Source organism: Anolis sagrei, chromosome 2, assembly GCF_037176765.1.
Source record: "Anolis sagrei isolate rAnoSag1 chromosome 2, rAnoSag1.mat, whole genome shotgun sequence".
NCBI classification, from domain to species: domain Eukaryota; kingdom Metazoa; phylum Chordata; class Lepidosauria; order Squamata; family Dactyloidae; genus Anolis; species Anolis sagrei.
The window spans coordinates 138,631,406-138,863,746 of record NC_090022.1 but is presented as its reverse complement, the minus strand read 5'-3'; the positions used below and the strand labels follow the sequence as shown (position 1 = coordinate 138,863,746).

Here is a 232,341-nt window from a genome sequence, read left to right as displayed (position 1 = left end):
GCTTGGTCTTAAAAGTTGTGTGCCTTCAAATCGTGTCTTATCTATGGTGACGCTATTACATGGTTTTCTTGGGGCCCTTCCACACAGCCCTATAACCCTGAATATCAAGGCAGAAAATCCTACAATATCTGCTTTGAACTGGGTTATCTGAGTCCACACTGCCATATAACCCAGTGGGATAATGTGGGATTTGATTCAGCTGTGTGGAAGAGGCCTTGGTAATACTTGTTCAGAGGAGATTTGTCTTAACCTCCTTATAAGGTTGAGGGACTATGATTTGCCCAAGTCCAAGCAGTGAGTTTCTATGGCTGAGTAGGAATTTCAACTCTGGTCTAAAGAGTCACAGACCAGATCTACACTGCCATATAGTCCAGTTTCTGAATCCAGATTATTTTCTTTGAATTAGATTATATGTGTCTACACTGCCATATAATCCACTTCAAAGCAAATCATCTGGATTAAGAAACTGGATTATATGGGGCCATAGTTCAATAGTTCAATACTCAAACCACTCTGCCACACTGGCTTTTCTCTTACTGCCATTCTGAGACCAGTCTAAAAACAAAACTCTTGTGGTTCAACCAGAACAGAGCTTTCCAATCTGTGTATACATTCAATGTGTAGGTGAGTCAAGCAACTGTAATGAAGATACCCTTTGATTATATGTGAAATAATGTATTTGTACATAGCAAAGGTGCTGATTAGTATAAGTAACATTAATATTCACATTGGTTATATATTGTTACCCATAAATGACAAAATATTGGAAATATTATCTTTTTTAGAAAGAAAAGGGAGGATATACATAATAATTTTGAAATATAAATATATTCATAGGGTATGTTATAATTCTTTTTGTTATGACAATATATGGACATGTCTGTATTTCTTATAGGGGGTCAGTGAACCTCCAGTTTGCAAGTAAAACTGAATTACTGAGTTGCAAAATGATGCATGGCTCAAAAGACTGTCACTAACATGAAATGTTTGGAAAGCTCTGACCCAGAAGATCCAGATTACCTTCTGCCCAGATGCCATTCTTTCTTTTAAAGGACAGAAAAATCTCTTTAGTCTGTACTGAATACCACACCTGAAGAATTACTCACTTGCTGACTAACCCTATCTTGCTTTTTTTCTAGTCCAAAATATGAACAGGAACACACTAATACCCCCCCCCCCAAAGAAATCTTACCTGCTGCCTCAACATCGTGCTTTTAAGGGCACTGGATCTGTCAAGATTGGAGAGCTACCTCATGGAGCTTAGTAGGCCTTTATCTGCATAGGCATCCCTTAAAAGGAAAAGACCATTCCCTAGCCATAATCCTCCTCTTGCAATACAAATTTCCTCCTTGGTGAGCCAAAACGGCTACAGGATGGGAGCAATGCATGGGAGACACTTACTTGTTTTGCTTTGGTTTACATAGCAGTGGGATATTGCTCTCTGGAGACGGCTGGCAAAAAAAAGTAGCAATGCAATCTTTCCATGCCACCTATATTTCAAAAAGCAATAGCAATCGAACATGAATGAATAGAGAAAGAGCTGGATTTAATTAATTTCTCAACCCAGACATGTACCAACCAAACCAGGTGTCATGTGTACGCATGGATACACATACATGCACGGTTCAAGAACGGAGTACTTGGAAAGTCAAATAATTTATTTTTTAAGATCAAAACAATGCTCATAGTCCTTTTGGATTTTCTTAAAAAGGTTTTCCCACCTCAAACTTTTATAATTTCAGCAACCTAACTTCCAGGGGTGGGGGCACCTTTCTCTGTGAAACAGCAGCTCTTATTGATTTGCTGCAAATCATCCAGAAAATTCAAATCTATGTTCTGTCAAATCATTTTGTGTTGGCCCAAAGTCCTGTTCAGATGCTCAAATGTTGGATATCAAAAATCATACTAAAAACACAGCTTCGTTGCTTGGGCCCTATCTAGATTGTTTCTAGACATTGAATGATTGTATACGCTGGAATCCTCCCTGAGTCCCCTCGGGGAGATGGGGTGGAATACAAATAAAGTATTATTATTATTATTATTATTATTATTATTATTATTGACACAAAAGCACAGTATGTCACAGCAAACGAGATCTATATGCTGGATTTCGTATCACAAAATCACAAGTCGAACACTTCCCAAGCGTCTAGGACTGTGAGATGTATTTCCAAATGATGCGTCTAGATCCAAGTAAGGTGGCCTTTTGCAGTTGACAGATCATGATTTTGTCAATTTTTATGGTTTCCAAATGCCAGCTGAGATCTTTTGGCACAGCACCCAGTGTGCCCATGACCACTGGGACCACCTTTATGCCAGAGCCTTTGCAGTTCGATTTTGAGGTCCTGATAATCTCTGGGTTATTATTATTATTATTATTATTATTATTATTATTATTATTATCTACACTCCATGTAATGCAGTTTGAAACTACACTATGTGGTCAGTGTAGGCTCATATAATGCAGCTTAGCTACATTGAACTGCATTATATGAGTCTACACTGATCATATAATGCAGTTCCAAACTACATTATATGGCAGTGTGTATGAGGCCTTAGATAAGCAGCAAGGCATAAGAAAACTGGGTAATAATTCTGGGATGAAATTGAAACCAAGGCTACATGTATAAGAATGTCTCCATGTATAAGAAACCATAGGACTACAAAGGAGACGGAAATATTAAGTGGCTGCTTTTGATAACTTACCTACTCCTGTAATTTTTCAGGAAGGATCTTTTAAAACAATTCAAAACAGAGGGCAAACCCTTACATTCCCAGTGGCCAGGTTTCTTCTACGTTCCATTTGCTGGCAGACCATAAGGTGTCTCCGTTAAACAACAGAAGCTCCTCCTTCAGGGTAAGATGGGAAATCAGCCTACTTTTTATTCTGACTACCTTTTTAAAGCAGATTTTCTTTTAATGAATGAGCCAGAGGGGGTGTTGCTGTATAGCTTTTTAATTATTGTAACAGTTTTTTACTTGTTTTAAGTGATTTCAACTGACTTGTTTTACTAATTATAGGTTTCACTCAATTTTAATAGTTATATGTTGTAGGTCAGAGCTTTCCAAACTGTGTGTCACAAGGTGTTAGTGCAGTGGTTCTCAACCTGTGGGTCCCCAGGTGTTTTGTCCTACAACTCTCAGAAATCCCAGCCAGTTTACCAGTTGTTGGGATTTCTGGGAGTTGAAGGCCAAAATATCTGGGAACCCACAGGTTGAGAACCACTGTGTTAGTGTGTCGGCTGCAGTGTGTAGGCATGTCACACAAACATAATGAGAACATGTATGTTATTATTTACAAACCAACTTGTATGTGGGTTGTTGTAAGTTTTCCGGGCTGTATGGCCATGTTCCAGAAGCATTTTCTCCTGACATTTTGCCTGGATCTATGGCAGGCATCCTCAGAGGTTGTGAGGTCTGTTGGAAACTAGGAAAATTGGGTTTATATATCTGTGGAAGGCCCAGGGTGGGCGAAAGAACTCTTGTCTGTTGGAGCTAAGTGTGAATATTTCAATTGGCCACCTTGATTAGCATTTAATGGCCTAGCAGTTTCAAGGTGTGGCTTCTTACTGCCTGGGGGAAATCTTTTTTAAAAAAAGTATTCTTGCATGTGTAGCAAAGGTGCTGATTAGTAACATTAATATTCATATTAATAACATATTGATACTCACAAATTACACAAATATTGGACATGTATATTCTTACCTTACAAATCATATAAATTTTAAAATATAAATGAAATTTTTTCATGAGAGATGTTGTGTCCTCATACAATTTGTTATGACCATTTTTGGAAAATGGAAATCTCCATAATCTTTTGGAGATTTTATGATCTTTGGAAACACATGACCTTGTTAGAAGTCATAACCTTTTTGGAAATGAGTCCATAATTTTTGGGGGGGAAATGGCATTCACCAGAATTAATGCAAGGCAACTACGTTTCTCAGCTGTTAAAACTGATGTACCTAGATATGTCTTTGAATGGTTAGGGACAAAGATATGCCAGTACACAATATATGCGTGTGTGTGTCACATAACAGAGTTTCAGAAGTGTTCCTTTTAATTGCCCAAAAACATCTATTCCCCCTTAAAATATATTTCCCTTTAAATCATGCTCTCAAGAAGCAAAAATAAGCAGACTTCTTTAAAAGTAACATAGTTGGTTTACTCACCAACTTCATGCATTCAGCATACAGGTACTTTTGTTATCAATCCCATTACAAATAGATTTGAAGTAGTTTCTCTGTGTAGGTAACACAGGGCATCTTTCCTCAACTCAATAGTCCATAGTCCAAAGCATCTCTCTGTTCTGAGTTTAACAGAGTCTCTGTCTAGTCTGTTTCAACTAACTTCTAAAAACATACATCTGTTTCTACTGAAGTCTCTAAGCATACATTTCCTGCTGGCATCTGAAAGCATTCAATTCCTACTGAAGTCTAAAGCACACTGTTTTTAAAATGGAGCCTGAGTCCTGAACACGCCCAGACCTGATCACATGGTCTGCAGCCCCTCCCACAACAAAGAGTTAAAGAAAAAATGCATACCAATACACTCATATACAATACAGAAAGCAATCTGAATTATATACATAACAAACTACTAGTGGAGGCTTGAAGAAGGTTGCTATTTCCAATACAATTTATGTGTATCTCTTATAAGGGGTTGGTTTAACTTCTGGTTTGCTAGTAAAACTGAATTAATGTGTTGTGAAATGATGAATGTCTATTAAGTTTGTCACTAACATGAAATGTTTGGAAAACTCTGTTGTAGGTTTTTAACTGCTTTGTATTTAATATTATGAACCGCTATGTGTCCCAATCAAGAAGTAAAATGGGAGTATAAATAACAACATGAACAACAATTGGTCATCATCCTAAAAGATTCAGAAGCAGCTCAAAAGATTATTAATGTGTAGTTGGTTTAAAAGGCTGACACTTCCAACTCTAATGAAAAAATTATAATCAAAATGCCAAAATTATATATCAAAATGTAGATTTGAAAGTCTGGAAAAAGAAAAGGTCGTCGTCGTCGTCCCCCCCCCCCCCCCCCCCCCGACACTTAAAATATAATATGTTGGTGCCAGGTGGGTCTCTCCAGGGAATACAAATACAATTTGTTCTCTCCCTCCCATCATAGACTTTTAAAATGGTTTTTGCAAGAACCATCCCATTCACATTTGACACATTTGCACCCATCAAGTCTTTTTCTCCATTTGTGCATCTCAATTGGTGTGTTGCCGTTTATAAGCAACTACCTGCTAGAAACTTGAACCCTAATAGTAAGATTTAAAAAAATACTCTTTTATTAACATTTATATTTTGTGAATTTTTAATTGTATTTTTAAAAAATCTATTCTAAATTGCTTTGAGTCCCAAACTAGGAATAAGGCAAAAGTCACCATTATCATCCCTCTCCATCCTATCATCTGACTGCCCCCATTTTCAGGCTATAATGTGACATGAACCTGCACGACTCAAAGAATACAGCCAGAGTGCAAGGCTCTTGTTTCTTCCATGAGTGGCATATTTTTAAATCATCCATCTGGTCATTATTATAAAGTCTTACCTCAGATGTTAAATCACTGTTTGCCTTAGACAAGCCACTATCAGTCAGTCTACTTCTTGTAACATGAGGATCAAACATATGAGAATCACGAGGTTTTCCTAAGAGTTCTTTGGACAACGCTAGAAAATACCCTATAGAAATAGTTAATGTTTTAAAGTATGCTACAACCTAGGGTGAATATAGTGCTATTGAAAAAAAGACAAACACTCATCAGATCACATCAGAGTTGGGTAGCTGTCATTAGTATCGGTTCCTCGCCACTTATATATGTACAGTCATTCCTCCACATTTGCGAATTTGATTATTCACAGGTTTGATCTAAAATGGTATTTCAAGGAAAATCTACATCCTCCAGGGTGACATGGTGGACAACATCCTCCAGTGGATTTGGAAAAATGGAAATCTCCATAACCTTTTGGAGATTTTATGATCTTTGGAAAGGCATTACCTTGTTAGAAGCCATCTTTGGAAAGGCATGACATTTTGAAAAATGATGCCATACCTTCTTGGTAAAAAAACATGACCTGTTAGGGTCATAACTTTTGGAAAATGGCATTTGTCCAAGGCAATAAGGCTGTTAAACTGATGTACCGAGATATGTCTTTGATTCAGCAAATAGGTACTTTGCTTATAAGTCCAGTTACAGATAGAATTTGAAGTACCATAGTTTCTCCGTGTGGATAACACAGGGCATCTTTCTTATAATCAACAGCCCAAAATCCAAAGCATCTCTCTGCTCTGAGAGTCTAATACAGTCTCTGTCTATTCTGAAAGTCCAATGGAGTCTCTAAGCATGCATCTCTTTCTGGTGTCTGAAAGCAAAACTGTTCTAAAATGGAGTCTGAGCCCTGAACAATCCCAGATGTGATCACATGGTCTGCAGCCACTCCCACAACAAAGAGTTAAGGTGAAATTGCATACCAATACATATACAGTGCAGTAGGCAATCTCAATTATATACATAACAAATAACTAATGGAGTCTTGAAAAGGTTACTATTTCCAACAAGTGATGCTGGAGGGCCTAGATCAGAGCTTTCCAAATATACTTTTTTAGATATCCTAAATTACTTTTTTAGTAATTTTACTACCCAACTGGAGGTTAAACCAACTCCTTATAAGACAAAACAGACACTAATCACTATCCTAAAACTCCTCTAACACTTAACTACAAAAAAACCCACAATAAAACTTGATAAAATAATAAGTTTGGTAAAATGGGATTAAATTACAAGATGAAAGCAGGGGAGCAGAGTGACAAGTGTAAAAGAATCAGTCAGATACTTTAGATAATTTTATTGGTATGACAAGGGACCCTATTTTGTGAGATTAAGAGATCTCTCAAGTGGGCAGCTTTTATAATGAATTTGGCTATGCAGAGGACTAATTCTCCCCAGAAAGAAAATAAGGTTAGACTTTCGGTGTGGATTAATGGCGGCAGGACGGAGGTTTTGAGTGCTTCTCAAACCTCAGCCTTTTCAGACGACTTGGAGGGCAGCGAAGCCCCCCTTCTCGGGTAGATTGAGTCCGGAGAAGCAGCAAACCCACATGGGGTATCCTAAAGAGAAGACTTCTCCAGGAATCTAGATCTCTGATGCAATTCTGTTTCTAACAGAGGTTGACTTTGGAGTTGAGCTGGAAGACCTAGAAAATCCCAGAGATATGTTATCTCAGGTGAAAATAAAATAGCAATTCTCTTCATCACATTAGAGAATGAATCCACTTTAAATCCAGTTTCTGCTTCCTGCAGAATTCTGAGGTCTTTAGTTTAGTGAGGCTGTTAAAGGCTCCTCCCTAAACTACAAACCCCAGAAATGTGCAGGAGGCAGCAACCAGATTTAAAGTGGATTCATTCTCTAGTTGATGAGGTGTAGTTATTCACTTGTCCCAAATCCCTAATCCCGGTGAATGTGGAGGGATGACTGTAGTTTTCATATAAAGTTTTCTCCGTATAGAACAGGTATGGGCAAACTTTGGCCCTCCAGGTGTTCAACTCCCACAATTCCTAACAGCCTACTGGGTGTTAGGAATTATGGGAGTTGGAGTCCAAAACACCTGGAGGACTGAAATTTGCTCATGCCTGGTATAAAAGGTAAAGACAGGACAGGAGTATCTTTCAAGAATTAAACTTTGTGTTGCTTGCTTTTTGTCATCTCTGCCCTTGGAGAATTCAAACAGCTGTATCTTTTAGAGCAGTGGAAAGTAGGGACTAGTACCAAAACTGTCAGGAGATGGTTTTATAAGGTTTTAGTGAGGACTGAGCATCCTGGCAATAGATCTGAATGTTCGACAACCAGTAGTCCAAATTCATAATGCTTGAAACAGGATCTAATAGCCAGCATGTGGATGCCTAGACTACTCTACGAACAACCAGAGGTGACTGGGGAATCCTGTCCCCCATTTTAATGAGGTTCTATAACAAGTAGAAAGTTAGTATCTTATAACTGTTTTCAGATTTTCCCTTTTGTTCTTGTGTAACAGATTGTCTCTTCTATGTATGTTCCAGACCCTCCATTTGATCTTCCCTATATTCTCATACCACAGCTAGTAGGCTGATGGATTTTGAATATACGACCCCATTGTTTTTGGACTGATAGCCAAGCTCTGTTTTTTCTCTTCTTTGGCTGTTTTCCCAGCTTGGTTTGTTATTCACCTCTGCCATATGTTAAATCCCCTGCAAATACTCACACATCTTCTTTTTAGTCAAGAATTGAGACTAACTCCATTTGCACCTACACTTTTTTTCTCTAAGGGTTAACACCTTCTAAGTTCAAATTGTAATTTATTTGCACTGTGTGACTTTTTAACAGGTAGCATGAAAATTGCTAGTGAGACAATGCTAGAAAGTTTCCAGGGATTTTATAGAGAATTGCTGTACATCTTTATTCTGAAATAAAATTCAAAGCATTCATAGAGATAGTAATGTACAGAACTGTAATTCTGTTTATTCCCTGCAATCAAAACATATTTATCAGAAAGTACATCCCATTGAGTAACAATTATCTTGATTAAACATTGAAACATACATGTATTGTAATCCTGTACACACCTACTTAGAAGCAAGACAGTCATTTTAAAGAGTGTATCTATACCAGGCATGGCCTATGGCTGTTAGGAATTATGGGACCTGAAGTCCAAAACACCTGGAGGGTTGAAGTTTGCCCTGGCCTGATCTATACTAAAGAATTAATGCAATTTGACTCCACTTTAACTGCCATAACTCAATGCTATGGAATAATGGGAACTGTAGTTTTACAAGGTCTTGAGCCTTTTCTGTCAGAGTGCTGGTGCCTCACCAAACTACAACTCCCAGGATTTCACAGCATTGAGCATATCAGATAAAATTGTGTCAAACTGCATTAATTCTACAGTGTAAATGTACTCTGTCAGCATTGAGCAAATATTCACAAGCAAATGTGGGCAGAACAAGTGTGTTTGTTGTATTTTATGAGATAGCGCCTTATTAAACAAGGCTCCTCTCCGGCTACATTTGTGTTGTCTATAAAAATGCCATGCAATCAGATTGCTGCCTTTCCTTGCAAATATTTGGAAGCACTGGGAGATTACAATGTCTTTTAGTGCCAAAACCTTATCTTACACAGACTGCCTACCCACTACTCCCTCCAGCATTATCTCTGCCCCTTGTCATTGTTTATTTTATGCAAAGTGTTGGGAACAGAGGGAACTCAGCGATGACACAAGCCCCAGAGCACGGTGCCAGTCATTGGCTAAATGGCAGCTCTCTTCAAAGAGTCCCTCCCAACTCCCCATGTTTTGCCATTCTGAAAGAAAACTCAGGCACAGAAAGTCAGCTAATTATGCCTTTCCGCTCCCTTGTGTTTCTCTTCCACCCTGATCTTATGTGCCCCAATTCTATTCAGCACATGTATGGTTATAGTCCCCTCTGGTTTTTGAAAAATGGAAATCTCCATAATCTTCTGGAAATTTTATGATCTTTAGAAAGGCATGACCTTGTTAGAAGTCATAACCTTTTGAAAAAATGATTCCATAACCTTTTCGGAAAATGGCATTCATGCAAGGCAATACGGTTTCCCAGTTGTTAAACTGATGTACCTGTGGGCCCTTCCACACAGCTCTATATCCCAGAATATCCAAGGCAGAAAATCCCACATTATCTGAGTATGGACTCAGATAACCCACTTCAAAGTAGGCATTGTGGGATTTTCGGCCCTGATATTCTGGGATATAGGGCTGTGTGGAAGGGTCCTAGGTTTGCTTTCTGAATGGTTAGGGACAAAGATATGCCAATGCATAAAATACACACGCATACATATATGGTTTTTAAGCAACTTTTAATGTGAATATAAGTTATTTTAATGTTCGTATATATTTATGGTTTTATGTCCTGGCATTGAATGTTTGCCATATATATGCTGTGCTCCGCCCTGAGTCCTCTGTGGGGCAAGAAGGGCGGAATATAAATGTTTTAAATAAATAATAAAATAAATAAATATAGCAGAGTTTCAGAAATGTTATTTTTAGTTGCCCAAAAACATTGACTCTCCCTTAAAATATATTTGCCTTTAAATCATGCTCTCAAGAGACAAGAATAAGTAGACTTCTTTAAAAGTAACATAGTTGGTTTACTCACAGACTTCATGTATTTAACATACAGGTACTTTGCATACGTATCCAGTTACAGATAGGATTTGAAGTAGTTTCTCTGTGTAGATAACATGGGGCATCTTTCTTAGAAAGTCTAATGCAGGGGTCATCAAACTTTTTAAACAGAGGGCCAGGTCACAGTGCCTCAAACTGTTGGAGGGCCGGATTATAATTTGAAAAAAGCATGAATGAATTCCTATGCACATTGCACATATCTTATTTGTAATACAAAAAACACTTAAAGCAATGCAATAATTAAAAAGAACAATTTAACAAATATAAACTTACTAGTATTTCAATGGGAAGTGTGGACCTGATTTTGGCTGCTGAGATAGGATTGCTGCTGCTGCTGTTGTTGTTGTTGTTGTTGTTGTTGTGCGCTTTCAAGTTGCTTCAGATTTAGGTTGACCCTGAATGAGGGCCGGGTAAATGACCTTGGGGGGCCGCATCTGGCCCCCGGGCCTTAGTTTGAGGACCCCTAGTCTAATGCTTCTGTACAACATTCTGTTCCTACTGACTTCTTAAAGCATACATCTGTTTCTACTGAAGTCTAAAGCAAAACTGTTTCTAAAATAGAGTCTGACTCCTGTACAAGCCCAGTTCTGATCACATGGTCTGCAGCCCCTCCCACAACAAAGAGTTAAAGAAAAAATACATACCAATACACTCATATGAAATACAGTAAGCAAGCTGAATTTTATACATATCAAACTACTAGTGGAGGCTTGAAGAAGGTTGCTATTTCCAACATGGGGAGAAAGGGCGGGTTATAAAGTATTATTATGATTATTATTATGATTATTATTATTATTAGACAGAGGGAATGAGAATGAAGCATTACTGCAACATTGTATTGTATCATTGTAGCAATAGGGACTCTGGAACAGGGATCTCCTACCCAAAGCACATTCCTATCGACTACCCAGATCACCCCAAAACAGTCTAACAGTACAATTAAAAATTCACACAGGAAATGGTACCATGACAGAAGTGGAAAAGGAGGTCAATATCGTTAGTGTAATTAAAACAGGCGCTCAGGGAACAAATGCAGAAGTACGATGACATGCAGAAAGCCCCAAGAGAAAGTGCTTTTATCCAGATGAAATTTCAATTTACCTGCCTTATGCAGAGAACAGGTCATTTCCACTAACAGCTTTAACATGATAGTTCTAGAAGTGCTTGTGATGGAAGTAAATTAATTTTATATACTCATGTATACTTCATGTATATAAAGAAATGTCAATCAAAAAATCATGCGAGTACTGTACCTTCAGTCTTATAAAAAAGAGAACCAACCCCTTCTTTGAGTAGAGCGCCAAAAGGCAAGAACATAGTCTATCCTGTAGGAACCGAAAAGTAGCACTGACCCCCTTTACTCTTTCTACTATGGTGCCTCTTCTGGTATTTATGAATGCCCGTGTGGGTAAATGCCGGGGGTAGATGAAGTAGTAATGATGCTTTCCCCTTCACTTATCCCTGAGTCATACCAAAATCCTTAATTCTAGCCCCCAAACCTGCCCTCGACTTACACATGAAGTTGGCTTATAAATGAGTGTATGTGGGTAATTTTTTTTTCAAATGGGACATGGCCTTCATTCTTTATAGCCAGGAGCTCCTAAGCAACCAGAAATTCTAGATTAAACTGTAGGAATATACATGCAAATAAATCCAATGTGAAGCCTTCAAAATGTGATCAAGATTCTTACGTCTTCCAAGTAATGCTTACTGATTTTCCTCCTTGAAAAAGCAGGCAAGAGACATAATGAGGGCCAAGGCTAAATCCCAAAACTTTGGTCCCTCCTTCCAATTGGCTGGGAGTACTCAACGTAGTTGGAAAGGTTTGTTTTTTTTTTCTTTCTTTTTTTTTTGCACATAGTGAGATAGTTTCTTTTCCAGCTTTGCTGATTCTTTCTCGTTGCCCAGAAGTCAGCCCTGGCCCTGGCGCCTGTCTTCCAAAGATGTGGGGAGCCTCTGCTTTGAGGCCATACGCCCCTTTTTCCGCTCCAGTGAGGTCAAGGAACTCTGTCTTTTTCACCTTGAAGAGGAATTGCCTTGTAAAGAGTGGGAAGGGTGGGATCCAGCACTAGAGGAAAAAGTCAGGCCGGAGAGGCCTTTGCTGGCGTCACAGCCTCTGGGTTTTCCAGCTGGCGAGGCCTACCGTAACTGCAGATGTGCTGGATGCCAGCCCAACTATCTGAGCGAGGGAAGGGGCAAAATGGCTGGAAAATATGCAGCCAGTTTGTTTTGGCCGGGTGACAGTTTCTGTCCAAGCAGAAAAGGGGGGGGGGGTAGAGAGGCCCTGTTTTGCAGCGACCTCAAACGGCTAATTCCAGGAATTGCCATCTTTGGGATAGTTGGGAAGCTTGCTCCATAAGCCTTTGTTTAGAGAGAATGATTGCGAAACAATAGCACCAAAATAAAAGTTGCCACTTTTTAATCCTTCAGCACAGCATTATGTTTGCATTGATTCCAGCTCATGCTTTCCAGTCCAGGAGATTCCTGTTGCTCTCCCAAAAATATATCACTGGGTTCTACATTTACTTATACTTGAAATGAAAGAGGAAAACCCGATGTGTACTGTATAGTAACGCCTAATTCTGGGAATCTAGGTAAATACAAAAAGATGAATGGGAGGAATTCTACCAACGTAACACACTACAATGCTGTTTTTTTAAAAAAATAAACCCACATTTTCAGCTTTTAGGCCATAAAGTTGATAAAATCTGAATGTATTATTCGGAAATCTAGAAGTATGGAAAGGTTTGTGAAAGACAGGAAAAAGTCACTATGTTGCCAAATTGAAGAAAAGCAGCTTTGCTTCCAAAGAGTCCTGGTGCCTCACCAAACTACAACTCCCAGGATTCCATAGCATTGAGCCATGGCAGTTAAAATGGTGTCAAACCGCACTATTTCTACAGTGCAGATGCACCCAAAAATCAAATCTTGAAGTTTTTCACTTTTCTCATTAAACTGTTAATCTTAAGGGCATACTGCAGTGGTTCTCAACCTTCCTAATGCCGCGACCCTTTCATACAATTCCTCATATTGTGGTGACCCCCATCTATAACATTATTTTTGTTGCCACTTCATATCTGTAATTTTGCTAGTGTTATGAATCGTAATATAAATATACGAAATGCAGGGTGTGTTTTCATTTACTGGACCAAATTTGGCACAAATACCCAATACGCCAAAATTTGAATATTGGTGGGGTTGGGGGGGTTGATTTTGTCATTTGGGAGTTATTTATTTATTTACTTCATTTATATACCGCTTTTCTCAGCCCTCAGGCGACTCAAAGCGGTTAACAATAGCAAAAAATCAAAGCTTGACATCATAAAAAACAGTTAAAAACAATTAAAATAGTAACATAATAAACAGTTAAACATCAATATAACATCTAATTAGCATCTCAAGCAAAATCAAGATTCAATTTCATTATCTGTTGCTCCGTATTCCTATTCAAATGCCTGCTCGAACAACCAGGTCTTCATTTTCCTACAAAATGCCAATAGGGAGGAGGCCAATCTAATTTCTGTAGGAAGGGCATTCCACAGCCGAGGGGCCACCACTGAGAAGGCCCTGTCTCTCGTCCCCGCCAGACGTACCTGTGATGCAGGTGGGAACGAGAGCAGAGCCTCCCCAGATGATCTTAATGTCCTAAGTTGTAGTTGCTGGGAGTTATAGTTCACCTACAATCAAAGAGCATTCTGAAGTCCACCAACAATGGAATTGAACCAAACTTGGTACACCGAACTTTCATGACCAACAGAAAATACTGGAAGGGTTTGGTGGGCATTGACTTTAAGTTTTGAAGTTGTAGTTCACTTACATCTAGAGAGCACTGTGGACTCAAACAATGATGAATCTGGACCTAACTTGGCATGAAAACTCAATATGCCCAAATGTGAACACTGGTGGAGTTTATGGAAAATAGGCCTTGATATTTGAGGGTTGTAGTTGCTGTGATTATAGTTGGCCTACAATCAAAGAGGATTCTGAACCCCATCAACAATAGAATTGGGCCAAACCTCCCACACAGAATCCTCGTGACCAACAGAAAATATTGTGTTTTCTGATGGTCTTTGGTGACCCCTCTCACGCTCCCTCGTGACCCCCCCCCCAGGGTCAGGACCCCCAAGTTGAGAAACATTGGCATACTGCAAGGTATAGTTGAAGAAATTACACTCCTAATTGATTCAGAATGTGTGTGTGTTATTATTTTTGGAAGTATTTCATACTTCAAAAAACTAATTAGAACATTTTGAAAGTTCTGTGTGCACTTCTCTCAGGTCAGGGGCAGGAGATGAAAGAACAAGAGACTGACCATATTTTGATCAAGCGAATGAAACTATTAACCAGAAGAGGCTCCAGAGCCATGACCATTGAGTTCTTCCATTCTTATTGTTGCCAAAGGTAACTCGCTTTACAGTCTCCTGGGTATTGATGCTTTAGCCTTGTAACTGACCCAGCAGCCGTTCTTTCTCAACTTCAGAGCAGACTCCATTGTCAACCAGCTGTAGAGACCTTTTTCTTTGTTATTTTATGCTTCAATTGTACTCCATTGCTTGTTCACAAAGAAATAAATCCTTTTGTGTTCAGGCAAGCTTACTCCCTAGTAAATACAGGTTGAGTATTCATTTTCTGAAATACAGACACTTCAAAATCCATGTTCTAGAGGCATTCTCTCCTGACGTTCTCTCAGACCTCACTACCTCTGAGGATGCTTGCCATAGATGTAGGCGAAACGTCAGGAGAGAATGCCTCTAGAACATGGCCATATAGCCCGAAAAAAACCTACAACAATCCAGTGATTCCAGTCATGAAAGCCTTTGACAATACTTCAAAATCTGTCCATTTGGGTGACTGGGAAGGTGACACCTTTGCTTTCTGATGGTTCAGTGTACACAAAGATTGTTTCATGCATAAAAAATATTTAAACGACTATACATAAAATTACCTTCAGGCTGTGAAAATGAAACATAAAATGAATTTTGTGTTTACACTCACATTCTATGTCAGTGGTTCTCAACCTGTAGGTACCCAAGTGTTTAGGCCTACAACTCCCAGAAATCCCAGCCAGTTTACCAGCTGTTAGGACTTCTAGGATTTGAAGGCCAAAACATCTGGGGACCCACAGGTTGAGAACCACTGTCCTATGTCTAAGGACTTCATCAGACAGAGCTGGGGGTGGGGAAGCAGAGGGAACCATCTTACCTCATAACCTCCCATTTTTGGTTATTTGAGGAATGGCTAGCCATTCCACATCCTTGTCTGCCTTTTCCCCACTTCCTCCCATCTTAAGGAGATTGGTGTAAGGCTCCGCTTTCATGCGCTGTGGAAACAGAGTCCCACCAGAAGAGCCATAACGTCATGTTATGGCCTTCACGGGGCTCCGTCTCCACAGTGTATGGAAACAGAGCTCTACACATCGTCTCATGAGTCCTAAAATTATGTATAAATAGGTTTTCCAAGAACCTGAAAAAAATAGAACACTTCTTATACCAAGTATTTTGTGTGAGGGATACTCAACCTACATAATGCACCTACTAAACGGCTGAGGGGTTTGGACAAGACAGAGTACTTGGTGAGGGCTTCTAGCAGGTTCTTCAGCCCAGTTTTGTGTCAAGCTCTACCCTTTTATTACAGTCTCCCAATATTTATTTTCCCTTTTTGGCAGTTCAAATATGTATTGCACTCTATAACAATCTGTTGCTTAGCAAACAAGTAATAGCTTTCAGCAGAGGATACCTTAAATATGCAGCTCAATGCTATGGAATCCAAGAGTTGCAGTTTGGTGAGGCACTGGCATTCTTGGGCGGAGAAGGCTCAAGACCTTGTAGCAGTACACTTCCCATGATTCCATAGCATTGAGCCATGGAAGGGAAAGTGGTGTGCATTACATCTACGTCTACAATGTAAATGCATCCTCTGTGAGGCCAAAGAATCACTAGGCCAGGTTTGTGGTGAAACTGATTTGCTGAGGCAAGGAAACATGCTGTGCTGAGTATTCATATTAAAAGTGCCTTGAGAAAGGCTTGGTGGCCTCTCCCTTCTCTCTCCAACTGGGAGAAGCAGTCAAGCCAGATGGAAGAACACTACTCTATAATCTTCTTAAACATTATCACTTAGAGTGAGCACGATGGTCTCTTGCATTGATTCTTGGGTGGCAATGTTCCCATTATAAGGCCATAAAGACATAGGAAGAGCCCCTCTGAATTATACCAAAGGCTCATAACATATAGTAGCCTGCATTTCATAAGCCAAATGCTTCTGATATTGGGGATAATACAGGGTGGGGCATAAAGATCTCCCATATTTTGAGGGGGCACTGCATGAGCTGTAGTTTCTGTGTGTGCGTGTGTGTCAGGAGTGACTTGAGAAACTGCAAATCGCTTCTGGTGTGAGAGAATTGGCAGTCTCCAAGGACATTACCCAGATGTTTTACTATCCTGTGGGAGGCTTCTCTCATGTCCCCACATGAGAAGCTGGAGCTGACAGATGGGAGCTCACTCCGCTCCCCGGATTTCGGTCAGCGGTTTAGCCCATTGCGCCACCAGGGGCTCCCATAGGCTGTAGTGGGGAAAGAGAGGTGAGGTGGGTGTAATTGGGTAGGTTAGGCTCTGCCATTTTCAGTACCCATCATGGGTTGGACAGTGAACATCAGGGCTTTGTGGTTCAAGCATATTATGGGAATAACCATTTTGTGATAACGACATAGAGAGCGTTCCATTCAGTCAAAATGTATCTCTATCAGATCGGGAAACAATTTTGCTATGGATTTCTAATCTTCAGGCAACTAGATCCACATTGAAAAGAAAATCCCTGGCAGAAGGCCAGAAAATGTGGAAGCGGCAAGAGCATCCACTCAGCAGTCCACTCAGGTGCCAAGCATGCCCGGGGAGTGAGGATATTGAGTCGGAGTTTGAGGAGGATTCTGCATGCTGATTTAAAGCTGCATACTTACAAAATGACTTGTCTGATATAATTTTTAAAGCCATTAAAAAACATTTTAATGTACTTTTCAGATATATACATTTTTTTTCTAGATAGTTTTGCTCATTTTTAATATCCCTTCAAAATGTAGCAAATCTTTATGCCCCACCGTGTATATACATTGGGCCCTTGTTATTCACTGGGATCCGGTTGTAGGACACCATTGTCCCCAATGGATACAAAAATCTCAAGTATACAATGACCCAGTAATATGTGTGTGTGTGTGTGTATAATCATAGAGTTGGAAAAGACCTCATGGGCCATTCAGTCCAACCCCCTGGCAAGAAGCAGAAAATTGCATTCAAAGCGCCCCCAACAGAAGGCCATCCAGCCTCTGCTTAAAAGCCTCCAAAGCCTCCAAAGAAGGGGCCCCCATCAGATTCCGGGGCAGAGAGTCCCACTGCTGAACAGCTCTCACAGTTAGGAAGTTCTTCCTAATGTTCAGGTGGAATCTCCTTTCCTGTAGTTTGAAGCCACTGTTCCGGGTCCTATTCTCCAGGGCAGCAAAAAACAAGCTAGCTTCCTCCTCCCTATGACACACACACATCTATCTATCTATCTATCTATCTATCTATCTATCTCATACACACACATATATACACATACTATACACGCACACATATATACATACAGTGTGTGTGTGTAGTATATGTGTGTGTATATATACATACACACACACAGAGGCTGGATGGTCAGGGGTACTTTGATAGTGCTTTTCCTGCTTGGCAGGGGGTTGGACTAGATGGCCCATGTAGTCTCTTCTAGCTCTATTATTCGATGATTCTATGATTATATATATATATATATAGAGAGAGAGAGAGAGAGAGAGAGAGAAAATTAAAGTTTGATTTCTGGGTTTTTAAAAAATAATTTCCAAGTCATGGATGGTTGGCTCTGCGGATGCATAATCCTCGGGTACAGAGGGCCAACTTTAGCCTTTATTACTAGTAGCCATCAATAGCTTTATCCTTGATATAAAACCCCACAGCCCCAACCATGAATCAGCTGTATTTCATACCCAACAGCATTTAGAGATACATTAGACTCTTGGTTAAGTGGCACCTATGGAGATTGGTAATCCTGGATAAATGTAGTTTCTAGCTGCTTGAGTTACTATAAAAATAGGCCTAACTAATACTATAACACTATATTATACCATACCCATAAATTCTGTATTTACTTGATATTAACATTTAAAACATCTGAGGGACAAGCTTTGATCATCTTTGTCCTTGGGTGCAGCTACACTGTAGACATAATTCAGTTTGACACCCTTTTAATTGTGGTGGCTCAATGCCAGAGCATCCTGGGAGTAAGCAGTACTCTTTGGCAGAGAAGGCTAAAGGCCTTGTAAAACTGTAATTTCCATGATTTCCTAGCAGTGAGCCATGGCAGTAGTCCAAGTTCACTTGGAACTAAGCCCCCTTTTATTATGGCCCTTACTCATTGTTAAAGGTGCACATGGCTATTGTTAAAGAGGTCCTGTTTTCCAGCATGTTATGAATGTTTGTATTATCTGTTTGTATTATCTTATGTTTCTAGAATGCATACTAGAATTCTCCCTGGAAAAGAAAAGAGAAGAAAAGAACATGAGTCACAGGTATGAGCAGTGTTATTCTTGGAACATTTTGAGAAATCTCTAGGGTTGTAAGTACCGTATGTAATGTGTACCTAATCGATAGCTGCAGACATGCATAACTCAGCAGGGAATTAAGCTTTTAGGTCTCCAGCGCGTAATTTATTGGCACTACTTTCTCTTTCAAATAAAGTGGCTTTCTTTTTCGAAGGAGAAAGCTTCTAGTCCTCATGAGAATCTTAAACATAAGGCAAGGTTTATAAAAGGCCTTCCATTGTTTTCTTCAGTACTCGGAATAACAATCTATGAAATATTGCCTAAGCTGACTATTCCCATAAGAATCCTCGTCATAAAAGGCCAGTAAAATCAATGTTTCTATCAGGAAGCAGGAGAACTCATGCCACCTAGTGGAGTATCTAAACATAGTACTAATTAATTTTTTTAATCCAGAAAAAGTGAATTCAGAAGATACTCAGGTTCTGCCCATGCCTTCCACCATCTCTAATCAGTTGTTACTATCACCCAAAGATTTTCCTGCAGCAGAGTTAAAATCTGCACCTAAAAGCAAATTCATTTTTTTTGCAATTGTTTTTATTTATTTATAGAATTATCCATCAAAATGTGTAAGTATACATTCTTTCCTCTGTATTGTCAAAGGATTTCATGGCTGGAATCACTGGGTTGTTGTAGGTTTTTCGGGCTGTATGGCCATGTTCTAGAAGCATTCTCTCCTGACTTTTCGCCTGCATCTGTGGTGGGTATCCTCAGAGGTTGTGAGGTACTCACAACCTGAGGATGCCTGCCATGCAGGCAAAACGTCAGGAGAAAATGCTTCCAGAACATGGCCATACAGCCCAAAAAACCTACAACAACCCATTATTTCCTCTTTCTACAGTATCTTAAACAATAGAGTATGTCATATTATATACAACCCAACAGTAAACAAAGAAAAAATACCAAAACATCTTTAGGCATATTTTCTTATCATTTTTTAACTTTCCATTACAACTTATACTACATATACCTCTACTACACACTTATATGTGTTTTATTTCTTTATTATTATACATTTTTCTCCTCTTTTTCCCTTACCCTTATTCACCTAGGTTTGGCCCCATCTACACTGCCAGTTTGAAACCGCATAATATGGTCAGTGTAGATTCATATAATGCAGTTCAATGCAGTTAAATCGCATGATATAAGCTGCACAAGACCTAGAGAGTGCATATTACTCAAATCTGTGAATAATCAAATCTGCAAATGTCAAACCCACAAATGTGGAAAGCCTGGCATGGATCTATATGGGCAGCAAAACGAGTATTGGAGGGAATCACTCCATTACAAAGAAACTGAACTCTACAGCAAGAAGGATGGCCTAAAATATGTTTATTTTGTTGTACATTATTTTTTAAACAACGGGATTTAAAAATATATTAACCCCAGCTCGCATAGCTAGAGTCTGCAATGGTGGTAAGAATTCCCTTCGTGAGAACCCGACCTTTTTTCCTCATAAGCAGATCAAATCTGAATCCCTAAAATCCCCAAAAGCTTATGTTATATTAATTCCATTTGGTTGTCGCAAATCATCTGAGTTTATTTTATTTATAAAATATGCCACCTTTTAAATAAAAAAACTGTTATGTGACCCAATAAATATATGACTTGAGATTGTCAGTGTGATATATAATAAATTGTCAGGATAATATATCATAAATTCTCCAGGGGATGGCACTTTTTTTGTACTGCATTAAACACTACTTGCTACTTTTGAGTAATGTGTTGGAGCCCCCGGTAGCGCAATGGCTTAAACCCTTGTGCCAGCAGGACTGCTGACTGAAAGGTCAGCAGTTCAAATCAGGGGAGCAGGGTGAACTCCCATCTGTCAGTTCCAGCTTCTCATTTAGGGACATGAGAGAAGCCTCCCACAGGATGGTAAAACATCCAGGCGTCTGTTGGGCAACATCCTTGGAGACGGCCAATTCTCTCACACCAGAAGCAATTTGCAGTTTCTCAAGTCGCTCCTGACACGAAAAAAAAGGAATGTGTTTGTTTCTGAATCATCATCACAACCATAATCATAATGTACTTGAAATAAAACGGCCAATTGTCAGCCTTCTGATGTTTTATAAATGATCATTTAATTGCTGTTGTTGCTGTGTGTCTTGCTGTTATTTCCAACCTATGGCACCCTATTACATAGTTTTCTTGCCAATGTTTGTTTGGAAGAGCTTTGCAACTGCCCTCCTCTGAGGCCGAGAGTTGTGTGACCTGCCCACAGTCAACCAGTGTGTTTCCTTAGCAAAGCTGGGATTCAAACCCAAGTCCCACAGGGTCCTGTAGTACTATAATATGTTGGTTACAGTTTGACTCCCAAGTCTGCAGGGTATACATACTGGAAACAGGATACTTTGGATAACAGCTAATCTTACTGAAATGAGTGACTTCTGCTGGAAGTTGCCATAAAGCCACATTGGAGGGATCCTCTTCAGAAATGTTCTAGGTCTTCCAGGATGGATCTCCTGGAGAATTATAGAAAATTCCTAGAGAGGATGTATTTTGTTGTAACCATAGCTACAGGTCCTGCGGGTTCAGGGGTCTTCAAAAAGTAGCCCATCGCATTTGTGGCATAACTCCCAGGTTGTGGATGGGTCATTTATTATGCCCTTATTAAGAGTCTGAGTTATGAATTTGAACAATCACAAGGAAAATCATGTGCCTCCAAAATGTTTGAAAGCCAAAAGCAGCCAGGTAGCCACCTTTTCCATACATAATAATTTCTATTCTTTCTTTTAAAGGTAATGACTAAGCCACAATATATAAATCTGGAATAAAACATAATAATAAAAATAGAGAGCCAGCACGGTGCAATGGTCTGAGAATTCAACTCTGGAGACAAGGGTTCGAATCCCCACTCAGCCATGGAAACCTACTGGGTGAGCTTGGGAAAATCACATTCAGGGAAAAGACTAAAGGTCAGATTCAAAGTACTACAAAATAATAATAAAAAGAGGAGGACCAGGTCTTCCTAATCACAAAACCTACAGTCATGCATTATTTTTGACTCCAGTCAGTTCTTCAACCAAGTCAAATATTGTGTTGTGCTAATAATATAATATATTATATACACATATGAGATTGATATTATTATAATGTAATACAATATAATAACACAATATAATAATTTTATATTTCATACTACATGTAATATTACTAATAATATTACAGTATAGTAGAATATAGCAATATATAATACTAATATTGTGTTATGCTAATAATATTATATAATTATGTACATATAACTTAAAAGATGCTCTGAGTCCCCTTTGGGGTGAGAAGGGCGGCATATAAATGTCATAAATAAATAAATAAAAGAGAAAGTCTGAAATCTGGGATTCATGCCTATCTCTAGCATGATAAAATAAAGGCGGACTCTAATTTTAATACCCACTATATAAGGAGATCACTACTACCAGTGTGGAATAAGTTTAAGAAAATATTTTACACCAAGAAGTTCTTATTGTGCTCTCCACACGAAGCTTTGTCAAGAAGATAAATGGTTGACTGATAAAGACTTGGTGTTGGATAAAGATCAGTATAGAATAAAAATGAGAGATAAACTGCTGTCTTAAAACTTCCCAATATAATGGTTTCCCTACAGGCAATTAGTTGAACAATCTAAAACAGATACAATTTTATTTGGATTTGTTACTGATACACCCAAACTTGAAACTGTTTCGGACTCTGGCGATGATCACTTAATTGCTAAAGTAAAGGTAAAGTTTCCCCTTGACATTAAGTCTCATCAAGTCCGACTCTGGGGGGTGAGGTGGGGGGGGGGTGGGGTGGTGCTCATCTCCATTTCTAAGCTGAAGAGCCAGCATTGTCCATAGACCACGTGACTCCAAGGTCATGTGGCCAGCATGGCTGCATGGACCACCATTACCTTCCCACTGAAGCAGTACTTTATGATCTACTCACATTTGCATGTTTTCAAACTGCTAGGTTGGCAGAAGTTGGGGCTAACAGCGGAAGCTCACTCCAACCCACTGTTAACCACCGACCTCCCAGCCAGCAAGTTCTGCACCTTAGTGGTTTAACTCACTACACCACCACAGCCCTAAATTGCTAAGTTACAGAAATTGGTGTTAAAATATGAAATGGAGGAGGAACAGGTGAAAGATTCTATGGTTATATGGGCACAACATATTAGTTAACAAATACAAATAGAAAATAGGAAAGAGACTGGACAAGGAATTTGAAATTGACACTGTGATTTAAATTTTTAAAAAATAAACTGATGTATAGATGGCACCTGACACCAGAAAGGATTGCTAAGATGTATAAAAACAGTTCTAGTGACTGTTGAAAATGTGGGGAAAATATGGGCTCTTTTTATCATATATGGTGGTCCTGTAAAAAGGCCAAGAAACACTGGGTACAAATATGTATGGGTTTCGAAGAAACTGTTAAAGTCAAATTTAAAATGAAACCTGAAGTCTATCTGTTTGGGATATTAGACAAAAAACTTGATAGAAAATGTGGAAGGTTATTGTTATACATCAATGTTTCTCAAATTCTGCTCCTCCAGGTGTTTTGGACTACAGCTCCCAGAAATGCCAGCCATCTTACCAGCAGTTAGGAATTCTGGTAGCTGAAGTCCAAAACATCTGGAGGAGGACAGTTTGAGAAACTCTTCTATACATGATAACCTCAGGAAGAATTGCCTGTGCTCAAAGATGGAAAGACTCAATGATTCCATCCCAAGACGATTGGCTTATAAAAATAAGCAAACTTGCGGAAATGGATAAACTTAGTACGTTGATTAAGGAGAGAGCTTTAAGAAAGACTGGGGGCCCTTCCACACAGGCCTATATCCCAGAATATCAAGGCAGAAAACCCCACATTATCTGAGCATGGACTCAGATAACCCAGTTCAAAGCAGATATTGTGGGATTTTTTTGCCTTGATATTCTGGGATATAGGGCTGTGTGGAAGGGCCCCCCTGGGGCCCATTTATTGTGTTCCTCCTGCAAAGGTAGGACAAATCTCCATAGAATCATAGCATTAGAAGAGACCTCGTGGGCCATCCAGTTCAACCCCCTGCCAAGAAGCAGGAAAATTGCATTCAAAACACCCCTGACAGATGGCCAGCCAGCCTCTGCTTAAAAGCCTCCAAAGAAGGAGCCTCCACCATCACTGTTTTTTGCACTAGAAGTGTGTTATTATGTGGGGAAAATATGTACCAATTGTTGATTTTCACTAAAAAGGGTATAGAAAACAGAGAATATAACCCCCAGACAGATAATGTAAAGCCCTTACTACATTAGATAATGTAGATTGTTTGTAGTTACAGGGGTTTTTTTAGGATGTAGTAGTATTATTCTAGAAAAAGTATTTTTAATCTTTTGTTGTTGATATTGTTTTGTTTATTTTTTTGTATGTAAATTTTGTTTTAATCTGTCTTAATAAAAATTTTATTTATAAAAAAGGGAAAATCAGATTCAGCCCAAGAGGAAAACGATGCCTGTCTCCAAAGTTTATCACCAACATGAGATGTTGGGAAAGTTCTGTCTTAGGGTCACCCTACATCAAAAATGACTTGGAGGCGCATAAACAGCAAAGTATAACAACCTGGAACATACACACACACGCGCGCGCGTATAATAAAAAAATAACGCATTGCCGAATGGGGTCATGACTCTACAATATCTATCCTTAACAATATCTATCAAGAGACATATCTATCTGCTTTGCAAGTTACATTTATAGGGTGTACGTGCTGAAATGCAGCATGTTAAGAAGCCTTAAAGAAAGGAGGCCCCAGCGTGAGGCCACATTGGCTTTTCTGTCAGCGCTGTATAGGAAATTGGAAACAATGATTTCCTTTCCCTCCTCCAGCCCCTTTTCTGTTCCAAAATAGAGGATGAAATTCCTGGCGATTCTAGGAAATCGTAACACATACTTCATGGGTAAGCAATGAACAAAAATTGGGCTTTTGGCCCAGTAGAATGACAGAGCATTTCCAGTTCGGGAGAAGGAACTGGGAAACAAGGCTGCTGCTTCCAAATCCAAATTCCAAAGGCATGGAGGAACTATCCCCACTTTTCCTCTCTTTGTCAGTTGTCTGTATGGAAAGAAGATGACTGTGGCAGGAAACAAACAAAGGCTGGCAATGTTTGAAGTTTGAACGCCCTGTAAAATTCCATAAATGGGGGAAGGCAACTGGATCCTAAAGCTCTTACAGTTGACCGCCCCCTATCCCCACCACACCTTCCATAGATTTTACATCTATATGTTTAACAAACTCTGACACAAAAATCTTTGAGGAGAAATTGCAAATATCATACCTTGATTTTGCCTTGTACCAAGCATTATGCTGAATGTCACATTGAGGAGGGGTCAAGTTTGTTTTCTGCTGCTCTGGAGACTAAGGGCCCTTCCACACAGCCCTATATCCCAGAATATCAAGGCAGAAAATCCCACATTATCTGAATGTGGACTCAGATAACCCAGTTCAAAGTACATATTGTGGGATTTTCTGCCTTGATATTCTGGGATATAGGAAGGTGCGGAAGGACCCTGTGCAGAAGGACCCTGAGACACAATGGAGCAATGGATTCAAACTGCAGGAAGAAAAATTCACTTACACATTAGGTTCTGGCCATCTGCTGGGAGTGCTTTGATTGTGTTCCTGCATGTCAGGGGATTGGAGTGGATGGACCTTAAAGTCTGTTCCTGTATCTCTATTATTTCTATGGGCCCTTCCACACTGCCCTATATCCCAGAATATCATGGCAGAAAATCCCACAATACCTGCTTTGAACTGGGTTATCTGAGTCCACACTGCCATATATTCCAGTTCAAAGCAGAAAATGTGGGATTTTATTCAGTTGTGTGGAAGGGGCCTAGGAAAACACCAGAAACCTTTGCCTTGAGTGCTTTTCTGCATGTACACACATGTCCTGAAAGGCAAGGATAAATTAAAATAATACACGGCTGCCTACTTGATAAAGATTGTGAGCCCATATGGTTGCCATGTTTGGATTAATTCAGTCCTCCTTGTAACAGATTTCTGGGGAACAGGATCCCAGCATCTTGAGAGCAGCGAGGCCCAGTGGTTTGAGCGTCCGACTATGGGTGCCTCTACACTGTAGAATTAACGCAGTTTGACACCACATTAGCAGCCGGAATCGTGGGAGCTGTCGGTTTGCAAGTTCTTTACTCTTCTCTGCCAAAGAGGGCCAAACTACAGCTTCTAAGAATTCTCAGCATTGAGCCATAGCACTTAAAAGGCTGTCGTACTGTACTGATGTCAACATTGGCTCACCTGGAGGAAGAAATGGACAAAGCACAGCTCCTCCTTCCCTCCCTCATTGGTTCCGTTCCTTCCCCCTCTTTCCTGATAGGCTAAGACCTCCGTCTATCACTCCAATAGCCCGCCTTATTTGGCGCGCCTTCTGTCTGCGCTGGGGAAGCCCTAGAGGTGCTGTGGTCTTAAAGGGCCAGGCGCGCCTTTTGCGCCCTGTCCTTCTCTTCCTGAGGCTTCGAAGAAGGAGCGCTTCCTGCAGCCATGCGCTCCATCAGAGCCGTGTCCAGGCTGTGGCAGCCTCGCCGGGGGACCCAGGACCAGTGGGGACAAGGAGCGGGGCTCCCCGGGGTCTCCTCCTGGACTCTGGGCAGAGAGGCGGTGGTGAATGGCCGGCACCATTTGCAGCAGCCACAGCAGCCCATGCCCGACCAGTAAGGGATGCACCACCCATGAGCCACCCTCTGTCGTGCTGTCATGCTGTCTACATACCTGATGTGTCATGCTATCTCCATATCTGATGCGTGTGTCTGCGTGTGTCTATGGGGACATCTACACTGGAGAATGGATGCACTTTGACACCACTTTACCTGCTTTGGTATCCTGGGAGAGTTGTAGTTTGGTGAGGCCCGGGCTCTCCTATGCAGAGAAGGCTAAAGACCTCCTAAAACTACAACTCCTGGGATTCCATAGCATTGTGCCATGATAATTAGAGTGGGGTCAAACGGAGGCCCCTTCTACACTGCCATATAATCAGGATTATCAAATCAGATAATCCACATTATTTGATTTGAACTAGATTATATGAGTCTACACTGTCATATAATCCGATTCAAATCACATAATCTGCATTTTATGGCAGTATAGAAGGGGCCTGCATTCATTATCCACTGTAGATGCAGCCTTGGATATTGAGAAGCCTAAAGAAGATACTGTTAGTGCTGATTTTACTTTCCTATGTCGATTTCTAACCTTTTCTTCCTGGTGGCGGTGGCTTTACATCCTGTGTGGTGAAGCCAAAACTGAAGAAGCCCTGCTTCAACACAACTACATTGTCCACATTGGAAAAAGGACAACCTGAGCCCCGGCAACCCAATCCAGAAAAGGGAGTATTTGGGGGAATCAGTGGGAGGTTTCGCTCCAATATTCCTTGATGTGGATGTTTGGGGACCTATCGCAGGGGGTTCTGTCACAATCCAAATGAATTGTGTAGTAAATCCCACTTGAGACCCTTTGCCACCACTCTACAGCAAATGGATTTCTTTCTATGGTGCAACCCATTGTTTGTATTAGTGAACTTTTCCTTAGGCCCTTCTACACTGCCATATAGTGGGTTTTTTTCGTGTCAGGAGTGACTTGAGAAACTGTAAGTCACTTCTGGTATGAGAGAATTGGCCATCTGCAAGGACGTTGCCCAGGGGACTCTCTGATGTTTTGGTATTTTATCATCCTTGTGGGAGGCTTCTCTCATGACTCCGCATGGGGAGCTGGAGCTGACAGAGGGAGCTCATCTGTGCTCTCCCCGGATTCAAACCTCTGACCTGTCAGTCTTCAGTCCTGCCAGCACAAGGGTCTAACCCACTGCGCCACCGAGGGCTCCAACACTGCCATATGAAGAGTGATGAGAGAGTGAAGAGAGAGGGGGCCAGGAGACAATTCCACCTTGTCTCCTGTGCTATGCTAATAATATAATATAATATATTGTATATACATATAACATTTATAATATTATAATGTAATGGAATATAATACAGGGTTAGTCAAAATTGAATGGCTTATTGGCCTATGCATTTTGACTAACCCTGTACTATTACTAATAATGATACTATAATTATATATTTATATTACATGTTCTGGTCCAACTTACCTGTCCGAACACATCTCCTCTTATGAAGCAGCTAGGGTGTTAAGATCATCTGGGGAGGCTCTGCTCTCAGTCCTGCCTGCATCACAAGTACGTTTGGTGGGGACGAGAGACAGGGCCTTCTCAATGATGGCCCCTCGGCTGTGGAACACCCTTCCTACAGATATTAGATCGGCCCCCTCCCTGTTGACATTTCGGAGGAAAGTGAAGACCTGGTTGTTCGAGCAGGCATTTGAAAAGACTGTGTAACGAACATAGGAATATGGAACAATTGGATGATGAGACCAGATTTTGATTTTAACTATGTGACGCTAATGAGATTTTTTAAAATGTATATTGACTGTTTATTATGCTATTGTTTAAGTAACTTTTAACTGTTTTATGATGTTTTTGAGCATTGAATTTTGCTATTATTAACTGCTCTGAGTCGCCCGAGGGCTGAGAAGAGCGGTATACAAATATAGTAAATAAATAAATAATAAATATAGTACAATACAGTAATATTTAATACTGATATTGTGCTATGCTAATAATATAATATATTGTATGCATATATATCTTGTAAGCCGCTCTGAGTCCCCTTCAGGGTGAGAAGAGCGACATATAAATGTCATAAATAAATAAATAAATAATCCAGATTATCTGCTTTGAACTGGATTATATGGCAGTATAGATTCATGTATACATGTAGAAAGGGCCCTAGTAGACCACAAGAAGAACAGTGTGATTTAGTAGCTTAAAAAGCCATTGTGATTCTAGTCTATATCAATAGGAATATAGTGTCTAGATCAGGAATGGGCAAACTTCGGCCCTCCTGGTGTTTTGGACTTCAACTCCCACAATTCCTAACAGCTGGCTGTTAGGAATTGTGGGAGTTGAAGTCCAAAAACCCTTGAGGGCCAAAGTTTGACCATGCCTGGTCTAGGCTAAGGGAAGTAAAAGTAAGGGACTTCTTTGGTCAGACCTTACTTGGAATACTGTCTCTAGTTCTGGGCAGCACAATTTAAGAAGGATTTTGAGCAGATGGAAGGGCAACCAAAATGATTCAAACAAGCCCTATGAGGAGCGGCTGAGAGGACTGAGCATGTTTAGCGTGGAGAAAAGATAACCGAGCGAGAACATTATAATCATGTTTAAATATTTGAAAGGATGTCACGTTGAGGATGGGGCAGACTTGGGGCCCTTTCACACAGTCATATAATCCAGAATATAAAAGCAGAATAACCCACAATATCTGCTTTGGATTATCTGCGTCCACAGTGCCAGATATTCCAGTTCAAAGCAGAAAATGTGGGATTTTATTCAGCTGTGTGGCAGGGGCCTTGTTTTCTGCTGCTCTGGAGACTATTAGGCACAGAGCAATGGATTCAAACTACAGAAAAAGTTACTTCTAAATTTTCTAACAGTAAGAGCTGCTTGGCAGTGGAATATGCTGCTACCTCAAAGGATGATGGTGTCTCCTTCTCTGGAGGTTTTTAAGCAGCGGCTGGATAGCCATCTGTCAGGAGTGCTTTGATTGTGCATTCCTGCATGGCAGAAGGGGATCAGACTGGATGGTCTCTTCTAACTCTATGATTGCATGAGATATTCTTATCATTCTGAAGGGAACTAGTAAGCCAGCAATACTGTGATGTGCTAGTAAATAAAACATCCATTATAATCTTGAATTATGACAGACATCAGAATTTGACCTGGGTATGTTTTCACAACATTAGAATTTTCCATTCTGTGCAGGAACAGAGAAGATAAGATGCCTGAGATTAAAACCTCCAGAGATGCGCATGAAGAGAGTCACTTTCTTGGCGGCTGATAGCTTTTGACATATTTTTAGAGTATGAGACATCTTAAAAAATGCTAAGCATCTCTCCAGTTATACTCGTCTAACTGGATATTACTGGTGCTATTCCCTTAAGAAATACTGGCTTCCATGGGTACATCCCCTTGATGGCAGGCTTGGTTCCAATTTTTTTAAAAAGGGATAAAAGAAAGAGAAACCCCTCAAGCTTTGGTGGTACTTTGCAGGTTAGGGTCCTTCCAGACATACCCTATATCCCAGGATCTGATCCCAGGTTTTCTGTTTATTCCAGATTATCTGACAGTGTGGACTCATATAATCCAGTTTAAAGCGGAAAACCTGGGATCAGATCCTGGGATATAGGGCCCCTTAGAGTTTGATAGTTTTGAACCTTTGGGAATAACACTTTTCTAAGGCAAGAAATGTCTGCTGTTCCTAGAGAAATGTTTCAATATTTAAGGAATATATATAAAAATATTAAGTTATTGTAGGAAAAAAATCTATTTACCAGATATTTTCAAAGAAAACTCCCAATTTTCCCAAAATTTAACAGAAAACTAATTTTTTTCATAGTCTCTGACTATTTGATATACCATATATTAATTTAGATTCCCAACTTTCTGATTTGGCAGATTCAGGACAGACAACAGGAAATGCAAGTATATATTTACATGAATATTGTTTTGTGGCAAGCTGTTTGTCTGTTCAAGGAATAGTTTTTGATCCAGATGCACATGATAACAATGGAGTGAGTTTTTCTCACTGATTGTTTCTAACCTTGCTTTTGTCCAAGTCAAAAATTATAATTCCAGGGCAAAAAAAAATCAATCACTGACTCCTCATCACATTTGTTGGACTTTCACTGAATTATCGTTTAGGTGATGCCCTCCAGCTATTTAGAGGTAAGGAGTCCATTTAAATCAGGCATGGGCAAACTTCGGCCCTCCAGGTGTTTTGACTTAAATTGTGGGAGTTGAAGTTCAAAACACCCGGAGAGCCGAAGTTTGCTCATGCCTGATTAAAATGGTCTGTTGTTCAGTAGTGTGGTCCGTCAGGCTTAGGAACTTGTATTTACATGCTTTCTTCTCCTTTGTACATCGACCCAAGGGTACAAGTCATCGAATATATAATTATGACTAAAGATATACGAGAGGAATGTATTCCTTGGGGCTGCATACAAAAGGCAAGATAACAGGTGATGTGCATGTGACTGACCATAATATCAGACACATGGCAATAGTGGTATGCCCAGATTCCTCTCCAAGTGAGTGGAGACTTTAAGTTAGTGAAAACTTAACTTTAAGTTAGTGAAAGCCAAGCAAATTTAGCAATGAGTTAGTGCTTTATTTATATTTTAGTGGTCTGGAATTATAGGTTTTTTTTTAATCTTGGGAAACCTGGATTAGTTTTGAGGAAAAGGCAAGAAATGCTGTTAGTTAGATATGCAAGATTCAGTTCTGGGTAATTCTCAGAGCTTGGAAAATATACGTAGCTTTTAAAGGCAAATGTGTCCTAGAACCTTTTGCTAAATGGTGGGGTATTTTGGACAGACAATAGGAAATGTAAGTGTGCATTTGCAAAGAGGCCACCAATTTGTAAAGATGGCACCCAGTTTGTAACGGTTTGTAAAGGAGCCACCACTTTGTAAGGACTTATTAAATTGATAACACAACTAATAGCTTGTAATGTTCATTTGGTCTTTCTTCAATGTGTAGCGTGGCTTAACTTGAAAGTATTTATAACAGAGACTTGGCTTTAGAAGAAACTGTAACAAGTTTATTGAAGTATAGAAGAGGCGTGATGGTTTCAATGTTTCTTAACTCTTAGAGGCACAATTCTTCAGAGGATACATTTCCTAACATTTCCTAAAACAACTCTTAAGTGGACTATTCCTTCCACTGAACAGGTTTCAAACTTATTTCCCTTCAAAATGTGTTTCTTTCTTTAACAGATTGCTTCAGGTACAAGCTTATTCTTTCCTTATGTTATTTCTGTTGCAGTAAAGATTCTTATTAGGGTTCTCTCCCCCTTTTGCTCATACACAGACTAATAATATAAATAAGTCAACTCGACCTATCTAAACTACACAGACTAAAAGCCAAAACCTTCCTGATTCTCAACACAGTAGAATCAGACTTTCCCTGTAGTTCTTAAACTACAGACTACCTTTCTGGTTCTCAACACACAACAGAACCAGCCTTCCCTGTAGTTCGCTGACTACAGATTAACTGTTTTAAAATGGCTGCCCTGCTAAGTGGCAGTTGGCTCCGCCCCTTTTCCCATGGCAACTCAGCTCAAAGTGAGCTAAGCTGGCTACCCCCCCCCCCAGGTATGCTAGTTTAAATACTTACCCTTTTAAACACCTATCTATAATTATACCTAACTGTAGATTAAAACTCACATTTCACCATAGCATTCATAACCTTAAACTAAGCAATTCTCTTCTACATAGTTTTTCTTTGTGATTGTCTACTCTGAAACTACTGTATAGTGTGGTACAGAGGAGAGAAAACAAATTGATTTGCAGTGAAGGCTCTCCATTTGTTGAAAAGTTGTGGTCAAAAAACTTTTGGAAAACTGAAGTTGGCAACCCTTGATCTAGGGGCCCTTTCACACAGCCCTATATCCCAGAATATCAAGGCAGAAAATCCCACAATATCCACTTTTAACTGGGTTATCTGAGTCCACACTCAGTTAACTCAGATAATGTGGGATTTTCTGGGATGTAGGGCTTTGTGGAAGGGCCCTAGGATTCTATATATAGAGACAGTAACAATCTAGATTGGAGCATGAGGGCAGAGTCAACCCTATCTCAGGGCCCTTCCACACAGCCGTATAACCCAGAACATCAAGGCAAATACTCCATAATATCTGCTTTGAACTGGATTATCTGAATCCACACTCCCATATAATACAAATCAATGTGGATTTCATACAGCTGTGTGAAAGGAGCCTCAGGCATCAAGTTTAAGTTATTATGAAAGGACAACAAATTGCTTAATGTGTCTAATTTATTATTTTATTATCAGGGAAAGCGAGAGTTTCTCGTGTGGGGTTTTCTGCTTAATGTGCCAGAATAACTTGACAAGCTTTGTGTACTATGCACATTAAGGGGGAAGAATAATAGAATCACAAAGTTGGAAGAGACTACAAGAACCATCCAATCCAACCCCTGTGCCATGCTGGAAAATACAATCAAAGCACCCCCGACAGATGGCCATCCAGCCTCTGCTTAAAAACCTCTAGAGAAAGAGACTCCACTATGCTCGGAGACAGCAATATATTCCACCACCAAAAAGTTCTTACCGTCAGGAAGTTCTTACCATCAATTTGTGTGTCTATTGGCATCTCTGTCTATGTCTCCTCAGGGCCAGCCCTAAATAAAGTGGAATGCCTGCAGTTTTATTTACAACTTTGCACACGTCTCAGTTATTCATCTCAAACCATGTATAAATATATGAGGAGAAATCATAGGGAGAATGGAGGGAGCTCCCTGCTGCCCTAGAGACTAGGACACAGAACAATGATTTCAAATTACAGGAAAGGAGATTCCATCTGAACATGAGGAAGAACTTCTTGACTCTGAGAGCTGTTCAGCAGTGGAACTCTCTGTCTCGGAGTGTGGTGGAGGCTCCTTCTTTGAAGGCTTTTAAGCAGAGCCTGGATGACCATCTGTCGGGGGTATTTTGAATGTGATTTTCCTTTTTCTTGGCAGGGAATTGAACTGGATGGCCCACCAGGTCTCTTCCAACTCGATAATTCTATGATTCTATTCCATGTTTTGAGGCAAACGTCAACATTTGGCAAAGTTTTTTTTCCCCCAGCTACTATTTCCATGAGGTGGAATTTTGGGAATGGTTGAAAGGGGAGAGGGAACCCAGTAAGTGTGAAATTATGCTGCTTGCAAGGGACATGTTTCCTGGCTCTTTCCATGGCAAAATGCTTTAGCTTGCTCTTTCAGTGTTTTCCACTTCTTTTCCTGGCCAATAGATACAGACTTCCTATCCAACCCTTTACTGTAAAACTCTTGAAGAGGTTGGCTGTACCTGCAAAGCAGTAGGAAAATGTTCTAAAAGAAGTGTTTTTGGATGCACTCCATCGTGACTCTCTTCTCTTCCTAGGGATCTGTCTGCAAACGGGATGCTGCCCCGTCTCAGTGACCTTCTGTTCTACACAGTCGCCGAGGGACAGGAGAGCATTTCTGTCCATAAATTCATCAGTGTAAGAACTGAACAGTCTTAATGAGTGAAGTGGGAAAGGTGGAATGGACTTGTTCACTTATGATTTATTCATTGGATCTATAGCCCGTCCTTCTGCCAGAATGGGGCTTGTAAATCCTTTTACTGTTTAGACAATGTTGGAAAACGATTAGTCTGATGTCAGATTTCTTTCTCTTGCAATAAATGATTTTAAAAAAAATAAATAACATAGCCAAATACTTTTTTAATGTCCTAAGAACTGGATTCATGTGGGGTTTCAAGGATTTATTAACATGCCCCTTTTCACGTGGAATTTTCTTGTACTTTTGAAAGGTGTTTTCCATCAAAATGGCCCAACTTGATAGCTGTTTACAGAACTTGATAGCTGTTTACAGAACTCTGCCCACATTAACTCTGCACCCACCCCAAAGAGTATAGTGAATGGGACCATCAAAGAACATGGGTATATTGCTCTTAACATCAACATATTTATCTTCCTCATAAAATATATGCAGATATAATCTATTAACATAAGAAATGGGGTTCTGTTGTTAAAGGCTTTTATGACCAGAATCATTGGGTAGCTGTGAGTTTTTCAGGCTGTACGATAATGTTCCAGAAGCATTCATAAAATCATAGAATCATAGAGTTGGAAGAGACCTCATGGGCCATCCAGTCCAACCCTCTGCCAAGAAGCAGGAATATTGCATTCAAAGCACCCCTGACAGATGGCCATCCAGCCTCTGTTTAAAAGCTTCCAAAGAAGGAGCCTCCACCACACTCCGGGGCAGAGAGTTCCTCTGCTGGTTCACTTATGATTGCCTACATCTGTGGCAGGCATCATCAGAGGTTGTGAGGTCTGTTGGAAATGAAGCAAGTGAGGTTTATTTATCTGTGGAATATCCAGGGTGAGAGAAAGAACTCTTGTTGGTTTGACAGACACACCAGCCTCCAACAAACAAGAGTTCTTTCTCCCACCCTGGACATTCCACAGATATAAAAACCCTAGTTTCCAACAGACCTCACTACCTCTGAGGATGCCTGCTATAGATGTGGATGAAACATCAGGAGAGAATGCTTCTGGCACATGGGCACATAGCCCAGAAAACTCACGGCAACCCAAATTGGGATCTGTTGCCATGTGCACAATACCACTCGTGAAATTATATGACTAATAAATCTAAAGCAGTACAACCCCTGTACCTATGGGACCCATAGCCACATTCCCCTAATTTGCATCCACTGTTTCCCTTATTTGCATATTTTAGAGGTCCTCCAAGTCACTCTACAGTGTGCTTCAGCTGGAAGTTTTGATGGAGTCACCCCGGAGGACCTAGCAAATTCCTTGAGAAGATAGCTCTCTAGGAATTTCCTAGACCTTTCAGGGCAACTATGTAGTAAATTCTGGCAGAAGTTCATGTCGACAGTGTTTCCTATTTCCACAGTAAGTTCAGAAATGTATCTTTTGTGTATATGCGGGTTGTAATGTATATAAGGTATAATGTATTGTCGAAGGCTTTCATGGCCGGAATCACTGGGTTGTTGTAGATTTTTTCGGGCTATATGGCCATGTTCTAGAGGCATTCTCTCCTGATGTTTCGCCTGCATCTATGGCAAGCATCCTCAGGGGTAGTGAGGTGGTATTATATTATATTATATAAGGTATTATATTCAGCTATTTTAGTGCTACATGAAAATCTTATTCCAATTGCTAGAAAATCACAAAGATGAAAACTGACACAAGATAACTTGTACATAAACACAGCTTTTAGAGTGCAAACATTAAGATATTTTGTCAGTTACTCAGGGCACATATTCCAGGTTGTCTTTAAAGTTTATTCACAGACATCACGTGATAAAGGCTTGGTACTTGATTCTTTTTTCCTATCAAATAAGAGTCATTTCATGACTGGTATGTTCCTATATGTCTGGGCATCAGGAGCTCACACAATGCCAGGATCTTACAAACAGTTTCAATGCACTCATGGCATATAATTTTATAGTACAAAAGCACCCTCTTATCCCACCTGTCCAACGCTGGGTGCTATAGCTCCATTGCCATGTGTTCATCCATGTCTTCCCCTTCTCAATTCAGGCTTTGCAAGGCACTGGCCTTTGGACCTCAGACCCCCGCCTCCGCGACTGCATGGATCTGATGTGGAAAGCAGCTCAGGACGCCAGCACTGGAGGGACTCTGAACAGGGAGCTTTTTCAGAGGTGTGAGTCACAGCTGGATGGATTGCACTGTTGCTATGGTTCAGACTTTGGCTGCAGGAATAGCAATTCTCCATTACTAGCAGCTTCAATCCTCCCACTGATCTTCTTCCCATTCCCTTCCCCTATTGCTCTTTCTCTCACCTCTCTTTTCTAACTGATTGTTTAATTCTTCCCACTTTGGTACTTGTTCAGCCTTTCTCTTTGCTTACTTCTCTTTTTTTTCTTACCAAGTTGAATGGCCTTCTCTCTCCGCTGTGCTTTCTCAATCCCCATTCTGTTCTATAGGGAGGACAAAATGAAGTCTGTCTTCTAATATTAAAATATCCTTCCTTTCCCAAATGTTTAGCATTGCAGTAACTGAAAACTCCACCTGAGTATTTAGAAAGAGTTTAGACATCCAAAGAAAAAGGAGCAGGCAAGGAAGCCAAGGGAATGCAGACACAGCAGGTGTAAGAGTGAACTATTTTTGGTGTATCATTCTCTGCAGTGCTATAAATTTAGGGACTGAAGAAAATTTCTCCCATCCCTGTAGCTATGCTCCTATTTGGGATATCTGTCTGCTAGTGACTGCAGGCAGATGTAAATTATTGTAACTGAAACCAGGGCTCCCTGGTGGCCCAGCGGGTTGAACCGCTGAGCTGCTGAACTTGCTGACAGAAAGGTTGGCGGTTCAAATCCGGGGAGCGGAGTAAGCTCCCACTGTTAGCCCCAGCTTCTACCAACCTAGCAGTTCGAAAACATGCAAATGTGAGTAGATCAATAGGTACTGCTTTGGTGGGAAGGTAACAGCATTCCATGCAGTCATGCTGGCCCCATGACCTTGGGGGCATCTATGGACCACACTGGCTCTCCAGCTTACAAAAAGGAGATGAGCACCACACTCCAGAGTTGGACACGCCTATACTTAATGTCAAGGGAAACCTTTACCTTTACCTAACTAAAATTACTTCATCCTTTCAAAGATGCATGTGCTGAGATTCTGTACTATGTAAGCCAAATTTATGGTCTTGAACTATGTTGGAGATTGAAACAAAGAAGCACTCATCCTCTGTTCTTGTTATAGACATTAATATTTGAAGGCAAAGCCAGCCTCCCATCTCCATGATCAATCCCATGGCACTTGTATTCTTTTAAACATTTTTCTCTCCTACTGATAACAGGTTTTTTACTGGGGGCTCAGACAACATCATCTTCCACTTATAATCTTCCCACATTTTCTCATTTCTTATTCTATCTACTTTTTGATGAAAAAAAATCAATTCCTACCTTCACATGAACATGCCAGCACTCTCCCCTATGGCATCTAGTTCATCTTGACCATATTCTTAGTCATGCAGCTCTAACCTATCTTCGAGACCGCATCTCTTTCTATGAACCGGCATGGGCTTTGAGATCGACAGAGGAGGTTCTTCTCTCAGTCCTACCACCATCTCAAGCGTGGTTGGTGGGAACGAAAGAAAGGACCTTCTCTGTGGTAGGTCCCTCTGAAATACCCTTCCAGAAGATATTAAGTTAGCCCCCACTCTTGATCCTTCCGATCCAGCTTAAAAACATGGATTTTAAGCAGGTTTTTATCATTGAGTAGGCTAAAATGGGCCCATATGAGGTTGACACTTCAGAACGTTAGTTGTGAATCGAAGGCATCTGATAAAGGTTTTAACTACAGATGGTCTGCGTTTTAAACTGAGTTTTTATTTTATGTATTGATAAGGGTTGTTTTTATAACTTTCATGTGATATTATCTTTATACTAACGTACTGTCAATGTTATATACTATACTTGTAAGGGTATACCTGTATACCCTGCGTGCCTTTTGGGAGATGATGGCAGGATATAAATAAAGATGATGATGATGATTACTATTATTATTATTATTATTATTATTATTATCATCATCATCTTATGTGTCTATTCAGTAGTAGCAAATATTTAATTATTATCAATGCTTTTACCTTCAGAAATGTAAAAGAAAACCCTCAAAATTGGGGAACATTTCTAGCTTATTTTTCTTTTGGGGTGAGGAATATACTTACTATTGTATTCCAGACTTCACTAGCAATAATTTATTGTAAAAGAAGACTTGTCTGGCGTTTTCTTTTAGCTCTGAAGTTTACTTATGAGGAAGTTAGTTAGAAGTTACATAAGAATTATCTGTCAGAAGAACAGAGGGAGATAGAGTCAGAGATAAACCAACTACTTTTTTAAAAAACTGGAAGCAAGCTTGCTTCCTCTTTCACAGATTTTCAGACTTTGAGAAAGTGCAACTTATATTGGCATTGCTAAGCTGATCTAGTAAAGGTAGTTGGCTTTCAGGGCAAAGACATTTGACGATTGTTCAAAGTGGACAATGCTAATGAGAGTTCAGATAGGCCTTCAATATTTTTTTTTATATTGACACATTAATGCTTTCTGTCCTCAGGTGTGTGAGCAGCAATATTGTCCTATTGACCCAGGCTTTTAGGAGGAAATTTGTCATCCCTGACTTTCAGGAATTCATCTCTCATGTGGAGCAGATTTTTGAGAAGACCAAAGGGCTCCAGGATGGCAAGGTAGACACAAAAAAGAAAAAAAAGGAGCAAGCAATGTCTCTAGATGTTAAGTAATAGCAAGTCAGTCCTCACAACTCTCAGAAGGAACCAGAGAGATAAGAGAGGAGGAGGGTGGGCATCCTGCTTGGCTTTGCTTTTCATTGGAATGAGGTGGCTATCCAAGGTGGAAACAGCAGTAGGAATATGTAAGCTTTGAGGCCAGCACTATTCAAGTTGTAGGTCTTGTTGGGCAATTAGGGTTATTAACAAAAAACCCTCCTCATAAATATATAGCAGAGAAACTTATTAGCAGCAGTGTGACCCAGCAGTAGTAGCCCAAAGTGATAAAAAGAACAAAAACACACAGACCAATGTTATCTCTTCCATACGAGGCTTTTCTTTGTAGTAAAATTATATAGTTGCAGTATTTACAATAACAAGGTTTCTACAACACAAATAAAGTCCTATATACTTCCTTCTTTGCTTCCTTGCTGGGCTTCTTCCTCATGCAGATAAACGGCTTCACTCTCACAGAGCCTCCTCTCACAACAAACTTATACTGGAGCTTCTCGCAGTAGCTTTTTACACATAGCAGCCTTTATGCACAAGGCCTTTAACTTGGGGCTTCTTTCACCAAAAATTCTCACACCAGGCCTTCTCATAGACTGAGGCCTACCTCACAGACAGAAACCTTTCTCCCACAGAGGCGATTTCTCACACAGTGTGATTTCTCTCACACATAGCCTTCTCATATGAGGCCTTCCTCATACTTCAACTTCTCTCATACAGAGGTTTCCCTCACACTCCTCAGGATGACACTAGCTTTGGCCCACTGACTCTGAACAGGCTTCAGCCTACTAACTCTTTCAGTGCTTGACTCGCATTTTTGTAATAAAAAATACCTTGTTAGATTTTAATATTTCTGACAGGTCCCTTGACTCATGCTGGTCTCCAAACAATTAGCTGCAGGTCCATAGAGAATTTTCAGGAAAGAAAGAAACAACGGCCAATATATAGTACTGGTCAATAGGGATGCTGGAGGGAAAAAATGCTGGTTCTCACAGCAGATAGATAAAGAACATTCTTTCACAAAAAAATGTGATTATGAAGAAAGTTCCCTTTAAAACATCTTGTAACTGGAGAAAGGGGAAGTGCCAAATAATATGAACGTTGTTGGGAATGATGAGTCAAGGGAAGCTGCCTATGTGTCCATCAGCTAGGCATATTTACTTGAGGTGAGACTAGTGAACATCTGCCTTGCTAATTGATTTTTTTCTTTCTAGGTGGCAAATTACATCCCACAGCTGGCCAAATGTAATCCAGACATCTGGGGTGTTTCACTTTGCACAGTAGATGGACAACGGTGAGTGGAAAGACTCAACATTGCAGGCTGAGAAGCAGTGCCACATCTCTCCCTGCTGGGTGCATGGCATTCATGCAGTGGGGGCAACTGCCTTCTGTAGAAAGCTAATGTGTTTGTGGAGCTAGGTGGCTGGGATCATTGCACCCTGCAGGCCAGAGAGGGCCTGGGAACCAGGTAAGACCTAAGCATCCAAGCCTGCAATGTTGGGGTTACAAGTGACAGACAGTTGTGTATATTGTCGCACCCCCAGATGAAGGCAGGACAATCTACGTGCCAGGTGGTGTCATCTACCCTTTGCCTTAATAGATTGGAGGTAGTGTCACACAGGCATGTATCTAGTGGAACTGTTTCATACTTGGGATTTGAAGGACTGCACCTCAGGGCCCTTCCAGATAGGCCCTGTATCCCAGGATATGATCCCAGGTTTTCTGCTTATATGAGTCCGCACTGCCAGATAATCGGGGATAAACAGAAAACCTGGGATCAAATCCTGGGATATAGGGCCTGTCTGGCAGGGCCTGAAGTGGCAGAACCAATGCTCTATATACAGAAGGTCTTGTTATCAATTCCTGGCATCTCCAAGGCGTTGGAAAGTTCCTGCTCATTGAATTGTGGATAACAACTAAGGCAGCTTTCTCTTTTCATTTGTAACATGCTTTAGTTTAAAACATTAAGTGACAAGAGCAATCCTCCTCTTCCTCCTCTATTCTCCAGGCATTCCATGGGCCACACCAAGACCCCCTTCTGCTTGCAGTCGTGTGTGAAACCCCTGAAATATGCAATTGCTGTTAACGAACTGGGTACCAAACCAGTGCATCAGTATGTGGGCAAAGAACCCAGTGGGCGGCGCTACGACACACTCTCTCTCAATGAGGAAGGTGAGAGGCAATGACTCCAGAGGACAAGGAATTGGGAAAGGGAATTACGATCACCAAGAAGCCGCTTGGTGTGTTTGTACATAGGAGACCAATGGTGGAATCCAGCCATGATGTTCTCAAAGTGCTTTTGAGCAAGCCACTCTCCTCCAGGATTTGTTTCCCATAGATAAGCCATCATCTATTCTAAAGAAAAACATATAAAATCAGCTCTATATATTATGGGTTCTACATCCATGCATGCAACCCACCGCTGCTCTAAAATATTCAGAAAAAAATAAAAAGCAAACTTTGATTTTGCTGCAAACGAAGCATTATACTGATGTATAGCCAAGGCACATCATGCTGTAGTCTTCCACCATTTCATAGGTCCCAAGGCCGTCTCTGGCACTTGCTTGAGTTGTTCACAACATTATATAAACGATACGATTTTACCATGCCATGGAACCCCTGTGGCGCAATGGGTTAAAACCTTGTGCTAGTAGAACTGCTGACCGAAAGGTCGGTGGTTCAAATCCTGGAAGCGGGGTGAGCTCTCGTCTGTCAGCTCCAGCTTTTCATGTGGGGGCATGAGAGAAGCCTTCTATAGGATGGTAAAACATCCAGGCATCCCCTGGGCAACATCCTTGCAGACAGCCAATTCTCTCACACCAGAAGCGACTCGCAGTTTCTCAAATCGCTCCTGACACACACAAAAAAACCCATGCCATTGTATTTAACCAGCCTTGAGTATCCATAGAGTCTGGTATCTGCAGTAGGTCCTGGAAATAAACCAGATTATGATGATGATAAAATTATTTCTTATGTGCCACTCCTCACAGCTTGAGATAGAGCTCAACATAGTTAAAAATATCATAAAACATTCAGTAAAATATATAGATATATTAAAATACACAGAACAAAAATTAAAGTGCAGTGACACAGGACATGATGAAAAGATCCTCTGGGTGATGGTTGCCAGTCGGGTTCTAGCTTGCTGCAGTAGCTGCCCCCCAGAGGACCTCAGTGCTTTAAGGGGCAGATTATATGGGAGAAGACGATCCTATAAGTAACCTGGACACAAATCATGTAGGGCTTTAAAGGTCAAAACCAACACTTAATATTTTGCCCAGAAACTAACTGGCAACCAGTGGAGTGACTTTAGTATGGCTGTGATATGTTGACTCCTGGATATTACTGAAACTAGTCTGGCTGCCATTTTTTCTATTTACTAGCATTTCCGAACTTGGAACAGAAGTTGTCCAGTGTAAAGCTCATTGCAGAAGTCCAGCCCTGAGGTCACCAATGCCTGCACTACCATCTTTAGGTCCTCTAGAAAGGGGTTTTGCCGCCATATAATCTGAAGCTGATAGTAAGCTGGTAGATACTGAGGGCCAACTGCAGGTCAAATTGATACTTTTCTTAGTGACTGTAGGCTACAACTACCTAGCGATTGTAGGCTACAACTACCTGTCAAGCCCACATTCAACTGGTTGTCGTGAGATGAACAAGGACTTCCCAGGGTTATGACAGTGTAAAGCAGCACTCTCTGGACTACTCTTTTTGGCCAGTGTTTTTAAAAGATGACTTGCTTCTTCTGAAACATCCCCCTGTGAGTGGTAATGCACCTTTTTGGACAGGCTGTTTAATATAAAATACCTTATTTTCCAACAATAGAAAGTAGTCTTCCAGCCATTTGTGGATGAGCTGTTTTGGGTGGGTTTTCAGCATTTTGGGGAGTCTCTGCAGGTTCCGGCATATTTTCTGGAAGGAAACTCATCTCCAAGCCAATCCCAATTACCCAGCACAGCATTAAACACACTGTGCATTGAAAGATATTATAAAAATGATTTTGCCTTTTCTCTCTTTAAATATGGCTACCATCCTCCAAATAACTACAGTACTTCCTTCCTTTTGCCCTCATTGTTATCCCCATTATATTTAGTGAGGGGAGGCCTTTGCTTGAACCTTGACTGAAATCTCAGGTGAATGGTGCTTTGTGAGTTACAGCAGACCTTGGCACTCCCAGCCTGTAATTTGTGTCACCCACACCCTCATCCCACTTAAAGCAAGCTTTACCAAATGTAATGTAGACCCTCCCCTAGGGAGATATGGAACTCCTTGCTGACTCATCTTGCCTTCATTTTTATGCATGTTTGATCATGTTGGGGCCTCCTTGATCCTTTATCCACTAATCCTTTTTTTCTGTAGGGGCAGAGTTTGGAAAGTTTGTACACTGAGTTAATAGCAATTTCTGGGTGGTAACATGAACATGCAAGACGGCTAGCCTCAGTTGTTACAGAACATTGTGATCCCAACACCACTTCAGTTAAAGTCAGTAATGTGGGGCTGGTCTCAAATATGCTTAGAGGCAATGCACATGTCTCATAATTATAATAGATGCTAACTGTTTCCCTGCATTGTAAACCTAGGTAGGTTTCTGGTTTTGCCATGACACTAATGGTGGATTTCTGTTTTGTTTTGGCATCAAGGGATTCCATATAACCCCATGGTGAATGCAGGGGCCATTGTCATCAGTTCTCTCATTAAGGTAAGGCACCACAGGTCTCCGCTTGAAAGATAGAATAAGATAGAATTCTTTGACGCCACTGAACTTGGGCTAGGCAGAGTACACTTATGGAGCAACCAGAGTGTGTTCTTTGAAGCCTGCATTGGAAGGCTAAGTAGGCTCTGCCTTTGTTCTTGGAGTCCTATTACTTCCTCATCATGGGCATTTTTTTCAGAATCAATACTGGGGCTACAGCCAAGTAGAAAATATATAATATCTCTCCACTGTAATTTCCACCATTCCTCACCATTGGCTTGGGGTGATGGGAGTTACAGTTTGATAGTATCTGAAGGACTACAGGACTCTCAGCAATAGGTTACAGTAAGAAGATCAACTTTGGCATTTCCCTCTAGCAAGCAGAATTTCACAGCTAAGGACTATAATATTTATGGGCCTCCGTCACATTAGTGGCAGCTTACAGTTAGTGGGCTGCAACTGAAAGAGAAGCACTGGACTGCTCATGTAGGGCCTTCCTTCTTCACTAGAATCATGGCCAAGATTGTAGGACTTGGAGCTTCTTCTGGGATCTCTCTGCGTCAGAGAGAAAGATTCAATCAGATCCGTATCTCTGCTCAGATCCAAGCCATTTCTCATCCATCTTCAGATCTTTAAAGATTACAGATTTCAGACCAGTTCTGGTTGTTATGAGGATTTATGGTTGCTTGTGTTCATTTGATAGTCATGACAACCTTGGGTCCTCTTGGCCTCCTAAAAATATCCACCCCTCCTTGTGTCATTTGATAGAGTCCCTGTGGCTGACTTTAATAGTAGGAGGCCCTATTGGCACAATGGGTTAAACCTTGTGCCAGCAGGACTGCTGACCGAAAGGTCAGTGGTTCAAATCTGGGGAGCGGGGTGAGCTTCCATTTGTCGGCTCCAGGTTCTCATGCAGGGACATGAGAGACGCCTCCCACAGGAAGGTAAAACATCCGGGCATTCCCTGGGCAATGTCCTTGCAGATGGCCAATTCTCTCACACCAGAAGCAACTTGCAGTTCCTCAAGTTGCTTATGAAAAGAAAAACAAAAAACTTTAGTAGGTGTTGGCCAAAGGAACACAGGTTGTTTATCTACAACCCTAGAGTGTCTTTTCTCTTCTTTCTTTCAGATGGGCTGCAACAAAGCTGAGAAATTTGACTATGTGAGTGTGAACATCACCTTTAACTGTTGAAAAGTTTCATTTCATGTTTTCTCAGCCCAGGGCCTGGTGTGAGTCAGACCCAATTCATTGACAAAAATTGGCTGATCAGTTCTGTAGTTCAGATTCAGCTTGTGCTCTCAGAACTGCTTAAAGGAGTTATCGTTGAAGGGTGAGAAACTCATAGAGCACCAGGGTGTGTTTTCAAACATCATTTGCTCTCAACTAAATTGCAAAGAGACAAGCAATGTTCCTGAATGACCTAATTCAGATTTGACTTGAGGCAGTTGTCTGACATCTCTCTCTAACATTACAACTCAAAAAAATTGCCCAGGAGACCTCATCTACCAACTAGAACCTTATTATTATTAATTATTATTATTATTATTATTATTATTATTATTATTACTGAATACCAATAATATCTGAGAACTAGGATTTTATATATAATGTCAGCATTTGTTGTAGTAGTAGTAGCATATAATGCATAAGACAGTATTTTACAGTGAGAAAGTTTAAACCTCAGTTGTATCTATTTAATCAGATGGAAGAGGGAATAATGAATGACCCATTAAGACTGAATTGTGCATATATTTGGAAGATCTATTTTGTTCCTCTTTTAGGTAGTGGATTACTTGAAGAAACTGGCAGGAAATGAGTATGTTGGATTCTGCAATACCACGTAAGGCCACTTTGGAGATGAGTGAGCAATGTTGCTTCCACAAGAGGTGCTCATCATGCTTGTTTCACCTGAAGTGTTTGCTTGGGACTTGTGAATGTAATTAATGCAGCATGATGATTGAGTAATCCTTTTACAATTGTAGTCAGCCAGTGTCTGAAGGGAGACAAAGACATGTAAACATCTCTTTGTAGGTTTCAGTCAGAGAAAGAAACAGGAGACCGAAATTATGCCATTGGATATTACCTGAAAGAAAAAAAGGTAACAAAGGAGGAGGAGATGGGAGGAATGAACAAGAGACAAGAATCCAGGATAAAGTGCAACTTGATGGGTGTTGCAATTTGGGATGGGATGTATTATTATTCTCAATGTCTAATGCAGTTCTCCTCTTCTTTCATCTGTACACTAAAGTGTTTTCCACGAGAGGTAGACATGATGGCAGCCCTTGACTTGTACTTCCAGGTAAATTGAGTTTGGCATCATATTCTCTGTTTGGACAACTGAACCCAGAAGAAAAATCAATATTAGGAAGATTAAGAGCTCTCTTTCCAGTTGACTTGTAGCTTCCATGCCAGTGGAACAGCTTATTCCTAAATGAGTTGAGTGCCTGAATGGCTCCTTTAGAGTTTGGATTAAAACCCAGAGTGGATTTGCTGCTCTTCTGATTTTGTTTTGCCATCAACTGACACTGGTGAAATATCTGCATTAAATTCTCTATCAGTGAAAGTATCCCATCTGGAAAACTAGAATATGGGAATTTCGGCCTTTTATATGCTATTTCAGAAGACTCTGATACCTCATGAGCCCTGCAATTACAACTTCAAGCAAAAGCCAGGGATCATGGCTGAGTCTTACTCATAGTTCTGGCTTCTGAGTCTCAGGTTGCTGCTGTTAGAATATAATTGTTAAATCTTTTCTTACTTTCTTCCATTGCCCCACTCCATCCAGTTGTGTTCTGTGGAAGCGACCTGTGAGTCCGGTAGTGTCATGGCAGCCACACTGGCCAACGGTGGGATCTGTCCTATCACAGGGGAGTATGTCCTGAGTGATGAAGCTGTCCGCAACACCCTCAGCCTCATGCACTCATGTGGCATGTACGACTTTTCAGGGCAGTTTGCCTTCCATGTGAGTTTCCACTGTACTTTTGGTCCCAAACCATTCCCTTATGTTCTGAGAAAATGTCTAGGATGGCAAGATAGTGGTCAGACTGTCATGATGTGAATACTGTTATTTCATCGCTTAATAGTCACAGCCCCCCCCCTTTGGGGGGGGGGGTTCCCTTTCATTGCATAATAGTCCCACTCTTGATTCACTCACCTGCACCTGGGTGAGAGAATCAAGGGTGCAACTCAGTAAGTGAAGCTTTACCGACCTGTATGGCTGTCCCTCAAAGGACATGATGAAAAAAGCCCCTTTGAAGGAGCAGCCACATGGGTGGGTGATGCTTCAAAAGGAACACCTGCACGGCTGCCCACTCAAAAGGCCTTTTTTACCACGTAAGAGTTGCCACTGCATAATACTTGCACTCCCTTTTTTAAAGGGGAAAGTGGGGAGAGTGCGACTATTATGAGGTAAAATACTGTAATCAGTTAAAACTCACACCTTGACAAGTTTAGGCATTTTTAGTTCTATACCTTATGTATGCATTTTCATTTATGAGCCTGTAATCCAATGTACAGCCCATATATATGATTTAGCCATAATATAGTGTGTTCCGAGTATGCACAGATGTATAAACAAATGATGCTGTTATTTCTTTCAGGACTCAGATAAATTTACAACAGTTAAAACATAGCTAAACATTCAGAGTTTAATATGTAATTAAACAATCAAAAAATTAAAACCTTTAAAAACACGATCCCCTAACCCTCCCTTTTTCCCAGCCGGAAAATAAAATAAAAAGTCTTACAATAATTGGAAATCAGAGGCCAGTGACTTCCAATTGCAATTTTTAGCAAGCTAATTACACCCTGTGGCAATTACCTGGGCTATATTAAGGCCTTCCTTTCTTCATCTTCAGGTGGGCCTTCCTGCCAAGTCTGCAGTCTCTGGGGCCATTCTGCTGGTGGTGCCCAATGTCATGGGTGTGATGTGTCTCTCACCTCCTCTGGATAAAGGTGGCAACAGCACACGAGGGATTGGATTTTGTCAGGTAAGTTTCCTAGGGCCATAAATCCATAAAGCAGCCATCCCAAGAGCCAGTGAGAACAACAGCAAAGACAAGTGGCATTTACGGATTGTTTTGTGCCATAAATATTACACAAAACGGTATATACAACTAATTCCACAACTGTGGTCAGAACCTACAACAATACTAAAACAACATATATGAACCTAAAACTATTCCCACTTATGCCTTATAAGTTTACTAAGGTCTAAGGCAATGGTTCTCAACCTGTGGGTCCCCAGATGTTTTGGCCTTCAACTCCCAGAAATCCTAATAGCTGGTAAACTGGCTGGGAATTCTGGGAGTTGTAGGCCAAAACACCTGACCCACAAGTTGAGAACCGCTGGTCTAAGAAGATGTTAAAGGATCAACATCATAGGCCACAGGGACTGTCTTTGTTAATGTGGAAGAAATTGCACACGGCCAAAAGGTCATCTCTATTTTTTAATGGGGTTTTGAACAATGTTGAAAGGTCCATCTTTTGGGGTGCACCAGAAAATGGCAGTCCAGTTATTGTTGAGGTCCAGAGATGTAGTTTTGCCCACTCTTGATTTCTAGAGAGGTCAGTAAACATTTGGAAGAAAGAACATGGGGATACATATGATATCTGCCTGTTTCTGATTCATCTCCAATCCCTTTATCTTAAGGGGAGAATATTTTGGTACGGGATTCTGTTACATGTATACATGAAATATGCTTGTTATGGTTACCCTGGTTGATTCCATCCAGAGTGCTCATGGAGCAATCAAGTCAAAAAACACTCTATAGCTATGCCTTCTCTTCCTTACTAAGGAGTATTGAACTTGTTAGGGAAAAAGTGGTAAAATACAAGAAGGTTACATGTTGAAGGTGATAACATCTAGATAGAACAATAAAATTCTGTGGACAAAACAAAGCAGAATAAATATAGTTAATGAAGTAGATGTATTTCTAGGCATTACTTCTTTTATTTTAAACATGGTACCTGAGGCAGAAATAACATGGAAAGAACTGGGTTCTTGTACCATAAAAATCAAAGATCAACTGTTTCAGTAAATGATGTATTGACAATCTGGCTATGTGAAATGAAACAACCAGGTCAGGTAAGTAAATAAACAAAAACATATTGGAACACTTTTTTCCAAAATACATCCAGGCATTTTTTTTTATCAGTTTTCACTTTTTTCTTATGGATTCCATTTTGATGACTAAATATTCAGAGCTGTTTCTTTGGGGGTTTTTTTAACATACTGGAGGGAGCTGGTAAGGGAAGCTTATTTCTGTCCCACTTTTTAAATCAAAGTTTTGCTGTTCATAAGTGCTCAGTAGGGGATTCTGGAGGCAGGGCCCATTTGTCTTTCCCATCATCATCAGGAAGACACAGCAGCAATAGCATAAACTAGAGTAGAATCTCTGTTTCCCGCTCAAGCTTTTATGTTTAATTCTATTTTACTTGTTCTTTGTTCTACGCATATGAAGCTTGCTGTGTTTAATACTTGGGAAGTGTTACGTGTTTATGTTACGGACCCCTATTTTCCTCCATGCTGCTGTACTTTCTCACTCAGCCCATTGTGCTTTGATTCTGAATTTCCCAGGAGCTGGTATCACTCTTCAACTTCCACAACTATGACAATTTGCAGCACTGTACTCGCAAAATGGACCCACGCCGTGAAGGAGATGAAGTGAGGGTAAGCAGAGACGAGAACTGACACTACTGAAAGACGCTTAGGAGATTTGAGTTGAGAAGAGATATGAACAAAAGAAACATTTAGAGTGGAATAAAAATGAAGAAAACTGCTATTGGTAAAATAATTTAAGGTTGCAGATCCTGCTTTCAGTGGACTGTTGGCAAAATCTATTGGACTAGATCAGTGTTTCACAACCTGGGGGTCGGCACCTGGGGGGGGGGGGAATCACAAGGGGGGGGGTCACCAAAGATAATTAGAAAACACATGTTTTTGATGGTTTTAGGAACTCCTTTGGCAGAGAAGGCTAACTATCTCTCTGCCCGTTCTTGTCTTGCTTTTTTGGAAATCCTCCCACCCAAAGCCCTCTTCCTGTTGTGATTTCCTGGCCTCTCAGCTGGCTTCTCAACCAAGGGGAGGGCTGTTTCTGAGACTACAAGTGGGGAGGGGAGAACAGGCACGCTCAGTGCATGGCTGTGTAGTGTGCATGCATGGGTGAGGGAGAGCGTGTGAGGCTGGAGGGAGGCTTGCGTGCTTATTCATACCTTGTTTTGTATCTTTCAGAACAAGACTGTTGTAAACTTGCTCTTTGCTGCCTACAGTGGAGATCTCTCTGCCCTTCGGAGGTGTGTGCCTGCTAGCTCAGCAGAAATTTGTGAGGAGATGTCTTAAAAGTTTCACCCATGCATTGATCTCAATGTAACTGAAATCATCCTGCATCCTATTTGACTCCTTCTCCTTGGCTTCTCTCCAGATTTGCTCTGTCAGCCATGAACATGGAGCAGAAAGACTATGATTCCCGCACAGCTCTACATGTAGCTGCAGCCGAAGGTATGCTGAGAACACAAATACGTCACAATTCCCATATACTTGCTCCAGGGTTTCATCTGTATATTTAGGCCTGCAGAGCTCTGGTACTTATTAAATCTTCTTAGCTTCACTGTACATCTCTGTTATCCATATGCACTGTGGAAGGGTCTCCGGTGTGGTAATGATTTTATGGGAGTAGTATTATAACTCTGTTTTAACATGCCATCCATTCAGTGTTTCTCTGATCATTACGTCCAGTGTGCCCTTCGAGACAGGAAGATAACACAGAAGCCTGTGTGGGGCAGCCAGGGTTCAGTGTCACTGTGGACCCTTAGGCAAGTTACATTCTCAAAGCCCTGAAAGAAGATAATGACAAACACCCTCCACTAGAAATCTTGCTAAGAACATCCTATGATAGGGCTACCATAAATCAAAAACAACTTGAAGATACAGAATAACACCTGGGGCAAAAGTTTTATGCACAAAGCCAGTGAGAATGGCAAGTCAAAGGTGGGAGGCATCCAGTAAAGAAACAGAAGGCTGTTGACAGGGACAGAAATTGCTTCCAGTAGAGCTGGGGTACTCAAAGCAGAAAACTTGCAAAATGTTTGAATCCAAATCAGTTTAAACTTTAAAAGACTTTCTTTCCCCATAACTACATATGTAGTATAACACAATTTTAATCCAAAAGACATTGATTTTGTTTGATGGCAGGTGGGAATCCCAGGCAGTGATTTTTCACTGTCAGAGTTCCCAAATAAGGAAATCCAAATGTATGGCAGCCATTGAACTATATAACTAAACAATCACACTTTTTAACTTTTCCACCCATGGGAGAAAAGTGGGATATAAATAAATAAATAACATTGGAATAAAATCCAGTAATTATAAGTTTGAGTAGAGCTCAAGTGTGTTGATCTCTAGCAACATGATATTTAATTATTTGTTCAATTTATATATCCTGCCTTTCTTCTGGATTTTAACGCAAGGAGGCTTACTAAAATCAAATTTTAAACACAGTTAAAATCATGACATTAAAATGTTAAAAAACCGATAAAATCAACAAAAAGAACACAAGTTAAACAATAAAGCACCCTCCCATAAGAAGCCTCCCATAATTACTCATTAGAAGCCTGCTTAAACAGAGAAGTCTTTGCCTGAGTTCTGAAATAGGCTCCTATGTCCCAGTATTTGGAGACATGTGCTCTAGAATTTAGGTTACAGTCTACACTGCCTTCTGTCCAGGTAATTGACCACTGCTGCGTGTGCGGTACTTACTCTGATCTCTGCTTTAAGAACTCCATGGTCAAGGATGCATAGGATGGTCTCTATGACAGCAGTTCCCAAACGTTTTTTATCATGGAATCCTTCAGAAGACATTTCTTTTCTGTGTAAACCTAATCTGTCCATGGTTTTTACTAAGCATTGTGAACCCACAAAGCTCTTCCTTCTTTCATCTATTATTTTGCTGAAGTATTTTGTTTTATGTAGTACAGCATCTGCAAAATGTGGCCCTCCAGCTGTTTGGGCCTCCAACTCTCAAAATTTCTGACCATAGCACAACCTGGCTAGGGCTTCTGGGAGTTGCAGGTCAAAATAGCTGGAGGGCCAGAATTTGAGGATGCCTGATGTAGTAGTTTTTGAAATTAAGAGAAAACAACTTCCGTTGGCAAGTAGGTGTTTGAAGATAATCCACACACCCTTTCCTTCATACACCGCTGCTCTCTGATATAGTGTGCATCACTTTTGTTTTTGGGAGGAATTTGAAATAGTCTTTTGCATGCTTTCTAATTGTGCGATTTTCCCCCTAGGGCATCTAGAGGTCGTGAAGTTTCTGGTGGAGGCCTGCAGAGTCAATCCCTTTGTCAAAGACAGGTGAGGACTGACAAGTTGAAGCTGCCTGCCAGTTCCTACATTTTCACAACTGTTCCGAGACATAATCACAGAACAAGAAAAGCTTAGACCTGCTTTTTACCTAGGTCAGTGATTCCCAACCTTTGGGCCCCTGTTGTTTTGGACTTCAACTCCCAGAAATCCCAGCCAGTTTACCAGGTGTTAGGAACTGTGGGAACTGAAGTCCAACACACCTGGAAGCCCAAAGGTTGGGAACAACTTATGTAGATCCAGGAGCCATTTTCCCACCTGGAACCACAATGCACCACCAGAATTTCGTGGCAGCAGTAATAAAAGCATGTTCATTTAAAATCAAGAGACACAGGAAATTTCTGTCAAAGTATATAGGACGATGTGGATTTTTTCTGTCAATAAGTTTAAACAATGGCAAATAGTCAAAAAGAGGCCTCATTTGCCCATCTCTAGTTTAGACCATGCTTGCACACCCCACAACCCATCAAGAACTTAATAAGTCATTTTGGCTGCCTGACTACAGGTACAAGACCAAGAAAAGTGACCCCAGTGTGACAGGTGGGCTGTGTCTGACTTTGTATATTACCTGTTGTGCAAGACCAGTTCTAGACAAATATGTGTGATTCCCTCTGCAAGACATGCAGCAGTGGCCTGTGTTGCTTTCAAGATGAAAAGTGTACACATGTACATGAATGTGTTTGTGGCCTGGATCAGAGAAAGACTAGGGCAGTTCCTACTCCTCTCCTGGAGATGCCAAGTATTGTCATTGTTAGATGGGTGATCCATATGTTGTTCTATCCCAACGTTTGCTTTAAGACTAGGATGACTATACTGATCAGATTTGCCCCTTTAGCTAAGAGAGTTTTAACTGACCCCACTCCTTGAAAAAGTACTCTCCAATTTTCTAGGGATCCTTAGAGTGAAGATCCTCCCACTATAGTATATGCATCCCTGAATCACCTTAGTCTCTCTTTCCTCAGCCAATCGCCATCTTCCCAATGTGCCTTCTTTGCAGGTGGGGAAACATCGCCTTGGATGATGCTATCCAATTTAATCATTTGGAGGTGGTGAAACTGCTCAAGGATTACCAGGACACATACATCCTGGGAACCAGACAAGCTGAAGAAGCAGCTGAAGATCTCTCCAAAGAGAATTTAGAAAGTATGGTATGAGATTGGTCTGCAGATGCAAGTAAGCGCTGCTGCCTAGGCTGCATGCATTTAAGGGCCAAGACAGAGGAGAGAAGATGTCTATATGGTTTTCTTTTTCTTTCAATGCTGGCACACAAAAACAAACAAACAAACAAACAAACAAGTGGCACCATACTGAGGTCTTTGACTTTTTCCCTTACATCAGGTGTTGGAGGAAGGCAAAGTAGATTTGTGGGATTTGTTATAGATCCCTATGACCAAAAAATATTCAGCAACTGCAACAACATGAGTTATTCCATTCTAAATTTTACTACTAAAATAAAAAAGTGGGATAACTAGGAGTGGATATTTATGTGGAAAGAATATAGGCTGTTTTAGTACTTTAGACAGATTTATGGGCTAAATATTCTTGCATTTTGTGTATTTTGTAGAAGATTCCAGTTGGTGGAACTTGAATTTTTAGTTAAAGAACCAAGCACCACCACTGATCTTGCACTTTTTAAACTTTCCTATGTTATTTTTTCCATGGAAGCTCTCCCTTTTCTTGACACGTAACGCATAGCTATTTGACTCATTTGAGAACATATACGAATCTGGTCCTCTTGGAAGACTTTTCAACTGCTCCTGAAAAAATATAATAAAATTTCACTAGATATTCTCTGAATATGCTTTCTGAATAAGGTTGCACAATTTCTTTAACCTTTAAAAAAAACTTACATTCAGTATATAATTGTCAGTGCAATTAAATGGTAGTGCTTCAAAACACCAAGTACTGAAAAATGCACATTAGGGGTTGCACTTGTGCATCTCTCCTAATTTTGCTAGATTGCATCTCCCTCCATCCCTCCCCATTGGCTACAGCTGCTGGATGTGGTCATCTAACAACATATGGAAATCAGCATGGAATCCAACTCCTTATAGACAACTGAACTGATTCACTTCAAGCAATTCCAAAACAATTGGTCTAAGTGTCACCTATAAAGCAAAAGTAGAAAGTTTTGCCCTAACTATCTGAGCCAATGGTAACAAACATAATTACATAATTAAAGAAGTTGATGTGAAAAATATCATAGTGCCAGGAAGTGGCTACAGAACAACATTAAGCATATACAAACATTTAGGAAGTGATCAGGCCTAGCATATTTACTCAAAAATACACACTAGAATAGAGAAAATGAGAATATATTTTTAATCAGAGACGACGTCACTGCCAGGCAGCAGTGTCATTTTCTTTGAGCTTTTCTGTTAAGAAGGAACAATATTGCTGCTAAAAGAACATGCAGTTTGCCACTCAAACCTTGAAGCTGCATAATATTTCATAGATGCTGTATAATCAAACTAATGTCATTGCAGACTTCATAAGCTTCTTAAATCTAAGTCTCAAGTGGTACAGTACTTTTATGTTAAAGAAATGATGTATGCTTTAGGAAAAGACACTGGTCACACCAAGCAACCTAGGGCATCACCAGTTGACAATACATTGTGTGAGACAACTTCATTTTTATTTATATTTTTCATGCATGAGGTGCTCTTCAAAATAGCTCCCCTTTCTTGATTATTTTCCATAAAATGAATCCTCTATCTAGAGAACTTGACAATGTAGTACATTTCAGAGATGTCCCAGTCTTCATCACTCCCAAACTTGGGGGAAAAAACAGGATATAAATGAGTATAATAAGAAAACATGAATAGTTTAATTGTGGGTAATTGTATCCTTCATCTGCCTGTCTTATTTCCTTCCCATCACCTAGGCTTACACAGTTGTAGATCTAAACTGGCTGTTTTATATTAAATAGTTGACAGATTCCGGTAAAGGCAACCCTGGATATTATGGAATGCAGGAATTTTGGTTAGTGTAATGAAGTAATTCCTATGAAACTAGTGTTTAGAAGTGTAAGAGTTTCTCAATGGCAGTAAATGCCTTTAACCAGATCAGCAGAGGGCAGCAGTGCCTATGCATTGTACCGAGAAGCCTACTGACAGTGGGCGTTTCTTATTTTCCAACTCCAAAGCTTAAGCAGATTCCTGCAATGGAGATTAGGAGTCTTTTCAATTAATTAAAAGACATGAATACAGCATGAGTGTATCAGATGTTCTTGGACTACCAGTTCCTTGATTAGTAGGTATGCTGGCTAGGGCTCATGAGGGATGAAGCTTAACTACATCTGGAAGGTGAGAAGTTTCCCGTCCTGAGATAATGGCAACACATTTTGAGGCGAATCATATACAAAAATAGTTGTCAAGAAAGAAACTTGTTATTTTAGACCTGTCTTCTGAAGCACTTTTTGTGTACAACCAACCTCAAATTACTTTTGAGTTCAAATGGACCTGCCCCCACCCCACACACAGAAAGTTTAAATGTACCCTCTTGCTGAGTTCCATTACTTATTTTTTTAATGCTATATATACAGGGATACGTTTCAATCTGGTATCTAGAGGTCTGCTCTTTTTCTCTGGGAAAAACAAGTTGGACAGTTTAAAATTCTATTTCCTTATCAGGCAAGGATATTGTCAAAGGGAAATGTCTTCCATTGTTATGTTGCAATCTGAACGGTCCAGTCTCTCAGGCAGATAATCCTCTGAAAATCCATCATTGTTCTTTAGAGGTTTTTAGTTGCTCTTGAGCTTCTCAGGTACATCAAGGCCTGAATGAGTTAAGAGTTCACCATCCCAGAGGGCAAAAGCAGGCACCACGGGGCCTTTGAATTCAGCATACATGCTGTGGATAAACACAAATTTGCTAATATCGATCAAGCTCAATTTCTTGCCTTCATAGTCCAAAAGCAGACCCACTTTCTCTGGCTTGCCAATGTTGCTGATGGGAGTGGTCTCGTTGGCAAACATGGCATTCCAGTGCCGGTCTGCATAAGCAAAGACCCAGGAGCTCTCATCCATGCCAATGCAAACTTCTCGGGAAATGTCCACATCGGCCACCCCAATGCGGAACTGCTGTGACAATTTAACAGTCACTTCCCAGTAATGGCAGCCACTGGACACAATGGCGTTGCCCAGGATTACAGCCCAGTCCTTGAAGCGTTCAGGGTTCAGAGGAACTTTAGTGGGGTCAATCCCCAACATGCGGTAAATGACGCCAGTGTCCTTTTTACACAAATCCAAGGTACTGTGGGCGGTCTTCTCATCTAGTTTGAAATTGATCTCTACAATTAAAACAAAATGGGGACACTGAAGTTTTTCCTTTTTTCAGAAAAGAAAGACAAAATTCAAGAGAACAATTTTCTTTTGTAATTGCCACTCTATCTGAATTCTGCTGATCTACTAAGAGAGACCCGCTGTGTTTGTTTTTGAGGACTCAAATGCAACTTACTGAAAGTAAAATGGACGTCTTGCATTAAAGAGTATAGTTCAAGGGCTGGGAAATCTGACAACGCAGTTTTTTGGCCTTCAGTTTGCAAGAGCCCCGACCAAGACACCCCTTTGTAAGAGGCAATGGCCCCTGAAAATCAAAGTCCCCAAAACAGCAGGAGGACCAAAGTTTCAATGGGTATATTGCCCAATTATGTAACAACATCTTGGTGGTAGGTTAAATATGCAGGTATTGGTCTAAGGATTAAAATATACATCAGTGCAGGATGGGCACCACTATACACTCATCTTCATGAATCCAATTTTGATGTCAGAAAAATGCAGAAATAGTAAATAGTGTAACAAAACTGGTAACATAACAACAAGCTTGTAGAAATTAATTTGTAATGCACCCATTTAAAGCTTTGTTTGGAAGCATTCTTACTATTGGCAGTAATACAATGAAATACTAGCTTAATACAATGAAAAACACTGGATGAATAAAGAAAGGTAAAAATGCTGACATGCTGATGCCAACATTTGTCACTAGTTTTTTTTACACAGATACACTAGGCCCAAATATTATATTACACTGAATTTAAATACTTTAATAATAATGCTACCTTTAAGCAACTTAATTGGAAGCATGTTCCACTGAAATCTAGGATATTTATGTGTGAGCATAATCAAAACCAGGACCCAATTTCCAAGTATACTTCAAACTTGTATATACATTTACAGTTTTAAAACTATTTCCATATCCTAGAAACAGTCAATCAAGTGGCTCTGCCAAAGGCTAATTAAAAGCTATTTTAAAATTATTATTATTTGAAACACAACAAGATGAGTCTACAGCAGACACTCTGCTGGCTGTTGAATTGGATCACACGTCGGATTATTATTATTATACCTCGCTTTATCTCCACAAAGGGGACTCAAAGTGGCTTGTCATAACAGCATTAGTATACAATTAAAATATACAATATGCAACATATAAAACAGAATTAATTACAAACAGCGCTAAAAAAATCATAGTTAAAAACCCATCAAAACATATTCAAAAGTTAAAAACATCAAAAGGTAGCAACAATAACCACCAGCTGTCATTCACTGAAGCAAACAGAAATTGTTAAAGCAGAGACTTTAGTTTCTGGTGTACAACTGGAAAGATTCAATTGTTAGTCCCAACTTTTGTGTGATCCTTCAAGTCACCTTTTGATTTATGATGGCCCCAAGAAAGCAGAATAAATCCAGTTAGCTGGATTAGTGTAAATGCACTGTCTATCAGACTACAGTGAATTCATCTGTTCTACATGAATGCATTTGACACCACTTTAACTTCCATTGCTCTTGTAAAGCAATATAGTTTTCCAAGATCTTAAGCCTTCTCTAGCAAAGAATGATGGTACCTCACTAAGCCAGAACTCCCACGACTGACCGTGCAGTTTTATACTTTAACTGCTTTACAGAGTTACAATTTTGATGCAACTGCTTTCTCTTAGGTTTTGGAAAGTGCTACTTTACAAAATTCATACTAAGTGCATTAATTCTACAGTGTAGATGCACCCACCTCTTGTACTATGATTTCACTTTAACTGCCATGGCATAATCATATGGAAAGCTGGGATTAGCAATTTAGTGAGGAACATTTAAAAGTCTTCGTCCAAGAACTCTTGGGCCTATACTACAAATTTATTAATTTATTTTATTGAGGCGAGGTTAGCCTGCCTTTCCCCACTTAAGGGCTCAAGGTTGCCAACAGCATTATAAAATACAACAATACAGACATTAAAATAGTACATATTAAAACCAAATATTTGACAGTGCTGATAAACATAAAACTTGAATATTAAAAAGAAACTATAACATCCTAAAATCAAGGGTACCTAGGAGCCATCCAAGTGCCCTCACCTGTTTAACTCAGAAAACCCAGTAGGCGGAAAGCTTTCTTTGAAAAGACTTTTTTGGAACTGAGTAGGGTTCTGAAATCCCACAGGCTGTTTCCTTGGCATTTAAAGTGGAACAATAGCACGAATACTATACACTATTATGTAGTATTGGGCCCTACATCTGTGCTCAAATCAAGTAAAGGCAGAGGAAAGAGGTTACCTTTCCCCACAGAATGCTTCCATTACATGAAAAGGGGGTAACAGTGCCGTAGGGCAGGGCTCTAAATCAATGGGACTTAATAAGCCTTAATAAGCCTAAGTACCATTCTTTCCGTGGGTCTTTCCTTGCTGGAATAACTAGACCTTGCAAAGCCAAAGAGGAAATGTTATCATTGATCAGAACTCCGATATCTTGCAAGCAATGTGGCTGGAAAGCGGGATTTTTCTTATTTCGGATACCGAGAAACCGTGGCCTATGAGGCCCCTTCCACACAGATAAATAAAATCCCACATTTTCTGCTTCGAACTGGAATATATAGCAGTGTGAACTCAGATAATTCCGTTCAAAGCAGACATTGTGGGTTTTTCTGCCTTGATATTCTGGATTATATGGCTGTGTGGAAAGGCCCTGAGTTTCCTGCCTGCCTCGTACTTAGCAGAACTACAGGCGCCATCATTAAGCAAAGCCATATCCAGGCTAGGCTAGGAAAGGTCGCGGAAAGGGGGAGCAACGCATGCGACTGTTTTAACAGTACTCGTCGTATTCCGAAGGATCCTACCCCTCCGGGCCGCTTCGCTTAGGCCTCCTCGTCCCACGCCGCGCAAGCTCCAGCCACACTGCCTCACGCCTCGCAGGATGGGCGCCGCCATCTTGAATCAGCGTTCTTGCGTCACGTGAGCAGAGTCCACCCAAAAGTCGCCGCGGCCGCCATCTTGGAAAAGGGCGCAGGCGCTCTGGGGCGGGCTCACCTTCCGCCATCTTGGGCTCAGGAGGTCGAGAGAGAGAGTTTCGTGGGCGCTGCAGCTGCTTCTTCTGCGAGGCCGCCATCTTAGCAGTGTTTGGAAAACCCTCGCCTTGGGGAGAGCTTGAAGTCAAACCATCGTCTTTAGGTCCCTTTGTGGATTTAACGCAGTTTGACACCACTTTAACTGCCATGGCTCAGTGCTATGCAATCCTGAGATCTGTAGTTTTACAAGGTCTTTAGCCTTCCCTGCCAAAGACTGGCAATGCCTCATAAAACTACAATCCCCAGGAACCCATAGCATTGAGCCATGGCTGTTTAAAGTGGTGTCAGATCGCAGTAGTTCAATAGTGTAGATGTGCCATCCAGCTTATCTTGAATGCTGAGATAATCTTGACTTGTTGGATTTCTGCTTGCATTTGGACACCTGGAAGACCCAGAAGATATTGTTCATCTCTAGGATGAATCCAGTGGCACAGCAATTAAACCGCTGAGCTGCTGAACTTGCTGACTGAAAGGTTGGCGATTTGAATCTAGGGAGCAGGGTGAGCTCCTACTGTTACCTCAGCAGATCTAGTAGTTCAAAAACATGTAGATTAATAGGTGGTAAATGCCTTGGCAGGAAGGTAAGGGCATTCCATGCAGTCATGCCGGCCACATGACCTTGGAGGTGTCTATGGACAATGCTGGCTCTTCAGCTTAGAAATGGAGATGAGCACCACCCGCCAGAATCGAACACAACTAGACTTAATGTCAGGGGAAACCTTTACATATTCAAGGGTAGCCACAATAAATACAACAAAATGCATATATTAAAACACATTGCTATAAAATACATGGTACAAGGATTAAAATACAATAGTAATCGGATTTACATTTGAAATTCATGGTTTAAAATTGACTTTCTTGGCAACCAAAGTGCTTGAAATATGTCAATCAAGCTTTCAAAGCTTTACAAACTTCATCAAAGCTTCACGTCCCTTAAGATCAAGGCTGCCTGAGTTTTGTGCAAAGCTAATTCCCCCTTTGTATTTCTCAAGAAGTCTGTCCCAGAGCTTTCACTTGATATTTGAAACACGTATAATTTCATGACACAGCCAGAAATTTGTATTGGTTTTTTTTTTTTTTTACAATCTGAGGCATAATATTCATAGTTTCTTCAACATTAGTTGCTCTTGCTTCTTTTTCCTTTTCCCATATTTTGCTTCAAAATGGCTTCTCCAGTTGTTGGCGCTAAAGGAGTCCGCTGGGCATGAATTAGGTGTGATAATTACATATAACTGCTATAGGTTTTGGGGAGGTGTCTTTTGTTGTCATCTTCTCATGACAGGATTGTTCTAGCTATTTGCAGCAAACCAGAAAGGAGAGACAAACAGAAAGAGAGCAAGCATTTGCAGGGAGAGGTCAGCGTGAGGCTTCGCTTTTGCTGACCCAGATGCTGATCTCACAAAAATCAGAAATAGGAGCTCTATGAAGCTTTCAACACATGACAGCTAATGGATCCAGCCTCCAAAAGTCCTCTAGTTTCTGATGTAACCAAACCACTGTTCAAACCCAATTCCTCACTTGTAAAAAAAAACCACAGTTTTTGGGAATGTTAAACATTCCTATCTATTTGCTGAATATACCAGACATAAAGACTTTAGAGACGACCCTGCTTCAATCCCGCTTTCTATTGTCTATGTAAATTCTTTGAAGTTTTGATTGCAAATTAATTCCATCTTCAAACAAAGGTAACTGTGGCAACTCTGTTCAGATCAGGTCCTGGGCTTAGTTCAAAGGAGCCTGTTGCCTTGACATCCTTGGTGTTAGTACTTATCTCCATGCACATAATGGTTTCAAAGCATTTATATAAGATGATGATCCCAAAGATATCCTCTTCTCCCCAGGTACTCTTAACTGGAAGGACCAAGAATAATAATACAGAAGCGTAGTTAACTCAACCCAGCAGAAACTGTGATTATTAAGTTGGTGGCACAGATTATAAAGAATGGTCTACTGTGATGACTAGGGATACTTCATGAACCCTGGCCTCCAATGTTGCATCTGAGAATTGGACTGTTAAAATATTTCCCTCCCCTTCATCTTCCTCTGGACTACACCTGCTTCATCTTTAAAAGGGTCCAGTTTATAACTGGTGATGCAGGAGGATGAGGTAAGGCAGAAAGTGGGTGAAAAATACAGTCCTGTAAACCACTAGATGACAGCCACAACAGCCATACCTCTTCTCCCTCTCTGATCAGAGTTTGCAAGACAGTCACCATGGGCATCAGGGAGGTAAGGACATCCATCCCTCTTTAACTCCTAGATGTAGTCAAATATCCTGCTTCTTCCCCATTTTCCTTCCTATCCTTCTGTAATTCTTGCCATTGCTCACACTATGTAACAAAATTTGGAAGATATTTCGTTCCGGGTTTGAAAGTGTTATTTCCTGTTTAATTGTACAGTATTTACTTTGAAAGTAGTTGTTATACTCCAGAAACTTCATTTTTTGTGGCTGCCACAAACTAGGTTGAAACTCAGTGAGATATTCTTTGACAAACTATAGCAAAATGTGCTGCAGGGGAAAGGGACACCCAGCTAGCCAGCCAGATCAGCCAAAATAACCCTGGTGATCAATGGGGTGACAAGTTTCAGCCAGATCGCCCTCACATCCTGCTGCTGGACGTCCCACATAAAACAAAGTTTTTGCGGTTTAATAAACTTTTCCCATGTTTTTATGATAGAACCAATTAGGAGATGACATTTATAACCCAGGAACAAAAAATGTGATACATAGTATTATTTTAGGTAATTGTTCATCGATTTTTTCCAATATTTTGCTAATCTAATCAGTGTTTTATAGTCCCTTCCTATTATCATTTAAATATTTTATTTCTATCTTGCTGGCCAGAATTTAATCCCTGAAGACATTTAACTTTCAAATGGCAATCTCTGTTTTATTTTAAAATCAAGTTTACACTCACTAAGAAATAAGGTGTTTATTTTTTACTTTCCTTTGTTCCTATATTTCAAGAGGCAAGCAACTAATTGTTCATTACAACCACTAACAAGAAAAAAGAAATTGCTGACACTTTAAAGATGGAGGATTTTTGAGTTAAAGTATTAACTGCGCTGAGATGTTCAGCATCAGGAATTAAACATTTTGAATGTCTGACAGATAGTGTTTCCAGAAGGCAGGTGTAGAGTTCTTCCTTTTGTATATATAGGTATTTTAATATAGGTACTTTTAAAAGCTAGTCTCAAAATGGCTTCCCCATTGATTGGCTCTAAAGGTGTCCACTGGGCATTAATTAAATGTGACAAGTACATATGACTCCAGAGGCGTCCCTAGGTTATTTTCAACGGTAAGCAAACAGTATTTTGCCTCCCCCCCCCCCCCCCAATGAATTACTGATATATATTTTCTGTTCATCGTGGGAGTTCTGTGTGCCATATTTGGTTCAATTCCATCATTGGTGGAGTTCAGAATGCTTTTTGATTGTAGGTGAACTATACATCCCAGTAACTACAACTCGAATATGTCAAGGTCTATTTTCCCCCAAGAGCGCCTCAAGAGCACCCCTGGGCAAAATCAACTATATTGCAAATGCTTACTTTGCATAATGGGTTGAGCCGCCCCTGTATGACTCCTATAGGTTATGAGGAGGTGGATTTTGTTGGCACTTTTCATTAACAGGATTGTTCTGGCTCTTTGCAGAAAACCAGCAAACCTGACCAAAGAAAAAAGAGACAAACAGGTTTTACTTTGCTGAGCCAGATGCTGACTTGAAAAAAAAAATCAGAAGTGGGGGCTCTTGGGAGCTTTAAACGCATGATATCTAATTAATGGAGCCTCAAACAATTCCTGTCGGTTTTGAGGTAGTCTAACTACTACCCAAACCCAATTCCTCCCAATTAGTTCAGTACTCAAATACACATTTCTAGCTATAGAAAGAAGAAAATAGAGCAGTAATTCCTTGCATCTGAAAGCTAAGACACACTTTCTTTTCTTTTCTTTTTTTTAGTATTTGTTTATTTCAATTTATACAACAAAGAAGAAAAAACGGAAAACAGAAGAAGGGGAAAGGGGAGAGGAGTTATTGTTAGTAGATTAAGCCATGACAAATATTAAATACTAGCTTGGGTACCTGACAATGCCCAGGTTATTTGAAAAAGGCATTGTTTGTTTTGGGGGTGTTAGATAATATCATTTAGTTAATTAGTAGCACTATTTATTAGAAAAAAGCAAGTTTTTGATTTGGTTTTTTTAATGTTCCCATTAGAAAATGCATAAGGATGTAGGTGAACTACAATTCCCAAAACCATAGGTCCATTCTCCCCAAACCAGACCTGTATATACTGTATTGCAACTGTGTGCCAAGTTTGGTCCAGATCCAATGTTGGCTGAGTTCAGTGCTCTCTGGATGCTGGTGAGCTACAACTCCCCCAAACCCCAGCAGTATGTTCAGTTAGTTATGGAGCTTCCTGGTCCATTGTCAGTGGGGGTCACAGTTTTTCTGGATACATGTGAACTAGAACTTCCAGATTCCCTGGGCAATCACCTCTAAACTCTGCCTGTATTCACAGCTGGGCATGTTGGGTCTGTGTTCCACGTTTGGTCCAGATCCATTATTGAGGGGGTTCAGAGTTCTCTGGATGCAGGGTGAACTACAACTCCCACACAGGTGGGTCATTCCTTCCCCAACCTATCCAATATGTTCTGTTGGCCATCAGGGTCCCGTGTGCCACATGTGTTCCATATCCACTTTTGGGGGCTTCGGAATGCTCTCTGGGGCAATCTCTGCCTAATTTGGGAGCACAGGAGAAACAGTTATTCTTCCCTAGGTTACTTACTTACTTACACCATTAAGCTGTATCTCTGGCTTTGGAGAGGGATTGCCTGGTGACTGCTGGAACAGCACTTTGGTTTTCTCGATGTTCAATGACAGGCTGAGCTTCTCATATGCTTCTGTGAAGGTGTTTAGAGTGACTTGTAGATCTTCTGAATGTGCACAGACGACATTGTCATCAGCATACTGGAGTTTTATAACAGATGTTGTTGTTATAGGTTATGGACTGGTAAAATCTATACAGTGAACCTTCTGCACAACAAAATCCACACTACCTGTGATTTTATGTTAAACTCTAGAGACACAACATTCAAGGACTGATCTACTGTCTCACCTTAACTGAAAGGATTGATTGTTATAGTGGCATATTCCATCAAATGGTCCTTTGTGCCAATTTCCATGAGTAAGATTACTTTTTCTCCTCCAGGTGCTGCGAAGCCGTAAGTTTTGGGGCTGCCTCTTGGCAGAGGCCTCTGGCACCCTTATCTTTGTCTGGGTGGTGCTGGGTGCCTCCTGCCCAGCTGGTCCGACAGAGGAGCTCCCTTCCCCACTCCAGCCAGCCCTAGCTGCAGGGATGGTAGCTGTCAGCTTGGCTCACTGCTTTGGAGAGATCAGTGGTGCTCAAGTCAACCCAGCCCTCACCATGGCCTTCCTGTGCACCCGCAAACTAGACGTTTTGCACGCGGTAAGCTATATCACTGCTCAGTGTTTGGGTGGCATCATAGCATCTGGAATTTTCTATCTTATGCTGCCCACCACAACCATTGGACATTTGATCACAAAGGTGAGTTGACAACCTTCTTAGTCTGTCTTCCTTTTTCCCTCCTTCTCTTTATGGTCTCCCACACCCATCATTAGATAACCAAGGAAATGAAAGTTTACTCTGTCTTCCTTAGCCAACAATAAGGCTAAACATATTTCATTACATGGATCAGCCATAGTGTATGACACATGTGTCAAACGCAAGGTCCATGGTCCAAATCTGGCCCGCCATGTTATTTTATGTGGCCCTCCAGATGCTGGGCTACAACTCATCGTATTCCTCATCGTTAAACATAATGATTTGTGCTGATGGGAGTTGTGATACAATGCAAGATGGATAGATGTTACCCTTGAAGTGACTGGCTTGACTTTGAAGGAGCTGGGGATGGCCACAGCTGACAGAGAACTCTGGCGTGGTCTGGTCCACGAGGTCATGAAGAGTCAGAAGCGACTGAATGAATAAACAACAACAACAACAATTTTTGTATCTGTTTGCTGTAAATATCATAATGTAAAGTAGGCTTAGACTTGGACAAAACTGGTACTAAGATTGGAGAAAACCTCAGAGCCACAAGTGTTATTAGAGTTGTAAACTATTTGTGAACTATCTTGAAATGGGGCCAAATTAATATCTAAAGAAGTACCCCCTGAAACTACCAGCTCTTGCCTGACCTTGGGGGCTAAGCAGGGTTAGCCTTTGTTAGTACTTGGAAAGAAGATTCCAGAAATACAGAGTGCCTTTAGAGATGTATGTAAAAAGTCACTAGGTGCTAATATGTTTCTTTTACAGTGCACATGCTCTGTTCTTCCTCCTTTCCCTTTTCTCTCTTGTTTATCACTCATTCAGGTCAACAGTGAGGGAAATGCTGGGCAGGCTTTAGGAATGGAGGTTTTTTCCACCTTCCAGCTGGCTCTTACTATCTTTGCTGTGGAAGACCATCGGAGGCATGAAACAGGCGAGCCGGGGATCCTGGCCATTGGCTTCTCCGTGGTGGCAGGAGCTCTCGCTGCAGTAAGAGCCCTCAGAGCTAAGCAAGATGTTCCTTTAGTGGGGGTGGGGGAGAGAGAGACATGATATTGTCCCCCTCCAAAGTCAAATCCATTTTGGGAGAGGACCTGGGGGACACATTCCATTAATGCAGTGGTTCCCAACATTTTTTGAGTCGTGACTCCATTTTATAGAAGCAAAGTGACCCACAACCCAATAAATTAAAAATAGTCCACCTTGTGGCTCATTTTCGAGGAAAAGGCGGAATATAAATGAAGGTGATGACCACCCTTCTCTCCTATCAGAAAAAAAATGAGAAAGGCTCAAAAGCAGCATCTGGCTCATGGATGCCAGGTTCCCATTCCCATCCTCGCTTGAAGGTATTGGCTAGAAAATGTATTTCAACTGAATGGCAGTCATGCCCCGCAGCAGCATTCTAGGCAAAATACTTGGCTCATGTAACTCCAAGATATCCACACCATACAACGAAAGACTGTTTTGGACATGTTTCACTTATTATATGGTAGTGTAGACTCATATAGTGCGATTCAATGCAGTTAAACTGCATTATATGGCAGCATAGATGCCTCAATTTTCACAGACACATATACTTTTGTTGTCTTTGTAAATCTTGCGGGATTGCCAGATCATTGTCTTGATTTTACTGTTTACCAGGTATTATTGACCATCAAATGTAATCAAATTCAGATTCTAAGAATCTATGAAACAGTGAGATATCATTGAATCTTTTATATGCAAAAATTATATACCTGCATACAGCATATGGAGCAAACCCTTTCTAAGCTCAGGCTCAAGCAAAGGAAAAATTATATACCTGCATACAGCATTGTATGTACTCACTAAGTCACAATTAACACTGACAAACCATGGACTGTGCACACATAATAATTTAATAAGGAAATATATGTCTGATTGAAGGGGGATTCTGTTTGCAGAATCTGGGCTTTTGTTGCTACTGTTAAAACACACACACACATTCTATACATACTGCATTATACTTAAACGATTATTTGCAAATTGACTGAATACAAAAATATAGGAATGTGTTATTTTGAAATCTCATTCTCTCTCACACCAGTACCTATTTGATCTGGGGTGCTTCATAAATGACAAATGATAATGATAAACACCAATGATAATGATAAAAAGAAGCAGGATTTTTTAAAAAAAGATAAAGTCAGTTCATGGAACAAAGAAGACCATTGATATGCCATAATTGATTGTGCTAATGTGATGCTTTTATAGGGCGCTTTCTCTGGGGGCAGTATGAACCCAGCCCGATCATTGGGACCCGCAGTAGTCACCGGAATCTGGAAGCATCACTGGGTAAGCAGATGGAAACACTATCCTCCATCTGGCATCATGTATTTGGATAGTTTTCCCTTCTCCGAATTTGATAATTGAGGAACTGGGCATGCTTACATATTGTGACTGTTGTGAATATAGTTCACTTTAAGATGTGATTGCAACCAGTACCTCCTTTGGGTTCTCTATCTTTGTGTTACCAGCTGGAATCACTGAGGGCCCTGCTTTGAACTGGATTATCCGAGTCCACACTCAGATAATGTGGGATTTTCTGCCTTGATATTCTGGGATATAGGGCTGTGTGGAAGGGCCCTGAGTCCCACCTAAGGCATTGTTTGCCCGTCTCTCTTGATCCCCCATCTAAGTAGTTCAACTGCAAGGTGGTAAAACTGTCAATCTCAATGATTTTTGTGCACTCTTCTCTCCCTCTCACTCTTTCCCTGGAAGATGACTTATTGCTTCTAAGCCAACTTTGTGCTCTTTGTGCTTTATCTCTGTCTCTCACTCAGCTGCTCCCTTTCTACTTCTTTTCCAGGTGTACTGGCTTGGACCCACAATGGGTGCAATCCTTGCTGGAGTATCCTATGAGTTCTTCTTGGCTAACAGTGCTTCACGAGAGAAGCTAGTTGCTTGTCTGACCTGCCGTGACATTGAAATTGTGGAAACAGCCAGTATGTCTCGTTCATCGCTCTCTGCGTCTGCCAAGCCACCTTGCAAGGAAGAACTTGGCTCTGAGTAGGACACAGTAGCATCAATGACTACCACTCATCTTCTTACTGCCTATCTGTCACCTTATTAGCATTTCCTTCCCATGTCACCCATTTTTATCGTACATGTATATGACTGGTTGGGCCCTGGCACTGAGGTGGTTCTGAAATGTGAAGCCCTTTAGGTGACACTACATGTAGAAGTAGCAGCAGAGTGGAAACTGGAAGGGGTTTCTGTACATTTATTGGTTATGTAGAAAGAGGGAATTCCAGCAGGTAACAAGCTAAAATTCTGGATTTTATATGGCAGTGTAGATCCAGCCTTAGTTCCATCAGCTGTACACATATTGTCTTTTGCCTCTCACAGCAAATGTCTGAGGCAAAATATTTTCAGTCATCCTTGCAGCACAAGAAAACAGGATTTCTCTCATCCTACTTAAAGAACATGGAGGGATAACACTGGGGGAAGCCTAGAAGCCAGGATTTCTGGGCTCTTTTTATCCCTGGATTGAAACGGGGAACTAAGAAATAGGGGGATTTCTGGCTTGTGTCTCAAGACTGACGTGATGATGAAGACTGACATGATGAAGAAGAAGTTGAAGAACTTGAAATTAGGCCTCTGGAATTTCCTTTCATACTCTGACACTGTTTTATCAAAATCCCCTTGGCATGTCCGTTCCCCTTCACCTTGTTCCCTCTCCCCTCTGTAGCATTGATCAGAGAACATCCCCAAAAGTCTTACAGCACCCCTTTGTTCTCTCTTCCACATGGGTGGAGTTCAACAACAGGCATAAGTCAACCCCTGCAGTAATCCTGATGCACAATAAAATGGGACACTGCATCAGAGTGTGTTTGGTGTGGTGTATATATATTGATTCCCTCTCCATGTCCCTCAAACAAGCTGAGCCCGGTAAAATGCTGAGTTCAGCAAGTCCCATTGTCCTCATCTCTTTCAGGCCTGGCAGTTTTTGCCCATCCTGCCCAATTACCGAATGGGCTGGTAAATCCTCTGGAGCCCAGAGAAATTTGGAGCCTCTTGAACAGCTCTGACTAAACCTCTGCTCCAAATTGCTGTGGTGACAAATATCCTAGAGGCCTTGTTCTGAGCATGTGTGTGTGTGTATCTTTAGTTTTATCTTCATTCCTTTTGTTGGGCCATTAACCTTTGATAACAGGCCTGGTTCGTGCCATGACCGCAAGACTGACCCTTCCATTGGGGAGACTGAGGCATCTACTGCTAGAAGCAGCCTGCTCCATACACAGAGCGATCCACAATGGGAGTTGTATACCAGGAATGACAAATAAGTGCTCTATTAGTGGAAAACCAATTCTTCATCATCATCATCATATAAACATAGGCTATTACTTGTGGCTGGGTATGACTGTCTTCCAAGGGTAGAGTCTTGGCGGTGGGTCCGTAAATCAGTATAGAGACCATTTCAATGGATGAAGCAGGTTGTAGTATGATGACTGTAGGCCTTGAGGGGACAGTAAAGCAATCCATCAAAACAGCATCACTAGATTATTTGCAAAGTCTTCTTTCATGTTTTCATTCTACAATGATGGTGGTCATTGGGATTGGAAGCTAGGGAGTCATATCTTCCAACTATCCTGATTGAACAGGTATATAATAATTACCAGTAATTCTTTTTCAACAGCTTTGAAAATGTCCCAGTCCCTCTCCCCTCCTTCTACTTTCTTCTTTCATCCTGAGCTTCCTCTGCTACAAATGGAGTTCAAAATTCAAATAAACTCAGAAGATGGGAGAAGAGAGGAGGAGGCAATCTTGCTCTTCTTGGCAGGCTACTTTTTTGTTCTTTCTTTCAAGGTTTTCCTAATCTCAGTACATACATTACCAGGTTTCCTAAATATTAATTTTGCACATTCTTCTCTATTAAAAACAAACCACACTCTTCTGACCACACTCAGATCTTGCTCGGCCACACGGTTCAACATTAATGTGTGAAATGTTGGACCATATGAGGAGTATGACAAGTGTCTGCAGAGGTGTAGAGAGATGTTATGTGATTTCACCTCCACTAAAATTGCAGGTTTGAGACCCGGAATGCCAAACTTCCAAAGGACCAGATAAGACACAGGTGGACCAAAGGCAGAATCAGGGGCTTTATTCTCAATGGCCAGTGAGATCAGCGAAGAGAGCACTCCAAATAACTGACATATCTCAATGCACACATACAGAAATATTTCTAAGACCTTGACAGCAATTTGAAACAAAGGACTTCTGCTGCCCTGAATGTCAATTGGTCCAAATTGTGGCAGGCTAGGATCTGGTTGGCTGAGATGCACTGTCTGTCGTTGCTGCCAATTGATTGGGGGGAAATTTAGTAAAATATTATTGGTATATTTGAATGCTCTTGTCTGTTTCTGGGTTCCCCTAGGAACAAGATGCACTCATAAAGGAATGCAATTGATCAAGAGTTAATGGACCTTGATGTCCCAGTTTCAGCATTAAACAATGGGTGCCACCCAAACAGACAAAGAGTAGTTCAGGGTTTTGGCTGATACAATGAGGATCTCACAGAGGGGGCTCGATACACTATAGGTGAGGAAACATTTCCAGGATAAACACAACATTTAGAAACCCCTTGTGGCTCTTCTGAGAAATCAATTGAGTGTTCCCTGAGTCTTGTGAAGGGATTTTGATAATTATGAGATTAAATCCTGAGGTCTGAGGTGTGATAGGGTAACATTCCAGGGAAACTCATAAAAAGGACAAATTGAAAAGGCAATGCGAGCCTGCTGTATGTCCAAATGAAGCCGTGTTTCATAATTAATAATTTTAGTGTCTTAATTTTCAATAACGGGGACAAAATTGAGAGATTGCTCCAAATAAGAATTCTAGCCAGTTTAAATTATCCTTCTGTCCCCAGATTTCTAGCTTTGCAATAACTTAAAACTTAATCTAAGCATTCGGCAATACAGCGTAGGCAGGAAAAGAGAAGACACAATAACAAGGGAACAAAAGCATAGCACATGTAAGAAGAGCTCTAACCGTGAATTCTTTTCAGTGCCTCACTCAGCAGAAATTTAGGGCCTGAAGGAAAACTTCACATAAGTCTTCTTTGAGGGGAATCAATACCGTAATTTTGCCATTCCTCATACTATACCCTTAGCCTCTTGTGGAAGTGCCGATAAACCAACAGCTCTTTCCCCCGCCATCATTTTAGGCAGTAAATTTTATCAGGGAATTTGCAGGAAACATTGAATATATTTGCCCATAAAATAGTGTACATTATAATTAGGCACATCAAGTATTTCGGATAACTCATGGCTCTGATTTTGGCAAATGAGTGCAAATAATATTTGGATGATGCTGGCTAGGACTACTAGCTGCTGCAGTTTGAAATATTTTGTACAAGTCACATCTCCAGTTTGTTTAATGCTGGCAGCCATCACAGACCATGCCATCAGTTTTGGAATGAGCATTTGAGTGCCCCCACATAATGGTGTGCCAAAGCTGCTCTACTGAGTGTACTTTGTATTCCTGTGTGCATCTATGTATGGCATGGAGAAGCATGCTTTGCATTCTACCAACGAAGTAAGGCTTCTGTTCTATCCTGCATGATGTAGTGGTTTGAATATTGGACCAGGCTCTGGCAAACAGGGTTTGAATTCACACTTAAACCCTCTAGGACAGTGGTTCTCAACCTGTGGGTCCCCAGATGTTTTGATCTTCAACTCCCAGAAATCCTAACAGCTGGTAAACTAGTTGGGATTTCTGGGAGTTGTAGGCCAAAACAGCTGGGGACCCACAGGTTAAGAAACACTGCTCTAGGCCCTCTGGAGAAGGCAAAGGCAAGCCTCTTCTGAATAAATATTGCCAACAAAACCCCATGATAGGATTGATCTGAGACAAACTATGCACAATTAAAGCAGTAGAAGCATCAAGAATTTACAGATCTAGGACCTCTTCACACGGGGCTAAAATTGGCGGCATGCACCGGATTAGCCATCTAATGATACCAGCAGGGCTCCAAAGGTGAAGTAGGGTGAAGCCAGCGCATGCCACCACCAGGGCAACATTAGAGGCTTCCCTTGTTGCCATTGGAATCCATAGGTGAGAGCTGCATGCGCCATTCGCACTCCATGCTTCCCTCCATGGGATTGCCCTTTCCTCAAGTTGGGCAATGCAGGGCATGGGGCACCAGATTCCCCACGTCCCAGGATGGCGCGCAGTGATATAAAATCCAGATTATCTCGTTTGAATTAGATAATCTGGCAGTCAAAGCAGATATTGTGAATTATCTGATTTTATAATCTGGAGTATATGGTAGTGTAGCTCCAACCAGGGGCGGGCAGACTTCAGACTTAGGTTGCTCTATATTCTAGGATCTGATCCCAGATTAACTACTTTGAACTGGAATATAGATCATGTCTACCTTCTAAGGTGTGTTTCTTACCTGCAATAAAAAATTCCACATTTCCTGTTGTAGAAGGAAAGAGATCAAGCTGGTACATCATCCAGGTGGTGTAGTCTTGCTATAAAAATGAGGTTGATACAATAAAACCAAGTCCAATGGGAAATCATCAGCCTCAGTAATAATAAAATATAATAATAATAATACTTTATTTATATTACGCTCTATCTCCCCGAAGGGACTCAGGGCGGATTAACCATGAGCGCTGCTTCTCATGTTGCACAGTTGTGTCCAAAGCCGACTCCTTGAAATAAATAAGACATATTAGTTGTGAACTGATAATATCTTAAGTTCCATTGATTGCAAAGGCTTTATATATTTTTATTTATCGTGTTAGAAGATAATTGAGCATACAGTTAGAATGTATAGAAAAACCACAAACAAAGTTAAAGACTTGGCATACTAAACCTGACTATTTTAGGAGTGGAGCCAACAATCCCTGTGAGTTTAGTAGAAAGATAATAATTAGCCTCTCTCTTACCAGCTTGATTTGTTTCCAGTTTGTGAAAAAAGAATGCAAAACTACCTTTTCTAGACAATACTTTCTTTGGAGTTTGGGCAATCTGAGGAGGCCAGAGAGACTGCTGTCAGTCTAAAGGTCATCACTTGTATTCTGAACCAAATCTAGTTGCCTGGGCATCTCTTACCAAAACTTAGAGAATTCCTTGTTTTGAACAACAACTTCATTAATTCCTTAGCCAGCACCGTCAGTATCTTTGCTGGCTAGGGGCTTTGGGGGGAAATTCATCTAAAAGAGGGGCCCCTAAATATCCTAAAGGTAACATTCCCTGTATGTTCTTCTAAGCTAAACAGGTTCAGCTCTGGTTAGTACTTGGAGGGGGTCTGCCAACACATATCTGTAGGAATCCTCAAAACAGACTATGGAAAAGGTAAAACCATCTCTGATAATTCTTTATTTAAGAAAACCCTACAAAATTCACAGTACTGCTACAAGTCAACAGGCACTTGAAGACATCTATAGCCAGCCCTCTGTATGCGAGAGTATAAGCATCTACAGATTCAACCAACATGGCTCAAAATATTCCACTACTTTAATAGGTACAGTGACAACTCTGCAAAAAGTACAGTTTCATATGCATTTCCACAATGCGATGGGACCATTTGAACTTCGCTAAAAATTCCTTTTCGAAATTCTCTCTGTACAGGGAGCAGAATGGAGGTTCATTTCCTTATATTCCCAAATACTTACACATCAGAGAATACACTGCTCCCCTAACACACAGTTTGCTAAAACATTCTTAGGGTATGGATGCATCCAAATAACACTAACAAGGAACCCTAGAATGAAGACTCTTCATTGAGAGATGGATGATCTTCTGGGAAAGCTGGAAGGGATCAATGCTTCAATGGCAGTAGAAGATTCTGGGCACCCTCATGCTCCTCCGGCCCTTTATAAGGGTCTTACAGTCTCCCCATCTGGTTAGTCAAGAGTTAAGAGGCTTCAGTGCATTGAGTGAAGTTCCCACCTCCTGGGCTGGGCTAGTCTAGGGAGCCTTATAAAGCTCCCAACCCCAAAACAGAGTGGTGGTTTTAAGTGTGTGTATGGAGCAGGTGTAAGACTGAGGACTGTCCTACTGGCACTGAAGACCACCTTCTCCTGCCCGGCCATGTGGGAGGCACGCTCATCCTCCTTCTGGAGGGCTATCTTTGCTGAGTTCTTTGGCACCCTGATCTATGTACTTTTTGGGCTGGGGGCCTCGTTGCGTTCGATCATGGGCCCCTTGAACATTTTGCAAGTGGCCCTTGCCTTTGGTTTGGTGGCAGCCACTATGGTGCAGTCTATTGGCCACGTGAGTGGGGCCCACATCAACCCAGCTGTCACCGTGGCCTTCTTGCTGAGCGCTCAACTTTCCATCTTCCGTGCTGTCTTCTATGTGGCTGCCCAGGTGCTGGGAGGAGTGGCCGGTGCGGCTGTGCTTTATGGAATTACGCCAGTGGCAATGAGGGGTAACTTGGCCCTCAACACGGTAACTGGATCAGGCAGGGGTGCTGGGAAATGTGGGGTTTTCTTTCTTTTGGTTGTTGGAGCTCTTTGTTGTAGGCTTGCAACAACCTGCAGCTGAGTGATATCATGAGATAGCATTTGCTGTGTGCAGAAAATCCTCTAAAGGACTATAAAGAGTGTTTGGCGAAATCTGGATCATTAGTGACAATGCCAGAAGTGACAACATAAGAGAGAGTGGTGTTGTTTTTGAGCATCTCTTGTCAGGGAGTCTTTAATCCTCAAATTTATAAGAACAAACTCTCCAGCCTAGAGCCTGAAGCAAGTAAGATCTATGTGCTTACATAAGAGATGCAAACGAGTTTCGGTCCTAGATATTTTCTAGGATTGATAGAGGCTGAACAAAATGGGTGTTGGGTTTGAAAGCAGAGAATACTCGGATTGTATACATGGTTTTCCCTTTCCTTCCTTTTTTTGGCCATGCCAGTTTATATGTACCGTATACTGTGAAGAAGAGAAAAATTAGAAGATAAAGCTACCCACCGAGGGCCCTTCCACACAGCCCTATATCCAGAATATCAAGGCAGAAAATCCCACAATATCTGTTCTCTGAGTCCACACTCAGATACTGTGGGATTTTCTGCCTTGATATTCTTGGATATAGGGCTGTATGGGAGGGAGGGCCCTCAGAGACTGAGAGGGAAATTTCTCTTGTGAGGTTACAAGTGGTATTTATGAGATCATTACAGTACCACTTTGGTTACAATCTATTCCATAATCCTACTAAAATTTAACACAAAGAGCTGTTTTTGTGTGTGCAATGTTTTGCTGTGTGTGAGATTTTTCACAAAATCCGGGAAAAGCCTTTTTGTCTCCTGCCTGGCAATTGAACAATGCCCTCAAAGCACTATTATTGTCAGACATAATGCAGAAAGGCAAGGCTTAATCCCACAGCAACTGAGAATGGGAGACCAAAAAGGATGTTGGGGCAACAGGCGGCCCACACTTCATGCCTGCTACAACCAATTCATGTTTTCGATTACAGATAGATAGCAGGAAATCTCAAATTAAACTTTTTATGTGTGAAAGCACATTCCATCTCTTGATGCAAGCCCACGTGTGATATGCTAGCTTCATAACTTGGCCTTCTTTCAAAATCCAAGGGTTTGGCTTGATTTCTTGCTGGGCTGGCTTCTTGGTAGGATGCCTTGTGGATTCCACTTCACTATCAGTGAAGCAACGCACTGCTTATTGCAAAGTAAATCTCCTTGAGCTGAACAAGATTCCCCAGTATGTAAACCATAGGATTATACTTAAAGCTTTTCTATGCTGTATTTTGAAAAAAGAAACAAAAAGTCTTTAGCATTCGTGTTTCCCTTAGTTTTATGGGATCAAGAGGCATTTTCCTCAGTGCTGCTTCAGAACTTTGCATTCTGTGTTAGATATAGTTTGTTTCGCTTAAGGGAAATGGTTTCACTAGTATCTGTATTTTGGGCAAGTGTTCCTAACATTTTTCTTCATGAATTGACTATGCATTTGTTAATTATACTGGCACCTCACCTAGCTGGATTTAAATATTTTCCACTATTTTTGGTCAAAAGAATAAGATGATTTTTCTATTATACCCATCAGTAGATGTGGAGGGTTCAGAGAAACTCACTTTAGGGCAGTGGTTCTCAACCTGTGGGTCCCCAGATGTTTTGGCTGTCAACTCCCAGAAATCCTAACAGCTTGTAAACTGGCTGGGGTTTTTGGGAGTTGAAGGCCAAAACATCTGGAGACCCACAGGTTGAGAACCACTGACCTAGAAGGTCAACTTCTATGTCTTCACCAAACATATTTGAGAAGGTGGGATCAGTCTGAAGAGTGCATCTGCAGCATAGAATTAATGCAGTTTAACACTGCTTCAACTGTCATGGCTCAATGCTATGGAATCCTAGGAAGCTCCAGCAGTCTGAATAGTGACATTGTAAAACTGCAATTCCTATGATTCCTTAGCATTGAGCCATGGCAGCTAAAATGGTTTTAAACTGTATGAATTCTACGATGTAGATGTGGTCTGAGAGAAATCCCACCCACAGCAATTTCATATAACAGTAATATAACCTGTTGGATAGTCACAAATAGAACCACTGCTTTAGGGTATATCCACCAGTGGAAGAGGAAGCAATATCGCAATTTCTTCTATGTTTGCAACTCTGGGTCTGAACTGTTAGTCCCAACAAAAATAAACCCTTTGAATCTGTGGGCTTTTTGCATGTATTATGGTTTTATTCTAATTGGGACTAATCAACAAGATTTTGATTGTTGTTTTAATCTTGATTCAGCAAATCTCAAATTTATACTGCAAATTTGCATCATGTAAATATCAGTTATCTACGTAAAAAAAATAATTTTTAACAAATCACAAATATGTACTAAATTTTGAATACAAACATAACTTTGTCTTAATGTGCTTTAGAGTTCTTCTGTTTACCTAAAATCGCATATACTCTCATGTTTGAAGAATTGGGACCTCATTGCATTATTGTTTATCCGATTTCTGCGCTTGATTACCTGCTTATAGTTGGTTTTTAGAATTGCTGAGCAACATCTCTTGACAAAGCAGTGTTTTTCCACTGGGATTGTCTGGCCTCACATTTCCCCTAGAAATTTTTATATTCATTTCTCAGGATTTGGGCTGTGCTATCATGGAGCAGCAGCAAGCGTATTGAGTATTTGTAGTTGTTGCTTTTGTGTGCCTTCAAGTCATTTCTGGATTTTTTTCCTTTGTCAATCCATGGTTTAAAATTTATATTTCTTAAACTCCCAAAAAGGAAACCTTCATTTTACCATTTTATAAAAGGGACACATGCCATTGTATATAATGGGACTTGAGCATACATAAATTTTGGCATCTATGAGGGATCTTGAAGTGAAACCCTAGCGGATGGCAAGGACCTACTGTAATTAAATATTGTATTAAGAAGTCCACACCCAAATTTTAATCAACATTGCCTTCAACAGATGTGCCAACCAGGTGAACTACTGGGCAAATTAGCTTGTATATGAGGCAAGTCTGATGGAGATGAAATGTTGTCCCTGTTGTTTCCTCATTATTCCGTCTTTTTGTGTGTCTCCTTGGCTGTAGATACACCCCAGTGTAAATGTAAGCCAGGCCACTGTCGTGGAGATCTTCCTGACCCTGCAGTTTGTCCTCTGCATCTTCGCTACTTATGATGAGAGACATGACGGGCGCATGGGATCTGTGGCACTGGCTGTGGGACTCTCCCTCACTCTTGGACACCTCTTTGGGGTAATGGATTCAGTTTACAAGAAGCTGCTTTCCTTTTGGCAGTATGTAGACAGAACAGCTAAGTATTAGTAGGGTCTAATACAAGCCTAAGTGTCCTAGGTCAGTGTGAGTACTGAGAACTAGCTCAGGAAGGCCAACCAAAATTCTACATCAGGAGCGGGAAGCAAACTTCTGGGCTGCAAGTCTCAACAGTGTTTTTGTCAAGTTGGATCTTAGGAATAGTGTAGTCGTGGAGAAAATAATTACTTATGGTCAGTGCATAGTTCTGGGGTAAACAGAGCACAGTTATACCACTATTATTATATCTTAACTGCCATGGTTCCATCCTGTGAGATCCTGGAAAACTTCTAAAGCACCCCTCCCTAAACTGCAATTCTCAGGATTTCATAGGATGCAATAATGGCAGTTAAAGTGGAATTATAGTGAAATAATGGCATAATTGCACGAGCCTCAGGAGACAGTATTAGGTCTCAATTTTCATTAGGACTAGGCAGTGGCTCAGCACCCACCTTTGCTTCAGAATAGGAGTTGTCAGGACCCTGAAAGGAAGTTCCAGCTGCTATCTTCCACAAAGGTCAAGGTTTCTCCTGATATGCCCCAATTTTTTTTCTGTATGACACAGCCTACTTTTCCATATTTAGTTTGTGAATCTCCAGGCCATTCAATGGAGAGGATTCCTCCAGTGGTAGTGTAACAGAAATATACACATGGTACCAGCTGCAATGCATGGTACCAGCTGTAATACGTCTGCAAAGCTAAACAATTCTATATGTACTTCCCCAATTCTACCTTGCTTCTAGGGTCAACTCCATACAGTATGACCTTCCTTACACTTAATGCTAACTTATGTGACTATTCTTCATTTTTGTTTGCAAAACAAAGAAATTTGGCTCCTTCGCAAAAGGGTTTAAATTTTATTTTTTGTATATAGCTACATCTGTGAGTGAAAGACAAAAGAGAAATACTGAAATTATAATTGTTAATAAATATGTTTGTAGTCCCTCCATGTCACTGTGAAATTGTAGAGGATGAGAAATGTCACTCACACACGTTTGAGAATCCCACTATGTCTTTAGTTAGGGGTGCCTGATGTCCAGGGAACAATAGTTTATCCAACCTAACCCTCCTCTCTTGCAGATGCACTACACTGGAGTTGGCATGAACCCCGCTCGTTCCTTTGCACCAGCTATCATCACCCGTAACTTCGTCAACCACTGGGTAAGGAGGAGGTTTCCAGGGGTAAGAAAGTAGGCTGGCATAGGTGTGTAGTAACATGTCTAAGAGTTGTTGGAGAACGCATCAAGCTGATCACACTTGAATCCAGCAAGCCGATACCCATCATGTTCTGGGGAAACCTCTTTTAAGCACAGAAAACATGGAACTCAATACGACTCTGCCTGATTTTATTGAGGAAGTAAAACAGCTGGCAGATTTAGATAAATAAAAATTTCAGACTATGAGAAGAGTTTAAATTATAATATTTGCTTTAAGGAATAATTTAGATTAGTACTGATATAAAAGTATCCTACAGTTCGATGTTTTGTGGTTGTTGTGTGCCTTAAAAATCATTTCTGATTTATTGTGAGCCTGAGGTGAACTGATAACAGGGTTTCCTTGGTCAGCAGGGCTTTACTATTGCAACTCCTCTGAGGCTGAGAGAGCATGACTTGACCACAGCCACTCACTCGGTTTCTACGATCTCTAGAGTCATCGTGCAGCACTGAAACTGCAACACCATGATGGCTTTCACATTTCTGTGGGCAGTTCCAGACAGGACTTTAATTTGCGCCCAGTCGGGTTAAAAAAAAAACCCTACTGGGCCCGCATTAATCCCCCCACCCCCGAAAATTCATGTTTTTCTGAGGGGGGGGGAGGTCCTGATGCCCTGCCAGACGTTCCAGCAGGGAACCCAGACACAAAAGAAAACCACCAAGAAAAACCTTAAAAAAAATAACTTACCTGGCCAGCATTTCCCTGCTGCCGGGAAATGAGGCACCAGTAGAAAGAGAGGCCTGGAGCAATTTTCTTCCTTCCCCTTCTCCTGGCCCATCATTTCTATGCGCCAGGAGAGGGCTGGCAGCAGGAAACTGATGGCCGAGTAAGGTTTTTTTTCTTTTTAAGGTCTTTTAAAAGGGTTTTGGGAGGGGGTGGGGCTGTCTTGGGTTTTTCAGTTCTAGGAGTCCAAAAATCTTGAGACAGCTGTGTGGGTTGGAACCGGAAGGCACACAACGTGATCCCTGGGCCCAGTTCACACAATGCCTACAGCTGGAAAGACCTTGGCCTTCTGAAAGACCTGGGTTTTTCCAGCTTTCAAATTACTTCGGCATAAAGTAAGGTTTTTCTGCTTTGTGCCAAAGGAATTCGTTTTTACCTGAGGTGTCATTTGGACGCCCCAAGTAAAAATGTGGGCAATGTGCATTTTCCACTCTCTGTGGATGCGCCCGGCATTACCACAGATGAAATAGAGACAGCATTGACAAATCAGATGACCTGAAAGGTCAGCAGATTGAAAAACTAATGATTTTGAATAGAGCTGCTGACACAAGCAGAGCAAAAATGCTGTGGCCGTCTGTTCTCATTCTCTGTTGACTAAGTAAAGCAATCTTTCATGAGTCTCTTTCATTCTGCACAATTATAGCACTTTGTTACTTTAATTTCTATGACTTCTCTCTATAGAGTTTTGAGGTCTGTAATTTAGAATTTACAACTAGGGAGCCCTACTTTGTGTGGACTACCGTTTCTAAGGCCCCTTCCACACAACTATATAAAATCCACATTGAACTGGGTTATATGGTAGTGTGGATTCAGATAATCCAATTCAAAGCAGATATTGTAGATTATATGCCTTGATATTCTGGGTTATATGGCTGTGTGGAAGGGCCCTAAGACACCATGGCCCACCCAGCTCGCAGGCCTGTGGCCAGATGGTGGGGTTTAAGGGTTCAACCCTTCCCTCCCAAAATATTTCAGGTTTTAAAAACCTGGTTTACTCCTGAATGGACTGGCCAGTTTAAATTAATGAGGAAACCAGGCTTTTTTTAAACCTGAAACATCGCCGAGGGGTGGGGTGGGGGGAGGACACTCCCTCTCCTGGCTACAGGCCTGGCTTTTTGAATCCATGGACTCTTCATCCATGGATTCAGCCATCTGTGGCTAAAAATATTTTTTTCAATGAATTAAAGAGCACACGAGGATTTTGCCACTTTATATAAGGAAAGCCATTTTACTAGGCCATTGTATATAATGGGAATTGAGCGTCCATGGATTTTGGTACCCACAGGAAGGTCCTGGAACCAAACTCCAGCAGATCCCAATGCCTACTGTATCTGATAGCTTCATCCAAGTGCTTCTTTCTCTTTTCTAGGTGTTTTGGGTTGGACCAGTCATTGGTGGTGTGCTGGGTGGCTTCTTGTATGACTTCATCCTCTGCCCTCGGAGGCGCGGAATCTCAGAGCGCTTGTCTATCCTCAAAGGAGAACACCAAATTGAAACCCGTGCACCCCCAGAACCTCCTGGAGAACCTGTTGAGCTGACAACGCAAGCATTATAAATATTGTGATTCAGTCTCTATCTCAAAAGAAAAGCAATCCCCTACAACAAACTTAGGACACTAGAATGGGTGGGGTGGGGAGTGGATGGAAATGATGCCATTGCCTGATTTTTAAATAATTTCTTTTGCAGTGAGAACTCTTGGACACAAGTTTTATGGCACGGGGAAGTTGTAGGGGAAAAATTCCAGCTGATCTTCTCCTTTGAAGTCCTGGGAAATTTCAAAGCTGCCACTCTGTGTGCAATTATACATGTAATGTCCTTGCCAGTTGGGTGCACAATGTGTGGGAACGTGTTTGTGCACATATGTGTAAACTTTATAATGCAAAGGAAGCCTCCAAACAACCTTTGTATTCCTTTCCTTTCTCTCCAGTCAGCTGCCACAGTCAACCCCAGAACCTCCTGGAGCAATCATGACTGGCACTGCGTACTGCAATTAATATTGTTGGAGGCAGCATTTTGTCTAGGACAAGATTGGGAGACCAAATACTTTGCTTCTTCTCTCTCCCGGCTCCTCCTAAAACTCCTGACTCCACCCCCATCTTGTGGGTTGTGCCAACAAGGTATAAGCAGCCAACAAGTGGATTAGGGGGATTGAATGGGAAGGCACAGTAGAGGAGAAAAGGTGGCATGCCCCTTTCCTATTCGTTCCCAGTGGAGAAGCTTCCTCCTTGGAGAAGTTGAGTAGAAATAGAGGTGTGTATTTTATTGGGCAGGGGGAGACAATGGGCCTCTGTTTATATTTGAGGATAAGTGATTTATATACTTGCTTATTTGTTGTGTGTATGTAAGTGTATATATGTGTGTGAATTATAAGGAAGAGCAGGGCCAATGTTTGCAACCTAGGCCAGTTGCTGATGCCTATGCTGGATTCCCTGTAATTTGTTTCCTTCTTGACCTGTATTCTGAGGAGCTTGTTGACCTGGCTTCAGTCACCATTTTAATTTTCAACCATGCTCCAATGTAATGTTGTTCTAAAGCAGAGGTCCTCAAACTTTTTAAGATGGGCCAGTTCAGTTGAGGGATTGCACACTGCACATATCATATTTGTAGAGCAAAACATGTGGGGGGAAAAACAATATAAATTTAAAATAAAGAAGAATTTTAATCAACACAAACTTACCAGTACTTCAATGGGAAGTGTGGCCCTGCTTTTGGCTGATGAGATAGTCAAGTTAATTAGGATTGTTGTTGTGTGCCTTTAAGTTGTTTTAGACTTAGAGCAGCTCTATGTCTGAAGTTTTGGGGCCAAATGACCTTGGAGGGCTTTATCCAGCCCACAGGCCTTTGTTTGAGGACCCCTGGTTTAAGGTGTTGTGGGATGTTAAAATGGTAGCTCAGTGTGAACCATCCTGCGTGATTGCCTGCCCCTGCCACAGACTAAGCCTCCAAAGGTCAACAGAGAGTGAAAAGGACCCCATTGAGTATGTTTTGCTTACAGCCCCATCACACCTTGAGCTGATGCAGGGAAAAGGCAACATTCCCAGATATGGCCATTTTAAACATTATAGGTAGCTTTCTAGTTAAAGAAAAGAAAGGAGGGAATCAGTCACCATTCTTGGCTTATTGATTAGAGCTAGAAACCAAAGCTGGTGAAGCAGATGAGATGGGAAGTTTCTTACTATGGTACTTCCACAATGCCCTGGGCAACTGATAGAAATCATTGGGCATACTGATAGAAATTTATAATGGTAGCTGGAAGCTCATCATGGCAAAGCCCTGTTCCTTGGGCCAGCCTTCAAACCAAGCCTGTTTCTTGAAAAGAATGGCTTTTGACTTTTTATTTATTGCTTTAGTGTATCTAATTTGTGTATTGTCTTTCTTCCATAATGTACTCTTTTTGTCTTCTTTACCTAATAATCTGTACAGGGCTCAAAGATGGTGCTAGGATACAATCTGACTTATTTTTTTGCCAGACCTGAAACCTCCTAACTTTTCAAAAGACATATTTCAGATTTGCTTACTTCTTCTCTACTCAACTACTGCAATTACAAAGAATAGGTCTCTATTATAAAGAATGCAAAAAATGAAAATGTTGATCCTGTCACAGAATTTGAATCTGGTCAGTAAAATAAGCTGCTTACCAGAGAATATTTTTACAACAATTAGACCCATTTTTTTCTCTTTAGCCAGAATCCAGAAAATTATTGACTGGCCTGCTGTCACTGAAGCTGGGCATTCTAGGAAAATATAAAAGAGCCAGAATATTGGGAGCCTATTAAACTGGAGACTAGTCAATTCAGGTCATACAGCATTTCTTTACAGAACTCAATTAAAATAATTTAGTTATCCTGATCACTGGTTTAGACAGTTTGAAACTTAGGTACATTTCCAGAGATGGCTGCCTTCGTATGGTAATTCAATTAAACTGTCATGTTTGGAGAGGAAGAATGCCCATGAACCTCTCCATTCATAGCAAGAGGTTCCTTTGTGCCTTGCTTATGAGTTTCCCAGAATCTACTAGACCAGTGGTTTTCAACCTGTGAGTCCCCAGGTGTTTTGGCCTACAACTCCCAGAAATCCCAGCCAGTTTACCAGCTGTTAGGATTTCTGGGAGTTGAAGGCCAAAACATCTGGGGACCTACAGGTTGAAAACCACTGTACTAGACTGATGTATTTTGGAACCAAAGCCAGACTACATAGATTCTTTGCCTAACCCAACAGCCTCTTGTAATGTTCTTTTAGAGCTAGATGGACTTTTGGTCTTACCCGGTATGACAATGCTTGTGCTCTCTATTCATCTCTCAGGGGAGAGATTATATTAGATAAATAGTTCCCAGTGGAACTGTTCTTCGTAAGGTGTTCCCAGATAAGAACTCTAGGAAGGAAGAACCGGTGACTAGCGATTTCAAAAGAGAGGGGGAAATAGTAATAGTGCGCAATGGGTTTTTTTCACCTGATGTTTGGAGCATGTTTAGTTCTGCAGTGTTGACATATTTAAGGGTGGATTATTATTCTTTAGGTATATTGGTGTGGATTGATTTTTGAAGCCTCACTTTCTACAGTTGTTATAGTAAAAACAGGTGTTTTATTGGTGGGAATTCAAAGTCCATCAGTGGAGTCACAGCATGGAATCATACTACCAAGACCCATAGGATTATATCCATCATTAGTCTAGATGGGTCATAAACCAACGTGAACCAGATGATTTCACTTGTGATTGTAGAATCTCTCTTCTATAATAGATTAATTTCTATGGCCCCAATAGGGGTATAACTACTCTGAAATTGGAGTCACTCTTAGATGAAGCCTGTGTTATTGTTAGCAGTATCAATGGATACTGCTACAAAAGCAAGAGGCTGATAGTTGGTGTGAATCCAGTCAGTTGAATAAAGGGGGTGAAATCGGATCACCCTGCTACGTTTCCTGGATTCACACTGAAATAAAAAACAGACCTGTCCATACTGTGCATGAGATGCCAGTTATTTCCTTGTTCCGTCTTGCTTTTTATTTTTCTGCAAGATTATTGCAGGACGAGTAATCCTTGCCAGTTAACAGCTTAACTTTTCTTTCACAGGTATAAAAAGCTTATTTAAATTTCGAGTGTTGCAATTCCTTTTCTGAATTAAATGCTAGAATTTATTTTTGGTAATACTCTACATCTGGGAAGCCTTGTAACTTGACATGGTTATAAAAAGACTTTTACAAGGACGAGATAGGCTCTTAGATTCATAGTACACTGCAAAAAAGAACCCTGATCCAATATATTCAGGTTTCATTCACACAAACACTGATCTGTCCAAGGAATAAATGCCACCTGTCAATTGGACTTTGGAAATGCAGGATCGAGGGGCAATCTTCCTAAGGAACAAGTCCCACAGAGCAAAATGGAACATATTTTCAACATAAGCATTAATCAAATTACACCAGGGATACAATTTTCCCACTGATTACATTATAAAATAAAGCAATGACTAATTGTAGCATTTTTCATCCCACGGTGAGAAAGTCTTTGGAAAGAGTAGCATTTTTGAAGGCTATTCATAACTGTGGACTTTTTCTGTGTGTGTGTATGTATGTGCATCTCGCCTGTAGGGATGCAATGGGATATTGTAGCACACTGGAGACAGAGGTTCCTTCTACACTGTTATATAATCCAGATTATCAAAGCAGATAATCCACATTATCTGCTTTGAGTGGGATTATATGAGTCTACACTGCAATATAATCCGGTTCAAAGCAGATAATCTGGACTGTATATCGCAGTGTAGAAGGCGCCTAGAAGGGGCCAGAGAAAGAAATTAATAGTTTACACATTCATGTATTGAATCCACTTTATTTCTGATTAAATAGTCTATGAGTTTATTCTAGGAAATTCTTTCTCCCAGTTAGTTTCACAGGTGTTACAATATACTTAGGCACAGAGAAAAGAATATGAAAGGAAGTCAGATCAAAGCCTGAAATGCAATGCCTAAAACTGCAGGCCTAACCCTGCGAGCTAACAACCCACTCTTTATATATCTGACAATTGCAGCAAAAAATAATTAAATTAACATCACTTGCATTCGTCTGATCTCAAACATGAACTTTTCATACTTCGATTGACTCATAATTTTGTCACTTCATCTTATTTCCTGGGCTCTGGATATCCAAGTGTTATTTCTTTCACACTTATTTGCTTTTAAAGCATTTCGGATCAATGGCAATCCTAAAACAACTCTATTAAGGGGTTTTCCTGACAGAATTTGTTTAGAGGGGCCTTGCTCTTGCTTTCCTTCAGTGCTGAGAGAGTATAACTTCCCAAGGTCACCCAGTAGGTTTCTGTGGTCCTAGTCCAACACCCAAATCACTGCAACACAGACAAAAATCTAATTGGGTTGTTGTAGGTTTTTCCGGGCTATATGGCCATGTTCTGGAGGCAATTTTTCTCCTATGGCCATATAGCCCGGAAAAACCTACAACAACCCAGTGATCCCGGCCATGAAAGCCTTCGACAATACAAAAATCTAATTCTGCTTACTTATTGTGCTGCAAAGTGTTAGCACCTTTTGTTGTTGGTTTTTAAAAAAAATAGATGCTATTACAATGAGTGCGCATTTACGTGGTATGGATGGATTTGCATTTGGTTATGTTTGGTTCTTGTTCATAAAGGGCTTCAAAAGCCAGAGGATAAAGCCTCCCCATTAAATGTCAGATCCCACTCAATGAACAAGAGCATGCCTTTATTTCAAACCTGTCAAATTTTATTCAACTGTATTCCACTCCTCCTGTCTGTACTCAAAGTGGTTCAAAATCCATTACTCCCTTCTCCCAAAGTCGTTGTCACTCTTCAGGGTGGGCAATCACCCTTCAAATTACATCTCTCTGGAGCCTCATGAAACTTAATTTTTTAGTGTCTGCTGAAGGAAGACTGAAGTTGAAAACAAGTTTCTATTTGTTGTATGTATATTTGCCCAATGATGAACTGAGATGTTCCCAAACTAGAGCTATGTGAATTGCTAGGCCAAACCTTCACCTCCAACTTCTCTACTACCCTATTACAGAAAAATGTATTTATTTGATGAACATTTCCAAACACAGTAACTTTCCTAAATTCCTATGAAACTAAATATGCAACAAAGACATTTAATATTTCATTTTGAAGACTTGAGTTGGTACATTGCTACTCACCAACTTGCATCTATTTGTTTCTGCTCTAAGGGCCCTTCCACACAGCCATATAAGAATATCAAGGCAGAAAATCCCACAATATCTGCTTTAAACAGGGTTGTCTGAGTCCACATTGCCATATATTCCTGTTCAAAGCAGATAATGTGGGGTTTTATTCAGCTGTGTGGAAGGGGCCTAACTCCACAGCACTGGTGCAGATAACCATTCTGTCCATGTAACAATGCCTCTGATCCCTGCAGTTGTTTTCCTTTGCTAATTTTATCACCACAACATAATAAAACTCCATCTTAACTATTTACCTGATTATCAAATCACAGACTATCTGTGATTTCAACACTCAAATATGAATGAAAAACACAAAATAAGAATTTTATTTTTATAATGGTAAATTGATTGTTTACCTTGTCTGCTTTGTTAACTGAATTTGACACTGGGTCCTGTCCTGTAGCCCTATAGTCATCTGTTCCTGTCCGTGTATTGAGAGGCACATCAATCGAAGGCAAATAGACTCAAGGTAGGTATTCTCCCTATCACTAATTGCACACATTAATACCTCTGGTTTCAACACAGAGATTTGAGAAGTGGGCACACAGGTAAACAAAACTAATCTGTAGGGTGCAGCAGAGGCTCTTAGAAGGGCTTGAAATATCCAATTTCAAACATCCTGCTTTGAAAAATCCTAGCTGCAACAATAGGGTGACTGTAGTATGACTCCTGTATAAATGGTGAATACGTTCCTGGACCTTTTGTGTATACGTAAAACCACAGATAATAGCAAAGCCTATTGAAATGGAGGATTTCCTATCTAAAGATTTCCATCCTAATTTGGCATCATCAGTAGGATGTTGTGTCTTCACTGCATCATCTCATGCTGGGATAAAGATCATGTGACCCTCCAAGTGGATTGCATTTCCTATCAGCCCTAACAAGCATAGCCAAGGGTGAGGGGTGACAAACACTGCATCTCAGTACAAGCAGTCCTTAAATTACAAACATCTGACTTACATACAACTCCTTGTTAAAACAGGGGCAGGGCAACAGGAAATGAGAGGACATCTCCCCCTAGGAAGAGTTATCATGGGGGAAAGGGGGTCTCCACTGAAGCTTTAGCAACAATCCTTGTTTCCATGACAAGTCAAAATTTTCAAAATTCAATTGTCACGGGGACAGAAAGCTTGGGAACAAGGACACAGACAGCAAAACAAATGTTCTAGGATGTTAACCCTTCCCTGTGCTACCCAAAACAAACAAAAAACCTTTGGCTGGAGGTACACTTGAAAATTTAGTTTAAGAACATCCCTACAGAATCAATCTTGTTCTTAAAATGGGGACTGCCTGCATCCTGGGGAAGCCCACATGTTCCCCATCTTTATTTCAACACTATATTTCTCTGTTCTGTTAATTAGATTGCAAACTCCAATTGTAGACTACTTCTGTTAATACTTGTATTGTGGCAAGTTACTTCCAGTTCTGTCAGTGCCTCCGGGGAAATGGCAAGGGAAGCTCCCAGGTACACAATTCAACAACTTACTCTGCAGCCTTTAACCCTGCATTAATCCAGAGGAAGAATGAAATGCTGAGATCAAGGCAGAGTTCCTTATCATGACTATATAGTGTACTCTACTCTTGTATTGGGTGGGAAGGGAGGATGAGGAAGGAAATACAACACTGAGTCTTCAAGTTCAGATAGTAGCTGGGTGTCAGTCCCTAGAATACTTAAGTAGTTGGCCCTCCTTATCCTTAGGTACTGGATTCACAGGTCCTATAAGTCAGTTTGAAAATATTTCCCCCATCAATAAATCCAAAAACCAAATCTTGGTTTAGCCATCTCTATATTGTAACAGTCAACATGTATTTATGTGTATATTTGATCCATAAAGGCTCCTGTGTGGTTTGATGAATTGGGACCAAACTTGGTACACATACCCATTTTTGTCCAATTTTAAAACAATTGTGGGTTTTTCTTTTGGGGGTGTGTGTTTATGGGACCATCCATATCTGGAGAGCGATGTAAATGTCACAGACGGTGGATCTAGACCAAACTTGGCACACATAGCCATCATGAACAATTTAAAAAAAAAACTGGGTGGTGGTGGGGTGATAGAGGATGATGGGAGCTGTAGTCCACCCACATCCAGGGAGTTGCATTATGGCCATCGACGATGGTTCTGGACCAAACCTGGCACACATACCCATCATGGCCAATTTGTGGGGTTTGGGGAGATTGACAGGTGATGATGGGAGTTGTTGTCGTTCACCCACATCTTGAGAGCCGTGTGAGTCCCAACACAACCAAATGTGTCCTCTCTTCCTTACTCATCAGAAGGCTCACCCTACTTACATCTCCCAACATCTTTACCCCCTCACTACACAGTCTGGGGATGAAGAGTGTTACATCCCACCAAACAAGTTGACCCATTTGACCAGTTAGGAGCAGACTCTTGACTTCCACCACCCAAATCTAGGGGTAATAGGAGTTCAACACTGGGGAGATCAGGGACTGATCAAATTATGTTAATTTTAGAGAGAAACTCTGAAATCAAAATTTCATTTAGTATTTAAGTTGCTGTTTTTGTCTGTTGTCAGCCTTGCGTGTCATGAATTTCAGTTGTCCCTTTACTGCTATTTTAAATACTTGACATTCCCTATGAGGAACTTATTCTCATTCTCTATGATGAATTTATCAATAGTGGGGGGTTTTTTTCCCTCCATGTGTTGGGACAAAACATAAAGACTTTTAAGGTAGAGATGTTGGAGAAATCCCTGCTTATGGTGCTTTTTCTCAACGGCAGGAACTTGCCCAAGACATTTTGCTATTTGAGGCACAGCAGCAAATCCACCCAACCTGCTACATGGTGCTTAAAGCTAGTTATTTTGGTGGAGGAAATCCCTCTCCTGGCAGTAAAAAAAATCATAATAACAATATATTAAATGTATTGTTGAAGGCTTTCATGGTTGCTGTGAGTTTTCCAGGCTGTAAGGCCATGTTCCAGAAGCATTCTCTCCTGATGTTTCACCCACATTTATGGAAGGTGTCCTCAGAGGTTGTGGGGATGCCTGCCATAGATGTGAGTGAAGCGTCAGGAGAGAATGCTTCTGGAACATGGCCTTACGGCCTGGAAAACTCAAAAGCAATTCAAAGTATTAAATGACTAAGAAAAGGCTGTCTTTTCCTGTCAAAATTCTCTGCCTGAGGCAACCCTCCACATTCTGCCTCATGGGGTGCATCTACATTGTATAATTAATGCAGTTTGAGGCCACCTATAACTGTCAGGGTTCAATGCTATAGAATCCTGGGAGCTGGAGTGCTGATGCCTCGCCAAAACACAACTCCCAGGATTCCATAGTATTGAGCCAGGGCAGTTAAAATGGTGTCAAACCGTATTTGTTCTACAGTGTGTGGGTGTACTTGTGGTCTTTTATTGTCCACACGTTACTTACTAGGCATTTTGTTCTTCTCCGCCTTTTAAAAAGTCCCGAACTTTTAATGTTTTTTTCTAGCCCCATCTACACAATAATAATATTACTTATATCCCACTCCCTCTCCAAGAGGAAGCGGGGCGGCTTACACTACCTTATAATGCAGTTTACAACAGGGTAGGTGGACTCTCTGCTACTCCCAGAAGCAAGACTAGCTAGTAGGAATACTTCTCTGACTGTATCATCACTCTTAACTGCAATAGAGTATTGGTCTGCAGCGCCCTGGCGCATGCGCAAAAGCAACAAAGATTTAGCAAGGCGCCGAAAGAGCCTTAAAGGGGCAACGCCGGACTGGGACTGAGCATTCGAAAAAAGCATAGTGATGTATGGGAGGCGCAGTGGCTTAGTGGTGGAAGCGTTGGACTCCTGGCCCTCCTACACTGCCATATAATCCAGATTATCAAAGAAGATAATCCACGTAATCTAGATTTTATATGACAGCGCAGAAGGGGCCTAACCCCTATTGAGATCAATGGGCTCACTCTGAAGTAAGTAACCTTGTCGAGGCGACAGGAAGCGGCGTGGCCCCTTTAAGGCGGCGCGCGGGAGCCTTTTGGCGCCATTCGCAGTTTGAGAGGCGGGAAGGAATCGGGTTTGGTGTCCTTACCGAGCCCAAAGGGAAGCGAGGGTGGCAGGAGGCGCCATGGGGAGCCGGTCGCAGACGGTAAGTAGTCAACTGGGAGGGAGGGAGTTAGTGGGGTTCCGCCCCAGTTCATTTATCTGGGAACAACAGGTAAAAGTTTGACATTAAGTCTAGTCGAGTCCGACTCTGGGGAGTGGTGCTCATCTCCATTTCTAAGGCGAAGAGCCGGCGCTGTCCGTAGGCGCCTCCAAGGTCATGTGGCCGGCATGACTGCATGGAGCATCTGGGAATAAAGCCCTGCCATTCTAGGAAGGCTGACTTCTGATTATAATATACAGAGACATGGGCTCCACATGCGTCTAAGTCAGCTGCATCTACACTACAGAATTAACGCAGTTTGACACCACTTGAACTGCCCCGTATCAGTCTGGGATTTGTAGTTCAACGAGACACCAGTAGTGTATGCAGAGAAGGCAATGGTCCTTGTAAAACTACAGTTCTTAGGATTATCCCATAGCATTGAGCCAGGTGGTGTCAAACTGCGTTCATCCTACTTTGGCAGTGGTTCTCAACCTGTGGGTCCCCAGGTGTTTTGGCCTTCAACTCCCAGAAATCCTAACGGTTGGTAAACTAGCTGGGATTTCTGGGAGCTGGGGCCAAAACACCTGGGGACTCACAGGTTGAGAACCACTACTAGAGTAGGTGCACCCTGTGGGTGCTTACTTTTTTGATGGGAGATTTTAACATTTCCAAACTGTGGATAAGGAGATCCATTGGTATTGGCTCTAAGAATCTGAACTCTTTGTAGGCCTCATCATACTAGAGAATGAATCCACTTTAAATCCGGTGGCTGCCTCCTGCAGAATTCTGGGGTTTGTAGTTTAGGGAGGAGCCTTTATCAGCCTCACTATACTACAAACCCCAGAATTCTGCAGGAGGCAGAAACTGGGTTTTAAGTGGATTTTTTCTCTAATGTGATGAAGGAAAAAGAAAAAAGAGATTCAGATTCTGTGGAGGTTTATAGAAGCTGATGCTTCCAAAAGGCGCCAGATCCTGACTGGCTTTGGAAGTTAAGCAGGGTCAGCCTTGGTTAGACTATGGATGGGTGAATACCAGCTGCTGTGGGTCAGGCTTCTTCAAACTGCGGCCCTCCAGCTGTTTGATCTCCAACTCTCAGAAGCCCCTATTGCCAGCCCATTCAATAGTCAGGAATTGTGGGAGTTAAAGGCCGAAACAGCTGGAAGGCCCCAGTTAGAGGAAGCCTGCTATGGTAATAACACTCCCGCCTGTCAGCTGGTTTGAATTCAAAGTGAGTGACAGAGAGGTCTGGTTTCAGAGGGAGGAGGTCTCCCTCAGGGTTTTTAAAAAATGGCCTCCCCTTGCGTCACTTCCGGCGCGCTCCCATTGGCTCCCCCGGTGGAGCCGCTTCACTTCGGTCGCTCCCTACGATTTCAAGCGCCAGCCTCGCTTACCCGCCTCAGTCCTGCTGTTTGCAGAGGGATCAAGGAGAGGCTGGCCTTGAACAAACACTGAGATCGAGGAAAGGCTGGTCTTGAACACACAAACACACTTGAGTGTCCAGCAGGTGTCCTGTTTTGCCGCTGTCATTCCAAAGAGTGCAAGGTGATTTGAGGTAAGGAGAGCACTTTCTGCTTCCTTTCTTACGGAACGTTGTTGTTGATTTTGACTCTGATGCTTCAGGAGGCAATGAGTTACTGTGGCAGGTATTGCGGTTAAAGTGCCAGATAACCCTCCCCCTTGCATTATTATTGTTGATTTATTATTATTATTATTATTATTATTATTTATTGTGAGGTCGGTTACTTGGGACAGGCATTGTGGTTAAAGTGCCAGATAACACTCATCTGCATTATTGTTGATATGTTATTACTTATTGTGGTGAGGGCAGCTAGTTATTGTAGGTATTGTGGTTAAAGTGCCAGATAAGTTGATCCTCTTTTTCATTATTATTGGTTGTTATTTCTTCCTACAAGAGGAGCCTCCGGTGGCGCAGTGGGTTAAACCACTGAGCTGCTAAGCTTGTTGACTGAAAGGTTGCAGGTTCGAATCCAGGGAGCAGCGTGAGCTTCCGCTGTCAGCCCCAGTTACTGCCAACTAGCAGTTCCAAAACATTCAAATGTGAGTAAATAAATAGGTACTGCTCCAGCGGGAAGGTAACGGCGCTCCATGCAGTCATGCCAGCCACATGATCTTGGAGGTGTCTATGGACAACGCCAGCTCTTAGAAATGGAGATGAACACCACACCCCAGAGTCGGACACGACTGGACTAAATGTCAGGGGAAAACCTTTACCTATTCCTTACAAGAAGTGTGCAAGTCCTGATCCAGTCTTCTGCCGTTTACTAGAGGTGGGGCGTTTTTATTTTTAACTCTAAATATAAATTCCACTTCTCTTCAAGGGCTTCAGGAAGGAAACAAGCAACTATAAAAACTGCCTTTACAAATATCCTAAGGATGCATTTACACCCTGGAATAAATGCAGCTTGACTACACTTTTAACTGCTGTGGCTCAATGCCATGGAACGGGCATGGACAAACTTAAGCCCTCCAGGTGTTTTGGATTCCAACTCCTACAATTCCTAAGAGCTAATAGGCTGTTAGGATTTGTGGGAGTTGAAGTCCAAAACACCTGGAGGGCCAAAGTTTGCCCATGACTGCTATGGAATATTGGGATTTATAGTTTTACAAGGTCTTTCACCTTCTCTGTCAAAAGGTGCGGGTGGCTCACCTAAACACAATTCCCAGAATTCAGTTTGACACTCAAACTACAACTCCTAGGATTCCTAGGATTGAGTCATAGCAGTTAAAGTGGTGTTAAACTGCAGTCATCCTACAGTGTAGCTGCGTCCTAAGAACAACCCATAACAAATTGCACACCACAGAACATTAGAAGAACTACTGAAGAAGTGAGACTAATGTTGCTGGCAGATGTGTGGGATGGCCACCACACCAAGTGACACCATCAGAGGGGTGATGCCAAAACTGACTTTCTATACGTTTATGTGCAGTGTTTAACACTCAGGTATAAATGCGCAGGAAGATAGCTGTACCAGTGTGACCGTTGTACTCATCAGTATACTTTTTCTCTCTGATTCCTCCAAATTATGCAACTGCTCATGCTTGATGCGGGATTATAAATGGATCAGTCCATTTGAGAAAGTGGATTGTAATCTGTGAATTACACCAGTTTAAATAAATCACTTAATCTCCAAGGTAACACAAAACATTTTTCTTACCCTTCCTTCCCTGCTCTTTACAGTGGAAGTAAGTCACAATTACCTTCTTAAATATTACAATTTAACATATATCTGGCTCTTTTTTAAAAGGAATCTTTCAACAATTTATTTATTATTTATTTATTTCATTCACTTATACCTCGCCCTTCTCACCCCGAGGGGGACTCAGGGCGGCTTACAGGGAGGGCACAATTAGATGCCCAAACACACAACAAGTAATCCAAAAATATAACAATTCAGCAGTTAGATTAAAACATCAATACATAATAAAATCATAAATCCTAAAACAATCTCATGTCAGAGTCCATATATCAGAGTCCATACATCCGTTCTGTTCCGTTTGTCCTTGTCTATCGCCAGGTCCTTGAGTTAGTTGTCAGAGTGACCAAAAGCTTGGTCCCACATCCAGGTCTTTAGTTTTTTCCTAAATGCTAGAAGGGAAGTCGCCGATCTGATTTCCCCGGGGAGTGAGTTCCACAGGCGGGGGGCCGCCACTGAGAAGGCCCTGCTCCTCGTCCCCGCCAGCCTCACTTGTGACACTGGCGGGGTCGAGAGCAGGGCCTCCCCAGAAGATCTTAAACTTCGAGGTGGGACGTAGAGGGAGATCCGTTCGGACAAATACACTGGGCCGGAACCGTACTAGTATTATTTTTTATTTTTAAAATGTTTCTCAGTTACCCATTTGTTTCAGATGATCCAGATGTTTGTTTTTTTTAAATGTACTGCTTCATTGTATTTTCCCCAAACCATATATATTCTGTTTACTCTTGGAAAAATAAAGCTTCCATCACTAGGTGTGTAGAATCAGTTACAGAAGTGTTGATGAAGCTACTAGTACTAACTTACATTACTATTTTGTTTTTTGATTATCATTGAATGTGAGGATTGTTGAGAAATATAAAAAAATAGTGTTCTGGTGTTTCATAATTTTCAAAGCCTCTTCATGGTTCTTTTGCAGCAGATGAGTATACTGAGGGCTGCAGTCTATACACTGCAGTCTTGTGTCAGTCTTACACTCCACCTTCTAACACTGAAGCCCTTCTGGCTGTTAAAGTTAAAATGACTGATTGTCCTAATTCTTTCTCCTGCCCGTTTTCACCCAAGCTGTTCGTATTTCCATCATCTGGAGACAGATGACAGCAGTGTAATTTTATTAAATGTATACTCCACCTTGGGAGCTATCTCATGATAAAGGTTGTTATAAGGTAACGTCAGCTTGACCTTTCCTTTCCTATAGAGATGTTCACTACAACTGACAGTAATAATATATACTTTGAAAGCAAATGTAATTTAAAAATAACATAAAGACAAGTCTGTCAAAACAGTTGTTTTGCTAATCACAATTAATATCGATTGAGTATTCCTTATCTAAAGTGCTTGAGACCAGAAGGATTTTGTATTGTGGGTTTTCTTCAGATTTTGAAATATCTCTTTATATGCATCTATGTAGATAATGAAATATGTTGTTGGGACCCAAATCTAAATACAGAATTGATGGATTTTTTCATATGCATAGCCTGAAGGTAACTTTATACACAATAATGTATTTTAAATAATTTTGTGCATGAGACAAAGTGTGTGTACATTGCACCTTCAGAAAGCAAAGGTGTCCTATTTTGGCAACCCATAAGGAAAATTTCAGATTTTGGAGTTCTACATAAGGAATGGAATGCTGAACCTGTACAAGTATAGTATAAGACAAAGAAAAAAAAAGTTTTGCCTAGAAGTGCATTGCTTTGGCAGAAGTCTTCCCTAGCTAGATTGAAATGCATTTCTTTGAAAGAACTCTTCCCTGTCTAGGTTGAAACTTCAAATCCCATTGAGTAAAATTTTATCTATATCAGGTAGTGATTCTCAAACCATCTGGGAAAATTGCAGTTGCTGGCAGGAGTACTGACAATTTCACACATCCCATGGCACTCTTGGCTAGTATACATAGTATTCCTTGGAGCTTGTGGCTACTGTTAACTCTTGTAACTCATTTGTGTGTATCTGCCTTTCACTTGTTATTTCATTTCCTCTATGTGTCAGTGATTGCTTATGTGACTATACTTTCCTTAGTTCTGTGTCCCTAGGCTACAGATAATTTTGGCAAGGAAGAGGAACAGAAATATATTGCAGACCGAGAGAAATGTTCCCACTCTGACAAGGGTGGTTTTAAAAGTGACATTGATTGAGATGTGTATGTCTACATTTGTAACAATGTGCTTGAAGTGGATAGTAAGGTTCTGTAGGTTTGTTCTTTTAAGTTGAATTTCTATATAAGTTGGAACAGGTACATTTTAAGTGTAACTCCAGCTGCGCGCGCGTATGTGTGTAAAAGGTTTGGATGAAGACACACCTGCCTGGAATAATATAGCACAAGGAAGGGTCAACACCCCTGTGATGTTTGTTTTGCTGTCTATGCCCCTGTGAGATTTCACCTCACCTTATGTCCCTGTGATAATTGGATTTTGAAAATTTTAACTATGAGTCACTACCTGTATATTTTTTAAAAAGTGTTTATTTATTTATTTTATTTACTATATTTCTATACCGCCCTTCTCAGCCCAAGGGTGACTCAAGGCGGTTTACAAGACCGACACAATTCGATGCCACAATAATAAAAACAATTAAAAGCATATAAACATCCATAAAATTCTATAAACAATAAAATCAATGAAACATAAAAACATAAATCCTCTGTATCTAATTTCCAGAATTTTTATCCAATTGCAATTGTCCAGCTGTTCTGAGGTCAAGTAATTATTTACTACATTGCATTTGAGAAAGCCTGCTCACAAAACCAGATTTTGACTTTTTTTTTTAATGTTAGGAGAGTGGGAGCCAATCTAATGTCTCCTGGGAGGGCGTTCCATAGCCAAGGGGCCACCACTGAAAAGGCCTTATCTCTCATCCCCACCAACCGAACCTGTGAAGGGACAGAGAGCAGGGCCTGTCTAGAAGATCTTAAATTCCTGCATGGTTCATAAGGAGAGATACGTTTGGACAGATAAGCAGAGCCAGAACCGTTTAGGGCTTTATAGACTGAAGCCAACACTTTGAACTGTGCTCGGTAGCAGACTGGCAGCCAGTGGAGCTGGTGGCGCTCAGAGGAGTCCCTGAGAGCCACTCCTGTTAGCAACCTAGCTGCCGCCCGTTGGACCATTTGAAGCTTCCGAACTGTTGCACTGGAAGGAGAACTAGCAGGGTGTAATGGTTTGAGCATTGGGCTACAACTGGAGGCAAGGGTTTGATTCCTCGCGCAGACATGGGAACCCACTGGGTGACCTTGGGAGAGTCACACATGTTCAGTCTCAGAAAACCCTGCAGAAGGCTTGCCTTAAGTCAGAACTAACTTGGAGGCACACAACAACAAAGCATTGGAAGTTTAGAAAGAAACCTTGTACAGGTTGGGATCCATTAAGTTGGAAAACCTGCACAAAAACAGTATCGAGATCAGGACTGCCAGTAGTATATACGCCTACCTACAGTTTTAAGTCTCATTGACTTCAGAGAGGTTCAGAGCTGATCTATCCTTAAACTTTGGGGCTTATATTTTTGGACTTTACTGCCCAGGATTCCTGTTTGTTAGTCGACAGTGGGGACTTTTGAAGGCTGAATTCCCAAAAAACCTTGAAGCCATAGTCTGAGAGCCACTGCTGTGGAGAACTGCACTGCAGGAGGGCTTACAAATGTTATGCAGGCTTAGAGTCAAGGCCCTTCCACCCAGCCCTATATCCCAGAATATAAAGGCAGGATTCAGATAACTGGGTTATCTGAATCCACACTCGGATAATGTGGGATTTTCTGCCTTGATATTCTGGGATATAGGGCTGTGTGGAAGGGCCCTCAGAAGGTGCAGCTACACTGTAGAAGTGATGCAGTTTGACACCGCGTGAACTGCCAAAGCGCAGTGCTATGGAATCCTGGGAGATGTAGTTTTGCAAGGTCTTTTGCCTTCTTACCAAGGAGTGCTGGCGCCATACAAAGCGACAGTCCCCATTGTTCCACAGCATTGAGCCATGGCAGTTCAAGTGATGCCACTCTGCGTTCATTCTACCGCGGAGAAGCACCCAGGTCCATGTTAAGGGTACCTGGGAATGTGCGCGGGATCGCAAGGTGTCTCTAAGAGAGGCGGGCTAATTAAAACCCCGGGACATCGAAGCGCTGGGCTCTTTCAAGAGGCAGTGGTTGTGTCTCAGCTGCACAGAGCCAAGCTTTACTTCCAGCGCCGTCACGTGGCCTCGCCGGCTGGTCTGAGCCGGTCACGTGTCCTTGCCGGCTGCTTTTCCTCGCCCGCGAGAGGGCGGCTGCGTCACGTGATGCGGAATCTGGCGGAGCAGCCAATCCCTTTGAAGTCCCGGCTTCCACGTGCGCCGACTGAAGCCTGCCAGCCTTTCCGCCCACGTAGCCAGCCGGGGTTTGGGGGGAGGGGGCGGCAAAGGGGGCTCTGTGCCTTTTTAACTGCCTTGCTTCCAGATAGGATTTGCAGATTGGTCAGACACACCAAATAGGATACTAGAGACAAAGTTGAAGTACTTTGGCCACATCATGAGGAGACAGCAAAGCCTAGAGAAGACAATTATGCTGGGGAAAGTGGAAGGCAAAAGGAAGAGGGGCCGACCAAGGGCAAGATGGATGGATGGCATCCTTGAAGTGACTGGACTGACCTTGAAGGAGCTGGGGGTGGTGACGGCTGACAGGGAGCTCTGGCGCGGGCTGGTCCATGAGGTCACAAAGAGTCGGAGACGACTGAACGAATGAACAACAACAAAACAGACACACCAGCACATTTTTGGAGAGACGGCCTTGTAAAAGGACAACTTCCATGATGTCATAGCACTGAACCAAGGCAGTTCAAGTGGTGTCAAACTGTGAATTGTAAATGCACACGTAGTGATCTCTGTAGACCAGACCTGGGCAAACTTGGGCCCTCCGGGTGTTTGGACTTAAACTTCCACAATTCCCAACAGCCTCAGGCCCTTTTCAAAAAGGAAGGTGCCTGAGGCTGTTAGGAATTGTGGGAGTTGGAGTTCAAAACACTTGGAGGACCGAAGTTTGCCTAGGCCTGCTGTAGACTGAAGACAGTATCCGTTTTCTGGAAGTGCTACTCCCCAACTGAAGGATGGAGGACAGGGGAAATCAGTTTTAATGGATTTAGTTGCTTTCGGCCAAGAAGAAAGGACACATTAACTTCCTGAGTCGAAGTTAATGAGGCAACACATCAATGAAATGTTCTGGCATTTCTCTGTCATTCATGTACCACAAGATACAGTTTTTTTGCCCATTGAGACTGAGCATGTTTAACCCTCTGGAAAGTGAAGTGGGGTTTTCCATGTCTCATATGATGAGTAGTTTTGATCTCCTCATATGATTACTTTGAATCTTAATTGCTGCTTGCTTAATTTTCATGATTTTTTGAAACTGGCAAACTCTGTTATTATTGGGCTTGGTCCCGCTTGTAAGCCACCCTGAGTCCCTTCGGGGAGATGGTGGTGGAATATAAAAATAAAGTAGTTGTCATTTTTCTGTGTTTGCAAGTCCGTTTAACTGAGCTCTTAGTTTCATCTCCTTTGAACATTTCTGCCAGAGTCTGAATGTGTTAAAATATCGACTGGCACTTAGTCATTACCATGGCTTCCATTCAGCACAGGGCGAGCTTACACTTGGATTACACGTGCCTTCTGCTTTCCAGTATTTTATGATAGTTCACCTTGGGTGAGGCATGTGCCTTCTCCTTTCCAAGAAGATCATATAAAACATGTCCAGTCTGGAAAGTGAGCTTCAGAGAGAACATTATTTTTTAAGTGTGTTTGCATTTTTGCTAGGTTGTAAAGAGGTATGTGTTACAAACGTAGGACAGCAAAATAGGTAAACAGATTTTCTCTAGCTATCTGGTGTGGCTTATAAAATGAAGTGCATTGCAGGTGGATAAATATTTTTTTTATTTTTTTTAACTCTGCTTGTCAGTCTGTGAAGGCTTCCAAAGAGGTGTTGAAAGGTAAACAACAAAAGTTCTTACAGTCATTTTAGAATCCTCAATACACACATAAGATTGGGAGAAGAGGGAAAAGGAGCAGAGTTTTAATGACAATTTTTATTAGAATTGTGTATTCTAGTTACTCTTAATTACAATGAAAATCAAAGCCAATAGAGTGTTTTGCTACCATTCCCATCCTAGTGTGGCCACAGGAAAAGTAAGAAGGAAGAATACATTTCAGCAAGCATAGGCTGTTATGCAAGCCGTATCTCCTATAATTACCCCCACCACACTTGTTGAAGGTAAAGGAGGCAGGTTCACTCTTTTTTTAATATTACCATTCTCCCAAGCAGAATGAATTAGTAGACTTGGTATAAACTCAGTTCTGGAACTATTCAAATGTGGATAGGAACCTTTTTTTTAAATGAGTGGGTGATCATGCATATCCAAGTCTATTGTGGAAAAATGTTTGAAAGCAGGGAACACAGATTCTGTTGATGTCTGGACTTGTCATATTTCATGCACATTCTCTTCAGGGGTTCAATTGAATATTCCTTTTGAATCTGTGAAAATATTTACAGTAAACTCTGCAGCCTTTAATGTTTTCAGTACCATGCTAGAAACTGCCCAGCAAGGCATTCATTCATTTATATTTGGAAATCCATCTTATAGCATTATTTCTGAAATCTGAATGATTGAATAAGTCAGTACTACCCGTAACTGTTTTGTGGGGAGGAAGAGATGTAGGTTGTCAATAATGTTGTAAAGGAGAAGGGAGTGTGGCATTGTTTAAAGTTTGCAAATAAAAATAGTTTGAATAACTGTATTGGGGGGGGGGGGGGTGTCACCGAGATGAATTGGAGCAATAACAACTCAACACTACCTCACCGCTGATGTCTCTAAGTCTAAAACTTTCCAGCTAGAGAAAGAACTAGACAAAAAAGAGATCTGGATGGACATAAAAAAGCTTTGTAAAAAGGAGTTTCTGTCTCATTTGTTAAATTGGCTAACATTGCTAATATGAATTAGCAGTGTGTTCCTGTTTAGTGTCCAAACTTAATTAGTCAGTGTATAACTCTAAATTCATTTTAATATTAGTATTCCAAAACAATGAAAGCCTTGCTTTGTTTAAGAGCTAAAGCTGTAGTGTTCATAGAGTAACATACAGATTTCATAGTGACAGAGCTGCATAAACATCTGCTTGTAAATTTAGCAGATTGATTAGTTCAAAATGATGGGTATTTTGAAACTGCAGCTGATTTTGGCAGCAGCCTGTATTAAAACTGCTTTTAAAAAAGTAGATTGTTATATTTAGAATGTTGTTCTGACATCTATGAGACAGGTGTTGAGTTTCATCTGGGGAGATGTTCTACACCTACACTGCAGATAAGAACAAATACTAGTTCTGCCGCATGAACAGCTTTTGGATTTTGTCATAATCAGACATTTTGCAATCAAACCTAATGTCAAACTACCACATGGTGTTGCCAGTTTTTCTGGGAACCTGTACTGGGACATCACCTGCAGTGTTATTCTAAATGAATTCCTGGTGGTGATGATAATAATGGAGAGTACAGATGTAAGTGTTCAAGGATCTCTGAGCAATTCTTTATCTACTAAGCCTCTTCTGCTTAGGCTGTTGAGCATTATCTATTTAATTTCCCACCTGGAAAATGTCTAGTCTCTCCTGTAAAATTATTACTGTGAAAACAGCCTGTGACATTACCTTGCTGTGCCAAAAAGTGTGTTTTATTTTAATATTTAACAAAATTAATAAAGGGTGCATAAGTTCCAAAGTGGGACGTCCCTTACCATACCACTATTTATATGATCATCTCTTTAAAGAAGTCTTCCCTCGTCACATAATGGCTTCCTTAAAATAGGTTCTTTCTTTTATTTTTATGCTTTTAACATTCTTATGAAGAAGCAACATTCTTAATGCCCTTTTCATCTGAAGCATAAGAGACTAGTATGTCAGAGTTTGTAGGAAAAGAGGAGCTCTGCTGGGCTGGTGAACACATTTAAAACAAGTCTTATATGTGTCTAGAAAGAACAAAGGTAGATTTCTATTGTGTTCAAAATGGAACTGGTGGTATAAACGCAGGGGTTAAAAAACTCTTTCTAATGAGATAGATTTAGTACACGCCAGGAATATCAGCCCTGTGAATTTACCACACTGCTTTGAACAACAAAGGGAAATGTTTTAGCCATCTTATAAATTAAGCTGATGGACCTCAATACCTCTTCTGAACAACCTTGTGTCTATCTGGAAGTCTAGCAGGGGGCTTTCTCTGACCCAATTCTTGGCATTTGTCTGCCTTTGCTCACACAGCTGGTTGTGTAGCCAAGAAGGAGGTCTCTTATGTAATCCACATGTACTTCTCCTGATAGGTTGTTAGCTGACTTATCCATTCACAGGTGACCAGTTTCACAGGGGGCTTGAATACAACCGGGTCCCAGCTACCTGCTGAGTAAGGAGGCACTTGGATTTTTGCCTTGGAGAAAATGATGCATACAGGGACATAGAGTAAGGCAGCTGTGCTATAGAAATTGAGGACAGCTGAGAGATTAAAGGCATCTCGTTAGTTTATTCCCTTATTCTGCCTCCACCAACAAAAAATTAAATTTTAAACATGTTATGATTGTTTTAATTGTATTATGTTTATGTTTTATAATTGTTATTTTGTATGTTTTTGTGCTGGTAATTAAATGTTTTACCTGTGCTGGAAACCACCCTGAGTCTCCTCGGGGAGATAGAACGGTATACAAATAAAGTTTCATATAATAGATAAAAAACCAAGCTTCTTTGGTTTTCTTAATATTCTTAAAACAATCTTTAGATTACACCATAATAGTCATCCCTCTCCCTGTTCTGCCTTTATCCACATATTGGTAATAATGTTTGCATTGTTATAGTAATATCCTTTTATCTGTAGGGGACACATCCTTTGTCAAACAGTTATTATAGGAGTATATGACTGAACATCATTAATTACCAGATTTTCAGTGCCAGCATACTCTAGGGTTGCTCTGGAGGACCCTAGAGAGATATCCTCTGATAATTTTCTAGGTTCTCAAGGGCAACTCAATGGGAATATTTTGGAAATGCATACCACAAAATGGTCAGGAGGATACATTAGATTTCTAGAGAGATCTTTTTACTTCTGCCTCCTCGTCCATAGAGAGCTTCCAGGAAAGAAACAATTATAGATCAAGGGTCATCAATATGGTTCTGGTGTGTGGTACTAGAGAAAAGTCCTGCTGTTCCCCCACATCATATAGGTGTTGAAGTCCTGTCTTAGCAAAACAGATTACATTGTAAGTGCACAAGATATCTTGCCACTATGGAGGTATGGTCTGTATTGGTATATTTTTAATTTGTATCCTGCCTTTCTCCCAAATGAAACCAAGATGGCACAGAATATGAATTACTTCAGGGAAAACAAATGAAAGATTAATCAGAAAAAGATTTTAGAGTGGTCTGCCTATGACATTGGCCAACACAAATTTTGCTGCCTCAAATGTTAGCCCTGTTTCTGGGTGTATTTGGCCTCCTGATTCCAAAAACGGCACCCATTCTCCCCCTTCAGCTATTTTTTGAGGTACATAGCATATGGTAAATACCAATTGCCACCTCCTCGCCCACATAAAACCGTGATGATCATATCTAAGAAATTTGAGCTGCTGCGTTGTATCCAATGCAGTTTTCTGAATCAGTACCCCAAATAACCCCATGAACAAGCCTCAAAACCAAGACACCCAAGATTTTTTTTTCTGTTGGGCTGTGTAATCTAATGCATATACAGATGAGATAATACTCCTTGTTGGTGAAGCTAGTGCTGCACAATAGATTGCCATACTAAACCGGTTCTTCATGTTTATGCAGATAATCATGGTATCTTGCATTGCCCAAGAGTCACCAGTTATCTAAGGTGAGCTGAAGTATATGATCACTTTACTATTGAGAACAGCTGCCTCTAAGAATTTGAAATGCTCTCTGTCTGACTCAATAGTATTGCCCTTTGATTTTGAAACAGAAGAGGCTGTGTTTGAAACAAAAGAGGCTGTGAGGATCAAATCGGCCTATAAGTCATGGTACTCAATCCTAGCAGTGTTTGAGCTCAATATGATTGCTTATTAGTGAACAATATGTACTCTGTTGGCATGCTTTCATATTTCCATTCATTTCTCACTTTTGCTTGTAGTGAAGTGGATTCAGAACTGGTTCTGAGAGTAATCCCTATTTCAAACATTGGGGTGTGATATGCTATGCTGCTTCTAGGACAAACTGTAGAGAGGACTTGTTATTATCAAGCAGCAATAATTCAGGAATAAGTGTAGAAACATGTAGACAATTCAAAGAATTCTGGCAAGTGAAAGGAAAGTGAACTGACTTCACAATTTTGTTTTATCTCAGGCAAGCACCCTCCAGATGTGTTGGACTGCAATCCCTATCATCCTCAGTCAGCATGCAGATGCAAAAATTGTAGAGCAACTCATCTGAAAGATGCCAAGTTTAGGAACATTTCTCTGAACTAAAACCAGTTAGTCCTTTCCTGTATAAGGAAAATCCATGTTTTCTTATTTTCATCAAAAAACTAATATGTAAGGAATATTGCAAAGGTGGGTGAAGGCACCAAAAGGAAGCAATGGGAAACGGAAAATAATTGTTTATGGAAGCAGTTGAATATTTAGGAAAAGAGAGGAGACAAGAGTTAAATTAAATGTTCCATTAACAAGTATTTGCATTGGCCAGGTTTTGCAGAAACTTTATCCAGTTTCCTACTGTGAATTATCCTGCAGCTAGAGAACTGTGACTTACCCGTTTTCTCATAAGAAGGAGTGAAGGAAAGAAAAAAGCATTGTGAGCAAACAGGTGACTCCACCCCAAAGGGATTTTTTTCCTGTGTCAGGAGTGACTTGAGAAATCACCCCAAAGGGATGAGGAGAGGAGAGATTGGCTGATCAGATTTTTCAGCCTACAGCAGTTCTGTCTCTAAACCTTGGCATCTAAAGGTTTCCCTAGATGGAAATGATTGTTTCCACATCTAAATTATTGTTGATGGAGGCATGCACTTTTTGGAGTGCCCCTCTTTTCCCCCTGCCATTTTTGTGCGCACACACTAACTCATCGTGGACAAGTTCTGCAACATTTCTTTAGTGATTCAAGAAGGGTCTGATAGGGGATACCAGCTTTACTCAACCACATCTGCTGTTAACATCTTGCCAACGGAGAGTAACTGTAAGGACTCATAAGGTGTTAAATAGCCTCAAGGAAGAAGAGGTTGCAGTTGTTGGATCACTCTTGAAGTAGTCATTGTGATAAATGCAGGCACTGTCCTTTTAATAGAAATGTGAAATTAGACATGTTTGTGTTAAACAAGATTTTGTGAAAATGCCAAAATAGAAGACTACATGAGAGCCAGCATGATGTAGTGATTTGAATGTTGGCCTATGGAGACCAGGGTTTGAATACTTGTTCAGCCATAGAAATCAACTGGATGACTTTGGCCAAGTCACTCAGCCTAAGAGGAAGACAAAGGGAAACCCCCTCGGAACAAATCGGGCCAGGAAAAATGTAGAGATTCTCCATAAGTTGAAAAAAGCTTATGGAGAACCTATGCATTGTTGAAGGCATGCAACAACAACAAAGATTACACAGTGATTTAAATATACAGCTTTGTGGAACTTGCTTTGCAATTCAGAATCTAGTATAAAACTGTATTTGGTATTTTACTCCAATAAAAAACAAATGACCAAACCTCAGAGTGACCCTTCAGATATTACATGTATACATTTGTGATATTGCAACTACGTGTTATAAGCTAAAGACATATTTTGGGTTTCAAAATTATGGATTTCCATATGACCTGGATAAGTTGAGTGTCATTCTATGGAGATGGGCCAGCACCAATGGAAAGTCAAGAGGCAACCCACCCTGCCATTTCTCTGCCCAGACTTTCAACAAAAACCGGAACAGCACCATAATGGAGAGAGTAGTGTGTTCCTTTTAGGTTTTCCTGGGACAGACTAGGCTCTTTTGCCAGTCTATTCAGAGAAAGAAAGGGATGGCGCCTTACTTTTTTTATACAAGTTTATGTATAGTAGTCATACTGACCGATGGATAAATTCACCCAGGTTTTTAGGATTGATTTTTTCCCCCCTTTAAGTATTCTCCTTGCTATTTGTCTCCCCCTTCCCTGCCTAGTTACCTAGGTTATCATAACCTCAACTGCTAAAAAGTAGGTTAGAACTCTACAGCACTCTGGGTAAGTGGACCAGTTATATAAACCAGGTTATATTATGTTCTTTGAATTGAAGTAATTCTGGGGAGGGGGCTGCCTTGTCAATGAGTGGGTGGAGAAAGAAAATCCGCTTCTTATTTTAGGAGCTCTTAGCAGATCTGTGAGTCTTCAGCCCTGCTTAGTTGTCTGTGTCTCACAGCCATCCGAAGTTCTGAAACGATCTCAAAGGCGTGTGCGTAAGGAGTTTAAATGCATGAAGGTTGTTGGAACTCAAAGTTTTTACAGGTAAAATGCAACATGTGAAAGAGTATTGAATTGATAGTGTGGTAGTGTTTTCTTTTCTGTTGTACAAGAACGTTACATGCTGTGTTGTTAAATGCTTCTTCATGCTATCATGTGGTTCTTAGTTCTGTACTGTCCTGGCTTCAGGCTTACAAATTGTTCTGGACTAAAGTCTTACAAAAAGTGTCTTTGTGAAAGTTATTGGAAATCCTATCCTATCAGTTTTCTGCTCTGCTCCCTGAAGTGTTTATGGGCAGAAAACTGGAAGACCTCTTCTGCCTGGGGGAGTAGGCGAGGTACTCAGGAGATCTTAGGAAAGGTTTTGTTTATTTTGATTTATATTACCAAGCTATTTTCTGACTATTTTGGCTGAAGTTAGGAGCCAGCTGTTGCTTTTAGGCTAGTGGTTCTCAACCTGTGGGTCCCCAGGTGTTTTGGCCTACAATTCCCAGAAATCCCAGCCAGTTTACGAGCTTTTAGATTGAGAACCACTGCTTTAGGCACTGGTGAGGCTCTGTATAGCTGAATTACTGTGTCATAAAATGATATCTAAATAGTACATCACCAACATAAAATGTTTGGAATACATGCCTCTTTTCCATCCACTGGCTTACAAGGGCATTTGAACAGAGGAAGAGCAGCAGGTCTGTGTCTATGTGTTGCAAGAGTCCCAGGATATTGATACTATGGCAGCATCATAACATTGATTCAAATCATAGCCTGAGAAAATCTCAAAAGAGATACACTTTGTCTTGATTGATGGCTTTAAAAATTAAAGGCTTTCCTTCTTTATAACAAAAATGGTAAGCACTCACAAAAGTTGAATGACAAGCAGAAAAGACTTTCAGCATGCAGTTGTCTGTATCACTCGCATACTGGTTTTTGATCTATTGTTAGAGTTTATGCATTTTCATTGTATAGACATACAAGGTATTATCCATCTGTTGATAATTATGTTTTGTCTCGTTTCCGCTGTTGAGTTCACAACATATGATGGAGCTTTCCTTTGCCCTGCACTGTATTATTTCTATGCTTAATTAAAACAAAGTACAATCAAATGGCTAGTTCAAGTTTCTTGTGCTGGTGATGACTCTTGCCTTTTAATTTGAATGTTAAAAGAGCCACTTCAGGTGCTTAAACCTACACCCAGAATTGATTTGGCCATTTGGACAGCTTTTTTAAAAGCCAGGACAAAAATCCAGAGTGAATTCATTGGCTATTTCCCTGTCATTCGTTGAATTTTATATGGGGTCCAGTTGATATGTCTTCGAATGGTAAGTCTCAAGTTCTTCTCACCCTATATGGTTACAGGTAGTCCCCAAGTTCCAAACATAGTTAAGAATGGGGTGAGACAACAGCAAGTGAGAGAAATATATCCCTCAGAAAAGAAATCCACTCCTCAAAGAGTTATCATGGGGCAAAGGGGTCTCCACTGAAGCTTTATCACCAACCCTTGTTTCCACAGCAAGCCATTTTTTTTCAAAATCCAAACATCACAGGGGCAGAAAGTGAGGTGAAATCTTCTGAACAGGGGCACAGATAGGAAAACAAACACCACAGGGTTAACCCCTGTGCTATCCAAAGCTAGCTAGCTCTCTCTCTATATATATATATGGCTGAAGTTGTACATAAAAATGTAGCTTTTCCAACTTACATACAAATTAAACTTAAGAACAAACCTACAGAATCTATTTTGTTCATAACTTGGGAATTGCCAGTATTTGCCACTAAGGTTAAGCCAGGAGAAATTTCAATTTTCTACTATGCCATCAAGTTTAGGCAACATTATTTCAGGTGCAATTTTGTTTAATCAAGGTTATTCCCTTATTTCAGAATACACCATGACTCACCAATGCCTCTCTTCTTCTCACAGGCTTCTTTTTTTCACTTAGACTGAGATTTATGGACTTGTACATGATGAATTGCGAACTATTGGCAACGTGCAGTGCCCTTGGCTTCTTGGAGGGAGACATTTACCATAAAGAACCTGATTGCTTAGGTGAGATTGCCAGGGTGGGCAGGTGAGTTTGAATGCTGGGAATAAGGCCCCTAAAGGTGTTTTTTGTGACTTTTTAAGTGGGGCTGATTAAGCCATGAAGGAAGAAAAAGAGAGTGACAAGAAAGGATCCTTTAAGAACATTTTTTAGCCTCCTGTTGCTTTCCTTTGCCTGGATGGTCTTAAAGCCTTAATTATGAACCACCTGGAGTCTCATGTTGAGAGAAAGGTGGGATATAATTTATGTAAATAAGTAAATTATTCTGTCTGTCTCAAAATAGAAATGTCTGTTTCTACTAGTGGCACACTAGTGTGTGCTTTTCCTTCACAGCCAACTCATTGTTTCATCCATTTGGTTTGTATCCTTCCAGAGAGTGTGAAGGACCTGATCCGCTACTTGCGTCATGAAGATGAGACTCGAGATATCCGACAACAGCTGGGGGCAGCTCAAATCCTACAGAATGACCTGATCCCCATCATAATCCAGTACCCTCAAGATAAACAGCTCTTTGATGCTGTTATCAGGTATCCAGGGACAGGGAAGGAGGGCGACTAACTATAATCAGTATACAATTTTAATAATGTGGAATTTGAGTAACAAATCATGAGGTATCAATACACAGGATATACAGGTAGTCCCTGGGTTAGAGGTTGAATTTGTATGTAAATAGGAACATTTTTAAAGTTTAATTCCAGCCAAAAAGTTAATTTAAAGTTTTGGATAGCATAGGGAAGGGTTAATACCTCTGTAGCATTTCTTTTGCTATCTGTGCCCCTGTTCAAAAGATTTCCTTTGACTTTCCGTCACTGTCACAATTGAATTTTGAAAAAAATGGATTGTCATGGAAACAAGGATTGGCACTAAAGCTTCAGCGGAGACACCTTTTCCCAATGATAATTCCTACATTAGTGAATTTTCCTTCCAAGGGATATATGTCCTCTCACTTCCTGTTGTTTCACCCTCATTCATAACTAGAAGTTGTATGTAAGTCAGATGTCTGTTACTCAGGAACTATCTGTAAATGAAATCAGCAGAATTCTAATGCCTCTTTATCCAATTTCTTTGGATCTACCTTCTTTTGAGGATCTAAGTGAACAAGTCTTTCTTAAATGCACACCTCAACTAAGAATTATTTTGATTTTAATAAGAGTCCTAAAGAATGTATTCCTTTACTTTCCTCACACTGGCTCCCCATTGTCTCAGATTAAAGGAATGGGGGTCAAGAAAACACACGTATTCTTATCCTTGAAAAAAACACTACAAGGCTTGGAGGGGGGCATTCTTAACAGGCAAAAGAACCATTGTGGTTTATACAAACACATTTAGTGCAAAAAAGCAGTTAGCATGGAGTGTGTTGGGTTTTGCATGAAATTTATATTTTACACAGTTTTCTCAAATCTCACCAAGCCAATTTATTTTCAAGAAGAAAAAAATTGAAATAATTAGTTTTGTGTGAAAATGAAATAAGTGAAAGAACCAACAAGACCAAAGCTGCAAAATAAGGAGAAGAAAGTGTATCTATCCTGCATACCTGGGGGACAGGTATAGTTTCCTCCCCTTATTTTTCATCTTCTTTCTGCATCAACAGAGCCAAGGGGCCAATACATTTGTTGGTTCTTTAACATTCAAACAGGAATCTTAGCATGTGGCCCTTACAGCATCAAGGATGTGATTTGATTTGAAATTATTAATGAACATTTGTCATAGCCTCTATTTATTTTCCTTTTCCTTTTCCCCACTCCAAGGTTAATGGTCAATCTTACTCAACCAGCTGTCCTCTGCTTTGGTAAACTTCCCCAGGATGCCAGCTTCCGACATCACTTTCTCCAGATTGTCTCTTACCTTCAGGCTTACAAAGAAGTGAGTGGCCGGTGCTCTTGTCTATCCCACCCAACCCTCTTTGCTCCCGGCCTTCTCTAAGTGTAGGACTATGCTTCACACGGTAGTTCTCCTTCGTAAAAATGCTGTGTAGTTGAAGTGCTTTATCATTTGCAGACCAAAGATCATGGCTTAGCATCCTTCAGGGGAGTAAGACAAACATAATGATCATGGAATAACGCTATGCTCAAGGAAGCATAAAGATCAACATGGAACAGATTATGGTGGAAAAATCATGGTTCTTTCGTGTGTCTGTACTAATAGATTATCTAACCAACTTTGGGAAATTCTCCTTGCTTTTCAGAGACTACTCATTCTCCTAATACGGTTTCCTTCCTTCTTACAGGCATTTGCCAATGAGAAGATATTTGGGGTGTTGAGTGAAAAACTGTACAACCTGCTTCAGCTGGTAAGTGTCATTTTTAGCTGCCCCTCCTCTGCCAATTCACCATTTATGATATCTATGATCTGTTGAAACAACCATGCAGTGTCCGATAGACTACAAAACAAAATCAGTTTGTTCCTTCTGTTTCTGCTGTAGTCAGCTCCGCTCTTTTTGGTCAGCTTCTGTTTATAGCTGGGCAGACAATTTACCATTCTGGCCTCTGAATGGTAGTTTAAACAAGTTGGAATTCATCAGCCAAATGTTTGTGGTTTGCATTTGGCTGACAATTCATGTTTTGTTTATAAGGACAGAGCTGGAGCTAACAGCAAGACTGAATTCAACATTATTATTATTATTATTAGTAGTAGTAGTAGTAGTATGCAGCCTTTTCTCTCTTAAAAAGATTTAAAGTGGCAAAACATATCACAGCTTGGCTTGCTATGTGCAAGAGGGCTTTGTTGTTTTTAAGGTTGAAGAATTAGCTTGGAACAATTTGTCCAGTTGTAGAAGGGGATGAAATGTTCCTGGGTTTAAGGCTAAAGTCTGACTGAAGCCAGCCCCTCCAACCAGCTCTTTTCTGTGCACCCAATGTTATATGGTAACCTTTCTCTTCCTTATATTTGTTAGCTGCCCCAAATCCCTTCAGCGAGATTGTGGTGGGGTAGAAATAAAATTTATTATTAAATGTATTATATTATTATTATTTCTTATCTCTTGCTTCCAGGACTGGGAACAGCGCCAGGAGGAGGATAACCTGCTCATTGAGCGCATCCTGCTTTTGGTGCGCAATGTGCTCCATGTTCCAGCTGATCCTGATGAGGAGAAGGTACTTGTGGAAAGGCGAGATCCCTGATTGTGGCTGGATTGATGCCATTCTAGGGCTGTGCCAAGATCTGTGAAAGAAGAAGGACTTGGAATTTCAAACTCTTTCACTTATATTGCGTCATCCACTCTGGCAGCCAGGAAACAGCCATCTTATTTTTCCCTTTTTGCATATTGGGGGGTGGGATTTGTGCTGACTCAGTCTTCACTAGGTTGGGCCACCCAGTTACCTGCCATAATCTTGCAGCAAGCCTCTGGCCTAGGAATCTTGAAGTTGTTCATTTCACTTAGAGAGTTTGGAATATAGTGGCTTTCCTGATAGGTAATCTCAAGCAGAGACAATATGATATATTCAATAACTTTCTGTTAAACCTGTTTTAAGTGGTTGATTAACAAACAAATTAGACAGCAGTTTGCAGTTTGAGGAAGGGGGTCTCCTCATCCTTTAAGAACATCGCCCAGAATGAGTCTGAGGGTCCTTTTACACAGTTATACAACCCCGAATATTAAGGCAGAAAACTCACAATACCTGCTTTGAACTGGGTTATCTGAGTTCACGCTGCCATATATTCCAGTTCAGAGCAGATAATGTGGGATTTTAATCAGCTGTGTGGAAAATAGCCCCCTCCTGCTCAGACCTGCATGATTTGTCTCCCATAGAACATTGATGATGATGCCAACACTCATGACCGCGTGCTGTGGGCCATACATATCAGTGGCATGGATGACTTGCTCAAATTCTTGGCCAGCTCCCAGAGTGAGCAGCAGTGGAGCCTACACGTCTTGGAGATCATCTCCCTTATGTTCCGAGACCAGGTAAGAAAGGGAGAAAGCTGGGGCAAAGCAGGATGAGCTGGCTGCCTTAAGGAAGGGCTGGGGCTTCTGAGAATGGCTGTACTGTGACTTTTGCCAGTCTGTTGAAACAAATCCTTAGAAATCTTTATGGGACTATACATGATGTGTTTCTAAGAAGGGATAACAAGGAGAGCTTGAATTAATTGAATTTATACTTGCCGTTTCCCCTATCGTGGGATAGGGGGGGCCTGACAGTAATTTACAATAGAAATTACAAAATCTCAAAACCATTAAGCATCAATAGCAGATGCTGTATGTGGTTGTGGAGAATTCTAGAAATTTTAATCATAATTTTGAGCTGATTTATCAACTGGTCAGTGTGAATACTGGACATTGGCTTTTATAAATAAAGGGAACCATTCCCTTCTCTAAGTGAAGTGGCAAAAGGCAAGAGCTTAGCGAGAATCATATTTTGGGAGAAGCACTGACCTAATCTACCCTTTCTGCCACAATGCCACTCCTTTTTGAAAGCCTGTGCGGGAATGGCTGGCCTCCTGAGGCAGCACTGGCACTTTCCCCTCTTCACTGCATTATTCTCAACTTGTTCATAGGTCATATCAAAATCCATAATTGTGACCCTCAAAAAACCCAATATATATGTTAGTTGAAAGCAATTTAAAACATAATTGTAAGTGCACAAGATAAAAACATAGCACACAACTTTTAACATTGTTCTGCTATATGATTAAAATTTAGTCAATGGCTTGCCTACGTCAATTTGTCTTAGCCTTCTGGTGGAAAGAAAGCAGAGCAGAGCTAACTAGACCTCTCATCCATACCCAGGAAGCAGCCACTGTGAAGGCTGTCTCCCATATCCTTTTCATTCAATTAATAGGGAGGAGGGAGAAGGCTTGTTTTCTGCTGCCCTGGAGACTAGGACACGGAACAATGGCTTCAAACTACAGGAAAGCGGATTCCACCTGAACATTAGGAAGAACTTCCTAATGGTGGGAGTTGTTCAGCAGTGGAACTCTCTGCCCCAGAGTGTTGTGGGGGCTCCTTCTTTGTAGGCTTTCAAACAGAGGCTGAATGGCCATCTGTTGGGGGTGCTTTGAATGTGATTTTCCTGCTTCTTGGTAGGGGGTTGGACTGAATGTCCCAAATGGTCTCTTCTAACTCTATGGTTCTAAGTACTAATGAAAAATACAGTTTCACTGAGATATGTGAGATATTCATATCTGATAAGTATGACCCAATGCCCGTCTGGATATATTTGTGAAGGAATGTAAGTAGTGCTGTTAATAAAATTGTTTTGTAGAAAGCAAGCGTAGGGGGAGGATCGAAAAGTAAGTGATTCATTCGTGGTTAACTACTGGAAACTGAAGCTAGTATACCTTTAAATGTTGCACACTAGAAGCAAAAGCTCAGAATGGTGCTCATTTGCTTCGCTGCCTACTGTCATAGATGTAATTCCGAGTCTGCCAAACTTTGACAAGGAATCCACTCTTAGGTTTCACATTTTGAAAAATGTTCTTCAAGACTGAATGTGCAAAGTGCGAAAGAGGGGGAAAAAACATTGTTATTATGTAGTGGGAGATTATTAGTTCTGGGATGTGTTGTTTCTGGAGAGCTGACTAAGAAAGCTTTGCCAGGGAGGAATTTACTAAATATTGTGTTTATCACAACAGAAACCAGAGCAGCTGGCAGCCACTGGGCAAGGTCGTTCGGCCAAGGAGAAGGTCACAGATATAGCTGAGTTGGAGATCCTGAGGCAGAAGGAATTGACAGAGAAGAAGAACCGCGTTCTCCAGCGGAGCAGTAGGTCAGGGAGTTGTATTATGAAGCAGGCTGTCATCTTTCTGAATTTCACAAACCACCCCATCATGCTATCAGGGGACAGAATGAGACACTTAGAAGGAGGTCTTTTCCATTACTTGTCATTTGTTGCATTCAACTGAACCTAGGACCCCAGAGATTTGTTGTGGGGAGGAATATCTCATCAAGGGTGGCTTTGGTGGGGTACATAAGTGCTGCCTGCTACTGTCCCAGCTCCCGCTTCCTTTTAGCCCACATAGTAAAATCTCAACTCCTGTGTTTAAGCCCTGTTTGAAGTTCTGCAGCTGTACTGCCTCTTTGGTCTCTCAAATTTAGTATGAAGGTGGGAGTGTTTTTGGTACACTTTCCAGCCCTTTTCTCCCTCATCCCTCTTTCTGTCTGTGCTTTCATTGGAATGGAAAACCAATGAAGATGATCAGAAATGCAGATTTTCTTCAGAGGGTATCACATATTACCTCCCCTGTCTGACAAGGGAAATACTTTAGATAGTTGAGCCCAAGAACCTGGCCATGGTTTTTGGCCCTTTCCTGTGTCCTGTCGCTTCTGTATGCTGCTTTTTCTGACAACCACTTCCAATCCAGTAATGTCTGTTTCTCCCGTTCTGCAGACACTCTCGTTTTGGTGGGTGCTATGTCATCCAGGGATTGAAATCTATTGGAGAAAGAGATGTAGTGATGCATAAAAGTCTACACAATGTAAGTCAGTTCATGTCACTGTGCTGGGGTGGTTGCAGTGTGTTTTGCATGCCCAGATCAATCAAGTTGAGAACTTTACCTTGCCTAGAATGGAGCTAGGAAAGGACTTACAGGGAAAAATGGTGGATGGGGTGCTGTAGGTAGACACACCACCTGCTTTGTCTATTTGCTCTAAAATCCATGGCTCCAGACAACATTGTCAGCCCTGGAGACTGATTTCCAGTTGTGAGGTAGCTGCAAGGCAGCATTCTAGTACCAGATGGAGTGATGGGCATGGGTTGGGATGAAAAGGAAGTAGTGTTAAAGAGAAAGTTGTGAAAGCCTTGGAGAAAAATGGGGAAAATTCATGAGATTTTTTTTCTGTTTTTTTCTTCTTTTCTAGAAAAATGGGGGGGGGGGGGAATGGAATATTTTTAGAGTGATGAAAACCATGTTCAAGATAAGCTTTCATATATAAACTGCCCCAAAATAATTTTTGAAAGGTGTGTCAGAGAAACGCTCATACATAATACAGTATGTGATAGTTTGTTTTAGTAGAATTAGTGTGTTATGTCTACTTGACAATATGGAGACAAAACTATTATTAACACTGACGTTTTGTTCTCTTTCTAGTGTTTGTTTGTTTGTTTTTGGTCTGCTTTTTAAACTGGCAGAACTGAAGAGCTCCCTTACATCTTAGGTGTTCCTTACAGTTCAGGGCCTTGTAGTTTCATTTGTAGCAGAAGTAAATTTCTTCGTAGATTTTGTAGTTTCTCACCATCCTCAAAAATGCCTAGAGCTAGATTTCTTTGGCTGTAGGCCCTCATTTCCATACTCTGCACATGCTTATTATGATTCCTCAGCTTCACAGCTGCATCATAGAAAACTTCGAATTTAGTTATTCTTTGCCAGCTTGTTTTTTCCCAAATCTTCTGTGGTTTATGACATTTAAATCATAGTATAAGAGGTATGTTTCTTGTGGAAAGAAGATGCTCTGGATGGCTGCCAATTCTCTTTAGCCTGGGCAAAGATAAGGAAATGTCCTCTCATTGTGTAGCATTTTTTCATCAGATTTGCTGGAATTTCTCTCATTTCTCATCTTCATAACTCATTTGTATTTTCAGGTGAAGAACTATAGCCACGATTTGGGCAAGGAAGTCCGGAGGGTGCCAAAGAGGCGACAGCTCGCCCATGATAGTGAGTCTACCAGTCGCCGCTCAGCCCTCAATGTGCGGCTCTTCCTGAAAGAGTTCTGTGTGGAGTTTCTGGAGAATTGCTATAATCGCCTCATGTATCTAGTCAAGGTGAGAACCATCCTTTGAGGAAACGTGGGAATGAATGCCATTAGAGAATAAAGTTGCTAGAGTGAAAACTGGAAACAGCTCCTGTGCTTTTAATGCCAGTATAGAAGAGGGAATTTCAATAGGCCCAATGGTCTGCAATCAATGACACAGCACCTCACTTTCATCCCATGCCCAGTTCCTTAGCTACAGTGTGCACTATCCTATTCCCTTGTCTTGTTTACAGTTTGGCCATGTCTTACAGTAGTTGCCACTATTGGTCATTGGGCGTTGTTTCTGAGTTTTAAATTGCTCTTTTATATGCTATAGTTTTTGCCTTGTATTGTACTGTGTGATTATTTATTTATTTATGTATTTATTTTACGCTTTGTCTCGGCACTTTGTGCCATATGTAAGCCACCCCAAGTTCCTTTGGGGCGATGGAGGCGGAGTACAAAAATAAAGTTGTTGCTGTTGTTGTTAGGCATTGCTTGTTATCTGGTTGCCTCACAATCAACACCTGCAGAAATTTCCTCTTCCATGCAACCATTACAAGGATAGTAGCCCTGTTTTGTTTTCACTAGCAGTTCTACTAGAAAAAGAGGATACAGAGTGGTGTTCTTGATGTCAGAAGATTTTCTGAAACTCATTTTTCCATTTTTTTTAGTTTTGGATGCAGGTGTACACTTTTCTAGCAAGGGTTGATCTTTATTCATAGTCTGTTGTCTACATTTAAGTTCCTCTTGTGGTGGGGTGGCCCTAAATCTGAATATGATTTCTGTCCCACCTTAGGGCACAGTGTAGTCTGTAAAAAATATGCCATCTTTTGAAAAACACAAAGGGATGATCAAATGAGCAAACAGAAAACAAAGCCCTCAGATCAGGAAGCCAAATCCAAGCTGTGGTCACTGACTCTCAAAAACTTGTGCGAATAGCCATGTTTTCTGTTGATGCTGACCTTGGGCTAACGTTAGCAGCCAGATATCTTCAAGGGGGCATTCTGCAACCCATTGGTGAATGTCCTTTCCCACAACCCTGTGTAATGTATTGATCCTAGTGTTGGACAGAGACGAGAAACATTCCACTGGAAAAATACCCGTTTTCCTGAAGAAGCCAAAGCACCCAGGAGTGGATGTAGACGTTGTGAAGAGAAGGAGGCTCAGTAAAAGAAAACAAACCCCTATTCTCTTGTCTCCTTCTCCACCATTCCCCAGGATCACCTGATGAGAGAGAAAGCCCAGCAGCATGATGAGACGTACTACTTGTGGGCAGTAGCTTTTTTCATGGCCTTCAACCGGGCGTACTCTTTCCAGCCTCAGCTGGTTTCTGAGACTGTTGGGGTCCGGACCTTTCACTTCATTGAACAGAGTCTGACCAACTACTATGAAATGCTGCTTATGGATAAGAAAGAGGCAACATCTTGGTCTAGAAGGTGAGAGCCAGTTGCTATGAAATAGCCTTGTAAGTTTCCTACTCCTTGGCATTGTGTGCTTTGGAATACCCCTTTCACTCGCATCTCTGTGTGGATTTGAAGTTACTCTTGCCTCTTGTCCACCCATGTTTTTATCTTCCAGGATGCACCTGGCTCTCAAAGCCTACCAGGAGTTGCTGATGACTATGCATGAAATGGACCATTCGCAAGATGAAGCTATCCGTCACAGCAGCCATATTTTAAAAAGTAAGGATTTTAAAATTTTGAGCTGACTGGAAAATAGATTTCCTGCACTGTAATGCCATTTTCTTGGGTAATCATCTAGATTTTTTTGTAAACAGGACATAATAAAGTCATGTATAAAAAATAATGTAATGAGTGGGGGTGAACACATTTTAGTGGTGTAACAAGAAAGTTATGTTTAAAGGATATAAGTATGCCAAATATTCTATCTGATCTTGGTGAGCTCTGCTTAGTAATTGAATGGGAGACCACCAATGAATCCCAGGTGCCATAGGCTATATTTCAGAGGAAGCAACTAGCAAAACCACCTCTGAATTTTCCTTGCCTAAGAAAATCCTGTGAAATTCATAGGTTTTTAAGTCAATAAGTGGGTCGAAGACACATCCACACTACAAATTTAAAGGCATTTGAAAAGGTTTATTATCCTATCTTACCACATGTATTCCCCAGAAAAACTCTTGAGCAATGCAAAGTCCTTTTCCTTTGCCCTGTTAGCCTGGACCTGGGAGCATCTATCCTACACTTCTGAATGAGCTTTAGGGACAAGGTAGTTTTCACAAGTGCTAGTCTAATCAGATTTATTTTCAGGAGAAACCTGTTCTTCCAATCCTTATTCTTTACTCTTACAAAACAGTAATGTAAATGATCTACTTCCTTCTTCCCCCAGATAACATTTTCTACATGATGGAATATCGTGAGCTGTTCCTCACCCTCTTCCGTAAGTTTGATGAGACAAAGCAGCCTCGGTCATTTCTCAAAGATCTGGTGGAGACCACTCACCTTTTCTTGAAGATGCTCGAAAGATTTTGCAAAGGGAGGAACAACTTAGTAGTCCAGGTATATTGATGTATGGGGCAAAACCCATCTATTTCGCTCACCAGATTTTCATGCATTCCCTTGAGAACCTTTTGACCAAAGACACCCAGCTTTGTTGCCCAGTCTTTATCCAAGGAGCTAAAGGTAGTGTTAGGGTCTCCCCCCCCCCCCCCCCGCTATTCTCCTGATCACAAGCTTATGCCGATGGTTAGAGATGAGAAAGAGAGAGAGGTCAGAGCAATGTCCTGTGGGAGTTTTTCTTGATGCTGCTCCAACATTTGAATCACTGTACCACACTATCTGGAGGATGATTATTTTGCAAGGCAAGAAGCCAGGTTTTGAATCATCAGAACTGTTTGCTCTTTCCTATAGTCTAGTTTCCGCATACCTTTGTGTCTTTCTCTTTTATAATTCTAAAATTTAAAATTTCCAAAATAAACAAGTTAAAACAAATCCTTGTATTTGAAAAATGTTTTTAAAAAATAGACTTTCAAGAATAAATTCAGAGACCTTTCATCTTAATTTCTGGGGGAAAAGTCATAATTGTCACTTATAATCGGGAAGTCTTGTATTTTTTTAAAAATCTTGATTAGAAGGAACTATATTACTGCTTTTCCACATGATTGGCTCCTCCTCAAAAAAGCACCCAGCTGGACAGTTATTAAGGTCACCATTTTTAAAATGAAGCATTGCAAGAAGGTTCTTTACAAGCTCATTCTTTTACAATTAAAGGCAGTTTACCAAAATAATGGGGAAAAAACCTGACACACAAATGGCCTAACAAAAGAAGCATTTTCCTTCCCTTAACATTTGGAAGCAGAAACTAGTGTAAGTACTCTGTGCTGTGCAATATACAGATGGTGTAGTGCTATAGTAGCATCATTATGCTGTGCAACTGGGCAACTCCACTGCTGGATGATTGCTATAGTCTGAGTGTAGTAAGGTTGCTGAGGTGGAAACGGTAGAAGAATCTTGTGCCTTTAATGATTTTGTAAAAGTGGGAGTTTCAACTGTTGTGGCTTCTTGTCTGCCATTCGACACCTGTTGAAATTCCCTCTTCTATACAGCCATTAAGGGTCCAGGAGCCTTCTCCAGTTTATACTCTGGTTAACTTGAAGACTGTCTACTTTGTGATGGATGGCTGCTTTGTCATCCCGCCCCCGCCCCCCTCCACCCCAAATGACAGCACCAGTGGATTAAAGATTCTGGAGATGTTACGCTTATCCATCAACTTTCCCTTTTCCTCAAAAGCTGGCTCAAAAACTCTGTGGCTTGTATTGCTGCAGAGCAAAAAGGTCAAGAGGAAGAAGAAGCGCCAGGCTCGGCCTGCTGGTTCAGATGTTCAGATCCGTACTTCCGAAGAACTGGAGGAGATGTGGCCACAGCTGGTTGATCAAATCAGTAAATGTATAAAGGTAGGATAATGCTGTAGGGAAGAAAGGATATGGGCTTGGTCCTGGAGGTGGAACAACATGGTCTGTTTTCCAGTTTTTTCAAAGTGGGGGAGAATAGCTGTTCTGAGTGTGCCAGAGATTCTGTCCTTTGTTGAATTCTCCAGCTTGCAAGATAATGGACCACAGGAACCTGGCCTTGCAAACTGCAAGTCTGTCTAGCTCAGTACTGCCTAGGCTCACTGGGAAGGATTTTCCAAGAATTTAGAAGGATACTTTTTTCACCCTTATCTGTAGCTGGCAGGGGCTGAACTAGTTTGCTTCCACTGAGCTACAATCTCTTCTCCCAAAATCCACTTGTGCTACTATAAATAAATATCATTACCATCACTTTCATCTTGTTTCAGAAGATTTGAAAAAAAGTTGATGTATGGAATGCAAATATGTGAGGGATAGGTGATGACAGTGAATTTGCATTTTTGATTCCTTTAAAGTCGGACGGACACGGGGGGGGGGGGGGGGGCTTCCCGGCACAGGCATTTTGTCTTTTTAATATGTGCATTTGCAGAAAATGGTAGAAAACCATTTTTTCACCTGCATTGCAATTTTCTCTAAAGTTTCTAACTTGCCCACTTGGGAATTCACAAAGTGCCTTCCTTTCTCTGCCAGAGTTCTGAGCCTCTTCCAGAAGACGTCGTCCCTTTTGATGCTGCATCAGAAGTTCCACTGGAGGAGCAGCGAGCTGAGGCCATGGTGCGGATCCAAGACAGCCTCCGGGCTGGCCGGGGTCCCGAGGCGCTCTCCCTCTTACGCTCAGCACGGTAAGAATGCAGTTTTCAGGGGGCATCACCATCTCAGCATTTTGTGGATTCAAAATTGCTGGGTTGTAAGCTGTTGCTGGTATGCAGGATTCATTCTAAGGAATACCTAAAACTTAGGATTGGACTTGAAAAAGATAGAAACCAAATATTTTGTTTTTATGAATACAAACAGTGCAACTACTCAGATGGAAAGCCCACGTAACTTGGTTTCTCTACATGTCATGCTCTGATAGAATCTGAGGGAGCCGCCTATGCTTGTGCTCTCAAAATATTAAAGGGTCAGAGTCAACTGGACTTTTATATTTAAAAAGTTAATATAAAATCTAAAACTCAAATTCATTAGTTGTTAAAAGAAGGGCCATTTAAAAAGTATGGCTTGCTTGTGATTAAATAGACCAGTACCTGTGAGCACAGTGTAAGGAAGGGTTGCCATGAAACGGTCCCCGCATCTTAAGTCACAGCAAGACTGTTAGCTTTATACATCACTGTTACTGTGCTACAGTTGGTCCACCACAATTGTGGGTTTGACTTTTATTAATTTTATTATTTGTGGATTTGATCAGAAATGTTCTTAGGCATTTCTAGGTCCTGCAGTGCAACTCTGCCACCAAGTTCCACCAGACATTAACCATACAGTCACAGTTGCGGACCTAGTGATACCTGGGAAGGATCTATCAAGCTAAAGAATAGTGTTTTTTATTTGTAGTTTGTCATTTTTGCAAGAATTTCTTTTCTCCTGGCTCCAGCAAACGTGGAGGGCTGACTATGTAATTTAACTTGTACATTTATAAGGATGATTAGAATGAATTTATAAAAGGCAAGAGTAGTAATTTGCCAGACACCTGCTGTTGATCAGTGTTCTAGTTGTGTGCAAGTGTCTACATTATGTATATATGTTTCATTTTGCTTATATCACTCATCGCTTGATGATGGGTGAAATGTAAAGGAGGTACTACCCTTAAAGGAGCCGATTCTTTCATTTGAATTTTGTTTTCTAAGGGAGGTATGGCCAGAAGGGGACATTTTTGGATCACCCTCACTTGATCCAGATGAAGAGGCTGAGCTGCTAAAACAACTTTTCTTTGCCAATCTACCCCGTGAGTATCCAGCATCCGCCAGTGGAGTCACAGAATAGAACCAGCCTTCTTTCACAGTAAAGCCACAAAGATGATGGGTAGGGAGGGTTCCTAGGTATCTGGTTGTCTCTGGTGCTTTCCATAGACTGACAGAGAGAGAAGATTTATTTGCTTTTTCAAGGATTTTCAAAAGCTGTTTTTCCTAGCATATATGCCTTTAAGTTGCCTGTTGACTCATGATGACCACAAATTTCACAGGGTTTTCTTAGGCAAGGAATAATTAGAGGTGATTTTGTCAGTTATACCTAAAGCACTTGGGATTTGTTTGCAGACTCTCATTCAAATATGTACCATTTCCAGTCCAGATTAGTTCCCAAGAGCAGATGGGATTTGGTGTCTTGAGGTTATTGTAATCACTATAAAAACATTTCTAAATAAAAACTGTTTTAATAGAATTGGAATGAAAACATACAATTCAAGCTTCTTATTTAAAAATAAAGTTAGATTATAAGAAAGCCTTTGAAAGTATGCCTAACAGGGAGAGGGTTGTCTGGGGAGAGAGATGGTTGATATTCTTTTCAAGTCAAACTGTTCCACAAATACAAGATTGACAAAAAGAAAGGTATTAATGGTGCTGATGATTGATTGATGTTGTTTTCAAATTGGTAGCCTTGCATGCATATTCATTCTGTTCATCCTCTCTTTAAAAATGTGAGACATGTTAATCTTGAAATAATGGCACCCTACAAACTTCTTCTTTGCTGCTCCCTTTTGCTCATTATAGACTGGTACTGTGATAAGTATTTTTGAATGGAACCAGGAACCATGTTGTTTACCTTTCCCTCACCGCTTCCAATGTGTGCAGGGCAAATAACACCAGAAGTAGAGGAATCAGAGGAGGCAGCTGAGGAAGAGGAGGTAGCAGAGGAGGAATTGGCATCTGTACATGTTTCTGAAAAGGAATTCAGCTTCCTGGACTACATGAAGCGGTAAGATTTTGTGACTATGTTGACTATGTGATTAGATGGCTATGTGATTATGTGATTATAATTAATGTTACTGTTTTTAATTTGCTATATATTATGATTTTTACATTGTGTTGCTGATATTGTGGCATCGAATTGCTGCCTATGTTGGCTGCCCTGTGTCCCCCCTCGGGGGTGAGAAGGGCGGGGTAGAAATGGTGTAAATAATAATAATAATAATAATAATAATAATAATAAATAAGCAGACTTATTATTAATAATTTGCCTTGCTCCCAACAACGGGACAATATTAAGTTGAAAGCAATGGAGAAGTCAACAATTGAGAGGCATGAGAAAAGCATCTCCTCTCCTGCTCCTATCCTCTCATCTCCTATGGAACTGGTTGTTTCAAATTATCCCAGAAACTCTTCTACCATTTCCCCCCGCCCCATCCACAAGAGCTAAAAGGTTTCTTAAAACAGATACACAGTCTGAAACTTTTCGGAAACTGCACTTGTGCTTTTGAAGAGATGCAGCATGCACACATGCACCTGGCTGTAAATATCTCTCCTTGCTTTATACACTAAATATAATCTAATACCTACATCTCTGGGGAGGGTAGATTTGCTAGCGCCCATGTGGTGAAGGCCTACATCCTGCTCTTGAAGAACTACCAGCAGAATAGCTCTCACACCAACCACTGTATTGTAAAGATGTTGCACCGCATTGCTTGTGACCTCAAGATGGAGGCCTTGCTCTTCCAGCTCTCCATCTTCTGCCTCTTCAATCGCCTCCTCAATGACCCAGCTGCTGGAGCTTACAAGGTGAGGAAACCTTGAGCTTGTGTGCATGTCTCTCTCCCACTCTCTGTTTAAAGGCAGAAGTTTCTGTTCAAATATGGCTTGCTGCTTGGGGATGGTACCACTGCACTGCATTATATCTTGACCAAAATGTGTAACAACTGCAATGTAATTTGGGGGGGGGGGGGGATTAAAAATTGTGTTTGCCTAAGTTGTAGGTTTTAGTGCAGTGACAGTGAATTTTCTCCTCTTTGTAACACAGGCTGAGCCAAAAATTAGTTGAATGTAAAGCTAAAGGAAAAGTGTGGTGTCCTCCATTTTTGCCTTAGCTTTCTTTTTGACATTGGTATAGCCCATTGAACAAAGATATAGGGCAAAATTTGGCCTCTGTTATGACGCTGTTGCCTACCCCTGCTGTATTTATTATTTATTGATTTTATTTCGGACATTTATATCCTGCCCTTCTCACCCCGAAGGGGGACTCAGAGCGGCTTACAACTGGCAATCATTGGATGCCACGCAAACAATAGCAATAAAATCACAATTAAAAGATTAACGAAACAATAAATTAAAAAAACATCAATTTAATAGATAACACATCCAAGACCAAATCCACATCCAAAGTCATAATTCCTGTTTTCATCTCCCTTTGAAAAAAAATCCTGAGACTAGAACACCTGAGATCTCAAAGAGCTACTGCCAGTCAGGAAAAGACAGTACAGTGCAAACCCACCATATTGGTGGGGCCAGTACCTACAGTTTCTGATGAAATATTCCCTCTCTAGGCATTTATTAGGTCCTCTAGGGGATGGTTAAGAACCAGCTTTATTTAATTTAGATTCTGTTCTTCTTAATGGGACTCAAAACAGCTTACTGGCTATCAGGAGACGCTCTCTACTTTGTTATAGTAGCAAGGCATTGACAAACTTTTGACTCCTTCTCATCTCTCCAGGAGTTGGTGACTTTTGCTAAATACATTGTGGGAAAGTTTTTTGTACTGGCATCTACCAATAAGAAGGCCTACATGGAGCTGCTATTCTGGAAAAACACGGCTGTGGTACGTGAGATGACAGAGGGCTACTCCACACTGCAAGAAGGAAGGTGAGTTAGAATCATTCCTCAGTTACTTGTTTTCTGGAAGGCCATTTTTAGAAAGAAATGAGTCAGGGAAACTGTTCAAGGGCCAAGGTTCCAGGTCACACTTTTATTAAAATGGCTGCTTTTCCCACCTACATGATTTTGGTGTTCTGTTGATGAGTGACTGAGGGGGTGGAGGAACATTGCATACCATTCAATGGCAGTTGTCCCTTTAAGGCTGCAACTTCATCCTGGATATTGGACGTTCTTTCAAATCTCAAGGTGAGATAAGAGCAGTGGTAGTTGTTGTTTCCCTCTGGTTGTTCCCTTCTGCAACCCCATTCTTGTCTAGTGTTTTCCCACTTGTTTTTGGTAAACAGGCCTCTAGATTTATATTTTAAATACTTTCTAATTAACTTTCTCCCAATCATACAATAAAGTTAAAATGAGTTTGGTTCATGTGATTTTAATGTTTTTATTGGGTGGTTTTAATGTTTATGTCTTCATATCTAATTGTTGCTTTATCTTATATTTAATTATCTTTCTGATTTTAATGCTCAGTTATTTGTTTTGTTTAGATCTATGATTTGGTTTATATGTATGTGAGGCATTGAATTGTGCCATTATTTGTTGTAAACCACTTTGAGTCCCCCCTGGGGTGAGAAAAATGATATATAAATACAATAAATAAATAAATAAATAATAAACAAGATAGAGCTGAAACATCCTTACTTTAAAAAAAATATGACAATTACAATTAAAAATGAAGTTTTACAAATGAAAAGTTTGTTTCCAAAACGTGCCAATTTTTTTAAAAAAATGAAAAATGATTTATGAGCACATTGTTGACTAGGAGTAGAATATTATGTACAGATCAAAATTATCAGAATATATCAAATCACTTAGATATGGGCTTTGGAAAATTGGTTTTACAGAAAATTCAGCATTTTTTAATTGCTGTAAAATGTTCAATTGATTTGATACCTTTTGGAAATAGATTCCTAAAAATAGATTCCCAACTATCTACAGAACATCTCAATCTGTCTATTTACTCCCCCCCCCCCCTAAAAAATACTTTTTGAATGTGGGCAGTGTTTATCAAGCCCTTCTCAGTGCATAATGTTTCACCCCAAACAGCTCGGACTCTTGCAAGGCTTCAAGGTGGACTGAGGAGGAAGACGAGGAGTTGCGGGAACTCTACTACAAGTACAAGGAAGTGGAAGGTACCAGCTCACCTTACAATGCAGGGAGAGAGCACTGCTCAAAATGCAGAACAGGGGATGAAGCAAAGACTATAAGAACCGGACTTGCTATAGGAGCCTCCGCTGTATCTCTTGGCTGGCCATAATTTTTATTTTAAAACTCCCAACCCATAGGAACCAAATTTGGAATCATTTGATAGGAAGGGTTGGAGATCCTTTTTCCTCTTTCACTTTTCAGAGGAAGTGAAAATGAATTTCAATGGCAGCACCACAAAAGCCCCACCATAGTTCTGTTTATGGAGATTAAGAGAAACAAGGAAGACCAAAAGAGGACAGTTTACACATTTAAGTTGTGATGCAGAATATGGTATTTATTGTGCTGCTTTCATCCTGATATAAATGTTTCTATTTGTGCAAAATGCCCTCTTTTATCTAGTTCACAGAAATATAGGTGTATTTCTGTAACCTGCCTCGAACCAAGAGGAGAGGCAGATAAGAAATATAATAATTATTATTATTATTATCATCATCATCATCATTATTGACCTTTTTTACCTACTGGTTAGTGTAAAGCAGGAGTGAGCAATTGTGCTCTTTTTTTAGATGCTTTTGGCACACAACTTCCAGCAACTCTTGTGGGGATAGCTAATGTTGAAGGATTATGGGACCTGCAGTCCAGAAGAAAACTCTGGAAAGCTACAGTCATCTGTGTCAGCCCAAAAGTGAGATACTAGGCTTTTTTAAAAGAAACAATAGAGGGGGAGGGGGTTAAATTTGGCTCTATAACGCTGTTTAAAAGTAATGGTAACTTCTGAGTCAGAAAATTTTAAGGACTGCAGGGAGGAAAGCTTTTATAGTAGCTGGTTCTTTTTGATCATACAAATGGCTGGTATAGGTTGGAACTTGGGTGAAGGGGCCTTTTCTTCTTCTCCTTTTCCTCCTCCTTCTTTTTGGCTTTTCTTAAAATAGGCTGGAGAGCTTCTCCTGACCTAGTTCTTATGCTTGTACCACATCTCTCCCCATTGTTTCCCTTAATATCAGGTGAAGACATCCTTAACAACATTTTGGCTCACTTAAGCAATCGCAGTCGGACCCGTAAGCAGGTGGCTAAGCAGTTGGTGCGCTTGGGCCTGGCCAACAGTATGCGAGACTTCCCTCAGGAGAGGTAAGTCACTGTTCTCTGTAAATGCTGGAGTTGAAGTTTCTCTCTGTTTCTCAGCCAATAAAAAGCCTGGTTGTGTCCATGCTCTGATTGGCTGAGACTAGGCAAAACAAGCGACTACAATTCCCAGAACCCTCTCTTGCGGTTTGTCTTATTTTTAAAAATGTTACAGTTAAAACTTAAAATAATTCTAAAAAATCAGTAGATTGGTGAATTATTTTCAATTTTAAATGGGGTCTAAAACTGAGGTAGGTTTCATGAAGTTAGGCCTTAAAATGGCTGAGGATTGCACCTTTCAAGTTTCCCATTTTAGCCAATTGGCCTAATCTTTGGCAAATGAAAACAGCAACACTCCTCCCCATTCAAGTAACTTCCCAGTAAACAGAATCAGGGGTCAACTAACAATGGACCCCAAAACGGCATGCCTTTTGGCCAAATTGCACACCTCTGCTTGGCATGCACTCATTGAAAACTCGTTTAGAAATAAGTTCCATTCAATTGGATTATATTTCTGAATAAATGTGAAAAAAATGAATTTTCAAGTTTTCATTTTATTATGTCTCTGGAGATTCTGTGTAATGTATCTTTAGCTATATATAAAAGTTGTACTCTCAGTAAATACAGTTTTTTTCCTGAAAAATCACTGCATTTTCTGACACCTGTGAAGCTTGCATAAGCATATGGACTAAAAGTATGTTTCTATTATGTACACATAAACAGAGAAAAGAAAAGTGTTTTCAGGCGTTGCCACTTAACTTAAGTAGTATAGGACAACATCAGGCATCCTGTCTTAGGATACCTAGTATTTTCACACATGTTGTCTGCATTGCTTTTCACGTGTTTTTTAATATAAATTTAAAGGACTGAAAAGTAAAGGAAGTTTTGCACGATGGAATTGTGCAGCTCTGAGTCACCTTCGGGCTGATATGAGCAGGGTAGAAATAATGCAAATAAATAAATGTCTGCAGTGCCGCCTCCCGCCCTTTGTGATTCATTCACACTTCAGAGTCCTGTCCTTTTCTCTGTGCTGCAACTCCCCTCACCTTCTGTCATGTCCTCTGTGGAGAAATCCTGGGATGCAAGAGGAGGTGGGCATCCTATAATTACTGGTATGCTGCACTTTCTTCAACAGGAAGGGGACACGCATTGTGCTCTGGACAGAGGATCAGGAGCTGGAGCTTCGCCGACTTTTTGAGGAGTACCAGAACACAGATGGTAAGATTGTGCAGCCAGAGAATCTTTCTAAGTCTGCAACCAGACAATAATAATACAAACTTGCCCTTCCAACTGGCTAACTGAAAAAAGGGTCGGCTGTGATTGAAGTGCCAAAACTAATATTCTGGAGCTGCCCTTGCAAACCTCACTTACGCCATGTTTGCTTATGTGGGGGGAATATTTCCTACAAGCTTCCAAGAAGTGTGGTGTGACAGATAAGATCAGAGTCCTCCTCCTTGCCTTGGCTAGGTAAAGCTACAGGAAGATTGAGAAGTTGAGAGGCTGAAGAGGGATGAAGAAAGTGGAAGGAGAGGGAGAAAAGTTAGATGGGGTTTGGACGAGCTGGGAGGAGGAAATTAGTTGCCTTGTGAGCTGCAAAAAGTCACCAAAATATCATGTGATTAAAAATGTACCTGAGGGAATTCTGAAGTTAAATCAATCTAGAAATTTGGAAGATAACTTTTTATAAAGTTTCTATTCCCTTTCAGTGTTAACCCACTGACTGATATTTTTTGGTAAAGGGGATATCAGGCCCTTGTCGCCCGTATCTAAAAATATTGTGATGGGATGCATGTATTTCTGATACAACAGGTTAGGGAAGAAGTAAGGTGAGTTCCTGTTACTGGTTTATTAGCCTACTTGGCTTTTCTCTGCTACTTCCCTGCCAGTCCCGTCCTCCCTTCTTCCTGACTCAACATTTCCTTTACTTCTTTCTCTTTCCTACTTTGTAGATATCCTGGGCAATGTAATGAGGCACGTCACTGCAAAGCGTTCCAAGGCCCGCATTATTGAGAAACTGCTCAGCATGGGGCTGGTGTTTGATCGTAAGGAACTGTACAAGAAGCGCCAGCGGAAGTCTGGATCTTGTGGCACGGTATGATGCCCATCTTCTGTTTTCTTGTTTATTCCATGGTACGTACACACTCATGTGTACAAATGCATATTGCATGTAAGAAAGTACAAGTACACATTGGAATTTAAGGCAGTTGGGCTGATGCCTGCAAGATTTTTCTTTGAAAAACAGGAAAGTAGAAAACAGTTGAGCAGATTCCACTCAGGTGGCCCTTCACCAGCATGAGTCCCCCTTTTCTACTCTCGTGCTGTCCACACCTAGTACATCCTCTACTTTGAAGCTGTCAGAACACGTTTGAGTCATATTATGAGACTTTCTTTTTCTTACTGAATAGACTTTCATTCTTTTGCTGTATAAATGCTATAACTGAGCCTTTTTCCTGTTGTTGCTTGAAGCAGGGGGTGGACCTTTGGCGTTTTGGTAATATGGTGTTTTGGTCTATAAGTCACATACTTCCAACCCACTATGGCTACAACAAGGGAATGTGTGAAGGATAGACCAGAACATCGGAATGACCGAAGGCATCCCACTCTTGGTCCTGGGATGTTTGTGGAACTGGCAAGTGACAAAAGGGGATGAGCTCATAAGTTTCAGCCTTTTTTCCTGCCTGTGAATCTTCTCCTATGACATAAGGTACACTGGTTAAACTGATGATGCGGAACTGTTGGGATTTGATAGTAGTGAGACCATTGAATCTGATCAGAGCAGAGCTCACTGGAATGTGATGAAATTTCTCTGTAGAAATTTCTCTGTTTGAGTTGCTGAGGGAGGTGTTAAGTTTGTGCTGTCATGTTATCAATCAATCTTTCTTTCAGAAGAAAGGTGCATTTTCTAAGGACTTGGATGAGGTTGATGAAGAAGAAGAGGAAGAGGAGGAAGACGAAGATGATAATTTGGATAGTGAGGATGAGGAAGAACCAGCCCAGGATGATGGCAACAATAGCATTGGCAACAGGTCCCAGGATAGACATACTAACAAGAAATGGGGGTCTGCATCAGACAGAGGCATCAATACGCTTGTACGGAGCCTGAGGCAGGAAGGTGAGAAAATGCTGGTAGAAACGAGAATGGGCATGCATTGTTGGTATGCTCTGTAGCACCATCTATGCAAAGGTACCTCCAGATGTCATGGACTGCAACTCCGATTATCCCTGATTACTGACGATGCTGGGTGGGGATAATGGGGCTTGTAGTCCAAAACATCTGAAGGGTACCAGATTCGCTTTTGTTGACATATCCCTGTGAAGCCTTCAGGAGGTGGCTTTCAAGCTTCCTAACTTTAGGAAATTTCTTCCCTTCCCAGTAAGCTGAAGAGCTGCATCCAAATGCCTGCTGCAGAACCTGTAGGGTGGGCAGCTGCTGGCCAGATCTTTTAGGACATTGATGTGAAGCCTCATGCCTTTTCATGAACTTTTGAATGCTCCTACACCAGTTTTCTGGGACTGTACGCTGCAGTGGGAAATGGGTAGTGGCAGTTAGTTCCTGACGGAATCAAGAATTGCGCAGAATGCTGTTTGCACATATGAACGTTACTCCAGTTTGGAGAATCAGTGTTAAGGACCGACCTCGCAGATGACAAATTGAACTATTATGGAACACATATCCCTCTGTGTGCCTCCCTGTCTCTTCTTTATCCAACCCTTATTCTTGGCCTAACCATTAATGAAATGGAGCACAAAATAGGTGGTAAATAACATGATTTTTAAAAAATTATCTCTACTTAAACCATGCTATGCAAATAGAAAACCAGTGAATTAGCACATTCTGTACAAATAGAAAAAACAGTGCATTAGAAAGATACTCTAGATCAGTGGTTCTCAACCCTTGGGTCCCCAAATGTTTAGGTCTTCAACTCTCAGAAATCCTAACTTCTGGTAAACTGGCTGGGATTTCTGGGAGTTGTAGGCCAAAGTTGAGAACCACTTCTACATCGGCTCTTTATTTCTTATGCTGTACTGTAAGGAGTAAGGTTTATAAATGCCGCCTCTGTGTTCTGAACGGCACAACCTATTCATCTAATCTTTCTTCATATGGAGAACCAGATCAAGCTGTTGTACCCACCCCCTCCCTGTTATTGAATCAAGAATATTGAGAGACCAGACCATTCACCTCCCCTCCCACTTTTGTCCCCATAGGTTTGTCTGGTCCCCTCTTATGGATCCAGAGTTGCCTGAACCGAACAGCTGCTGATCGAGAAGAAGATGGTGAGTACAGTGAAACCTGAGCCTGGTGTAGCGAGTTCTTAAGAGGAGGAGTTGTGACTTCATGCCAGTTGTGTGGCTTGATTGGGGTCCCATTAAATGCCAGTAGGGATAGGCTTTGCACTGGGTCCAAGTTCCCCTCCTCAAGCAAGAACAGTGCTATGGAGACATGAATATTTTCCTCGTCTCCCTAGAACAATTAGCGGGACTTAAATTGATAGCATTGCTTTTCACCAGGTTGCGCCCAGCCTGTGCCTTTGGTGCCACTATCTGAAGAGAATGAGGATGCCATGGAACACAAAAACTTCCAGAAGCTTCTACGGAAAATGGGGTTGCGAGCACCAGCCAATGAGCAGGTAACACTTTTTTCTAGTTAGATGCTAGGATGTGTGTAACAAGACTTTTTACAGTGATGTATTTTGTGCATGCCAGGTGGAGTATTTTTGTTGGTTTTTAGGACAATAAGGCCCCTTCCACACAGCTGAATAAAATCTTATGTTATCTGCTTTGAACTGGAATATATAGCAGTGTGGATTCAGATAACCCAATTCAAAGCAGCTATTGTGGGATTTTTTGCCTTGATATTCTGGTTTATATGGCTGTGTGGAAGGGTCCTTAGTTTCATCTCATTTAAATCTGGGTTTTTTTTAAGCCATTAAATTGGAGAAGGACAATACACATCCATATGCTGCTTCATCCTATAGCAATCACTGCTTCTAAGAAGGGAAGGGAGAAGCAGGCAAAGTAAGCAGATAGATCAGTGGTTCCCAACCTCTGGTCTGTGAACCACCAATGGTCCCCCAGAACTAAAATATGGTCTGCGGATTCACCGTTACTACACTGTTGCAGCGAGAGTGACTGGTCTCGCGAAACCCTTTTATAGTGTAAAGGCAACAGGGATGTTGGGAGGGGAGAGGCTGACTACCCACAAAAGGCATGACAACAAGCCTCTTGACTGCTGCACTCCCTCCCTACCCTTGAGTGGAGCCGTTCTGTGTGGTGCCTGGAAGTGGGGATGTCTTGGTGTCTTTGTGTTTAGGCCTATTCCTTGCATTATTTGGAGTGCTGATTCAGAAAATTGCATTGAATAGACCACATCAGCTCTAGATTATTAAATATGGTTTTCTGTGAAAGAGCAGATGGTGACTACTGGATGGCATATGTTATTTTCAGAAACCAGAGCTGATGTGGTCTATCCAATGCTGTTTTCTGAATCAAAACTCCAGCTAATCAAACTGAATCTAAAATTGACCAAAAATAGTTTCGTACCCCTTTTGGTACTAATGTTGGAGAGCGGTCCCTGGCTAAATGGTCCTTGGCTACGTGGTCCCTGGTCAAAACAGGTTGGGAACCACTGAGATAGATGGAAGGAAGTTGTTTTGAAAGAGAACCTATAGAAGACACCTGGAATTTCAATTCTCCTTTTTAGCAAGATACCCACTCCCTACATCCTTTGTTTCATATAATCATAGAAGTGATACTGCATGGAAACAGTTATGATTGTATAAATGTTATTGTTTTAATCTATTGTGGTTTTGTTTTTATATTGTTGTTATTTTTTGATATGGCGCCATCGAATTGTTGCCAGTGTTAGCAGCTCTGAGTCCCCCCTCAGGGGTTGAGAAGGGCGGGGTAGAAATCTTGTAAATAAATAAAATAATAATAATAATGAGGTAAAACAGTATTAGAACAGGAATGAGCTTCTTTACTTCCACTGCAGCACTGAGGTTCATGGGCAGTAATTGGCTTCTGCATGTGCTGCTCACAGCTAATCTGCATATAGCTATGTTTTAATTAATAAAAAAACCCCAAAACCTGGTTTGACTTACTCATGGGTCAGTTTACATATTGTAGCTTAACTCTTCTAAAAAAAAAGGAATCATCGCCTTCTCTGAGTAGAGTGGCGAAAAGCATGAGCTTTGTCCATCCCAGAATAACATAAAAGAAACACCAACTTCTACTGTCTTTGCTGTTGTGCCACTCCTGGTATTTTTGAATGTCTGGGAGGGGAATGAACAGTGGCCAGGGTTAGTTGGCAACAGTGCGTCCTTTACCCTTTCTAAAGAATTTATCAAGAGGTATATCAAAGTCTCTAATTTTGGTCTGCAAACCCTGCCCTCACCTTATACATGAAGTCAACTTATGTGGACATATTTATGGCTAAATTCTGCTGAAAGACAGTGCTGAGCTTTTAGTTATTCCCTCCTGCTGCTTGCATTGAGGCTGGGTTTGTAGGAGTTATTTTTCGCTTAAGAAAAAAAATGTTTGTATTTAGCTTCATTGTCAAAGTGATCTAAAAGAGTCAGGAATGAACTCATGATTTATGTGTCAGCAGATGTAAGTAATTATGAGCTCTCTGGATTTTCCTGCACAGTCTTACTTAGGAAAAAAAATCTCTGGTTCAATCTTTTGTTATTTTCTCCCTCGACTGCATATTGTTTGAGATCTTGAAAGAAAGTGTTCCCTGTGGACTGAAATAACATTGTAGAATTGCATGTTGGAAGTATTTGGAAGAATGTGTATGTTTTTAATACAGCTGTTACTTCCCGCTAGAGCAGACCCATTGAATCAATTGAGCACACTTCAATGATAATATAGCAAGCCTCATCCATTTAATAGGTCTGGTTTAATTGGGATTAGTAGCCGAATCCCCTTCTCTTTGACCTTCGCCCCCACGTATATACATATACATTTTGTTTATGTATGTGTAAACTTCCATCCTCCAGGGAGACAGGCTTCTAGGAAAACACAAATTCAGAAATACAGAAGCATTAGCTTATGGGTACCTTTTGCAGGGGACATTGAGAATGGAGCGCTATACACTTTTATATCCATAGCTTGTGAAGAAAGTTTTCGTGTTGGCTACTGTGACTGCACCTATGTGGGTCAATATATTTTAGGAGGGGGGGATACATAAGCCAATTAAAAGCTGGACACAAACATTCTGCCTAAGGCTGCATGGTTACTTTTACATTACATGATTGGTATTATCTATTTTTTAAAATATGTGGCCATGCTATGTGGAGTTGTCACCCCATCCTTTCTGTGTTTTCAAACTCCATTTTAAGTCTTTGTTCTCATATAAATATATTTCAAGGGAGATTATCTACTCTTACATTCTGGGTAAAAATAAAGATGCTCGTCTTTCACTAACCATAGCTGTTCATTCACTTCAGATCTTGATTCTTAGATATGGTGGAACATGAAATGCCTCTTTCTGGAGAAGCATTCTAGATTTGTGTTCTATTAGGAGCCATTCTATTTGCACTTTGTAATCTTGAATCTTATAGCAGCCATATAAGGAGGTTATTATTGTATTGTTTTGTTTTGAGTGTTGATTCATTAAAGACATTGAAGTTTTATCACTGCATTTGTCTTTGCTTGCTAGGGTTTTATCTTGTTTTATCAGCCACCCTGAGTCCCCCCCCCCTCCCAGAGGTTGAGAAGGGCAGGGTAGAAATATTCTAAATAAATAAATAAAATAAATTGTTTCTTTTCTAATAAAGCTATGCTTGTGTGTGCCTTTTAAAAACTGTGGGCTATTGTTTTCACGTGTGGTAAGCCCTCACAGTTGGCACAGCTGCTTTTAAGAAGATGCATGGAGTTCGTTTCCAAAAGGTACCAAATTCCAAAAAAGGAAAGGAAAGGAAATTGAGTTATAGGTGGCAACACATTGCTGGCTAGTGGTATAGAATTATGTACAGATGGCAACTATCAAAATGTATCAAATCACTTTGGTACAAAGCTTGGAAAAGTGTGTTTTATAGCAAAAGAAAGCATATCGTTAGCACATTTTTTCAGTTCCTGTTCAGATGGATTTGGTGCCTTTGGGAAACAAGTTCCACACACAAACTATTTTCTCTTGTGGCCATCATTCTTTGTAGCCAGGAGCTAGCAGCCTTGGTTTACTTCCTTTTCTTTCTGCCTCCTGCAGGAGTCTTTCTGGCGCATTCCCTCCAAACTCAGCCCAGAGCAATTGCAGCGAATAGCTGCTTCCATTTCCCTGCAAGAGGTGGAAGGAGAGACCCAAGAACAGCCAGCAGGTGAGGTGTGCACAGGGGAACAGGGAGCAAAGACAAGCACATGGCTGGCTCTAACTGAAACACTTGTCAGCTGAAACAGTTCTTCAAATGCCGATAGTCACAACAAGGCCACAGATGAAGATTTGTTTCAAATGTATGCTTATGTTACATTATTGTATTGCTGAATCTTTCTTCTGAGCATTTGTGAGCAATTTGAGGTGTCTTAGCACTTGCTCCTTGGTTGGTGCGCTGTATTGATTTGATGCTCTCCAGAGCACCATCTCCCTTTATATAGTGGTGCATCTAATGTGAAGACTTGGATTATTTGCTATTTCAAATTCCGAATATGAATCCCCAAGTTCAGCCATGATTTATTGCAAAATCTGGCCCAAAATAACTTCCTCAGACTGCTGACTAATCAGTTTCACAATCTGGTTTTTCAGTTCTGTCTGACATTATTTGCTCTCTCTCAAATGTTTGTACAGTGGTTTTGTTAAAGCATAGCCTTTTGCTCAGTTTCGTTTCTTGTTTTTTTGGAATTGATAACTGCTTTTATGATAAGCGTGTTGGTTTTCCCCAATCTGCGACCCACAAGATGGTTAAAACCACAGCTCCCAATACCACCCCTCCTGGCAGGATGACAAATGTCCATTATGGTGAGGATGATAGAAATTATAGCCTAGCACATCTTGAACAGGAAGACAAAGTTTTGTTTTTGGTTTTTTTGAGGAAAAGGTAGGTTTTGCCTTTCCTCCTGTTTGTGGAATAATTAGGGATACACAAGCATAAACTTGGTCTCATTGCTCCATTAACAAGTTATGAAGATAATGTATATTCAGTGTTTTGTTTTTTTTTTACAATAGACACTGTGACTTTCCACGTACTCGGTAAACGTCCTGTTTTGACCCTTGCCTGGGACAGGCTTCTAGCAAAGCCACAGAGCATAGCTGGGGCATTGTGTTCAGACAGTAGTCACAATCTGAATGAGAATATTTGCACACTCTGGAGGCAGCGCATCTTATGGAGAACTGGTTTCTGAATCTAAGATTTGGAAACCATTGCCAATATTCTAAGCCAGTGGTTCTCAACCTGTGGGTCCCCAGGTATTTTGGCCTACAACTCCCAGAAATCCCAGCCAGTTTACCAGCTGTTAGGATTTCTGGGAGTTGAAGGCCAAAACATTTGGGGATCCACAGGGTGAGAACCATTACTGTAAACCATCAAAAAATAATGTGTGTTTATCCCCTTTCAGGGCAAAAATAGAATTTTTAAAGTCAGCACAAATTATAGACGATACAACATCTTGTCCAGTTTTTGGGATAAAAGACATTTGAGATACTGGGATATTATCCATATCATACAGGGTGAGGCAGCATAACTTCCTTTTTTAAAATGTGTGCCATTCAGTCGGTTGAAGACGTAGCGGAGCGCTAGTGGTCTCGTTCAAGAGGCGGGAGTATAAAGTTTTCTCCTGACACAGTTCAGTTGCCATCATGCGTTGGAACAGTGAGGAGCGTGCTTTTGCTGCTGAGGCCTACTTTTCGAATGGATTTGGAGTGGCCGGCACGCTCTCCAGATTTGGCCCCTTGTGATTTTTTTCTATGGGGTTTTTTGAAATCCCGTGTTTATGTGAACCGCCCAAGGACCCTACAAGATTTGAAGACCAACATCCAGGAAGAAATTGCCAACATAACACCTGCTATGCTGGCAAGAGTCATGACAAACGCCAGAAATCGGTTTACTCAGTGTATGGAGAATGGGGGATGTCACCTACCTAATTTGATCTTCAAAACTACGTAAAACAAAACTTTAGGTATGCGCCTACATTATTTTAAAAAAATCTGATTCATACAATGGGTTTTATTACGTTTTGAAAAAAGGAAGTTATGCTGCTGCACCCTGTATTACCAAGAGTAAAATTTACCTTTAAAAAGTAGACATTATATAGGAAATTGGGAGAAATATTTGAATTGGTGTGAAATAATTCAGAATATATTGGGAGTGTGATATAATCTGCTACTCCTGAGGTTTTTAATCAGAGGCTGGATGGCCATCTGTTGGGAGGACTTTGGTGGTGTCTTCCTGCCTGGCAGAAGGGTTGGACTAGGTTACTTCTAAGTTTATTATTCTGAGATCATTTGCCTCAACAAATTGGGTATAGAGTTAAGGTTCCATATAAAGTAAATGTCTTCTGAAGGATTCAATGAACAAAAAGGTTTAGGCACTAAATAAGCACTGTACTCTTCCTTGGAGATCTTTGGACCTGAAATGGCGTGATTTTGTGCATGTAGGAAATAGCTAACTTCATCAGGAAATTATTTTATCTCTGTATAGAAAAGCCTTGCTCTTTCTTTAGCTCACACATTCTTTCTCTCCTCAGTTTCAGAGGAAGATCATCTTGATACAGAGGAGCCAAGGTACTTGATAATAGAAAAGTGAGAACTGCATGAAAAAGGGAGGCAGTGGGTGGGGGCAAAAGAAGCAGCCTGCATTCAGGAAGAGAAGACAATAGTCTGAATCCCATTAATTCAATAAAGTTGAATTAATCGTAAATTGCAGGCCAAGAATGAATACAGCAAACCTGTTTCAAGTTCCATTTTGATCTAAAGGGGTTGGTGTATCGTCCCCTTCCACTTTTAGCGTGCATTTTTTCTTTCTTGATAGTTTTTCCTCCCATTTTTTAAGAACACAAAATGGAATAGCCCAGCTGTCACCATAGGTCAAGAAGGCTTAAAGGCAACCTGCATGACATCCACAAGCACATTTTACTTTAATTTATTGAGTAAATACACAAATATTTTACAAAGTTCACAACTTCATAGCTGCATCCTCCAAGTTTGTTTGCATGCCCAGGCTTTGGTTCTCAGAAAAGTTAGAGATATTTCACTTCTATGCATTTCTTGCAGGGAGGAACCCATCCAGTGCCCTCAGGGACCCAAGCGGAGCCGTTTGTTGAGTGACAGTGAGGAAGAGGAGGGAGAAGAATCACACCACCCAGGTATATCCCATATTGGGAGTATAATCACTTCCATCACTGCTCTTCCCATGAATCACCCACTACATTTGCATAGTTCATGAAATGCTTCTTCAAGGCATCTCTAGTGCCTCATTAGACCTCAAGGCAGTAATTGCTGGCTTTGGTGCTACAACTCAAATTGTACCTTAAGGAATGGCTAATGTGTGATTTCAAAAGGTTCAGTGAGCCTAGAGTACCCAGCCATGGAGAAAATTACTCATTCTTTATGCTTGTCTGGCCCTATTCTCTTCCTTGTATCATCTCCTGGAAGTAGAAGGCTGTCCTGCCATTTCTCTCTGTCAGATGTCATTTGATTTCTACATCCCAATAGATTCTGCATCATTTAAACTTTATTAAAACCAAACAAGAGAACTTCCTTACTCCAAAAATAATGAAGTGCTGCTACTAGTGAAAGGAAGCAGTAGGCAAGTAGAATAACTAATCATATATAGTAAAAAGAATGAGTAAATAAGGAATAAGGAGAATAGAGGATACAAAGCTGTGATTGGATTCCTGAGTAATTTCTACTACTTTTTTTCGTGTCAGGAGCAACTTGAGAAACTGCAAGTCGCTTCTGGTGTGAGATAATTGACCATTGCCCAGGGGACGTCCGGATTTTTGATGTTTTACCATTCTTGTGGGAGTCTTGTCCCCACAGCTAAAGCTGGAGCAGACAGAGGGAGCTCAACCCGCTCTCCCAGGATTCAAACCGCTGACCTGTCAGTCAGCAGTCTTGCCAGCAAAAGGGGTTTAACCCATTGTGCCACTGGGGGCTCCATTTCTCCTCCTGAGAACATAGGAGATTCCCCACTTCCCACCAAGGACGCTCACATTTGCCCCTTGTGTGAGTTGCTGTTCCAATCCTCCTTCCAATCAAGAATCATGCAGAAATCAAGGAACCAATTTCCCACTGAAAGTGGTTAATTTTATCCCTATATAACACTGTTAAAAAGGCATAAGAATGACATTTGCCTTGATTTATCAGAACTTCAGGAATTATGCCTCCAAAAAGAAGAAAAGTGTAGCTCTTATATAAGAATGAAGCAGTTGAAAGTTTCCCACCCCATTTGGGTATTCTGTCCCTGTTGTCCTTGTGTGTTGTGAGTTCTAATCTCACAACACACAAGAGAACCCAGTCAATACTGCATTTTGAAATAACATTTTAATTGTTGTACTTCTAAAATTTCCATGGATGACCGTTACTCACTCCAAGATAAAGGACAGGGATACAGAGAGCTTATCTTCCCACTGCTCTTCATGGGGAAAGTTACAAATACTTGCCCATACCCTAAACCTGGCTTTGGCTCTGCAGGTTCCCATGATGAAGGTGAACTCTACCCAACAGGCAAGCGGAAGCGCCTGCGAATTGAGGATGAGGATGAGGAAGACTGAAAAACTGGAGCTTCCGTCTCTTTCTGGAGCAGGAAGGCCAATTGCCCCTTTGTCCAGCACCAGGGATGCAACTATTATTCAGCTTCAGCAGTGAAAACAATCACAATCATCATATTTCCTGTGCACAGTACTTTCCTTTGGGGAAAGGGATTACAGAGAATGACTGCCTAAATGTGAAAAAAAGAGAAGAAGCATGTGATCCGCTGAAATGTAGAACAGGACGCAGAGGGCTTACTCTCCTGTTGCTATCCTTTGTTACAATACATTTAGCATGAGGGAAGACATCTCTTTTGAAACTGTTCCTGCTTTTGTAGATAACCACTTGCATCCTGTGATGTTTGCTCCCCAAAATGACATTGCTAAATTTGTCCCTCCTGAGTGGTTGAAAGCCACACTCATAGACAGGAGAGCCAGGCATCCTAGCTGTTCATTGTTAGTTTGGGTCCACCTCACCTTTTCCCCTGGAATCTGGTTGGGACTTCATGGCCCTGTTCTCTTTGCTTAGTCACAGATTGCCTTAAAATACTGGCAAACATGGTCTCTGCTGTTCCCATTGTATATTGGAGTTGCAGCTGCACTTGGAAGTTCCCCTTTTCATTTCATGTCAGTCATTAAGAACAAAGTGGCAACTGGGAGGCGAGCTAGGAGGGTACGGATTTAAAAACAACCGCTACATTAAGAAGCAGCCACCTTTTTCGCCCAGGTGATTTCTCCTCAAGTGGATTCCAGTTACTTCCGCAGTTTCTTCTTGTGTTATTGGCCTTGCTCCGGCTGTTCCAGATAGAGGCAACACCTGAGACCTTTACATGGATTGTCCCCACTTGACTGTGCAGATCTCTACCCCATGTTGGCAAGGGTCCCGTGTAACATTTCCGTGTCTTTGTGTGTATGGTCTACTTTTGATAATAAAACAAAAACAGGTTTCTCTGCCTTGTCATCACACACAGCAGCTTTGAACTGCAAAAGGAAAGGGGTAAAAACATTGTAATGGGTGATATCGCTGATCTTTCCCTTTTTTACATTGACAAATAGAAGCAGGGTGATCATAATAACTAAACACTTTCAGTGTCCCGTATATTTGACTTGTATTCCAACTTAAACTTTCAGACACTGTACTCTTCAAGAGGTTTTTGATTTTGGGTTCATGGACCATGGAGCAGCTGCTTCCTCCTCTCTACCATTACATAGTGTCTCCTAAATACTTTGAATGTGATTTACTTGCTTCTTGGCAAGGGGTTGGACTGGATGCCCCATGAGGTCTCTTCCAGCTCTATGATTCTATGAATGCTTCCTTTACAAGCTCTTTGCTCTGAGGATTTTCAATTGGCCACTCATGGACCAATTGGGTGAGAAGTGCCCCAGCTCTTCGGTCCACAAGCTGCCCCGGGACATAGTTTTGGGATTTTTTTGTACTGGGGAAGCCAGTACAAAGAGCATGAACTAGTGGGAAGAGCTAACATTTGGGCCCCTTGCAAAGGGAGGAAATGTGCCAGAATTTGTCAGTGAAACTGTGTTACCATTGGTCCTGCTGATAAAAGCATCCAGCTGGAATATGTACATAAGCACAGACTTGCAGCAGCTCTTAATTCTCATTGTGAAGTTTTCACACTTGGATCTCTTCTCCAAGCAGGTAAGGTGATCCGTTTCTGGCCAGGGAGTGGGTGGCTGAGAGAGACATGCCCTCTGGAAGAGTGCATCTCAAACTATCCCAGGCGGATTTCCCCCCATGCACCCGAGACTGCACCATATTTGGGCCTATTGGATATAGCATTTTCTTTCTTTCCTAGGAAGCCCATGGACAACCGCTTAAAGTAGTGCTGTTGTGTATGTTAAGTGTACTGTCAACCTATGGTGAAGCCGTTAATTTTTTATAGTTTTCTTGGGCAAGGAATTCTCAAAGGTCATTTTGCCAGTTCCTGGTGAAAGAACATCTTTCAGGTCTTTCTGAAATCATTCTGAAGAAGAACTAATATACTAAACACTCTAGAATGCTTCCTTTACTACATTAGGAAATCAGAATCTGGAAATAGCATGAGGTTGCTAACAAGGATGTGCACCTTTCCATCAATGAGAATCCCACTAGCATTCTCATCCCCAGTTCATATCATGGGGCAGGACTTTTTCTTGCTATACAAATTTGCATGTAATTTCTTAACTATTTTGTATGCATCCTCCCATTGACAGAAATATATTGGTATGTACGTTTTAAATGTTTGTATTTTTAATTACATTTTTCATAGGTAAGTTTGATTTTGTGCATACATTTTATTTGCTGAAACATAATCAGCTTCAAATGCAAATTCCCATTAAAAAACACATTTCGATAGGATAACCTAAGGAGATGTGAAATATTTTTGTAGTTCGCATAACTGTATATGTGCATTTGCCTTCAGTTGCCTGAATTTCATAGGCATTTCTTAGACGAGAAATACTCAGTTGGTTTTGCTAGTCCCTTTCTCTGAAATACCGTATAACCTGGTATTCATTGGCCGTCTCCTAGCCAAACACCATATAGATAAGGTGTTGATTCCACCTTATCTATATGGGCTAGGCCTGACAAGGTTCATATACCTCGATGGGCCAGGTTAATATATTCACTTATAGTGAAGGTGCCACCCTAACTGTATAGCTTGTTTATTTTAATACACTGCTCACACGTCATTGATCAGACCTCTGGGTGTTTCCCATGCAGCTATATAACCACATCCAAGAAATCAATGAGATTCCTCTTCAGAAGTCTGCTTAAATTAGGTTTGAATGTTGTACTTGTTTTCTGATCATGAACAAGAAGGGAAGAAGCATTCTACCACAATTTAAACTTCTTGCTTTCGGTTAATCTCTCTGTGTGTGGGTCTGTGTTTTTGTATTTAACTTTTTTTTTCAAATTAGTCCATACAGTTCCATGCGGCACTATGACCTCCAGTAAATCCAACCTTTGGACTACAACTTTCAATCGATGTCAGTATCCCTTCATTCCATTGCCCTTTTAGTTCTGTTCTGGGGGTTTATAGTCCCTTCGGGTTTATTTTTTCAGCAGACAGAGGAAAACTATTTCACTTCCCTCCCACCCCTTATCCTTCCCTTTTTTTAGAGCATAATGCACTATATATATATCAAGAGAAAGCAATTAAATATGTTTATTAAAACAAGAGCTTGAAAGTGTCTGGGAGAAAAGGCTTCATCTATTCTTATAGTGCAGGTCTGGGCAAACCCAGGCCTGGGGGCCAGATGCAGCCTCTTGGGCTCTTTTCTCAGGCCCTCCTGTCTCTCACCGTCCTATCCTTCCTTCCCTCTCTCATTTCTTCCTCCTTCCATTCTTCCTTTCCTCCCTCCCCTCTCTTTCTCTTTCTCCCTTCCTTCCTTCCTTCCTTCCTTCCTTCCTTCCTTCCTTCCTTCCTTCCTTTATTTCCTCCCTCCTTCCATTCCCTTCCATCCATCCTTCTCTTTCTCCCTTCCTTCCTTTCTTCCTTCTCTTCCTCCTGGGGAAAGTTTAGCTGGGAGAAGAGATGGGTAAAGAGGGAAAATGATAAAAAGTGTGTCCATGAGACTCCGTACTGCCTACTCCTGATATAAAATCCTAGAGCTGGAAGAGACCCCAGGGCCATCCAGCCCAACCCCCTGCCATGCAGGAAGGCACAATCAAAGCACTTTAATAGACAGCCTCTTTGGAAAAGCCTCCAGAGAAGGGGACTCCACCACACTCCCAGGCAGCTTCTGCCATCTTCAGGAAGTTCTTCCTAATCTTTTCAGTCGAATCTCTTCCCCTTCTATTTGAAACAATTTCTCCCTTGTGCCCTGGTCTCTAGAGGAGTAGAAAATCTCTCCCCCCCCCCCCCGCCTTCTCAATGGGACACCCTTTTAAATCTTGAAACATGGTCATCTCCTGTCCACCATCTCAAGCTGACCAAGGTTAACCTTTTTGGGTTCCAAATGTTTCCCGTCTTTCCTTCACTTTCTTCCTTCGAAAGAGAAGAGGAAAGGGCAGGGAGGGCACTTGGGGGGAACCCCTCCCTTCTGGCCCACCCAACCCATTCCGGCCTGCTATGCAATCCCCAAGTTAGAAAGTTTGCCCATACCTGTTATAATGCGAAGCTATAAAACTGGCTCCTGTTAGAAGGCCACGTCCTGCCAACTCTGGTAGCCTTATATTACAAACTATAGAAGGCATGGTGGGGGCATATATCGTGTATCAAAATAATATATCTTCAATATAGCCATGGGAAAGAAAGAGTTATTTTCCATCCAGTCAATGAAGTAAGAGGGCCCCTGATTAGAGCATGACATGAACTGCAGGATATTCTCCTAGTTGGATTAAAATATATTGTATATTACAAATGCCGTTCACTCCCATTATTTTGGCCTCTGCCAGGTTGTTTCACAGATAACTTACAGCAAGCAAAACACCACAGGTTGAGAACCACTGGTCTCGAGAGAGAGAGAGAAACTGCCCATGGTACCGAGCGCAGCTCAGGCTCCTGCTTTTAAATTAATTTGACCTGCAGCAGGGAGTTCCGCAGTTCTTGGATGCTTAGTTGAGCCCAAACAGATGAAATGTGCCTCATCCGCAGTCTCAACTGAGAACTTTCTCTAGCAATGGACCTTTCGCTACATTTCTTTTTCCCAGTCCTAACATTGTAACAAACCCCTAATAAATGGTAATTTAATTATATCTTTCGCCTCTCCAGCTTGATACTTTGTGCCCTTTCTTTGCCTGAAGCTGTGTAAATGCATTAATTACCCCTTCCCAAGCCACGGACGGCTGTCCGCCTGCCCGGGATGTCCCTCTGGCACACCGGGGAGATGGAAATCGCGCCTGATCAAACCGCGGATACCGAGATCGCCCCGCAGTCTCGCTATCCAAAAGTTGAGCAATCAGCTCCATTTTGATTTCATATTTTTACTGATTCAATTCTAACCCTATCTGCCATCTCGCTTTGCCCCTTCATGACTTTTCCGCTTGGGAAATAATCAATTGTTTTTAGTATTATTTTAAATCTAAGAAAACAGCTGATTGTCAAAATGCTGGCTGCCGCTGCTCCTGCTTACTGCCAACGTTCTCCCTTCACCCTGTAGAGCGACCAGCCCCCGAGGACCTGATGCAGACGCCCCATGGGCCCACCGGGGCCCAATTCAAGGGAGTTTCCCAGAACTTATATGCAACTTCTCTCATGTTTTGATCACTCCCCATGGATACTTTTCCTCCCCTGCATAAATGAGGCTTTATGAATTCCTATCCTTTATGGACTATGGACATAGGCAATATATTTTATGATTTCTTCGTGGCAACGGCTTCCCCCCTTTTTTTAATTGACCTTTTATTCCCCTATACTCATGAGGAAATCCCACCAAGGAATTGCAGAGCTCCAAACATTCCAAATACCCCAATCCACAATTTCCCTTGCATGAAAAATAAACAGGCAGACAGCTTTGTTCTCGGAGGATTGCCCAACAATGCTGTTTGCTCCCTGGCAGACCCCTAATCATTTCTCCATCTGGAGACCAGGGAGCCTTAGGAAAGTCCCCATCTCCGCACTGATTAAATTCTACTGTTTATACATTAAAGCACTGTCACCCCAGTTTTGCCCTCATTGTTCCCCCATTTCAGTGATTAGAAGATCCGGATCTTTTCCTTGTTTACATTGATTCACTCCAATCAAGAGACAATAGATTGGTCCTGCTTGAGGCCTTTTGAGTCTCACGGGGTGTCCGGCAGTTCCCTTTTTTCATAACTCATTCATAGACTCTATTGTGTTCCACTGCACCGGCCCCCCTTCCTCCTGATTCCCCATCGCCGCCAAGCAGTAAAAGCTCTCCCATTGGTTCCAGCATGCCGCTGAAGCCTCCTGATTGGTCCTGGGGCATGGGAGGCAGGAGGGCCACCTTCCAGCTGTTCGCCCCTCCACCAATCACAGCGAAGACCGGTGGGGAGGCGGGGGCGGGAAGTTTGAATATTGCAACTTTGAATTTACAATATAAATGGCTGTATCAATGTATTTCTTTATGCTCTGCTGGAGAATGATTGCAGCTCTGCATCCTTTTCAGCTGGATTGCTAATAAAAGCCCCGGTGACCGTTTTCTTCAAGTTTGGTGAGATTCTTATTGGGCATTTAGGGCACTAGAAAATTGTTTTTAATTGCTTCTCTGAGCTCGCCAAAGTAGCGATCCCTCCTTGTTGGGGCTGCAGGGTCTCTCCTACTGGGGCAGACTCTCCTAAGGGTTTTTCCTCAATTTTACCCATATTCCACAAATGGCCACAGAAGCAATTGTGACCTCTTTTGTTGAAGATATTGTTCCTATTTGGCTAATATAATTCTATACATGTATGCTTGGTGCTGTAGTGGTTTGAGTGCTGAGCTAGACACTGGGAAATCGGTTCGAATTCCCATTTGGCTAGTAGGAAGACCTACTGGGTGACAGAGAGGTCACACTCTCTCAGCCTCACAGGAAGGCAATAGCAAGCCCTCTCTAAGCAACTACTGCTAGGAAAGTCCCATGATTGTTTAACTTGATGGACACCATAAGTCGGAAAGAAATTGAAGGTACACAACAACCATAAATTGTACATTAGGGTGACTGAAACTCCCAAATACAGATGTGTTTAAGACTACTTTTGAACATGCAAACTCTGCTTTAACTGCCTGTATCAAACCCTCATTGATACTTCACAGACACTAAAAACAAGCTTTGGGTTGTGTCAAACCTGGATCGATCTCCTGACACCACAATGGCTACTGAATGCTTCTGGCAGCTTCTAGGCAAGTCAATCAACCACGGGGCAGGCATTTTTGCTGACAGACAATAAACAGGATGTTCACCCATAGTTTTATGTACAGAAGCCTACTGGACTTTGCTGCATTGCAGGCTCTGTTCACTGTTGTCTCTGAGGACAGCATGCTTCACTGGAATTAATTCAGTTTGACACTACTTTAACTGCCATGCTTCAACACTGAAATTCTGAGATATGTGGTGGAGGCTCCTTCTTTGGAAGCTTTTAAGCAGAGGCTGGATGGCCATTTGGCAGGGGTGATTTGAATGCAATATTCCTGCTTCTTGGCAGGGGGTTGGACTGGATGGCCCATGAGGTCTCTTCCAACTCTTTGATTCTATGATTCTATGATTCTATGTAGTCTGTTGTGGCACCAGCACTCTTTGGTAGAGAGCTACAAACTTTGTAAAATTACAGCTCCTATTATTTCATAGCCTTGAACCATGGCAGTTAAAGTTGGATGAAGCTGCATTCACTCCATAGTGTAGACACCCTAATTTTGAAGTAACAAGGCTAGCTACATCAGGCACTCCTCCACTCTATAGTGGGAAACAGCATGAAGATTCAAAGGGGAGGATTGGGGAGTGCCATGTTAGCATCACATCTTTTGCTTGAGGGAATTGTCTCTGTCTCATAATAGGTTTGCTTCCAGTCACAAGTAATTTGCAAGATGGAGTTATATAGCTGGAATGACAAACAGCCATAAACAGACCTAATCTCCATTAAACTTTTAAAGCTGTATGTATGATAATAATTTTCAAGCAGAGTTTCCCTGAGACCTGGATATAATTTCAGTTGTTTCTCCGGGATAAAAAGGCTGAGTAAAGTTGATCCAGCTTAAATACAGAATTTATAACTTAGTGCCATTTAAAGGCTACTTAGACATAGGTCTTTCATAGAAGGATAACTGCACATATTTTGGAAGACTTCAAAGTTGGATTTAGATTCATTAATATTTTCCTATTTCAACAGGGCTGAATGAAACAATTGAACATGTACTCACCACTGCCCATGACCTTCTTGGCTTTCTTTGGCTTCCTCCTTCATCCGGAATCAGAAGGTCACTTGATGTCCCCAAGAGAGAATGATGCTGAAATCCACCCATTGACTTCTGGCTCCATCCAGGGGCCGCTTCATACCTTCTTTAGATCTATGTCTTCCAAATCCCTCCAATTTCAGTTGCGGAAAAAGGGTGTTTCCTGCCAAGACTTGATGCCTGAGGCTCTAGGAAATTTTGCCAATGTGCCATGGAAATCCCAGATCCTCATTCGAGCTTCGCTGGCACTTGCCTTGCAAACTGCAGGCTGCAACTGGCATGCAGAAATCTTGGTCCTTCAACTCTACAAAGATCTGGGACAGGCCCACACTGATGCCCTCCTGTTCACCATGGTAGAGGCTCTGGACACATCTAACTACCCTGAGAAGAATCGTAGTAGCACTGCCGCCTTACAGTTCAATTTAGACCAGTTGGCACCCACCAAAACTTGGCGCTGCAGTGGTCTGATGCAAGTGAATGATGCTCTTCTGCATGGCCAGGTGCACAGCACCCACAGAAAGTTTCTGGCTGCTGCAGTAGCTTGTCAACAACTGGGTGACTCTTGTGCCGGGGTGTCCATCAATGGCACCAGTTCCTTCCAAGTGATGGAACGAAATGGTAGCTACTACCTACCACATCCTGGTGCCCGCTCCTGGCTCCATCAGTGCCACAGGCTTGCAAGAGTGCAGCGCTCCATCCCAGATGAGTGCACTAGTGAAAGGGAGCAACAAGTCCATGCAGTCATGGAGTGGTTACCTGGTCTCAGTACCTTCTACAACTTTGGGACAAGCATCTACTATGCAACCCAAGACTGCACAGACCTGGCCAAGGACCGGGCACTGGAGGGTGCCGTAGACCTGGGCTATGATGCCCTGGTAGCTATGACAGGTGGGGCAGGTGGGGGCATTGCGTTAGGTGTTTCTGTAGCACTCAAGCCAGGGATGAAAGCAGGGATGCGTTACCTGATAGACTATTTCAGCCAGCAGCAAGAGGAGCCTTACACTGTCCCCACCAACTACTCTGGCCCAGTTATCATAATGTAATCATTACCATTTAGTACTTCTATAGCAGAATATTGGAAAGTAGCCTTTTTGGACCCCAGCTCCCACACTCTCACAGCCCACATGGCCACTGGGTGTAGGATTCTGGGAACTGTAATCCAAAAAAGTAAATTATACAATTGCTGCTCTGTATATAATTAATTGGTCTTCTTCAGATGTGTGTTTTCCGCTCCTAATTCCATATCCTAATTGTATTCAAAGACTCTGGTTTTATGCAATCCAATAAAATCTGGCAGAGCCCGCAAACTGTCCGTGTGCTCATTGCAACAGAAATCCATCCTTCGCTGCCTGTGCTCAAGAGCAGGTGGAAATAGCTTTCCAAGTGACAGTGTGTGTTGTGCTAATGTTAAACCACTGAACTGCTAAACTTGCTGATAGAAAGTTTGGTGATTTGAATCTGGGGAGTGGGGTGAGCTCCCACTGTTAACCGCAGCTTATGTCAACCTAGCAGTTCGAAAACATGTAAATGTGAGTAGATCAATAGGTACCACCCCGGCGGGAACAAATAGCGCTCCATACAGTCATGCTGGCCACATGACCTTGGAGGTGTCTACGAACAACACTGGCTCTTTGGCTTAGAAATTGAGATGAGCACCACCTCCCAGAGTTAGACTCGACTAAACTTAATGTCAAGGAAAATCTTGACCTTTACTTTTGATGTCGAACACAAATTTAGGGGGCCCTGCCAAGGCAGAGGCTGGCAAGACCCAAAAAGAGGTTCTGAAACACCTGGTGAGACAATACGCACCAGTAAAGATTTTATCTATTTTCCAATAAATCTCACCAAGTTGAAGGAAGGCCATCAAAGTTTATTTTCTATTCCAGCTCAAAAGGATGACAATTGCAGTAATCTGCCCAGAAACCAACATGCTTGCTAGGCAGGCAAATACAGAATATATAGAGCTGTCAGATTCAGATTTTCCATGCCTTCCCCCCGCCTCCCCCGAGCCAACTCCACTGTGATTAGTCGCAATGTCAGTGATCCAGGAGGAGCAGCCAGGGAAGGATGCGGCTCCTCCAATCAGAGCACGAGCCCCGCATTGGCCGCTCAGCTGATAAGTGAGAAGGAGGCAGGCAGCAGGGGAAACAATGAAGAAATGGTTAAGTGATTGGATTATGAATGGTCCTCCCTGGACCTTGATGATAAGTGATCAGGAAAGATGGCTTTCAGCCCTCCAGTCCTGATCCTGACTATTGACAAAAGTCTGAAACAACATCCTAGTCTGGCCCCGAAGAGCCAGCCAATTGTCATAAGGTCCAACAATATTAACTTTTTCAATAAGATCTTGGATCCTTTTCTTGGAATGGGGGGATGGCTTTGTGGGAAATCTGGCAATAACTCCTTTTCCTCTTGGTTGGGGAAATGTTTTTTGTGTCAAGTGATTACCATGTCCATGAGCCCCATACCTTAGGTAGTCTGGTCAAAGAGACCCTCCAAAGCCCAAGGAAAAGGGGCTATTTACTTATTGTCCATGCTGATGAGTTTCTGCAGAGTCCATTGTTTAGGAATGATGACCCAGGAAGTATTGCAACACCTGGATCCTGAGGTGCTGGGCACACTTTATGAAGAGGTCATCTTGCTTAATATTTTATATAGACATACATACATATCATAAATGGGAATATGGGGCATATACAGAGTTCATATGGAAAGGGGGAACCTGTAGGGTCAAGGGAAGATCCGCCTTGGCCACCCAGAGCCATTCAAGATGGTACATTGTCCATACAAGCGCTGAGCAGCCAAAGTCCATTAATAAAACAGAAGTTCATAAAAAAGGAGTCCAATTAATAAAAACAGCCAAATTGGCCTGATGCTGGCCAGGGTCACAGGGTGACACACAAGGGGCTTTCCAGGGTCAGCAGGCACCATGGGGCACCATGTCAAGGCTACATGCACAAGAAAGAAAAGGGTACACGAACATCATTGCCATGTGAGACAATGGCACCACGGAAAAAGTCTTAGGTTCCCACATGGGGGGTTTGGGCAAGAAGAATGGATCTGGGGGTCCAAGGGTCCATTCAGCAGAAAGTAAGATGGTAATTAGTATTATAATTCATCAGGGAGGAAGATGGCGCCGATTTGGAGTGGATCGGTTAACCCACGGATACCAAGACCATGTGGGCCCCCATATCCGCAGTTTAAAGGAACGCAGTTCTGGGCTCCCTGGGACACTGCTGGAGCATCCCAGCTGAGCCAACGGAGTTCTGCGGCTTGGGAGCGGGAAAGTTCATGGTTGGAGCAAAGCTAGAGTCAGTAAAGGAGACAATGTATTACTTCATAGAGGGAAAGGTTGGAGAAAATGATACTTTTTATTGGGGAATTGTTACAAAGAGGCTAAGGTAGGTTAACAGAGGGGGAGAGAGAGAGTTCTTTGTTGAAGCTGTTGCTGGTGACACTGTCCTGCAGATACCTGAGAACTCATACTCTCAGGAACTGTGGAACTCCCTGCTGCGGTCAGATCAATTTGAAGGCAGGAGTCTCTGTTTTCGCCATCACTTTAAGCAAATAGATAAAAAGCAGTAACTCTCCAGTAACAGGACGTAAGTGCCTTGGTTGTGGCAAGGAGTGCCATCTCTACTGAAGAGGTTTACAGAAGTGCAAAGACAAGAGTGAAAAATGTCTAAAGGAGTGTATTTGTGGGTAGAATTGAATGTCTCAGAAATAGCCTACTGAGGACTGAGTGCGTGCAAAGCAGCTATCAGATTACAACTAAGTGCTGGGATAGCTGAGTGGGGCCACTGTGCATAGTGACTGGGATTATTTTGCACACAGTTTGATCCTAACTGAATTCTTTTTAAATTTAATTGATATATAACTTCACCATTGTTGCTTTGAGGCCTAAGATTTAGATCAAGGATGGGCATTTGCAGCAGGCCCTGTTATGGGATTTTTGGCTTTAAAAGGGAAGTAATACAAAACATATTAGTTTACAGAAAGAGAAGTCTGCTTTTGGCTTATACTTCTCAACGTTGAAGTCTGATTTTTATTGGGTTTTTTAAAAGATAGAACTGAAATTGAGACTGACAAATGCACAGGCCCCTGCGTTCAAGCTGATTTGAACTGCAGCAGGGAGTTCCACAGTTCCAGGACATCCAGGTGAGCCAGTATCGTGGGGACTGTGGCCACAGCAGCAGCTCCAACTGAGTCATTTTTCTGCTTTCTTTCCCCCCTTCCCCTAACATTGTAACAAATCCCCAAATAAAAGTATCTTTTGATTGCAATTTTTCCTCTCCATAGTGATACATTGTGTCTCTTTACTGCTTCTAACACTATCTAACATTAACCTTTTCCTTCCTGAGCCTCTGATTACTGCTGGCTCACCCAGGGTGCTCTTACAGCGTCCCGGGGAGGCTGAAACTGCGTTCCTCTGAACTGCCGATACGGAAATCTATTGGGCCCCCATATATGTGGGTCAACGGATCCATTCCAAACCGGTGCCAATTTCTTCCTAGACTAGTTCTAAGACTAATTGCTATCTCGCTTTTTGCATTATGGACCCCTGCGCCCTGGGAATATTCATTTTCACCTCAAAACCAGACGTGGAGACCAGTTGGTTCTGATCTATGGCTCCATGTTACAACAACGTCTGTGCCTCCATCTCACATGTGTCCAGAAGCTGACCAAACCCAAAGAACCTGCTGTGGTCACCCCTTGGGACCCCCGTATTCCTGACAGGCCATCCTGGTCCTTAGACAAAATTGGATTCGTAGTTTTCTTCTCATCAAAGAATGGATTCCAGCTCTCAGCGCTCACAGTGATTCCAATATGCTCCCCATGGACTTTTATGAACTTTCCAAGGCTCCCTATGAAGTTCTCTCAACTTTCATGGACTTTTTAGAACTTTTATTAACTTTTGAAGAACTTTAGAACTTTTTAGGAACTCTCTGGCCAAAGCCCCTATGAATTCTTATTATCTTAACCTCTCTTTGTGAACTTTTGATGGATTTTGGAGGGAGGGCTGACATGATTTCTATTTGCCTTTATGTGATTTATCCCCCATAAACTCCTTGTATGTTCCCTTCCCATACCATTATATGTGTGTATATGTCTATATTTTTCAAAAATAGAAGAGAGCCACCCTTTTCAAGAATCCAGCACCCCATGGCTCCAGGAAGCATTTCTCAAAATCCTGGGCCGGTTTGTTCCAACACAAAGGACTCGATCAAAACCCATTTGCATGGACAATAAAACAAATGGTTCTTATCAACCAGATCTCAGAGGGCAAAAGGCTAGTCCATCTGGAGATAAGACCATCTTGATCCACCAACACAAAGGGTGCTGTCCTATCTGTGGAGGATCCAGGCTCCCCACTGCCTCTTTTTCATTGTGAGGACCCAGCTGGCTGATACCAGTCATAAATCCCATCAATGGACTCTTATCCCGGATGGAAGGACAACAAAAGATCTGGTCTCTGAGCCAGATGAAAATGTATCTTCCAGAGCATCAAAACAATAGCCTGGCCAGCTTGAGGGCTAAAGAAGGCAATCACTGACCGCTTAGACAATCGTTAATAATTTTAATCTTATCACCTTTCCTCTTCATTCATTGTTTCCCACCTGGCCTGCCTCCTCTCTTCCCATTGGCCAAGAGGCCGAAGCGGCGCTGGCTCTATGATTGGACAAGGCGCAGCTAAGCCAGCCACACCTCCCAGCCAGCTGATGACTCCAGCCAATCAGTGAGAAGCCAGCAAGGGGGGTGGGAGTGAGAAATTTGAATTTGACAGCTCTGTATTTCCCATAAAAACTGTAATATTTCCCCTTGTGAGTTATGTCGACTTTGGTGAATGATTGCAGTTTGACATCCACTCCAGCTGGAATGAAATAAACAACTCGGTGGCTTCTTCTTCAACTTAGTGAGATTTATTTGGGAAAAATAGTGAAAAATTCTATTTGGGTATTCTTGTCTCGCCAAGTGTTTGGGCCCTCTTTGGTGGGTCTGGCTGGGCCTTGCCTCAGTAGGACCCCCCCCCCTTAAATCTCATGTTTGACATCAAAATCACCCCCAGGCAGCAATCAGCCAGGCTTTGAAGCTGCAAGGGCCTTCAATGCTAATCAAGGTGGCCAATTTCAACATTCACACTTGCCTCAAGCAAACAAGAGTTCTTTCTCCCACTCTGGACATTATTCCACAGATATATACACCTCATTTGCCTAGTTTCCAACCTCTGAGGATGCCTGTGGGCGAAACGTCAGGAGAGAATGCTTCTGGAACATGGCCATACAGCCCTGAATAACTCACAGCAACCCAGTAGAGTTTGGGTTTTGAAAACTGTGGAGGGAAACTCCAAAAAAAAAGGAGTTGAAATGCTGTACAGGAATCTACACTGAGCATAGAATAGAGCTTCAAACTGCATTAAACGGGGCATAAACACTGCCAACCCTTTCCAAACCTGCCCAGGATTTGAATAGTCATGGGTCAAGCCAGGCTCCGCCCACGGCGCTGACGTCATTCCTGGGAAATCGAAATCTACAGCCGCCAGAGCCGGCTCTTCCCTTCCCGGGCGCTACTCCCTCCGCGCCTGGGCGGGGCTCCGGCGCCTTGACCAATCGGGAGGAGAGTGGGCGGGGCATTCGCTTTCCTGCTTCTGTTTTCGCTCCATAGACTTCGAAGGAAGGGAGCGCGCCGGCCCTGCAGAGAGCGGTCCAGGTGGGTGCGCGCGCAAGGTGGGCTTGGCGCGGGTGGGCGGGGAGGTCTGCTGGCTCCTACTGGAGTGAGACATAGGGATCTGGATGAGGTGTTTGCATCATCCAAAGTCGCAAACATCTCGGAGGAATGCTTACATAACTTAAGGGAGCTCAAGGAAAGATCAAACAACCCCTTAAAGCATCAGACATGAGCAAACTTCGGCCCTCCACATGTTTTGGACTTCAACTCCCAGAATTCCAAACAGCTGGTAAAGATACTGTTTTAACTGCCATGGCTCAATCAATGGAATCCTGGGAGTTGTAGTTCAATCTTTTGGAGACAACTTCAGGGCCTCTTTCAAAATACAGTAGACTCTCAGGGCCCTTCTCCACTGCCAGATAATCCAGAATACCAAGGCATATTATTCACATGATCTGCTTTGAACTGGATAATCTGAGTCAAAATCAAGAATTAGTTTTCTAAGATCAGAGATACTCGCAGGAACACCTCAGCAAGCAAGAGTCCAGGAGTGGCAGGCAAAAACCCAGAACTTCAAGCCATGAATGAGAGACTCCACCCCGGGCACACAGAAGACTGGGCAGCTTGGAAGGCAATGAGATGCAAAGCCAGTAAGATGGCTGGGATTTCTGGGAGTTGAAATCCAAACACAGCATCCATAAAATTTATTTATTTACCACATTTGTATACCACCTTTCTCAGCCCGGAGGTGACTCAAGACGGTTCACAGCTGGCAACAATTCAGTGCCTCAACAATTGTAAAGATACAGTTAAAACAATTATAAAATTAAAGCATTTAAGATATAATATAAAAACCGTACAAAGCCATAAAAATGTAATCAGCAGTGTCTCCTTACTAAAATTGTTATCCAATTTCAAAATACAGTAGACTCTCAGGGCCCTTCTACAATCAGGGCCAGCTAACACCTCCCAACAAAGGATGCCTCCAGGCAGGAAGCAGTCAAGCTTTGAAGCTGCAAGGCTATTAAATGCTAATCAAGATGGCCAATTGCAACATTCACATGTATCTCTTGCAGACAGGAGTTATTTCTCCCACCCTGGACATTCCAAGATATATAAACCCGATTTTCCTAGTTTCCAACACACCTCACAACCTCTGAGGATGCCTGCCATAGATGTGGGTGAAATGTCAGGAGAGAAGGCTTCTGTAACATGGCCATACAGCCCAGAAAACTCACAGGAACCCTTCTACACTGCCAGATAATCCAGAATATCAAGGCAGATAATCCACATGATCTGATTTGAACCGGGTTATCTGAGTTTACACTACAAATTCAAAGCAGATAATTTGGATTTTATACAGCTGTGTAGAAGGGGCCTCAGTTAACTGAAACTGAAGCAACCACTAGTCTACTAAGGAGCAAAAAAGAATAGAAAAAGAATACAGCATCCACAAAGCTGTTTTTGTAACACAGTAAAACTGTTACATTAAATTTGTTTTAATTGGACTCAATTTGCTTTTAATTACTGTATTTCAATATTAATATCAAGTCAATGCAGAATCTATGGTGTGGTGTATTATGGGCATAACATTAGTAAGGCTTATTTTTAATAGTAACTCTCAAGCAACCAGAAATGATAATATTTCCAGTATCTAGCAATTCCCATGAATGAGGGTTACTGAGGTCACATCTACATAGCCCATTTAATGCAGTTCAAAGCTAACTTCAAACTCTAGCAGCCAGATAAACTCCTACAAAAGTGTGTGATCCTTTGAAGATGCCAACCACAGATGTAGGCAAAACATCAGGAGAAAATGCTGCTAAAACACGGTCATACAGCCCAGAAACCATACAACATGGTGTGTGAAAGAAAGTTCTTAATATGCATCATTACTCTGTGATTTGTGTAATTACCATCTTGGCCGCCATCTGGTTTCAGGATTTTCTGTGTAATCATCTACACCAGGTATGGAAAACATCGGCCCACCTGGTGTTTTGGACTTCAACTCCCACAATTCCTAAAAATTGAAGTCCAAAATACCTGGAAGGCTGAAGTTTGCCCAGGCCTGATCTATACAGCAAAACCATTTTTTTCAATACTGGTTTGAAGCAGCATTAAATGGCTAGCGTAGATGTGTCTGAGCATTTCCTGCTTATAAATAAGAATGAAACAATAAAACTATGTAACAAAATTTGAAAAAAACATCTGTTCCTGGTTTGAAAGTGTTATTTCTTGTTTAATTGTACAGTACTTGCTTTGAAAGTAGTTGTTATACTCTAGAAACTTCATTTTTGTGGCAGCCACAAACTAGGTTGAATGAGTTAAGACTCTATGAGAATATTAACTGGAAAAGCTATAACAAAATGTGCTGCAAGATGTCCCACAAAAACAAATGTTTTAATAAACTTTTCCCATGTTTTTATGATAAAACCAATTAGGAAACAATATTTATAACCAAGGAACAAAAACTGTGTTCTTTCTATCTGTCTGTCTGTCCATCCATCTATCTATCCATCTATCTATCTATCCACATGATAAAAGTGAAAATATGTATGCGTGTATGTGGCTGGGGTGCCCACTTCCACACACAGGTTCCCGCTTCCACAGACAGCTATAACCCACAGTGTTGAGGAACCACCAAAAGCACTCCGTCCAATGACATTTCAGGTTATAGCGAGTACCATGCCCTTCCTAAACACTATGGCCCACCATCCAAGGAATGCTTCCATACAGGGACAATTTCATCCTAGATTTTATATGTTTCCTCCGCTGCAAACATCCCAGTGTTTCTTACTCTCTCCATTGGTGTGGAATTTGCATGATCCCATCCACTGCCTCTTTCTCCCTTAACCAATTCTCTCACAAAGAATTGGTTAAGCAACTTGCAGTTTCTCAAGTCACTCCTGATACACATAAAAACCCTTTCCCACTCTTTTCAACTCTGTCTGCAGAACTGAGCAGCAACTAAACATACTGGAAGAGCTTCGAGGATTGACTCTACATGATGGAAGTTTTAGTACACCGTGCATCAAGTCAGAGCACTGTGACTCCCACTGACAATGGACCTGAACCACATTTGGCTCACAGAACCGCCATGACCAACCAAAAATAGAGGACGGCTTTTGGGGAAATTCACTTTGATTTATAGGAATTATAGTTCACCTACATCCAGAGAGCACTGTGCACATAAACAACAATGGGTCTGCATCAAATTTGGCACGCATACCCAATATGCCAAAATTTTAATACTGGAGGAGTTGGAGAAATTGGCCTTCACACTTATTAGTTGTTGGTACTGGGATTTATAGTTCACCTGCAATCAAAGAGCACTCCAAACTCCACCAGTGATGGACCTAGACTTAACTAGGCACACAGAGCCCCCATGACCAACTGAATGTACTGGAGGGATTTGACGGGACAGACCCACCATGGTGGGAGTTGTAATTCATCCTGCAGCTGGAGGGCATAATGAACCCCACCAATGATGCATCTAGAGCAAATTTGTCCAAAATGACAAACTTTAAGTATTGATAGAGTTTCAGGGGGTTAATCTCGCATGATGTGAGTTGTAGTACACCCACAACTTTATGCATTTCTTCTAATAAACTGGGGAACGCCGGGTACCCAAGCTAGGCAAAGGTAAAGGTTTCCCCTGACATTAAGTCTAGTCGTGTCCCACTCTGGGGGGTGGTGCTCATCTCCATTTCTAAGCCAAAGAGCCAGTGTTGTCCGTAGACACCTCCAAGGTCATGTGGCCCGCACAACTACATGGAGCACCATTACCTTCCCGCCAATGTAGTACCTATTTGCATGTTTTCGAACCTCTAGGTTGGCAGAAGCTGGGCCTAACAGCGGGAGCTCACCCCACCCCCAGACTTGAACAGCTGGCCTTTCGGTCAGCAAGTTCAGCAGGACAGCGGGTTTACCTGCTGCACCACCAGGGGGTCCTTGTATCCAAGCTAGTAGTGTTATATAAGGAATCATTAGAAGCACCCCCTGCTTCTTATTACATGTTGGAAAAACTTCACTATTCAGCATGGTTCCTGTTTATTTTTCTTCAAGATAAATCCCAGGAGTCTCTTTCTATTCATTTCCTCCTTTCTGCAATTCCAGACTTGACTCTGTCAGCTCTTACTGCGCTCTCCTTTCTGTCTTCTCCCTGTCTGTTGCCTAGCCCTGCTCCATTTTCAACACACTCTCTGAGCTAACCATTAATGCATTATTTCCCTCTGTCCTAATGAGGCAAAGAGCATTCTGGCACAGAGAAAGGGCAAAAGCCAGAGAATGGGAAAATTATTTTTGAAAGAGATTTTGGTTTCATGGATACATTTGCTAGGGAATAAGGCCCACTGAGTTCAATGGGATATCTCAGAGTGAATATTCAGAGGATTGCTTTGTTTAATACAATTTAATCTGTATTGATTATATGAAGAAATTAAATCTGTATTGATTATAATGAAGAAGGAGAGGATTATGAAAGAATTTAGAGAAATAAAATTGTATACAATTAGAACAATGGTGGTTAAAAATAATAAAAATGGAAGTAAGCTTAACCAGTTCGAACAAATAATACAAAATAGAAGGGCTATAGAGGAGCATGAAAATTTGAAAGGAATAACTAGTAAAGTATATGAGATAATAATTGGAATAAGTGAAGGAAAAACAAAAAAAAACTACATCCTCAAGGAGGTCTGGGAAGAAGATTTAGGGATAAAAATAAATGAAACAGAGTGGCAACAATTCTGGAGAAAAAGACATCTAAAAAATTTATCAATACGGGTTAAAGAAAATTACTATACGCTAATATGGAAATTAGCACCAGTTAGCACCGAATACCAGTAAGAATAGCAAATATAAAAACTACTAAAAAAATGCTGGAGAGGATGCCAAGAATCAGGAACATATATACATATGTGGTGGCAATGTAAATATGTAAATAATTTTGAGTGGAATGTATTTAGAGAAATAGAAGATATAATGAACATTAAAATAGAAAGAAGTCCTAATATAGCTTTATTATCATTATATAATAATAACTGAAAAAAGAAGATAAAGATGTAATAGCAAACGTATTAACAATAGCAAGACTGTTTATAGCAAGGAACTGGAAAAGAGAAATAAATATCCAGATAGAGGAGTGGTACAAGGATGTATGGAAATTGGCAATAAATGATAAGCTGATACGTATATTAAAGTTAAAAGAGGTGTTTTTGATGATGTATGGAGAAAATTTATTGAAAAAATATTTAAAAAGGAAGAAGGAAAGTTACCTCCACAAAAAGAATTGAAATTTTGGACAGATGATATGTAAAAGCTGTGGCTTGGGAGGGGGGAGCACAGCGATGAGAGATCGACAATATGTATAAGCAGAAAAATAACAGTGGATGCCAAAAGTTAAAGTATGATAGGTTGTATTGAATAATATGTATCTGCTGTAAAAAAAAAAAAAAGAAGAAGAAGAAGAAGAAGAAGAAGAAGAAGAAGTAGTTTTTGTCCACCTGGTATTCACCAATCCGTTTGGCTGCAACTCCCATGTTAGCTAAGGATGACGAGAGTCCAGTGTATCTTTGCTTTGTTGTGGTTTAATGTACACTAATTTTGTTTCATGCACAAAATAATTTAAAATATTGCATATAAAATCATGATCAGGCTATGTGTCTAAGATATATATGTGAAACATACGGGCATTTTTTTTGTTTTGACTTTGGTCCCATATCTAAGGTATCTCATCATGTATATATGTTTGTGTTTATGCAAATACAGCTATTCATTTTTTTAAAATGTCTTAAATTCAAAACACTTCTGGTCCCATACATTTTGGATATGGGATTCTTTACCTGTAACTGAAAAGGGATTCATCTATTTGCATCATATATAATTTCATCTCCCTTGATTGAAATTGCTTTTCAACTCATTGACATGCAGTGGTTTGAAGACAGCACTTCCTATCTGCTTGAACTCTGTTGATGCCCACCTTCCCTTTGCTTATTGTTCTCTCTTCATAGTTTCACATCTTCTTTTGTTTCCTTTTAAATGTGAAACTGGTAAGAATTACATACCTTGCATGTTACCAAGGTGGAAACATTCCTCCAGATTTGTGAGATTTCCACACAATTTGCTGTGTATCCTTCATTTCTATTGTGGACAAGTCTGAAACCGCCCAAATGACTCTGTGAAACCTCATTATAAAATATGCAGGTAGAATGGAAATCATTTGGCTTATCAGTAGCATACAACAGCACGCTTTGAGCAGGTTGCCCACCATTTTGTTTGGATTCGCTCTGACTTAGAAGCCACTGTTGATATAGCTCTGGTGGATGTAATGTTGGCAGCTGCTTGTCCTGTGTTAATGGATACCTTTCAGTTTGTGCAGCCTGAAAATGTGGACAGGATTCTTGGAGATGTGAGAGCCATCACATGTACTCTAGACCCTTGCCCTTCCTAGCTGATCAAACAGGCCAGAGAAGGGCTGGTGGAGTGATTAATGCCTCTTTGTATCAGGCAGGGTCCTCACAGGCCTCTTCTCTAAAACCTTCCCTAAACCCTCTATACTGGACAACTACAGACCAGTCTCCAACCTCCTGTTTTTAGGCAAGTTTCTGGAGTGTGTGGTGGTTTTGCAACTGCAAGGGTTTTTGGATGAAGCAGATTATCTAGATCCATTTCGGTCAGGTTTCAGGTCTGGTTATGGGACAGAGACAGTTTTGGTCATCTTGGTGGATTACCTACATAGAAAACTGGACAGGGGAGTAAGGCCCTGTTGGTTCACCTGGATCTTTCAGTAGCTGTTGATACCATTGACTATGGTGTTCTTCTGAGATGCCTTTCTTGGATGGGGCTTGGAGGTACTGTTCTTCAGTGACTCCATTCCATCCTGGAGGATCATTCCCAGAAGGTGGTTCTGGGGGACTCCTGTTTGACTCCTTGGCCACTGGCCTGAGGGGTCTCTCAGGGCTCTGTGCTGTTCTCCATGCTGTTCAACAAATACATGAAACTGCTGGGAGAGGTCATCCGGAGTTTTGGAGTATGGTGCCATCCATAGGCAGAGCTAATGAGATCCCTCCCCAGCATACCAGCTCATAAGTTCCTTGCCCTTGGAGCTGAATGCTGGCCAAAGAAAGTAGAGTTTAGAAAAGTAATTTTGTTACATTATAAACTTGCAGAACCCTGTTGTAGTTTCCAGGCTCTGGGAATAAGAGCCCATTAAACCTAAAGTTGATCTCCCAACGAGTAGTCTTGGTGATCCATCAACTCTCTGAAGAGTTGTTGATCTGCAACTCCCAACATTCCTTAGCATTGGCTGTGATGGCTTAATAATAATAATAATAATAATAATAATAATAATAATAATCTTTATTTATATACCACTCTATCTCCCCGGGGGGACTCAGAGCAGTTTCCAAGTAATGTCATCAATACATACAGAATAAACAACATAACCATAAGATTAACAAAAACAATATAAGCATAAAAATTGTTGCCATAACACATATATATTAAAAGTAATCCTGCCTTTTCAAGGCAATTTAAAAGGCCGGGCCGAGATTAGTGCAAGCTCAAAAATTCTAGGGGGGTGGGGGGTGGGAATTAAGTGCAGTGCTATAGCAGGCAAAAACAATAATAGGTACGGGTCTATGGCTGGTCATTTCCGGGGCCTATTAAAGGAAGTGACCTGGGTATTGGTAGGAAGAATAAGGCCATATTCAACAATGTCTAGGGCTGAGTTAGAACTAGTCATTCTCAAAGGCTTGTTGAAACCACCAGGTCTTCAAGCTCTTAAGAAAGGAGGGGAGGGATGGGGCCTGTCTAATTTCCCTGGGGAGGGAGTTCCATAGCCGAAGGGCCACCTCTGAGAAGGCCCTGTCTCTTGTCCCCACCAACCACACCTGCGAAGGAGATGGACCAAGAGCAGGGCCTTCCCAGAAGATCTTAACTTCCTAGCCAAGTTTAAACACAGCATTCATTTATCTTTCAGAGACACTTGATACATATAACTTGAAGGTGATTTTATAAATGAGATTATCAGGAAGACATTGGTTATTATATGCTTTAAGAGTTTTTGTATGGATTTTATGTTGTTTTAAATGTTTTAACTGTATATTGTGGTTTGTTATGACATCAAATTGCTGCCAACTTGTAAGCCTCCTTGTGTTGCCTTCGGGCTGAGAGAGGCAGGATAGAAATATCATAAATAAATAAATATACATGGTATTTTAAATATATTTGTGCATGAAGCAAAGTTTGTGTACAGTAAACCTTCAGAAACCAAACGTGGTGTCACTACATTTGGACACTTCTGGATTTTGGAAATCCGGATAAGTAACGCTCACCCTGTCATTCTAGTATTATGTATTCATACACACCCATGATAAATGTGAATGGTTTTGTACAGTCTTCTTAGCTTGTTGAAAATCTCTTGATTCAAAAAATATCTGCAACAAAGTGGTATTGTATTTGGTAGCCTTTTAATTTATTGTCAAAGGCTTTCATGGCCGGAATCCATGGGTTGTTGTAGGTTTTTCCGGGCTATATGGCCATGTTCTGGAGGCAATTTTTCTCCTGACGTTTCGCCTGCAACTATGGCAAGCATCCTCAGAGGTAATGAGGTCTGTTGGAACTAGGAAAAATGGGTTTATATATCTGTGGAATGACCAGGGTGAGACAAAGGACTTTTGTTTGCTGTGGCTAGCTGTGAATGTTTCAGCTGATCACCTTGATTTGCATTCAATGGCTTGGAAGCGCCTGGGGGGAATCTTTTGTTGAGAGTGATTTCATGTGCCTGTTTGTTTCCCCTCTGTTGTTTTGCTGCTGTAATTTTTGAGTTTTTTAATACTGGTAGCCAGATTTTGTTCATTTTCATGGTTTCTTCCTTTCTGTTGAAATTGTCCACATGCTTTTAATTGCTTGGTTCCCTGCAGAGGGAGTCTTATTCAACTTTTGACTTTTTCTCTCAGAGGTTGCGAGCAGAAGGGGGCCCAAGCTGACCACATCACAACATGGCCCTGTGGCAGCAGATCCTGATGTTGGACTCAGTGTACCTGGAGCAAGTGCATAAGCTCTATATGGATGAACGCCTGCCCATGGAAGTGCGAGAGTACATCGCCTATTGGATTGAGGAGCAGGACTGGTAATGTCATGGGACTACTGCCCCCCCCCCCCCGGCCATGTGTTGATTACTTGTTTCGTGCTATGCGTAATAGTCAGAATTTCATAGGACTTGTTGTCATCTGGCAATTCTCAGCTCAAGCAAAGTCAGTGTCAGCCTTATCTTTTCTGCCCTGCAAAACCAGGAAAACAACAGTTATATAATATTATGGAATCATTACATTTAATGAAATGTAGTTACAGCACATGCTCCCTGGTGGTGCAGCAGGTTGAACTGCTTAGCTGCAGAACTTGTTGACCGAAAGGTCAGCAGTTTGAATCCAGGGAGCGAGGTGAGCTCCTGCTGTTAGGCCCAGCTTCTGCCAACTTAGCAGGTCGAAAACTTGAAATTTTAGATATTAATAGGTGCCATTTCTGCGGGAAGGTAATGGCACTCCATGCAGTCATGCTGGCCACATGACCTTGGAGAAGTCTATGGACTACGCTGGCTTAGAAATGGAGATGAGCACCACCACCCCAGGGGAAACCTAATGTCAGGGAAAAACGTATAAATTCCAAAACATCCATGCCCATAGAAATCTGAAACCATGGATAATAGTGAACCCTTTAATTTTACTATACTTGGGCTGGAAGCTTACCAAAGTTTCCCTGCAGAATCTAGAGTGATTCACACACACTACCAGGGGAAATAGTTTTGGAGTGTGGAGAACTGAAACCATGACTAGCAAATCCATGGATAAGGGGTTGATTGGTATTGAAAGGTGAAGTCAATGCAAACATCCCATAATGTACAGTGAAATAGACAAAAGTATTCCCTTGAAAAGATTTTAGCAAATAGTATTAGTCATTGGTATATAAATAAAATAAATAAGAGAATACTGTGATCAGAGACAAGGCCTCTTTCATCTGTTGGAATTCAACCCCACTCTGCCAAGTCTGCAGTTAAATAATCATATTCATCAAGTTCTTATCTCCCTCTGTTTCTCAGCCAATAAAAGGCCTAGTTGTGTCCATGCTTTGATTGGCTGAGAATGAACACAACTGGCGACTACAATTCCCAGAACCCTCTCTTGCGGTTTGTCTTATTTTGAAAAAAAAGGGTTATGATTAAAACTTAAAATAATACTTTAAAAAATTGTTAGATTGGTGAATTGTTTTGAAGCTTGGCAGGCCTGAGGTAGGTTTAGTGCACATACGCATTAAAATGACAGAGGATTGGGCTTTTAAAGTTTCCCATTGTAGCCAATGGGCCGAATCTTTGCCTAATGAAAACGGCAGCACCCCTCCCAATTGAGCATCCTCCCAGTAAACAGAATGAGGAGTCAGTCAACAGTGGACCCCAAAACAGCATGCCTTTTGGCCAAATTGCAGACCTCTAGTTGTTATCACCATTTTTCTGCCCAGGTGTTGAAAACGACCTTTCTCCACTCTACTCAGAGAAAGGAATGGTTTGGTTTTTAAAAAATAAGTTACGGCATTTACATTGAACTATGAATAAGTTGACCCAAGTTAATTGGATCACTTTTTGATTAAAATTTCTAAACATATATCTATAGTGTTTCTTTTTCAGAGGCATCCCAATTTGTTGGCCATTGCCACATTTAGTGGCAGAGGCTTCTGCAGCTGAACTATGTGCAGACTGAAGAAATGCTTGTTTTGTCTCCCCTGAATCTCCTATAATTCAGCTTAACTGATTGACCTTGGTTTCTAACACTTTGAGTTGGGGAATGTGGCACTCTTCTCTCACAACAGAAAAAAGGGTGGAGTAGGACTGGGAGAATTGAAAAATATGAAAAAAAATGCTCTTCCCTTCTCCAGTAGGAATCCTGCCATTTTTGGGCTGTGATTGCTCATCTGTTTGTGTCAAAGTTAGCATTTTTAAAGGGAGATATCTGACAGAACCAGCATGATGTCTCCAAGCACCACTGGATTGCATTTCTTGAAGCTGTTAGGGACCCCCCTCCCCCCCCCCAATGTTTTGTTTTTCGTGTCAGGAGCTACAGGGTGAGGCAGCATAACTTCCTTTTTTCAAAACTTAATAAAACCCATTGTATGAATCAGATTTTTTTAAAAAAAATTATAATGTAGGCGCATACTTAAAGTTTTTTTTTTACATAGTTTTGAAGATCAAATTAGGTAGGTGACATCCCCCATTCTCCATACACTGAGTAAACCAATTTCTGGCATTTGTCATGACTCTTGCCAGAATAGCAGGCATTATTATTATTATTAAACTTTATTTGTACCCCGCTAGCATCTCCCGAAGGACTCGATGCGGCTTACAAAGGCCAAGTCCTCAACACAATAACAACAGACTATAACAATACAGCAAATTAAAAACACAAGCAATAACACAACAAAACATTATGTTGGCAATTTCTTCCTGGATGCTGGTCTTCAAATCTTGGAGGGTCCTTTGATGGTTCACATAAATACGGGATTTCAGAAAACCCCATAGAAGAAAATCACAAGGAGCCAAATCTGGAGAGTGGGCTGGCCACTCCAAGTCTGCTCAAAAAGTAGACCTCAACGGCAAAAGCACGCTCCTCACTGTTCCAACGCATGATGGCGACTGAACTGTGTCAGGACAAAACTTTATACTCCCGCCTCTCGAACGAGACCACTAGCACTCCACTACGTCTTCAACCGACTGAATGGCGCGCATTTTAAAAAAGGAAGTTATGCTGCCTTACCCTGTACTTGAGAAACTGCAAGTCGCTTCTGGTGTGAGAGAATTGGCTGTCTGCAAAGATGTTGCCCGGGGATGCCCGGATGTTTTTTGATGTTTTGCCATCCTTGTGGGAGGCTTCTCTCATGTCCCCACATGAGGAGCTGGAGCTGTCAGAGGGGGCTGATCCGTGCTCTCCCCGGACTCGAACCCCCAACCTGGCAGTCTCCAGTGGGACTTGGGAGAACCTTGGTTTTTGTTTTTTTTTACCTCTCTCCTGGTATTCTTTCCGCCTGTCTTCCTGTATCTTAGCTTTTGTGCATACAGCTGAAATACCATTCTCACTCCCCCATGGCCTTTGTGTCTATTTCAGGAACCAGGCAGCGCAGCCCGAGAGCTCACTGGCCTGCTGCCTTTTCTATACTATGCAGTCACTCCTGGATGATCAGTTGGGGCGCCTAGTTTTGAGCGAAGAGAACAACTCGAACATTTTGCTCAAGCACAACTTGCACCGCTCCAAAGTCCATCTCCAGGTACAAACACTGTATGCACGGTGGTGGTGTGAGGCCTGGGTAGATCATGTGAAAAGCTGGAAGTGTGGGAGGAGTTGCAATTTCCCAACCATTCTTGCGTGCCTTCTTTCCTTCCAGGCTCTGTATCAAGAACATCCAGAGCAATTGGCCCATGTGATCGACGACTTGCTGAGGAAGGAGCGAGAAATTCTGGTGGCTGCCTCAGCTGTCTCTCAGGTAAGTGAACTCTAGGTGTATCTACACTTTCGAATTCATGCAGTTTGGAACCACTTTAACTGCCATGACTAAATGCTATGGAATTTGTTGTTTTAGTCTTCTCTGCCAAACGGTACATATCTCTAGATCCCATAGCAGTGAGCCATGGAAGTTAAAGGGGTATCAAGCTGCATTAATCTGCAGTGTAGATCAGGCATGAGCAAACTTCAACCTTCCAGGTATTTTGGACTTCCACACTTCCTAACACTACTGGCTATTAGGAATTGTAGAAGATGAAGTCCAAAACACCTGGAGGGCTGAAGTTTACCCAAGTTTACCAATCTCTGTTAAGTTGTCCCATCTGCCTCAGCCAACCCAGCTAGAACCAGTCTGTCTGAGTGCTTACAATGTAGGATGGGACTTGAGAGACCCCATTTCCAGTAGCCTTTGGAAAGTCATCCTTTAATCCACGGTCAGAGGAAAAGCTGGGATGTAAATGCAACTTGAGAAATAGATAGATAAATAAATATTGCGTTCACTCCTCCTAACATAACCGTTTTTCTTGGTTGCTTTGCTGCGTTGTTATCCCTGTCTGATATTTTTCATCCTACTCTGTAACAACACGCTTCCATTTAGTGCTAATGTATCCTCCTCTCGATTGGTCACAGGAACTGCAGGGCAGGAGGGGATACACATATTTATCTGAAACCAATAATATATTCAGAGGATATATGGAGATTGCAAAATAATAAGGAGGCTGATTACACTTTCTACTCCAACCGACACCAAACATGGTCACGTATTGACATGATTTGGTGTTCGAAATCCATAGCAAATAAGGTGGAGAAATCCAATATTGTCAATATTAACATCAGACCATGCCCCAACCCTATTAGTAATACGGGAAAATGAACAGGGAAAACCAACCCCTAACTGGAGATTAAATGAATATTTAATCAAAGGAGAATATAATCAAAATAGATACAAAGATTTACTAAAAGAATTTTTCACACTCAATACGGAGAAGGATACCAACATAGAAACCATTTGGGATGCCTCAAAAGCATTCGTAAGGGGCCACTTTATAGAACATGCCATCAGAGAAAAGAGGAAGAAAAAACAAGATTACGAGAAATTAAGAAAAGAGCTAGAGGAGAAAGAAAAGCAAACCAAACTAAACCCATCGAACGCAAAATTACGATATCAAGCAGATATAATAAGAAAGAAACTTAATACTCTAAATTTGGAGGAGATGGAAAAAAAACTTAAATATGTAAAGCAGGAATATTTTGAAAACGCAAACGGAGTGAGCAGGTGGTTAGCTAGAAAGCTTGCCTTAAAAAAACAATCCCGTAGAATAATACAGATAAGAGAGAATGAGAAGACATTCCATAAAACGACGGATATATTAGAACAGTTTGTCAAATATTATAAGAAGTTATATGAAGAAGATAGGATCCCAAAAGAAGAGGTGATGCAATTTCTAGGCAGACAAAATATAACAAAAATAACGGAGGCCCAAAGAGAAAAATTAAATAAGAGAATCTCGATAGAAGAACTACAGAAAACGATAAAGAATATACCTTCACACAAAGCACCTGGCCCAGATGGGCTCTCAGCAATATACTATAAAACCTTCCTAGAGCCATTAGCAAACCCTCTGTTAAAGGTGATGAATAAGGTATTAGAAGAAGGTGTAACCCCTGACACTTGGAAATCAGCGTTCATAACGCTGATACACAAAGAAAATACAGATAATACCAAAACCAAAAACTACAGACCCATCTCCCTCCTTAATAATGATTATAAGATATTTACAGGCATCCTTGCAAACAGACTAAAAGGAATACTTACGGAGAGGATAGAGGAAGAACAAAAAGGGTTTTTACCAAGACGTCAGATAAAGGAAAATATACGAATAATAGTTGATGCAATAGAATATTATGACAAAAAATAAACAAAGAAGTGGCTTTCCTATTCATAGACGCCGAAAAGGCGTTCGATAACGTCAACTGGTTCCTCATAAAAGAGACTTTAAAAGAGATGGATACGGGCCACCAGTTTAACAAAGCCATTGAAGCTTTGTATTCACAACAGCAAGCAAACATAATAATTAACGGCCAAATATCATCTAGATTTAACATTGAGAAGGGAACCAGACAGGGGTGCCCACTGTCTCCCCTTATCTTCATAATGACATTAGAATTACTATTGAACAACATAAGAAGAAATGAAGATCTAAAAGGATTAACGATAGGGAAATATAAATTCAAAATCCGGGCGTATGCCGATGACATCGTCTGCATACTGGAAGACCCTATCAATACCATAGACAAGTGGTGGTCAGAATTAGAATCATATGGATCAGTGGCAGGACTGAGAATAAATAAAGAAAAAACGCAAATGTTAACAAAGAACATCACTAAAAAGAAAATAGAGGACCTCCAAAAAAAAACTGAAATTAGAATAGTTGAAAAGGTAAAATACCTAGGAGTCATACTAACAACCAAAAATACGCAGCTCTATAAGAACAATTATGAGAAAAAATGGCTGTTGATAAAAGAAAAACTTAGGCGATGGGAACCGCTAAAACTCTCCCTGTTAGGGAGAATAGCGGCAATACAAATGAACGTCCTCCCCGACCTGCTCTATCTATTTCAGACCATACCCATTATCAAAACAAGGAAAACTTTTGATAGTTGGCACAGAGATATCCTAAAGTTCATATGGAAAGGGGGAAAACATAGAGTAAGCTTCATCAACTTATGCGACAACAAAAGTAGGGGGGGATTAGCACTCCCAAACCTACGACTTTATCATGACGCGTCAGCTTTAAATTGGATTAAGGAATGGATTAGTCTTAAGGAGGAAAAACTGTTAATGCTGGAGGGACACGATATATTGCAAGGTTGGCATAACTACTTATGGAGAGGGAAAGCAAAGAAGGATAGAAACTTTGAAAATCACTTTGTAAGATCCCCTCTTATAAAAATCTGGGAAATATACAAGAATAAATTTCATACAAAAGTCCCACTCTGGTTCTCACCTAATGAGGCCAGCCAAGTCAGAGGGGCCGGTAGAGAGAAATGGCTGACCTATAAAGAGATAATAAAAGGTGCCCCAGACAATCCATATTTGAAATCGCAGGAAGAACTTAAAAAGTATGACCACACACTCTCCTGGTTTCAATATTACCAGATAAAAGAAAGCTACAACGTGGATCACAAAATTGGCTTTGAAACAGGAACCTCTTTTTTGGAAGGTATTATAAATTCGGAGGGAAAACACATAAAGAAAATATATCAAGTGCTATTGAGATGGGAAACAGAAAAAGAACAAATCAAAGAAAATATGGTGAGGTGGGCAAAGGACCTAGGACGATCAATTAATCTGAAGGAATGGGAGAGAATATGGACTAAGAAATTAAAATGTATGTATTGTAACGACTACAAAGAGAACTGGTATAAACTGTTTTTTAGATGGTATCTAACCCCGGAACAACTAGCCAAGTTTAGCAAAGGGAAAGTGGAAGCAAAATGCTGGAAATGTAAAAGAAAGGTTGGCACCTTCTTTCATATGTGGTGGGGGTGCACAAAAGTAAAGAACTTTTGGTGCACGATTCACAGAGAAATAGAGAAAATCTTTAAAAAGAAATTTCCATTAAAGCCTGAGTACTACCTATTAGGATTAACGGATGATGACTTTGATTCAAACAGTAATGAAAGTAAGATGCTTTTTCACCTCTCTACAGCGGCCAGAATCCAACTGGCCAGACTCTGGAAAACTAGAGATGTCCCCACAACAGAACAATGGCTAATAAAATCCTATGATGTGATGAATATGGACCTTCTAACTCAGAGACTAAGAGCCAATGGAAGCACTAAGAAAAATACTGACTGGAGTAACTTTAAGGACTATATTGATGAGAAGATATAAGAATACTCGAAGATACTGAATATAGTATAGGATGAGAGCTGATGCCTTATAAGTCAATATTATTGTTATAGAAGATTACCTGCCTATTCAACCTGGAAGTCATTGTATTTTATACTTCCCTCCCCCTCTATCCTCCCCCTCCCCACGGCAAACTCGACCCATAATCACCACCCACACCCACCCCTCCCTTACCTTACCACCCCTCCCTTCTATCCTTTCCCTCCCCGATCTACCCTTCACCTGGTGTTTTAAACGTGTAATGAAAATTTTTGCAATAAAGATATATTTAAAAAAGATATATATATTCAGAGGCAAAGGGGTATTAGGCAGTGAGTAAGTAAGCCTGTTGTTGTTAGATTAATTAATGAAAGGATTTTTTAAAAAAAAATCACTTTGCGTGAATTTTGATTATCAGATTTCATGTGATTTTCTTCCATCTTCATTCATGACGATATATTTGGGTGAAAATATATGGGTTATTAATTATCCCATGTTGAGAAGTGGCCATGTTTGAGGACCAAATGTGAGGTTTGTGGAGCACATGAGCCAGATGTTTTGGAGTTCAACTCCCACAATTTCTGAATATTGGTTAAGCTGGCTGGGCCTCTGGTTCAAGACCAAAATATCTGGAGGGCCAAAGTTTGAGAAGCACTGATCTAAAAGCTGAAACAATGTGTTCCTTTGAACTGGAAAAGCCAAGGGAAAAATCTAGCAACAAATTGGTTATTAATGCATAAAATCCCATCTGCTTTTGATTTAGACATAAACCTAACTATAATTTGTCATTCTTGCCATATTTGCTTTTAATTGTTCCTCTTCTTGGTGTCTCAAATTGCCATCTTCTTTAGAGCCCTTCATTTATATGTTCCTCATGATTAGACTGCCAAGCTCATTTAGCTTTCCTGGTGTGTGTGTATGGGTGGTTTTGGCTTGGCCGAAGTGTCTGGTTGTAATTGAAGTTCTGGCTAGAAATAAGCTTTCGATTGTGTGTCTTTGGCACTGGATGGCTCCTGACTCACTCCGTTGAGACCCTGTATGTGTTTTGCATCTTTGCTTTTTCCTTGCTTTTTAGTTTAAGAGTCAACTGAAACTGCCATTTCTCTAATGCAAGTCAAGCCTCATACATTTAGATTAATGGGTTCATAGAATTACAGAATTGGAAGGGACCACAAGGGCCATCAAATCCAATCCCCTGCCATGCAGGAAAAGCACAATCGAAGCACTCTTGACAGATAGCCATCTAGCCTTTGATTGAAAACCTCAAGAGAAGCAGGCTCCACTTCCTTGCAAGGCTACACTTCCCACTGTTGAACAGCTTTTAACATCAGCAAGTTTTTCCTAATGTTCATGTGGAATCTCTTTTCCTGCAATTTCAATCCATTGCTCGTTCTAGTCTCCAGAGCAGCAAAAAAGAACCTCAATGTGACGTCCTTTCAGATATTTAGACATGGCTATCATGTCGCCTCTCAGCCTTCTTTTCTCCAAGCAATTATTATTATTATTATTATTATTATTATTATTATTGCCACATTATTCTCTGATACATCACACAGTTCTAGACACTTGGGAAGTGGCCAATGTGTGATAAAATACAAAAGCCAGCATATTGTGGGCTAATCTTGTTATGTATCAAATAATACTTTATTTATACCTTGCCCTCTCTCCCCAAAGGGAACCATACCGAGCCCCTACAGTCACTTCCTGGTTTCCAAACCATTGATCCTTTTGGTCACTTTTCTCTTGTCAATATCCTTCTTGAAGTGTGAGATGTTTACATGAATTTGTTATGCAGTGTTTCCAGTGGACTATGCAGAAATTGCTTCAACTGTTGTTGTTGTTTATTAGTTCAGTTGCTTCTGATCCTTTGTGACCTCATGGACTAGCCCACGCCAGAGTTCCCTGTCAGCTGTCACCACCCCCAGCTCCTTCAGAGTCAAGCCAGTCACTTCAAGGATAACGTCCATCCACCTTGCCCTTGGTTGGCCCCTCTTTCTTTTTCCTTCCATTTTCCCCAGCATCATTGTCTTCTCCAAGCTTTCCTGTCTTTTCATGATGTGGCCAACTGTAATTCAACTGTACTTCATTAAAAAAAAACAGCCTGGAAAGTTTTAAGAAGCCCTGCTCTAGAATATAACTTACGTAAACCGCATTACCAGCTACCGCTGTGGTAAAATTTTCCTGAAGAAAGACAATTTGAAGGTCATGCAAACATTGCCTCAGGCAGTATTTTGTTCACCCAAGGAATCCAGCTTTCGGCCCTCTGTTATATGTTACCGCTTCCCATGTATTTCCTCTTCCTTTCCCTGCAGGCAGTGGTGGAAACCCCAACTGCTGCCTCCATGACCTCCAGTCAAGAGGAGAAGATTGAGGCCAGGCTAGCAGAGATGCGAAAGGCTATTCAGGTAAGTCTGCAGCAGGTGCCAAGGCACTGGAGTAGATAAAGCTACCTGTTTCAGCTGTTTTTCTCCTTGTAGAGACATTTTATTAAAGCACAGATTTCCAGTTGTAAAGTATGTTAATTTACAGTCATTTGACCAGCCACAGATTTTGTACACAGCACACTGAATTTCTTCCTACTGCTCCAGGTCTGCTCTAGGCACATGTAGCTCCGCTTAATTCATCTTGTACTAGGTCTTATCTTTGGTGTATGTGTAAAGAGTTTTACAGTTATTCAGAATGGACCTCTCCTGAGATACAACTGGAGAACCTTTGGACTTCACTATGTTTGGGGCTACAAGTCCTCCAGTGCCATAAATTTGGCCATATTGATTGGACCTGATTGTATTTGAAGATCCAAAGGCAGAAGGAAATTATTATAGAACAAGGGACAGGGATTGTTGGTTCTGAGATTTTTTAGAAGAACTGCTCAAAAATCCTATATTATGATGGGGTGAGGTTGATCAGACAGGTAGGCCAAAGCTTCTTCAAATGTGTTCTGAGGTTTTATTGGTTGCTGAGGGAAAATGTTTTAGCACTTTATTCTGATGGGTGTTATTAGTTCATTTGGTCCTACTTATTTTTTGACTGTATTCAGTTGTTAAGTGGAATTTATTTGCATATGATAAATGCTTTATGAACTTTGTAGCCCCTGGCCCCCTGGTGGTGCAGTGGATTAAACTGCTGAGCTGCTGAACTTGCTGATCAAAAGGTTGGCGGTTCAAATCCAGGGAGCGGGGTGAGCTCCTGCTGTTAGCCCCAGCTTCTGCCAACCTAGCAGTTTGAAAACATGCTAATGTGAGTAGATCAATAGGTACCACCTTGCCAGGAAGGTAAGGGCGCTCCATGCAGTCATGCTGGCCACATGACCTTGGAGGTGTCTACGCTCTTCAGCTTAGAAATGGAGATGAGCACTACCACCCAGAGTCACATATTACTAGACCTAATGTCAGGGGAAACCTTTACTTTTTCCTTAGTCACCTGGCAAGCTTTTTTGTCCTATAGATGGCCTATTATGGCTTTAAAATTAAATATTAACAAAATAAGCATCAGTTGTGGGGGCAGTCCTTTCTCCCATATTGCATTATACATTCTTTTAAGGGTGAAATTGCCTCAGTGCTATTGGGGAGCAGAACATGGGCAGTGGATCATTAGCAGGATCTCAGTGGCTTGAGTATGATATAAGAGGGTATGGGACAGTGGTTGCTGGTCACTAGCACCCTGAATCCACTCCAGGTTGTAATCTGAACTTTAAAGGAATGATCCTAGGTGCCGAGTCATTTTTTTGGGATAGCATGCCTCCTGAACAGCATATGAACTAATACCTTGATTCCCCATTCAGTATCATGGAAGCTACCATTTGCTACTGGTCAGTGGATGACCGTTTGCCACAGGCGGGGCCCTCTTTTGGTTTATACTTCATCATCTAATTGCTTGCTTTATCTGAACATGGTACCTGGTTCTATTCCACAGTCTCTAAAAACCTCCATTGATCAACTTGAGTTGCTGCAGGACTCCTTTGATTTCCGTTACAAGACACAGAAACTTTTAGGTGAGAATCATTGAGGAGTTACTCTTGGTTGTCCATGCTGTTGAGACTGGAGAAGAGCAATTTGCCTTTTGTATTACTATCTGTTAATCAGGCACGAGATCAGTATCTTCGTGTAGATTTCTGAGTGACAGAGATGTCTGTCTCCTAATTTTTTAAACAGTATCAGTAGATCCCCAGTTCCCATTCTACCATGTATTGTGCTACTGGAAGGGTAGAAAGTTTGAGATAGCTAGTAGTTGATTTTGCATATAAAGTCTTTATACTCATTTGACTGGTTTCTGGGGTGGAGCAAAAGGATTCAGATGACTGCTTTTAAATCAAGGCATGGATCAGCCACTGTTTACCTTTCGCCAGGTAGTGATGCTTAGCAGAAATTGATGCTGATTTGTACACCTGAAGTATCAGCACAAGAACTGGCCAAAGGACAACATTTCTCTTTCAGCAGGAAGCCTTTTGAGATACACCTTGCTTCCTGTCTGTTCTTTGTTACTAGTAAGTTTCACCTGGACCCCCATGAGTCCATTTTGACTTCACTAGTGGTATTCCTTCTCAATAGGAGTGAATACCTTCAAAAGGTTGGGGAGCAGCTGTATTTATTTCTCATTCTGAAATAGTGCCTTGAAAATGAGTACATTTCTGGGGCATGCAATACTTTCTGACAAACAAAAACATGCACACAAAAGCACATTTATTATTGAAAACCATGTACGCCTCATTGATTAGAAAAGTGTGCATTTTGTAAACAAATATGTGGGAATCCATGTGTGAGAAGAAATATGAGTCTCACAACATGATGTTGAACTGGGATGGAAGAAGAATTCCAGAGTAGTTCTGATAAATACAACAAAAATAAGATTACTACACATGGCATTTCTTTCTCAGCAGAAGTGCCTTGGTGGAAGTCTACTGGGAGCAGGGAGACATAGAACTGGAAAGGACACGTGTGACTTTGATGCCTCATGTAGCCTATGCACTCTTCTGTTGTAGAAAGTACGGTGCCTAATACTGACCCTGGTCTGATTCGAAGAATGCAGGAGTTACAAACCATGTTAAATAATGTGGACCGTTCCCGCAAGGTGAGTTTGAGTACTAGCCATGGTGTAGCACTGTTACTGGGTGGGAATACACCCAAACAATGCCTTTGTCCCCCTATGGCTAAAACAAAGCCCATAGTAGAAGCCAGCCCAAGGTTTGCTGTGTCCCCAACTCCTCCTTATTTCCTCTCAGGATGTGCTGGCCAAGATCCAGGAACTGCTGGGCTTCTTTGAGACCCTGAGGGACTTGCTACTAGAGGAGCTCGAGGCCTGGAAAGACCGCCAGCGGCAGGCATGCATTGGGAACAATTGTGATACCAGACTAGAACAGCTGGAGAGGTGGTAGGTCCCAAAGTGGCCCTTGCCCATTATGTTGTTCTTCATTTCTCTTTAGAGGGATGTGTTGGATAATCTTCTAGCCTTTAAATATATTTTACCAAACTTCAGGCTGTGCAGTGCAAGTGAGTACTGATATTCTTCGTAACTCTGGAGTACATTAAACAAACAGCAGGGATTGTCTTCATTTAAACCAAAAAGGCTTTTTATCTTTACAGTTCCATAAACCAAAATATACAGAGTTTGTTCAATGTATAAACAGTCTCTCCTCCTTCTACTACTTACAATATAATTTTTACTGTGTCTTCAGTCTTAAAGTAACATTTGATCCACAAGTTCACAGAATCAAATCAAACACACCGAACTCTCTTCTATAGGGAAATCTACAACCTCTATCATTGGGAAACCTCAAACAATCCATGATCCTTGGGAAGATACTATGGTTGTTTAATTTATATTCCCCTTAACCATTCACCTACTGCATTACATTATCCCTGTTGGGTGAGTGGACTTATTAACAACCCCCCCCCCCCCATAAATGCACAGCAGAGCAACTTAGCAGCAGCCACGTGACCCAGCACCAGTAGCCCAAAGAAGAACAAAAACACAGAGACCAATGTTATATCTTCCATAGGAGGCTTTTCTTTGTAGTAAAATAATATGGTTGCACTATTTACAAGACCTAGATTTCCATAATGCAAATAAACAAATATATAGTAGCTTTACACACAGCATCCTTTATACTGGAGCTTTCTCACACAAGGCTTCTCTCACACAGAGATTTACCTCACACTCCTCAAGACAACACTAGCTTTGGCCCATTGACTCTATTATTATTATTATTATTATTATTATTATTATTATTAAACTTTATTTGTACCTCGCTAGCATCTCCCGCAGGACTCGATGCGGCTTACAAAGGCCAAGGCCTCAACACAACAACAGCAAAAGAGTAACAATACAATTTAAAGCAAATTAAAACGTAAGCAATAACAAAACAATACATCAATTACGCAATAAAAACCAGGACCGGGCCAGTGATGGGTACAGGTTAAAAAGTGCTGGGTGTGGCAGGTGGTATTTTGAATTTCCGGGCAAGTGCAATGTGCAGAGAGACTTAAACTCTAATAAAGTGCTTTTGGGACGTAGTGCTGGAGATTATCCTATTCCGGAAAGGCACATCGGAATAGCCAGGTCTCCAGATTCTTCCTGAAGACTGCCAACGTGGGTGCTAGTCTAATGTCTTTGGGGAGGGTGTTCCAGAGTCGGGGGGTAACCACAGAGAAGGCCCTGTCCCCCGTCCCCACCAGACACGCCTGTGACGCAGGTGGGATCGTAAGCAGGGCCTCTCCGGATGAACGAAGGGATCGCGTGGGTTCATAACAGGCTTCGGCCTACTAACTCTTTCAGTGCTCGACTCAGGTATTTTTGTAATCAAAAATACCTAGTTAATTTTTAATATTTTTGACAAGTCCTACTGCAGCCTGTTCTTAATTGCTTAGAAGTCCCATTCATTACTATGTGATTTACTCAGAACTTATGTACTGCTTAGTCACTCCTGATTTTATAGTTAACAATGAATCTGCCAGATAGTTTACCAAACTCTAACAGGACATTATTTGCTAAATTAGCTACTCCAGAAAAAGCATTATGTCACTTTGCCAATAATGACTCCATGTAGTAGTTTCAATGAAATCCTTCAACTGGCTGACTCTCAGGATCTCTCATTCTTGGCAATGTTAGTTGGCACAGATTGGATTTGCCATCAAATCCATTCTGGGGTGAGGAATGGGGTGGGTTTGCATCAACTTGAGGAAGGTTGCCTTTATTTCTTTGCTCACTAGAGTTTTGAAATGCATCTTTTGGACCTAGTGTAGTATTTGTGTTTCTGACTCCCCGGGCAGCCTACGCAGCCTACTTTATTGACTGACCTTGATGATCCTTGCAGGACTTCTCCTTTTCTTACCCACCTCCAAGTAACAAATTCCACATGTTCCCTCTGTCTGTGGTCCCTCTACTCTTGTTGATCCTCTTTGTGTGCTGCAGGTTCACTGCAAATGCCGAGGACCTCTTCCATTTACTGCAGCTCATGCAGACGCTGGAGGACCTGCAAGGAAAGCTGACTTATGACCAAGACCAGCTGACAACACGCTTGCCCCAGCTGAAAAGTCGACTGAAAGAACAAATCTTGTTCCTTTTGCAAAGGTGTTGTGGGTGTGTGGGAGCTCTCTGTGAATGAAAAGAGTGTAAGAGTGTAATTTGTGGACACTAAATATCTGCCTCCTCTGGTCTCCAGGGCCTTCGTGGTGGAGATTCAGCCCACTATGCCTTTCCCCTGTCGCCGGCCATTGGTGCTGAGGACAAACCAGAAGTTTTCTGTCCGTGCCAGGTGAGAAACGGCTTTAATAATCCAGAAATATCTCCTTTCTTTATGGGGAGAGGTGAGATAAGGTGAGGGTGAGAAGAAATGAAAGGCTTAATGGAGAACAGAAGGATTCTGCTCTGGTACAATCCTGGGTGACACACTGGTGTAGCCTCTCTCAATCTTTTTATCTTGGAGGAATTCTTCAAATATGTTTTGTTCTTGGGAAATAATTATATTGACAGCTCAAAAAAGATATTATTTCTTAAATCATGCTCTCCTGCAACCTTAGTGTTCCAGGGAACCCTACTGGAGAAACTCTAAGTAGACTTTTCTTCTCCTTTTCCCTTCCATCCACCCGTCTTTGAATTGCTATTGTGAAATACAGTGATGCAAACCACTGATGAGACACTGTTTAAAATGTGCACAGATTCTGCCATTTTTGTCACATGAGTTACGGTGCAGTGCTGTTGCCTCTTTTCAGACTCCTCGTGAAGCTGATGGATCGGAACCATCCGATGGAGGCAAAGATTGAGATTGACAGGTAGTGGGCGGGGGCCTTGGTTCAAAGAAAATGGGCTTCAGATGTTTTATGTCAGGTGGGTGGGTTGGGGATTGTAGGAACACAGTTGGGAATAAGCTGAAACGGATTTCTCATGTATATTTCCTTACTTTTTCTCTCTCTCCTTTCTCTTCCAGTGATTCTTCCAATTTGGCAGGGTAAGCACCAGCCTAGGAAAAACAATGGAGAACAATTAGTATTTTATGAGTTTGAGGGCAAAGGGTGACAGCATTTGCTAGATCACTTCTAGCATGTGGTACATGGAGGAGGAGAAGGGAATAGACCTATAGAAATGACTTCAAATTCTGCTGTGAAGGATGCAGTATGACCCCAGTTCAAAGCATGACAGTGAACCGAATTGAGGACACTTGCTTCCAGGTCCACTCAACAAAGTTTTGGGGAAGCCCCTAACATGTGGTGTGATCTCCAAAAAGGGTCCAGTTGAACCTGGAAGGTGCTCATGAGTAGAACCACTCAGGTTTATGAGGAAGCAGGCCAACTGCCAGGTCTAATAGTTCATGCTAGTCAGTGTGTCTGTCTATTGCCTCTAGAAGATGATGATGTGCCTCTGAATGTATATGTGTCCTCATTTCTCAGTCTCGTTTTTTTCACTTATTTTATTTGAAGGTTTCGAAAGTTCAACATTTTGACATCAAACACCAAGACCTTGATGATGGACAAGCCCCAAATGAGTGGACTCATTTGTGACTTCAGGCACATTGTATGGCTCAGCTGAGTAGGCAGTAGGGCTGGGGACTCATAATCCGAACCTCTGGGAAGGGAAATGGCCTATTGAATGCTTTAAGTTGCAATTCTGTACCCTTACCTGGGTATGAAATGCTTCATGGAACATAAAGGACAGTGCTATTGGATTCTAAATATTTGGGTTTGGTTGTTGTTGTTGTTGATGATGATGATGATGATGTTCTTCCTTCACTGCCCCTTCTTGGACAGACCTCCCCACCATGTGTGATGGCTTGGAGGAAGGAAAGCTAGGAATGACATTGGAGAAAAACTGAAATGGGAGTGGTAGAAGGAAGAAATTGAGCATATTACAGCTCATTGATTTAAAGCAAGTGAAGAAGGACAGTGCAGATTGTCAACTTGGATAGATGCCCATTTCAAGTACCAAAGTAGCAATATCTACATATAGATATTTTGTATACGTAGTGAAGAAACGGCATACTACTATAACAAAGGCAGTTTTTGTGACCAAGTACATGCCAGACCTGACTATAGAATAAAGAACAGAACAGATCCCAAGAATGCAGATATTAGGCGTTGCTTTGTAGACATCCTGTTGCTCGTGGTGATTATAAATGACATTTTATTATGTGCCCTTTTCTAGAACCTAATTAGAAGTCAAATAGAATTATATCCTGGTGGAAAAAGGGATTTGATATTTGAACTGTGCTCATAGGCAGGTTATGACTGAGCACCACATGAGGAGCAGAAAGAATTTCTTGGAAGGCAGGAGGCAGCTTACCCTGACTCTTTTCTCATCAGCGATCAGGGAGTCCTAACACCACCAGTGTGGAATAATCCTCTCCATACATGCCGACAATAGACTACTAGTATTACAATTCATGCTCCTCTCTCTCTTTAAAGCATATATTTGAATAAGAGACTGACTTGAGTCAGTAATTACCTTTCCAAGTATTTTAGTGACAAATCAATAGCTACTTTTGCGAGAGTCAGCATAGTTTGAAAGTTTCACCACGGTCCGAATCCTTGCTTGACCAGGGAAACTCACTAGGTGACCTTGGGCAAGTTGTATTCTCTTTCAGCCTTTGAGGAAGGCAGAAACAAACCTCTGCTGGAATCTTGCCAAGAAAACCCTATGTGAGAGTTGCCATATTTCAGAATCTAACCTGAAGGCACATAACAATTTTCTTTATAGATTTTTTGGTGGATAATTATAATGGAATAATCACCTCCACACCTGAGTTACATGTATGCTACTCTCCTTTGTCCTTTGTGTCCTGGCCAGCATTGAACAGTTTTTCAAAAATATGAGAAAAGCCTCGGAGGGGTATGTGGCAGTGGCTTTTATTGCTTTCGTAATCTATATGTCTGTGATTTCTTTTCCCTTCTTTTGGCAGTCACTGAGAGAACAGAAGAGCTGTGGTTCTGGGAAAGGAAAGGGAGGCAAAGGGATCAATGAGGTGAGTTTTCTGGAGAGGAAGGAATCTTGGGGATCATCTTCCTTGCTACCAATGTAGGGCTGGTGAACTTGGATGTTGATGGCCTCCAATTCATATAATCTCTTCCACCCTGGAAAAAAGTAAAGTGTGGTAATAGTAATTTGCTTCTCTCCCCCCCCCCCCCTCCTTCCTCCCTTCCTTCCTTCCTCCCTTCCTTCCTTCCTTTGTTTTCCTTTCAGGGAGGGTTGTCTGTTCTGGAGGAGCTGCATGTCATTACTTTCACCCTGGACTACTGTTACCAAGGTCTCCAATGCCAGCTGCAGGTATGAGGATCACATTTGAGGGTGTCAAGATAGTTAAGGGCAAATAACTCCTGGGAGTTGGGCAAGTTGTTTGAATGTGGCATCTAGCAAATGGAATATTTGGACCTCTAGCTGGGTTATCCTGCTCATTTAGGACCTTATAACATTGGGATATAATTTGTTTATATCAGTATGCATCCCATATTTTTTAGGACTGGATGCATACTGTATTGAGATGGAATACATACTCTCCTTATCACACCTGATTATTGCAATTCTTATGATTTGAAAATACTGCGCTTTGGCTCATCACACCATGGAAGGCTGGCTTCTCCCAATCCATTCAAAACACCCACTACATCACTTTATGACCTTTTAAAAAGTATTGTTGCTGATGGGATCCATACAGATTTTCCTATTGCACACAAAAACAGCAATTCAGCAACAAAATAATCTATAGTATTTAACAAAACATGATTAGAATGCAAACCATTCATTTCCGCAGCGCTTTGCAGACAGATTCCGGTGCAGTAGTGATGGGATGGGGCAAATGTCATGTGATGGTACTCATTCAAAATCATTCTCAAACAGCAGCAGAAAATTTATTTATTTATTTATTTGCCTTATTTATATCCCACCTTTCTCTATCTTCAAGGCGGCTACATATGACACTTACACAGTGTCTAAAACGTACAGTGTTAACTCAAAAATAAATTGGATTAAAATTAATACATATTAAACGTAATTAAAATACATTCCAATGTTAAAACATGCCATCCAGGGATCAGAGTCTAAGGCCATTCTGTAAAAGGGACTATTTCCTAATGTGATAAGGTCCTTACTAGAGCTTCCTAAGAAATGTAACCGATCTGAATTGCTTGTGGCAGAACAAGCATCCTCCTCATAACAGGAATAAAGAAAGATGCCATTTTGGGAGCACTGCAGTTTTGCCCTCCACCCAGTCAGGGTTTTGCTTTGTTGATAACAGTGTCATTTTTCTTATCCTTGTAGTGTCCTCTTAGGGACCTTCCAAACAGGCCCTATATCCCAGGATCTGATCCCAGCTTTTCTGTTTATCCCAGATTATCTAGCAGTGTGGACTCATAATCTAGTTTAAAGCAAAAAAAAAAACCCCAAAACCTTAGGATCAGATCTTGGGATATGAGGCCTATCTGGAAAGGCCCTTAGAAAACACTTCCCTTATTTCTAACATATTCATGCTGGCAATTGGGATTTTGTTGTTCCTGCCTTGACACATGGATACCAACAAAAGAGAGCATAATTTAATAAAGGAGCTTTTCTTAAGCCGTTATACCATGGCAGACCAGTAGATTTTTTTTTCAGTGTGTCAGGACTGGTGCCATGTTTGTGGTCATAGGCTATAGTTGCTTTATTGCCTTGAAATCTGCTGCAGACTAGCAGCCAGTGCCTTGTGGATTGGCACCTGTCCATAGACTGCCACATCGATTAGTCCTGGCCTAGAGGACCATGGTCTTTCTTGCGCAGTCCTATATAATCTGGTTGGCCAAAGATGCTGGTCTTTTTGTGATCTTCTTTTCCCACTAGGCTTCCACTTTGCCAATGGTGATCATCTCTAATGTCAACCAGATGTCCAGTGCCTGGGCCTCCGTCTTGTGGTTCAACATGCTCAGTAGAGACCCACTGGTAAGAACAGAAATAAGCTATTTTCAGTATTCAACGCTTCCATAATGTGGATGTTCCACTTGGTTTTTCTCCCTTGTTCTTCTTTTACTTGAGATTCCTATTTCTCTTTACTTAATCAACCACATTTTGATTATCTGAAATGATACGTGCTTCATGGTACATGGTTTACACAACACTAGACCTAATCCTAATATTATATGAAAAATTCTTATACTTGTATGGAGTACAGCCAGCATGAGAGGTTTGAGAAGTGACTATTTTTCTAGCAATTTCTCTGATGATATATAAGGTCAAGGATTCTTTGTCCATAGAAACTTATCTGCTTTGTTTCCACCCATCTTTTAGATTAGAGCTGGAGAACTTTTGGTCCTCCAGATGTTGTGATCTACATGTTTTACCATCACCTAAAAAGCTCAGTGGCAAGGGATTCTGGGAGTTGTAGGCCAAAACATTTGGAGGGCCATTAGTTCTTACCCCTTTTTAAAGGATAAATGAGTATTCTTTTCAGGAAACTTGTTTGTCTCAGTTTTACTAACTTTCAACTGGAATCTGACATTTTAATTTAAATATGGGACTGTTGATTATTGTCAAGCAATATGTAGACACGCTATATACTGCAGCCTGTCAGTTAGGTTTGTTTTTTTTAAAATATTCTTTATTAAAGTTTTCAAATTGTACAATTATTAAAATAAGATAGGATAGGGTGAAATATAGAAGAAAAGAGAAGGAAAGAGAACTTAAAGAAGGAATAAGTGAAAAGAGGAAAAGGACTAGAGGATAGGAAGGGACGGGGAGAGCCTGTCAGTTAGGTTGAGGTATATTTTCCTACAATTTATTTTAATCCTTAAAATAAATTAAAGCCTAGAAATTAATTATTAATACTTTATTCTAAAGAATTTAATTGCTGTTTGATTATATGAGAGTGACTTGTTACATTATTTATTACTTCCAAATTGCTTTGAACACATTAAAAATTAAGCCCATGATGAAAAAGTTTTCAAATGTTTTAGTAGTAGCAAATAAACACTGCACGAACATAAATGAATGTCATTACCAGTTGATACCGTATATACTTGAGTATAAGCCAGCCCAAATATAAATCGAGGTATCTAATTTTGCCACAAAAAAACCTGGGAAAACTTATTGACTCAAGTATAAACCGAGGGTAGGAAATGCAGCAGCTACTGGTAAATTTCCAAATAAAAATAGACACCAATAAAATTACCTAAATTGAGGCATCAGTAGGTTAAATGTTTTTGAATATTTACATAAAACTGTAATTTAAGATAAGACTGTCCAACTCTGATTAAACCATTATTCTAACTTACTTCAATGTAAATGTGCTTACGTATCCTTCCAATAATAAGAGTAAAATAATAAATGTAATAAAAAGAAAAAGAATAGAGTAAAATAATAAAAGTAAAACTAATAATAGAATAAAATAATAAATGTAATAATAATAATAATAATAATAACTGGAGTAAAATAATAAATGCAATAAAATATTAATATTAACAGTCAAATAATAAATAAACTAGACTCAAGTATAAGCTGAGGGAGGCTTTTTCAGCCAAAAAAGGAGCGGAAATTTGGCTTGTACTCGAGTATATATGGTATCTTCTTTTTTTAAAGTAACAAGACTATACTTAATGTGCGTGCCAACTGTTTTATCTGAGTTTGCTTCTGGAAATCCTTGGGGGCACAAGGCCTTAGTTGGCCTTCTGCTGAAAGTGCAGTATCACTTTACATCACAAGCATCTCAATATCCAGTGAACGTGCAAGCCCTAATGTAAAGTTTCCTTTCAGGCTAGAATCCTCTTCTTGTATGAATCAATTCTTGGCTTTGTGATACACTCATTTCTGCTCAGACTGAGATTTATTTTTATTTCAGAGCATGGAAGTAACACATTGCAAGTGACAGGATTACAGGTTGAGCATCTGTTACCCTGAAACGTCATACTTTCCAAAATTCAAAAATGTCCACATGGGTGACTGAGATAGTGATACCTGTCCTTTCTGGTGGTTCAGTGTTCCGTGATTAAAAATACCAGACTCCGTGTATATGAAGCATAAATGAATTTGGACTTGGGTCTCATCCCCTAGATATCTCATTATGTACATATATACAAATATGGGTACTCCAAAATCCAAAAATATACAAAGCACTTATGGTATTTGAGATAATAGATAGTCAGCCTCTACTTCTGACACAGAACACCACTTTTTCGGTAAAGATGTTACCATTTTGCTAGTTCTTTCTGGCCACAACATTGAGTGCGCTAGAGCATTGGCTGTCTGTTACCCAAGTAAAGAGAAAGGTTCTTATCCTTGAGTCCCTAATAGTGCAGCAAGACAGCGGATATACCGTAAAAACCGGCATACTAGACGACTTTGTAAGCCAAGGAAGTCATCTTAAAAGTGGGGGGGTCGTCTTGTGTGCCGGCTATAAGTTCCACCTCTTGAGGATGCCAAAAGCGAGGTACGCGAGCAGCCATGAGAGGCCAAAGGGAGCCTGCTGGTCTCGCAGCTCAGCTGGCCACCACTCCTGGCAGACCTGTCGATCCTCCTCCTCCCCCCTCCCATCCCCAAGCAGCGCAGCCTGCTGCTCTTGCTCCTGCACAAGCTCAGCTGGCCACCACCCTCAGCAGGCCTGCCGCTTCTGCTCCTGCTCCTCCTCCCCGTCCTCCTCCTGGAGGAAAAAAGGGCAGAAGAGGCTGCCCTCCACCCCCCAAGCAGCAAAGCCTCCCATTTCCGACCAGCTCAGGCCTCTTTCTCCCTCTCCTCTCCTTCCTCAAACAGTGCAGCCAGACAGGCAGGCTACTCAAGAAGAGTAAAAAAAAAAAAAGCACCTCGGAGAAAGTCCTGCTGGAGAAACTTTTTTCTCCTGATCCATCTCCCCTCTTTGGGGTTTATTTCCTTTCTCTTTGCTCAGCTTCTCCTTTCTTTCAGCAGCTAAGTTTTAAAAGTTTTAAAAGCCTGCAAAGGGAGGAAGAAAAAGGTCTCTTTCCCCCCCTTTTGTTTCATTTCTGCAGCCAAGAGCTAGGTAGCCCCTGCAAGGGCGAGCTTGTCTTAAAGGGGAATCGCCAGTGAGAGGGGCGAGCTAGTCTTAAAGGGGAATGCCCTCCAAAAAAACTGCCACAGATTCAGTGCCATGGAGTCACAGCAGTTGTAGTTTTACAAGGTCCTTAGCCTTCCCTGTTTAAGAGAGCCAGTATCATACCAAACTGCAAGTCCCAGTTTTCTATCAGATTGTTTTTAATTTCAACTCTCACAATTCCTAACACCAGGCATAGGCAAAGTTTGCCCATGCCTGGTAGAGAAGCATCCTACATTTCTTCAGGGTACATCAATAGTACTGTAGAAAAACACAAAAGGTTCAGTTCTGTTGAGCACAAACTCACATCACCAGATATACATCTGGAAAAATAACAGAAATGTTCCAAGATAGTTTAGCTTTTGAGACATATCCAGAACATGTTTTCTTTAATAGCAGGAGAAATTAACTCATTTCCAGCCATGCCAACAATGTGTGTATTAAGTGGGAAAATCATGAACACATAGAATCATAGAATCAAAGAGTTGGAAGAGACCTCCTGGGCCATCCAGTCCAACCCCATTCCGCCAAGAAGCAGGAATATTGCATTCAAATCACCCCTGACAGATGGCCATCCAGCCTCTGCTTAAAAGCTTCCAAAGAAGGAGCCTCCAGCACACTCTGAGGCAGAGAGTTCCACTGCTGAACGGCTCTCACAGTCAGGAAGTTCTTCCTCATGTTCAGATGGAATCTCCTCTCTTGTAGTTTGAAGCCATGGTTCCATTGCGTCCTAGTCTCCAAGGAAGCAGTAAACAAGCTTGCTCCCTCCTCCCTGTGGCTTCCTCTCACATATTTATACATGGCTATCATATCTCCTCTCAGCCTTCTCTTCTTCAGGCTAAACATGCCCAGCTCCTTAAGCTGCTCCTCATAGGGCTTGTTCTCCAGACCCTTGATCATTTTAGTCGCTCTCCTCTGGACACATTCCAAAAGTTGCATTTAGATCAGGCTTTGGCCCTCCAGGTGTTCTGGATTTCAACTCCCACAATTCCTAACAGCCTACTGGCTGGGTTGCTGTGAGTTTTCCAGACTGTATAGCCATGTTCCAGAAGTTTCCTCTCCTGATGTTTTGTCCAGATCTATGGCAGGCATCCTCGGAGGTTGTGAGGTCTGTTGGAAACTTGGCAATATATCTGTGGAAAGTCCAGGGTGGGAGAAAGAACTCTTGTCTGCTTGAGGCAAGTGGGAATGTTGCCAAGTGGGAATGTTGTTGATTAGCATTGAATGGCCTTGCAGCTTCAAAGCCTGGCTGCTTCCTGCCTGGGGGAATTCTTTGTTGGGAGGTGTTAGCTGGTCCTGATTTTGTATTGTCTGAATTTCCCCTGCTTTTTGAGTTTTGTTTTTTATTTACTGTCCTGATTTTAGAGGGGTTTTTAAAAATACTGGTAGCCAAATTTTGTTCATTTTCATGGTTTCTTCCTTTCTGTTGAAATTGTCCACATGCTTGTGGATTTCAATGGCTTTTCTGTGGAGTCTGACATGGTGGTTGTGAGAGTGGTCCAGCATTTCTGTGTTCTCAAATACTGACTGTTAGGAATTGTGGGAGTTGAAGTCCAAAGCACCTGGAGGGCTACAGTTTGCCCATGCCTGATTTAGATCCATCTCAAAAAGGGTATATTCATCAAGCCCTTTGGGCATGACCTTGGAAATACCTGGCTGCAGTGCAAAATCTTCTCAAGTGTTTGGTGGCTTTAAGGCAACTTCTGTCCCCTCAGCTTACCAGTATCTGCTGCATTTCCCTCCCCTGAATTATACTCGAGTCAATACGTTTCCCCAGTTTTTGGTGGTAAAATTAGGTGCCTCGGCTTATATTCGGGTCAGCTTATATTCGAGTATATATGATAACTAGAACTGGATGGCCACCTGTTGGGGGGGCTTGCATTGTGTCTTCCTGCCTGGCAGGAATGGGGTTGGACTGAATGGTCATTGAGGTCCCTTCCAACACTAAGGTTCTATTATTATTGTTATTATTATTTCTGTTATTAAGTAGAACAGGATGGCCACCTGTCGGGAGGGCTTGGACATGTGTTTCTGTCTGACAGAATTAGGGTTAGACTGGATGGCCATTGGAGTCCCTTCCAATTCTAGGTTTCCATTATTGTTGTTGTTGGGGAAAGGACATTGGACCCAGCTCTGGTCTCACCCTAGGTAAGGTAAGATAGAAATTTATAGAACTTTATTATGCTCCATGGACCCATAACTGTTAAATAAATAACAAACATACAGGAGTTTACAGGTGAGGTAAAGGTTTTCTCCTGACGTTAAGTCCAGTCGTGCCCGACTCTGAGGGTTGGCGCTCATCTCCATTTCTAAGCTGAAGAGCTGGATACTGCTTTGATAGTCTTGGATTTGAAATCAAATCTGATGTTTTTATTTTTTATTTTTATTCGGTGTGCAATGGAAGAGGGGTGGTCTTATACGGCAAGTATATCCCAAACTCTATATTTTAATTGGAAAAGTTGGGGGTCGTCTTATACGCCCAGTCGTCTTATATGCCGAAATATACGGTAATTGAGTGAAGGTGGGCTGCAGAGGAATCTCCAGCAGACCCTTCCACATTGCACCATAATGTCCTAATTCAGCTTCAGTTGCCATCACAGCATCCCATGAAATCCTGGGATTGATAATTGAGGAACAGATCTTTAGGATCCTCAGCCAGGGAGCTCCTCTGGTGCCTCTAACCAAACTGCATCTCCCTCCAGTTTCCATCAGATGCAGATGGGGCAGTTAAAGTGGAATTAAGAGTGATATAATTGCATAGTGTAAAGAAGACCCCTGTTTATTAGTTTTCGACACATTTCTTCTTGCTTACTGACTCTACTCACTATATTATATGCACAAATGTGTTTCCCTCACAATTGGCTTGCGAACATGTTCAGGGAAATGACCCATAATGCTTTGTAATGTAAACATGTGCCATAATCCTCCATAAAGTGGATGGGTTTTTGACGTGATTCCTACAATTTCGGATTTCTTTAATTCATGTGAGATGTTCCTCCTCTCCCTCCAGCTTTGGTGTCATTCCTGTTTCTTGCTCTTCTCCTCTCCTCTGCTAGAACCAGCGGTTCTTTGTCAACCCGCCGGCCGCCACTTGGCCCCAGTTGTCTGCTGTCCTGAGCTGGCAGTTCTCCTCAGCAACTGAGAAAGGCTTGAATGTAGACCAGCTCAAGATGCTGGGGGAGAAGCTCTGTGGTAAGTCTGGTAATGCAGGTTTGGACAATGATAAACTGCACAAGGGAGCTTTTGCTGCCTATTTAAATGGTGAATTCCCACACGAGAAGCTTCCATATAGGGAAGTTTACTTTTTGGGCTCTCTCCTCCCTTAAAAAAGGGTGGTCTGAGGGGTTGTGGGCCCCAAAACCGCCTCTGGTGCCATTAGCCCAGAGCCATACTTTGCTGTTTGTGTTTGTGAAGCTGATTTCATTCTGAGGACTGAATTCAGTTTTAGAGATGTTCACAGCTTAAAAGTGGAAAGGGCGAAAGGCAAAAAGATGTGACCAAAAATACTGCCATATTTTAACTTATAGGAGTAAATAAGTCTTTAGTAGAGGCATTTCAGCCTGATGAAGGAGGCAAAAACTGGGAAACCAACAAGCAATGGTAATATGGGGAAGCAGGCATGACTTCCTGGAGACCTAGATACAGGGGACCTGATGTGAATTGATTAACTGGCCTGCCACATCTCATCATAGAACCATAGAGTTGGAAGAGACCACATGGGCCATCCAGTCCACCCCCCTGCTATGCAGGAAAAGCACAATTAAAGCATTCCTGACAGATGGCCATCCAGCTTCTGAATGAAAGCCTCCAGAGAAGAAGCCTCCACCACACTGAGGTAGTGAGTTTCATTGTTGAACAGCTCTCACAGGGCTCTTCCACACAGCCCTATATCCCAGAATATCAAGGCAGGAAATCCCATATTATCAGAATGTGGACTCAGATAACCCAGTTCAAAGCAGACATTGTGTGATTTTCTGCCTTGATCTTCTGGGATATAGGGCTGTGTGGAAGAGCCCCTAGTCAGGAAGTTCTTCCTAATGCCCTAGTGGCTAAGGGCTTTCCTTCCCTCACTCCAATATAGAAGAAGCAAAGGAAGGGGCCTGAATACAAAGGATTCTCAACATACATACCCATTGTACATATTATACACACATATTTGCCTCAAATCAACTTATGTAATTCATACCTTTCCATTTCTTCCTATTGAAGGTTCACCTGTCACAGCACAGAGCATCATTACCTGGACCCAGTTCTCTAAAGTAAGCAAAATGCCTTATTGATCTCCACCTGCCTGCCCAGTTAGCGCCTTCATGTTTCCATTCTTTAAAAAGCCCAGGGACTAAGCTATGCTATATATATAAGAATATATATATATATATATATATATATTCTTTTTACTTCATGTTCTTTTTTTTTTTGCTCTACTTTATTTCCTACTTTTTTATCTTCTTCACAATATTCTCCCACTTTCCATATAACTATATGTTCTACCAATAAAAATCAATTTAAAAAGCCTTTTTTTTCAAGGGCAAAAGATATGATTCAAAGGGATGTTTTTGTTCCCACTCTCCTCCCACAGGATTCTCCTCACAACTTCTCCTTCTGGACCTGGATTGATGGGATTTTGCTCCTGATTCAGGAAAATCTGTTGCAACTCTGGAGGAAAGAGTAAGTAATGGTTCCAGGAGGGGAAAGAGAAGGAGGAGGAGGAGGAGGAGGAGGAGGAGGAGGAGGAGGAGGAGGAGGAGGAGGAGGAGGAGGAGGAGAAGAAGAAGAAGAAGAAGAAGAGATAAGATGTTAAGCCCATCCTCTGCAAAGAGTAGAGCTTGAGAAGTCCTTGAGGAGTCCTGAATTTTCCAATCAACAGTTTCCATATTTTGTTCTACAAGGGCAGTGCTTCCTAGAAGTGTCGACCCATTTCTGCTTGTCTCAAAAGCCTCCTCAGTTGTGAAATATCTTTTGAAGATTATGAGTGCTCACAAAAAAACTATAAAATCTAAATGATAGATCGTGTGCTATTATTTTGTTTTATTTTATTTTGTTACTTTATGTATCTTATTGTGATGTAATTTTTGTTGCTTTGTATTTTATTTTGTTGTGTTGTATTTTCGAGCATGGCCTCATGTTAGCTGCCCCGAGTCCCCTTTGGGGAGATGGTGGTGGGGTATAAATAAAGTTTATTATTATAATATTATTATTATTTCTCCCTTCAAAACTCTTGACTGTTTTGGCTAGTGAAGTGAGGCTGTCCTCACTTTCCTTTGTCACACCATCTTGCAAATATGTAAAAGGTGCTTTCTTTGCTTTCTGTCCTTTCCACCTTCAAAACATCTAGAGAACGCACTTTATGTTTGCAATGTCATACAAATACTGAAAGTCCCAGTTCACTAGCTCAAACAATCAGGGGTTTGGAGGAGAGGAAGCATATAAATCAATGGCAGAACACATGGTCTGCATGGCGAAAGTCTTGGATTCAGTCTCTGGCATCTCCAGGCAGAGCTGGGGAAATTGTCTTGTTTGAAATCCCGGAAACATTATCTTCATTAGAGTAGAAAGCAATACTAAGTGGAATAAATAGACCAATGATCTGATGCAATATGATCTTTTGAGGTATGGAAAACACCAAACGATTTCAGGAGAGAGTGACACTTTTAAGGGTGTTGGAAGTGTCATTTAAAGATCAAGTAGTGATTGGCATGCTTGGTAGTAAGACTTGATTCTCAGATTCACAGAACTAAGCACTTATTTTGTCCAGGCAAAAGGTATTTCCCCTTCCTAGGACTATTCTCTGCATATATGCTTCTGTTGCTCATTGAAAAAGAATGGAAGAAGTAATACTGTTGGCAAAACCATGAGGGAGATCCAGATGGTAGGCCACACCAGGAGATGCCTTGTTGTGACTGAGTCTGAGACTATTGGTCCATCAGCTGAATCCTCTATGCCTACAGGTGATAGAATCATAAAATCATGGAATCACAGAGTCATACGAGTTGGAAGAGACCTCGTGGACCATCCAGTCCAACCCCCTGCCAAGAAGCAGGAGCATCTCATTCAAAGCACCCCTAACAGATGCCCATCCAGCTTCTGTTTAAAAGCCTCCAAAGAAGGAGTGTCCACCATACTCCGGGGCAGAGAGTTCCACTGCTGAATAGCTCTCACAGTCAGGAAGTTCTTCCTAATGTTCAGGCGGAATCTCCTTTCTTGTAGTTTGAAGCCGCTGTTTTGTGTGCTAGTCTCCAGGACAGCAGAAAACAAGCCTGCTCCCTCCTCTCCATGACTTCCCCTCACATATTTATACGTGGCCCTCATCAAGTCTTCTCTCAGCCTTCTCTTCTGCAGGCTAAAAATGCCCAGCTCTTTAAATCGCTCCTCATAGGTTTTGTTCTTCAGACCCTTGATCATTTTAGTTGCCCTCCTCTGGACACATTCCAGCTTAAGGTCAAAATTTCCCTTCAATTTCAGTGCCCAGAATTGGACACAGTATTCCATGTGTGTTCTAGATCCAGGGGTAGCATGAGTTCCCTGGATCTAGACACTATCCCCCTATATGATGGTCAATTTCAGTTCTCATCACCCCCAGCCAAGGTGGACTGTGTCCCATAGTGATTAGAGTTATAGTTCAGCCACATCTGGAGTGCCTCAGCTTCTGTTCCATGCTGCTAGGATAATTTTCCTCCAAGATTCTGGACAGGTGGCTTTCCTTGACGTGACAGGGATTAAACCCGGGACCTTCTGTGTGTAAGGTGTGTGCTGTGCCACTGAGCTATAGAGCTTCACTGGCATATCTAGCAGTAGGGATAACAGAATACAGCTGCCAATGAGGATCCAGGCTATACTTAGAAATGCAAATGTTAGAAAATGTTCAGGAAGGTTAGGCCTGAGTCAACAGTTCATTCAAGATGAAATGAGGGGAATAAAGCAACAGTGGGAGTAGTTTAGAAAACTGAAGGCAGAGTAAAGGTAATGAGTGTTTTTTTTCTTGTTGCTTCTTCTTATCACAGTCTCATTATGGGATTTGTGAGCCGTAAGCGTGAGAGGCATCTGTTGAAGAAGAAGAGAGGGGGCACCTTCCTCCTCCGCTTCAGCGAAAGCACCCGGAACGGTGGCATCACCTGCACCTGGGTGGAATATGATGACAAAGGTGAACCCTTGACATTCTCTCTGCTTTATGTTTGTTTATTTGCTTTATTGTTACCTTCACCTTGCAGTCCTTTAAAAATGCTAATTTTGTGGTCTTCCAATTATACAGGTGTATTTAGATGATTTTGATATATTTGGTCTCTAATCTTTTTTCTTGTAAAAGTAACTATTATGTCTCTAGACAGTTTATGTTTTCATGTATAGGTTGTTGTTTATTCATTCAGTTGCTTCTGACTCTTTGTGACCTCATGGACCAGCCAACGCATAGGTTGTTCTTACCCTAAACACCTGATCAATTTCCTTCTCTACTTCTTCCTCTGTTTTCCCTAGTGTCTCTGCCATTCATTCCATTATTAGTTGTTCAGTCTTGGTCATCTCCTCTGAGATACCTCTGACCCAAAGGGGAAAATCTTTTTGTTTCCCTTCAAATTTCTGGAGTTGATTTTGTTTGGGAAAGTTTGAAGAAAAGATGAAAACAAACCAAATAGAAGTAAGGGCGAAACAAAGAAATATCTCTTCATTCATTTCAGAATTTAAAAACAGACAAGAGAATCAGGGGAGAATAATAACAAAATGGAAGGAAAACAAAAAGAAATACAAGAAGAATTACTGTGAAACCAAAAATGCTAAATTTTATTGCATTTTAAACTTGGTGTAAACTCTACCAAATGAAGTCCATTGAATGGGAGGTTAGAAACCTGATAATTATGAGCTGTTTTAAGTGTGGATTTTCCAAAACAGGGTATTTAATACAACTCACCTTCCTCAGTTTAATCAGCTACTTCATTTTTCTCTGAACTCATTCCATGGATTTGATGTAGGCAAGGAACTTGGTTCAAGTCTCCAAAATGCCATATTAATCTTTACTGTTCATCTTATTAGTGTTACTGTGAATTCCTCAGGTTCTCCCCAGTTTTCTGCAGTTGAGCCGTACACCAAAGAACAACTCAAAGTCCTGCCACTGCCTGACATCATCCATAACTACCACATTCTGGCAGATGAGGTCATCCCGGAAAATCCACTCCAGTACCTCTATCCAGACATTCCCCGGGATGAAGCTTTTGGTCCTTATTATAGTGAACCCAAAGAAGGTATTCCTGCATGTCAAGCTTTCCTGGGGCTCCCTGATTCTTGAGTGGGATACTGTATGTACTACACGGGCAGCATTTTTATATCCGTGGACAGACTTTATCAATATGTATTTTGTATCTCCATAATTAGTGACAGGGTTTTCCAGCATCCAGAGAGGATTTCATTGCTTAGGGTGGAAATGTTTGTGAAAGGCTGGTACCACCTCTTGATTCTCTGTCCCTCTTCATCCTGTTTCGTCTTTTCCTTTGTAGAAGACAAGACAGAATTTAAAAAGTACCTAAAACGCCACCTGATCAGCGTCTCCTCTAGGTAAGCAGCACTATCTTGTCCTTTGTTGGCCATATCCGGGAGCGTCATTTCCGTGGTTTTAGGCTGTACTAGAAATTGGGGGCCTCACTTCATCCTTAAGGCCTTCTCTACAGGACAAAACAGTTCACTTTAGACAATTGCCTTCCTGCATGCCAATTCACCATCCTGGAGACCTTCCAAAGATATTCGGATAGGAAAGTTGAATCTGTGGACCCTTAATCAAATTAATGTACAGGCAGTCCTTGAGTTACAAACTTCCGACTTACAAATGACTCATAGTTAAGAACAGGGGTGAGACAACAGGAAAGGAGAGAAATCTACCACTAGGAAGGGAAATTAACTCCTGGAAGAGTTATTATCATGGGGAAAGGTGTCTCTACCGAAGCTTCCTCACCAACCCTTGTTTCCACAACAAGCCACATTTTTCAAAATTCATTTATCACAGGGACAGAAAGTGAGGTGAAAACTTCCATTCTGACTTACAAATAAATTCAAACCTATAGAAACTATCTTGTTTGTAACTTGGCTACTGCCTTTATTCTATTTTACCAATAATAATAATAATAATAATAATAACAATAATAATAATAATACTTTATTTATAACCCACCCTATCTTCCCGAGGGGGCTCAGGGTGGTTTCCAGCAAAAGTAACTGAGTGGCAAACACTGAGTGCCGAAAACAAACAAAAAACAAATCAAAACATTGTTTGAAACACTCTCATATAAAATTATAAAAACTAACAAAAAAAACCTCAAACTTAAATGAACATAACATGACACATCACAAACATTTACAATATTATATAAATATTGATATTATGGCCACACACTCTCATACAGTTTCCCTCTTCTGATTGCAAGATAGGTATTAAGCTACTTTGCAATCAGTACTAATGAACCCAAAGACCAACAAAGTGCCAGGTTTAGATTAAGGTTTTTCAGAATAGCCAGCAGATGCAGTATTTCAAAGGAGAGAATGAATAGAGAAAGAGTGAACAATTTGAAAAGGTGCACCAGACAAAAACCAAAAAAAGTGCCTGTTCTAAGGCTTGTTAGGGAAAACTACCCTAAAATATAGCAGAGTATCCAAAAAACAAACAGGATACAAAAGTTGAACATCAGCTCATTAGTGAGCAAAGCATGAAGTGCCATGTAATGTAGCTGTAAATAATTCAGAGCTTACGAGGCAAACATGCAGAGTCCAATCTTAAAAAATCATACAAAATGTTTATTTACAATAGTAAGAAATAACTGCATTTCTTACTAGTAAAGAACCGGGTTTGAGCTATTCTAACATCCATCTCTTCTAAGGTTTCAAAGAGAGGGAAAAACTCAATCACTACACCTCTCCCGACACACAAGCAGAGAGAGAGATCTCAAAGCACACAGCACATACTCTCCAAACTAAAGTGTAAGAAGGCAGAAATCAGATTCAAAAAAGGCTTGCAGTAGAAAAGTATCCATTTTAAACAACCAATCAGAATAAGAGCAGAAACAGAGAGGAGAGAAGAAATTAGCTACATGCCAACTGTCATACAGGAGACATGGGGGAAAGGAAACCCTTAGCCTATACTAAGCTAACTAAACTGTTCCTCATTGAGGACTTGAGACTTGGGCAGTGTGGGGTTGAATTCCAACAAGGTTATTTATTTATTATTTATTTATTGGCTACATTTGTATGCCACCCCTCTCAGCCCGCAGGCAACTTGAGGCGGTTCACAAGGCAACAATTCAATGCCAACAACATCGTTAAAACATTTAAACATTTAAAAGCAATAAACATACCAATTAAGACCATAACAATAATAAAAAAACAAGGTTCACCATCAGAATCAGCCAATGGCAATATAAAGAGAGACAAAGGAAAACTCTGTGGGCTATCTTTTTATACCCCAACTTCCCGTAGGTTTTGTTAGCCAGCCATAGCCAAAGGTGCGAGTATAAAGCTCTACCTCAAGTACCACTGAGAGAAGAGAGGGCCTTCTTTTTTCATAAATATAGCTGAAGCTGTTGGTGCTCAGGAGCAAGGACTTGACCTTCGCCATAGAGCCTTAGCCCACAGGTGACATAGGCCACTATTGCAGATATTTCTCCAAAAGAAATACAGTGGTTCCTTGCTCATTCGCAGTCCACTTATTGCAGACTTGCTGATTCACGGGGTTTTTTCAAAAAAGAATTTCGCCCTCCTTACCATCCTCATCCACCTCCTCTTCGCCACCTGGGGCCTCCTGCTGCTGTTTGGGGAGGAGGAAGAGGAAGGTAAGGAGGGCGAGGGGGGAAGTTGAGGGGGCATTCCTACATCACGGAAATTCACTTATCGCGGGTGGTCCAGGAACATAAAACCCGTGATAAGTGAGGGACTACTGTAGTAGCATTTCCCAGATCTCTTTGTAGTGCAAACTCAGCATCATAGTTGACCCTTTTCGATTTCTGAATAATAATAATGTACCAACCTCTCTCTTTCTTCCTCATACTAACATATCACATCCATCTAGGCAACCAGAAGAGGCCCAAGCCCTAGACTTCCAGATCGCAGACCCCAGTGCCTCAGATTTCCAAGATTTTGAGCTGCAAGCCCCAAACTGTCAGGTTCCAGAGGCCGGTGTCCCAGGGGTGAATGGTGAGGTTGAAATTGGCCTTGTGTTGCCCAACGGGTTGGAGGAACCAGAACAAGGAGGCCTTCTGTATCAAGGTGAGTGTTGGGTCTGTGGCCCCTTAAGGGTGAAATCTCCATTACATTCTACCCATCATGAAAAACTGAATTGCTTCCTTGGACTATTGTTTCTTCCTTCACACTCCTACTGATGCTCTCGGTCTCCCTCTTGCTTTCTCAGACCCTTACCTCCCGCAGCTAGAGGAAGAGCAGCACCTGGGGCAGATGCCACCTGAGCTCTTCATGGCATCTGAGGAATTACAAGAGTTGAAACTGTACGACGAAGATTTCAACTTTTAGACAGCTTCTCTTTTTTCCTCCTTGGCTACAAAAGTGGTTATCTTCTTAGAAATAAAGAGCAATGCAGAGAACATCAGTGGGATTTTCTGCCAAGCTGAACATTGTAAGTTTGCAGCCATTTCGCTTAGTGGCGGCTGCCATTGTCCCCCAATGCGAAGCCAAGTAATTAACCAACTCAAAAACAATGTTAAGAAAAAAGGTTGTCTATGGTTATTCCAAATATGAAGAGTGGTGAGATGAGCCACTGTGGAAAATCACTAAAAGTGTATGTGGATCAAGAGAGTTGGATGAATATCCCGTATATGACAGGCAAACTTCGACCTTCTGGGTGTTTTGGACTTCAACTGCCACAATTCCTAATAGCCTACCGGCTGAAGGTAATGACAATTACAGAACAGAGAAAAGAACAGGATTGGCTCATAGTGTCTTGGTAACTGGACAAAAGTAATTTCTCTTAGCAAGTAAAAGTGTGTCAAAAAGAGTTAGTTACAGGGCAGGTACCTTTTTCAGCCACCTGTTTTTTCAGTCCTTCACATTTTAGAAAAGCCCTGCTCCTGACTTCCTTCCTTTGTCTTGGGCAATAATGTTTTGTGAGCTGGCCCTGACAATTTTTTCATGAACAGAGAATATTTTCCTCCTGTTTAATTTGTGTGTGTGTGCGTCAGGAATGACTTGAGAAACTGCAAGTCACTTCTGGTGTGAGAGAATTGGCCATCTGCAAGGACTTTGCCCAGGGGACACCTGGATGTTTTGATGTTTTATCATCCTTGTGAGAGGCTTCTCTCATGTCCCCGCATAGGGAGCTGGAGATGACAGAGGAAGCTCATCCGCACTTACCCTGGATTCGAACTTCCAACCTGTCAGTCATCAGTCCTGCCAGCACAAGGGTTTAACCCACTACACCATTGGGGGCTTCTCTCCTGTTTAATGACTTTCTTGTATTTCTTCGTTTTTTTAATTGAACGAGAAAGATTAGTTCTCATTCTGGCAACTGGTTTTACCATTTGAATTGAAAAGAGAATCAGATTTATCTCTGGGTTGCTGTGAGTTTTTTGGGCTGTATGGCCATGTTCCAGTAGCATTCTCTCCTGATGTTTCACCTGCATCTGTTGCTGGCATCTTCAGAGGTTCTGCTGAGAGTCAAGCAAGGGGATCATAAGAATCATAAATCTTTATTTATATCCCGCTTTTCTCCCTAAGGGGACCCAAAGTGGCTCATAATATCAAAGCACATTTGACATAAAATACAAGACAAAAATCACACAAAGCATAATAGCATCCAGAAATAAGATATAAATAAATATTAAGCATGAAAAACATTTAAAACTAATTACAATTATTGTGGAGACTTATCAATTAAATAGCATATTTCGCTAAGCTTAGTCATCAGTGAAAAACATGAGCCAGTGAGAAAATTAAGAGAAGTCTCAAAAAAAATTATCTCTGATTTTCTTGAAGAACAAAACTTGTCATTGTTGCTTCTTGCTTGAGGGCTACATGTCAGAATTTAAGAAATGGCTCTGGTGGAGACTATTGACTTTTTGTGGGATTGTGGTTTGGATTTGTACAGTTGTAAATAAACAGAATACAAAACACCATCTCTATCTCCAGAATTATTTATGGGGAAAGCTGCACTCTTGAGCCATTCTGGAATTCCCCGTCACAGAGAGAGCACAACCAAACTGTAACTGGTAAAATGCAAGCATTGATAAAAGATGACAACGCAATTAGTCTTGTGTCCAGATTTCCTTTTTTGAGAACTATTTTGTGGAATTTCTGTCCTTTAGTTTACTCTCATCACATCTCAGTGATGTCACAGTCAAATTGTAGGCATCCACCATTTCCGTGTTTATTTCGGGCGGTGTGTGTGTCTGCATGTGCAGGGGGGGGGGGAGGAAGAAATAATATGCAGTTGCAGCACCACCTTGTGCAATCTGGAAGTTTGGTTATTTTGTTTTGGTCTCGACAGTATTTTCCTTTTCAATGGCAAGACTCCACTATTTCACTCTTTGTGAAAAAGGGAAGAATAGAAGACAAAAGTATGCCCTCATTAGCTTGGATTAGGGGCAGAAGGTCCCCATGAAAAAAACTCCACAATGCTTTACCTGAATAAACACATCTTTAAGAAATTGTAGGTGCCCCAACACACCTCTGTTGTCAACTTCCACCAGAACCTGATCATAGAATCACTCTGGAAAACATACAAACCCCTTCAGAAGTTCTGTCTATGAATTTCTGGGTCCTCCAGTGCAACTCTGTCCCTATCTACACTGCCGTATAAGACAATCCAAATTAATTGCATTGAACTGGATTATATGGCAGTGTAGACTCATATAATCCAGTTCAAAGAAATTAATCTGGATTCTGAAACTGGATTACATGACTGTGTAGATCCAGCCGCTGTTGTGCTGTTCTGACAGATGTTGATCATGGAGTCACGCTGGAGGGACCTGCAGATTCCTCAAAGGAGCATATTAATCAAATCTGGGAATAATCGCATCTGCAAAAATGGAACCTACAAATGAGAAGTGTAAAGTGTAATTAAAAATAAGGAGAGAACTAGTAATTAAACTCCACCCCCATTACAGTTCTTCCAGAAATGCTGGGAAGCAATGAAATACTTTTACCTTCACAATAAAATTCTGCAGAGGAGAAAGTCACTCCAGCGAAATCAAGAACACAGGCCTCGGGCATTTGGAAGGACTTCCTAAAGGTAAGAGCGGCTTGTCAATGGAATATGCAGCTGCCTTAGAGCATTGGAGTGTCTCCTTATTTGGAGGTTTTAAAGCAGAGGCTGGATGACCATCTGTCAGGAGTGCTCTAATTCTGTGTCCCTGCGTGGCAGAATGGGGTTGGACTGGATGACCCTTGGAGTCTCTCCCAGTTTGGTGATTCTATGATTCTGTGATTTTTGTAAGTGGGAGCATACAAAGCCTGTGCTTCAGGGAGGACCATTCCCTCTTTTTCCCCAAAATCTCTTTCCCCTCTCTCCAAGAGAACAAGCCCTATGAGGAGTGGCTTAAAGAGCTGGGCATGTTTAGCCTGAAGAAGAGAAGATTGAGAGGAGACATGATAGCCATGTATAAATATGTGAGAGGAAGTCATAGGGAGGAGGGAGCAAGCTTGTTTTCTGCTGCCCTGGAGACTAGGATGCGGAACAATGGCTTCAAACTACAAGAAAGGAGATTCCACCTGAACATGAGGAAGAACTTCCTGACTGTGAGAGCCGTTCAGCAGTGGAACTCGCTGCCCCGGAATGTGGTGGAGGCTCCTTCTTTTGAAACTTTTGAACAGAGGCTGGATGGCCATCTGTCGGGGTGCTTAGAATGCGATTTTCCTGCTTTTTGACAGGGGGTTGGACTGGATGGCCCACAAGATGTCTTCCAACTCTTATGATTCTATGATTTCACAAATTAGACCAGAGCCCATTTCTACTTACATTGTAATAAAATACTTTATTGCATTTTTCCCGTGTCTTGAGAACCTGCAGAAGCGACTTATAGTCTTGCATGAAATACATTCACGTAATTTTATAAATCACAATCCCTTAAAAACAGAGATGGGTACACAATATGGAAACAAAAGGAGCCAGATTTTGGAACAAATCCACCCCTTTCTTAATAATATTCAATCGCTGGCACTAAGGTCCCTCGTACATTATGAGCCAACTATGATGTTTCAATGGCCCAGCTGGGTTCCAGCCACATAAATAATAAATACATACATAAATATATAAATATATAAGTTAAATAATATATATTAAACAAATAAGTTAAAATTCATGGAAGTATACAACTTGGGGAAAAAACTTCATCAGCTGAAGTCCCCTCGGGGAGATAGGGTGGAATATAAATATAAATAAATTATTATTATTATTATTATTATTATTATTATTATTGGCTTCTCTCCTTAGAGCTTCCTGTCTTGACATTTCTCATCGATCCTCATTGACTCTGATGTGTATTGCTCTCTCTAAGCCAAAGCAGCACAGTGGGAGAAGACTCTTGCCACCACCACCCCAAAGGACTGCAGGCGCCACAGGGTCAAGTTCTGCAGCGGAGCCATCTGCCACGCCGGCACGGCAGTCCTGGTGACTGGGCTGTGTCCTTCATTGCTGCTGCCGCCCTGCAGAAGATGAATGATTTGGGTTAAATATGCTCCCAGCCCTGACTTCTAGCCCTATGTTATAGATTCTGAATCAGTGACACCTCTCTCACAAACGGTTATCACAGCTTGTTGTCAAAGGCTTTCATGGCCGGAATCATTGGCTTGCTGGGAGTTTTCCGAGCTGTACGGCCATGTTCCAGAAGCATTCTCTCCTGTAGGTGAAATGTTAGGTGAGAATGCTTCTGGTACATGGCCATACAGCCCAGAAAACTCACAGCAACCTGGTTATCATAGTTTTAGTGCTTAGTGTGTGGCACAAACCTGTGCAGTTCATGTGTTCTGAGACAGGAGATTTATTGAGGCAGAGGAATTAGTAACTAAAAATTCAGCAGAAAATAAAATGTTGTATCAATAGTATTGTGTAACATGGTTTTTGTTTCTGGGTTATAAATGTCATTTCCTAATTAGTTCTATCATTTAAAAAAACCTGAGAAAAGTCTATTAAACTACAGAAACTTTGTTTTTGTGGGACATTCTGCAGCACATTTCACTACAGTTTTTCAATGAATATCTCATAGGATTCTCAACCAATTCAACATAGTAAGTACCACACAATTAAATAGGAAAGAACACTTTCAAACCAGGAACAGATTTCCTCCCTCCCCCCGAATTTGTTGCATAGTGTAATTCCCAGTCAAAGGATCTGGAGGAACATTGCATACTGGGTCTTGCAGCCATACTCAGTGGTTCCTCAGGTGAGGCAAGAAGTAAATCACCTATGGAAACATCCTGAAATGAATTCATAGAGCAGTTCTCAATTTGCTTAATTGCATTGCAAAAGGGCATATAAGAGATTTCTGGGGAAAGAAGGGTGTCTTTCCCTCTCAACCCAAAAGTATGAATACTACCAAGCAGAACACCCAATTCTTGCTGGGAATTCCTCCCTTGCCGTCTGGTTGAGAGGGAAGAAGGTGAGGAAAGGGAAAGGACATTGAAGAAGTCACTGTGAGTGAATTGCCAGTCTCACAAGCCACTTTGTATACATGATTGTGCTATGTATGAAATATGAAGTGAGAATTTCTCCAGTTGGATTGTATGATTTTATCAACAGACATACTTCTGTCTTTCTTGTTTCTGGGATATTTGGGTGTGTGAGACTCTGAGAGAAACCGAAACCATCACATCATCAGCCAATACCATTTAAAAATGTCTGCAGACTTCTCTTCCCTCTTTCCATCATATACATCAAGTCATGGTCCCTTGCTTATGTCACAATCTTCAAAATTGTGTTTGAAAACTACTTGCTTGATGATCAATTTCAGGTTATTCTGCATTTTGTTTGTGTCCTTCTTGTGGTGTAATAAAAGAGTATTTAACTATTAAGGCTGGGCTTCAGCACAGCTGGTTAATCACCAACAGCAATAGATCACATCAGTCAAAAGGTTGGCAGTTCAAAGCCTGAGTCGGGGTGAGCACCCAACATTCATCCCCACTCACTGTCCACCTAAGCAGTTTGAAAACAACTGTGAGCTGTGACTAGAGAAATTAGGCACCACTTAAGCGAGGAGGCATTTTACGAGACCATAAAAAGGGAATACAAGAAAATGCCAGTGATGAAAGGAAGGAGGAAGTCTGTAATCAAGGGCTCTTTGTCAAAGGGTATGTAGCAACATTACCCCCTGTGGCCAGAATCGAGCACAACTTCCAGGATGCCAAAGATGGGGAAAATGGCGACATATACCTCTATCTATTGTCTGTCCTGTCTGCTTAACAGCATTGAATGTTTGCTGTGTATATGTTCTGTGATACACCCTGAGTCCCCTTCAGGGTGAGAAGGGTGGAATATAAATTCTGTAAATAATAATTAAATATATAAAGTGGGCTTTGGAATTTCTTTTAGGACCAGCCCAACTACCTGTGCTTTAAGGTACTAACTGTATGGCTTTGATTGATTGGTTTGCAGCATTTATGGCTAGAGCGTGGTGGCTTTTTTTCTGATGGCTTAAAACTAACACTAACAATACAGACTTGTAACATGGAGGAATTTTACTCCAAAGCACTTCACCTCCTATATCTTAACCCCATTGTTTCCAAATCATTTTTAATTGAAACCAAGCTGCATTCATTTTCTCAGTGAAAGTTGGCCCCAAAGTCATGCCGAGATTTCCAGAGAGCTGTGTTCTAGAAATTTTTAAGTTTGAGATTTATGTGGGGTTTTTGCTGTATCAGACCTCCATCTAATCCTAGGTAAGATAGTTTCACAGTAGCCTACTCTGCATGATTATTCACCCTGTTTTATTGTCCTGTTAGTTTCAGTCTCATAGAGGTTTTCCAAGCCTGTTTTATTGCTATGTCCCTCACAATCCCTTTGGTTTTGTGTAAACATCCATGGTTGTGAGTAGTAGGGTAGGGATATTGAACCATTCAGCTGCAAAGTTTACCAAGGGGGGTCTACAAAGTCCATCCTATGTCTTGTTTGTTTCAGTTACTTACACTGCCTTGCCATCCCACCAACCAAACCCCTTCAGTTCCACAGACTCACATTTAGTGGCAGCTCTAGCAAGGTATCCAGGGCATTTTGGAGCTCAGTTGGTACCGTTGGGTCAGAAAACATGGCCAGTAGGTCATGATAATGGCGAAGTCCCTGGCTGATTTTTGTCAGACACGGCTATGAAGCAGAGAACAAAACAAAAGAGTAATTTCAATTTATTTTAAATGTCAGGCACAGAAGCTTGCATATAAAAAACATCATAAGGGAGAACATAGCTGAAAAGTGAGATGGGTTAAAGGTGAACCTGACTACATAGTTTTTTGGGTAAACAGGAGGAAAAACAAAAAGAAGGTGAACTACTCACATTTGTAAAGTTTACCTTGATTGTAATGCGTTTCAATTAGTAAAGCCTAAAGTCAATTTGAAAAAAAAAACTACCACCACCACCAACTCCATTAGATATGGCTTGAGTGTCCCCTTAAACCGCATCTACGATGCAATATAATCCCGTTTCATAATGCAGTTTGACTGCATTAAACTACATTGTATGGATCTACACTGCCATATAATACAGTTCAATGTAATTTAACTGCATTATGTAACTGCATTATATGGCAGTGTAGATGAGGCCTTACTCAGAGTTTTGAAATTTTAAATACTATCCACATGGATGGCATAGTGTCACTTTTGCTTTGTGATGATTGAATATACACAAGCTTTGTTCCATACATAACATTAATACAAATTCTTTGTTTAAAATTACCTTCAGGCAACATGTGTGTAAGCTGTATAATAAAAATAAATGAATGTTTTGTTTAGATATGGGTCCCATCCTGACAATATCTCATTATCCATCTATCATAGGGGTCTCATTATGTACATTAGTGGTGTCCAGTGTTTGGTCTCCCAGATATTTGGGGCTCCGACTCCCAGAAGCCATGGCCAGCTTGTCCAATGTTCAGGAATTCTGGGAGAAGAGGTCCAAAAACCTGGAGGACCAAATGTAGGACACCAGAGATGTACATATATGCAAATACAGGCATTCCAAAATCCAAAGAAATCTAATACACGTTGGTCCTAAGGATTTCAGATAAGGGATACTCAACGGATACCCATTAGATAAACATCACTCAGAAAATTCTGTGGCATGTTAAAGATTAAAATGTATGCCATAGTAAATGTGTTCATTTCATCATGCCATAGAAGTCTTGCTTCTAGTTTTCACTGCAACCAGTCAGCAGAGCCATTCAGCATCATGTTACTGAGCTTCTTTGTGAAGTGGTGCTATCATGAACCAATATGGTCATTTGATGTTGAAGTTCAAAAATAGTTACCATCTTATTTGTGGTGGCCAAGGAATCTGGATCACAGGAGTCGCTACATTCAATTGGCTTAGGAAACTGAACAGTTGTTTCAAATGCCTAGGGGAGAACAGATACAATGAATGGAAAGGCATACTTTTAGTTTGCTTAAAAAGCAATATGACAATATAATAAACAATTTCAATGTATTGACAAAGGCTTTCATGGCCATAATTCACTGGGGTTTCTAGGCTGCATGGCTGTGTTCTAACAGCATTTTATCCTGATGTTTCGCCTACATCTATGGCTGGCATCTTCAGAGGATCTCAGACAGAGAGGTCCTAGGTAAAGGTTTCCCCTTGACATTAAGTCTAGCCATGTCCAACTCTGGGGGTGGTGCTCACCTCCATTTCTAAGCTGAATACCCAGCATTGTCCGTAGATGCCTCCAAAGTCATGAGGCTGGCATGACTGCATGGAGTGTCATTGCCTTCCCACTGGAGTGGTACCTACTCACATTTACATGTTTTTGAACTGCTAGGTTGGCAGAAGCTGGGGCTAATAGCGGTAGCTCACCCCACTCCCCGGATTTGCACCACCAACCTTTTGTTCAGCAAGATCAGCAGTGGTTTAACCTGCTGTGCCACCAGGGGTCCTAGATATCAGATCCATGGCTGACTAGGAATTCGAACCCTGATCTCCCAAGTGTCCTCGACTGGGATAAAGGAAATACATAAATGGGGGATGATGATAGATGCAGCCTGGAACACAATGTGTTCACCATTTCTAAGGTGGCACCTTTACCTTAGCAATTGTGATATTACACAGTTAAGAAAGGAACTTAATTTGAATGCATTACTTCTTGGCACTCTCGAACTATGTTACGTCAGCGTGATAAAAGGATGGGATTTTTCCCTCCTTCTCCATCATGTGATGATAAAGGCCAATGATGATGCAACATTAGAATATTAAACAGAGCGGAGAAAAATCAGAAATTGCATCAGATCAAGTCTCATGGTTTCAAGTCAAAGAGAAACAAGATTTACTATTACGCTTTAAAGAACGTAACATGTGCAGAGGAGGCGGGAGGGGAAGAACTGCCTTTAAGGCAAAAATGGGTTGATTTTAATCCATACCAATTGTGAGTATAATCTGAAACATTTAGGAACATTTAAAAATGGTGACTGTATGAGGAAAAAAATCTGAATTTTTTTTAGAAAAATATTGGTGAGATTGTTATTAATATTTCATGTGATTGTCTTTTTATTCTTCCTCATCATGTAAAAGAAAATTTATTTTTTATTTATTTACCTTATTTATATCCCGCCTTTCTCTACCCCAAGGAGTACTCAAGGCAGCTTACAAGTGGCACTTACATAGTGCCATAAAACATACAGGGGATGGCTGTAAATCCAGATCAGGTAATGTGAGGATAGATCCAATATAGGATTGTAATGTGGAACATTTTTACTCAGAAGAAAGCTATATTTGAGTACTTTTGATAACCTTAGACAGATGGTTATGTATACGATCAATAAGACTGAGCTACAGTCAATCTAGCTCAGAATCTATAGAATAGCTGGAGAAACCAGGGGGAAATTATCGTTGTTTGATCGTTGTTGTTGTTGTTGTTTATTCATTCAGTCACTTCCGACTCTGTGACCTCATGGACCATCCCACACCAAAGCTCCCTGTCAGCCGTCACCATCCCCAGCTCCTTCAGAGTCAAGCCAGTCACTGCAAGGATGCCATCCATCTTGCCCTTGATTGCCCCCTCTTCCTTTTTTCCTTCCATTTTCCCCAGCATCATTGTCTCCTCCAAGCTTTCCTGTCTTCTCATGATGTGGCCAAAGTACTTCATCTTTGCCGCTTGATCATACTGAGGTATAAATATTCAATAGTATTCCTGTACTTTTGTATTTTGTAAAACAAACAATAAAAGAAGAAAGTTGTATTGAATTCTGTGGTACTCATTCCTGGAGCTGTGGGGGGCAAAGCAGGACTTCAGTCAACAGAACTAGTGTGTCCCAGAGGTTTCAAGAAGATCTATGGGCAACTATCTTTTTCTGGATGAAGTAAAAAAATTGAAGAATGGGATTTTGCATATGTGGAATTATGACCCTTTAACTGTCACTCACTTCATCTTCTCATGTGACTAGCTTTTCTTAAGTCCCTTCTATCATCAACCAGCACCTGCTGGAATTATTATTTTATTTATTTATTTAGCTAGTCAATTATTGTATTTATACCCCACCCTTCTCACCCTAAAGCAGCATTACATAACACACATACAGCAAACATTCAATGCCGATTGTACAATTAACAAGGATACACAACACAAAGGACACACACCACAAACAGAGGTAAAGGCAATTTCCCCATCCTATTTCCAGCATCTTGGAGGCTGTGCTTGACTCCGGCCATGGGGGTGGGGGGCTGTTGCTCCATTTTCCATGCTGAGGAGCTTTTCTCCAGTCGTTGTCCGTAAGGGCGCCTTTATTACCTTCCTGCTAAAAGCATTACCTATTTTATCTACTTGCATTTCCGCTTTCAACCTGCTTGGTGAGCAGGTGAGCTGGGGCTAATGGCAGGTGCTCATCCTGACCAGGACTCGAACTGCTGACCTTGCGATCTGCAGGATTTTTCTGCAGCACAGCAGTTTAGCCTGCTGTGCTAAGCCTGACCCCCTGTGTAGTCAATATACAAGGCTCACAGAGAATGCCATGAAAGCAGAGGTACGGGGCATAGCTGATTTGTTATAATGAGTACAAATGCTTTATCAAATGCTTTGCAACTAAACTGGATTAATCCTTATCTTCTTCTTTGTTATCAATTTTCTGAACACATGTAGGAATGTACTCATTTGACTGTATTTCTGGAGTCCCCAGTGGTGCAATGGGTTAAAACCTTGTGCTGGCAGGACTGCTGACCAATAGGTCAGCAGTTTGAATCTGGGGAGAGCGGATTGAGCTCCCTCTGTCAGCTCCAGCTCCCCAAGTGAGGACATCGGGGACATGAGAGAAGCCTTCCACAAGGATGGTAAAACATCAAAACAGCTGGGTGTCCTCTGTGCAAAGCCCTTGCAGACGACCAATTCTCTCACACCAGAAGTGACTTGCAGTCTCTCAAGTTGCTCCTCACACACACAAAAACATTCCCTAACACAAGTCAAGTATAAAAGAAAACATCAATGTTGTTATTTTACTGTAGTGTCCCCAACCATTTACAAAAATAAAGAGTAATCTTCCATTCCTTTTCACTCTCCCCTTATTACATACCTTTCCCTAATTGATTTTTTAAATTTCCCAAAAAAGTAAAATACTGACAAGCCATTTTAGTTGCATGACAGTTAAACTATCCACTCAAATGATGGAAAACAAATAAACAAAGAAAAATCAGTACTGAAATGAAGTCCGATTTTTATACTCCATTTCTCAAATATGAAAAAAGCTGAAATTTGAAAGTTGTCAATATTTATCAGAAACTGCCTCTACTCCTAAAATACCATTGTTATGAGTTTTTCAACTATTGACAGCACTTTTGCAAAAGCAAAGTTTCATAGCTTTTTTCTGAAGATTCCTATTTCCCTTTTAAGTGTAAAACAGGCTCTGGCTTTGAGGCTTAACCTCTAGTCGCTATTACTAATTATTCCTGCTCTGTATCATGAAATCTCAGGGCAGTGGACAAGTAACATGAACACAAGTAGATGAAAATAAATTAAATAGACAAAGCTATATCAAACAAGTTGGCAAGTTCAATGCAGGTGAAGGAAAGTTAAGACAACTGGGCTACAGAATCCTTCATGGAATAGGCCATTCAAAGTCAGTGCCCAGTGGACCTCCAAAGCCATGGCAAAAATGGAGAGCTACTGCTCCTTCCTGTGTCCTTGCACGGTGTATTGACCATGTTGGTGAGACACAAAGATAGTGATTCTGAACCTTCCAAATGCCATAATCCCTTAATGCAGATCCTCAGGTTGTGGTAGCCCCTAACCATAACATTATTTTTGTTGCTATTTCATGTTTGTAATTTTGCTACTGTTATGAATCGTAATGTAAATATCTGATATGCAGGATGTATTTTAATTCACTGGACCAAATTCAGCACAAATACCCAATACACCCAAATTTGAATGCTGTGGGATTGGGGGGGGGGGGGATTGATTTTGTCATTTGGGAGTTGAACTTGCTGAGATTTATAGTTCATCTAGAATCAAAGAGCATTCTGAACCCCACCAAAGATGGAATTGAACCAAACTTGGCACATGGAACTCCCATGAACAACAGAAGACACTGGAAGGGTTTGGTGGGCCTTGACCTTGAGTTCTGGAGTTGTAGTTCACCTACATCCAGAGAGTACAGTGGACTCAAACAATGATGGATCTGGACCAAACTTGACACAAATACTCAATATATTCAAATGTGAACACTGGTGGAGTTGGGGGAAAATAGACCTTGACATTTGGGAGTTGTAGTTGCTGGGACTTATATAGTTCACCTACAATCAAAGAGCATTCTGAACCTCACCAATGATAGAATTGGGCCAAAGTTCCCACACATAACACCCATGACCAACAGAAAATACTGTATTTTCTGATGTCCTTTAACAACCTCTCTGACACCCCCTTGTGACCCTCCCAGGAATCCCAACCCCCAGGTTGAGAAACACTGCATTAAGAAGAGCCATCCTAAGAAGGAGCATTCCTTTCAGATATGAAAAAAGGAAACTAGGAATCATATAATCAAACATAATCTGATTGATTGCAACCCCAAGGCAAACCTATCTCTTGGCAAGATTTGTTCACTTTGCCCTAGCCTTCTTCTGAGAGGTTTAGACTTGCCTAAGATAACTCAGTGGATTTCCATGCAGAAGCATGGAAATGCTCAAACCACTGCACTGTGGTGATTCTCATTTTAATAACTAATGTAAAATTAACTATTTTATTACACTATTAACGCATCATAATAGAAAGGCATTCCTTTTAAAAGGTAACATTTTAGCTGTGGTTTAACCATTCATCCATATGGTTAAGGACAACTGGGTGGTATAAAGAACTTGATTCCAGAGTTACTCTGTCTTTCTTGCTTCATTTACCAATTTACTTGCCATATGGCAGATTTCATTAGCGAAATTACCACTCAGTCTTCAAAACAAATCATTAGCACAAAGCAAACCTAACAAAATAGGAGCACAGTAACACTTTTAAAATTGCATTGTGACCACCTCCTGATCTGAATGGGGACCCTGAAGTGTGGAGCAGTGGTCTTTTAACACATCATTCCTTTTGACCTGTAATCCCAATTTAGTGATACACAAGTATGGACACCTCTGATGACCATACATTACTTTTTAAATAGGCATTTCTGTATTCATGAATTGTGTGACTGGTATGTGTTCTAATCTGGACCTCTGTATTGTCTATGCTGCCTGACTGGCAGTGGCTCTCCAGGCATAAAGACAGGACTGGAAGATGCCAAACATCAAGGTGAGCCTGGTTATATTGAAATCAATGCACTCTAACCTTGAACTACCCTTTCCTTCCAAGTCATCCTGCTATGAGGGATTATCAGCCATTGGGTACAATGCCAGCAAATGCAATAATTTAAGATAAAGGTTTACCCAAAGCCTATCTCCAGCAGAGAATTTCAAGTACCTCAACAACAAACTTCAAATTCCAGCACTCCATAGGATGGAGCAACTCAAGTAGCATTGAATTGCTAGCGGCGATACATTTCTGGAGATAGAGAACCCCAGGCTTCCCCTTGTTCTCCCTACTCCAAGAAGACCCATGCTGCTGGCCACTTTGGGCCACTTTCATTCAGTGAAGAAGATGCCAGATTCTGTTTCTACTCACCGGTGGCTTTTTGATATCCAGCTTCTCCAACTGCTTGAGGATCTCATATGAAGCATCTTTGCCACGCTCCCAATCAGCTTTGGTTTCTCTGGGCAACCTCATCCCTGTAAAAGCTTCAGAGAGCAGCAGGAGGCATAGGAGGAAGCCTCCAATGATGTTCCTCAGATTGTTCATTTTGTGTAAGGGACTCCCACTCAGGCAATGGTGTTGGACTTAGTTTGAGACTGGGACATTGAGGAACCAGAGCCCTATTTATTGTGCTAGTGCTGCTGCCACAGGTGACTAAGGGGAAGAGTGGGGATTTCCCCCCTGGGTTGACAGGTGGGGGGTGGGACTGAGTGGCAGTGATGTCAGGAGGTTACCTCTAAGTACAGCCATCAAATCTCCATTCTCTCTGACATCCACTGTAAAAGCAGAAATGACACACATTCTTGGGCTCTCCAAGGTAATTGTTGAGGGTAACCTCAGAGTCAAGCTCATTTGCCTAATGGTTTCCCAAGTTAGAAAACTGGCAGCTCCAAAAAGGGTGTTGGATAAGTCACAAATCTCCCTTTCCTCTCCCTACCTGTAAAAATCCCAAAGTGTTGTTTCATGCCTCATGTCAAGCTCAGGCCAGAAGATGGTCTAGAAACTGGTAGTCAGGAAGTTGACCTCCCTTGCCCTTTTTTTTTTTCTGAACCCAGAATTTAGAAACGGGGTTGGTTGGAATGCAACTTCCATTTTGAGAGTGGTAGTACAAAAAGTAACTTTCCCAAACTCCAATTGACTCTTCCTATTCCAACAAGGTGCCAATAACCTATTGAGATCCCCCAACAATTATCCTCTCATATGCCCAATTCATATTTTAATTGCCTCTTGCATTTCAATATCTTTAGCTGGAATCCTATGTGCACTTACCCAAGAGTAAGACCTACTGAACAAAGTGAGGCTTCATTCTTAGCAGTCATGTTCAAGTTTGCATTATTAAACTATGATCAGCTATTCATATCCAAGGATTCTGCATCCGTGGCTCCAACCATCAACAGTTTAAATTTTTTTTTCAAAATCTGAAAAGCAGACCTTGATTTTGTCATTTTATATAAGAAAACCCTTTTACTACACCATGGTATATAATGGGACTTGAGCATCCATGAATGTTGTGTCCACAGGGGAGGGGTGTCCTGGAACCAAGCTCTAGCACAGGCATTGGCAAACTTTGCCCCCCCCCCCAGGTGTTTTGGACTTCAACTCCCACAATTCCTAACAGCCTACTGGCCATTAGGAATTATGGGAGTTGAAGTCCAAAACACCTGGAGGGCCAAAGTTTGCCCATGCCTGCGCTAGCAGATACCAAAGACACTGAGGCAGGAGATGAGACACCAAACATTAGCCCAGTAGCCACATGGCACAATTATCTCATTTTGTTTTAAAAATAATTTTCTAATGGGTCAACAGGCTGACCTATCTGTTTCAGACAGAATTTCACAGTCAAGGGCCACGGCCTTCTAATCTTTTCCAAATATTAATGAGAACTTCTTGAAAAGGAGATAGCACTTGAATAGAATGTCATTGATTGGCAGAAAGAAAAAATATTTCTCATCAGGAATTCTGAGCACAAGCTGTTCAAAGCACATGTTGGCAACCTGGAAATATATGTCTATAGATAAAGGATCATGTTGATGTATGTGTGTGTGTGTGGAATGACTTGAGAAACTGCAAGTCGCTTCTGGTGTGAGAGAATTGGCTGCTTGCAAGGACATTGTCCAGGGGACGCCCGGATGTTTTTACCATCCTGTGGGAGACTTCTCTCATGTCCCCACATGAGAAGCTGGAGCTGACAGATGGGAGTTAACTCCACTCCCTGGATTTGAACCACCGACCTTTTGGTCAGCAGTCCTGCCAGCACAAGGGTTTAACCCATTACACCACTGGAGGCTCTAACTGTATATATGATTATGAGAGTGGCCAAAATGTCATTTTTCTTTCTTTGTTTTTGTTACCACCCGCTGAGTAATCTTAAATTCTATGAAAGATTACTCAGCGGGTGGTAACAAAAACAACCTTTCATGCACTACACAATACACTTAACAGAATAGGACAGTGAAAGGATGGACAGAGGTTTGCTGAACTGATAAAGAAACAAACTGCTATGAGAAATGAGCTGCTGAACTAAATCTGATCTTTTAAGTTTTACATTCTCTTAGGGGAAAGTAAAAGAGAAGCTAAGGCTACCCAGTGTTTGGAAAACTGCTGACCTTTGCTTTTTACCACAAATTTTTGAATGTCTCAGTCATCATGTAAAAAGCCTGTAAAAAGAGATTTCCTAAATTCTTATGGTAGCTCAGAGAAAGAGTAAGTGATCTGTGCATCTACACTGCCCCCCCCCCCCCTTGTCAGGAACGACTTGAGAAACTGCACGTCACTTCTGGTGTGAGAGAATTGACTATCTGCAAGGATGTTGCCCAAGGGATGCCCGGATGTTTCGATGTTTTACCATCCTTGTGGGAGGCTTCTCTCGTGTCCCTGCATGGGGAGCTGGAGCTGACAGAGGGAGCTCATCTGTGCTCTCCCCGGATTTGAACCTCCAATCTGTCAGTCTTAAGTGCTGCTGCTAAAGGGAGCTATTACACTGCCCTATAATCTGGTGTCAGAATGTAGGTTAACAGCATTGAACTGAATTATATCAATCTACACTGCCCTATAATCCAGATCAATGCAGTTAATCTACATTCTGAAACTGGATTATAGGACAGTGTATATCCAGCCTCAAATCAAGCCCTGGAAAGTAATATATATATATATTGTAAGGAAGCAAAACATGTTGTGTTCTCCAAACTTCAGAACTGCTGGGATACTTAAGCCTAGTGGAACATTCACTGTTTACTTTTATTAAGTGATTGAGTACAAACTAGACCTAAAACTAGAGGTGATATATGTTATTTACCTTTGTAGTATGAAAGAGTCTAAATTTAATCTCAGCTGAAAGCTCATTTATCTGAAGAAGGCAAACCAAAAGTCATTGATACTTAAGGTACATATCATTTAATTATAAAAACAACAATTTCCTGCTACCCTAATTATTTTCTTGCAGCATTACAATATCCCTTGATGCAGAGATCAGGAATTGCCATGCTAAATAATTAATACTTTCCGTGGTGATGAAATCACAGAGAATGTTGCAGTGAAACTAAGCAATTATGTACATTGAACGTCATCCATTGCCACAACGTGGAAACTATGCTGAAATAATGCATGAAATCCCACCTCTCCAGATTTGGGAGCAAGAATTAACCTGATGAAGTCTTGCTGAAACTAAGCAGGTTGGGACCCAAAAAGTCAGTGAATGGGAACAGTGGCATCGCTGTGTTGTCGGAGGCTTTAGTGGCTGGAGTTCCAGTCCAAGAATAGGTAGAGAAGAAAGAAAGGAGAGAAAGAAAAGGGGAGGGGAAGGAAGGAAAGAGGTGGAGAAGGGAGGGAGGGAGGGAGAGAAGGAAAGAAAAAAAAGGGAAGGAGGGAGAGAAAGAAAGAAGGAGAGAAAGAGGGAGGGAAGGCTGGCCACAGCAACACATGGCGGGTACAGCTAGTAGGAAATATATTTAGAAACAAAGCAAGCTGGAATGGGAGATGGTGGTGGATGTCCAAACAACCCAGTAAGGGCTGATTCTGCCCAGTGGGGAACTACAGTTGGTAAGCACATATTGTTATGAGGGATGCCCCTCCTTTGGGGACTGGAAAGTTTATCCCTTACAAAGCTGGTTGCTGTCACTTATTTATTAAACTAAGCAAGAGGAAGAGAAGCAGAACCCATTTGGTTTATTTATTATAAGGGACATCCCCTATATGATGGTTGCAAAGATTTCCCTTTTATAGGGACCAAACAAGATGGGGTGGGGCAGGGGAGCCTGGAGGTTTGGGTGTGGGCCTTTTATAGAGGTAGAAATGTGAGCTTCGTGTTATTTATATATTGTGTTAATTTTACAGAGAAATATATGACTAACTAAATAAATGTGGTATTTAGATAGAACACAGGCTTGCTAAAAGCTGCTTGCCCATTTCAAATTTAAGCTGTCCCTTATCATGGCTTTGAAAACCCCACAACACTAGTGTCTGATAGTCAGGAGGAGGAAGGAGTGGCAGAGATTATACTGAAAAAGAACATAATCAACCGCCTAAAATCCTCAAGGGGAATTAAATTGAGCAATTTAATGTGGTTGTGGATATTGAGAACCAGACTGTGGATAGCAAGACCTAATGTGTGGATATTGAGATCCAATAGGCGGATAATGAAATATGGCTGTGAATCACTGAGAGTCCATGCTTGGCAAGACAAAAAGCTATGACCCAATGTTCCCCAATGAAATACATCTCACTAGTTGAAGAAGAAGCCGCCAAGGAGTTTATTCAGTCCAGATGACAGTTCACGGTAAGCCACTCAAAGAAGCTGACATATATGATATAAGTAAAACATACATTTTTGTACAGTCTTTTGTTTTTCCCCATACATGATCAACTGGGCCAGCTTCACAGCTTTTGTGCTTTTGGATTGAAAGTAGTAAGACAAAACATGGGAGGAAATGTGGCCAAACTTGGAGGCTTTTGAAATGGAAAATAATGTCCTCTGGGCTCTTCCCTGCATTATTTCATGACATGTCAAGGCCATATACCCCCCCCCCCCCAATTTTCATCCACATCAACCCATGATTTCCTGTAAGGTCTATGACTACATTGATTTCCCAAGACCCACAAAAATAGGGACGTATCCCAAACACAAAATGGTGGCCCCTGGTCTAAAGAAGGGGTAGTGGTGTCCATTGTGCAGCCTCAGGCCTTGTGTAGTAGAGGGTGGCTTTAAAAGTGGCGAGAGTGCCTCTACTCCTCTTGATGTAAAAATCTGTAGTCTCCTAAGGGCCAAGACCTTCTGAAGGGCTTCCCTCCCTCACTCCCAACTGGTCCAGCACCCAAAAGCCAGTTGATGTCTCCTTTGCTCCTGGCAAAAAATAACCCCACCCTTCCCTTCTTCCACACCCCTCCCTCTCTCTCCCCATCTCTCTCTCTGTCTCACCAAGCACTATACCAGTACTGTCTTTCTTCTGTTTTACTGTATTTTTTATGTTTCTATTATTGCTTTATTGAACTCTATTAAAATGAAGGCAAATGTACATGCATGCGTGAACTCTAATCACCAATTCTGAGTCACTCCAGATTCCCCATTTGTCTTACTACTTTCAATTCAAAAGCACTTGAGATGCAAAGAGTGACAAAAGCTGTGCAATGCCTTGTGAGTGGCAACCTAGGAGCCCTTTCTCCAGAATCATCCTTCACATTCCATTTTAACTACCATGACTAAATCCTATGGAATTTGTAGATGGATCAGAAGCACTAGCCCTCTCTGGCTGAGGATTTTAAAAGCCCCTTGTTATACCCCAAATCTCAGGATTCCATGGGATGGAAATTGGAACCACAGCATTTAAAGTGGGGTCATAGTGCTATCATTGTGTAATGTGAATGGGCCTCATGTCTGGACCCTACCACTGTTTTGTAAAAGGACACAAGAAATATTTCAGTCCCATCAACCCTTTCTTCCATTCAATGTATAGCCCTTACAGACAAAAAGCTGCCAACTGCAACCCCTCGTACATCCCAGCCTTCCCCTAACCTGTGCCCTCCAGGTGTTTTGGGCTACCAGTTCCATCACCTCTAATTAAGTGTGCAATCTGGGGCTAATGGAAGTTGTAATCACTATATCTGAAGGGCACGTGGTTGCAAGAAGACTGTGCCACACAATTTGTCCTCAGTTCAATGTTGAACCTGTTATTAAATGACTGGCAAATGAACCCTAATGTCAATATACCAGGTATTTCAACCAAAAGCCACATATGGTTAATTTATCTCTCATGAATGGGTTTCACAATCTCCATTGCTGATGAATGAGAGGTATCAAAGGAGTGGAAGAAAAGATAACAGAGTGGGGAGGAGGGTGTGAGCAGAGAGAGTGACAAAGCAGGGACAGGTGTCAAGCGGTTAACTTTAATGGAAATGCTCCTTGCATCCCCTTTGGCTTCCCTAAAACATTTTGACTGTCTGTCACCTCACTTCTCTCCACCACATCCTGACCAACAGACCACAGGCAGATTACTTCATCTCCATGAATGTCACCATGGCAGTTTGTGCTGTTATTGTGGGGAGTAGCAGAAAAGCAAAGGCACTGAGTGGGGAAGGAAATTCTTAGAAAAACAAGTTGAGATATGCTCCCAAACACAAAATAGAAGTTCATCTTGGTTGGACACCAGATGATATACTATTTCTGCCTTAGGCAATCCCTCATAGTCCGAGGATGACGGTCCTCCAAGCGTAGTGTCTTGGTGGTGAGTCTGTAGGTGACTGTGGAGCCCTATTCTTGATCCACATGTTCTCCGCAGTGAGGACATCGGTCTCCAAGTGGAAGGCGGTTCCGGTCAGGGTTGGCTTGATGCACCTTCCTCTTGGCACATTTCTCCCTTTTGCCCTCCATTCATGCCTCTTCTAATTCTGTAGCACTGCTGGTCAGAGCTGACCTCCAGTTAGAGGGCCGGGGCTTCTCAGTTCTCAGGGTCTATGCCACAGTTTTTAAAGGTTGGCTTTAGGCTGATCTTTAAATCTCGTTTCCTATCCACCAACTTTACATTTCCCGTTCTTGAGTTGGGAGTATAGTAACTGCTTTGAGATATGGTGATTGGCATTCGGACAACGTGGCTAGTTCAGCGGAGTTGATGGCATAGGAGCATCGCTTCAATGTTAGTGGTCTTTGCTTCTTCCAGCACACTGATATGGAATCATTCCAGGAGTTGAGTGTGACATCTGTAGACAGTCCATGTTCCGCAGGCATATGGCAGGGTTGAGAGGCCAATGGCTTTATAAACAAACACTTTGGTCTCCCTATGGATGTACTGGTCCTCAAACACTCTCTGCTTCATTCGGAAAAATGCTGCACTCGCAGAGCTCAGGCGGTGTTGTATTTCAGTATCAATGTTGTCTTTTGTGGAGAGGTGGCTGTTCAGGTAGGGGAAATGGTCAACATTTTCTTACATTACATCATTAAGCTGTATTTCTGGCATTGGAGAGGGATTGGCCGGTGACTACTGGAAGAACACTTTGGTTTTCTCAATATTCAGTGAGAGGCCAAGCTTCTCTGTTTAGTGTCTGGAGAAAAGGGAGGCAACACAAACCACAGCCTTTCCATTCTGCAGTTCTTCAGTTAGAGGAATAGAATGGAGACCACTCCCCTGGACAAAGTAACTTCTCTTCCTTTGCCTGGAAGAGACTGCAGCACATCCTGCAGTTTTGGCTACCTCCTTCCCTCCATTCCCCCCATTATTGACCAGCTATCAAAATTTCCCCCCAGTGCTTGGGGACAGAAGAATTTGGGATGCTGCATGAGAGACTAGTGAATAGCTCCTTACATAACATCTGAAAAAAGACCTACAGACAGTGTGTCTTTCTTGACCTATGTCTATTTTAGCTAGCAAAGTGGTAGAATTGGCACTCTCATGAAAAGGTGTCCCACTGATGAATGAACCAGAAATTTCCATGAAAAAAGCAGCATGCATAGTGTCACCAACAATATGATTAGTCATAATACTCAGCATGAGTTATGGTTGGATTACTTTGTTGGTTTTAGCAACCAATACATGAAATACAAGTATGAAATGCATGGCTGCCTCCCTCAAGGGGCTCCTTGTCTGTTTGTGTGTGTAGTCTGGTGACCAATGCAGAGGACCACAGTGAAGTGGAAGGGATGAAGAATGACTTGTATGATTGTAACTAAAAATGCTTCCTTCTGGTGCCAAATGTAGTCTTGGCTTTTGCAAAGATTTTTCAGACTGGAGTGATGAAGGATGAATGGGGACGATGACTACTAGTTAGTGCAATGCTTCTTTCCTGTTCATATTATTATTATAGAAATTATTTTGTTGTTTGGATATTGTTTTAAGGATTGGTTTCTAGGGTGCTTACTCATACCTTGCCAAAGAATAATGGGGTGGGATTAAGAAAAGAAAAAAGAAAGACAGACAGACAGACAGAAAGAAAGACTAATAACAATGAAATTGAGAAGCCAGGGTAAGGGGTGACTATCTCCCCTTCATTCACCCACCATACTTACATTTGCATTTACTTCATCTTGCAGGTGTTAGCAGTACTGATATTATTAGTTAAAAGTAGTCTTAACAGTACCTGATTGACACTATGCTATGTAGAGAGGGGCTGCTTTCAGTAGCATCTGTGATGTAGTCTTGGCTTTTGCAAAGACTACATCACAGATGTAGAAAGGGACATGTTTATTTGTGACACTTTGTCTTTGCAGAATGGCCTGTGGAGGATTTTTCTGATTTTGCATGGATGCTCTTAAGTCCAACTTGCTGGACACGAGCTTGGCCTGGTGGAGATTCCCAAGAGAGTTAAGTGAAACCTAAACCTTTCCTATTTTCCTCCATTATCCCACATTGCATCGAAATGTACTGCACATAGCTATGAAATTCATATGACACATTTCACTCTCCCATTGGCTAATTGCAACACTGCCTTTCCACGTGTCCACTTTGTTTGAAAACATAGAGTGGATGACACACACAAAGAAAGACGACAAGAGGGAAGGGAGTATAATAATTACCTCATAATTAACCACAACGCCTTTAGCCAAAACTATTAGGAATAACCTTCTATTGCTTCATTCTGTGTTACAAAAGAATGTGGAAGTTCAACCTAAACACAGAAATAGTCACCATGCAGGCATGTAGCCAGGGGGGGGGGGCTCGGGGGGCTTCAGCCCCCCCCCGAAATTCTCATGGTGGTTCGCGAAAAGGCCTTACTGATGCATTATTTAAACTGTTATGTTTATTCATATCATGATCTGATCACCATACTCAATATATCCCATATGCATGGGGGTATTGGGGTAATGATACAAAAGGTTTGCTAGGCTAGACCCTCTTTCACTCAGACTCAGCCCCCCCGAAACTCAGCCCCCCCCGAAACCCCCCCTGAAAAAAAATTCAGCCCCCCCCGAAACGAAATCCTGGCTACGGGCCTGTCACCATGCTAAAAATAACTATGATCACAACTCAAATTGTACTGATTTTACTGCCTCCATGTTTTCTCCTGTAGGATAAGACTTAGAACATTTTGCAAGGAATTAAATAATGTAAGAAATGCCTTGCTTGATCAGATAAAGGGCAGCCTTCGTGGTGGGCATAAGTTGCAGTCCACTGGCATCTGTGGTTTTCCAATTATGTTGAACCATCAGCCCTAGCTAACAAAGGGCATGTGAAGCAGATAATCCCAGTAGAAACACACCTTAGACATCTTCATACCAAAGAAGAGAACAGGAATACCAATAGTCCCACACCAGTTCCCTGGTTTCTCAGGTCGTCCTTGGACCACTACTGGACAAACCTGTGGCCAAAGGAGCACAAGATGGCAAGGCATGTCAGAATTTCAGGGCCTCCTGTGTAAACACCTGTATTGATCAGGACTTAGCTTAGAGCCTTATCACATTGTCATCAAACATAGGAACCCCTGCCTTCAAATTGATCTGACCGCAGCAGGGAGTTCCACAGTTCCTAGCCACGTGAATTTAACCCAATCTCAGCAAAGGCAGTTGCACCCTCTACAACTGCAACAAAGAACTCTTTTCTCTCCCTTCCAGGTTCCCTTGGCTACTTCGTAACAAGCCCTCAATAAAAAAATTGTGTTTTGTCTGTTTGTTTGTTTTGTTCTGTTAGAAATATAATACAATTGTCTGGTTGCCCCTGACACGATAAAAAAATAAAAATAAATAAATAAAAAGTATCTCTTTTTAGCCTTTAGCTCCCTGCCTGATACATTGTGTTCTTTTCTGACTCAAACCCTGAACTTCAGGTGACAAGGACCCATCTTTTCCCAATCCTGCATGCTCCCCTTTTTATGAACCTCTGTATATGCCCCATGCCCCTAATAATTTCATGTATGTATAAAATATAGAGCAAGGCGACCTTTTCATGAACTATAGCCAGCACTTCAGGACCCGGGTGCTGCAAACTATCCTAGGCCTTCATTCTTGACTCATGGACTTTCAGAAACTCACAAGCATGGACAATAGACAAATGGCCTCTTTTCCTCAGGCCTCGGAGGGTCAACGACCAGGCCACCTGAGTATCGGGGACCTATGGACTTGCTAATCATTCTTCACAAAGGACATTTCCTCATCTGCGAGAAGAAGGGGATGTCGCTGGTTCCCCAACAATTATGTTCCTTTCCCCAGAAGAATGGATCCGCCGATCTCATCAAGAATTCAGTATCACTGTACTTTTGAAGAAAGGGCTGGCTGTGAGGGGCCAGATAAAAATGTTATTTCAAAACTCTGTGTCAATAGGCAAGTCGGGTTTGAGGGCTCATAGCAATTGCCTTGATCGCCTATCAGTAGGGTCCAGGAAGGGCCACTCATAATCCCATCATCAAGCACCTATTTTCCTTTGTTTCTACTGCTGCTGCGCCTCCTTGCACACCATTGGCTGAGCAGCTGAAGCAGGGCTTGGGCTCTCATTGGATGGGCCACGCCAGCCCCCAGCTGCTCCTCCCGGCTTGCTGACTTCAGAAGCAATCACAGCGAAGCCGGCTCAGGGAGGTGGGTGTGGGGGATTTGAATGGGAAATCTGTATATAATGGCTTGCTTTCTGTAACTGAGTATGTCAGCTTCTTCAGCAGAATACTGCAGTCATCATCCTTTCCAGCTGGAATAGAAAATAAACTTCGGTGACCTTTCTTCATCCTGGTGAGATTTATTGCGGAAAAGGGGAACCCTTATTGGTGCTTATTGTCTCACCAGGTGTAGCAAACCCTCTTTTTGGGTCTTCACCGGTCTCTGCTTAGGCAGGACTCCCCCCTCCCCCAATACATGTATTGATTCACCATGAGGCTGCTCTCCTCCAACAATTGTATGAAAAAATGCAAAGCAGTCAGGATTGTTGTTGTTTTTTTTTGCATATCTTACAGTGTCTGCTAGTGCCAAAACGGTCTCAAACAGAGACTGCCTACCTACTAAATCCTCCAGTATTATCTTTACCCCCTTTTTATTGTTTCTTTTCGAGAAGTGATGGTGATGGAGGAAGGTTGAGCTCAGGGCCAATCAAAAACTTGTTGAGGGTCCTTGGAGAAGGACAAGTCTTTCCCTCCTCCTCTCATTCTTTGTCAGTTGTGGGACTGTAGAAGGAAATGCAGGCTGGAAAGGAGTCGAAAATAGACATCATTTTAAAAACAGTCTTCCATTTGACAAAAACAGAAGGGCAATGATGTCATGTGATAACCCACCAATCAGCTGCTATTATTCTGGTGTTATTGCACTTCACCTGCCTTGTATAATAACACTAATGCAGAATATACTTCCAGAACATACTTCCATTGAAGGTTATTGGAAAACTGCTTTGAATCAGTCAGGATCAGTATGTATCTTTTATCAATCTGACTGTGATGATTGGCATTTTCACATGGGAACCTTGCAACCAGGGTGCTCCCTTGCAAAGCAGTAAAAATCACAATAGGTCTCTATTGCTCAATTGTTAGTGAGAAAAAAAAGAGTTTTCACAAAGGGAAATATATGTTCTGTTCTGGTAACTTCCCTACACTAGGGGATTTGGGATGTTTATGCAGATAGGTGATTACTAATAGACTTCTAGGGAGACTCCTTTTTTAAAGGATAGCATCAGTATAGTAAATATTTACTACATACATAGAGAAATCATCAAGACAATAAAACAGTCACAGGCAACAGATAGAGCAGTCATATGCAGTGGCGATAATCCTAAGATTCCTCAAGCTGGCTGGGTATTGTCTGATGTGATTAAATATACAAAAGCAGCTGGCACAGCTGGCCAGCCTTGATGATAACTGATACTGGAGGTGAATGTTATTCATGAGGAGTTTCAGCCAAAGGGGTAACAGACAATGTATGAGGCGGATTGGGATATCCAGGTCTTTTCTAGGGACAGGCTGTCCCATTGTTGGGAAATGACTGAGTTTACCATGGGATGCCTTGGGCGGTCCTGCTCCGAGGCCCAAGGCTTACCTAGACTATTATCATGCAAGGGGCTACTGTTGGAAACCTTAAGTCAGGAGGAAATTAATCTTAGGAAAATAGGAGGAATTTCCCAAGAGGTGCCTTGCTGGGGTCACGAAAAGGGCAGCTTCCTACAATTTTTATGTACTCACACTCAAGGTTCAGGGGAGATGCGTAAGTGATAATGAAACATAAGGGATTTCATAATACACCCATCCCACCCACCAGAGTCCAAAGCAATAAGTTCATAGGCATAAAATCATAACATCCCTTGATCATGAGAAGGGAGTCCATAGGGCTTGGGGAAGAATTCCATAAAGTTTGCAAAGTCCTTGAAAGTTTGGGAAAGTTGTCCAAAGTTGTAAAATCCTAAAAGGCAAGTGGGGAAAGGTGTCCCAGTATCCACAGAGTCCCTGCGAGCTGATTGTGGACGTTGGGGACTGAGATCCGCCAAGGAAACTACAGATCCCCCCACGCCAAGGATCCAGGTGGCCGGTCGACATCTTGGGCTTCCTCTGGGGTAACTGCAATAGTGACCCAAGATCCACAGGTTTTCTGGATAGCCACAAAATGGTGGCAGTGAGGCAACGTCCTTGGAAGAACAGCTGGGCTCTAGGTTGAAGTTTTAGGAACAAAAAAGGTTATTCCCAGGGCAGAAAGGGTAGCAGAGCAGAACCGAAATAGCCATTAGTCTTAGAATTCTCCCAGGAGAAGATTGGCACTATTTTCGAAGCAATCTGTTAACTCGTGGATACGGGGGCCCGAGGGGTCTCAGTATCCGCGGTTTAAGGGAACGCAATTTCGGCCTCCCTGGGATGCGAGAATCGCATCCCAGGAGGGCCGGCAGCCATCTGCCACCCGGGAGAAGAAAGGTTTATGGAAAGAAAAGTTTGAGGCAGTAAAAGGACACAAAGTAACACCATGGAGAGGGAAAAGTTACAATTAATGTATACCTTTTTATTGGGGGGGGGGGGATTAGTTACAATGTTAGGAAGGGGAAAAGCAAAGAAATGAGAAGGCTCCTGAGTTGCAGCCACTGCTGTGGCCACGTTCAAGCGGTTGGCCCAATGGGGCATTGGAGAACTGTGGAACTCCCTGCTACAGGTCAGATCAGCTTCAAGGCAGGGAGCTCTGCGTTCGGTCTCATCTCTTCAATAGTAAAATATGGAATATAGCCATTCCATTGCCATGTCTTCAAGGATCCACAGATTGAAGGCAGCTGCATTGTTCAATATCAACAAATCAGGTATAGCACTTCTTTTGCAAAGCCAGTAAGTCTTAACTGCTCAGTCTGCTACCCTCCCTGTACTTTGCATTACAACAGAGACAGCTTACAGCAACATGTATATTGTTGCTAGGAATGCACTATTACCACATTCACATCCTGTGCAGGTTGCAACTCAGAAGGTTCAGGGCAATCCTGCAGTGGAAAGGGGAGATAATTTATTTCCTGATACTCAAAAAGTCATTGCAAAGCCAGAATCCACTACAACAGTTCTTCAAATACATGATAGACTTTTGAAAAATTGGCTGTGCCGTATTGCTATTCTCTCCGTTTAATGTTTATATAGATAGATTAACAATGCTTTAATTTGTTTCTTCTGTACATTGTAATCTACTGGTGTGTTTATTTGTACATGTTTCAATTGCTGTAAGCAGTTTTGAGTCCTAATTTTGGGGGAAAGACTGGCCATGAAGGTGATAATGACGAAGGTGAAGGCATTGTATAAGCCAGTGGCCCCCAACTTTTATTTGACCAGGGACCACTTGACCAGGGACCACTCTCCAACATTAGTAACAAAAGGGTTACAAATAAGTTTTCAGTCAACTTTAGATTTGGTTTGGGGTGTTGATTCAGAAAATTTAATTGACAGACCACCTGTCTGGATGTATCTCCCTCTATGAACCCCCAAGGATTCTGCCCTCAGTCCCACTGCCATCGCAATTGTGTTTGGTGGGAATGAGAGACAGGGCCTTCTCGGTGGTGGCCCCTCGGGTGTGGAACTCCCTAATGAGATCAGATCGGCCCCCTGCCTCATGACCTTCTAGAAGAAGCTCAAATCCTAGTTATGGGATCAAGCTTTTGCAGAATATATTGTTTTATCGGAATGTTTTTAGCTGACGGCAATTTATTGATTTGGAAGACATGAAACAGCAAACTGTTTTTATGTATTTATAATTAGTTTAATGTATGTTAAGTGTATATTATGCTTTGTTTTTATTGTTCGGCACTGAATGGTGCCTGTTGGTAGCTGTCCCGAGTCCCTCTTCAGAGGTGAGAAGGATGGGATAGAAATGCTCCTAATAAATACTAATCAGCTCTAGTTTCTGATACAGAACATATGCTATGGTTAGCGACAGGGAAGGAGTGGTAGGCGGCACAAAATGAGTGGAAATAAAATAAAATAAATAAAATAAATACATAAAGAGGAAGGAGGCTCACGGACCAGATTTTTGTCCTCGTGGCTCACTGGTGACCTGCAGCCCACAGTTTAAGAACCACTGGTATAAATTGATACTACTGCCCTATTATTTTGGATGGAGAGTTGCTCCTCCACATCATTCTGCTTGTGAGAAACCTTGGGCTACCCCCCCCCCCCCAATCTTATCTTACAGCTCTGTGTTTAGAATGACTGGAAGTGTTGCAGCATGATAGGAGAGGTACTATCAAGAGAAATCCTTTCAGGAGGTCAGAAAAGTACATTTATTTCCAGCTGGGACCCTGGATGGAGCTGTGTCCAAAAGCAACCAGAGTGCCCGATAAAGGCATTGACTGCCTTTTATACACTTCAACTGCAGGCAAACAAAGAAACATGCTTCTACATACATTGACATAATTCTCTGCGTCACTTTGGCATCATAGGAATATCAAATTCTATCTTCCAACATACAAAAGGCATGTCTCTATTTTTCCTTCTAAAGAGCAGCATACAGCTTACAGCTTACATCTATCAATCAAGGAGCCTACTTTGACTTGTCAAGAGGGAGGTGGTGGATAGGCTCCTTACTTGACTATAGCCTGGGCTAATTTGTACCAGTCTCTGTATGGATAACATGCCCACTTCCTGGAATGTTCACCTCCCTCTTGCTGTTCCAGGACACAGATTTCCATCAGCATTCTTTCTAATACAGAGAGAGTATCTGATTTTTCTGTACATTTCAGTTCTTGTAAAGTACATACAATTTATACATAAATAAATATCTATTTTTCCAATATCTCCCCATCAGAAGCACTGGTGTTTCTAACATTTTTAATAAGTTTTAGGTTAAAATAGGATTTCAAGATTGTAGCCCCGATGATACAAAGCGGAATTCCTGCAAACTTTGCCTTACTCATATTACTGAAACTCCCATCTAAAACAGGTTAAAATAGAGCATCCAAGTGGGAGGGTGTGCCAAGTTCAGGAAATTCTAATTTGTGTTTAGTGAGCAGTGAACAAGGGTATATCTAGAAGTTGAACAATAGCTCTGAGTAAAGATATACAGACCACTCTTTACCTTGCTAATAGTGCTAATCAAACTGGGATAACATAGTTTACAGGGGAAAACATTTACTTCTTTGGGGGAAATACCTTTATGAAAGTCCGCCATGAATCACATTCTTATTATTTTGTTAACCAGACATTTGTCATCTTCTTAGGAGCCCAAATGGCACTTCTGCTTTTAATGCCTCTTTTTTAAAAATAGACTATAATGGCTCTAGGACATAAGGGGATTTAATCTTCCTCAAATAAGTACATTGCTAAAACGGTGCAAGACCCCCCCCCCCCCCGCCATCACCAGCATCTTTTAAAATATACATATTGTATTGAAACATTTTAGTGCTATAACCCAATCTTGCTAGTGTGACTAAAAGTAAAGAGCATAACACTCCAGACTATTTAAAATATGTAAAAGGGAGAAAGGAAGGGAAATCTCTTTCAAAAACTCTGCTAATACACATTGACTAGTTTAAGAAATCCTGCCATGATCATTTATAAGGAAGAATCGAGCATTAATTTAAGAGTAAAATAACCATAATGCCATAAATGGAACTAACAGAGAATTCTTAATGTTCATTTCAAAATGAAATTTCTGTAATTTGGAAGAACATTGAGTAGTACAAATTAAACTGTGTTGCTCATCACCATAGATGTAGTTACACAACAAAGCCAATACCCAAGAAAACATTCCAAAGCTCCAAAATTCTAGGTTTTATTTTTACAGGTCGTGCTTGTTGTACACACAACTGTGCTTGGGCATACACATAGGCATGGACATACATGTATTTGTATGCATACAGGAGGTAGTATGTGTAGTGTTAGAAGTGCTGGACTAGGAGAGAGTGAGATTCCATCTCTTAACAGCCCTGGCCAGTACAGTCAATAACAACAACAACAACAACAACAATGTTTTAGAACACAATACACCAGACATCATGGTTGTGGAAAAGGAAAAAAATGGATTATTGATGTCGCCATACCAGGTGACAGCCAAATTGATAAAAAAAACAACAAGAAAAACTCAGCTGTTATCAAGACCTCAAAATCGAACTGCAAAGGCTCTGGCATAAACCAGTACAGGTGGTCCTAGTGGTCATCGGCACACTGGGTGCCATGCCAACAAAAGTCAGCTGGCATTTGGAAACAATGAACATTGACAAAATAATGTTCTGTCAACTGCAAAAGGCCACCTTTCTTGGATCTGTGTGCATCATTTGAAAATACATCACACAGTCCTAGACGCTTGGGAAGTATTTGACTTGTGATTTTGTGATATGAAATCCAGCATATAGATCTCGTTTGCTGTGACATACTGTGTTTTTGTGTCACGGTAATAATAGTGGTAAAGGTAAAGGTTTCCCCTGACATTGTCTAGTCGTGTCCAACTCTGGGGGTGTGTGCTCATCTCCATTTCTAAGCCAAAAAGCTGGTGTTGTCCATAGACACCCCCAAGGTCATGTGGCTGGCATGACTGTATGGAGTCATGCCAGAGTCATTCTGCAGTCACCTTCCTGCAGAAGCAGTACATATTGATCTATTCGCATTTGCATGTTTTCAAACTGCTAGGTTGGCAGAAGCTGGGGCTAACAGCGGGAGCTTACCCCACTCCCCGGATTCGAACCGCCAACCTTTCAGTCAGCAAGTTCAAAAACTCAGTGGTTTCAGCCACTGTGCCACCAGGGGGACCAATAATAATAACAATAATAATAATAATAATAATAATAATACATCTTATATCCCGCTTTCCTCCTTCAACAGGACTCAAAGTGGCTCACAACATTTTAAAAACAATACAAATCAACCATACATATAACAATAAAACCAACTATAAAATAAAACACAAATAAACATTTTAAAATCATTTAACAGCTACAATGGTTGCAGGAGGAATACTGGGAGTTGCAGCCCAACATTTGGAGGGCTGTAAGATTTCCACATCTGGATGGATTTAGGAGATAAGGTCCTCACTTCCATTAATGACTCTGGACGCGTGCTAGTTTTTTTCATCCTGATCTACTCCAGTAGTTGTTTTTGTGAAGACAAAAATGGGAAGGAGAGCCATAGATGTTGTTGAGTTAATCAGATGAAAGGCCGGCATACATGTAATGAAACAAGATACATACATAAAAGAGGAAGTGGCTTTGTTAGTATATCACCCCACCCCACCATTATGACTCCTATACCCACTCTAATGCGAAAGTTAAAGGAAAGCTGGATGCATTTGCATTTATTAAATAAGAAACCAAAGAAGAAAGTACAGAAAGGCCAGGAACAATGCTGGGGTCTCTGTGTTGGTGAAGGAATCATGCTAACTATGGGAGCGGAATAGGCTGATTTAGAATTAAAGGGGAAGATATGGCATATACGTGGCCAGGAGGAGAAAATAAAACCTACACTACCCCCACTTGCCGTTCTGGAGAGCATCCTAGAGCTGCCTGCTTTCTAAATTCCTGCCTCAAAGTTGGTCCTCAGAGCCAATCTGATTGGGGATTTCTGGGAGATGGAAACCTAACAACACTTGGAACAAAGGTGACTTTTCTGAACTTTGACCTTCATAGTAGCTTCCCAGTGTTCCCTGTTTGACCACTTTCACTTTGTTCAAAATATATAATATACATGGTTTATCTCTTGTTCTGCATATAAATCAATACATTTACTATTCCTAAAAGGCCCCATCAATTTACGCTGCCATATAAAATCCAGATTATCTGCTCTGAATTGGATTATATGGCAGTGTAGACTAAAATAATCCAGTTAATGTAGATTATCTGTTTTGATAATCTGGATTATATGGCAGTGTAGAAGATGCCAAAGACATCCTTTCAAAAGTGACAGAGTTTTGATCACATGGAGATCCATGGCCTTCATGCATCTTAAGCTGACTTTACTCTTTGATGCTGTTGAATCAAATAATTATTCTTGGGCCATTTCTGTGTCATTCTGTGCTTTCATCTATGAGTTCTCCAATTTTGCCAAACACTTGCCTTAAGTTTACTCTTCCACCCTTCTCCTGCTGCTGATGTTTCACAATGGATGTCTTATTAGCAGAGGAAACTTACAGCTGAAAGACTCCAAGATGGCGAAGAGCAAGGGTATTAGCAGCTAACATTTAATGTCATCTTTATTAAGAGAAACCAATTACTCGTAGAAAATGGTACTAGTCCTAATCCTAGCCTGGCTACTTTCTGGAGAACACGAGAAAAGTTCCAGGGACAGAATGGAAATTGAGAAGACACAGCCCAAGCCTGAGACTATCAGTCTAGTCACTCCCCGCAGGAGCAGGATATATAACCAGAGAAGAAAAGAAGGACCCAGGACACCCTAGGACAGGCATTGTTCAACGTGTGACCCATGGACCGCATCCAGCTCAGGACAGCTATGAATGTGGCTCATCACAAAACTGTAAACTTGCTTAAAACATGAGATTTTGTAAAAAAAAAAATGGTGACTCAATTGTGCGGTGCTTGAGTGCAAACTTTGAAGACAATGGAATGGAATAATCAGAGGAAGTTAGTGACGCAAATATCGGAGTGCTCTTTGTAATTTGCATTATAATTGCAAACAGTGCATCTGCTCAGTGAATCATTGGGATTGTTATGCAAGGACTTCTTTTGCTTGTCTGTGGTGCCAATTCTTTTAACATTTGATAGCTTTAGTACAGTCATGAATTGAAGCGTTGTCTCTTTTGTAGGAAGTCTCTACATTTTTGTGCATTCTTATATCATTCTTATATCATGAAAATTATGCATAGACCTTTTCTTTGTTTTGTTTTACTCATTAGTTATCTCTGGTGTATTTTATGTGCAGCCCAAGACAATTCCTCTTCTTCAAATGTTGCCCAAGGAAGCCAAAAGATTGGACGCCCCTGCCATAGCAGCTTCAATCTCTATCTATCTACTAATTTTCCGCACCCCCACTATGAGGCACTGTTGCTTGTGCAGAGTATTGTTGATTTCCAACATGCCTCACCAATGTCTCAGGGAAAGTGGAGAATATATTCCTCCTAACATATTCCTCGCACTCCTATCTTTGCCATACACCACACCTCTTGATGGTAGCTGAAGACAGAAAAAGCCTTGCAATGTTAGCATTGCATTTTGACAAGAAGGGAAAAGTGCTAAACAGAAGACAAGTCGAGCCAAGTTGGAATCCTTGTGGTCTAATTGCCTGGCATTTCCCAATGTCACAGCCACCCGTCTTGCTCATATGTTGCCTTGAACTTTAAATGTTATTGAAAACTGCCAGACCATCATGAGCAAAGCGATTACAACATCTTATCTTCTCTGTTGTGGTTTTCACTATGTGGAATGGACTTCCTGTTGAAATTTAAAAAACTTTTAAATATTATTGCTTCAGCTATCATGTGAAGACCCCTCTATTTATCCAGGCATTTTTCTGTTCATCCTTCCATCTGTTTAGATCACACCAATTACTCCTGGTTTTTAATGAATGGTTTTATAATTTCATACTTTTAGCTACAGTTTAACTGTATCTGTTTTTTTAAAAAAATGGGAACTCCTTTATGATTTTGCAAAAAGGAAAGCAGTATATTAATTTTGAAGATAAATGTATAAAATCTTTTCTTATACAACCACCTTTCTAAGTCTCAATTCTCTGATAACACTGTCCAACACACACTTTAGTATCTCAAATGTTAGACCTGTTTCTGGGTATATTTAACCTGCTGGTTCCAAAAGGTTTTCTCCTATCGGATTTAGTTTTTGAGATATAGAACATATGCCGTATACTAGCTGCCATCTGCTTGCCCACAGAAAATCGTGACAACTACTGGATATCTAAAAAACCCTAGAGCTTTTGTGTTCTATCAATGCAATATTCTGAGTAGGTGCCCCAAATAAACCCAGAAACAGGCCTAAAAAACCAAGTCATCAAGAATATTTTAATAGTTTTAGTTTTAATACTAAAAACAGTGGTCATTGTTTATCTACAATTGGATATTCCAATTCTCTAGTTTATTCTTGCTGCAAACCTTACTACATTATACTCGATTGTGAGTCATATTTATTTATAGAAGATATATATATATATATATATATATATATATATATATATGGTTACTTTGAGCCCCCAGTGGCACAGCAGTTGTTTAAAGCACTGAGCTGCTGAATTTGGTTGGTGGTTCGAATCCAGAGAGTGGGGTGAGCTCCTGCTTTTAGTCCCAGCTTCTGCCAACCTAGCAGTTTGAAAACATGCTGTTGTGGCTGATAGGAGAGATAACACCAAGAGTGATTCTTTGTTGAGGCAGAAAAGTACACCTTTATTTTCAGCTGTGACCCTGGCATGGAATTTCCTCCAAAAACAAACCAGAGTGAGGATAAAAGTGTTGACTTTCCCTTTTATACATCTTCAAATGCAGGCAAGCAAAGAAGAATGCTCCTACATACGTTAACATCATTTCTACATCACTTTAGCATCATAGAAATATCAGATCATA

The 232,341-nt window shown here is 41.3% G+C and overlaps 8 protein-coding genes across 17 annotated transcripts; 6 read left to right on the top strand and 2 right to left on the bottom strand.

Annotated features, from left to right (window-relative positions):
- Positions 1-26,207: 26,207 nt before the first annotated feature.
- GLS2 (glutaminase 2) lies at positions 26,208-53,594 on the top strand. 3 transcript variants are annotated; one of them, XM_060764071.2, is made up of 18 exons: positions 26,208-26,502; positions 33,849-33,948; positions 36,022-36,143; positions 38,563-38,692; positions 39,955-40,034; positions 40,749-40,912; positions 43,381-43,439; positions 44,564-44,596; positions 45,217-45,275; positions 45,467-45,533; positions 45,684-45,734; positions 46,221-46,397; positions 47,293-47,424; positions 49,014-49,106; positions 49,668-49,729; positions 49,858-49,934; positions 51,725-51,788; positions 52,795-53,594. In XM_060764071.2, the coding sequence occupies exons 1-18, from the start codon at positions 26,333-26,335 to the stop codon at positions 52,949-52,951; spliced, it is 1,797 nt and encodes a 598-aa protein (XP_060620054.2). In that variant the 5' UTR covers positions 26,208-26,332; the 3' UTR covers positions 52,952-53,594. The 3 variants fall into 3 exon arrangements, with proteins under 3 accessions (XP_060620054.2, XP_067320016.1, XP_067320017.1); XM_067463915.1 differs by having other exon boundaries at positions 43,381-43,440; positions 44,568-44,596; XM_067463916.1 differs by lacking the exons at positions 26,208-26,502; positions 33,849-33,948; positions 36,022-36,143; ... (4 more) ...; positions 44,564-44,596; positions 45,217-45,275 and adding an exon at positions 45,277-45,321.
- Positions 53,595-54,410: 816 nt separating this feature from the next.
- SPRYD4 (SPRY domain containing 4) lies at positions 54,411-59,018 on the bottom strand. The gene is made up of 2 exons (XM_060764072.2): positions 58,902-59,018; positions 54,411-56,088 (listed from the first exon to the last, which is right to left on the bottom strand). Exons 1-2 carry the CDS (start codon positions 58,990-58,992, stop codon positions 55,541-55,543), a joined length of 639 nt encoding a protein of 212 aa, XP_060620055.2. The 5' UTR covers positions 58,993-59,018; the 3' UTR covers positions 54,411-55,540.
- Positions 59,019-61,346: 2,328 nt separating this feature from the next.
- On the top strand, positions 61,347-68,540 carry LOC132765529 (aquaporin AQPAe.a-like). Its single transcript, XM_067464821.1, has 6 exons — positions 61,347-61,361; positions 63,092-63,168; positions 64,325-64,700; positions 65,526-65,690; positions 66,933-67,013; positions 67,528-68,540. Exons 1-6 carry the CDS (start codon positions 61,347-61,349, stop codon positions 67,729-67,731), a joined length of 918 nt encoding a protein of 305 aa, XP_067320922.1. The 3' UTR covers positions 67,732-68,540.
- Positions 68,541-73,724: 5,184 nt separating this feature from the next.
- MIP (major intrinsic protein of lens fiber) lies at positions 73,725-80,992 on the top strand. The gene is made up of 4 exons (XM_060764073.2): positions 73,725-74,126; positions 77,232-77,396; positions 78,534-78,614; positions 80,761-80,992. The coding sequence occupies exons 1-4, from the start codon at positions 73,767-73,769 to the stop codon at positions 80,944-80,946; spliced, it is 792 nt and encodes a 263-aa protein (XP_060620056.1). The 5' UTR covers positions 73,725-73,766; the 3' UTR covers positions 80,947-80,992.
- Positions 80,993-90,599: 9,607 nt separating this feature from the next.
- TIMELESS (timeless circadian regulator) lies at positions 90,600-140,640 on the top strand. 5 transcript variants are annotated; one of them, XM_060764076.2, is made up of 30 exons: positions 90,600-90,699; positions 108,257-108,363; positions 108,732-108,885; positions 110,107-110,221; positions 110,586-110,648; positions 111,349-111,450; positions 112,107-112,262; positions 113,930-114,063; positions 114,685-114,772; positions 115,876-116,055; positions 117,246-117,463; positions 117,606-117,709; positions 118,374-118,543; positions 119,809-119,937; positions 120,583-120,734; positions 121,734-121,831; positions 122,676-122,799; positions 123,398-123,599; positions 124,528-124,676; positions 125,790-125,875; positions 126,896-127,019; positions 128,149-128,231; positions 128,963-129,105; positions 129,900-130,125; positions 131,220-131,288; positions 131,523-131,641; positions 135,220-135,328; positions 137,688-137,724; positions 138,214-138,305; positions 139,636-140,640. In XM_060764076.2, exons 2-30 carry the CDS (start codon positions 108,267-108,269, stop codon positions 139,713-139,715), a joined length of 3,603 nt encoding a protein of 1,200 aa, XP_060620059.2. In that variant the 5' UTR covers positions 90,600-90,699; positions 108,257-108,266; the 3' UTR covers positions 139,716-140,640. The 5 variants fall into 5 exon arrangements, with proteins under 5 accessions (XP_060620059.2, XP_067320013.1, XP_060620057.2 ...); XM_067463912.1 differs by having other exon boundaries at positions 108,238-108,363; positions 129,903-130,125; XM_060764074.2 differs by having other exon boundaries at positions 108,238-108,363.
- A 320-nt stretch (positions 140,641-140,960) lies between these two features.
- Positions 140,961-148,824, top strand: APOF (apolipoprotein F). Of its 3 annotated transcripts, none has more exons than XM_067463913.1 (3): positions 140,961-141,345; positions 145,758-145,802; positions 147,454-148,824. In XM_067463913.1, the coding sequence occupies exon 3, from the start codon at positions 147,460-147,462 to the stop codon at positions 148,558-148,560; it is 1,101 nt and encodes a 366-aa protein (XP_067320014.1). In that variant the 5' UTR covers positions 140,961-141,345; positions 145,758-145,802; positions 147,454-147,459; the 3' UTR covers positions 148,561-148,824. The 3 variants fall into 3 exon arrangements, with proteins under 3 accessions (XP_067320014.1, XP_067320015.1, XP_060620062.2); XM_067463914.1 differs by lacking the exon at positions 145,758-145,802 and adding an exon at positions 142,605-142,673; XM_060764079.2 differs by lacking the exon at positions 145,758-145,802 and having other exon boundaries at positions 140,982-141,345.
- Positions 148,825-154,127: 5,303 nt separating this feature from the next.
- Positions 154,128-199,204, top strand: STAT2 (signal transducer and activator of transcription 2). 2 transcript variants are annotated; one of them, XM_067463911.1, is made up of 24 exons: positions 154,128-154,225; positions 163,141-163,313; positions 166,333-166,492; positions 166,610-166,708; positions 172,933-173,025; positions 174,533-174,611; positions 175,599-175,687; positions 175,839-175,987; positions 178,028-178,186; positions 178,278-178,370; positions 178,828-178,887; positions 179,043-179,063; positions 179,533-179,575; positions 181,008-181,070; positions 181,289-181,372; positions 182,918-183,016; positions 189,167-189,302; positions 190,320-190,369; positions 190,690-190,778; positions 193,112-193,251; positions 194,153-194,341; positions 194,594-194,651; positions 197,149-197,345; positions 197,488-199,204. In XM_067463911.1, exons 2-24 carry the CDS (start codon positions 163,183-163,185, stop codon positions 197,604-197,606), a joined length of 2,400 nt encoding a protein of 799 aa, XP_067320012.1. In that variant the 5' UTR covers positions 154,128-154,225; positions 163,141-163,182; the 3' UTR covers positions 197,607-199,204. The 2 variants fall into 2 exon arrangements, with proteins under 2 accessions (XP_067320012.1, XP_060620064.2); XM_060764081.2 differs by having other exon boundaries at positions 179,533-179,626.
- Positions 199,205-201,512: 2,308 nt separating this feature from the next.
- Positions 201,513-211,556, bottom strand: IL23A (interleukin 23 subunit alpha). Its single transcript, XM_060760938.2, has 4 exons — positions 211,359-211,556; positions 205,539-205,625; positions 204,256-204,381; positions 201,513-201,731 (listed from the first exon to the last, which is right to left on the bottom strand). The coding sequence occupies exons 1-4, from the start codon at positions 211,530-211,532 to the stop codon at positions 201,579-201,581; spliced, it is 540 nt and encodes a 179-aa protein (XP_060616921.2). The 5' UTR covers positions 211,533-211,556; the 3' UTR covers positions 201,513-201,578.
- Positions 211,557-232,341: the final 20,785 nt, after the last annotated feature.

Excerpts from the sequence above, each read along its gene's own strand:
- IL23A (XM_060760938.2), bottom strand. The coding sequence starts at position 211,532 with ATGAACAATCTGAGGAACATCATTGGAGGCTTCCTCCTATGCCTCCTG. Across the intron at positions 205,626-211,358 it reads TGGATATCAAAAAGCCACCG|GCATTTGAAACAACTGTTCA; the intron begins GTGAGTAGAAAC and ends GTTCTCCCCTAG. Across the intron at positions 201,732-204,255 it reads TGCTAGAGCTGCCACTAAAT|GGCGGCAGCAGCAATGAAGG; the intron begins GTGAGTCTGTGG and ends CATCTTCTGCAG.
- TIMELESS (XM_060764076.2), top strand. The coding sequence starts at position 108,267 with ATGGACTTGTACATGATGAATTGCGAACTATTGGCAACGTGCAGTGCC. Across the intron at positions 116,056-117,245 it reads GCCTCATGTATCTAGTCAAG|GATCACCTGATGAGAGAGAA; the intron begins GTGAGAACCATC and ends ACCATTCCCCAG. Across the intron at positions 125,876-126,895 it reads CAAGTACAAGGAAGTGGAAG|GTGAAGACATCCTTAACAAC; the intron begins GTACCAGCTCAC and ends CCTTAATATCAG.
- APOF (XM_067463913.1), top strand. The coding sequence starts at position 147,460 with ATGAAACAATTGAACATGTACTCACCACTGCCCATGACCTTCTTGGCT.
- MIP (XM_060764073.2), top strand. The coding sequence starts at position 73,767 with ATGTGGGAGGCACGCTCATCCTCCTTCTGGAGGGCTATCTTTGCTGAG. Across the intron at positions 77,397-78,533 it reads CTCTTGGACACCTCTTTGGG|ATGCACTACACTGGAGTTGG; the intron begins GTAATGGATTCA and ends CCTCTCTTGCAG. Across the intron at positions 78,615-80,760 it reads GTAACTTCGTCAACCACTGG|GTGTTTTGGGTTGGACCAGT; the intron begins GTAAGGAGGAGG and ends TCTCTTTTCTAG.
- STAT2 (XM_060764081.2), top strand. The coding sequence starts at position 163,183 with ATGGCCCTGTGGCAGCAGATCCTGATGTTGGACTCAGTGTACCTGGAG. Across the intron at positions 179,064-179,532 it reads GATTCTTCCAATTTGGCAGG|GTTTCGAAAGTTCAACATTT; the intron begins GTAAGCACCAGC and ends TTTTATTTGAAG. Across the intron at positions 193,252-194,152 it reads GGTGGAATATGATGACAAAG|GTTCTCCCCAGTTTTCTGCA; the intron begins GTGAACCCTTGA and ends TGAATTCCTCAG.
- LOC132765529 (XM_067464821.1), top strand. Across the intron at positions 63,169-64,324 it reads GAAAGGGGAGAGGAGTTATT|ATTACTTTTTCTCCTCCAGG; the intron begins GTTAGTAGATTA and ends TCCATGAGTAAG. Across the intron at positions 67,014-67,527 it reads GAATCTGGAAGCATCACTGG|GTGTACTGGCTTGGACCCAC; the intron begins GTAAGCAGATGG and ends CTTCTTTTCCAG.
- SPRYD4 (XM_060764072.2), bottom strand. The coding sequence starts at position 58,992 with ATGGCGGCGCCCATCCTGCGAGGCGTGAGGCAGTGTGGCTGGAGCTTG. Across the intron at positions 56,089-58,901 it reads AAGCGAAGCGGCCCGGAGGG|AGATCAATTTCAAACTAGAT; the intron begins GTAGGATCCTTC and ends TTTTAATTGTAG.
- GLS2 (XM_060764071.2), top strand. The coding sequence starts at position 26,333 with ATGCGCTCCATCAGAGCCGTGTCCAGGCTGTGGCAGCCTCGCCGGGGG. Across the intron at positions 38,693-39,954 it reads AAGGGCTCCAGGATGGCAAG|GTGGCAAATTACATCCCACA; the intron begins GTAGACACAAAA and ends TTTTCTTTCTAG. Across the intron at positions 40,913-43,380 it reads ACTCTCTCTCAATGAGGAAG|GGATTCCATATAACCCCATG; the intron begins GTGAGAGGCAAT and ends TTTGGCATCAAG.